Source organism: Monomorium pharaonis, chromosome 3, assembly GCF_013373865.1.
Source record: "Monomorium pharaonis isolate MP-MQ-018 chromosome 3, ASM1337386v2, whole genome shotgun sequence".
Taxonomy (NCBI): Eukaryota; Metazoa; Arthropoda; class Insecta; order Hymenoptera; family Formicidae; genus Monomorium; species Monomorium pharaonis.
In genome coordinates, this window is record NC_050469.1 from 20876326 (window position 1) to 21164683 (window position 288358).

The 288358-nt window shown below is 35.8% G+C and overlaps 10 protein-coding genes and 1 long non-coding RNA gene across 25 annotated transcripts; 6 read left to right on the forward strand and 5 right to left on the reverse strand.

The window, feature by feature from the left end:
- Positions 1-2649: 2649 nt before the first annotated feature.
- On the forward strand, positions 2650-4437 carry LOC105837343 (NADH dehydrogenase [ubiquinone] 1 beta subcomplex subunit 2, mitochondrial). Its single transcript, XM_012682029.3, has 3 exons — positions 2650-2844; positions 3008-3131; positions 4202-4437. The coding sequence occupies exons 1-3, from the start codon at positions 2732-2734 to the stop codon at positions 4298-4300; spliced, it is 336 nt and encodes a 111-aa protein (XP_012537483.1). The 5' UTR covers positions 2650-2731; the 3' UTR covers positions 4301-4437.
- Positions 4418-11338, reverse strand: LOC105837342 (retinal dehydrogenase 1). Of its 2 annotated transcripts, none has more exons than XM_012682028.3 (10): positions 11321-11338; positions 8475-8682; positions 7717-7821; positions 6492-6593; positions 6250-6415; positions 5752-6056; positions 5573-5675; positions 4981-5488; positions 4837-4911; positions 4418-4771 (listed from the first exon to the last, which is right to left on the reverse strand). In XM_012682028.3, the coding sequence occupies exons 2-10, from the start codon at positions 8505-8507 to the stop codon at positions 4702-4704; spliced, it is 1467 nt and encodes a 488-aa protein (XP_012537482.1). In that variant the 5' UTR covers positions 8508-8682; positions 11321-11338; the 3' UTR covers positions 4418-4701. The 2 variants fall into 2 exon arrangements, with proteins under 2 accessions (XP_012537482.1, XP_012537481.1); XM_012682027.3 differs by lacking the exon at positions 11321-11338 and adding an exon at positions 10746-10881.
- LOC105837341 (tektin-4) lies at positions 9851-12983 on the forward strand. The gene is made up of 7 exons (XM_012682024.2): positions 9851-10416; positions 10667-10962; positions 11103-11412; positions 11486-11700; positions 11981-12203; positions 12273-12427; positions 12510-12983. Exons 1-7 carry the CDS (start codon positions 10345-10347, stop codon positions 12721-12723), a joined length of 1485 nt encoding a protein of 494 aa, XP_012537478.1. The 5' UTR covers positions 9851-10344; the 3' UTR covers positions 12724-12983.
- An 8547-nt stretch (positions 12984-21530) lies between these two features.
- LOC105834536 (tctex1 domain-containing protein 2-like) lies at positions 21531-23079 on the forward strand. Of its 2 annotated transcripts, none has more exons than XM_012677089.3 (5): positions 21531-21657; positions 21728-21899; positions 22083-22216; positions 22440-22573; positions 22664-23079. In XM_012677089.3, exons 1-5 carry the CDS (start codon positions 21546-21548, stop codon positions 22709-22711), a joined length of 600 nt encoding a protein of 199 aa, XP_012532543.1. In that variant the 5' UTR covers positions 21531-21545; the 3' UTR covers positions 22712-23079. The 2 variants fall into 2 exon arrangements, with proteins under 2 accessions (XP_012532543.1, XP_012532544.1); XM_012677090.3 differs by having other exon boundaries at positions 21531-21653.
- Positions 22794-39313, reverse strand: LOC105834537. Its single transcript, XM_028194499.2, has 11 exons — positions 39136-39313; positions 32218-32372; positions 31695-31815; positions 31462-31579; positions 27910-27988; positions 26541-26592; positions 26123-26234; positions 25947-26034; positions 24983-25860; positions 24447-24647; positions 22794-24192 (listed from the first exon to the last, which is right to left on the reverse strand). The coding sequence occupies exons 2-11, from the start codon at positions 32339-32341 to the stop codon at positions 24058-24060; spliced, it is 1908 nt and encodes a 635-aa protein (XP_028050300.2). The 5' UTR covers positions 32342-32372; positions 39136-39313; the 3' UTR covers positions 22794-24057.
- Positions 39314-41461: 2148 nt separating this feature from the next.
- LOC105834538 (tyrosine-protein phosphatase 10D) lies at positions 41462-77221 on the forward strand. 5 transcript variants are annotated; one of them, XM_036284052.1, is made up of 20 exons: positions 41463-45992; positions 62171-62417; positions 62625-62900; positions 62977-63183; positions 63992-64345; positions 64448-64620; positions 64705-65068; positions 65189-65458; positions 65567-65875; positions 66188-66466; positions 67001-67410; positions 67548-67925; positions 69359-69551; positions 69842-69856; positions 70004-70172; positions 70611-70863; positions 70972-71229; positions 71347-71731; positions 72241-72330; positions 72977-77221. In XM_036284052.1, exons 1-19 carry the CDS (start codon positions 45909-45911, stop codon positions 72300-72302), a joined length of 4686 nt encoding a protein of 1561 aa, XP_036139945.1. In that variant the 5' UTR covers positions 41463-45908; the 3' UTR covers positions 72303-72330; positions 72977-77221. The 5 variants fall into 5 exon arrangements, with proteins under 5 accessions (XP_012532549.1, XP_036139945.1, XP_012532548.1 ...); XM_012677095.3 differs by lacking the exon at positions 72241-72330 and having other exon boundaries at positions 41462-45992; XM_012677094.3 differs by lacking the exon at positions 69842-69856.
- Positions 77222-77386: 165 nt separating this feature from the next.
- Positions 77387-80019, reverse strand: LOC105834530. The gene is made up of 2 exons (XM_028194513.2): positions 79174-80019; positions 77387-78247 (listed from the first exon to the last, which is right to left on the reverse strand). Exons 1-2 carry the CDS (start codon positions 79420-79422, stop codon positions 77993-77995), a joined length of 504 nt encoding a protein of 167 aa, XP_028050314.1. The 5' UTR covers positions 79423-80019; the 3' UTR covers positions 77387-77992.
- Positions 80020-89891: 9872 nt separating this feature from the next.
- LOC105834548 (cholecystokinin receptor) lies at positions 89892-155771 on the forward strand. 9 transcript variants are annotated; one of them, XM_036283918.1, is made up of 13 exons: positions 89893-90995; positions 91460-91593; positions 91765-91982; positions 102372-103149; positions 114772-114886; positions 123024-123221; positions 125631-125816; positions 126223-126398; positions 127291-127518; positions 128156-128400; positions 128954-129084; positions 152509-152663; positions 155327-155771. In XM_036283918.1, the coding sequence occupies exons 4-12, from the start codon at positions 102838-102840 to the stop codon at positions 152643-152645; spliced, it is 1728 nt and encodes a 575-aa protein (XP_036139811.1). In that variant the 5' UTR covers positions 89893-90995; positions 91460-91593; positions 91765-91982; positions 102372-102837; the 3' UTR covers positions 152646-152663; positions 155327-155771. The 9 variants fall into 9 exon arrangements, 6 of the variants coding, with proteins under 6 accessions (XP_036139811.1, XP_036139813.1, XP_028046549.1 ...); XM_036283920.1 differs by having other exon boundaries at positions 89893-90490; XM_028190748.2 differs by lacking the exon at positions 91460-91593.
- LOC118644722 lies at positions 142421-146980 on the reverse strand. The gene is made up of 2 exons (XR_004962464.1): positions 146703-146980; positions 142421-142724 (listed from the first exon to the last, which is right to left on the reverse strand). It is a non-coding gene; the product is annotated as an uncharacterized LOC118644722 (long non-coding RNA).
- On the reverse strand, positions 154001-162315 carry LOC105834550 (protein yellow). The gene is made up of 7 exons (XM_036283922.1): positions 162135-162315; positions 160694-160994; positions 159745-159874; positions 159487-159649; positions 159025-159384; positions 158445-158633; positions 154001-158357 (listed from the first exon to the last, which is right to left on the reverse strand). Exons 2-7 carry the CDS (start codon positions 160968-160970, stop codon positions 158184-158186), a joined length of 1293 nt encoding a protein of 430 aa, XP_036139815.1. The 5' UTR covers positions 160971-160994; positions 162135-162315; the 3' UTR covers positions 154001-158183.
- An 85644-nt stretch (positions 162316-247959) lies between these two features.
- On the forward strand, positions 247960-252549 carry LOC105834552 (achaete-scute complex protein T3). Its single transcript, XM_012677113.3, has 2 exons — positions 247960-250138; positions 251784-252549. The coding sequence occupies exon 1, from the start codon at positions 249223-249225 to the stop codon at positions 250093-250095; it is 873 nt and encodes a 290-aa protein (XP_012532567.1). The 5' UTR covers positions 247960-249222; the 3' UTR covers positions 250096-250138; positions 251784-252549.
- The last annotated feature ends 35809 nt before the right edge of the window (positions 252550-288358 follow it).

The window sequence follows — 288358 nt, forward strand, 5'->3', positions numbered from 1 at the left end:
CTGTAATAAATAATAATATGGTTGCAAATTAATTTATGCTACAATAGACATCTAAAAAGCATCTTAAAAAATATTTCTGATAAAACAAACAATTGATTTATTTTTTAGCATATTTATAGTAAAAATAAAATGTATTTTTTAGTAATAATTTTACATTCAAATTATAGGCATCTAGTACACACACACACTCTCTCTCTCTCTCTCTCTCTCTCTCTCTCTCTCTCTCTCTCTCTTTCTCTCTCTCTCACTATCTCTCTTTCTCTCATATTTTTTAATATATATATTTAATTCTGAATTTTATATTTCCTTCATTTAATCTTTTAATATTCTCATAAAAAAACTTTTATTCTAATTTGCTTGTTTTAAAATATAATCTTTTTAATAAGTTCAAATAAAATGTCAAATATATACAGATTTATTATTTTTATTTAAACTTATTATTGACTATAATTTTAACTTCAAAGTTAAATTAATTTTAATTTATAATTTATATAAACCTTTCTCTCTATTAGCAAGAATCATTCAATATTAAAATACATAAATTCTATTTTTATTTTTTCTAACAAACAAAACAGACACACAAAATAATAAAATGCAAAAATATCTGTTATTACATTTCAATATTTTACTTAATATTTTTAAATAAAAAATTAATAAACATTTTTTATTTTCAACAGTTATAATATTAAAATTTTAAGCTTTAAAAATATTATTATTAAAAATATATTTATAATTTAATTAAAAAATATAAGTATAGAACTATATAACTATGATTGTTAATAATGTCTCATAAAATAATTTTATTTTCAATGCTATTCAAATATTACAAAAAAGTATAATAAGTTAATTAGTTTTAATTTTAGTTATATTTGTCCTATTAAATTCTATTATATACATATATATATATATATACACAATATGTATATATACATATATGTTTGTGTGTGTGTGTGTTTTTAAATAAATTTTTATTTTAATTTGAGAGTTAAACTATATATTTTTTTAGTAAATTCACAAAATAGAACCTCTATGTGACATCGTAACATTGTACACACAGTCTTATTCAAATTGCAACAAACATCAATATATGTGATATATACAAATTTAAAATTTGTAAAATGTAGATTCAAAACTTTCAAAATCTGTCAATTACATGTCCCGCATATTAGGGTATTTTAAATTCGTATCCACTGTTTATACTATTTATAATTCTTACTTTGTGATTTATAAAGCAATAGTTGAAAAGGACACAACGTTGCAATGTTACGTAAAAAGTCATATTTTATAAATTTATTGAAGAGATTACACCTTAAATTCCAAATCATATATTTTTTTGTGAATATGTATAATTGACGATATATGTAATGTTTATATTAAAATAATCACTTTATGAAAGTTACACTTTGTTAATTTTCTGCGAGCAAAATTTACTTCCAAATAATAACAATAATATTTTTTTATTAAATACATGCCCTCTCCAGCTTTCAAATTAAGTTAAAAATGTTTATTTTTAGTGCTATATTCTTAGATTTTCTTGTGATTCAGATATAAATCTGGACAGTAAAAATATAAAAATATATGAAATTCATATAATTGTCACAATTATAATATTACTATATAATTTAATTATAACTAATTAATCACGTATTTTAATTTAAAAAAAGTAAAATAAAGATTTTTTTAAATCTTATTCATATATTTTTAAAAAAGCAATTATATTTACTTTATTAAATCTACAGAATGACTACAGCAGTAACCACGACTACATATAAATCATAGTATTATTATTTAATTATTCTACTCTGTATTAATTAATTAATTAACTTTATAAGGTAACGATTAAAAGTTGCTACTTATTATGCTTGTCAATTTAATCACTTACGATACGCATAAAAATTGCATATATAACGCACATGCGTTAGGATTAAATCTCGTACATTTATCTTACGTACGTACATAACCTACGGAAAAGTCAATGTACAAATACTACGGTCGCGCGGAATTCACTTGACGGAACTATCAAATGTTAGTACTGACGCAATATGTAATATTATATCTCCATACAATATGACAATCACCTGATATTTTTCCTGACATTCCCGTTGCTGCTTACTGTCCTTTTGTGTACTCGGATAAAGTCACAATTCAAATACGAGGGCGATTGCGATGAATATTCCACACACAACACTAATGAGATTTTAATTTCTAATGACAGTTTGATATTGTTACATTGTTATTGGGCAGCTTGTTTATCATATAATTTGCACAACGCGATAGAATTAACAAATATTACTAAGAGATCAGATATCATTACAGAATCCCGTCCGTTACAGAAAAATTGATAACCGATACCGAAATCACGAGATTGACATGATGACGTGATAGCGATCGTACGAGATCAAACGCATTCCAACGAACGTTCAACACACCGCGCGGTAACACTCGCGATAATCTTCTCATTATCTTCGCGTGCGTGATCCACCTTCGGATACTAATAACTGCGAAAAATGAGCGGAGCGGTTTGAAACGCGAAGAATCAACAATGATCTCGCTCGGTACGCGGTCTGACTGGTCGCGACATCTGTCAATATTGCGATTCTCGAACTATCGAATGTGTATCGACACCATCTAACACTTGGCCGCACCGCGCAAGTGCAATCAAGTGCAGTTCAGTGCAGTTCACGCAAAAACTTAGGAAGGATTCGTCGGTAGTGACGAGTTATTTGTAATAATGATAATTTCACGAGGATTAGGCTTATTAAAAATTGCTCATGGAGTGAGAATAAGTAGTCAAAGTAAAATCGTCGCAGCGACGAATCTGCGTCCCGTTAGACTATCTCACGGGTAAATAAGATTATTATGTAATTCTATGTTACAGGTTATGTTCGAATGTTTCACTATTATCGAATACGACAAGTGTATCTTGACAATTGTTTCACGAAAAGAATATAGACAATACTATGATCTAATATGCTTGCTCTAATTTACTATGTTATTTCCTTATCAGTCACGGAGTATATCGCGATATCCCACCAGAAGACAAGACGTGGGTATTTGTAGCTGAGCTTTTTGGAGGTTTTATGTGGTGGTGGGTGTTATGGCATTTCTGGCACGACTTTGGCCACGTTGTGGTAAGTATTGCTTAATTTCAAATAACTAACTTTTATCTATTTTCAATAAATTTTTTTCTGAACTTTTTGCACAATTCAGCTTTTCTTTCTATATCGGAGAAAAAAAGAGGGAAGGTAAATGGTACAAGAGAGATTTAGCTGAAAAGGACAGGTCAATTAAACAGTTCAACAAAAATTGACTTGTTTTAATACCAGAATAATTTTAGAATAATTTTTTTGGTGTCTAATATGAATCTGATTTGTTTCATCATGTCACAATTTTAAGAAATTTACAATTAAGTTATAAAAGTTGACTATTTTCAGATACTTTGTTATATTAGAGTTATGATATGTAACATTCGGAAGTTTTATTGTAATTTAAATTTAGTATGCTAGAACTTTTAGTTCTCAAAAGGAATTTGCTACAGTTAACAAAATATTCTTGTTTAAATGGAGTATATGTGTAAAAATTTATATATATATAATATTTATACATATATATGTATACATATGATGTAATTTGTTTGCTAAAATCTAAAAGATATCATTTTTATACACTAATTCCATCACTTTGAATTTGTCGAGTTTTAGCATTAGATTTATGTTAGTAGTTTTATAAGAAACCTTTATACATAATTTTTTTCAAAAGTATATATGCTTTAATTTTTAATATTTACCATATTGAATCCATTTTGAATTTATCAATTTTAACATCAAATTAATATTCAACGACTTAAAAAATTGTAAGAAACAGTTGAAAGCTATTTGGCAAGTCCTAAATGATTTAATTTACAGATTTGCTTTTCTATCATATTTGATCATGAATATCTTATTAATCTTAGACATAATTTATAAAAATTATGAGATAAAAGTTTTAACAATGTGTTTAATTTTGATTGCTAAAACTTCTTCATTATATTATGTATTGTCACAATTTGATAAAGTACTTGAAAAATTGCAACATGATGGAGCAATTTGAAAATTGAATTTAAATTCAACGTTCAAAAAATTACAGGAAATTATTTGTTTTATTTTGATTTTTTTTTAAACTATGTCATTAATAATTGTTTAATAATTATTTTTATGTTTAGGGAGAGTTTCCATATCCGGATCCATCTAAATGGACAGATGAAGAATTAGGAATACCACCAGATGATTATCCTGAGCCCACGATTCGCAGAAACATATAGATAATTTTACAATCGTGTTACATGTAGGTAAAACAATACATTTACTATTATACTGAAATATACTGCAAAATTTTAACATTTACATAGAATAAAAGTGTTATGTTTATAAAATTAAAATATAATTAGTTTGTTCTTTATCTCGAGTTTACTTTATACAGTAAATATATTTCCCTAATTTTTTGAGACATACACGTCTCACAAATATATATACAATTTTTTCTCTATATTGTAAGAGAAATGAAAAAGAAGATATCAACATATGATTTCCCAAATTTTAATATACGATAAATCACTATATAAATCAGTATATATTTTATTTTATTAATATTCTGATACAAAAATTTTATTTAAAACAAAAATATTATGAAAATTAAAAATTCAGACATCATGCAATATATATATTAGTTCTCTTTTGCAATATTGATGGAAATTGTTTTTATCTCGAGATATTCTTTTAAGCCTTCTTCTCCCCTGAAAAAAAAATACAAATTGATAACATACTATGTAAATTACCAGTTTTATCAGTTAATACTTACAATTCACGTCCTATGCCAGATTGTTTGAAACCACCAAATGGCGTTTGTGGTGTGATAGCATCATAATAATTTACCCTGGAAATTATCATTAAGTATACATGCCCATATGGCAATATATTATCATATATTATTCTTTGTACTTACCAAACACTACCTGCTTCGACAGCTTGGGCAAATTCCAAAGCTTTGTTAATATCTTTAGTAATTATACCAGAAGCAAGACCATAGTTAGTGCGATTGGCACGTTCAATTACTTGATCCATAGTATCGAATTTCAAGATTGTTTGAACAGGGCCAAAAATTTCTTCTTTGGCGATTCTCATATCATCAGTAACATTTGAAAAAACTGTGGGTTCTACAAAGTAGCCAATATCACCTTTACGATGTCCACCAGCTTCTACAACAGCACCCTGCTGTTTGCCCGAATTGATTAAGTTCAAAACTTTGTCTAACATCTGTTGATCGATCTGTGGACCTTGCTCCGTTTTAGAATCAAATGGATCTCCAACTTTTCTGTTAAGCGCTAACTGTTTAGCATGTTTTACAAATTCGTTATATATCTTTGAATGTACAAATGTTCGTGATCCTGCACAACAGTTTTGTCCATGATTTATAAATATTGCATTATACGCGATTTCTGCAGCCTCTTTCACTGTAAATACAGATACGTGATATAAATATAATTAATTATCCAACAAAGTATATATTAAAATTCCTCATTATTCTTACAACATACCGTCAACGTCATCAAAAACAACGAGCGGGCTTTTGCCACCTAATTCAAGACTGACACGCTTAAGATTACTTTTACCAGCAGCTACCATTATGGAATGTCCGACCTAGAGATAAAACATAATTTATATATTAATACATATATCTCTATCAATACAATCATATTGAACAAAATATAAATACCTCTGTGGATCCGGTAAAGGCGACTTTACGAATTTCTGGATGTTCCGCAATAGCTGCACCAGCAGTTGGGCCGTAACCTGGAATAACATTTACAACACCCGCTGGAAATCCTGCCTCTTTAGCTAAAGCAGCTGCGTAAAGCGCGCTCAATGGTGTTTGCTCTGCTGGCTTTAAGATTAAAGTACATCCAGTAGCCAAGGCAGGGGCCCATTTCCAAGCCAACATCAGGAAAGGATAATTCCAAGGGATGATTTGTCCAACAACACCGACTGGCTCCTTTCGCGTCAATGTAAGAGTGGTATCGCCTAGTCAAATAATAAATAGAATTACTTACTGTTACTCAATTTATGATTTACATTATATCTGTCACAGTAAAAAAAATAATTGATGGATAAAATATAATAGAGCATATTAATTTACAGCAATGCTATTCACATAGTAAGATAATTATATCGTAAGATAATTATCTAAATGGCAATAATTTTAGAAATAAATTACCTGTTGGAATGGTAGTCCCAAGTATCTTATCACACCATCCTGCATAATAACGGAGAGTAGCAATACTTGCTTGAATATCGCCAACAGCACTTGCATATGTTTTTCCATTATCAAGAGTTTCGAGAGTGGCGATATAATCTAAATCGCGCGTAATGAGATCTGCGAACTATTTTATTAACTTACATTTAGTATAAAATTCATATTTGCATTATTTATAAGAAGTTATTGTCACAAAATTTTACCTTGTGCATAAGTTGTCCACGGACGTATGGATTCATTGTGCGCCATTTCGAATTTCTGTTAAAGGCTCGTTTAGCAGCTTCCACTGCTTTATCTACATCAGCCTGAAAAAAATTTATTACAATCTCTTATACATGTTAGATGTTTGAAAAAAGGATTTATACTTTAAAAAATCTATAATATTTTTTTTATCAAATTAAAAAAAATTTATTTAAAAAATTGTAAAGAAATTAATTTATATATAAATTAAAGACATCAACTTTGTCAGAGTTGTTAAAGCACTTCTGAAACTTTAACACAAGTAAATGTATGTACATTTTTCTATTTATATGCGCATAATGTAAATGTCTCGTTTACTTTATGTATTGTAAGAATAACTCATTGCGATTGAATTTTGAGCAATTTGTATAGATGATTATCTATTCAATTATCGTTATAGTTTATTTTCAAAAAGTAAAAAGAAAACAAAAAGCTAAATAGTGCGCGCGAAGCGCGCGTCTATAGTGTCTAATTATTTAAAAAGTAAAAAATAAGCTAAACAGCGCGCGCGAAACAGTTTGTGGTTTCTAATATGAAAAAAGGATCTCTTTGAACATTAATGCAGTCCGTAAATAGATATCTACATACATGTAGACATGTAAATATCACATACTTTTTGTTCGATATATAAGTACTAAACAGATAAAATATAAATAATACGATAAGATAACCTTTTACTTATCTCTCACAGAAAAACAAATATATCCAAGTTATCTTATGTCATTTAAAAAATTGAAAATCATTTCCTCTGTACAATTCAATTTTCGAGCTGTGTGAATTAAATCACGTCATTTTTTTCACTTATGATCTGTTCTTTATAGCTACTGAACTGGTGCAATATGTTAAAGACAAATAATGTTTTCTAATTTCTAATTTATTGCACTGGTTCAGCAGTTATAAAGGACAGACTATCAATTTAGTATCCTTCTAAATTTTAAATTTTTTGTTTAAATTATCGAAACTGAAATAAATACTGCCAATGTGATTTAAGTGAAGCATTTATATTTACTTAATTATTTTTCAATACTACATTGAACCATTATTTTTTTAGTATTGATTCAATTTTAAATAAACAAAATTGTTTATATCAGTTATTTTCTAATTAAAGATTTACAACTGAAGAAATAGCATGGAGTCCATAAAATAGAAAACTGTTTGCATTTGATATACTCAATGTGAGAATTTTACCTTATCTCCTTCGGCGATTTCAGCAATAACTTTCCCAGTGGCAGGATTTATTGTAGGAAATTTACGGCCACTTACAGCATCCACGAATTCATTATCGATGAACAACTATAAAAAGGATATTTGACATGATTGATAGAGATCATCATCACCATATTGTATATTCCGGCGAAAAAATGGTTATATTATAAGGCTGACGAAATCGTCGACTTGCAATATATTCTGGTGATTGTAAAAATTTAAGTGATTAATTATACACATGACATTTAGTATTGCCTCATATAGGCGATATTAAATATATATATATTTCTGATTTAAAAAATTATTCGAGCCGGTAATAAAAATTTTCTATTAGGAATTTCCATCAAAACCATCTTTTATAAATGTTATTCAATTTTAATTAAAATTTACAGTATTTAAATTCATGTTTTACTTTAAATAAAAATACATTTAAATAAGTTGAAAAGTTCCATATATAGATAACATAGGAAAAATTACTCTGTTATTTAAGTCTTTATCACTTAAATATTTATGTTTTGAATTGGATACAGTTAGGGCCGATTGTTCCAACTTCTTGGTAAACTTGCCTACCAAGTAAGCATGTGTCTATCTTTATTTCTTTTCTTAAATAAATAAAGACAAACATATATTTACCTGATAGGTAAGTTTACCCAGAAGTTGGAACAATTAACTCTTAATGTTTAATAAAAAGACACAAAATTTTTGCACATTTTAGATAATAATACGAGATATCAACTTACTTGGGTATATTTAACTTGGGCTTGCTTTGCCATTTTCTTCTCAGCGTCTACACTCAGCAACGGTTGACGGGTAAATGCTTAAGCGATTTATAGAAGCACCGTCGCTACCGTCGTTAGCTGATTTCTGACGCGTGATAAGATTGCTTGTAAAGGTCAATTTAACTGTTATGCTTATTCGTATCTGTATCTTTCAGAACTTTATGATTTACTGCAAAAAATAGAGAAAGATATGATAATATTATATCGATATATTCTATCAATATTAATGTAATAAATATTCATAAATATTGCTAGTATATGGAAATATAATAAACAATATCAGTGATATAATGTTTGTACATTATTTTTTATCTTTTTATTTTTTAGAATTAGAGTCAATGTTTTATAATCTCGGAAGAAATACCTATATCTTTGTTATTTTACAATTCTGTTCTACAATACGACGTATATCTAATAATTAAATGTATCGATCTACTGAAAATATGCAACGTATAATGCAATGTATAATTATTAATATAATTATGTCAGAATATTGCGCATTCTGTTTCTCCGGAACTTTGCTAAATATAATCTATTACTAGTAATCCTTAGTTTGTTCTGGAAATACCGTATAGTTACTTAAAAATTTATTCTTTTTCAAATTATCTTTGTGTAACAATTTTGTTTATCAAATGAAATTATTAAATAATTTTTCTCTACATTGTGCTTTCAATTTTAATTATGCATTCAAATTTATAAGTAAATTTCTTATCAAGTAACAATGTAATTAAATTATTTGAATTTAGCACAATCTGAATATTAAAGAGATTTTTACATAAAGTTATTTTTATCCCAAATTTTGATAGGATAATACCAGGTTATCAATATTTTCGTCGTGTACGGGCATAAAAATATCTACATGTGTGTATATAGTATATACTGTGTACAGTATAATTATCTTGTAATAATGTTTAACCGGGATCATTTTGTGCTATTTTACATTAAAAGAGATGTAAAAGAGTATTTCATATAACTACACACAGAAAAATAACAATTCTGTTGCTAAGAAAAATGATTTACTTTCTTTTCTTTTAAATAGCGGTTATCTTTAACAATATTTAAAATAATAGTTCTAAAATGTGTTCTCTCTCTCTCTCTCTCTCTCTCTCTCTCTCTCTCTCTCTCTCTCTCTCTCTCGCTTATCACAAATTTTAGAAATTATTATATACTTAAAAAAATTTATATTATTTCAATGATATTTTATCAAAGAAATTTTATTGAAAAAAATAAAATATGCAAATCGAATTTTTGTTTCAATTTAATATTTTTTTAATTAAAGTATTACTTAAATATTACCCGATTCAGAATATTTATATTTTGATTAAATTTAATGATTATTATAAAATAAAACATTGTTTATTTTATAATACATTGACTTATAAGATATTTGCAAAATATATTTACTTATTTCAAGTAATTAATATAAGTAGTATGTATTATTTTTTGTGTATAGAGAAAAACGTAAATATCTTTACGCGGAGATATTTATTTTAATATTATAACAAAATACAAATGTCTTGAACTTAGTCACGTGCATGTATTAAAAATTAATCAATTCTCTTTGACAAAAAGAGGCTAGTTTGATTTGAAAACATTTCCCCTTCTTCAGAAGAAAGGGATGATGTGATTCGTCCAGCTGTGCGTATTAAATCGATAAATCCGGTTTACTAGACGTATTTGCGGACGACAACCTAAATTAACAGAAATTTACATTATGCGTGAACGTACATTGCAATTTTCTGTCTCTAATCCCATATTCAATGTACCTTTAAATTGTAAGTCGTAAAATACGCTACGTATATTGTGTTTTTTTTTTTTATTATCCTACGAAATGTCGGATATTCCGAACGAACATGATTGCTGTGCTGAAAGCCCACAACACGTTTCGCAACAACAAACTGAGGTAATCTTATCTCACCAATTTACAATAATTACAGAAATTACACATATCGACACCGCAATCGATAACAATTAATACATACGCTAGCACATTTTATTCATATATGTATAAATAAACTATTAGAGACTATATGTGGAAAATGAATGCCAAACGGCATGTATATCTGTAAAAGAGAATTGTGTATTTATTCACATTATTATACACATATATTGTTGTACACAAACAATCGACTGTTTTCTTATCGACAAACTAGAAGGCGCAACCATGCTTTGAGATGGAGAATGGATGTGGTGATTGTGTCGACAATGTCGAGAAACCTCCGTTTTATTTACCTCAACCCGAGGATGAATACCCATCGAAGCCCGAACACACAATGGGATCTCTTGGTCCATGGGCTACGGGGAAAGTAACCTGCTCTCGCGAGGGCGGAATAACAGGTTTGAGACCAGTCGCGGATCGATACTCCATCACTCGCTACGGACCGAGTGAATGGCGCGCGCATAATTTGAGTATCTTTCAGCAATCGAATGAGAGAATTTGCAATGCCCAGTACGTGAATCAATATAATTTGCGATTATTCGACATAGCGTTTAGAATTTGATTTGCATTAGTGGTAGGATCTCTAAATTCGACAATGTCGCATTGAAAGCAAAGGCATTTATTATTACAATAAAAACGAACTTTCTTAGAGTCACGGCCAGCGGTGCGAAGCAATGTGTGGACCAAGTGTACGCAGCAGCCGACAAGGTGCAATTGAAAACGACGGAACATTTAAAAACACGGGCTAATGTAGTGTATCGTTGGAAGGCGGAATTAGAACACGCGATCGCCACCATCGCGGAGGAGATGGAATTGTTAGAGGCTGAGTGTCGTCGTGTACAACGATCGTTATCAACATTGACCATACCTGCGTCAATCGCGAACGATTTTTTGCAGCTACGCTCCTCTCGGTTGGACTCTGATCTCATTCGCGATGATGTCGAAGAGCAACTGGCGAAGGTCGAATCTCGGATTACTTCATCGAAATGACATAATCGCTTCGCAACTTTTTAATTCACGTTACCTATTTCAGGAAGTAGCGCTTATTTCCGAGATACGAGATTTACTGAGCAGAACCCGCGAACAAATTCAGACGCAGATGATCGAGTTGAGGGCCGCGAAGGCGCGGGCGGAGAACGATTGGTCTGACAAAATCCACGCTTATGATCTAGATTCCGTATGTGTGAATTTGTCTAATGATTCTTCGCTTTTATCGTGGAATCCTGGAGCTACAAGGATACCAGCCGAGTGAGTTTGCACTGTTTATAGACGTGCGAGAAATTGATGAAGGAACATCGCAAATTAACATTTTTAGACATAAACGACGACAATAATTAAGGAAGTATCCTCGTTTAGAATTTGAAAATTTTTTTATTTTTTCTGTATAAAATATAATCATAATGAAAATTGAAGTACATATAAAATAAATGTCCCGTAACTATATATATACAGCCTACAATGTGACATATGCAAAACTTTTTTGTAAAACTTCTGACGCAATCAATCTACATAATTAATTTCTTTTTAGTCAATCAACTCCCACAAACTACGAACACTTTACACAAGAAGTATTAACCGCTTGCGAGATTGCTAAACAAAAATCATTAAAATTAAGGTCCAACTTGAACGACATATACACTAATTCTATTAAGGATCTACGCGATCAAGCGACTCGCGTTGATATTGCACTATCAGATAATATAAAACTCACACAAGAGTGTCTTCAACAACTAGAAAAGGAGTTACTTCGCGTAAGAATTATAAACGCAATAAAAGATATGCAAAGCTCATGCAGAACATCAAAACATTTTTATTTTTAGTGCCTACACGAACTAGCAAATACAGAAAAGCTAATTGAGGAACTTCGGGATTCATCGAAAGGATTAAACAATGCAATGAAATTAGCACAGACGAGATTAGATAATAGATTAAATCGGCGTAATATTGAAAGTTGTAGAGATGTACCTCAATATGCGTAAGTCGTGGAAAATGTAATAATTATTTAGGAAATTAATGAAAAATATTATTGACAAAAAATAAACTTTTCATTTCATTAGCCTTATTGAAGAAGTGAAGTCACTTGGCGAACAAACCTCTGCTATACTGGCAGAATTAAAACGTGCTGAAGAGTCTCAGGCAGAATTAATCAAAGCAAGAGGAATACTTGAACATGAAATAATAGTAAAACGTAAAACTTTGTACATAGACAAGGAACGAGGTCAGCTATTGCGTTCGTTTTTCCCTTCTGCTACAGACTTATCTGGATTTTAATAAATTAAATATATGCAAAGTGTGTACTAACTAAGGAAAATTATTTTTAAAAAGTATATTAATTGAATCAATCCTTTCCCTTCGTCTATTTTATTATTTATTATCATGTACCTTTTTCAAATAAAGAATATAATGACGTGTGGATTAATATGTACATATATATATTAATATTTATGGATTATTTTACATATTCGATAAGTAGCTCGATTTTAAAAACCGTTTTGTACTCAAAGAAGATAATAAAGCCTACAGTGCAAATATTGTTTTTGTTAATATTTTATTTATAATATAATAGCGATAACTTCTTTTTATCCTACAATCCATATTTATAGGTAATTATCTTCATTCTTATTAAAAATCTGTAATATAAAAGTAAATATAATTGTGTCCTTCAGTAATCAATAAAGTTAACTACGTCTCTTCATATTTTACATGTAATAATTTTTTACGCAAAAAATGTTAACTATTTTTTTATAGAAAATAATTTGAAGTATTGTGTGCCAGAGAAAATTAAGCCTTCTCTCTGTTGTGTGCATTAATTTGTTATTCGTGTCTATTTCATGCATTTCCATGATTTATATCGCTAATACGCATCAAAATTCCTTTGTTATTTGCGTCCTTTTCCTTCTTCCATCTATTTCCTTTTTCTATCTATTGGTATGTTCTTTATAACTGCACTGTTGAATTGGTGAATAAGTTATGCATATAATAATGAGGAAAAATACTTATCTTACTTTAAATTATTGCATCTATATATCAGTTCAATGGTGCAGCTATAAGAAATAGACTGTGTTAATTCCTTAATAGCAAAAAACATTGGCGCAATATTGAAAAGTAAAGACAATATTCCCAATATTGGTCCAGTATTGTAAAATCGACGCTTCATTTTATTTAACCAATTTATTTAAGCAGCAATATTGGTTCAATATTGGTTCAGCATTGGGCCAATATTGAATTAATTGATTTTTCATATTAGACATTAATTGTGTTCTAATTTAGAGCCAATATTTTATGACCAATATTGGCGTTATATTGGGAAAATATTAGCCAATACATTTCAATATAACCAATATTTAGCCAATATTAACCAATATATACTACCAATATACTACCAATGTATTTTGCTACTAGAGTACATGGATATAGGAATGTCAGAGGATGGAGCATAAGTGCGGGGGGGGAAGTAGAACAGAGGGGTTGTTTAAAATGGCAGCGACGAATATTAAATAACATTTAACGAATAGGATTTAATTTTTTCTTTTTTCTTTATATTAAAAATCTTCTGTTCTTACAGTTGCTTATGCAACAGTTTAGTTTCTGAATCTTTTGATCGACGTTTCATTATTTTAAATATCGTTCAAAATGGCCACCTATGTTTAACAATAGATCAATTTCTCCGCATCTCTCATTGTCGGATCTATAAAGACTAGAACCAGAGAAGAACCTGAGAGCGGTCATCGCGTCGTTTTAGGTGTTTTTATTCATCAGCGCCTCTATGTGCACAAAATGTGCACATTGAACTATGTAGTCAAATATCTATAAATCCCGTAGGTAATGTGCATGACTTTTTGGGTCTCTTCTATGCTATGTCCACGTTTATTTGGTTCTGTTTTATGCTATACCCGTAAATTTTACAATTATATGCATTCATATTTTAAATCTGTTTTATGCAAATGTGCAATACTGACTCTGTACAGATATAGCAAGGAACAGAACCAATATTTTATCTCGCATCGCGTTTATCACATATCATTTTGTTCCAAATATACATAATAAAAATTCACTCACCGATTGCTGTCGCTGCTCCTGCTGCTGCTGCTGCTGCTGCTACTGCTACATTCCTTTTCCGGAATACTGAGTCGCTCGAATCCATCATGGATGCCACTTTCTACTATTCACATCATCCTGCTATTCTCGAACCGCACATTAATAACGATCGCCCGATACTTTATTCGACACTCCCGATATTACAAATAATATATCACACACGAGTAAAACGTAAATCGCGTCCGAGAATTTCATTTGGCGCAACCGTTACATTTGGAAAAATACGTTAAAAGTACCCGACACGTCAAGACACACTAAACAGAAGTAAATCAATTCGCTCCCAGAGTTTTGTATCTCTGTATGATGATTGCGCGACGACTAGTAAAGTTTCATTACTGGCACGACATTCTACCGAACAGACTGCGTATCCTCCTCGAGCGAATACGCGTACACGAAAACTTTGCCCCGAACGAAAATCAACACGAAAGTGGCGTCACGTAACTGTACGTAACTTCGTGGAAACGCAGGCCGAGGAAAGCGGTTGAATGAAAATTACGCGCTGAGATACAACGAACGGAGACAAATTTGTTTCGAGAATTTTGTATTTTATATGCTCGCACGACGACTATAGTAGCACTTGACTTAATTGGCACTCGCGATATTCTACCGAATGTATCTTCACACTTTACTCGAATATTTCACTCGAAACCGAAGGCAAACGCACGATGCCGCGCTTTACACATGAATACCACCTTTGCTACATACGATCTCACATGGCTCGCGTATCGTTTGCTAGCACGACGGCACTGTCAACACACGTTGATTTTCGTTCCGGGCAAAGTTTTCATGTGCGCGTATTCGCTCGAGGAGGGTACGCAATCTGTTCGGCAGAATGTCGATCGTGCCGATCGTGCCAATAATGAAACTTTACTAGTTGTCGCGCAATCATACAGAGATACAAAACTCTGGGAGCGAATTGATTTACTTCTGTTTAGTGTCTTGACGTGCGCATTCAACAATTCTTGGAGCTTTTCTCGGGTTTTGTTTCGTGACCTCGTGCATCATACCACTGTTATTTAAGTTCTAATTGTAAGTAAATTTTTTTTCATGTGAACGAGAATAGTGATTGAATAGGATTCTTTGAAAATCGCGTTTGGCCTATTTGATTTTAAGTGCAAACGCTTGTCCGAAATTTTTTCCGTCATAGAAAAAAAGCGAGGCTTCCGCTTCGATGCTTCGGATAATCGCTTCTCGGAAATTGTTGAGGCTCCGGGATGCTTGTCCGAAGTTTTTTCTGTCGTCAAAAAAAAGTGAGGCGCCACTCAGGCGCCAGTCCCCTCGACGAATTCCGAGAAACGATTACTCGAAGCATCGAAGCGGAAACCGCAGTTCTCGGAAATCGTCCCCTCCACGATTTCCGAGCCTAACGGTTATCTTTTCTTTTTCGCCAAATCCCCGAGTCGCCCGACTCACGGTAGCCAATCAGCTACTAGCTCCGCCTACTATTTTCTCCTTCCCTCTTTCAAACGCTTCGACGACTCCGCGCGGACCGGGCTCAGTTGCCTGACGAGAGGGGTTCGGTGGGTTAGTTGTGTCGCGAAGATTCGGTAGTGAACATGTACGCTGCTCGTCTATCGGAAAAGAATATCGCGATCGCCTCGTGTGTGTGTGTGTGGTGTGGTGTGGTGTGGTGTGGTGTGGTGTGGTGTGGTGTGGTGTGGTGTGGTGTGGTGTGTGAAGTGCATCGTCGTTGCCTTCCTCACTGCTTCAGGATTATCTTCGCCGTTGCCTTCCTCGCTGCTTCAGGACGATCGCTGTGGACCGCTGCAAACGAGCATAGTAAGTACATTATATTTTAGTAATACTTTTGCCTGCCCGTCCACAGCGCACCATTATCTAGTTATCTAGTACATTATACTCCAACAGATAGTTGAAAAATTTTTTTACTCGCATACTCGCGATCTTAAAATTTTACAATCGCAATCATGCGAGTAACAAAATCTTTCGACTATTTGATGGGATATAATGTTCTAGATAATGGCGCATGGCCCCGGGGTACATGTTTTACTAACAGTTTCGTCAATCTATTATTTTTCAACATTTATTTTTCCGACCGTCGGCACCGCATTCGCGAGAAGCGTAAAGTGCAAAGTTATTAAAGTTTCCATCATTATTCTTACGACAGTTTTTGCTAGTTTTCACATAGCTCCGACTATTTCCATTTGTTTTAATAAATAATTTTATTAATTAATTATTTTTCAAAATTTTTTTTTTTCTACCGTCGGCACAGTAAAACTGTCGTAAGAATAATGATGGAATCTGTTTGCACCTCATACCTCTGCTGAATGCAGTGACAGGAGTCGGAAAGGAAAATTGTTAAAAAATAATTAACTGACGGAATTGTTATTAAAACGCATGAAACAGGTCGAAACTGTGCGAGAATTATTGAACTGTAAAAAAAGTGATCGAAACTGTTTGCACTTCACGCGTCTCGCGAATACTGTGCCGACGGTAAAAGTAAAAAAATGTTAAAGAATAATTAATTAACCAAATTATTATTAAAACGCATAGAAATGGTCGGGGCTGTGTGAGAACCAGCGAAAACTATAAAAATAAAAATTCATAAAAATAATGTTTAATAACAATTTTGTCAATGAATTATTTTTCAACATTTTTTTATTCCGACCGTCGGCACCGCATTCGCGAGAGGTGAAGTGCAAACAATTTCGATTATTTTTTAACAGTTCTCAATAGTTCTCGCATAGTTCCGACTTATTCCATGCGTTTTAATAACAATTACGTCAATTAATTATTTTTAACAATTTTCCATTCCGACTCCTGTCACTGCATTCAGCAGAGGTATAAGATGCAAACAGAGTCGATTATTATTCCTACGATAGTTTTCGCTAGTTTTCACATAGCCCTGACAATTTCCATGCATTCTAATAAATAATTTTGTTATTTAATTATTAAAAAAAATTTTTTTCTCCTGTCATCGGCACAGTATTCGCGAGATGCGCAAAATGCAAACAGTTTTGATCACTTTTTTTGACAGTTCTCAATAGTTCTCGCACAGTTTCGACCTATTTCATGCGTCTTAATAACAATTCCGTTAATTAATTATTTTTAAACAATTTTCCATTCCGACTTTTGTCACTGCATTCAGCAGAGGTATGAGGTGCAAACAGATTCCGACGGGAGTCGGAATGGAAAATTGTTAAAAAATAATTAATTGACGGAATTGTTATTAAAACGCATGAAATAGGTCGAAACTGTGCGAGAACTATTAAGAACTGTCAAAAAATAATCGAAATTGTTTGCACTTTATCTCTCGCGAATACTGTGCCGACGGCAGAAGAAAAAAATTTTTTTTAATAATTAATTAACAAAATTATTTATTAGAACGCATGGAAATGGTCGGGGCTATGTGAGAACTAGCGAAAACTGTCGTTAGAATAATAATCGACTCTGTTTGCATCTTATACCTCTGCTGAATGCAGTGACAGGAGTCGGAATGGAAAATTGTTAAAAAATAATCAATTGACAGAATTGTTATTAAAACGCATGGAAATGGTCCGGCTATGTGAGAACTAGCGAAAACTGTCGTTAGAATAATGATTGAATTTTTTTTTCCTACCGTCGGCACAGTATTCGCGAGACGCGTAAAGTGCAAACAGTTTCAATCACTTTTTTTTTTTTGACAGTTCTCAATAGTTCTCGCACAGTTTCGACCTATTTCATGCGTTTTGATAACAATTCCGTCAATTAATTATTTTTTAATAATTTTCTATTCCGACTCCTGTCACTGCATTCAGCAGAGGTATGAGATGCAAACAGAGTTGATTATTATTCCTACGACAGTTTTCGCTAGTTCTCACATAGCCCCGACCATTTCTATACGTTCAATAAATAATTTTGTTATTTAATTATTTTTTGAAATATTTTTCTCCTGCCGTTGGCACAGTATTCGCGAGACGTGCAAAGTGCTGTTTCGATCACATTTTTTAGTTTTTACTAGTTCTCGCACAGTTTTGATCTATTTTATGCGTTTTAATAACAATTCCGTTAATTAATTATTTTTAAACAATTTTCTATTCCGACTCCTGTCACTGCATTCAGCAGAGGTATGAGGTGCAAACAGATTCCGACGGGAGTCGGAATGGAAAATTGTTAAAAAATAATTAATTGACGGAATTGTTATTAAAACGCATGAAATAGATTGAAACTGTGCGAGAACTATTGAGAACTGTCAAAAAATAATCGAAATTGTTTGCACTTCATCTCTCGCGAATACTGTGCCGACAGCAGAAGAAAAAAATTTTTTTAAATAATTAATTAACAAAATTATTTATTAGAACGCATGGAAATAATCGGGGCTATGTGAGAACTAGCGAAAACTGTCGTTAGAATAATGATCGAATTTTTTTCTCCTACCGTCGGCATCGCATTCGCGAGAGGCGTGAAATCCAAACAGTTTCGGTTATTTTTTTGATAGTTCTCAATAGTTCTCACACAGTTTCGACCTATTTTATAGGTTTCAATAACAATTCCGTCAATTAATTATTTTTTATTAATTTTCTATTCCGACTCCTGTCACTGCATTCAGCAGAGGTATGAGATGCAAACAGAGTCGATTATTATTCTTACGACAGTTTTCGCTAGTTCTCACAAAGCCCCGACCATTTCCATGCGTTCTAATAAATAATTTTGTTATTTAATTATTAAAAAAAATTTTTTTCTCTTGCCGTCGGCACTGTATTCGCGAGACGCGCAAAGTGCAAACAATTTCGATCACTTTTTTGACAGTTCTCAATAGTTCTCACACATTTTCGACCTATTTCATAGGTTTCAATTACAATTCCGTCAATTATTTTTTAACAATTTTCCATTCCGACTCCTGTCATTGCATTCAGCAGAAATATGAGGTGCAAACAGATTTAATCATTATTTTTACGACAGTTTTCGCTAGTTTTTATATAGCCCCGACCATTTCCATGCGTTTTAATAATAATTTTGTTCATTAATTATTTTTTAACATTTTTTTACTCCTACCGTCCGTACAGTATTCGCGAGACGCGTAAAGTGCAAACAGTTTCGATCACTTTTTTGACAGTTCTCAATAGTTCTCGCACAGTTTCGACCTATTTTATACGTTTCAATAACAATTCCGTCAATTAATTATTTTTAAACAATTTTTTAAATCCAACAACTGTCACTGTATTTAGCAGAGGTATGAGGTGCAAACAGATTCGATCATTACTCTTACGACAGTTTTCGCTAGTTCTCACATAGCCCCAACCATTTCTATGCGTTCTAATAAATAATTTTGTTAATTATTTTTCAAAATTTTTTTCTCCTGCCGTCGGCACAGTATTCGCGAGACGCGTAAAGTGCAAACAGTTTCGATCATTTTTCTGACAGTTCTCAATAGTTCTCGCACCGTTTCGACCTATTTCATAGGTTTCAATAACAATTCCATCAATTAATTATTTTTAAACAATTTTTTACTCCGATTTTTTTTCGATTGTAGAATGGATGTGAGCTCATTGTTCCCGGCGGGACTTCAAGGATCGCAATTAAATGCATGCAAAATTCAAGCGGGATACAATAAATTGTCCAAAAATTTGCGAAGATTCACACCGCAGACTTTACAGTGCGTCATTTTTTGCGGTTGGTCCAGATGCAAGTATGAGAATCTGAAACGAGGCCGGCTGTCCACATGGCAATACAGAACATCTTTTCGCATTGGTGAGCACACAAGCATTTATTAAAATTTAATAAAATTTTAAAAATTAAAAAAATGATGTTAGTGATACTTTACAAGCATAAATTAAGTTTTATCAACAACAATAGGCTCACTGTTTCTTAAACACTTAATAAAAAGGTAACTTTAAACAACTTTTATATCGAACAAACGTTTAAGAATAACAAAACATATAATAGATCTTTAAGAAGTATTAATTATTAACTGCTAGAACTTAGGTAATAATATATAAACATCTACAATTATTTGCATAATATGTACTCACTCTCTTATACAAAGTCCTAAACGTTGAATATTACTCGGTACATTTCTAACTCATCTCATAATTTATGTCGACTTAAAGACGCGCACTATAATGTATTTGAATCGTCTAGTTATTGACATTTTGTCAAAGCATCGCTCAACTTCAACAGTACCAAAGATTTATTTAGAATTTAAATATATAGTTAGCATATTAATATACATTCCATTGCATTAACATGAATAATTAAAATAGGTAGTCAAAAATTTGTTATTACACGCTGCCAGCTTTCATATCAGTTTTCAATCTAAATTCAGTTTAATTATTAAAATATTTTAGGGTAACTGACGATGTCCTTGCAATGGCACGACTCAATATTACGCAAATAATAAAGAAAGATATAATTGCCCAGTTCCAAGGGTGGAGTATAAAAACCATAATAAACCTGCAAACACCTGGTGAACACGCAAGCTGCGGTGGAATAGAGCGGCTTCATGTATGACCCTAATGTTTTTATGAAAAACAACAGTAAGCATTAAAAATAAGTATTAAAGTATTAAAAATACTTACTAACATTAGTTTGCAATATTTATTAATTACTGTAAATTTATCTGATTATTCGGTTATCAAGAATAATTTAAAAAAATGTTAATTGCTTTTTAAATATATTTTTGCTATAATATCAAATTAGATATAAAAAGGTATAACTGTAGTTTAATAATTTTTAAAAATCTATATTTATCTTTAATAACTTTCTTATTAATGGATAAATTAAAGCAATATATTAATATATTTTATGTATTCATGTTTCAAAAATCGAAATTGTTTCCGCTATCGTGTAATACATTGCAAATAATGTAAAATATGAATCCATATAATTGTAAAATTTACGGGTATAGCATGAAACAGAACCAAATAAACGTGGAAATAGCATAGAAGAGACCCAAAAAGTCATGCACATTACCTACGGGATTCATAGATATTTGACTACATAGTTCAATGTGCACATTTTGTGAGGCGCTGATGGATGAAAACACCTAAGACGACGCGATGATCGCTATCAGGTTCTTCTCTGCTTTTAGGTATTACAAGACAACTCAATGTTTTGATTTTACTGAACATGTCCATCGATTGATAGTGTTGCCATTGGTTGCCATTGTAGGTAAACAACTTTGAATCCGATTAGTCAGTAGGATGATCTAACGAGAAATTATTTATATAATAAATGGCAGAGGCAAAACGAATGCAACATTCTGTGAAACATAACCCCGTACAAGAAGTGGATATAGCACAGGAAGAGGAAGAGAAGAAACATGTGAATTTGGAAATTCTCGAAGAGGTTGAGCCCGTTGAGGAGACAGCTCAACAACCAGTTTATCAAATTCGACCGCATCTTCATGAAAAGTATGTCAGTTTAACTTATAATCACAAATAGTGATATTTGTACTGAAAAATTATTGTTATAAGTAATTATTAAAGATAGATCTAGATTCTTATATTTGTGTAAAATTGTTATTACAATTAATATCTTTAAAGTATAATTCTAGATATAATTATTTAAAAAATTTAAATACACTTTTAACACAGGTTTAAGCCTCTAAGTGCAAAGGAGATAATACATGATGTGTTATTTGATCAACTTGCTACAAAATCATATGACGCACAGGCAGCTGCTCAATGGACCAAAGATATAGCAGATATTATTGAAAGAAAAATTAAAGGTAATATCTTTATCCTTTTTATGTACACAATTTAAATTTATATTATATTTATGTTTATTGTTACCAATGTAGGTTAACCTTGATTTTGGTTTAATTTATTCTTTATCTTATTTTAATTCTTAGAATTAGAAAAAAAAGAATTAGTTAATTCATTAGTGGAAGTAGATATTAAAGTCTCATAAATATATTTATTATATAGCTCTTTTTCATGCTATTTTTACAGAATTACAGTTTAAAAGGTATAAATATATTGTCAATGTGATTTTGGGACAGCAACACGGTGCTGGTGTAAAAATAGGTACAAGATGTATTTGGGATGCAGAAGCTGATACATATGCCTACGATAATTTCATCAATGTAAGGAGATAAATGTTTGGATATAATTTATTATACAATGTCCAAATATCTTACTTTTATATTCGGACTTAATTGCATATTGTTTTTCAGGATACTATATTTTGCGTGGCTATAGTATATGCAGTTTATTTTTATTAAATGTTTTAATTTTTACACAACATTTTTGTCCCGCAAAGGTATCTACATGGACAAAACTCATGAATAGAAAAGTATTGTTTAGAAACATCAGTAAATTTATTAAAGTACAATCTATTATTACCATACATATTGATACATATGCTTCGCAATGTTATATGTAATGATATAACACAATTTTTACATATAATTACACCAAGAATTACACATAATATTTAAATATATATTTATTCATGTACCTACAATGTTATGTGCATGATTGCGTTCGCAATATTTTTCATTTCACATAGTTCTTTTTTATGTACTAAAATTATTATAGCACCATAATTCACGGTAGTATTGTATGATTAAAATTGATTTATCCTACTTGTTACAATATTTGTCATATTTTATCTTCTTTGCAAGTCCATTTTTTTAAATAATTTATAGAATAATTTAAAGTTTAATGTATTTTCTATATAAAATATAATACGTCAATAAAATTTATTAATTGTAAAAAATTTTACTATTGTATCATTTGAAAATTAATGATATTTTACAGTTTGATTTAGATAGTTAATTACAAATGCTGTGATATATATTTTTTGTTTTTTTTTTGTGTGAAAAATTTACATTGCATAACATTGATACATTGTTGATTTACATAAACAATGTAAATAAAAATATAAAAATATCTGCGTATTAATAAAAATTCTAATTACTAAGATATTTTATTATATGTTATTAATTAATTTTATTATTTATTTTGTTTATATATATCATAAAATGTAACATGTAATAATAGACTTGAGAAATGTACAGAAGGCACCAGACATAACATTTCGTATTATGCATTTCATTATAGCAAATGTTATATTGCAGTACATTAAAAAATTCTTATTTGCCATTAGATAAAAAATAATACTTGTAATAATACAAATAAAATAAATAACTTTAAAGTATTTATAGTATATTTATAAATATGTTAACATAGTGTATTAACGACGTTCGCTTTCATGTAACAACATGATTTGTTTTGATTACTTGTTTATTACATAATCTGTCATGTATTAAATATTAACACATACGCAGAACTGTTTTTTAAGTATGTTTTTTTACATTTAAAGTGAAATATTATAGATATACGATTTAAAGAATGAGAGAAGAGAAAGCACGATAAGCAACTCAAATAAACGATCCTTACATTGGCAAGAAAAAATGGTGAAAGTTATAAAACTCTGCTCAAAGACTAAATATTTTTACATTAACCTCTCTAATTTCTTTTGATTATATTATAGTAACAAGTGTATATCGTTTGTGTGTGTTTGTGCATATCGTGTACTTGATTAATTTGTCAATGTAATAATAAGTTACATAATAACGCATGGCAACGCACAGCATAACGGGAGGCAAACTGGAACAACAGCACCTCCTTTGCTACTTTTGCTTTTACTTTTGCTAGAAGCTTCGTATTCATATTTTCCACTCGCCTTTTGCCACTCTCCCTAGAAAATGTTAAATACAAAAATTGAAATAATAAGATATCGCAAATTTTAAGCAAAACAAACGACCATTTTATCGTAATGCATTAAATATAAAAATGTAACACTGGGCAATAGTAAATTGGTCAGTAATTAATACTTATTTTAAATACTTATTAAAAGCACTATTGTTAATACTTTTAATGCTCAAAATAAGTAAAATAATCACTAATCAATTTAATACTGCCCATGTCATATAAATTCATATAATGACTTACACCAGATTGTGACACGGCTGCGCTAGATTCTTCTTTCTTAGTGAACTCTGCCGAACCAGGAGGATAATAAACCGGTGGTCCAGCAACATTCTTGCTTTTAACTTTAGGTGGTGTATGGGGAAGAAAATCAACTTCCTTCTTCTTCGTAGATTCTGTTTTGCTTTGGCGCTCTTGCCTCTCTATATCTTCTAATACTTCTCGCTGAAGAAACAAAATATATAGGCTTATTAACCCTCCGTCTGTACAGTGACTCCAAAAGGAAACAAGCGAAATTTTTACATATGTAACCACAAGACTGGTATAGGCGGAGCCTGGCTCTCCTTTAATAAATGATGGAAATAACTATTAAAATTTTAAATGTAGTCACTCAAGAGTAATTAGGAATTTTTGCAGATTTTTTGCACGTATTTAACATTTAAAAAAAAGGAACAGGACAAAAAGGGGTCAGTGTACAGATCTCGTTAGTGAAAATAAGTGTACAGACGGAGGGTTAACTGTAAAATGTAAATAATCTCAATCAAATAGTATTACTTTACCTCAGAGTCAGAGAACGAAGCCATGAGATCCTCCAGTTTCTTCGGTGGTCCTTCGCCATTGGCAATGGACCTAGTTGGAAATCGTTTCGGTAAAAGGACTTCGTGATCGTCGGCATTCTTATTCGGTGGTATTGTCGTCGTAGTATTCGAAAATTTGTAAACTGTCGTGCTAGGCTGCGGCGGGGTATCCTGCCGCGAATAATAACTCGTCTTTATCGGAGTATCTGGTTTGTCGGGATAACGTCCGCTGGACGGTGATCTGCCAGATCTGTATTCTTCGAATCGATTAACGGTTCTGGTGTGCGTCTCGCTTACGGTAGGTGGCTGATTTTGATATATGGTCGTTGAATAGTCTGTACGATCGCCTGGTCCATAACCATTAGGATAAGTACCATCATGGTAATACTTCTCGGTCACGGTGGTCTTAGTTTCCATATTCGTTGGCGGAGCAGAACGATAACCATAAGAAGGCTGTTCCTCATGATAAAATTTTGTTTCCTTATGTATAGTTTTGGTCTTCTCGGACTTCTCGGTGACATCGGTCGGTGAGTATCTCGGTGTACCCGGCACATTCTCCGTCATGGTCTGATAGCTGATTGTCTTGTCTGTCGTGGTGGTAGTTCCGCTGCTTCTTGGTAGTGTGTACGTGATCGTTTGATCACGGGGCAGTACGACACTCCCTGGCACGCTACTACCTGGTAGATATGTCTCCGGCGCTCCCGGTAGTTCGTAGGTATACGTCTTGATGGTGGTGGTTACCTTTGTGTTTGGACCGGGTGCCAGATTGATCGGTATCGATGGACTTGGCGATGGTACTCCATACTCGATGCTTTTGTATTCTTGCGTGCTTTGAGTCGATCGTGGTTCAGTTTGGTAACCTTGAGAAATGAAAGATTCTTTGTTTATTATAATTGTCAAAATGTGGAAAATAATTGTTCTTTAATGTTCTATATAAGATACATACTGCTTTCGTGAACGAACTTGACATCTCTTTGAGTTCCTGGCAGAGGCGAAGTTTGTTTCGAACGAGACGTTGAGCTGTCGCCATAGACCTAATAAATACAATTATATTAATGCTAATTGTTCATCTTGCTTATTATTATCTATAAACAATAAAATGTGTAATATGATTTTGCTTACCAATTCTCTATTGACCACTGATTTTTTAATAATCGGTTCTGGACTTTGATATGAATATGATGGACTCGCTAGAGTTTTAGTTTCCTCGTAAGTTCTTTCATGAATGTCGTCCCTATAGATATAAAGTATGAATTTATATACATGTATATAAAGTATTAATTTATTTATATATATATATATATTTATATTTATATTTCGAAAGTTTAGTATAAATTATAAAAATAGTTGTAGACAGATTATTTGCATCGGATCGTCCGTAATAAATTTCTTTCGTAAATAAATTACAATTGAGAAATATTATTTTATTTCTATTTTGACGGAAACGGGAGAAATATATGTTACGCGACTGAGTCGCTTGGCATTCATTCAGAAAACGAAAGTATTTTGGAACTTATGAGAAGCAGAAATATATACTCACATCAAGGGCGCGCCAGTGAGTGGCTGTTTGCTTTCTGATATGCCCCATGAATCTGAAACAATAAATCATGGAGAGATGTTATCATTGTGATTGTCAAAAATGCGATAATAGGAATTTAGAAGAACAACGCAATGGAAAGTTATAAATCAATTTAGATGTGCTCTAAATAATAAAGTGCCAATAAGTTGCGGTGATTTACGCGTTGTTGATTCGATCTTCCGAGTGTCATAACGTTAATATATAACTCCAGTAGTGGATTTTATTGGCTGGTAACAAACATCTCCGGTCGACGAATATTCTCAATGGTCTGACATTCTTGTCCTTTTTGTATACGTAGTAACTTCCATCCTCTACTAGCTCTTTAGACCTCCCCCGCGATCTTTCTCTCTTACCTTTCATTCTTTCTTTTGGGAGAGCAGCGGAGACGAAGAAATCGGGTCAGCCTTCTGCTATAAGCGGTCCTAATATGGCTGTGCTTGTGTGTTATGCGTGACCGCAAAGAACATGAGCTACAACGTGCCGTCTCTGCCAAATACAGAGATACAAGGAAGACCCCCTTGCTACCAGCATACTTCTTTAAAGCGGAGCTGAATAAAGTTTCGAAAAGGTCACCCGTGTGTATGAGTCTGATTTTCATAGTGTGTGACGGAGATAGTCGGAAATTGCCTCAAACGACTTGAAAAGATTTTTGTGTGGATTTTTAAAATTTAATGATATGTTATGAAGAAACATGTTTCAATATTTAAATTTTGCATGAAAAGTATGAAACGATGGTGGATGATGGATAATCACTTCGCATGTGTCCCTAGTTTAAACATTATTTTCATTAAATTTTTCTTTCAATTTTCACTTTCAATTTTTTACGAAAGAATTCTTTTCTACACATATATTTAGGAATATCTTTATTAAATTTCATAAAAGCCGGAGATGTAACTTTGAAACTTCAGCCTCTGTTCATTCTCTTTCGAAAGTAGTACAACTAAATATACGAGCGGCGTAATTTCGCTTGTAATATTCCTCGCGTTAGAATCGCTTCAAAGATGCGAATAACCCTCAAATTCGATCCACTCGTGCTTTTTTTCATTGTCAATTAACCGTAAACCTGCAAGGCCGTCGCGCGCCTTAAAAGGTGTGACACGAGCAACTGGCTCCCCTACCTTCCTTGATCGTTTCACGTTCGCGCGCTATTCACCGCGACCCCGCGATGTTACTTGTCTCGGTTAATTCAAGGAATCCGATAGGAATCTGCTTGGTTACAGCGACAGTACGCTAAACTCTACGGAATGCTCTGGAGTAAGCACGTATTGTACAATACGTATAACATTGTCATGTAACTACATCTATTCATAAAAATAGAAATTTTCCTCACCTGACTTCCCGTCCAAATCCTTGTTATAGTGATACGACACCTGCTTGTAAGCTACCGTTTTGGTTTGACCGGGTTGAACCTGCAAACGCAAGAAGAAAATGGACGTCACGAATGCAAAATCTCGCATCATCGGTATGCTTAGGCATTCAGGTCATCCGTTTTTATAGCAACGATCTGATCGTAACAAATTAGTGCGAGCAATGCGTGGGTAGTGCCAGTGCCGGACTCTCCTTATAAGACTTTGATTATTGTCCCACGTGTAAGACATGGGCGGATCAGTAACAACACCTGAATTCCCCAGAGCGGCTCATGGCCGATGGTTGTTTCAACTGCAAAATGCAGCTATGCAGTAAAATTCTCAGAATACTATATATAAGATAAATCATTTTAAATAAATTATAAGTTAATAAATAATTTTTATATAAATGCTATATAATTACAAATTCTATTCTTTTTTAAATAATAAATAAAACACACATTATATTCTACGATCAAACTTTAACACATAATTTTACAAACTGTTATACACAAAAAAATATAATTCTCATGCTAAAAAAAACAATTATGCATATTTTAATTTTCTTCTTTTAAATAATAGTTATCTTTGCAAATCTTCCTGATGAATAATTTTCAAATACATTCATCATTTTACTTAAAATAAGTAATATTTAGCTAAAAGAAACTTCTATGTACAGAAAATGTATACTTGAATTAATTAAAGATCATTTATTTTTAATAATTCATAAATTTACATCCTCAAATTTATCGTCAGCTCATCACTTAATCATCAAATTACATTTACTCAAAATACATATATTCTTAGTAATTTAAGCAAGAATATTAAGTTAAAGTAAAAATTAGATTACTTATTATTCTGACTTCTCTTCGATTGATTTTTATAATATTCTTCAAAAGGGTACAAATCCTTCTTAATATAAGGATGAATTTTTCTAAAATTTGTGTATGATGAGCATATTCTAAAACTATTAAAAAAAAAATATTTTGTGTGTGTTGAAGATAACGATTAGAAGAAGAAAAGTAAGTTGAGTGATTGCTTTTCTTGACAGTAGAATATTTTTGTATGGAATATGTAAATAAGACGCGTGAGAGTTTTATAGATTATTTCATTATGACCTAGACTCCTAGACGTTCCAGATGACGATAGATAACATCGCTTAAAGATCTTAAAGCCCATTAGTTTGAAGATATATCCGGCTGGTGTGCAAGGAGTGTAAGAGCAAACCAATTTATTTTCATTGAACGTTAGATTACAAGCCATACGACCAGCGAACGCTGCAATTACCTACCTCGGGCCCCCGTTACACGCAAGACTGATTCTGTGCCTCGCCATGATGCTCTAATGTTCAATATATCGCGTAAAATGGTAATATTATTACTACAATTACGTAGCTGTCCTGAACACCATTACCAGCAGAACGTTTTAATGCGTTTTCACTATTTTCTCTCTTACCTGACCAGATGGTCAAACTCAGAAACGTGAAGTATTTAAAGTTCTTTACAAGTATTTTAGAAAGTGAAGAATGACACGTATTTAAAATACAAATCCCATTCTTTATCGCTATTATAAGAAATACGTGTCATCATATTTATATTAGAAAATTAATAATACTGAAAGACGAAAATAGATTTTAACTTTTACAACGATTGTTAAAAAATCTAAAATTTGTATAAACATTTTGCTGTGTTTAAGCAATGATTCTCTTAATTTATAATATTAAAGCATTCTGCAAAACTTCGCGTAAAGGCCAAAGATTAGTGGATAAATGCGAAGGCGAGGGAGTGGCGTAATTATGGCTATCGAGCGATCATAATTTGGTTTCAAATTAGACAGTTGTGCGGGCGACTATTATAGTGTAATTACACGACCGACGAATTTACTTTTGCTTAAAGCTTGATCGGTTCTCGAAGGTATATAGCGAGAAACGTAAGATCAAATATAAAAGTGATCTCGCTTATTCCTGGTGTATTCTAGTGTAGCAAGATGTAGCATTGAATGTTCGCTAGATGCACCGGTATTTGCAACCCGGGGGCAAATGCATCAACGATTGCAATCTGCGTGGCATATAATTGGAGCCGCAGCGTCCAGCGGGACGCATAAAACTCGGTGAATGTTAACGTAGACGTGATTTCATACTTTGCGTCTAACAATCTATTGCGTCTCATTTATATGTATAATGTAGCGGGTGTTGTACATCCACTGTTGATAATAATGTTGGGCACGCGGTATGTTCTACTGATTCTAATCGATTTTCTATTAATCTGCGTTTTAACTGCAATAAGTAAAATACTTCTTTTTTTCTGTCTATCTTTTCCTCTCAGGTGATATTTCATTTATTTAAATTTCAAGTAACAGAGATACACATATATTGAACACATAAATATAATTTTATTTATTTATTTAAAAAATAATCATCTTTCCCCTCGGAGAACACACCTATTTTTTTTTAACACGGTGAACACTCTGGGTCAACGTGATTCTGTGCACTTTTTTATCTGTTGCCATTTAAAGACAATCAATCCGATTGCTCGCCAAAAATTATGAAATAAACTTCCAACATTTTAGAATAAATTCATATAGTTTAAAAATTGAGTTAAAAATATGAACATAGTTAAAAAAATTTACGAAAAAAAAAGAAATTTTTCTAAAAATATTTTGTTTGTTTTGTCGTTTTGTTTGTTGCTTTTCTTAGGCCTGCCAACTTTAAAACTGTTTTAAAGATATTTTCGAACAAAGTTGATGTATAGGTTAAATCGATCCAGTGTGTTCTCCGAGGGTTAAATTAATATAATTTTAAAATAATACAATTTTTGTGCACTTGAGCTTAAAAAAAATCTATATATTAGTTAAATAATATAATTTGCATCGAATTTGTTGCTTTTGTTCGATAATTTTAAGCGAGTTATATCGAAAATTTTACGTGCTACTAAGTAGCTTCACTTAATTAATGTCAGATAATCGTAATAGTCGTTTTCTGTTCAACAGCAGTGATCTCTACAAGGGCGCATGGCGCGGTATGCGAAACTAGTTTCTTGCATGCATTAATCACGCAACGCATTCTTTTCTCTTTTTCGTTTAAGAACCAGCACCGTCGACGTCGACGTGATTTCATCCGATGCGTGTCGAGATTATCGTTCTTTCCTGTTCCTAGATTTTATCCCCGGGCTAACATCCATTCTTTGTACCGTAAGTAATAATGAGGAACTATAACTCGCACTTTAAATTTAACTTTTATATTTTACGTTTTATGATTTAATTAACTGGGAATGTTTCTTTTTGTGAAGTAGAAACATGATATTAAATAATATTGAAAAGAATAAAAAATTTTACATTACTGTAACTTAAAAAAAAAGACTTTATATTCGCGCAACAAGTTTTCTCCCTCTCTCTCTCTCTCTAAAAGTAGATCTATCTAAATCCAAAATTGTTATTCAATTCACATATAAGCGGCTATATTTTCCAGCGATGTTGAACAACTTGAATTTAGTTTATGATATTCTAATAAAACGTGTTATTTCAATTTAAAAACTTACATCTTGCAGCTCCGCCTCCAGATGTTCCAGTCCCGGTATACCACTCGATGTGCCAATTGGACCGCTACTGACGAATTTTTCAGTGGTAGTCACCTTCGAACGAGACGGAGATACGGATCTAGAAAATAATTTTTAATCTGAAAATTTACTACAACATACTTTTATATATGAAAGGGCTCTACTTGGTTAAGAGATGCATTATTACGGATTGTTGTCTAACTTATTTTTCTCACCTGCCCTCGGAGATTACTCTGGTAGGGTTGGCAGGTGCTCTATATTCGACTTGAAGTGTTCTGTCTCGGCTAGGAGTGGCGCTTCTCGAGACACTCGTCTGCAGATCCTCGAGAAGTGCGTCTGAAAGAGGCAAACAAATCAATTTAACACTTCATCGACGAGGAAAATAAAAATAAGAAAATAAATCCGATTATTTGAATAATTACGGTCAACCTTAATTAGAGTGCCATGTCTAACTTTTAGTATATTGAGTTTTAGATTTAAATGTGTTACATCAATTTTATTTCAGAAATATTACTATCAGCAGTAAAAAAGAGAACTCAAGATAATTACATCATCAAAAGTTTGATAAATTGTTCGTGCTGCTGCACGTGCACGTAATTAATTTATTCCTAAAAATTTGCAAGCATAAAAACATCGCGAGTAAGAAGGTCGCGGATTCGTTCGATCGAAAAAGAGAGAAACGGAAACGAACAACAGATGGATAGGGTTACAGCTCTGGTGGCACATTTAAAGGTTTACCCAAGTTGTTTTCGAGGCTGCTGGCCGTGGCTGCTCCGTCTCTCTGGCCAGATATAGGACCGCCATGACTCACGAGCTTTCTGCTGGTGTGCGACGTCGTTCGCTCCCTCACGGCTGCTGACATTGTATTCTTCTTAAGCCCTGCCTCACGAAATCTGCAATGGATAACATGGAAGGTTTAATTTACGTTCCGATTAATGTTATCATTTAACTTATCATTAATCAATTTATCTCTAATTATTAATATTCATTGGATAACGATAAGATCTCTGGATCATATCAAGTAACTGGAACGACGGCATGGACGGACATTTCTTGCTGCAATGCGCTACTTATAGATGCGTGGAGTTATAAATAGAATTGATATTAGGATTTGGGATCTCTGTAGAGAGCTATGGACTTTCGCAGAAACTTTCGCACCACTCGAAGCCGGTTTATAAGACTCACGCAACAACCGTGACCAGGCCGGCCAGTTTTAGGTCCGAGTGGGTGTAGGTTCCTGATTTCCGTCGCGCATGTAATTTTACCTTAGCCGTAAAAGCAGTTTCACAATATACCATTGGTCATTTGACAAAATATTTTCAAGTAAATATGTTTAAATTATTTTACACTTTTCACACGTTATACAAAATATTATCACATTATGCTTTACAAACTGACATTAATGTCATTACTTTTATTTTGGTTTAATTTTTTAAATTTAAAAAAAAAAAGAGAATAAGTTAAATCAAAATTAAAGTTAAACTACATTGGAAATAAACATAAAATGATAATATCGAGTTCTGTGGAAACTGATCCGTCTAAAACATGTAAGACTGGAAGGGGATGAGATCTGGAAACTAAATCAGCGGAAACGCCAAATGGTCTCATGCTTATTCCGGTGGAGGCACCAATACGAATGAGGCTAGGGGGCCAAGGAGCGGCTTCCAAGAATCAGCAGCTAAAGAGGTACGCATTCATATGATCTCCAAAATCACGAAGCGCACGGTGTTGATGGGATTGTCTCTGGAATGAGAAGTCTAGCGCGACTATTACGCAATTAATTCTAGGATATCAAGCGTACTACAAGAAAAGAAGATATCGCTATCCAAATTTGGTAATAGCAGGCGTCTCTTATTGAAGACAAGTTCAGAGAAAAATTGGTCCAAGGTCAGTTAAATGCAGATCAAGGTCAATTACAGCATTGTGCGTGCCTCCACGCCTCCGACGAATATCGCCTTGATTATAACATACGAGTTCTTAATGACATCGCATTCGTGTTATCAAGATTATTAAAAGTTTACGTTAAAGAAAAACATATCAATGATAATGATAACGTATAAACTATTTCAAGTTTTAACAATTTTATTATATATATATATATGTTATACATACATTATACGTGAATAAAAATATATGCAGCATAAAACTATACAAGAAAGTTGCCAATACTGATAGCGAAAATAGATACCGCTTTAGAAGGACTATTTCTCAAAATCCCCCTTATTTTTCAAAAACTAAACATTTTAACTGCACTTTATTAACACTAATATAAACATAATCCGTTTAGATAATTACAAATATAAAAATCGTTTATAGTCCACACATTCATGGCCTTTTCTTAAAAACAAATCTAACTTTTATATATAATCACACTACATGTTGCGTCTTACGAAACAGCATATGGTATTTGTATAATCAACAAAAAAATGTTTCACATCAAAGTGAAAGGCTTCTAGGAATCATTATATACATTAACTTGCAAATATTTTTGTACAAATGACTTGTGGTAAAGGAAAAGTATCCTACTATGCTTTGGGACGCAATTCTTCAGAAATTTATTTTTTATTATGTTACGAGAACATTAATTATGACAAAATATAAAACATTGTAAAAACTGCTATGCCACCTAATAGGAGATACTTTCAAGTTTATATTTATGTCTTAAAAATTTTTTTACATATTGATTAATATGCAAAAAATTATATTTTTATTTTAGATTTAATTTAGATTTAATTATATTTTTATCATAATTTATCCTTTTAGTGATGTATTGTAATATATCATTATTAATTTTGTTTCTGTGTGACATAATGTTTATATGTATGTGAAACATCGATAACATGCATAATTTCAGTAGTCAGTATTAGATTTGTAAAAAAACTTAAGAGAGCAAAAAAAACGATAACAAGATCATTCACAAACTCGGTTTTATTGCACAATTTAATTTTCAAACGATGTTATAAGTTGACTTCAAAGCACACCGCGTCATTCCTGTTTAATATAGAGCACACGTAACTACTTGATCGGCTCGAATTAGCAGTATCAATTGCAGCAGCGTAATTAGTGAATAAATTGTCCGATAGAAAAAGAAATCGTATGATAAAATTAATTTATTATAACAATAATGGCTAAATCATATTTGCAAATTATATTTAAAAAGGATGGATAATGTTTTATAAAATAATAAAATCAATACATTTTTCAAACAATACAATCAATTAGAAATTTGAAATAGTTTTGTATAATTGTCAACCGCGACAGTTATGCCACTGATAATCGACGATGTTGTAACTGCTTTAAGCGGATAGTTAGCCAGTCACCGTTAGTGACATTGTATCGTGCCCTCCAAGGTTATCGTGTCAATCGAAACGACGATGACTGCGATTCATTTGATTCCAAGAAAGCTACTTAATCTCTGTTCGAGTTCTGTGCTTCAGACCCGATAGATACATAGCTTTCATATCTGTAGTTGCGTTTTGCCTATCTTTTTAATTGTGAATCTAATTTGCACGCATAAAAATATACTCTTGGCTACCGGGTCACGAAATAATAATTTCAGCTTACAGAATGCACCTGCGTGTTACTGATCGTGATTCTTGCGCAATCACTTTCGTCTCGTTTAAATATAAGAAGAAATTGCGAGCAATAGATGATGGAAGGAAAACAAGAAAAAAAATTATTTGCACCACAAAATTACTTTGTTGGTCCACAACGATATAGTCTCCTCATATAAAATTTAGTGTCCTTCTTTTTGTTGGCAAAAACATTATATTATTCTTCCTTATAAATCATGTTAATTTAAAGTCCAAAGATTAAATCGCTGTCGTTAATATAACTAATATTTTATTGTAACAAATATACAATAACAATTATCCTCTATTATATTTAACTATTTCTCAAAACTATAATTAAAAGGTACGATTTTTAAAGTGAATACTATACAAAACTCACACCGAGCAAAAACAGAAAATAAAAGATTATAAATGAATGTTTAAAAAAATACAAAAGTTGTAGAAAACTTTATCTTATTGGCCAATTCAATGAAATTTAATTGTGCTGGCGTCGATATAAGAAGCACTTTTAAGCGTGTTACAAGAGAGAACAAATCCGTGACTCACGTACTCTATTTCATGACGAGAGCTTTTCGCTGATGTTTATTCGTAAATAAAACAAATCATGTTGGAAGATTACGAGATCATATGTATTTTCGTCTCAAAGTAGTAAAATTCGATTGTAAAATAGCAAAATACTCCCTCGAACAAATTGGTTTACAATAGTTCGGATTTTAAATCCAAAATTTGACGTACGGTTATGTATATCAGTATTAACAATATTTTATTTTTAAAAATACAGATTTTAAATCTTGGTGAAGTTATATGAGGGCACGTGTGTAGCCGTAGAAATCATTTATATCATTGAGAGTAAGTAAGAATTATTCTGAAAGAAAAGGAACTAGTACGAAGAAGTGCATTATTATTCTAAACACTATAAGAGATCGTGTTGCAACTACGTGATTATGTTACGTCGTTACTGGTATATTGACGCATCTCAACATTTCTGCAATGCTACAGTACGAATACACTGTCCTACGTCTTACATAGCCGTATTATTACACTCAAATATTACTCAACGATGTGGCGCGTCTGCTGTCTGGTACTATTAATTGCGGAATCGTACTGATTATAGTGCCGGTTTTATTGAACGTGTGTGAAATGGTGAAACATATAAACGATACAGAATTACAACTGTGTCAACTGTATGGGAGAAAGTCCTGTGTTTGCATTCACAACACAATTGCGCAAACGACTGTAAACACGAATATGTCAGATCCCATGAGTTTCTCCCATTGAGTATTCATTGAATTTCGACAATATAAAACATTCTTTGCTGACATTCGTGTCAAAGACATTTATTAAATATTTATATAATCCATACTGATAAAAGTTACACAAAGATACAACATTCTTCTCTTGAACTTTTATGGTTAAAACAATTTACCCATTCATACAATTTTTAACTATTTAATAATTACAACTTTTTTATAAGTATTTATGTCAAATTTAAAAATAATTCTAAAACAAAAAATAAGTTTATGTAAAATTTTTATGATTTTTGTCTTATTGAGAAGTTTTCGTCTCAAATGCTATTGTTAAAAAATGCTATCACTTTAAATTCTTGTATATATTATTTTGAATTACTAATTAAAACATATAATATTACTACTGATTGCGTACGTAAATATTTAAGTTTATGATTTTCAAGAAGAAATTCTCACATATCTGATTTATTAACGTTACATGTGTATGCACATACAAAGGAGATCAGAAAAGAATTGTAAAATTCAATCTCGTACAAATTTGTGGCAAAAATGACATTTGACATTATCACGTGGGTGGCAACGATCCAGTCACTGGCGCCCAGAATCTCATCTCATCTCATCTTATCTCATCTCTCTTTCTCATCTCCTTCTTCGTTCACCGCCATTCCTCGTTCTTTGTTTAACCAGTTTAAATATAACCCATCCACCTTTATGCCGTTATTTACATCTCGACCAACAGATTTTCAGTCGACGCATTTTACGTGGATAGTAGATTTTTAATGGCATTTTGACGATTGCTTCTAAATGCTATTTTGCAAACGTGCAATAAACGAAACGTGAATTTTAACGTCTGCACAGTGCCAAGATAAAATTTGCACACGTGATTGCCATTAACTGTTTTCAACAGCTGTATATTCCTAACAAATTTAAACGTATAAAAACAATGCATTAATCATATGTTAATTGAATGCTTTTCATAAAAACATTATCTCAATTCTAACGTTAAGTAGTATTTGTCAGTATTAAAAAATTAAAACTTGTAAGATTTATTGTTTTCTTGTAAAAAAAAACACGGCGAAAAATATATTGCTCTATTTTTGGAGCATCAACTCAATGGTAAGAAGCTTTATGAGCCAATAAGTTTTTGGCTTCGCGCCTATTTTTACGTCTACTTTCGTCGTATCGCGCGTCCGCGCGTCCTCATTTTTTTCTCACCTCAAAATCTCTCTTATTTATTTTCTTACAAGTCAATTTTGTGTAAAAATATACCGCTTGCGAAACACTGCTGATAAATAGATTAGATAGATAGTAGAAGAGAGCAATTTAAGAATTACGATTTTGTTTCATATCTCAATAATTCACTCCTGTCTTTTTTCCTTAATTAAATATCACGTTAATGAAGATGAGATAACTGACAACTTAAAATATATTACACAAAGTGTCAAAGAGTTTCCGTTTATTCTTAAACGTTATTCTTATGTATAATGCATTGCTTACGAAGCTCTTAATGAACGTTGTAACGTTTACAGTGACACATGAATTATGTATATTGGTATTTATTCTGAGCGGTCTTTAAAACGCACCTAACATGGTTGAGAGATCCGTGAAGACGGAAAGTGGGATTTGACCTTCCGTCTATCTCCAATCATCTGTTCACCGTATTACGTATGCTTGACGGGACAAGTTCCAGTCGACATTGAAGATTTGTAATTACTATCAAATTATTCTATATGACACTGTCGCGTTTTTAATTTTACAGAAAGTTCTTATAAAATAAAATTTAATTTCATTATGTATTACGTTAAAATAATAAGCCTATTTTCCAAAATCATAATTTTATATTGATAAAATAATTGTGAAATATTTTATATATAATCTATAATAAATATATAAAAACTTAAAAATTGATGCAAAGCTTGTGTGTTAAAATTATTTTTATAATTTTTTAAAATTTAATGCATTGTGTGTGTGTGCGTGCGCGGAAATAAGTTGTAACATAAGTACATTGTATTTAACTTACAATTAACATAGACGTAAAAATATATTTTCAGTTTTCCGCTTCAGTACCATATGTTCTAATATAAGATTAGATTTATAAAATTTATTGTATCTAATTCATATTTTAAAACAGTGACATACATAAAAATTTTATAAGTTTTGTGTCATATACAATATAGTTTCAGAGAAAACTAACTTCGTACTGAGTTCTGTTTTATAACAAGTTGAAATAAAGATTATAAATGATTACTGAGATTGAAGTAAACTTTTTTTCAACATAGTAACATCAGGAATCATGGCGTGTTAACCAATGACATATGCGGCATAATGACGACCGCTGTTTGCAGTCATTCAAAAGCACTGAGGCATTTTCAGTGACGGAAGATTAATTGCTACACGGGACCGATAGCGCAGCGGCCAGTGTACTAATAGTAATTCCATACAAACAGACATAATTGCAAAGGCAATTTTATGCAAAGATAATTAATATTAATTGGTAATTCTGACACTGCTAATTTGCTGACAGACAATTAGTGAATCAGATTTAATTTATTTATTTGTGTCTAGATTGTAAGTAATCATTATTATTAGTTCAAATGCTTCTTATGTTCGTGCAATTATCAATTTTTAATTTGTTGCGATGTTTAATTTAAAATAATACATCTTATAATTATTTATTAATTTAAAATATTTAAAAATTCATTGTATGTTTATATAAGTTTTCATATAATTTAATACTTTTTGCAGAATCAATATACATTTTAAAAATACATACGCATAATAAATTAAATAAATTTACAGGAAAGTCTGAAAAAAAAGTTATAAAATGTAGCTGTTACCTCGCGAGAAAAGGGTAATCCGAAATTTGCACACCGGCTAGATCACTTTTTTCCTCCGTCTCGTTTTCTTCCCGGCGACTTTGCTCACGCGTCGGATCCAACGGATCAATTCTGACCGAGCGAGCGGTTCACAAGACACCGGATTGACCGTCCGTCCAGGACTGGTTATATCCACATGCTGTACTGCTCGCCAGAATCCGTTGTGGGTAGACAGGACCAGGGCGTGCGCATGCGCGATAGATCGCGAATTGTTAATGTCCCGACCCGCAGAAACCTTCGATCGTCATGCTTCAAGATCGAAAGATTATCGATATTACGAAACGTTTAGCTTTACATTCAATCAATTCACAATCAGATCAATAATAATTTTTATTGTAGTGCAAATTCCAACACAATTTGTCTGAGTTCAAAGCAAATGTACAATTAAATAACAATATAGATAAAGATTTTTTAATTTTTGCGAATTTATAGATATCAAAATATGTAGGTACGCTATTAAACTTTCATCAGAAACTCGCAAGTTGTCCAGTTAAGGTAATCGAAGATTTTGCATAATTATTTCCGTTATATAATCCGAGAAGATACATTAATAAGATAAATGATCATAATCATAATATCATTCTATGCAACTTATACAGTTACCATAATCAAAATAGAGATTTTAATAAGCATTTGCTATAAATATATCATTATTATTACTAATATTATAGTAATAATTAGTATAAAAATAATATTCTTGACAATTATTATTTTACTGTACAATTATAATGCGCAAATATCACATTTTTTTCCCAGTGTATACTAATATCAAAATTAAGTACAACTTAAACAATCAGTTATTTACTTTGACATTTTTATCTTTAAAAGTTAAATATATTTAATATTAATTAATTCTGTTAAAATATAAATTTATTTCTATAAAATAAACATTACACAAATTAATTTTCATATAAAGTTCTGTGTAAAATTACAACCTTAGATGCTTATCTTTTCATTTACTTATTATACATTTTCTTATTTTTATTTAAAAAAATATTAATAAAATATAAAGAAAGTTACAATCTTATAATATAAAATTATTCCAATATTTATTGATAATAATATTATACAATAATGTTTTTGATTTATATATATTTTATTATTATACTAATAGAGAATATCATTAGCTTTTTTATTTTGGTTTATTATAGTGCCTGTCTAAAAAAATGTAAAGTAAAAAAAATATATAAAAATATGCGGATTGATATGCAAATTGGTTTTTTTATAACTAGTGAGCTATAGGTAAGAAATAGCTGCTTATTCTTAAAAGGTTTGCTGATCAACTACTGACGATGACATCATGACAAGAAGAGATGAAAAGGTACCTCAACCTAATGCTGACGTCAGTTGCCGCCGCCATACTGTCGCAGGTATACATATTTATTCGAGGTTGTGGGTAGTCAAATGTATGTATATAGCTAGTTGTCATTGACAAAAATGACGAAATCGCTTCATTGATCGTCGTCTTTATTTTGGATCATAAGTACATACGTACGAGGAGTGTTTCTTACCGTCAGCTGTTAAAGAAGAAGATAAATATTTAAAAAAAATTTACGAAACATTAATATTATTTTGTTATTATTAAGAAAGAATCTTGATTATAAACAAATAAAACTATAAATTTTTTTTTTTATTTGTTGTGTTCTTCCACCAACAATTATCATAGTAGAAGATGTGTAGAGTGCTTGCTAAAATGATAATAGATGTCGCTAATATTATTTTGTGTTTTATTGAAAACATACAATAAAATAAAAGATAAATTTCTCCGTATCGCACATTTTAAATTTCTTCATATCTATGATGCAGATTTCGTATAGTGTAAACAGTTTCGATAAATAACCTTCCATTTTTTTAAAGTACAGCATTTATATTTATTATAACAATAATTGTAAATATGTATAATAATTTATATAGTTGAATAGTATATTGATACACAATAGAATTTTTTTCAATTTATAGAAATTCTCTTACAAATTACAAGTAGAAAAAAAAACTTTACTGCGTCTTTCCTTCAAATTTATTTACATTCATCTCACTTTTATATCACAAGATATACACATATATATACATATATGAAGTGAAAGTAACTCCGATGATGTAAATTAATTAAGACGTATTTTTTGTTTACTACAACTAAGTGACAATTTGCTTCAACTTATCTTACTATTCATAAAGTTACTATTAAGCAATATGCTAAATTGTAAAATATAATATTAAAAGTTTACTTTTTTATTTGTGATACTTTTTTTAATGTATGTATCGTATGTGTGTGTACGTGTATGCGTGTGTATGTGTGTTGTGTGTGCTGTATGTCTAGAGTAAAATAAAGATTCTAGAATAAATCAAGTACTTGTGTCATGTTATTGATTTTTTCCGTCTCCCGTTAGCTTCTTGAAGTAAAGGCGCATAATTAGAAGTTCTAACGCTTATTGTTATCTACAATAGGGTACTAATTACACTAACCACATTTCTGACTTCGAAGTTTACAAAGACACCTGCGTAGGTGCAGGGAGAGAAACAACTTCTATGAATAAAGATAGTACACGGATAGAGATTTGTCTATTGTTGTGTGTGCGGTGCGTGCACGTGTGCGCGCGCACGCGTGCGTGTATCAGGTGGCGGCTGTTGGGTCCAGGAACAACGCTGCGGAGGGCAAAGGCCGGGAAAACGGCGAAGTGTGGTGAGGGTTAAAGGAGGCTGTAAGCAAGAGATGACGGTCGAAAGGAAGAAACAGGAGATGTATATGTAGTCGTTATTTTACGCGTGTGCACGTAAAATAAGTATACGTGACGTACGAATGTGTTAGTCTTACCTTACTTCGGGTGCGCGTCAGGGAAGAACAGGAGAACGATATTACCCGGGGAAAAGGAAGATATGAGAGACGGTGTTAACATGATGAATTTGTAAAATCGCAGATGTCATTCGGGATTTTTCAGATTCGCGAAGGCGCCGCATCCATTTAAACGTCAGCGCGTGGAATTGACACGGTCTATGGGAGCTTTCTCATCTATCGTTGACGTTGACACGTACAATACGTTTTGCGATTGAGAAATGGAAGCTATCGATTGCCGTATATTTACCAAACACATATCATTTTTCAATAAATAAATTTCGCTAAAATCACGTCTAATTTTCTTTCTAAATACATAAGTATAATAGTTCTTACAATTTCATTTTTAAATTAAAGTATCAAGAAAGTATATAAATGCATTTTTAGGTTTTTTTAATTAAAAATAATTTTTTATATAATATATCTATTTTTATTATAATATTTTAGACACTACAGTTTAAATAGATTCTAAAAGACGAGTAAAAAAAAAGTTGTTAAAGAAACCGTCATGTGTGTAGGGAAAAATTAATTTTTAAAAAATTACTACAATAATTTGATAGTCATTGGTGAAATAATAATATTAAACAATGTATCTTCTGCTCTTTTCTTCTTCTTCGAAAAAAACATTTCTTTCCGCAACGTATCTTTTTTAAAGAAGTTTTTCAAAGACAATATATTTATTTTAAGACTCCTCTGCTATATGTACATTCACATATTTTATTATAAATATTTTATTATTAATAAAGCAACACCATAAGATTGAAAAAGAATTAGTGGCCAGCAAATTATTTCAGCTCTAAAAGATGAAATTAGATGCATCCATAGTAAACAATATAGATTATTCATATCGCAACTGCACCGTGGAAATTGGAAAAGACACATTCGCAAATTTCAATTATCATGTTGTCCGCAACTAGTATTCCTATCCTCTCGATATAATAGCTACGCTACTGGGCTTTCTCGCACACAACTGAATCATTCTTATCCGTACGTAACATACACCAGGTACATTTATACAATGTATGCAACAGGAGCAAGTGAGAGGGAGCGACAACCAGAAGGGAAAAGCAGACCGACAGTTGGTGGGAGTCGAGGCAGCGGATGCAGTAGTGATGGCGGCTGCGTTGGATAACCAGCCGGAGCAGGCCAGGTCGGAAGAGTGAGGGAGACGGAGCAAGCGGATAGGACAGAGAGCCAGAATCGGAATGGAAAGAGAGCCAGGTTGCTCGACGGGGTGGCAGAAGTGAGGGGCGAAGCCGAAGAGCGGCTTAGCCTGGCGCTGGTCGTAGCCACGAGTGAAGTGTTGAGAGAGCAACCGAGGTCCCGTTGGCCCTGGTGGTCGGCCCGCACCGGGTGAGGCGTCATGAAAGCGCGCCAGTCGACCGTGCGCACCTACAGCCGTACGAGAGCACGCTGAACGCTTCGTTTGCTGCTTATTTCCCGGCCCGTCCTCGCCGCCGCGCCTCCATCCCGTTTCGGAGCACGACACGTTGACACGCGGCGACCGGCGCATTGGCGGATCTCCTAGGACGTTTTACCCAGTCGTTCGTTGGGATCGCAGGATGACAGAGGCGGCAGACGGATGTCCAGCTGGATCGGCGACCCCGCCGATGAACAAGATCGTGTATTTAAGGAATGTCCTCTTTCTCGTTGAGGAATCGTGATTAGGGCGGGTGAAAGAGCACGGTCAGTGGCCCCGGTCTCTCTTTTATTGACACCTTTGGGACGGTGATCTCGGATAAAGAAGACTCTCTTGTGCTTTTAGTTAGAAAGTGTTGTTTTATGGTGTTTATTTTGATATTCAGGTTTCGTTCATTTTTATGACGCGCGTCTAACTCATTCCTCACTGGCTTAATGAGGGTCTAGGGAGCGGCAAAGACAATGGCTTCGGAGTAATGCTCAGGTGTGCTCCTTTGTTAACCAAGACGGAGCGTTTGTATTCCTAACTACTTGGAACTTCTTGATTTCCCATGATTTTCGTCTTGACGGATGATTCGAGGATTGACTTCGTATCGTTAACTGTGACGTTTCGCGCTGTAGTTCTTCTCACGCGCGATAGTCTTGCACGTGAACTGCGAGTAAGAGTGACAGAAGGAAGTCTCTTGGATAAGTGGACACATGAAACCGCAGAACGATTTAATCTACAGATAGTCTAGCCACAACTCATATTCCGCTCGAAGTTTCCGTGTCGTAAAGCCGACTTGTATTTTATCAACGACATCGGATGAAGCGGAGGCAAGATAGAAGACATCTGTTAGACATTTACATGGACGTGATGTATTAAAAAGATTTATGTTATTGAAATTTAAAAAATTTTGTAAGCCAACAATTTCATAGTCGAACGAATTAAATATCATCGCAATAAAACGGAAACAAGGTTTCATTTAAACGATAAATGGAAGGAAAAAAAATCGATCATTCTCCGGACAAAATTATTGTTTCCGATCACCGAACAATCTCTCAGCTATTTTCAATGTTTTGTGAAGCTTGCTTCGTTACCTCATTGTTGTCACGTTGACCGCGCCGAAGGGTGCCACCCCTAGTTCGTTATTCCGCTCCACACTTTGGAGCACTCAAAACGCGGAGTAACGAAGGGAGGGAACTAATCCAGAAATGATATCGTATTTTTTGTTCAATAGACAGATGCGATGAGAATAACATATTTAAGAGAGAGCATTATAAAATAGTAGTAAAAATAGAGCACACGATATGATCCTTTCTTTGGTAGAAAGCGAAGTAATTTTATAATCCTCTTCGGTTCATTGCTACGTTAATGTTATGTGATTTCTTTACGTCATATACTTCAAGAATAACGTCGAGGAAAACAAAGGTGCCTGATGAGCGAAAGAACCGGTATTCTATTTAAGAGCAACATGAAGAAAGGCAGAACAAAAAGACACGATACGCGCGAGAGATAAAGTAGAGGCACGCCTATTATACTTTCTTTGTTAGCATAGTCATTTATGTACCGGTCGTTGACATACATTTTCAACGTCAAACAGACGTCAAAATGTGTAAAAGGCGATCACAATAAAAATATAGATAAAAATTATTAGCTGTATCAATTAAACTTTTACTAAAGCAATTTTACATAAAAGAAACAAATGCAAAATTGATGTAAGGAGGCATTCCATCTTTAGATATATTTAAACAAGGAGCGAAACTGAATGTGCGAAAGACATTCAGAAGAGTCAAAATATTTCAATCCGACATGAAAATCGTGAGATTCGTCGAAGCGGAATTTAGTGGGGAAACGACAAGCGCTAAAACAGAGGGAAATGATTCATTAAATCGTTCTTATTCTGGGAAAATTTACATAACTCTGGCGTGCACCTGACGTAGCGGATGCGCTAGGCTCGAGTGGGGAGAAACACAGGAGCAGCTAAGAGCAGCGGCGCGCGAGATTCGCGCATTAACCGGAGTCATCGTTTCCTGGTGTTTTGGGTCCGCGATAACGTATAGCTTCCAGTCAACCAGGGGGCTCGGCGACACACGGTTCGCCGACTGATATGGCAGCGGCGGACGTTCCTGCCACCGCGATCCCTCGGCTCCTCCGCCATCGTCACTACCTCCGACACCGGCGTACCTGTCAAACAACCGAACAGGTGTTACCGCGAGGTGCCCGGAGTGGGACACGCGATTTCTTGTGATATCACACGCACGGCGCACGGCGACTCGGAGAGATAAGTCCCAGTGCAGTCGATCGATCGATGTGACACGCACATTCCTCGCGCATTCCTCGTTACTTAACTGGACGCCGAAGGTGTCTTCGTGGGTGTCATTCCGTGAGGTGTCAGTGAATGTCTGGGTGAGGGGTGGACCAAGAGAGAGAGAGAGAGAGAGAGAGAGATTGCTCCAAGAATAAAAGGATTTCGACACTGGTGGAATTTGTCACTCATCGAGGATGACGGATCGTAAAGTCTTCTCGTCGCAACCGGTATCCAAATTCAGCAGCATCCTTCTACTGCTGCTGATTCTTTTGGCCGAGGTGAGTGCCGATAGCCACATGGATCTGGGACATATCGATAGAGTATTGTTTTATGCTAGAGACGTGGGTATTAGCGCGAAGGACGCTTGACATGCGTACATGTTTGTGAATTTATAATTTCGAGAATCATACCCAGAAAAAAAAGATATTGTTATTTTGATAATACCTTTAGTTTCAAAATTAAAATCTTAAAATAAGATTATATATTGTGTTAAATCAAAAAAATTTACTTGAATAAAAATTTATTTTAAGATTTTATACAGTTTAATCAAGAAAATTATATTCTTGTTGTTTAAGAATAATTTTCTTGAATAGAAATGAAAAAATGTTGGATAGAAAATATTGTATGTTTAAATCGAAGATTATAATTTTTTAAAAATAAAATTATCAAAATAATATTATATTTTTAAAATAACAATTATAGTATTGAAATAAGGCCATAATATTTTTGAAATTCAAGATTTCCAAATTCTTCTAAGAAGATTATATATTGTTGCGTTCATATGAATATATAAGAGTTAATTGGACACTTGTTTTTTTTCTGTGTAGACTTGAAAAATTGTTTAAAAAACAATGCCGCGATTTTTTTTTTTTTTCTAATACTCTCAAACGATACAATTCATCTGTAACTCAAGCTTTTATTACTTAAATTTTTTATGTATAATCAGCAAATTGTAAATTATAAATTTATCAAAGAGGGGAACTGATATTTAACAATTACAATATTTAATATTACTTGGCTCTTTTATAATTCGTCAGAATGGTCTTCAATAATTACGGTTATACTATTACTTTCCATCATTTATCTATGCACTAATTCATTTTATATGTGTTTCACTTTGATTCTTCTTTGTCTCGGTATGAAAATGATGGAGATTTATCGTCCTTGCATTATTCCACTGAACTTCTATCGTTACTATCTCTGAGGCATATAGAGCGGCTAAATAATGATCTCGATCTAGAACATTCCACTCCGGAGAATGTCCTTTTACATTGAAACACGCGTACTTGAGGCAATCTAAAGACGGTGACGTATAGAAACATATTGCATAAACTCGCAAATTTAAATTTCTGAAGTCAATACCACAAGTTTGACATGCTGAATAAATAACTGCCATCTATATAAAAATTGGCATAAATTGAAAATTTACTTTAAAATTTTTTACTTCTTGATCAGTTCATATTATACGTAGCTAATATAAAATTTGAAAATATGTTTCATGTAATATTTTGATGAAATGAATAATAAGCATAAGTAAAATTAAAGATTCATCTGTTCACTAAGATTTCGGAAGAAAAGATTACAGATCTGAATGCATACTCGGAAATAGGAAAAGAATATTAATATTAGTGGCAAGATTACACGCTCCTGCGATAGATTGGAGTCAGAGTTTGAGTTCTGGTCAACCGATTGGTGAAGGGGAACGCGACCGACATCCAGTCTTCTTTGCTCGATCGAAACGTATCTTGACATTGCGAAACTTCGCCTGGCTTTCTCAACCACAAATACATTGCTTCAAATACCGGTGTCCGCTGACTCCTGTATCCGTCAGTATGGCGAATATCCAATCATATTAGTGCCAATAGAATATAACTGTGTATATTGCATATATATTTTTCAATAAGAAACAAGAATTCCCGGACATAATAATAACTCATTTTTACTCTAGCGTTAAATTAATTTCTTCAACTTAAACGCAACAAGTTTTAATATTTCATCCGTTTTTGCGTAAGCACTTGTTCAGTCAAACACATACAGTAGTAACAGATTAAATAGTCTTAAATGTCTGCCGTAGATAATCGAAATGATTAGTTGTCGAGATCATTTGCCGATGGTTAGATCCCGGATTACGAGATTTTCTTCTTTCTACGAGAGAAGATAAAAGGAACCTACCTTTCCGGGTAATTTAAATATTTAACGCAACGAAGTGCGGGAATTACGTAAATAAGTTTTTATTACCTTCTCCTCTCTCGCAGGAGCTAGTGATTTCGTTGTACAACAATCGGATGGAGCGATATGCGTTATGAGAATATCATTTTGCAAAATAATGCGAGGTTATGCGTTTGCATAATAATCACAACGCAATATTTGCTTGCATAAAAAAGATCGTAATTTTTATAATTTTTTATTAAAAATTTACATTTTAAGAAGTGTTGCATTAAATACTCACTATATTTTTATTTATAAAAATATATATTAATTTTTTTTATATCTATATGGATTGTATATTATATTTATAAAACTTTAGAGAGCAATGAGAACAGAGATTGTTCCGAGATTACGTACAAAGATTGGTTCAATGCCAAGAAGGGAAATTATAGCTGAGTTACGGTTTATTGACTAAAGGAAAGTTCGGTTGGCGAAAGTACGTCACGTTATACCTAATGAAGCTCGTAATGGACAAAATAAACTACCTAAATATTCTATGTCCGAAAGAAAGCAAACACCTATTTAACGTCCATTGTATGATATTCCGCACGCAAACTTGATTTTACGTCAATTTCATTGCCACAGAATATTTTTCACTATTTTAGAAAAATCAAAAGTGTTCATCACTTGTCATTAATCTTGATATATTAAATTTGTCTTATCGATATCATTATTGGGAAAACAATACAAACACTCTGATCGTAAAACTAGTTAAACATAAAATAAAGAATAAAGAATATAAAATTTTTGTTTACATTTTCGGTTATATATCGACAAGTAAATAAGTCATTAATGTAATCAAACAGTGTTGTTTTATTTAATCACACAATGAGTCACACGTGATAAGTGCCCATGAGAAAGAGAGAGATATGATGTAATTTGTAAAAGATATCGCGCGCAACATATAACTAGTATTGATATCATATAGATGTATGCATTTTGCAAAGGAAATACTTGTTTTAGACACTTGTTAATTGAAATCCAAATTTCGCAAATCTGTTAATCAATGTATAAATCATTAAATAAATGCTAAATTAATTGCCAGCGATTTTCTTTTTCAAAATGCATCAACTTCGCAAAAATATAAGAAAACAATCTTATATATGATTTAAAGAAATTATTGTATATATATTTTTTGTGATAAAATATTAATTAGTTAAAACTTACAAGGTAGACGAGTTACTTCATTAGCATAGTGTGATAAAACGTAAAATAAGAATACGTAGAACAAAATTAAATCTAATATACACATGTAGTTATCTGTTTAGTCGATTTTGACTCTTCTCGAATACCACTTCCGGTTCTGCACGTGCTCAGTTTTCTGTTCGTAAATCCGCTCTCTCTCTAGATAGTGCTCCATATTATTTTTGCAACGCGGTCAAGTAAACACCGGAAGCTTATTTGTTTTACATCATCGTTTTTTCATCATTTGCAAAATTTACATTTGCCCTTCTGCTGAGAGAGAATTAACATTCTTCTGAACTATTAGATACAATCGAGTTTTTATCATGCCTATGCATCATTTTTTACACATAGATCTTTTGCAGATAAAAATAAATTGATGGAATAAACTTTATAATTTCTTACGTTTTTTATTCAAGCATTTTTTAATTATCACATACAAATATAAATAAAATATGAATAATAAATAAATTAAGAATTAATAAAACTAATAATAGTATTCCCTTTCCAATAATAATTTAATTTATATGATACAATTTCTTTTTTTATTCGATTTTTTCTTTTTTGTATATTTCTATCAAGAAGAGTAAATGTGATAAAACCATGACATTATTGGCCCAGAATTTGAGACTCATGACCGTGCTATATTAAACTCTTACCACAGAGACCCTGTTCGCTGAATGCCTCGCAAATAGTTGGCGTCGTCATTTTTAAGTCGGGCACGTTACGCTACACATGCGATAAGTTACTTTGACACGCGAGCATATCGTTGATTAGTCCATGAACAAAAATTGTCTCCTTTTCAGTAGTTTTCTTTTCATGATTGAAATTCTCATCGGTATATGATAAAACCAGCTTTATCAAAGTTTTACTTTGAATAAATATGCAATTTCGAATAAATATGCATTTATCAGACTTTTTTTTTACTTAGATTGAAATATTGCCTCGTTTAAATATTATGAGAAACGTGTATGGTTTCTGCGAAACTCTTCTCCATATCTTGACTGTTAGATGTGCAATTATAGTTGCAATAAAACAATAAAGTGTTATTTGAAATACGTGTATTATATAATGTTTAACAGCTCATATAAGTTATTGAAATATTAAATAAATTAATAAGACAGTGTAATTATAATATAACATTTATTTCAATTATTAATGTAATCAAGTACAATCTTTAATTATTACTAAACAACTAAGAAGAAAAATCTACACATTGATTATCATGAATATCCGACATATTAAAAGAATGATAATTTAATTTATTAAAATTTCAGATTTCAAAATAGACTGAAGATAATAAGCTTAATATTTTCCTTATTTCTTTATTTTGTTACGCTTGCCTACCGGAAACGGCGTCTTGCAAAGGCAAGGACAAGTCACACGTGGTGCTCTGCTAAGTGTCAAACGACTTCGGGTCATCCGGACATGCGACTATATCCTGGACTAGCTTGAAAAGATATGTGACGAAAATAGACCAGACGGGAGAAATAAATCATCGTTCACTCGTCTGAACCATATTTCGAGGCCTTCGATCGTGACTAGCTGTTGTGAATGGCTTGTAAAAACTAAAATCGAGGCAATCCACGAGCAAAAATAGCATTACAGAAATACATCACTGTATAATATAATACTGTACATAAATTAATAATCGAATTACACGTGATAATATAAAAATATTATAGACAATATGGATTGATGAGATTAAAGTGTTATAGAAGGGAAGCAGAACTCACTTTCTCCAACTTTCTTCGTAATTGAGTTAAAAAGCTAAAAGCTTCCAATTCAATCTAATTAGATATAAAAGTGTATAATCAGAAAGTAAATATTTAACATTTATATGTTACATTATGTTTAAAATATGAGATTTAAGTAATTTATTTTGCAGAATTCGGCAAAGCAATTCTGCAGCATTGATGGTCTTTCCATCTTTGTTATAAATCTTGAGAAATAAAGAGAATATAAGTTTATTTATACATATTGTTTATTATATTGTATCCATTTTTTAAAAATATAAAATATTTAAAATTAATAATATTAAAAGAAGATTCTTCCGTTTAATTTCGCGTATTCCTAATTTCAATTCTCAATAATAATTTACGTAAAGGCATATTTTAATATTTTCTTGAATATTCTTTGATTGTATTGTAAAATTTTTTCTCTCTTTGTTTTAATTATCTATATATATAATAATCTATTAATGCATTCTTTATTGGTAACTGTCACATAAATTTTCACTGCATGTTTCAGAGAAGGATATTATTAAATACTCATATATTATGCTGTCGTAAGACGTTACATTCGTTAATTGATTTTAGAAATCATTTTCAAATCTAGAATGATTAATATAAATGTGGCACTTAATTCCACACGTCATATTTCGGATTTTCCGCGCAAGACGTTTTCTTTTATATAAATAACTATTTACGTCATAAAATAATTTGTAGTATTTCTATCATCGCCACATAGATAATCAATGTGTCAATTTTTAACAATTCTAATGCTTATCTGAACCTTTTCTCAGTCCATATAAATATCCTGGATTTTTCTCACGCGCTTAATCCGCTTGTTCATCCGTTTTCTCGCGTGTAATAAAAAATCCGTGGAATAAGAGACAAAAGTATACCGGTGATAGTGCAGTACACGCGCGGTTCTCTGACGTCGGTGGACATAAAAGAAGAGAAACAACTTGGTGGCTTTTTTGGTACATCCCGACTCATCCCTGGTCGCATCCGCGTGAACACACTTGCAGTTTCACTCCCGCTTTCTCTCCTCGTTCCTTCTCATTGTTGCACGCATCCGTTCGAATGCATTTGAATAAAGTGCACATCGCGCTTTTGAAAAAAAAAACTCATACGCTTTGACGTCATCCCGCTATCGGTGGCATCTTTCTCGCGTTCAAGGATCGCAGCAGGGTCTGCGCTGTGTTCTTTTTTTTTCAAGATCGCGTCTTAATTAAAACGAGTTGTATTATACACACATCCTGCTCCATCCTATGCTGATTCATCTTGTATACGTCAACGTCTGGTAACTGCGATTTGCACAAGAAATCCTCAAGTTTACTTTGTTGCAAAGATAAATGATACGCTAAGATAAAGAATTAGTTTTACGCGGATCTCTTATTGGTTATATTTGAATTGAATTTTCACAATGTACAGGAAAGTAACGATTGCATAACTGTATCGATAAGCACTCTGCAAAACGTGAGCAAAATTATACTTATTGGTTACATGGAAAAAGAAAGCTGGCATAACATATTTCACGTTGTTGCAATCAATTTTGCTAATTATCGTATGATAGTAAAAGAACTTAAAAACTACATTAATTCATTGAAGACACTTTTACTAAATTTACGAAATTATTTTGCCATAATAATACTTTAATTTTTATTTTATCTGCAAATCGATCATTTTGGACAATAAAAAATATATTTAAAAACAATTTTTATTACAATTTAATTACAAATAAGTTTACTTTAGTAGTAAATTAAGCTTTGTAAACATTTTTTCCTTAGAAACATTTTCTATTTTTTTCCAGTAAAATTCTTTTGCAATATCGAACAATTAGTAATGGTAACGATCTTTGGCCGCTTTCACGTCGGATATGCAGCGGCAGCAATGATTTTTCGCTGCGATAACGAAATTCCTTTTCTCCATGTAAATATGTTTACGTGATGATTGAAAAGAATGCTATTTCTTAAGGAATATTTTACATTGATATACATTAATGTTGTCGTATTGTAGAACGTAATCTGATTCAGTATTCTGATAGAAACATCGAAAAAACGTAAAAATATGCGTTAAAATATTGCAGAAATTTGTTTGCAGACGTAAGAAGTACGTACGTGTTCATTTAATTACGTATAATTATAACAGAATGAAAATAATTTTATGTCGGCACACAAGCATTGTTACGTTTTGCTGTTATTTCTAAATCCCAGTTTCGCTAATTATAATTACAGTTAAAATGTGCAGCAAAATATATAGCTAAAATTAAATCATTGTACTTACAAGTGCGAGTAATATCCGTGAAATGTTGACATCTCTGCAGAGTGTAAAATAATATTCACATTAAAGATGAATTCCTTGGTCATTAAAGTTCGAGTTGCATGTCGTAAATCAGTTTCTTTTAATTATTGAATTATTTATTCCCAAATGATTAACCGAGTTGTTTCAACTAAAAAGTCTATCCGCCTCGAAATACAAAAGAACCAACTTTTTATTAGTTCCAGTTGATTGCACGCGGTTCGATCTTTACAGATTCGTAAGCACATTTATTTAAAATAAACATCCAGATAAAAATAGAAATCACGATACTGTATTTAAGAAACGTTCATTTATCACGCAAATCATCAAATACCGGATACGTTAATTACTTTTCAAAACGCGTTTTCAAAACAATTCTCTGCAAGATCGGCGATAATTCTAAACAGCAGTCAAAATTGCAATTTTTATAATGTATTGATAATTGCAAATTATCACGAATGCTCACTCATTGATACTAGACGCTACTATTATTTTAGTTTGTTTTGTAATCTCCATCGGCAATAATTTTTTATATATTAACAATAAAATAATCTTAGATAATTTTAAATTATTTTATATAATAAACGGATCTTTTAATTAGAAATAAAATAGTTGCCGGTCGCGTCATGATGTAAATGTACAATTTTATAAAGACTTTTTCACTAAAAAAAGTTAAACGTCAAACTTTAACTTGCTCGCAGTCCTAAGAGTAGTATAATCACACGAATGATGACGCAAGCCTTAATTACGCAAAGTCAAAAGTTGCGCGGCACATAAATGCGTCATGGATAGCCAAGAAATAAGCACGCGTTTTATGTCCAAATGAGTTTGTAACGACTAAGTTGCAGTAAAAGAGAGAGGGAGAGAGAGAAAATATATTCCTTCGTCGATTAAACGCACTTAAAGTCCTATCTCAGCAGATTGATTGACACCACCGTGCGCGCGCGGCGCTCTTTTCGCAGTATAGAAATAATAGTTTCATATTATTTTGTTTTATATCTCAAAAGTTCCAAAATAATTCAGAGCATGTTTCAGACGTTTTTATACAAGGCCCTTTAAATATATTTTTAAACGTTTAAACCTTTTTATCTTATATTGTTATTACAATTGCAATTCTCGAAACACAAAATAAATATTATCTTTCGTAGCCAGTACTGATACACGTTGATAAGTGGATAAAAATAAAATTGTCTCTGTAAAATTATCGGTACACAACTTTCGAATTTAACGAATTCCTGAAAAAGAAGCGTGCAGCAACGCTATCTACTCCTTTCGCAAATCGCTTCGATCATGCAAGCGCAAATAAATCCGATAGGGTATTATCACTGTGTGAGATATTGCATTCAACTTTCGGTACGTAGGTAGAGAGGCATCCATGCCTGGCGAGCGACCTAACGATCACCTACGTCTGTATCTCGAGTTACGCAATCATCAATCACCTCGCGCGCAGGTAAATGCTTTTTCACAATGATTCGCTGTAGCCGCGCAAAGACTCGAATTACCGCCGGTGAGCCGCGGGCATTTGGTAAACAGGAAGCGAGATTGTTAAGTGTGTGTACGCGGATCTTATCTAGATTTATCCTTTATCCAGTGTACTGAATGTGTAGCATCAGGTGCGCGCGTCGGATTGTTACTTGCGAAAAATATCGGATCGGGATAGACGAAGATAGAATTTATGCAAATGTCATGTTATTGCCAGATGCATCTTCGATGCGATCATATATCTTTTTTTCTTTTCTAGCAATAATAACCAAGAGGATTGTAGCTATGAATAACTAAGCGATTCAAGATGAATTTTTGCCGGAGGCTGATTTACAAATGAAACAGCAATTCTCAACTCCTTACATAAGTGATACATCCGACGAATAGCAGACGTTTTTTGGCAGATGTAATAGTCGCCTCGTGACAAAATGTATTTTACTCCACGACTTGTAATGGTTGCGGTTGATGTTTCTCGCGGAAACTATTGGTATTCGCAGATAAACGTAGTAAATTCCTTTAGTGGAATGAAATTCTAACAATGCCAGCTATTGCGGGAGAAACACGTCTGCATTCGCGAGCTATTAATAATTAAAATGAGATTTCTTTACTTATTGTACATCTTTCCCGATAAAAATTAAAAAAGAAATACATGTTTACGCGTAATAATGATGCATTGGAATAGCATTTATATACATGTAAGAGTACAATGTGATTAGCATACCATTCGTCTGATGCGTCGTTGCTCATTTTCAATTGCAAACATACATCTAGCAGTTGTTAGCTAATAAACAACCGCAAGTGTTAGTTATTCTAAAGTGCAAAAACATAGTCGCAGTTTGCATACATGTAAACGTAAATCTTTTCAGCTTTTTTGTCAAATTTTGAGAAGAAAAAATATTTAATTGAAGTAAATGTATGCGATAATTGATAAAACACGAGGCGAGTACGTTGATCGACGGCGAATATGTTTTAGCTTTCTTTTTAAACGTGGAAAACATTTTCACAACCGATCTCATCTTTTAGTTGTTTCCACAAAAAAGTGTCAAAGCGATCCATGAAGCAGTTAACGCGGCGTTACATTGCGCTCGATGTGACACGCCGCATTTATCATTTTTTTGGGGGAAAAAAAAAGAGATCGCTACACATCATCATAAAATACGTTTGTTTTTAACAACGTACGTGACATATTGTTCATCGGACGATATTATTTCGCCGTTGTTTTGCAGAAGCACACACATCCCAGACTGAAATGAATATTTGAACGTAACAGCCTAATACTTTTACCGTGTCTTAAGACGCTGTATTTCCGTTGTCACATGTGCACAGGAAAATGTAATACTGAAAACGGATTACCGCGCGATAGTTGAAACACAAGCGACGTTATCGCTGCTCGGAATGTCGTTACGAACACGTGTGGTTTGATAAGGATTTTTCGCATCCGTACAATTGCATTGTTACCGACCGATCGTTTCGGGCATTGGACATTAACTTCAAGTTCACAATGAAAAATATTTAACAATTATAAGTATGTTAAATATAAGAAATAATTCTGATGATGAGACGAGACGTTAGGCTTGTCGACTTGTTGTCTCCCGTAATGGAAATACGACGACTGTGGTGAACGAGAGATTTTAACGCCGCACACTACGAGACGGGATTTCTGCTTAACAGTCCCGTCGCGTTTCCGATTTGCTAGCAAGCGGACCTCGAACAACACGTGGAGAATTATCGTAATGATTTCGTTCCCAATTACGCGGTAATTGCATTACGGTCATTACCGACGGTTTTTTTTTCTTCCTGCTACGTCCCAAACGGCCGCTTCACTGCCACGCTTCGTCAATGACGCGGACAGTGTAACAGGATGATCACGCGACGCGCGTTACATACTGTAAAAGTTACATAATCAAGAGAGAGGGAGAGAGATAAATAGAGAGAGAGAGAGAGAGAGAGAGAGAGAGAGAGAGAGCCGGATCGAAGCGTTAATGCAACGTCCGGCTGTAAATTTTCAGCTTTACTTGTTTGCGTGTTAGCGCAAGAAACGTTGCGCTTGTTCACGGACGGTACGCGGGAATATGGGTCGATTTGTGAGCGATCAAACATGTACAATATGTACAATACGCATTCGCGAGCAATTTGCTGGCAAAACGGGTACAATGGAATATATCCGCGGCACGTTCTAAAACGTCGTGTCACACCCGCTGGCGCACGAAATTTCCCGAACAGTCAAACAATTCGAATAATACAGATTTCTTGCTCCGGTTTCGGCTTGTACGGATTTTCCGAAGATTGCAGTAAAATACATACTCGAAGAAATTGTACCTGTGAGCATTCGCGCGGCTAAATTAATAAAATAAATCTCTGTACAATGTATTTTGTACGAGAAAAAAAGTTTTATTTACAATATACATTAGTTTTCTTTCAAAGTTCCTTTGACACTTGATTTATTTGAATCTCTTAACATTGAACATCGAGGGATAAAATTTGATCTTCTTTTCGTTCAAATTTGAATATTTATTCTTTAAAGTGTATTTTTTAACGTTTTAAATCTTTTATTTAAATCTTATACACATATGTAAATTTTAAGTAAACATACGTCTTTGGTACGTTTAGAATTAACGCATAAATTCATTTTGACAAATAACAGTTGATAACGGGTGGAGAGAATGTCACGCGAGACGTGCGTGACGTCGACGTGGCGATTATCTAAGAGTAACATGCATTTCATTATGACCACCGATTTATCTTGCTGTTATTATTTAGTTGTCCGGCCATTAAAGTAGAATTAAAGTACTCCCGTTTAATTAATCACGCACTATTAATTATCACGAAGCGCGGCTTTGCGCCATTTACATCGTAATTTTCCGAATACTGAACGTTATAAATAGCTTTCACGGTAACTCTTTTAGCTTGACGCATTACATATATTCGCGTCACGTTTTTGTGACATAAATATCATCGGCAAAACAGATAACGAAAAGCAATTAGCCCGGCTTCGTTCAACGGGACTTAAAAAAGTAGATACATAATTGTTTAAAAATAGATATAAGGACATTGAAAGTGGCGATTAAAAGGGAAGAAAGAGAAGGCCACCGTGCACGAATCGAACAAGGTCGGGCAACAGGTTTTGCAAGGGATAAAAATGACGCGAGCTACTTAGAATCCCCCGAGTGCGCATTCGAAACGTGTGTGCCTTTTCTTTATTCTCTTTGTGCGAATAAAACGATCGCCAGATTTACGATACGCTGGATGTTTTCCTGAGTGCGCTCGTAACAAGAACACAGACGGACAGGATGATGGCGCATGTTTTATTTATATTTATATGCTTTGTAAAATTAGCAAACGCAAAAGTGCATTTTATACGCGGAAATATACATCCTCTCTGAGAGCGTTCCCGGCATTACTCTCGCGGACCGTAGGGCGGCGCACATTTTTACAAAACTACTGTAAGGACGACAACCTCCGGATTTCATTTATTTCATTCCCAACGTTGTTTGCCTACATTCAAGCCTGGAATTTTTTTTTTCCCAAGACTCGCCGGTTTGTCCTCCGCTGGTCTCTGGTATTCCATGCACGATCACGTTCTCACTTATTTACGGATTCGGAGTCCGTTCATGAACCAGAATGCGTCCCGCACGTTTGTACCTTTGATACCGTCCTAGCACGGGCGCGGCGTGACTGAGACAAAGGGAATATCGGATTCCTGTCCCGTAATATTGACTAGCCGGCCGTTCACAGCTAATATGTAAAATAGGATTTCCAACGAGGATTTATCTTGTCTTACTCTCGAGACGAGACAAAGCAAAGTCGAGAACGTAGACCTGAGAATCTATTATTTCTATATTATTATTCGTGTCTCGAATACAGTATATTTATCTTTTTTTTAGTAGCTTCACAAATAAGTCTTGCTAATAGAAACTTTTCGAGAGGAGAGGAAGTGACGACAAAGATAATGTGTGATATCGAATAATACGAGTGTGTTAGAGGATGCAGTCAGTCAATTTCGATGTCGACATAATGCACCGGATGACGAGTGTAATCATGATTCATCATGCTTGCTATATTTATTTTATTGAAATCGATATTATCTTGTATTCTCTTAAGCAAACCCATTTAAAAATCACATGACAGTATTACATATATAGTATGTTTAATATAATATTTTAACATTTGGAAAAGAAGTCTGCTTTTCCAATTATTCAAACATTACGTATAATATAGAAAAATCAAAATTTTCTAAGCTTCTTTCTAGATAATTCTTAAATGAATTTCATATATGAACAAGTTTTGTACGCGTAATGTCCTGTAAAAAAAAGGAAGTGAAACTTGTTTGACATCCTAATATACCGAGACACACCAAAGTAGATAAAACAGGATGACGAACGGTATAGCCACAAAGTGTCACAAACCCGACGCTACAGCTGATAGGGTGTCGCAGACACGTTACTTCCACCTACTTCCGTGTACTACATTGAACGAAAACCGTTCGCAAGGTCGCAAATACGCTAAGCGCGTGACAACGGTCAACCGGAAGTGACGTGAGCGCTAGACCTCAAACATGCGATCGAGAACTTCGTATACCTCACGGAGAGTCGCTGGATGCTACTTTCTACTTTCAAAATCTCAGTTGGAAGCGAAGAACCATCATCATTACTTAGGTCAAACATTTCAGTAAAATGTGTTTTTTTTTTGTTTTTTTTTTAAGTAGAAAACTGCTTTAGAACTGGATGTAATAAAGCTGAGATGTAAAAAATGTGGTATTTTTAATGAGACATACATGATATAGATACTATAACCACGCTTCTATAAAACGTGGTAGAAAAAACTACTTTAAAACAGAATGAAATGTCAAAGTATTTTTGGAGTGACATTTGCGATATGGATACTGGAATACAGTCTTTCTCTATTCACAATAATTTAATTAAAAATGCAGCTGCATCGATTTATCTAACGTTGTTTGAGACTCTCGCGATAGATATTTATAATGACACAACCTATGTTCACGTTTTATGTTGTAATATTACGTATCAAATGACAGTAATTTAATCGTGTAACGTAATTACATTTGCAAGTTACTCTTTCTTCTCAAATAACATAGATACGCAGGTCAAATTGGTGCTTTCGTTTATTATTCATATAAATTTCAAAGGATCGAGATACAGACATTTTGAGCGCTTTTTAAACGTCAACGGTGATTCTCTCTGTAAAACGTATTTTTACAAAACATTCAAATATCACTTTTTGCCATGACAGGTCACTAAATCTCCGATTACTAAAATTTTTTCATTGTTTTATGTAAAATGTACCGCGTAATTTATCACGTTGTCGGCATGCCGCGTTTAATCATCGCGCGGCAAATACCTTCAACCGTGAAGAGAATTTATACCCTTCGAGGCATGGGGCAAACGAAATTCTCGCGTGTCTCAGCCACGTATTTCCCCGATTATCTCTGCCAAGCCGGCATGCTATTCGTGCCTTCTTTGTACAATTAGGAGTTTTTGTCATCATCGGTGCGACGTCAAGCACGAGGGATAGGCTGCCTGTAGGGGGTACGATTGAGAGAAATGAAGGGAAGGTGGGAAAAGAGACATTGCGATGGAGAGAGATAAAGAAGAGATCGATATGCACCTCACTGTCGCGAGCGCTTGTAGGAAAAGCAATTTCGTCACTTTAAATGTTGAAAGATTCATAGTGTTGGACAGTAGTACAAGTTAATCAACGTTGCTTTTGAGTTTTCATGTATAGGTTAGTTAATTTATCATAAGCTAGATGTCAAATTAAGATTTATCGAGAAAAGCCAAATAATTTATCTTTCCTACAATACTCCTTTCTCGCATTTCAAATAATTTCCGTATCATGCCGCGTATGAATAGGTATTGATAATTTGCGAATCGTTCCTCTGATTATTCTTTATCATATTGTTTTTAATATTCAATATGTATTTATTACACATTCAATATTTAATAAAAAAGTTAGAGCTTAGAAATTTCAACCAGCAATACTTTTTTTCTTACAAATAAAGTTTTCCTATTGGATATTGGATGACCTAGTATATTGAATATCAGCTGCAGTGAGCTCTCTATTACGTGTCAGCAGCAGCGTTATAGGTTTTGCGGTGCGCAATCTTTCCCACGTCTGAGAACGCATTGCTTCCCCGCCGTGTGTATGTCGTGCACTTATGCTGTCCGTCCGTAGTTCATAAGAATTCACATCTATGAGTAGCCGCGAGTACATCCATTTAAAATCAAGATATCGTTTGCGTTATTTCCCACAACCATCGCTTCGCAATCTTTCACGCCTAACTGAAATATTCCTGGCATCGAGGTAAACGAATCAATTTTCCAGTTTGATAAAAGTTTCGTGCACATATTGCTACGCCATAAATTTGACAAAACAACTTGCGTTTTGTTAATGAATGTCACTAGCTCGAAAGACTGAAAAATTTTTATGTGAAGAACAATTTAGTGACTAAACGCTTGTTGCTGTAAAAGAGAAACACGTGGTTGGAAAAAATGAATGCAAAAACGTTGTGTACAGGGGACTGGACGAACGTGCATTCGCAAGTTAATGGCCAATATTTCGCGATGGAGAAAGCGAAGCGCTGAACGGAGGTCGTGGGCCTCGTTAAAAGCCGTCCATAAACTTAGAGTCGTTTCACACTGTGGGAATCACGATATCGTGCAAGAATCAGACATATCGAATCGAATAACCGTTGCTACGTGAGAGCGCACAAGTTTGTTGCTATCGTAGGTATTATCTTTACGTCGACAGGTGTAAAAATAGATGAGGGATCGATGACACGATAAATGACCCTCTTTCAGCTTCTTGCTCATCTGTAGGGACGCCAAAACCTGGAAAATCAAGATACATCGTTGATTTATAACGGGTCCTTACTAACACGAGCTCGACCCACGGATCGCGGTTACGACATTGCGTGGCAAGACCGTAAGAGCACACAAGCGCCGAGATGAGTCCGAACAGTTAGACGTACGCATACGTGTTCTCGTAGAATGAGGTTGTTGCATAAGGACACTGCATAATCTAATTTTATTCAAACGTAATCGAGTCTCCCTCCTTCCTCCTCTTTATGCCTCGCTCAATATAATTCACTTACATGTATGCATATGTGTATTTGTCAAATTAGTAACCCGCATACACGGAATAAAAGAAATTTGCCATAGTAGTACCATTATTGCTACGTTCAATGTGAAAGAACAATTGAACATTTTCTACCTCTGGCAAATGTAATTTGATATTATTTCAGTGGCAAAACAAGAACTAATTTGTTGTCTGTTGTCTCCAGCAAATTAATAATAATTAACAAAACAATTTTCAATAAATAAAATTAATTCTTTTAATAAACATTTTTGGCTGTCTGTGTAGTAACTAAAACAAAATTTAATACGACAGCATGACAGACGTTACATTAAATTCTCCCCTCCGTGTATTAAACACATGTTTGCATTGCTAATGCAAATTTTATATTTCCGCGAAATTATTAATTATGCGAATGATGTTACGAGCGTGCGAATTAACGGCGGTTTCTCTATGTTTCGCCTCAGGTCACGTATTCAGCCGATCTCGCGATCGAGATACCAGGCAATCTGAGTCAGGGTGGTTCCTGGTACCGTTTGGATTACAGCCCACCCGTCGGCTCTCCACCGCCAAACACCACCATAGCCGCCACCGACATCGGTGATGTCATAAAGTTCAGAGATGGCCTGCCTGGGACGAGATACGAGTACTGGCTGTACTACAGCAACAGCACTCTTCACGATTGGCTGACATGGACCGCGTCAATTACGACACGTACGTACTTTGACCCTATAATGTTTAACACAGTAATATTCGTGACAATACATTTTTTTTAGTTAATTTATTTTAATGGTTTTGTTGATGTTTTAAATGAATGTCCGAATTGTAGTTACAAACGCAAAGTTACGGACAATCAAAACGTTTGCTTGACCTGTCGTGCACTCTCTCTGGAGAGTCAATTGATTTAATGTGATTCATTAGCACCCGATCCTCCATCAAACTTGACGGTATCGGTGCGAAATGGGAAGACCGCGATCGTATATTGGTCGCCTCCGGCTCAGGGGAATTATTCCGGTTTCCGGTTGCGGACGCAGAGCTTCAGCGATACCGGAAATCCCAAGACTACCGTCATCCCCGTCGACTCGGTGCCCTACACACTACGTGATCTCACGCCTGGTGCCACGTACTCGCTTCAACTCTTCACCGTGTTGGACGCCAAAGAGAGTGTCGCTTACACCAGCAGAAATTTTACGACAAGTATAAAAAAACACCTTGAAAATTACAAATGTTTCGTAAGGATCGATATACGTGTCTAGCGTTGGATCAATTGCAGAACCGAACATCCCGGGAAAGTTTATCGTCTGGTTCAGAAACGAGACGACGCTGCTGGTGCTATGGCAACCTCCTTATCCGGCTGGCATATACACACACTACAAAATTAGCATAGACCCACCGGACGCGATAGAATCCATTCTCTATGTGGAGAAGGAAGGCGAGCCACCTGGTCCTGCACAGGCAGCTTTCAAAGGACTTATTCCAGGTGAGTTGTTTGTTATCACGTAATCACACGCGCAGAATACGGAACTGCTGGACAGTTCCGTATTATGCGCGTGCGATTACATCAAATAAACAAGATTCTATTACGTAAACGTTTCAGACTACATTATATTCCGTGAGAAATCAATCTTGAGCAGAAACGTGTTCTTTCAGATTAAAAACAAATCAATTTCATAGATGTTATTTGCAAATCTACTTTGTTCCATTTTTCTAGATGTACGAAATGAGGTTACTCAAAGTAGACTCGCAGAGAAAGTATGCATTGTTGTAAATAGAGCAGCGCATGAGTTGCAAGACGAGTAATTTCCACAATTGTATCAATATTTATCTGTTTTAACATTAAAAACAAAATTAAGGTTTAATTAGTAGAACGTGAACAGGCCTGTTATGAAAGTTTCTTATAATAAGTAAAATTGGCTTCGAGAATAAATCAATAAAAGAAAAAAAATTTCCTACGCGGTAGTTTCTTATCTTATATTTATAAAAGTACTCATTTAGATTTAAACGTTTTGTTTTCTTCGTTTTATTTAATATGCTACAGAAATTTAATTCGTCTGATTATACAACCACGTAATGGAATTGTTATCATAATTGATATTTCTGTGGTGTTTCTTAGAAAGTAGTAAAGTAATGCAAGAAGAAAGAATCCAATGGCAAAAAGATTTAAAGAGAAATTACTTAATATTCTTTTACAAACATTCTTAAAAGTGTAACAACAAATTTATTATTCCTTTTAAAATAATTAATCTATGTTTTATTTTCTCCTAAATTATTTGCATTTCCGATTACAGGCAGAGCATATAATATTTCCGTGCAAACAGTCTCCGAGGATGAAACATCTGCGCCCACCACAGCTCAGTACCGTACGGTACCGCTGCGTCCACTTAACGTGACTTTTGACAAATCCTCTGTGACATCGACTTCTTTTCGTATGTTTTGGAACCCTCCCAACGGAACATCCGAATTCGACAAGTATCAAATATCGCTCGGTAGTAACCGGAGGCTTGCGCCAGTCACGCGCAATCGGGACGACGAGAACAGATGGGAGTTCAAAGACTTAGAGCCTGGCAAAACATATCAAGTGGTAGTGAAAACGGTTTCTGGCAAAGTGACCAGTTGGCCGGCTAGTGGAGATGTCACTCTGAGTACGTGTTCATTTCCTGTCCCTTAAGTAGTACTTATAAAAAGTAACGCGTTCGTAATTATTTATAATTATGTTGTTCTCTCAATTTTTATCATACTTGTAGAACCGCTACCTGTTCACGATCTTAGGGCAGTAATCGATGAGAAAACTGGTATGGTAGAAGTTTCCTGGAGTCCAGAGAATTCCAGTATGCAGGATAGTTACAAGCTACAATACCATGAAGTGGAAACAACGATTGGTGGTGACAGTAACACTTTGACGACTGATAAAACAAAGGTGAGCGTATTGTGAATCGTTAGACAAGAATTACAATCTTTCTTTCTATCTTCTAATTTACTGATGTAATTGTTAAACCGTTAGGTCACACTGGAAGCTCTGCTACCAGGAAGAAATTATTCCATAATAGTTCAAGCGATTAGCAATAAAGTCGAGTCGAACGAAACCGTCCTGTATCAAGCTACACGTCCTGCTAGTCCTGTAATTGAGGATCTGAAGCCTATTGAGAAAGGTCTAAACATTTCCTGGAAGAGCGACGTCAATTCTAAACAAGAGAAATTCGAAGTGACCCACAATAGGAATGACACTGGAGAAAGTGCGACCACTCTGACTACGGAATCGCATATTGTCTTGGAAGACCTTTATCCTGGTGCGGCATACGAGGTCAAAGTTTTTGCCATTAGCCATGGACTTCGAAGCGAGCCGCACGATTACTTACAAGCCGTCCGTGAGTAATAAGTTTAATCGGTTCTTTATATATTATTATCTTTCATTTGATATATCAATCGTGAAATATTATTTAAGTAATTTAATTATTTTATTAAACATTCGTTGAATTACTTGTCAGTACCTCATCCACCGAAGAATCTCAGTATTGAAAAAGTCACGAGCAATACCGTCGTCGTGCATTGGGAAGCGCCGACAGATTCGATATTCACTGAATACTCTATCAGATATCGCACGGAAGACGATCCCAGGTGGGTCAAACTCCCCAGCGTTCGTGACACGGAAGCAGAAGTAGCGGATATGACACCCGGCGAGAGGTATACTATACAAGTGAATACCGTCAGTTACGGCGTCGAAAGCCTGTATCCGTTACAAGTGAATCACACAGTCAGTAAGTAAACCGTGAATTATTACATACTTTTTGCTAATGGTACATTCGATTTAAGTACTTAACAACAACCTGGAAATTCAAACTTATAATATCTTTTTATCATTTTAGGGCCTAACCCAGTTCTAAATATCACCCCAATTATTGATTCTACCAATATAACTCTGGAATGGCCGCGACCTGAGGGTCGCATTGAGACCTACGTTATAAAATGGTGGCCAGTGGAGAATCCAGAGGACTTCAGAACGAAGAATGTCAGCGAGACGAACGATGTACCCGATATCAGTTTCGAAGAGAATGCTGTGCAAACCGAGAAGATCCTAGTGAGCGACCTAATGCCGGGAGTACAGTATTTCTTCGTCATCTACACGATTTCGTATGATCTAGTCAGCGACATCAGTAATTTAACTACAAGAACGAGTGAGTGCATTAGCTTTGCTTATCAAGGATGATGAGTGAAGTTATATTAATATATCCATTATTGTCCGCTATTTTAACAGTTTATTAACAAGTTTTGCTTGCATGATCAACGTGATATCCTAATTGTCAATTATTAATATTGCTCGTGTTGCCATGTTTCTTCTATATACTTCTATTTCATCATATTCGTCTATCAGAATTTTGAATCGGTTTACCGATTTTATTCCAAGCTTAACAATCAGTTAAAAGCAATTAAGGTTATGATAGGTCGACTAATAGCTGAGCAAACAAAAATGAAACTTTGAAATCTAGTGCCATTGATCCAGTCCGAGGTTGTCGTAGTGGTCGACCGAGACCAACCAGGATCATTGACGTTAAGATATACGCCAACACCGATTCAATCCTCGAGATTCAATCTTTACCGGTTCAGGATTAGCGATGAGAATAATACCACAAAGGAGCGTATGGTGGATGACGTTGATACCAAAGTTTCATTTGTTGGATTAACCCCTGGTAAACTGTACAACGTAACTGTTTGGACAGTAAGCGATAACGTGGAGAGCAGACCTCTCCTCCGGCAAGACAGACTCTGTGAGTATCAACGTGTATCAGTGTGAAGTTAGAACAGTTTTTGAAGATTAAACACTAATTTTAATTCAACACTACATTTGCTTAAATTTTTCAAAGTAAAAAGTATCTAACATAATGTATTTAAAATACAAAAACTATACGAATTTGCATCAGATAATCCACTTAAAAACGTGGTACTGTTATTTTTTCTTTTGAAGTACTGTAACTATTATTTTGTGATATAACATTGTAATTATTACTGTAATTGTAAAAAGATCGCAGTGAAGGAATTAAAAATATTAGTAAAAAAAGAAATTAGTAATAATATCATATTATAATGTATCTTCTTTCATATCGACAAAATTCTATAGCAACCTCAATATCTATTTAACACGTATATATTATATATGTATATGCAATATCGCATATATTTGATAGATATTGAATCTATGTAGATAAAAATCTTTTAATTCACACAATTAAATATTCACAATGGTCAGGCACAAGTTCATACTATTTTTTTTGTATTAGCCCGAAGATAAATATTAATTTTAGATCCTGAACCGATCACTGCGATCCATGCGATCGACGTAAATGATACAAGGATCACTTTGACCTGGGACATCCCGCAGGGAGAGTATGATACTTTTGAAGTACAATATATAAATACGGAAGGAAACTACATCCAAAATATTACCTCGGTCAACGTGATCACTATATTTGATCTGAAGCCGCATAGAAATTATACGTTCACATTGGTTGTACGTTCGGGCACAGAATCCTCTTACTTGAGAGTCTCGAATCCGCTCAGTGCCAGTTTCACCACTAGCGAATCGTATCCAGGAAAAGTAGAGAAATTTCATCCTATCGACATTCAACCAAGTGACATCAGTTTTGTATGGTCTCTGCCCAGCCAGGAGCAAAATGGCATCATTAGAAAATTTAGCATCACTTACGGTTTAGAAGTAAGACTCCCTTTTGAATGTATTCAAGAAATTTGTTTAGTGCAACTTAAAAATATGTAATACGTATGGCAATAGATAAAGCTGTTTTGTATTTCTTTACGAAGAGTATTACGCAACGTTTTAAATTGTTTTATTAGGGTTCGACCCATACCCAGATGCAGGACTTCAAGCCGACCGAGTTTCGTGGTGTTATCAAGTCCCTCATACCGGGCAAGACCTACATTTTCCGAATTCAAGCGGAAACAAAGATCGGCTTTGGTCCTGAGACGATCTGGAAGCAAAAAATGCCGATATTGGCACCGCCAAAACCATCTACGCAGGTGGTGCCCACGGAGGTCTGTAGAAGTAGCACTACTATCCAAATCAGATTCAGGAAGAACTACTTCAGTGAGCAGAATGGCGCGGTCACGTCGTACAGCATTATCGTTGCTGAAGATGACAGCAAGAATGCTTCTGGACTAGAGATGCCCAGTTGGAGGGATGTCCAGGCCTACAGCATCTGGCCACCCTATCAGGTAAACTTTACTTAATGCTTATTTATTGCACAAATTTTTATATATAAATTTCTATATGTATATATCTTATAATTATAAAAAAATACATCCAGATTTAACTAAGATAAAATAATGTATCCATACTAGATTCAAATATTTAGATATCATATCGCTTTCGAACTGTACTTAAGATAAATTATTCTACAGCTGATTGTAAAATCTATGTTATGTAAAATAAATATTTAAATAAGACTGACGCAGCATTAAATTCAAACAAAATAAATGTGCGGTCAAATATTTCTGTTGCAATAATTAGCATGTTAAGCGTTAGTCTCTATTCAATGCGTACAAAATACGCCAGAATGATAGGCGGTAAAACGAATCGTTTAAGATAATCAATGCAGCAAATTATACCGCACTGTGCTTATTGACTTGCAAGATCATGGACAGTTGTCGTAAAGTGTATACGTTATGACGTAGATCCGCAATCATGTATAAACGACCTGCGGACCACCGGAGTATTATGCGCGAAGGATACACGTAATCTAGTTGCGATCTGAAACTGCAAAGGTGCAGATGTGGTGACCGTGATATGAACATTTTAAAAAGTTAAATCGTGGACTCGTATTTAATTATTTACACGGAGAGAAAAGCAGTGTGAACTGAATCTAATAACATTTACAAAAAAATAATGCACTTTGAATTTACGAAATGTTAAACATAGTTTAACGTAGCAGGATTATTGAATTCCGTGTTTCTATTTTCTCATTTGTTTAAAAATAACTTGCGAAGTTATAAAAACGGAGTGCAAATTATATTATTGATTTAAAAATTACATGTTATTAAAGAACTGTTCGACGGATATTATGCTAATCGCCTGCAATCTTATAACTGATTCTTCGTACGATATTACTAATATTAACATTAATGTTTTCTTTAAAAGAACTGCGTAGCAAAACGAAAGAAAAGTTTATCGTGGCATGTATAACATGAAAACTGTGTTTGTATTTTAGTTATAAACAAGTTGACCATATACAATAATGGATACTTTAAACTACTTAATTTCGTATATCAAGAAAATGGTTATTCAGGTGTTTATGAAAACGATACATTTATTTTCTACATAAAATAAAGCATAATAAAAAGTAATAAAATAAGAGTTATATTTAAATATAACATTTTATTTTAATTTTTAGAAAAACTGAATCACGTAAAGCTATTTAGAGATATAAAATTAAAATAGACGATAAATAAATTGGAAAAATAAACTTAATTTAATTAACATTTAAAAAGAATTTGTATTAATTATTATATTATATTTTTTATTATATTGTTTACACGATATAGACACAACGCTATATCAGAATAAATGTATGCTTAATATCTACGTATTATTTCAAGTTACTGTCAATTATTTTACAATAATTTGCATATTTTTGTAATAAAATCTGTAGGTAATGGAACCATATTACCCCTTCAAAAATGGATCTGTCGAGGACTTTACAATCGGTTCCGAGAATTGCGACAACAAAATTGGATACTGTAACGGACCATTGAAATCAGGATCTACTTACCGGGTGAAAGTGCGCGCGTTTACAGCACCAGATAAATTTACGGACACCAGTTACAGCTTCCCCATTCAAACAGGTGAGAGCGATCGCGTGAAAAGTCTTAAGACGTGAGAAAAGCCGCGTACCATTAACGCATCCGATGTCTCGCACTTTTTCTTTCTCTTTCTCTCTATCCATCTATCTATCTATCTTTTTTATGATGTGATGAAAAAACTTAAGTATACTTAAATTCATAAAAATAACAATTATGTGTAATGATGATACATCCAATGCGGTAACTGGTTTATAAAATAGAGGCACACTGCGCATGTAGTGAGAGCCTCGCTAAATTCATGCCTCGTTATTTCGTGTACATGTCTGCCCAAGGATTGCTGCTGGCAGGTAAGATTTCGGAATAGAAGTTCAAAGCTTTATTTGCGTCGCGTAATAAGTGTGACATTACATTTCACGAACAACCGTGTCTATCGCGATTCTTGGCAATCGCCTGACTCATCGTAACGCTCAAAATTCGCTGTGCGTGTCGAACAGATAAGGACAACACGGCCATTATAGTCGGTGTCACCGTCGCCATAGCGTTGCTGCTGTTCCTATTGGGGATCGGGCTGTTTATGCGAAGGAGAAGAAGCCAGGGTCGCAAGACAACAGAAACCAGGGCAACCGATAATCTATCATTGCCGGACAGCGTCATTGAAACTAGGTAAGATATTACTTCACTTCGATTTTATCAAATTGAGATTGTAACAATAAGTTTACACAATATTTGTGACATTTATTTTACCCAAAAATACAAATAGTGTTAAAAAATTAAAAACTTTAATTATCGATTCAGCAATTAACTTGAAATTTTTTTTTTTCTTCAAATTTACACACAACTTTTTGCGCTTTCTTTATCTTTAATTTTAAATATTGTAATAATCAAATTTTATTAAGATAAAATTAATTAAAGTATAAGAACTTATTTAATCTACAGAGAGAAATTTTAATTATTATTTACTTATAATATAAAAAGATATATTTTCACAGTTTGTGAAGATAATTTGTATTGGGAAATAATTTTACAATTAAAATGTCTTTAAGAGTAAACTTTCTAATATTTGTAATAAAACAATAAGATAATAATTACTGTTGCATTTAGCCGACCCATCAAAGTTGAAGATTTTGCTGAGCACTATCGTACAATGTCGGCGGATTCCGATTTTCGATTCTCGGAAGAGTTTGAAGAACTGAAGCACGTCGGAAGAGATCAACCATGTACCGCAGCGGATTTGCCTTGTAACAGGCCAAAGAATCGCTTCACGAATATTCTTCCATACGACCATAGTAGGTTCAAACTTCAACCTGTTGATGATGAAGAGGGTTCCGACTATATCAACGCCAATTATGTTCCGGTATGTAAAAACTGGCTTGTTTCAAAACTATTTAAGTAGTTAAACGTTTAAAATAATTAAATTTCGATAACGAGAACAATTCTTTGATTTTCTTATGGGACGCAATAGGGCCACAATTCGCCACGGGAATTTATTGTAACTCAAGGACCGTTGCATTCGACTCGCGACGACTTCTGGCGAATGGTATGGGAGAGCAATAGCAGGGCAATCGTAATGCTAACGAGATGCATTGAGAAGGGCAGAGAAAAGTGCGATCATTACTGGCCGATGGACACCTTGCCGGTCTACTATGGAGATATTTGCGTCACGATACTCAACGAGACGCACTATCCGGATTGGAGTATTACGGAATTTATGTTGTGCAGAGTAAGTGATTGCTTATCCTATCAAACTCCTCTTGAAAGTGAATGTAATTTATCAGAGTACTTCTTAATGGTTGAATTGTCCGATCCCTTAATTGAGATAAATTATGACGTGCCATAGGGTGATGTGAAGAGAGTGATACAACACTTCCACTTCACTACCTGGCCGGATTTCGGCGTTCCCAGTCCACCGCAAACTTTGGCGAGGTTCGTGCGAGCGTTTAGGGAACGGGTCAGACCCGATCAGAGGCCCATAGTCGTTCATTGCAGTGCTGGCGTAGGTCGTAGTGGCACGTTCATTACCTTAGACAGAATACTGCAGCAAATCCTCGTATCGAAGTACGTTGATATCTTCGGGATTGTTTGGGCGATGAGGAAAGAGCGGGTCTGGATGGTCCAAACGGAACAGCAGTATATCTGCATCCATCAGTGTCTCTTGGCTGTTCTGGAGGGGCAGGATACCACTGGACCACCACGAGAGATTCATGACAATCAGGGATTCGAAGGTACGTCTTGAAATTCTATTACTTTCACAAAATATCCTGGATTAATTGAGACAATTGCGAGATAAATTAAGTGATCAATGACGAACTAAATACGACTTAGAGAATGCCTCACAATGGATAATCGAAATATCAATTATTGAAAAGTTCAAGGGAATCAATCAGTAGTGCATGCATTGGAAGGGGTTCTAAATGGAATATCTGTAATAACTTGTCACATGTTTCTGAATTTTTCCTTGCATGGAAATAGGTTAAATATTACTGCGAATATTAATATTAATAAAATACTATTAAAAAATAATGGAATATTATACTAAGTGGATAGAAATATGATATCAAGAGCAAATTAATTATTTATTATGCAATGGTGAGGGTTATAAGTATTATTTACGTTGTTTTACCCTGTGATTGAAAACAATGGTGTAAAACCCCTTTTGTAAAACATTATCACTTCCTCCGCCTAGTAACTCACACCCTCCCTTTCTGCAATCTTGTGCAACCTTTGTATTCAGGCAAGAATCGAAGTTCGGTCGAAAACACTATGAGTCCTGCCGGGGATGAAAAGGAGAGGTGACCTTCGAACAGCGATTCCTGCATCGAGGGTAATTTCGATCGTTGTATTTCTTCTTCCCTGCATGAATCTACGCGTTATGGATGCTTACTTTATCAAATGCTAAATGTTTGTATACTAATCGTATACGTTGCATGTGAAAACAAAATAACAACAAAGTATGTTTCACCAACTGATAATTAATGTTTTGTTAGCAGACAGAATGCCTAATTGTGTTTATATCTTAATTACTATTTAATTTTTCATACAAATTTCAGCGGAATAACGACAATGATCAAGATGACTGACTAATTGTCGAGAGAATCGATTTATAATATAGATTTTTGCTAATTTTATTTTTAATACGTTAAATATTAATATTTTGTCTTATTCAAATGTAGTAAAATTTATTATATGCAATTTATAATATTATTATTTCTAATTAGTAATTCAAGTAGAATATATAAATAATTTTTTAAAGTTTAGACTTTTAAATATTTACCTAAAATAAGACAGTATATTTATATACATATATATGTTAAATTTAAATTATTATTTTATAACAATTTTATAAAATAATATTGATTTGTTTGCAAAATTAATAATGTAGCTTGCATCAAGCATGATTGCAATGTACATGACAAACAGCAATTGCACGATTATAATTTGAATTCTTCCTAATTTAATTTCTTTTACAGATGATGAAGGAATAGCTGAGTCAGGAATGTGATGGTTCAACTGGCTAGAAGTAATAATTAATGGCAACAGGAGCGAATCTCATTTTCCAAAGGTGCTTGAATCTCCACAAATCTTCAAGTTTCCTTGGAAAAGAAAAGTGTAAAAGTAAAGAGATGACAGTCCAAATCGGATAAAGATGGAAACAAACAGCGTAAGAGAAATTTGGAAATCATTTAAATTGCGTGCGAAGAGATAATCAATGGAAGAAATCTTCTGGAAGAAGCGTTTTACGTAAAATTATAAGTGAGCACGCATTTTTATTTCTCTGTCAGCTACATATCGAAGTTCAGCGTGTTCAATCCGTGATACGCGTAGAATAGTTTCTCACGACTAAAATAATTATATCAAAAAAGGACTGTCTTAAAAGGCAATAATAAAGAGAGAAGGGGGGGGGGGGCGCAAATAGATGGTGTCAAACCGAATATGCTGCCAAGTGTGGGATTACGAATCAAATGCATGCGCGATGTTTTATACGCGTTGTGCAACTCGATCGGAGAGATTACGTCTTTATTAATATATGTATACAACTCATGTACACATATCTATATATAAATAACAAAAAGCTGATAAGGTGCGCTATGTTGATAAATGTAGGTCGTATATATTGTAACGAGATGCATATTCCACTGGTTGTGTCACGATGGGGCCTCGGACCACATCGCATCCGCAATGAGTCTATCGAACGTCTTTGTTAAGTCGCAATCTATAAAACAGACAGCAGTAGATCGATTAGATGATACAAACGTTGCGAACTGGCGTCTTGGTTCCTCTCCCGATACAAACATTCTTCTGAGATTACCACCAATAACACTTTGTTCATATTTCGCGTTCTACTCGCACGGGACGTGTAAAGAATTATCCTACGTTATCTTATTATTATTTCAAGAATTAATGAAGCGCGGTCGGATGAAACTTAAAAGCGATCCGTAGAAAAAAGTAAGACGCAAAGCATTCGACGACCACGCTAGTTGAGTTATCGTTCGGAATAGCGAACCATCCGTCCAAAATTCTTACGAGAGACACGTACTAAATGATGATTTGTATAAGTAATAATCTTAATGTTAAAACGAATTACCTAGAGAAAAAAATCGGAAGGACGAGCGGGTGTGAGTGTGCGGAGCTTTTAATCGATCCTTCTTTCTCAGACGAGCGATATCAGTGGGAACAAGAAACTCGCATTTTCGTAGAAGCCATATCATTTTTTCGAAGGAGTCAGAGTACGTGTGTATATTTGCGTATGCGTGTAGATGTGTGTGCGCGTGATATGTAAGTAATCAGTAATTCAATCGCGATAATCGATTAAACACGGAAAAAATTTTATAATAAAAATTTTATCACAATGGTAAATAGTAAGCGCGGATCAAGGGAGGAATTATGAGAACTTATGACCATGTTTTTCATCAAATTACCATAGTATTTACAATACTTATGGTATAATTCTCTGAAATTTCTTTTTATAGTCCTATACTGTCTCCTTATGGTCGTACAAAATAACTTTTACTATAAAATGTTCTCCGTGAAATTGTATACATATTATCATCTCTTATAATCGCGAATCAGTGATCGCCGTTAAAAAGCAATAGAACTTCATAAATATAAGTAACCGTCACATTTCGCGATAATCCCCAGTTCCAGATAGTTTCAAATAGATAGATCTTAATTTTGCAGTTTATAGTTGACCCTCAGCCGTTCGCAGGACATATAGAAAAATCGAATAATCATTTCCAGTATTTAATGTCGCTTTTGCGATGATATACAAAATACATGTACTTAATTTTGTATTGTTCTCGATAAGAGCGTGGCGAAACGTAATTGATTGCACGATGTAAGTAAACTTAGTTTTCGTAATCAGGGTTAGTTTTCCTCCGTCAGACTTTTCAAAAAAGTGTAATTTAAAAGAAAAATGAGAGGAAGAATTTCGTATTCATCGATGTATTTTTGGACGAGCATTTTTACACACAATTTTACCGGTCACGATGTGAAGCGCGGTTCTATAAATGATTGCAGGGGCTGTTAAAAATTACACTTTACCGTAAGCCCAGGCTTTATATTAATCCGCTGTTCGCTTATGGACACCAATGACACGTAACTAACAATAAATTAGAGTAGTTAATATGAGACAGTTATGTACTTCAAATAATTTCTTTTTAAAAATGCAATACTTTTAATATTTTTAAATTGCTTAAGGCGGATTAATAAAAATTCTGTATGATTCATGAAAATTACCTTATGATAATCTTATATAATTGTACATGTGCACGTTGATCGTAATTGTGCTGTTGATATACTAATGCAGAGTGCTATCGATGTCAGTTTATTCGCGAAAAATGCGGAGGATATATTGGAGAAAAACAACACAAAAAAGTGATTAAACTCTCTAGCAATTCCGCTAACTTCAATCCCTGTTGCTTGAGCTGTTGCTTACATCTGAAAAATTTAAGAAAAAAGTGCACGCATTGAAGTGCTATTGAAACAATTTGACGGTCAATGATCCTTAATACTCAAATAAGAGTTTTTCTAGAAAAACATTTTTTTTTAATATTTTTGTGCGATATGGATATTATTAATACCTGTATTGCAGCTTTTCATTTTTATATATTTACTCTAAGATCTGACCAACTGGACAGAAGGTTGTATTTTATTTAACCGTAACATAATATTGACGTTATTGAATATGTAAAGTATCGTGAATGATTTCACAACTTGTACATTACCTCGACGCTACAACATAGCGTATAATTGCAATTCCTAGTTAAATATATCATTATTTATAATTAGATTATATTAATAATTGAGCTCAAATATTTTTTATTTTGTTATCGTTATTAACTATCTCTTTTAAATTATAGATTATGATTTGAAGACTATTATATCATAACTCCAAACTAGAAATTATGATTATATAACTATTAACTAACGCGCAAAAAGATTCTTTGTAAAAATTATATTTAGACTAAAAAATTATGATATGCAATAACGTCACCAATATTAAAGATTATTTTCCGTTTTATTAACTGATCTAAATAAAATTTTTTAAAATAATGTACTCGCACATTAGTTGCATAATATAAGGATGCAATTATCTTTTTTTAATGCAGATAAATTGTTAACTATGAATAAAAAATAACATATCTCACAATTAAATGCGCAGACATCTGCATGTGAGTAACGTGCAAAAAATTTAATACTTTTGTGCAATCGCTGTTCTTTCATAGAGTTAAGTTAAAGTATCATAAGATTTGTTAGATTTTAATTTAGAGGCAAAGTTGAGGACGAGAATAACACGCATTGAATTTTAATCTATCAGATTTACAAATAGCTTAGAGCTTGAACTATTTTGCATTATTTTACTCTGTGATAAATCATGATCGTTGATCAGGAACGAAGAACAAAAAGTCCGTCAGGCACAGATGCGGTAGGTCTTCCCGAACGAATTAATAGTGAGGTCGTTTTTACCACCTGCGTTAGTAAGACGTGCCAATCGTTGCTGTTGAATCATTAACATCGAAATCCAAAACTTGCGGGACGAGATGTTAATGTACCGCGTGCCGAAGCGTACGTCTGCAGGGCGACATTGTATATATAATTTTATATATTAAGATCGCACTTTTTTTATGTCCACAAAATTGTCGTCCTCAGAAGTGACTCTCCGTGAAAGATGGCAAAAGTGTCGTACGAAGGGGAAAATTTCTTATTCTGGATCGATCACAAGATACTTTTTGACTGAGATATCTGACGGCAAAGTTACGTGATACTGCGTCGTCGTGACGAGTCGACACAAAGCGATCCGAAGCGAGCACTCAAAGCGAGTGAGCAAGAAACGACAGGAAATCCCTCCTTCCGAAGTTTCGCCACGATTTTTCACGGGGAATCGACAAGTTTACACAAGTGCATACTCCGCGTAGGTTTATAATCTCTTTTGTAAATACATTTTATACCGGCTGCGAAAACGATCCGTTACGCGCGAGGGCGGTTTCACGAATAAAGACTCTCTCATACCACCCGCGCAACCACGACACGGTGTTCGCATACTCATACAGTTATTTCTGTCACGTAACATCGTAATACATATTAATATGTATCTGAGAATTTGTACAACGTGTGCGAAGCACGAAGGGACACAGGTTGTCCCGCAATATCGCATTATACAAGCATACGGAAAAGAAGGGACACGCTTGCATAATAAACGTGGGCTCTTCCAGTAATCACTCTCTTTCTCTCTCATTTTATTTTACACCCCTCACCATTAATTGTCTGCAATGTAGATAATATTTCATAAGTAGATCAAAAATAAGATAATTATATTAAAAACTTTGTTAGAGTAAATTATGTATTATATTTATGTTTATTTTGAATATACAGTTGATTGCTTCTCTTTCTTTATCTCACTTTCTCTCTCTGTGTGTTTAATACATAATTTTAAGTGTCATATAATTAAAAAAATTTTTCTCAAAATATGAAATCAAGATTAATACAAATGTCTCCCAAGTTAAACGATGTTAAACGATGATGGGCTGATTCTCTAGACGCTAATAATGCCTACGTAACGTTAGTCGTCTTCGAATTTAATGGCATTTCTGATGGCAAGTCTAATGAAGAATTAAGTTTATTGTGCTTGTGTGTATCAGGCCTGGCCATAGTTCCGCTCATGGGACGACCTATAATTAACATGTATGTTCATTTCTCATTTCAAAATATACCCGATTATGTTTAAAGTACAAGCGATTAACGTTTCATTAAACTGTTTACGTAATTTTGCTTTTTATAATTTCAAATCACAAACAGTATTATAACAGTATTATAAATGTTACGGAATTATATTTTCGATAAAATAGATAAGATAAAGTTTACTTAAAAGGGAAGTATTTAAGATTCTATCACTAATTAAATCAGTGATAAAAGTCCGAGTTCTCAACGACAAGTTCTCGCGCCTGTCTACTAATATAAAGATTCGCTTAACAAATTTCTCTAAATCTCTACTTTCCTCTCAGTTGATTAAGCATTCTGGAGAGAATTCCACGCCCGGTGTCTTCCGCGGGTTTGCCGATAATTCCATTGTCCTCATTATGAGGATGCCTACGTAGTATACGACTCAGCGAACCTGCCCGTGGATGAACAAAAAGTTTTCTAGGCGAACCGTCTTTGTCAACAAGCTTAAGCATCCTTCCCAAAGAGTTTGTCTTTTCTTTCCTCGACGCTTTTTCATCATAATCATCGACGCGCGTCACATCCTAAATAGAAGAGCGAGAGGTATACAGGTATACAAGTCATTAAAACTTTTTGCACCTACTTATTCAAGTTAATTACAATATAAGAATAATATCACTGGAAAACTAATTCAAACCAGAATTACGTTTGTTCGCTCTATTTTGTACGAACAAATGGCGCTGAGTTCCAAATATACGAACTCATAGTTGAGCTCTTATTATCCGAACGAATAGTTCGGATAATAAGAGCTCGAGCTAGTCAACTTTAGTTTTCTGTAAATTTGCTCCTCTCGTCGAAATTAATACGTATTAGTAGAGAGAAGAACTAATAAATTATCTCCATTATCTGAACCTTCAGTTATCGGATCCATCTTCTCCACCGATATGTTCGGATAAATGAAGTTCTTCTATATTAAATATTTCAATTATTGAAATATCTAATTATTTTTAATGTAAGTATAATCCATGTGTAATTTGTATTAATTAATGGTATTTTGAGTATAATCTGCAGTGATTATTATATTGACATGCATTTTATTGGTCCCAATTAAACAATCAATTACACATTCGTTGCATGTTAACGAGATCACCGATAAATTTGGAGATAAATTAGAGTGTTTAAAAAATCGTTATATTATTTAGTAAATACGTTTTCATCAATAACGTAACAGCAATAAACTCGATGCATTATTTAATTCAAAATCCATTAAATTTCTTAAACAACAGATTATTTAGCGAAACAAGTTATTCAAGGCAAAAGAAATTATATTATTAAGCAAATTTATATTCTTCACTAGATTTACCTTTAAATAGTTAATAAAACACATGCAAAAATTTTTTTTAACAGCATACAATACATGTAGGCACACATATAGACATATTTAAGGTCAGATGTAGTGTTACAATTCGTTTTCACTACCATGATGCTCTGAGGATTTAAACTTTCTTCATATATCACAAGATATTACTGAAGCTCGAACGTCGCGAGTCCCCAGATGCACCTTACATTTGTGAAACATGACGCCCCGAGGATCCAAATCACTTACGGTGTCCAAGCCTAAAAATGATCTTCCTACGGCAGACGTGCGCGTCCTAAACATCTTCCCCATTCTATCCAACGTGGCGCTCTTCAGTCTCCTAACATCTTGCTTAACAGCTTCAGTCCTCGACGTCGTTCGACATAATTCCGGTGATTTCATTGATCCTGACGGGCTAGTTCGCCGAGTACAGATAGAACCTGTCGTTTCATTTCAGAAACTACATTTTACTTTAAATAATAACATTATCTTTTACATTAATTATAACATCCTTTATATTTACACATAAATTTCGTGTTTATAGCATATTGACATTTAGCACGATTTATTATTTTATTAAATATAATATCCTCGTAATCGATATAATGGCACATACAGCTCATCGCTTATCGTTTGGTTTACCTTTCTAAATAAACTACTCGTGCTGTATATATCGCAATTGGCAGATCGATCGATACTAGCCCGCCTATCACACGGCAATAAATACGGATGAGTTCTGCGATTGAAACGCGATTCGCGAACGTAAGTACATATATAACACCAATCTGATTTCTTGGAAGGAAAGATCAAACGAAAGTAATCTCATTCGTCACCGCAACCGAACTGTAAGTCAGGAAAATTACACTTGCATGATTGGACGAATACGTTTTTTATCGGGCCACAGATGGTGCGGCGAAATAAATCATGGAACTCCTTTAAAGTTTCATATCGAGTACGAATGCGGAAATTTCAAACACCATCTCATTTTCCAACATTTTCTGCGATCTTATCTCTTTATTCTTCAAAAAACTTTATCCTGCACAGTATGTGTTTTCTATTGCTGCAAAGAGTAAGAGAACAAAAAAAAAGTTGATCTCTTGTTGCATATGCAACGTACTAATGGTATTATTAAATTTTATCCTTTTTTTTTTAACAAATATGACAACGGACATATCAAAATGGAGAGTCGATTAAAATAAACAGACTAAATCCAATAAATTTAAACGAGTCGCGCACGATAATTTCTCAATAGATTTTAAATAAAATGAAATTAAAAACACACAGGAATTATTGATTGCTATGCGAGAAAAAAGTACGCACCTATTTCAAAATTCTTCGCAGTCGCCTATAACTATTTTTTATACACACACACACACACACACACACACACACACACACACACACACACAATGTACATATGTATGTATGTATGTATATGTAAAATATACATCTATGAAAAGAAAAAGAGAAAAGAAAGAAAACAGAAAATGTGGAAATCATTGTGAACATTTGCACGTAAAAGGGAAGTAATTAATAATTAACAAGATATGTAATAATTTTACAAATAATATAAATTTAGTCTTTCTTGTAAATCAAGGTATTAATTGATTAATTAATTAATTAAAAATACACTGCTGGTTCCCAAGATTATCTGAAAATTTATAGAGCGACAAATATGTGATATGGAAGTTGAAAATTGATTAACTCACTCGGTATCCAGGATTCACCAGATTCGGCCTCGTTAATTACTTCCTGCCTTGCTAATATTCTGTCATTTTCTTCGTGACATGCGCCATTAATAGCATCCTAATACAGACATGTCAATGCAATTTCGATTCATCTCCGGATTCTGATATATTTAATTAACGATTGTCGAGACGAATTAGCAAAGCGATGAGATTTAATTGGGATACGTACATTTGAATTCAGGCAGGGCAACACAACTAACCTGATGCTGTGATTGATCTCTCCTGAAAATTTCTGCATTCGGCATTCGCCCGTTCATCGGCATCGCGTATCCGAGAGTAATTTTTAGCACCGCGGGCGTAATCCTGGATTCCTGCATGAAATTCCGAGCGAACGTGATACGAACGCGTGGGCAGCATGCAATGTAACGTTAAGAACGATATTGACACACACACACACACACACACACACAAGTCACGAGCAATAATCGCAAAAAATGTATTGATCATCGCGAGACTTGTCGTTTCGACGCAAAAGATTTCGTATGTATAAGACCGTCCCATTTCCATCAGAAAGCGTTGCGCTTTCTTGACTAAGTCGAGAAGCGCGGGACCAAAATACCCTGACTTTTTGTGAGAGCGCGAGTGAAGTATTGAATTTCAATCAGGTAAAAGAACGCATCCCGTACGCGAACGTTATCACGTCTATTGGATGACAGATCCGGTTTACGTGTCACCATCAAAACCTTTCGTTCCGCGAAAACGGGATCCTCGGCAACAAGAGGGATGGTCCTATCCTTTATCGGAGCATCGGACGGATGTATTCACATCCCGCGATGAAGTGCTTCCGGTGGCGTAAATTAAGACGGACAACTTTACAACTTTCGCCGATATTACTCAGAGTCTATCGCCAAATATGCCTGTGTTGCTGGGAATTAGTAATGGCGGAGAACCAAAAATTACTCATTTGTTTCGTTACCGTTTTGATAAACACGTAGCCTATAACGTGACTTCAATTTGTACAATGGATAAGGACCAATCATGGATTAATAAAGAATTGCTTACCTTTTATAAATAATACCTTTCAACGTTACAATTTGTGATGAATATTTATTCGCCTCGGAGAATCATAAACTGCCCAAAAAGTCCTACGAATTTTTTTTTAAGAGAAAATTCTCTCATGATAAATTAACTTGGGTGATTAATTATATCATAAAGCGACTCTCTCTCTACCTTTTCGGTGAAACATTGAACAATTTTCATTCGTCGAGTTTGCAATTCTGAATGGACAAATTCTTGGACAATCTTTATGGACTTCCTTTATGGATTCTCCTTTTAATCGATACATCTTTATTCGATATAATGTATAAATAAACGTTTGAAATGTAAATTATTTCCCATTTTTTTTGCCATCGTACGCAAATTGACGTAAAGAAATGGAATATACAATATCACTTTTACACTTAGATTAGATTAATGTATATACATACATACAGCAGTTTCAATATAGACCAGTGCGCAAGAGTACAGTTTAATCGATTCTTTGTTTATAACAGAAAATTATTTATATTCCGTAAATAAATAAATAAATAAATAAATAAATAAATATATGTGTGTGTGTGTGTGTGTGTGTGTGTTAGCATGGTTAGCATTATGCAAATACAATTATAGCTATGATATACAAGTGCAAATAGAAATACGTAGAATAAATAAACTTACATAATATATTACGTTTATTATAGACTAATGTATATTTTGTATAGAAATTATTTGTGTACATGTTACAATTATATACACAAACACATTAATTAAATTTACTTTTAAACAATCGTAAATTAATATTAATTTAAAATTAAATCGATGTTAAAGCAATTTTATTATTTTAAATCTACTTATAAATATATAATCCCAAATAAGATATCTCACTTTAATTAACTTGTTTTTAAAAATTTGTTTACTCTCTTTGCACACTGGTTTGCATGAATATTTTCTTAGCTAAAGCTTCGCAGAGAAGGGTCCCAAAAGAGTAAAATTTGTGCAGGAACGTGACAGAACTGCTAGATTCGTAAAATTTCATTCAGTTTTGCGCATTCCTTTTATACGCGCTGTAAAATTTAATACTTGAATAATCCATAATTTGTGATTGTCATGGCTGCCTTCGATCATCGCGACCAATACAAGGAAGGTAAATGTAAGTGAGGAGAACAAAGTGCGTCATTAAAATCGATTGTTCTTTCGTCAGTATTCAAAGGGTAAAATAATCGAATGCGATTTTCTAGCTGTAACAGACCGACATTCTTTTTGACGAAGAGCTCGCGTTTTTCGGAGAAATAAAAGACAAATGGTAAAATGAAGAGTACAAAGGAATGACACGTTCGCGTTTATCGTGTATCACAATACCTTGACGCTGAAGAATATAAATTCTCAGTATACACATCACAACAAAATGCTATTTTAATTTTGTCATGAGAGACCGACTAATTTTTCGATGTTATTATTAAAATAAAATATAATAATATAATGGCAGGTAATAATAATAAATGACGCAAAAAGTAAAAATAATCGTATCAAGAAAAGCAATTATGATTACAACTTGAAGAGGTTAACGAGTAAATCTTTATAACGTCAGAGAAAATCAGAGAAATTTCGTTAACAACTCCAAGTCGTAATAGCTACGGGTTGGAGAAAATCACTACGAAACTCATTCGAGGTTTACACGTGTAGCTCATCGTTCGATACTGTAACACGAGAACTATCGAAATTCTCTTACAGTCTGAATATTCCGATAGCCGCGTAGGAATAGTTGGTGGGCGAGATCGGACTAATCCAACAACTTTCTCACGAATGAGAATTTCGCAGACTACGGAAACTGCAATGTTGTCATATATGTAATAAATCACGTCGTCAAAACACATCAGCTTCGACTCATATTCTTATCGCGTTAAAATTGAAAATATTAAATAAAAGCGCCTGGCTAAAACGAATGTTGCATCTCTCATTTATCATTATTTCTTACGTTTAGAAATAGAGTTAGAAAATTGATAAAAATACCAATCTGGCAGAATGAGATTTATTTTAAGTGTAAATATAAATCACACCTACTGTTTCATATATCTTTCTTCACGTAACCCGAGGAAGATTTCTCATTTTGATTATCAAAATTTAACATCATTAAATCACTCGTTTAACATATATTCGATCAATATATTTTGCAGTATGATAAATTCTTTTAAGAGTTTTGACAGATGCACAGGGAGAGACGCTGTTACTGACACAAGTCGTAATTTGCATATATGTATACATATACAATATACATACGTATAGATATACACGCATGAGGAGACATGTCCTTGATGCATATCGCTACGATATTAATCTGATTTGTCACCTCGACAATGAGAAGAGGGAGAATGGGAAATTGTATCACGGTGTACCGATGCTAATATTGACTTGATTTAATTGACCACAAGAGGGGCAACCTTTTAGCAGCAATCGCGTTTCTGACAAGTGCACGATTGAAAGAGGTTAAAAAGTTGTGTTGCTATTTCCGATCACGATCGATGGTCCTTTATTCGCAGTCACGTATCCACTCACGCGGCGCGATTACGTCGAAAGTGGCGATTACGATCCGACTACGCGATAGAAGCGGATGCGGATAAGAAGAGTGCCGGTGGATTCCGACTCCGACGGTGGACTTTCAATCCGACGACCGGTACGGAATCTCTTCGCGATCCGCACGACCGCTTTGGAATTTCGTTTCAAAGTAGTAGAAAACGTTTGAAATTAACGACGGAAAGTCGGACTCGCGTCAGCGCTCTTTCAAACGGATCCTGGGACTGGGGGGTTAATTAGCTCCCGCGTGATCGCGATGGATTTTTGAGTTATTGAGTACGATAGCACGCGCGTAGGCAGTTAATTTTCAGTCTAGATTACATTCTCGTCGGTCTTCTTGATCCGGCGCGTGCGGCCTATAAATATTAATTATATTTTCCAATATTGCATTGCGCGTTAAATTCGATTTATTGATGTAGACATACATTCGAGTCAACTTAAAGATTAAATTACCGCGAGCAAATTTTAACGATGAGCGATGGTGCCGCTCAGACGTGAGAAATGTGAATGCAATAAAATAAAAAATTTTAAAAAGGGTACAAAATAATCTATCTGAGACTAGCGATAAAAGAGAGACCTCTAGAAAAAGGGATTGTCACTATTCATTACTCGCTTAATGTACTTGATAATCAGGTTTCAATCTCTTTTAAGCTCTCTTTTGAGCTTCATGTTTCTATTAGCACATAAAAATCGGATGTAAAGTACCACATGGAACAAAAATATATATTTGACGTGACAGATTAATGCGTTTAAAGCAAATTAATGATGAACGCATATAAATTAATTACTTAGAAATACTGATATATTCTAAATATAACTATATATAAATGCGATATATTTCTATTATTACATATTATAGTATATTGATCATATTATATCAATGATAAAAAGTAGAATATAAATATCTGCCTTCTTCTGAATAAATAAACACACAGGTACGCGCGCGCGTTGTTATTTAAATACATATTTTTAATTGTTTAAACAACGTTAAGCCAGGTATTTATTTTAATATAAAGTTCTGCAAAATATTGACGATATAATGTTTTATTGCTCTGTGCTTATCTCTCCATTGAACAAATAAAAATTCAAGCAAGCAAAAAAATTGGGACCAGAACATTTACTCGCGCCTTAATGTAATTTCATACGAGCTTGTCTCAATTTTATGTTTGAAAATTTACTATTTTATTTGTTATTTCATGATACATAGAAACTCGTTCAGAGGCAATAAAGTGATCTAAGAAAATTGTACAGAGCTGCCACCTGAGCTCGTGCCACAGATGGAACGGAGAAAGTTTTTCAGATAACACGTATCTCATACGCGGAACTATTCCAGTATGATTTGAATGCTCCGGAATTTGCATGTATTTCGTGTACCGTCGACAATTCAGACGAAAATGAAGTGGTATGGCGTGAGAATATTTAATATAGACATTCTTTGATGGAAGGGATTTTGTGCGATTTTCGTGATCGCGCATTTATGCGGAATTTAACGCAGCCGCCTCGTCGTCTGATAATTTATTCCACGTGCATAATTTAAAGTTACACAGGACGAATCGACCGACTATTTTCCAGATACTGACTGAAGGTAACACAAAATGTAATTAATTGTGGAAAATTGAGAGCTGCGATGAAAGATAATCTGCATTACAAATCTTCGATAAGACAAAATTAAATTTAATTGCGATCAATCATATCGCATACGACACTAATGGTTTAAGTGATATAATGTCCTAACGTATATTTCGAAGTGAATATCTGAATGCGTAATTAGAACCGGAGCGGGATGTGTCACAAACTTGGATGTGGAACTTGCAGTTACGAAGTTCGGGGTACACATTACATCCTGTCCGCAATGGCAAGCCACAAAGCAAGACGCACGTGAACAAACCAAATCAGTAATCTAAGATAAAACTTGTAGCAAAGCGCTTATCATTACGATATTAGTTACAGATGTACATATTTAATGGCTCGGACAAAAGTAATCTGCATTTTAATCTGATTTTGCATACAACTTGAAGTTACGTTCCTACTGAAGCAACAACAAAAAACTTTTTGTTTCACATTTCTTGAAAAAGTTACTAGAAAAAGTTTTTTGATATTTCTTAATGTTTCTATTGTCAATAACAAAAAGTTGCCACGTGTTTTCAATCAAAGCAGTAAAATAAAAAAAGAATAGAAAACACGCATCAATCAGAAACGAAAATTCCTGTAGTATAAACATTCAGTTAGCAATAGCTGGAAGTGTAACAACCAAACGATGGTTTTTAATAAAAAAATGATTAATAATAAAAAAGTAAAGCGGAACTCCAATAATTTTTCACAGATTTTTGATAAATTAGAATACTTCTCAGAAAAATACTTAGAAATTGACTTTTTTTTCTCAGAATTTTAGAACTTTTTCAGATTTTCTGTATAATTTTATGATTTTTTAGAAACTTTCTCAAATTTTTTTATACAAATCTTAGAACGCTTCAGAATTCACACATAGATATGAAAAATTCTGAAGTAAGATGTAGATTTTCGCAGTATTTTCAAAAAGTGTTCCAATTCGTGTAAAAATTCAAAGAAAAATTTTCATTAAAAAATAACTTAATAATTTAATTATCAAATTAAATAAATATAGAATATAGAATGACTTAAAAAAACATTAAAAATATACGAGTATGGACTTCTTTTCCTAAAAAATACAAATGCCGTAACGCAAAAAAATTCGTTCTTTAAGACCGTTGGAGCAGATGACAGAAATTAAACAGAAATAAACAATTTCTCACAACAATTTTACAAACTTAATTGCATCAGTATTTTTCTTATTTCCTTTTAATTTTATTATCTACTGCCGCACAAGAAGCAAATCTTCTTCGCTATTATATTCCATCGCATTACGCTTACACTAAACTTTGTTTCTTAAGAGTAGACAGTTGCTGGACTAGTTGCTGCAAAAACTAATGAGAAAGCAGTAGGAGAAACAAAACCCAAATGTTTCTTTTACGAATATGTCGCTTCGTGAGCAAGATGTTTCTACAAGTTGATATATGTTGAATAACTCGGCAACGTTCAGCGACAACAAGCGATAAAAAATATTCCGTATCGTACAGTGAGCTAAGCTTTACACAGATACAACGGATTTCGATTTACACGTGCGAACTATAAAATTGCCTTCGTATAAATTGACAAAATAAAAAAGGAGACGCACACCAGTTATCCTTTTTTTTTAATCGCAACATTTGTTTTCTTATAATATCGTCTCTGATTTGTACAGATTTGTGTGTATTTATAATTTATAATTCGCAGCAACGTAATTTTTCACTGCAGACTCGACGCCGCATTATTGAATTGTAAATTTAAACCGCAGTATCCGATACACCTCATGGTTTCTTATCTCACTCGTTACTTTCATTTCTCTTTCGTATGGGATGATTAATCACCGTGTAAGAAAATGCACAATGCTTGGAGCACGATCTGTATACAGTTTATTTGAACGATGTAACCTCCGGTCCATAAACAGAAAACACATTGGACCTCTGAAATTTTTACGTGCTATTTACCCACCGGATTGGTGACAAACAAGAACGAGTGGCGTCCACGATTATTTATTCTTATTCGGTTCAGCTCGCTTCTCATGCCGTCGAAGTGCAACGAATATTGAAGCGTCGCGAAACACACGCGCTAAAGTTATTACGCGACCCATGGGAGGTCACGCGTGCGACCGGCGATCCCACGTGGAACAAATAGAACGGATGGAAGAAAATTGCAAGATTCCATGTCGCGCTCGCCCGTGTCGTCTAGCACATGTGTCGCGTAATTACTCATCGATCTACCTCGCGAAGGTGAAGTTCCACTGACAGTTTCACGGTCGCGTAGTTACGGGAAAAGTCATTACCACATCGTGTTAGATGCTGTTCTTCCCCCTCACTTTGTTTATCAGTCAGTGCCAACAGTAAAGTGCAACTTTATTCCTAAACAAATATGCAAAGTAATCTAAAAGATAGAGTAAAAAAAAAACTTAAGCACCCCCTCCCCAAAGAAATAATAATAATTTCGGTCTACGTGAAATTCAAAGTCTCAAAGAGTTGTACTCTTATGTATGGCCTCAAAAGAATTCCTCTTAAAATCAAAAGAAAGATAGTATAAACGCAATATTCTTACAAATAGAGAAACACACTGCTCGTTACTTCTTTTGTGCTGCTAGCGCGTAAGAGGCCACTCTGCTTCAAATCAACATATTCTTTTTGATATAAAACATATTCCTCTTGATACAAGAAGAAAACAGAACAATTTGCGATAAATGTTTTACTCTATTGAAAAAGAAATATGTTTGCTATAAAAACTCTGAGCTTAGAATACGAGATTATGGGAAAAATCACTTTGAATGCAAAACACTTTTTTTAGGGTGAGCATATAGCGATAAAGTGTTCAGTGACATTAACATAAGTCCACAAACCAATCCTCATAAAGATAAAATAAGATAAAGCGATAGACAGCTACTTTAAGTAAAGCTTTCATACATGCGATTCTGTTATACGAAAATGATAGATTTAAAAAACACGAAGTACAGAATATTTCTCATGGAAAAATCAAAATAAAAGTGACTTGAAACAACCGGTTTGTTTTCGCATCAAAATTGACTTATGGACTCTGGAGCTGGACATGTCAGCTGGGAGTTTCTTGTTTATTTTGGTAAATGTATACGTTTGTAAATGTTTTGATCTTTTTCGTGAAATTACTCCGCCGGCTTTAAAGCGTTAGAAAAATTACCTTTTTACGAGCTAAAGATAAATGCGTATTATCTACGGAAGTCGGATGCAAAATAATAGCTATATGTAGCTATTTTGCGCTATTCAAATATTTGCCGCTGTTACTTTTAAAATTAGTAGCAAGTTTGTTCGGTCTATAGAATGTATGTAGATATATTTGTACACGCCCATAGCATTGGGTTATAAACGTACCAGGTTGTAAAGTTGTACATTAAACAGGGCTGACCTAATGTTTGTCAAGGTGGGATGCGCATGGATAATGTTTGCCGAGGTGGGATGCGCGCGTGGAGATGACTGGAGGACGCGCAACGCTAAAGAAGAACGTTGCCGACAGGATTTTGAAGGGAGCAAGCAAGCAAGCAAGCAAGCAAGCAAGTAAGCAACCAGACAACTCGAGCAATGTCATATCGGATTGTGACGCCGTGGGCGGGCGTTTTTCGCGCACGTTATATTCTACAAGCAATGCGGAGCGTTCTGTTACACACATCAACAAAAATGTCTGCTGATGGTATCCGACGCCTTTCAGACGTAGCCCTCCTCCGGACATAGAGTAAAATGTTGTGTACACACATTGGAGGGAGGGAGGGAGAGAATACTGCGAGAGAATATACTGAAGGGATGTAATGTTACTTTCCGCGGCAATAAATTTCACGGCTGTATATAAAATGTTTGCCGCTATCTCATTTTCAACCCTTTAGTAGCTTTGTATATCTTTTATATATTTCTAGCGCTGGGGTACACGCGCGTAACCGAGCGAGTTTAAAACCGCAAGTTGTTTAAACCGGCAGTATTCACGTCGTCAGCGTACAGGAGAAATAGTACAAACTTCTATTCGTTCCTGGGAAATATATAATATATCGCCTCGAGCAATACGTTTCGCATATCCTACTATCTTCGCGCGTGCAATCGAGGATATATTTCGCTTGAGCGCTAATACGTCTATGAGCCGCTAATGTCAACGTGGTCGAGCGGAGCACGGAGGAATATTTATATTGCGTTATTGGGGTAAGGATTCACGCGTGCACACGGGGGTGAGCGCGAGAAACATGAAGACATACGGCTCGTTCACGATTGGCTATGGAGTCGGCGAGGTGTGCGGTGTATCCCGGACTAGTCCGGAGCCGGCCTGGTTTCAGTCAGCGGCGCAGATCCGTCGCGTACGCGTCGCTGATGCCGGCACCGCGCGTCGACCGTTACTACTTGCCGCCGGTAAAAACTAGAAACGCGAGAAACGCCGAAAAAACGCGAGCCTCGGATGCGTTAAATCTGAGCTTTGTGATAACGATTGATACGTAAAACGCATTGTCCCTCGATGTAGTGAATACGCTAAATATTAATTTTAACATCGACAAACAACAATCGATCGCCATCGTTGCGCTTTTCTGGAATACGGTTTTGTGGACGGATTTGGACGTGAATGTAAAAAAATTATTAGTGATAATAAACATCGCTCATTGTGAATTTTTTATTTATTACTGTGTTGAAAATAATCGTTTGTTATTAAAAATTAATCCTTGATCGTGTAACAATTATAAAATTTATTAAAACTGCATTGTAAAGAATACGTTAAATTCAAAATGCCCGGATCTTTATCGTAATTAAATGCGCAAATAGAAAATGGAAAAATAATTATTCTCTTACCAGTGAAAAAATATCAAACTTTAATGGTGTTCTTTCTCAAAGTATATAAACGGGATATCTAGCTATGTAAACTTGATAATTAAACGAGAATATTATTTTCTAGTGTTATTCAAGAACATAAAGTAAAGATTTTTAATAATCTTTTTAATAATTATATGAAGTTAACATTATTAATAAGTAACATTAAATTAACAGTAATAAAAAAGCAAGGTAACTTTCACAAACTACTTAACACTTGAATAATATTTATCTCGTCATTTAAAAAAATTTGAAAAAATAAAAGGTAATAATAATACGTTAAATAAATTTATCTCTTACTTATTATTAAATTAAGTTCAAATTGTATTAAATGACAATATGTAGGCTGAGATATCTCATTTCAAATAACGTTATATAAAATAAAATAAAAATGACACGAAAAAAGTGAATGAGAGATTTAGTAAATGGCAAAAATTGGCCTTTATGTAAAATGCATTCATAAATAAAATGTAAAAATTTTATTTTATTTATAAACTCGAAAACACGATGAAATGTAAAATATAAAGTAATATAATTTATTGATATTAAGATTGCAATTTTTTAATTATTTCTCTCTTCTTTTTTCTCTTTTTTCGAACTACATAAAATTCGATATTATTTCGGGAAAAACGAACAAAGAAAAGTTAATCGACGGGAAAGAAAGAAACACTACACTACTATTTCGTAATTAATCGAGTAAAACTAGAAACAACTTTTAATGATCAACAGACACACAGCGAACTCTTTTACCTTTCTTAAGGTTGATGTGATAACGATACTTGTCAATGTAATGTTAAGTAAAGTGGGAATTGACAGAGAAATTCTCCGTGTTTAAAGTAACCACAAGTTGACTATTCTAAAAGGTGATCTTCTTTCGACAAACTCTTAAACGCGTTGCCTCTTTTCTTGCACACAAGTAGCTTATCATTAAAATGTCGTTAAAAATTATACACTTTATTCAGGTTCATTTTGTTCATATGTATTCTAAATTGTTTCGAATGCAATTAAACTGATATTCTGTTCTGCGTTTCCAGCAAATTAGTTTGAATTCTTCCGATATAAAATATTAAATTTGGGATAAAATCGTGAACGTTGTTTATTTCTACAATAATCAGCAGTAAACTGTGCAGACTAAAGTATCTATGAGTGGGACTCTGTGTTATACATATTTGGATAGCAGAGTGAACACGATTTTACGCGATGCGAACATTTTAGTGGGTGTGTCGATATATTCGCAACTTTTGGAAAATCGGTGAGTGTAAAATTCGTAACAATTTAATCGTGCATATTTGTTTACATAAGAATTTGTAAGCATAAAATTAATGCTGTTAAACTGACACATTGAAATTTTACCGAAATAATTCTCATTATCCGATTATGAGATTATTAGTCGAATTTTACATTAAACCTTAAATAAATCTTTAAATTTTAAAATTGTGCTTAGAGAAATATCAAGACATAAACATTTTATCACATGCATGCATACTTTTCTCGTATTACTTTACTTACACTTCTACTGTTCGATATATAAAACCGCGGTAGTTTTAGTAATCGGATGTATATTTCATCCACCGTTAGATGATGCGCTGCATATATTAGGAATGCCTTGTGCAAATTTTCATAGTCATCAATTTCAAATATACGTGGAACGCTACAGAAATGTAATCTACATATAATAATCTTCGCGTATGGCGGTCTTAATGCTACGTACGTTAGTTATTATTATATGCGCATAGAAAGCGTGATTGGTCCTAAAGAGCCACTTTACGACTAATAGCGAATTTGATGAGCTGTATTACTAAGTGCACGAGCGTAACGCAAAAATCCCTCACGGAAACACTTAGCACAATATGATATCGTGGCGTACAATATAAACTACATTAAGAACGTCACATGTAACAAATTGGATGCCTTTGTATATGTACGCTTTTTTGTTAATTTGTGTGCGACAGCTTTTATTACATCAAAATGATCAAATTTAAAAAAAAAATAGAAATTGAACGAAAATATAGCAAATGATTGATGTATTAAATAATCATCGTATTATTTTTATTTCTCTTAAAAATTTCGTGTTATAACTTTGTGTTGTAAAACTGACCAGGGTATTTCAGAGAAATCAGATTAAAAAGGGGAGATTATCAAGAGATTGATTGATGCCTCGGGATCGGTGAAAATGTCATTCGCAAAAGTTTATCAGTCATATCTACAATATGTCTATAATTTTTAATATTTAATATAATTTATGACTGTTATTAAACTAAAACATGACTCAAAAATAATGCATTGCTAGTTACATAAAAAAATTAATCACTAACTTTTAATCCATAATTGACAACAATTTAGGTCAATGATAGAAATTAAGGTAAAAATATTTTTTAATATTATCATAATAGAATTATTAATAATTATACTAATAATAAAAGACATAAAATAAAAGATTTTAATTTTCATCTGTTATTTAATGATTAATTTTACCTGTCTTTGATCTCTTTGATACTATCATCAATTAAAAGTTATTTGTTAAATTAGTATAGAAATATACCTTTGTATAGAGGTAATAATATTTCCCGTGTTCTACTGAGACCACGTTCGAATTATTTCCCCATTCAGTTAGTTCAAACACAATTATTTCCCCAGTCTGTTACTAACCAACAGAGTGGGGACATAATTGTGTTTGAACGGAAGAAATTTGCCTTGCGGCTGATGTACATGATCGATACAAAAGTAATAGGTACAACTCTCCATTTGACCACTAACTTTGACTTATCACGTTTCAGCAGATACCTGAAATACTTACGTAAAAACTAAGTAAAGCTAAACTAAGTAAAGTAAAATCAACTAATAAAGAATTATGTTGTAGAAATATTAGAAAAGTACATCAAAATAACAACTTTGCTAAGATAAATAAATATTTGGATGATTCTATAAAATTTTTATGCCAGATACCGTTTTGTTGATTTGTTTTTGACTATTCAACAAATTCTTCCAATCTTAAGATGCATAGCAGTACATAATAAAATAATTTTGATGATGTATGAAATCTAATTATTACTTCAGAAAAGATTCCACAAATACAGAAAAATAGGTTTTGCCGAAATATTAAATGTTTGATAAAAAGATAATTGATTGATATTATTAATTTCATACACAATATAGATATATTTATTATGTATTTGTTACATAATTATTATTCATTATATATTTGTTACATATTTGTACAACATATATCAGTTATAAAATATATTTTGGCGTTATTAAATGTGTTTCCATCTGGAATCTTAATTTACATAACCACAGACTCACAAAATTATTAAAAACACTAGACAAATATTTTTACAATCCGTAGCTGCAGAGAAACTCTTTTGACTTCTTTATCAGTATATTCATCGTGTGCTATTATAACATTAATAATATGACAACTGTTATAAAATGCCAATCTCCGACTATTTTTTAAGCCCGACAAATTGCTGACTCTAAAGAATCATAGTACCATGAAATTCTTAGTCCAATTAGACGTCTCCACAGACATATGCAAGTTCAAGATAAATATCTAGCGTGAAAGCGTTGCTGACGTCGTTTATGCGGCAAAAATTTCGACATTTCAAAAGTGTTTTACTGAAGAATCAATTTATAGAATTATTACAAAATTAAAAGAATATTAATAATTGGATACAATTCTTTAGACGGCTTGTCGCAATATTAAGTACCAATTTATTTTGTTCAGACAATGCACAAAATTATTGATATAATCATAGAATAAGATATCAACGTTTTCTTACAACATGCCATCCTATCTTGTTAAAAGGACAATTACTAAGCTAGTAAAATTCTCTGATAATAACCTATCTTTCTCCAAGTTCTTTTGGTGCAGAAGTTTGATTAAAGACAGACCCAAGAAATCAAGCAAACTTACATTCTCTCTCTCTCTCTCTTTCCTTTTTGTCTCTAAAAAAATTAATGGAATATTATAAAATACATGTTGTAATATTTATTTTAAATGTCAAATAAATACTTTGTTTAACGAACCGTCAAACTATTCGTAGCTTTGGTTCGATTCCAGTACCGTACACATGACGGAAAGTTAATTGAGCAGCGCTAAACTGTAATAACCATCTAACGTAATAAAATAATCCGCGTGTATGGCGTTTATAGGTGACCAAGCTGGCTCGGATTCATAATGGATTTAATACTGGAGTACATATATGGAATAACAGAAATTCGCAAACACAATCGGTGTATTGCTGTATTCCAAATGTCACTGCATATTTCGAACATATACGCTTGAACGATGTGTAATATAATTGCAACAATTATAATCGAAACATAAAGTACAACGCATGATAAGACAGTAATTTTCAACAATCATAATATTATAATACGTATATAATTATATATTTACAAATTGAGTTTATATTCTTGCATATAAATACAGTTTATACACGGATATGAGCTTACGTTTTCATACTACTTAGAGATAATATTTACCTTAACATCAAGAAGATTTTGCGTAGAAATGTAACTTGAAAGCGAATAAAAGAAGTTCAAGTAAATATATATGTATTGTATACGTATATATAGAAAGAGCAACACTGTAATTATGCATATCCAAGCTTTTGCTCCTGGCCAACGTGCAGGAATCAATTCACCGGAGATCGATAACAAAAAGTGTAATAAAACATTTTATGCACTTTTCCTCTGTCGTTCGCGCATCGGCACTTGCTCCACAGTTTCACCATGATTTTATGATGATCGCATGGTGCATAACACATGTAACAACTATCTTGCAGCGCAAGATTGTCTGACCCGACCCGTTCGAGCAAAATCCACCCGAAGGCGGTGGAGTGAAACGCGCATACAAATGACAGGAAGGATCTTCGAACATTTATTGCAGCGCTGCATTAATAATCTGACGTACTACATTGTTTACGTCTTCCGTGTCTGGCCGCTCTCATCCGGTGGTCTGGAAACGAGATGAGATGCTACCCCCGCAGCGATACGTTTTCCCGCACGTACACGTTCGCGACGAAGTTTTCCCGTCAAGCTTCGGACGTCAAGCACTCACCGATGAGTTCATAAAAATTTCCCGGGCACCGGTATCACTCTGGGTATTTGAAATTTTCAAAGAGTGATATCCCGCTGGGATAATAAATGGAAAAGTTATACACGCTTTCATTTGCTAAGGAAGTGCTTAGCTTTTTATAGAGAACGACCTTACAGTCGCAGATTCTGCGATAAAATTAATGTCAACTTGTTCTCGAAGAAAAATTAACGGAAGACCGTAATGTCTCTCTTCCGTTTCTCCCGGTAGTTTTTTTTCCCGTCGGACTTTGTGCTGAACGAACACGCACTCTGTATACAGCGCGAAATTATAAATTCAATTGGAAACATTTCCGCGTTCAGGACACTCGCCGTTTAAGGCAACGGTATATCTCGAACAAAACGAGCGTATGTATGTGTATAAGGGGATAGTTTTGCAAATACACGAAGCAAGATACGTTATCTCAGCTCGCGTAATATTGTATGGTATTTCAACGGTTCAGAAATTCATTTTCGTTTCACTGTTCCTAGGGGTGTTGAAGTATATAAATGGAAACGTATGCTCCCAGCCGTTCGCGCAGCAATTGTAGAAACTGTCTCAGGCACCAGGCGCGTTAACGTTTTAACGCGTTAACTTGCGAAACGGTCTTCCCGAGTGCTCTTCCGGACTTGGGTTAACCCCGGAAGTCAAAGATTCAGAGGGGAAAATTTATCAATTCCCGAGAATATCCTTCATCTCGCCTGCTGTGTTCCAATTAGTGATTCCGCTCTGCGTGCTGTCGCTAAACGTTAAAAGCGATCATGAAAATCTGTCGCGCGTATTATTATGAAAATTTCAGTATTCGAACGCTCGTTTAATTTACAGCTGAGTAACTCATGAATAAATAAAAACGTGAGTATTAATTAACATGAAGCGATTTTGTCGTGGTCTGACTTTTTCGTATAATATTTTATTCTCCATTTATTTACCGATTATTTACCAATAAACCGAACTGAAAGCATTGATTTCATTAAATATTGCTGTAATCATAAAAAAAATATATGTCAATTGAGAGATGATCTGTATTAAACCGCGTATATTCTTTCATATTTATTAAAATTATTAAAATCTTGTGCCGTAAGTATAATTAGTATAATTGTTATAAAGTAAACAAGTAAATAAAACTTATAAATCATTAAAGAAATCGTATCGCCGTAATAGGTATTATAAATGGGTTGTTGAAAATATATACAAAACTCAGGACAAATTCTATTCACAATTTTATCGTCACGCAACGATGTGTTTGTTATACCGCATCTCGCGAGCCTATCGTGCAAATATTACCTCGTGTATGCATAATAATCGCGTCAAAATTTGCGAAAAATTAGGTCAAGCATCTCGAGCATGCTTTCGCTTCGTGCACTTCTATCTAGAATACCTTTCTTTCCTTTTTTTTTTTTACCACAATTTGAAAATTTTGCCGTAGTGTCGTATTGTTCGTGATTTTCGTATCGATTGCGTGGAATATGATTGATACTTGACAGAGGCGATAACCACGAATGATAAATCAGACATCCGTGGCACGTCGCACGGCTGCATATTGCAATTCGTAAGTGAAACCGCGGCCTAGAGCGAAAATCGAATCGGGCTCTTCGTGGTTGGAATCTTAATCAGCTATCACTGCAAGGATACGAATAGCTTACTTTTTAATTTATAGAGCATCGTTGTACCTCCATATAATCTTCTTCTATTATATTTCAGTATTATCTTGAAGAATATTCAAAGATAAAGCGATTGTATATTCATATCATCCGACGCGATTTTGCATGTGATTATCAAAAATATTACAATTACGAATCTGAAAAAATATTTTTGCCTATAATTACGTCAAATTTTTTAATTGAGAATTGTATGTAATGTTTATTTTGTGAGGAAGAGAAATTTACACAAATTTATAGTATAAACACAAGAGTAAAAAGTTTGGTCAATAACGCATACTTTTAATTAAAATTACATTTTTAATAAACCGCAACAAACGTATTTGTTGAACACCTTTTATTTAAATTGTGGCCAACGTATTTAGAAAACTGACTTTGTACAGAACAGTATTTATTGTTGGAAAAACATGCGCGTACAACTTGACATATAACTAGATGGTTAATTAATACACGAGCACTCACTAAACTGGCATAACATATGATATTTGATTTAAGGTTTTCGCACTGCAAGAAAATCTGAAATATGTGCGTAATTTATGATAAATTATATATATTATAGTATTGCAAGATTAATCTTTAATCTAGTAATTAATTATAATAATAATTGTAATAATAACATACTTGTAAGATAATCTACATGACGTATCATTTTTATAGTTACTTTAATATATACCTATACGTACAATATTTTATATAGCACATACATTCCATATTTTTATCTCAATGCTTCATTTAAGTTTTTTATCTGCATTTTTTTGTATCTGCATATATTAATTTTGCCAGAGCTTATTTCATTTTCAAAGAGATAAAAAAAATTCATTTAAATCATACTGATAGCATCATATAACTTTGCAGTACATCAAAGAAACATACGACATTCAATTTCGCAAACAAGAACGAAATGTTCAAAGTGTGTCAAGAACGATTAGAGTTGACTGTATCAGATTCTCTCCTATTGTCGACATTTAAAAGCCAAACAGATAAAGCGCATAGGGTATTTAGCTTGGGTTTAAGAGGTAAACAAGTGAAATGCCTAGCAAACTGATTCTAATGGATTTTCCTGTAATGAAAGGATCTGGTAATCACATTAAATTCCAATATTATTTAAGCCATCTCACATCTGCTTGTAAAACTGAGTCCTACAATACTTTTTCGACTATATTTCTTATAACAAGTTAGTCTATATAAATAAAAAAAATCATCCTTGATTCGTATTATATTTTTCACTTTTCGAATCTCTATAGTGATAATGTGTTTTAGTATAATGATATTATAATTATTGTAATTATTAAAATAAAAATCACAATATAATTTTTTTTTAATAAGGACAGTAATTTATTTATTTGTCTTATGTCATAAGCATTTTTTTGTTTTTTCAATTTAAACTATAATAACATGGATCTACAATATTTGGATCATAAAAATTTTTTAATAATTATAGCTGAATCCACCGTTCAAATTTAGGTATCACGTCACAATTTTGAGAAAAATGGCGTTAAATAAACAAAAGACTACGATTTTCAGAGTTGTCATGACATTGTAGCAAATTTTGTTTCTAAACAATTATAAATTGAATATTAAACCGATGTGTAATTGATATAATTATGAAAAAATGTTTTTGGATTAAAGCGGATCTTAGTGTTTAATAAAATTTCAGTATCATTTATTAACTCTGTATAAAACTGTAAAGAACTCATTGCGAAAGGCATAACTCAGCAAAGGTAATATTTTTTGCAATAAGTTCTTTTTACAGTTTTTTTAAGATGGTTATAGCGGCGTAATCAAATTAATGATCAATTTAATTTGAAATATTAATTCTAGCTTCAGTCTATAATTGTGTTTCAAGTCCGACAATCTGCGTACGCAATTATATAGAACTGAAAAAATATATTTAATAATTGATTGATTTTATTAAGCACCAAGATACTTTTACTTTGATAGGAAATAAGATTTTCTTCTCGCCATTTTTTTCTAAATTTCATTAATACCTTGCGACGATATTAACTTTTACCTTTAAAATGCACTTCAGTTCGTTTAAATTTTACTTTCGAGATGCAGCAATTTAGAGATAGCTTCTTTCACAGTTAGTAGTATATACTATCCGACAAAATTTGATCTTTCTTTGTATTACGAGTGCACATAGTCATTTCCTCAGACTTTTGTCTACTAAACACGAATCCATTGTCCAAGTTTAACTACCACATCACACTTTTGAGAAAGAGGTCAAAAACGAGAACTGTCGTCGATGTTTGTGATGACCTTTAAACAACATATTCATATTCAACAGATAGAAATATACTGAAAATGACTATTCATATTCGATACAAAGAAAGGTCAAATTTTATCGGACAGCGTGTGTTATATGAGAAAAGAATTATCTCTTCAAATTGTTGCATTTTAAAAACAAAAAATTATATTGAAATGTAAAACAAAGTGCATTTTAAAGCTAAAAATTGATACATTTGTGATATTAACCTTCCTTTTCTCTAGCGTATAAAGCGAACGCTCAATTTACATTTAATTTTTTTTTTAATTGCATAGAAGTGGCATAAAAGTTAATATTAAAACTTCCTGACTTTTTTACTTTTTAATAATCTTCGAGATTATATTTTTATAGTTATTTTCTCAATTTTGTTTAGTTTTTGTTGAAGCTTTTGAAAATGTTTGTTAACGAATGTCTATCTAAGCGCATTACTTATGGTAAGAGCAAATACATGACTCACACGGTTGCCAAACCTCACTGATTTATTATGACTACGTTTACACGTTGTCCATTAATTTGGTTTAGTAAGTAACGTAGTTCCGTAGTTATAAATACTGATCTAAAATATTGTATAAACATTAGTTAATCCGATTTAGTGATATAAAACCAGATTTAACTAACGTTCAGACATTTTACTTTAATAGTTATAACTACGATTGTTACTAAACCTGATTAATAAGTGACGTGTAAATATAGTCTGTAAATCAATGTACCGGTGTTTTATTATTTTCCCTTACAAGATTGTGCTGATTCAATACAGACTGAGACTTAATTTATTATTTTTATTTTTCTTTTTTATTTCTTTTTTTTCTTAATAATCATCTTCATGCGATCTGAAAGATCTGTGTAGCAGCATCGCACTAAACAGTGACACATACATATGACAGGCGCGGCGCGACGCTCATACAAGAACACCAGCGTTCGTTGGTCAAACAAGAGTTTAACAAAATTTAGAAAAACAATTTGCTGCTCGTGCTACAACGTCATAAAAATTTTAAAAATCGTTTTTTGCTTCTTTAATGTTAATTCTCTCAAAATTGTGATGTGACAGTCAAATTTGGGCAATAAATTTGGAGATTTATATTTAGTAAGCAAAGATACATTGAAAATAGCTACAAATGTTAAAAAAATTTTTATAATCCAAATTTTGTAGACTTGTATAATTAAACACAATAGTAAAGTCCAGAAAGAAAATTTTGGCTAAGATATCATATGCATTTTTCTATGTTGTTTCTATTTTAACTTTTCTAATAAAAATGGGTAATACGTAAGGAAATTTTCATATATAAAAAATGTTTCTCAACTACACGTCATGAATTCCTATGGTTAGTATAGTAAAGCATGCGTGTCACGATCGTAATGATTCCCTTCCCTCGACGAATGTGCTTCATCGACTGGCACTACTAGTAATATGGTGGAAAATTACGCGAGTGAGAAAACGAGTTACCCGCGATAAACACCATATTTCTTATGTTCTACGGAAAAAGAAGCTGGGATAGTGGACGCGAAAGAACAATGGCATAAAGGGCACAAAGACCAGATAACATAAAAGTTTTTTATTAAAAGACCGCAGTCTAAGTTGCTAAACGTAAAAAAAACTCTAAAAAGTAAAGTGTAAAAGAAAGTAAATAAATCAAAACTCATAATTGCATTAAGTATAGAAATGCATTAAGTGTAGCTGTTATGCTTTTAACATATTTCCCTTTTTACGCGCAAAGTTAGAAACAGTTGGATTCAGATGTTATAACTCTTCAACGTCATTAAAACATTTTAGTGCAAATAATAATTAATAATTAAAATTAATTAAATAAACTTTATATATCTATATTTGTATATTTGTGTTTTGTATATGCGTATGTTTACACGTACATTTTGCACTGAAAATACGAACGACACATGAATAATAGGAATCGTGATTAACACAAATGGAAACGTGTCGGATGCAATAATACCCGTGCTTTCTAATAACATGGGACGTACATGATCTATTTGGAAAAGTATGTCAGGAAGAGAAAGAGAGAGAAAGAGAGAAAGAGAGAGAGTTGATAATATGTTAGATACATATCAATAACAAATTAAAGAGCACGTATATTTGTGACTTATTACTTCAATAATTTTTAAACAAAAAATTAAGATGTAAATAAGATTAATGGATTTACACGTATCTAATAAAATAATGAATCATCATTATTTAAAAATCAAAATGTTTAAGAGTGTTAGTAGATTTTTTATATATGTATATACAAAATTAAAAAAATTCAATTTTTTAATTACTCAGAATAAATAATCATATATAAAGTACATTTTTCAAAGTAAATAGTTTTTATTTTTTCATCACATGACGTAAATATGTCTGTTTTCTTCTGTTTAAATTGCTATATTTAAAAATAAATAGAATGTGAAAGAGAGAGAGAGAGAGAGAGAGAGAGAGAGAGAGAGAGAGAGAGAGAGAAAGCTATAAAGGTTTCCAATTCTGTGTGCGTGCGCGCGCGCACGCATGTGTGTGTGTGTGTGTTTGTAGACTGTTAAATGTTTAAAATCACTTGTAGATTTGTTATTCAAACACATATAAATTTCCATTGCATTACATTATTCACAAAATTATTACGTAAAGTTTAATAATATGTTTTCTTTTCTTTGCAGATAATCACCAATAGATAATTGCAAGTTTCAGAAGACCAAATTAAATTACAACCACTGCAGATGCGAACAATAAAAATCACTAATATGTTTTCAATTTACTTTAAGCTGCAAGCTTTTAATATTGCTCAAAAGAATACTGCAATAATTGATTATCGCTCAAAAATCTGATGAGAAAATTTTTGATGAAACGCAACAGAATTGTGGAAAAAGCCACGAAGCGTGAGGCTGTACTGCAAACATGTAAAAAGTGCTGTGAACTCTATCGTACCACTGTTTTTGAATCACAATTCTAAATGTGAGAGAACTAGCAAGCGGTAAACAAAACATTCACGGGGGCAGTGATAATAGTTCGATTAAGTATCTCAGAGCGATGTAACGTTCGCTGTATCATAGTACTTCCGTCAGCGTGGGTGCATGTGTCAACGAGGAAGGAAAAGAGAGATCGAAGCGCACGAGTGACAAGAAAATGTCGATTCAGGGGCGCAACCTGTCCGATAACCCCGTTTCAACAGAATATTTCGATGCTCCGAAGGTCGATGATGACTCGCCGATCGTTACTGGCCTTCCTCAGTTTTCCACCGTCACTTCCGAAATTGCCAACGTAACCTCGCTAGTCATCCCGCAATCATCGGGCCAGGACAGTCTCCTGGAGAATCTTATTATACCGCTGTACGGTACAATCTTCTTCCTCTCTATCGTTGGGAATTCTTTAGTGCTCATCACCTTGGCGAGAAATAAACGGATGCGCACGGTGACAAATGTTTATCTGTTGAATCTGGTAAGTCTCTGTGCTCTACTTAACTCCTGTTAGATGAAGAATAGCCGTCCTCCACAAATAGTGGTCAGCGCATTAATCATCCGGCTTTTCATGGGATATATATCGTATAACGGTATATGAGACGGTACATACCGTACTGATATACCATTAAAAAAAGTTATAATAATAGAACGCATATGAACAAAAAAGGGAGAAGCTATAAATTTAAATTTTTTCTCTTTTACGATATGAAATATTTAATATTAACAGATTAATTTTAAACATTTTAAAATAATTTAATATAATCAAGTGTCTTCTGCAATTTATTTTCTGATAAGAAATATGCGATGTACGCATTGCTTTTTTCTAATTAAGAAAATCTTTATGCGTGGATACTATAGGATGCACCCTTGTAATGACGTATTTTAGGAAAAAATTTAAATATTGCCTTTTATTCATGAATATGTATAACGCCATTATTTAAAATTCAAATAACATGACATATTCCGTCGATGCAGACAACATTGCAGAAATTGTTCATAGAAGATTTTGCAAATTGGCTTTCATATTTTGCACATAATAGTATTGGATAGCAACGTGCGGTAACATGGCTCAAATAGCGATTATCCTGACGCCACTGCTGACAACATGCGATAGCGTTGAATTTATCTGTAATTAATCTTAATTGAATCTACTTGAGATGAACAAATCCTGATGAAATCTTTCATATTTGTTTACAAATAGTATTTTTATTAAAATTCAGTCGTCTAACTTTTAACGCAGGGTACGTCGTGTTAAAAATTTATGATAAACGGACAATACACAATAAAAAAGCTTGTGTTAAATTTAATTTAACAGATGTCGCCTGTTTCAAACAGTCCACAGAAATGTTTATGTTAATTTAACATATGTTAAATAACAACATAAATATTAAGTTATATTTTAACATAAAAATAAAAGTAAATTTTATAATTTGACATAATTTTTTTGTAGCAATTTAATTTAGAAAATTATATCAAACTAACACATATAACATGTTACTTTAATAATATTATAATATTAATGTAACATGTATTACAAGATTACATTGAGAAATAATAGTCGTTCTTACATTACATTACATCTTATATTACAGAATAAACTCAACATTTTTTTGTCAATTTCAACAGATATATTTTGTCACTAATAATAAGAAACATATTTATTCTTTAAAATTAAAAATACGTGCACATTGTAATACTTTTCTACCTTTTTCAATTCTAATAACTTAACACTTTACTTAAATTAACACAACAGTAATATGTTAAAGTAACAAGCAAATGTGTTCAAATTTAACATAAAAGTTTGGCCATACTTCCAAAAACGACATACCTCCGATTTTTTTGAAACTGTGTATTCTTACGTATTTTGGCGCGCTGATTACGAATATGATAGTAAAAATTGGCGCAAATTCGATTTTTATGACGGAAACCATAAAAAAATCATAAAATCACGATTTTTCCATTTATTTCCATAAATAATGGAAATTTCAAAAAATACTTCAAATAAAAGTTGTAAATCTCATCGAAATACATATTTCGTGTTCTATTGATTTTTGTCATAAAAACAATAGTTAAAAAAAACGGCGTTAAATGTTCAAAACTTCATATAACTCATCCAATACTAATCAACCGACACTTCTTCGCTGGGGCCACACACACACACACACCCACACGCACGCACGCACCCACGCACGCACAGGGGAATGCAAGAGAGGCTTCGCCCCCCTCCCGCATCTACCCCGCCGATAGGGGTATCCTAGAAAGTCGCAAAAACATGCAGGCGAAGGAGGGGCTTTGTCGCAACCCTGTCTGTTATTAACTAAAATTAACTAATAAAACTCGAATTGTGTTAGATGAGTTTTATGAAGTTTTGAACGTTTGATGTCGTTCCACGAGTTTTAGCAAAGACGGATTTTAAAGTAAATACAAAATGTTTTATTACTGTGTATATTATTAAATATTTTATTTGCTTAATAATATAATAAGTATTAAATGCAAAGATCTATACATATATTCCTTAAGTTTATAATTATTTTTTAAAATTAATATTTAAAATTAGAATATTTAAATTATTTAATGTAAATTTTCTTGCAATTTACATGGCACATATACAGTATATCGAAAAGATACAAAAACAAAGCGTTATACTTTAGAAAAGCACATATTTATATAAATTTATTTCCCTGATTATGTCACATCTCGACTATTTCTGACATAGTAATTTTTCATCCTTCAATAATTGCCGCGTAGCTAATGCATTATTTAAAAATAATGTGCAAGCTTTCCGTCTATAGATTTAGCCGAACAATTTTTCAAATCAGATACGAGGTAAAATATAACATTGCGTGTCTGCTCAATGAAATATTTCTTGCAACTTTTACGATGTCTCGTGCAGGTTTCTGTGCGAGCAAAAATACCCGCTGGCTTGCGCGTGAGTTAATAAATAAAAACAGAGGATGATAAGAGAGGCAACGAGACCAGGAGATTCAAGGGTCTGCAATGTCCTACGCGCATCTGTTTGCCGAACCATTTTTGCATATTTCGTGCGCCAGGGAAAAACTGCCAACAGCACTTTTTTTCGGCTGCACCAGCTGCTAGTGATTCGTCACGCATGCATTGTCATCATTCTTTCAGAACGAAGAAAAATGTCGGTCACGTTCGCGAACGTCGGAGACCTGAGACCTTTTCTCGCTGTGTATTCAATATATGGCAAACAAACAAGTGTTCAATGACAAAGTGAGCTTTTAAAAGAATTTTTACTTTTACAGAGTTTAGTTTAATCAATTTTGCTAATTATGTAAAATCGCTGTGTAAGAAAATCTTCGACGTAAGCCAATTAAAAATTTAACCACATAATCAATCTTCAATCATTCATTAATACATTTACTTTAATGTCCGTGTGAATTTTTCAAAATACATTTTCAGTTCAGTCAATAATTCAATAGACATTTCTAAAAGTGTACTTTCTAAATATTTTTACATTTCGAAAAAATGATAAAAATATTCTAATACTCATAAAAATATTCTACGAACAAACAATACCTGATATACTAATAAAAGAATATAAAGGAAGTACAAAACAATAGAATATATTGTATTTTATCGGTAAATAAAAATCCGTATGTAGTTAAAATTACTGTATAACCTTTAACCTTGATATATTTTATTTCCCTATCCGATTCAACGATAGACTCTCGATATGCTTGTTTACGAGGCTTGTTCGCCCATGCGCAGAATATAAAAATATAATCAAACATTCTAGACGATTTTTTTTTAGAAACACTATACGTTGAAATTGTTTCCGCAGAAATATATGAGTTTTTGAATATTTATATTAAACAGAAAATTCTAGTGGCGCTCACGAATTGCAAAAGCACAAAAAAGGGAGAGCACACCCAAATAATGCAAATATTATTTACAAATATTTAGAATGCAACGGCGAAAATATTGAAGCTGATAAATAGGGCTCAGTTATTTTTTTGTCATTTTTGCTCATTTCCATATCAAAGTATCCAATATGCACCTCGCGATGAAAAGATTTTTCAACACCCTTCTGGCTTTAACACGTAAGAATTTATGTTTACATAGTTAAAAAATTATCACTGCTGTATAAAAAATATTCATGAGTAAAGGTAATAACAATTTAAAATATTTATTAATAACAATAATAATATAAAACAAGTTGTAATATAATAATAAATACAAGTAGTAATATAATAATTGTACGACTAAGAATTATTATTCAAATAGATATTCAGGTAGATATTTTATTCAATGTTTTTGTTAAATTTTGTTACGATCGAACAAAGATCTGCTGATCATTGTTTTTGATATATGAAGATTGAAGAGCAAATTGATCCCTGCCGATGTGCCATCTTTCGAAAACATCAGCGATTCTACGAATATCAACTTAGATGTTCTGGAGTTGCTCTGGCGACGTACATGCCTGAGAGTCGCTCTCAGAGTTTTCAAATATTGTAAAGTGCAATAAAGTCTAGTGTTACGTTTCAAAACTGAATCGCTTGTTAGCGAGTAAGCCTTTCCACGTTTGTGAATGCCGTGTAAGCGAACCAGTAATGAATGCAACAATATCAAAATTTATTACATATCTATGGATCAAAATTATAAATATAATATCATATCTATTCACGTAACAAATATTTGAAATATTTTTGTATGCGTTTATATTTAAAAAAAAACAAAATTGTTCAAATTTGGACAATAATGAACACATACACAAATTTAAAATGCAATTATTTTAACGAATTTATAAGTATTAAACATTAATCACAGTTATTATTAGATTGAATTGTAAAATGACAGGAATGATTGAAAGATGAATATAATATAAACTTTACTTTATTATTTTAAAATACATTCAACATACCTTTAAATATAGTAAAAAGAAGTAACTTTTCGTCTTCTGCTTTAAACCTTTAGAAAACGATATTGATGCAACCCCATAAATGTAGGAGTTGTATGGGTTCTTTTACATAAATGTTATTAATACAAAGCCATTCACCGTGGAAGTAAAGAAAGTTGGCAATAACTGTCGTATCATTAATAAGTCTCGTCACCGTAACGCATTTTGAATGAGAACAGGATAACTCAAGTCTTTTCTAAAGCGAGACTTGGAAAATAAAAAGAATCTTTAGGAAACAAAGAAAGACATTTATATGAATCCTGTCCGTATCCGAGATTTTATACAATTATGCATACAAATTCTGAATTCTTGTAATGTAAAAAAAACAGATCTGTTGAACCTTTTGCAAAAAAATTCTAATCTTAAATTAATAAAAAATATATAATAAATTTATAGATAAAATTTGATAGTAAAAATTTTCGACACCTAATTTTTTTTGTTACTCCGAGATTATCTCATTATAACAATACATTAACAATATAGTAACAGTAATTCATACAATTTATAAGAACTCATGTGTAATTTATAAATAAAGTACAAATTGCTTGTTGTAATTTTTATTCTAACGTTATTTAAGTAGATTCTATTTACACTTAATAGTATTTTTATTGTAATTATTATGTTTTAATATTAAATGGATGATGAAAAGTATGCCGCTTTGTTGATATTTAATCAAATATTCATTACCATAAAACCTCGCAATTTTATTCTGTTTAGATTTCATAACGGTACTATGCAGTCTTATTAAAAAACATTTTTTTTAATATTGGAAAAAAACATTATAAATTAATGTAAAACATTAAATAAATTTTACCATATAGTGTAAAGTTATAAAATATTAATAAAACAAGTAAATCTTGATATAATTTTATACGCTAGCATACTGCGGAATAAAAATACGCTAGTAATTTAATTAATTTATGATACTAATCAGCATAGTATAATTTCTTTTAAATATATAGTATTAAACTTTCATACTCAGCACTATCGTCTTAAAACAAAATTTGCATCATAGCAAAATCCTTTCGCGATTCTGCTTATGTAATGTATATATTTCCCAAATATCCTATTTCTCGTTTTGTATTTCCGCAATCTTCCTTCAACAGGGTTTCATCGTAGTGATAAGCGTCTTAAAAGAAACTTCAGCTTGGCGCCGAAAAGCTTTTCCGGAAATGTAGTCAATAAATATCAACTATATGAGTTCGCTGTATTCGTGAACAACGAAAATTATATTATCGATACTGATCCACCGTGTAATATTCTTGCAAATAAATAAAATTGGGCAAATAAATTTGATTTAGTTCCCTTGAAATAGAAAAAACCATCTAATTTTATATATTTATTTCGTATGCGATTTATCATATGGATGACTCAGCGATATATTATTGTTTGTTATATATACAAAATACTTTGTATAGTTTGTAACATGTAAAAGATAGCGTACACGATAAAACGATTCTCTGGTTTCGGTTGTATATTTCTGGTATCATAAAACAAAAACCTAAAAGCTAATACGTAAACATTGCAGAATGTAAATTTAAACGCAAATATTTTGACAATCTTTGCACGCCACTTATTCGTTGCCCGTGTTTTCTTAATTGAAAGAGTTAACGTGTAAGAGTTTAGAATATCATAATTTGTGACTTAAACTAGACTAAAAAGCTTGCGTAATACGGACCGTCGGCCGTGAATGGCACTGTCGATCTAAATTCGTCGTCACGGTGGCCTTTTGTTTTCTATTACATGTTACACTACACACCAAGCACGGACTCCTCAAATCCTAAGAGATTAATATGCCAAATCATCATCATAAATGGCATATAGTGTGATTGAATCTAATATAGTACCGTATATATGCAAGAATTTTTTTATTCAATGAATAAAAAGTTTCGTGCAAATTGGTTCGTAATGGCAAATATTTTTTTCAGTACGCTATTCATATGGCAAAATGTCAAAGTTTAAATTGCTTAAATCCTACGTTAGTGTTCCTATCAATCAAAACTGATCGATGCCATGTTCTAACTCAATACTATTCATCTGGCTCGCTTTCAACTTCCTATTTGTTCAATATACCCGAGACCACTAAATCACTATATCGCAATTATTTTTATAACGCAATTTTTATAACCGTAACAATTTGAGAGACTACCCACGCATTTCTCTTATCATACTTGTAGAGGTATATCGATTTATTTAAAATTTTATTTTTTCACTCTCAATGGATTCACATCTAAACATTTATATTTATCTGAAACGATATTGTTTAGAATTTTTTACGTAAAATGTAAAAAATTAGATTGTGTAGAGACTCAAAAACGTAACAAATAAAAGTTAAGCATTGGTGTCTATTATTGAAAGTTAAAAGCTGATTTTTAGTCAGATTGTATAGCCTACAAATTTACATCATTAAAAAAAAGAAATCCGACACATGAGCCAATTTAATCTATCTCACTTCATCGATTTCACCGTTGCTGATGAAGTAAAGGCTCTGTCTCTGACAGAAGGTCGGCAATTGAAAGGGCCGAAAAAACTATTTCGCGTGTAGAGTCAGTTAACAATTAACTGCCAAAGGTGACAAGTGTATGACATTTCCACCATTGTGTTCATCGTAACGAAAACGGAAAGTAATTGGAATAAAATTGAAAAATAACTTCTGTAGGATTTATATAAACAAGAGAGATGTTATTTGCAACGGTTACTACAAAGTTACAAATTTTCTGTGTATCTATACAATATATACAAGATAATATGTGCATGTATATATGTATATATGCATACATACATATATATATTCTATCTGTGTGTGTTTGCGCGCGCGCACGCTGATAACATTATTCGGGGAGAATAAAACTTTATCTTAAAAGAAGCTTGTGATTGCATTTTTTTAGGAAAAAAATTCTCCTTAAGAAGAAAACGGAGTTTCGCGAACAAAAGATAAGCGCAATGAAATATTCTTCACAGACGTAATGCGAATCTTGTCGATAAACGGAAAACTAGGATAATCCCACATTTTGTGTTCATTCTAATGTGCTAACAAATTTTAGATACATGTTTCTGCTCCAGTAATTATTGACTGATATAATGACTTCCCTAATGTAACACAGAATAATCCTATTTATTCATGCAACAAGCATGTTTGATATATATTTATTCTTAGATAAATTGTTCGTATGTTTTTCTGACATTAAAAAGGATTCTTCGGTAGTACATTTTAATAATTAATGTATAAATTTAAAAAATATTTAAAAGATATTTTTCTTGTAATTAAATTAATTTCGTTGCCTTGCATAATTTTAAAAACTTATTATTTATTTAATCATCTTGAATAAATGTATAATCTATAAGATAAAAAATATGCTATTCTGCTTTAAATATATTTATACTCTATTATTATCAAATTAATTGCGTATTTTCTATCATTATTAAAAATAATTATAATATTTGCATCTTATTCTTATTTTCTTCCCATTAATACAATAAATTTATATAAATACAAGAAATTAAATAATTTTAACTTTTAAATTTTAGGTAAATTTTCTTTATCTTTTATTTTAAAAAAAGAATAAATATACTTTTACTTCAAGTTAATTGAATTATCTTGAATAAGTCATTAAATTTTTTAAGATGATCTTTATTATAGCAGAAATTAAATAGACATCTAACAAGGAACTTTGAATGAACTCTTTGCTCGTAAAAAAATCTATATAAATGGTATTTTGCGGATGGAAAACACAAGTATGCACTCTGATTTCAATGCTGGAACGCTGTGTGTAAACTCTATGCTCTCACATTTCTTTTGCTTTACGACTGCGCCTGGTCCGATCAGAAATCCCGAAGCAGAGAAAGAGAGAATAAAACTTTATTTCCTTTTCGGGCAAATAATCCCAATTAGAATCATTTATTTTGTGATGAACTCAGGGAAAAGTAAATAGAACGAATAAATCAACTCTTCTTGCGTTGAACAAAATCAATTAACGCTGTCAGGTAGATTGAGTTTCAGCTCATTCATTTTACTACTATAGGGTATTCAATGTATGATTTTTAACAAAAATTTCTGCTCATTTAAAATAAAACTATAATCAATTAAAATGTAGAGTTAGATTTCATATGTAAATATAGATTTTTTAAACGTTCTTAAATTACGGGTATGTTAAAAATTAATTCTAAAATGCAGATTGTCCAAATATATGTTAATAAAATTAAAATTTACATTCATATAATTATAATTGTGGATCAGCTAAACTAAATAAAAAGTTAACGATAAATTGTAATTTTAATATAAAATTGCCGCCAATTTCAGAAAATAACTTCAATATTATTGTTAAGGAATTTTTTACATTTAAATCGATGTTTAATCCTCGGTACAAACATTCATTATTTTATAAATATATTAATACATATACAATATAGAGTAAATGTATGAGATATGAAAAAACAAATCTACAAAAGAGAAATCAAGATGTTGAATGTCGTACATTTCGCGTGACAATCCTTCGAATAGAGAGACGGAAGACTTGGATAAACCCGAAATAAAACTCTCAATTGTATGCAAGGCAAACCGAAAAGTTGTAACGCGTTGAGAAAAGTCTGCCATTTACGCTACGATACTTCAAGAACAAAAGAGCTATTCGTCCAATAAGACTTTTTTACTCTGATTTGCAATTATTTGCATTTTAAGTATATTAATACTGGTCAGTTTACATAACTTCTTTTACAAAATAAATATTCTTTGTAATATAGTAAATTAGAAAAAGGAGAGCTTGATATCACATCATTTTCAAATCTGTATGACATAAAAGAAAAACAAATTTTCTCTAATATATATTACAGCTAAAGATATTCAGGATGTTTGTAAAATTTTTACGCAAGTTTATAAAATTTCTCTCACTATCTCTCGCTTTAAAAGAAAACATAATTACGCGTTTACGTAAAATTATAAAATAATTGCGCCGCTTAAGCTTGTTACAAAATCACAATTTCTGTGTCACGACAAGTCTCCCTTGCGCGTTTAAACGCGTGCTGACTGTAATATGAAACAACAACTCGTGTTACGTAAACATAGACCGGATTATGACATCTGTGCTTATCATGCCAGTTTTGAGCCTATTTCTCACAGTTGTTTCCTGCATAAAGGGAGATAGCGTGACATTGATACAAGCCGTAATATTTATCACGATGAAATAACACTCTACGAGATACTCTCGACGAGATACTACTGTGTTTATCGACTTCGATTAACTAAACCATTCAATCCAATATAAACTATTGATGTATGTATCACTTTATCGTTGTAAATTTTTTAGACGTTGTAGATTTTTATCAGATAATTAATATTTCATATTAAATATTAGAATTTGCTCAGAAATGTTTTTCATAGTTATTAATAAATAAAAGCATGCATTTAAAAAAGTTAAATCGTATTTTAAAAAATATCTAATATAAATATAAATATTTAGTTGATTCCGTTAAGTTTAATATATCTTCCTTAATATGAACTAATAAATTAAAATGTATTGAATTTCTTAAATACCATATTTCATTGCAATTGAACATTAGATTTACCGTAAAAATATTTTTTTTAATTTTTAATATAAGTAAAAGTAGGCATTACGACAGTTAAGTTGTACTTTTAAAAATATTTAGTTAATTGTCTTCATTAAGTTCGCTTTTTAAAATAAACCATTAAAATTAAAATATATGATATGTATTTTAAATGATATATTGGCATCTTATGCAAAGATCAGAATTTATGAACGCGACTAAGAAGTTTAAATACAATCTTCAAACCAGAAATTTGTAATTGTTCCGTCTAAACGTGTTACGTTTGACTACTTGGAAACAGTTATTAAACTTGTGACTTTTCAACTTTCCGCCTGGTAGAATAGCCGAACCGCAAAATGCGTGGAATAAAAGTTTGGCGAAGCCATTAGTATAAAGCACACTCGTAGTAATAGTGCTTCGTATATATATCAATATTACTTCTATGGCTTTTGTTTTTTTTAATCCATTGATGCAATAAGAGAATCAAAAACGCTTATTGTGTATATATTTGTATGTTTAAAATTTTTTAATTGTACTAAATCATTATACCGTTGTTAAGAGAAATAATAGTAATGTTTAGATAAGTACTTATTTCAAACATGCTATTATTTTCTATTGGTGTGTATGTGTCTTTTTATACAAACTATATTTTTATTAAAATATTAATTTTTATTTCTTGTGCATTAAATGCAATTTTATATTACTTAAATACAATATCAGAAACATAGCTTACCAAATGCGCGAAATAAAGTTCGGTTAATGTAATTTAGTAAAGTAACTGCAGTATAATAATATCGTTGATCACAGCTTTGCAGCTATTACAGTTTGCACATTGGCAACAGTTTTTTTTTTGTTTCATTTCCTTATTTTATCTCTTCTTTGCCGATCTACTTACAGATATCTTTGTATTCTTAATCATCTATTTTAACTTCCTTTTACAAACTCACATGTGCAGCGATAAAGCAAAGATCTTCATTGTTGAAATTACACGTGGATGTCGAATAAAAGAAAAACAAGAATTTCCCTTTCTCCGCGCGCTTCTCAGGATCAGACGGGACTTTAGTTTAATTAAAAGTAGTCCATCTTGTTACGAGATAGAAAATGTTTTCTTTCAGAGAATGAAAATTATTTATCGCGTCACGTATTACACCAATTTCGTATACAGTAAACGTTTCATACAAACAAAAAAGATGAATGCATATGTATAATATGTAACATTCATTTAAAAATATACAAACAAATCACGAATCTTTCGACCACGAGTAAAATTAAAATTTTCCGGCATCCAATTTACTGTGTCGTTGAAAGCCACTTTCTTGTTTACTGATGATCGATCGACCTGGACTCGGAACCACTTTTATTTGTAGTCTAGTCGGAAAAGTGCACGAATGAAGAAACGATAAAGTCATTTATTTCCACGATACTTTGGTCTAAGATGTTTAAACATCTTCTACAGTAGCTCCTGTGCTTCATCAAAATAAAACCCAGAGAAATAAATTTTCTGATAAATTACTTGTGTTTATATCATCTTGCAATTGTCTGTTTACTATTTACTGTACGGTTTGAATCATTGATATTTCTTATTTTATGTAAATAAAAAATGGTAATTAACAATGTTATTGGGAACCTGTGTTTTAGGCTGTATCGGATCTTCTGCTCGGTGTGTTCTGCATGCCCTTCACTCTCTTGGGTCAAATTCTCAAGAATTTCGTTTTCGGTCTCACAATGTGCAAGCTGATCCCGTATTTTCAAGGTAAGCATCAGCTCACCATTTTCGGGGTAACATAAAAATTGGATATTATTGGAAATGAATGTTCAGTTTTTGTCACATCATCCCGTGTAATAACAGTGAAAGAAATTTTCGTGAATCCTTGTACGTACATGGTGCTGTGAAAATCGCGAAAAGAATATGTATTCCTTATTCCTTAAGATATCTTATTCTTCAAATTAAGATATAATAAATTTATTAAGTAAATAAAGTATTTATTTTAAGATATATCAACGGTTATTTCATTCCAACAATCTGTTAAAATAAAACTCAAAATTTTCTGCTTCAAAAAATATACTAAATCACTATTTTATTAATTTAAATGATATTGAAAAACATTGCATTTTTAACCTACCAATTTATTTTTTAATAAAAAAATTATTTTATCCAACATTTATACGTCATGCAGCATTAAAAAATATAAGGGTCTTTTGCAATTAACATAAACAAGTTTTCTTAATTATACGGTTTTTGCAAAAGCAATTTTTTACTTTAAATTTTTTGTTATAAATAAAATATTAAGTTTTTGTTAAAAAATGTATTAACTAAACAGCTTTTGCTGAAGCAACTAAAATGTTTTGCTAGCAAAGAATTCATTAAAGCAGTTACTACAACACATTTTCTAATATTTAGCTCTATTATAAAAAAATTTTAAGAAAAAGTAAAGAGCTTTTAACAAATTATTATAAAAGAATTATATGTGTACAATAAATTCTTCTTTTATTACCGTCGCTATAGAATTTTCTTTTAATTGTATTTAATTTTACACAAATTTATACACACATATATGTATATATATAATTTTCATTAATAAATCAAACATATTTACATAAGTTCGATTTATAAAAAAAATAAATTTTTATTCATTTTTACGTAAATATCTTTGTCATTTTCATTCACAATTAATTAAAATCTTAATTTTTACGTATATGTCATAATTTTAACAACATGGCATAATTATCAACATAAATATTGGTGTAATTACGATCATTTTCTCATAAAGAAAAATGCATATTCAAATGTAACATCGGTGAATCTATTTTATTTTTTATTTAAAAAAGTACAATGCTCCTTTTGTACCATATCATGTTTAATCAAATTTACAAAAGCGGTTAAAGCGTGTATAAAAAATATTTTTTAAAAATTTTACACACACACATACATACACACACACACACACACGTACATAAATAAACATAAAAAAATAATGATGATAAAAAACCAAACTAAATTTACGCTCATATAAATTAGTACGCAGAATAGACTACTATTCGTAGTTCGAGATAGTCTCACTCTGTGGTAATGATTGTATCGATCGTATGAACGAGACACGCCGATATCATGGAAATTGAATACATCTGCCATATCAGATAACAAATAAATTTCTGTATGTATCCCAATTTTCGATCAGTTTTCTGTGATTGGCTCATTTTCTTTCGTGATTGCTTTAATTTGCGGAAGTGACTGCGCAAGAAAAATCGAAAGATTCGCTCTCGTAATTTGTTTGCGCCTTTACCTTCCGTCTGTTTCTATTAAAGAGAGAGAAACATTGATATAGTGATATCGAGTACAAGACGTAAGTTAAGATGCTTTGCGCTGCGCATAATTTCTGTTTTATATCCTCGAATGTTTCATCAAACGTATTCAATATTCAATTACAAAACGCAATTACGCAAATAATTAAGGGACCGAACGCACTGTAAAATAAAGTATGTTCGGTAAGTCGATTTAATTTTTCTTTGTCCGAGCTATCTTTTACTAAATATAAATAATTAACTTTAATTTTTAAAAAGCTCTGTATTTTGCGAAAAAACAGCTTTTTTTTAAGTACACCACGTAGCAGAAAAAAATTGCATTTCTTTGATATTGTACATCTATGCACATACCTCTATGCATAATGTAACTTTTAAAGAATTTTTATGTAAATAAGAATTGAGTTATATGTAGATTAAGAGATTATAAGCATTTATTACATTCATTTGTCTCTTTCGCTTCAAATATCCATCGTGATCTAAATTCGTCTCTCGACGTTCACGGATACATAAATCTTCATCGACATAGAATTTCCGCTTGAAAATATGGCAGTGTACATAGGTACATGGTACTTTGATAAGTCAGTTGTCAAAGTACGCATAGTTCGAAGCTGTCACGGTAATCGCTTCTACTATATGCAATTTTAAGATCGCATATCGAAAAAGGAAAAGAGAGTAATGCTAGGTAAAAGCCGACACCATTAGAGAAACATTCTTGAAAGCGTCCTGAGTCTTTGTTACTCTTGACGACATGTAATAACATTTCTGCGTAATGGCATGGCACAATGATATTGTTCAATTTCATGTAGTTTCAAAATTTGCACAGTCTTGATAAGACTATTAACTTGGCTACTGTCATTGAGTGACATTTATTTAAACAATAATTTAACGATATTTATTTTAGTTATAAAGCATTTATAATATAGACTTTATAAACATAATCTAATTGTTAACTTAATAGGAAAGAAAGAATAAAAGCACACTATCAAATTCAATCTATAAGCTGCACGCCAAGTTTACACATAATAGCTTCCATAGTTAAATTATTTACACAAATGCAAGTCATTTGCTATTTATTAAGTAAATTATTATGTAAGTGTAATAAAATGTTTTTATTAAATTATTCATTATTTATTTTAATATGACTCATTACACTAACATGTTTTATTCTTAAAGCACTTATTATAAAGCATTTAGTCTTATTCTATCCTTTTTTGATGTATGTGTAATTGAAATCTGTTTAATGTTTCATAACATAAGCATGCGTGCTAAAGCTACTGGATAGATCTCTGATGTGACGATCAATCTGTTACCAACGCGATACTCAAAGAGCTTGTTGCTGTCAGGCGTGATATATTTACTAAGCGAACAGCAAATTACCATTGTGCGATGCATACACGAGTCACTGCAGTGATCTAATGCTAATTTTCTAAACTGATGTATGCAGTTCACACGTGAGTAAATACGTCTCTATTAAAACAATTTATGAGTTCTCTATGATAACATACTTGAATAAAATAATTAATTACAATAAGAAAAAAATAGTAAACAATTTAAATAAAACAATAAAACAATTTAAAAATATAATTTTTCTTCTGCGTAGGAAAAATGATTTCATTCATGATACTTGTCCTTTACGTTATATGATTAATATATTCGCACCAATCTTAGCACTAGTCATTCCCTTTAATAAAAGATAAGCATTAAAATATTGATTTACTTTTCATATAATTTAATCTTCGAAATATTACATTTAAAATTGATTATAAATAACGAAAAGTAATGACTTATATATTCTAGTACATAATCTAAAAAAAAAACATGTAACATGTAAATAAAATTAATAATTTGAAACTATTTTTCTTGTTTCCGAGATATAATTTTATTCATAACATCGTTTACGTTGTATAGTTAATATTACTTATTTGTTATCGCAACGACTAGAAATTTCTGTAATATTTGTAATTATATTTTGCATTGTAATTTTTGAGAATTCTGATGAAAATTAAATCCTGAATGTACAGCAATGATACTTTCATTATTTTTCTGTAATATCAGTAAAGCAAATCAAAAGCTATTTTTAAAAAGTAATATTACAAAATTTTAATAATACAAAACATTCAAACTAAAAAATTTTATGTTTTTAATTATGCTATTATATTTACACAAATCTCAGTATTAGTCATTTTCTTTTATATATAAAAAAGCATTAAAATGTTGATTTTGTATATAGTTCACTCTCCAAAGAATTTATATCTGAAACTGATATGAGATAACCGCTGTACGTGTATCGATTAAATATTTAAATATTTCCAGATATTGATTACAATAACAAATTGTTTTCGATTATTAGTTTATAATACATAATACGCGTATATTTTATTTATTTATATAATAAAGAGAGAAATTTTACGTACTTCCAAAAGTTTGCTTAAAAATATCCGTTTGTTTTTAGAGAAATTTTCAAAATTCTTTAATTGTGTGTATATTAAGAAAGAGAGATTTATATTTTTTCTCTATCAATACTTTGTATATTACATCAGATATCGATTATTAAATCTCGTTAAATATTACTTCTGCGTATTAAAGCCTGGCTAGGATATTGTGGAATTATGCTGTTCCACGAGAGTGACTAATGCGCGCCGACGGACTCGAAGTCGAATTCCCATCGCGGGGAAATATCGCCCCAAAAGAGACAATTCCGCCGTACGCATATCTGCTCATATTATAGCAGTCGTGGAATTTAAACGCACCACCGATGATCGTTCCCGCAAAAATCGCGCCTCGAATGTTCCCCGATAAAGGAAAACGATCGTGCGTACTTCGGCGATCGCGCGAACTTTTATTGCGCTCGTATTGAGGATCTCGGGGATATTCCTTCATGTGCATACAACGATTAAGTCTTGTCTTACGCTCTTAATACACCGATATTCAAACAGAGTTTAGGATTTAAGCAAAAGCTAAAGGATAATCCGATCGAATGTATTGTTTAAATTTCACTATTGCTTGAATTTCGTCAATGTTTTTCATCTGCCGCTTGCTTTTAACATCTTTCTTTTGATCTTTATTGGATTTTGAAACCATACGATACAATCGCATTTACGCAGCTGTAAAGCTGCATGTCGCAAATCGTAACTTTTTATACCAGTAGTACTATAACTCGAGTAGGTACAACGCGAACGTATTGGTTACATAAAAGAGAAAATCGAAACCATAAAGATTATCGTGTATCACTATTTTATTAAGAAATTTTATTGCTGTGAATTTTATGTTTTTTTTTTTCAATAAATTGACCACCAAGCGTGAAAATCATGGATTTTCGAGGATCTATAAATACACAGACACACACGTCCCGCGTATGTACGATAATCTTCTTCAAAAACCTGCCTTGAAATTGAAATCACAGGAACGTTTCTCGTCGCGTCGCAGATATTCCTTTTCTCAAGACATTTTTATTGTTACAGTATAAGCGCGGGATATAAACGGTTTTTTTTCCCCATTGTCGCGGATTATACGTAGTCGGCCGCGTCGCGGTACGACCCAAATTCGTAACATCTCGCTTCTCACTCGTATAAAACAAAAAGACTTTAACGCGGCAACCTTTTATACGAATAAAGCAACATAACTTACAGAAGCACAGTACAACGAAATCGTTCGTGAAGGATTTCCATATTGTACGTGTACTATTTTCAAGTAATGAGCAAAATTAAATTCCGTGCCGCAGCCGTATTAATTCGTACATTAATAACGTCGATTAATATGCGTCGGTGCAACACGAAATCCAAAGATCTTTATGCAAATTTTTGTAAGAACATATGATCGGCTTGACCGAAACGATCAGGTATTATTGTTTCAGATATAAGTTAATGCAATATTTGTTACATTAGTTAACTGTAAAAGTAACAATAATTTTCATTACTGTGCTCCGCTGTCGCGATAAAAGGAACATGTCCTCAGAAATGTTATCCCCCCCCCGTGCCCCTCCGGCAACGAATAAAATTATAATTTAAAATAACTTTGTCGCGCTGTGTGTTTTCTTTCCGACTTTAAAACGGAGGTGCGGCTTTGAACGGAACCAAAGCGGCAAAGGTCACAAGCGTAGGATGAATAGATGCACTTTCCGTTCATTTTGCCGTATGAAGGCTTACGATGAAGTATACTTATATAGAAAGAGCGGAAATTTATGGGACATATTGATACTCTAGAACGATGTTGAAAAGGTCCACGTCTTTCTCGATTTAGCCAGCTAGTATGTTCTTCGTCTTATATGGCGTATGTGTTTTCCCGCAATTTATATCAATAAGGACAAAAGTGACGGGAGATTTTAGCTTCTTGCGATATATCAATGAAACTAACAAATTTATACGTGAATTTATGCGAGATACAAATAATACTCTAAAAATTTTAAAGCAAGATACATGTAACTATTAACATAACATTAGATACTTATAAATACTATAAAACTTTTATTTAATTTTAAAAAATAAATGAGACGTGGAATTCAAAGAACGGTTTCGTTAAAGATTAAAAATTCATGTTCGTAAATTTTTAGTACTTTAAAAGAATCCAAAAAGACTAGCTTTACTTCCATTTAAAGTAGATAATCCATAAAGAAGGGTTCTTTCTTAAAAGAATTTTTAGTATGCATTTTAAAATGCCAGAAATACCAGTTTTACTTCCATTTAAAGTAGATGATCCATAAAGAAGGACTCATCCGTAGAACAATGTAATAAGGTAACTGATTACAACGAGTATATTAATTTTGTTAACTTTTCGACTGTCCTCTGTGCGAATTATCTTTCGGACAAATACCTCACATCCTCTGGTTTTTTAAAATGCATAATTTATCTTTTGTCATAATTAAAGTAAATTAACACACAATATGTAGTTATGCCTTTGTTTGTCTACCTTTTTACAAGTCACCGTGAAAACTTTTTCTTAATTTAATAGTGTATAAAGTAGAAAATAAAAAATAATTTTTCATAAAATTCCAAAATAATTAAAAATGTTGTAATTGTAAAGAAGCAGTGAAAAAAATGAACACGTGAAAAGAATGTTTGCATTAGAAGCAACGATTAAATTAATAATTCCCAAATAAATTTTGCAATTGAAAAATGTATTCATATTTTAATGACGCTAGCTATACTGATTGAATAAAAAAATTATGTCAAGTATTTTGTGTAGTGAAATAATTTATACCTTTACTTAGAAATCGGTACTGTGTATTACGTGTTTTTAAAATTAATAATAATTACAACAATTATAAGTGCAGTTAGTTCTCGCACATTATTTTTGGACAATAAGTTTTTTAGAAAGTTTAGAAAATTGAAATTAATTTTCTTTAGCGAGAATATTGAACATACATGAAAAAGGAAAGAAAAGCTTGTCACGAACTGAACTTCAAGAAGCGAAATGAATAACAAAATAGCATAATTCTTTAGTTAATTTTAAACAAAATTTAAAAAAATTTTGATTTAACTTTGAAGCGTATTTACATAAATCTATAAAAAAAGTTAAAAAGTTATGATAAAAGATAACTTTCTTCGACATTGCTAAGAAGAAGCTAATCCCAAATTGGCTAAAGAATCTGTTAAAAAAGGTAATGCGCCGTAAATAGAGCACTCTGTATAAATGTAAGCGATTTAAAATTCAATTTAATACGTATTTTCAATTTTATTCTTTTGCGACGCACAATGGTATACCCACTTTCGCGGTGGTGTTGCGTCACAATCGAACTAAATTGCGATAAATGAATAACGCATTTTCCAATCAGATGAAGGATATTCGATAAAATCCCCGTAGTCTCATCCTGATAAGGATTTCCTGTTAATAACCTTGACACAAAACATTTCGTAAGTAGGTCGTGACCGCGAAAGAATTTCGTAATTGGATTCGAGGTCACCGGTAATGTTTCTCATAAAGCCTTCTCTCTCTCTCTCTCTCTCTCTCTCTCTCTCTCTCTCTTCCTCCATCTGTGTACTTTTAAGCTGTACGTTGCGGAAACTGTTTGGCGACACTTTTAAGTCGAAACTTCTCCACTTGCGACCTTTGTACGTCCAATGGGCGAGAAGAAAGCGAACTGGAGTAAAAGCGTTCCTCTGCAGGAGTGCATGTCACGTGCGTTCATTTTTTTTGCAACGTACACCGCTCGTCCAGATAGTTAGCTCAAACCCTCCGGTTCTATTATTGAATGTCGAACTTTCCGTCCTCCTTTCCATCATCGACAACTGATATTTTTTTGCTAACGATCGGACGTGTTCTCGCAGCCAGCTCAACGTTGTCCTACATCGAAAGAAAACGGAAAATATATTTCTTTTCCTTTCCAATATATTCCAAGACAATTAAATTTATCGATGTATTTTTAATTTCAAGCCGAACGGTATGAATCAAAGTGTATATTACAAATCGATCGATCGGTTGTCGATACTTTGTGTCGCGTAGTCGTATTAATTTTTTGCTACCCGAGATGAAATATCAAATTTTGTAAAAACATGATAACTAAAGATATAAAAGTTATATATCCACAAAAGCAGGCAATAAGTCTGCACGATGGAACCCAACCCGATTTAAATGTGATACGCTTTTTCCAGCCGTGTCAGTGTCAGTGGGTGTTTGGACACTGGTTGCCATTTCGCTCGAACGCTACTTTGCCATTTGCCGACCATTAAAATCGAGAAGATGGCAGACACAGTTTCACGCTTACAAAATGATTGCTGTTGTGTGGACTCTCAGTCTCACATGGAACGTGCCGATTCTCGTCGTATCTCAATTAAAAAGCTTAAGCGGAGGTAAGAGAACCGACGTTATAAATGTTGCCTCATTTTTAGGTAAATAAGATAAGCAAAACTGACAAATAAAAAATTTCATGTTTCGTAATTGACAACTCGGAAAGATTATGTTAACTCTTTAATGGCTAATAGTGGTACATGTATGTATATACCATCTTCTTTGAAAGATCATAACTTCCACAAAATTGAGCTTATCGACACCATCTTATTTTGAAAAGAAAGAATGGAGTTATATAAAAAAGAATTGAGTATGAGGGTTGCACCCTTTCAGCTATACAACATACGTTAAATTGTGCGAAAATTGTTAAAAAATAGAAAAATGAGAATAATTTTCACAAAAAAAATTTTTTTTCGTGTTTCAACGGTTTAATTTCATATATGTTATGAAATGACATCAGAAATAGGAGCAAAAAAATCTTCAAAAAACTATCCTATAACAATAATAATAATCCAAAAACTACCCTCGTAGTGGTCATACTAGAAATAAATTTTGGTATTAGAAACGCATACAAAGAATTCAGTTTACTTTTACTTTTAGTTTCAACAATTTCAAAAAACTGTAGAATTTGAAACCAAAAATTTGTAACAAGTGCTTTTTTATTATGAGTTCTCTCGCCTTTCAAGCGCGAAACGATCTTTTATAATATAGCGGTAGTTTGTACGGATGACAATGGTCAGTGAGTTTATAAAAACATACATGTACAGTACCGGCAAAAAGTATATCATCTTTAAGTTTTTTGAGCAACTTTTATTTAGGTAAATCAAATGGATTCTACATTTTACAATAAATATTTTGTTAAACCTCATAACACATTATTTATTAGGTATTTATTGTAAAATATTGCATTCATTTGATTTACTTAAATAAAAGTTAGGCTCAAAAAATTTAAAGGTGATATACTTTCAGCCAGTATTGCATGTTATAAAATACTTACTTTTTCAACTCAAAGTATAATAAGTATGATAGAACAAGAAATAAGACTGCTTTTTTGCATCAGAGGTGATTTCCCATCTGGAGATAATTTATGAAGTTTGATAAATTCTAAAAAAAATTTTTTATATAATAAATACCTATTAGATCCATCATGTGTCAAATACATGAAACTAATGCAAAAAAGTCGGCTGTTAAAGAGTTAAATTGCTTTCTCTATTTCTCTTATTAATTAATTTGCGAATAGAGTTTTCAACTGAAGTAATTCACAAAGATTTGAATGTTTCACAGTTTGTACGTTGTTCACAAAATGTATTTTATTAGGTCATTCCTTATTTTAAAGTAACATCTGTAATATTTGTTACAATTTTATTTGTTACAATCGCTTGCCAAATTGAAACTGGAATTTTTATCCGTGACATTTTCATTTCAGTAACAAGATCTTGGTTTGCCTCTGAGAATTTCATTCACCAGTATAAGTAGCTTATGCATATACATAATATTCAACTAGTAGCATATTGAATCCTTAGCAATATTGAACATCTATTCTAAAAGAAATTAGGCCATTTGCGTGATGAAATTTTGTTATGGTAGAAACTTCTCGATTAAAATGTAAAAAATATTTTTAATTCAGGATTTTTTAATAAAATAATAAAACAATGAGTTACTAATAATAACTTGTTTTATATTACATTTTAATTCATTACATTGATTTAATATTAGCGGCTATTCAAAATTGATTTATTACGCAAAAAAAAATTGATATTAAGTATTAATCTTTGAAAATAATAAATCCAATCGGTCCGCTTACTATTATTACTTTACATAAATCAATTAATGGAACGCATAATAGAATGCATATAGGATGGTTACAAAGGTAAACTATGGGATGCTTACTTTACATGATGAAATTCCTGCAATACTAATTACTTGCTTTGACGTTTCTCGAACTTGATATTGAGATATTGAAAGTCAACTGTGCAGCAACATCAATATAATCAATACCGCATGTGACTTACCGATATTGGGGCAATAAAAGTCAATTGCCCAGTAAATTCAATATATTATTAATTAAGTTTATATACATATAAAAGATATTTATATAGTACTTGTTATATTTAACAAGACGTATGTTATTGATGTTTTGGCGAGCATAAATCTCGCGCATAACTTTTCACGGTAAAAAACAAGGAATCGCGCAACTTTTTATTTGTTAACAAAGTTCACAACGATTACAAATAAATGACTGTCCAATTTTAATCAACGGCTACAGTAAAGCTTTCCGCGTGAAGAAATACGTGGGATTAGATCATTCCCTATTTTAACCAAAGCCCGGTCGTTTTCCACTGGGAAAATGTGGGAGGTGGCGAACGTGCCCGGCAATACGGTCTCCCTTTCCTTTCCTGGTTATATTAGAACTCTACGTGTTTTACTACTAAACGGTTGAAAAACTTTTTCGCATCACGTAACGATTTTAGGAAGGCGCAAGTGTCGCGAGGAATGGCCGAATGTTGGCGCCGAAAGGGCGTACAATCTCTTCTTGGACGGCACGTTGCTCCTGATACCGTTGCTGCTCATGAGCTTGGCGTATTCGCTGATAGCGATAAAACTTTGGCGCGGTCTGAAGCTCGAAATACGACAGACGTCGACGTGTACTAGGAGACGTAAGTGAAGTGTCGCCTCGATATGCGGGACGTAGATATGACAGTACCAATTTTCGCGTCGACTCCTGCTGCGTCGGCATCGCGCGAGCGCCTTAGAAAAATATTTCCCAAAGCTGCCGCCAACCCTCAATCTCATTTTATTTTCGTTCATTTTCTTTGCAAAATCTATTGGAAAATTTGCAAGAGACACATCAATAAAATTACGCGGCACTACAATAACTAATTGTTGATATGCATTTACTAATAATTATTGAATGAAAAACTTATAAATTATGCGGATTTTGTTTTTTTAACAATGTTTTGGATAAATAGACTCTTCTAAATATTAAAATTACGTCATACGAAGTATACGTTCCTTTTTAGACTGCGTCTTAAGATCAAAGGTTGTATACGCTTTGAATTACAGTCGCGAGAACAGAATCTAACGCAACAATTCGGGGCTCAAGTTACAACAACAATAATGATCGCGATGCAAGGACAACGATGGTATTTGATGCTTGCGGCCCGACTTCGAGATCGCGGCGGAGCTTCTCGTCTTCCTCGAGGCACTTTCAAGGCGCATCTCAAGGTGCACCATCTAGGGTGAGAAAATACTAAGCAAACATTACCTTGGGGTAGAAATTCAGATTATCACAATCCACGTTACGTAAGCCGAAAAGCCCAGAAATCGAATGCATTAATTACTTAAATTATTAAAAATAATTACATTATTTGATCTGTAATATTCTCTCTCTTATTTTTGCAATCGTAACATTGGACTTGAGAGAGATTCCGATCTAAGTGGTGAATTCTAATATGGAAAAGAATTGATAAAAATTATCTTTTTGTTTTTATTTGTTTCATAAGTTATTATTTATTGTACGGTTAACATAAATATTTTAATAAAATATAAAATACAACATAAATATCTCAATATTTTAATAAAAGTGTTTTCGTATATAAAAAGATCTGAAATTGAACAGAAATTTTTAGCGAATACAAAAATGAGAGAGAAATATATTACGAATTGCATAAAATTTTTAAATGCTTCACTTTTTCTCGATACGCATTTTTACTATGAATACTTCAGATTCAACGTTACTGTCGTGATTTAATTCTATTTTATTACTGCAAAACTTAATAGCCAAAATGCATAATTAAATATAACATTTAATAAATATATGGAAACAAATTTGTATTAATAATATTGTAATTATTCTCTAGATTAATACTGAATTCTATTATTTTCATTACCACTTTATTAATACACAACAAGACCGTAGTTTCGACTGTAATTTACGAGAGTGACCAATGCATCATTAACTACCCTCGGCTAATTGAGATTTCATGATCCAATGAAACGGCCCGCAAACTAGACGTCAAATAAATTTGCGCAATTAGGATGGCGAATTAAATTGCCTGTCGTCTCGAGAACGGTTCTGGTAGCACGTGCAATGGTTAACCGAGACATCGTGTTGTTTCTCTTCCAAAAAAGGTGCGATTACCACGGACGGTGGTCTCCAGGGTGCTTCCCGGCAAGTGTCACGGTACAGACTTGTCCCAGACATCCCGGATTCAGATACAGGCGAACGGAAGTGGCTGCTTAACGCGGGGCACGAAGGATATCGCTAACGAGGATCAGCAGGACTTGCCCTGTCGGCTCACCCGACAACAGGTGATACGCAGTAATTACATGGGGAAAAGCATCGAGGCGAAGAAGAAGGTATGTACGGGTGCTTGTGACTGATCGAATTGGATTGCGCCCGCAGCGCGCGGCGGCGAACAACAATTTCCGTATCGAAAATTTAATGCAGGATCACGTGTGCGCTTTGCATGCATATAAAGCGCGCATTCTAAGTTCCCTCGTAGCCGTGATCGGCGTTTCTCGTTTCTAGGAAATCGTGGGATCTGGAGCAAGCGTCGGAAAAACGCGTTGCCCGGCGGTGGTGCACGCCAGGCCGCAAGATGTTTATCGGCGCGCGCTTCGTGCGGCTGTATTAACCTTTTATTATCCACTTGGAGCGCCGCTCGCGCTCCCTCCCCCCCCCCCAAAGAATCCTATATTCCTACATTACAAATACGGGAGACCTTAATGCATTCCATATACTTGCACGTAAGACGATTTAATCCCGCGCATCGCGCACACGGGACGTCGTCGGTCAGGGCGTCGGTCAGAGTAATGCCTCGTGCTTCGGCATTACACGACAATCGTGATACCGGAATACAATGCGCTCGCCTCTTGAATACGATGAATTTGCTCGAAACACACTCACCCGTATTACGTGTCGTCGTCGTCGTCGTCGTCGTCGTCGTCGTCACCACCTGTCCATTAAACGCGGGCTACCGCTACCGTGTTGCAGGTGATCAGGATGCTCTTCGTGATAGTCCTCGAGTTCTTCGTTTGCTGGGCGCCGTTGCACGTGATCAATACGTGGTACCTTTTCGCGCCCGAGCTGGTGTACTCGGTGGTCGGTAGCACCGGTATTAGTCTGGTGCAGCTGCTGGCCTACGTCTCGAGCTGCTGCAATCCCATCACGTACTGTTTCATGAACAGAAAATTCCGCCAGGCATTCCTCGGGCTCTTCGACTGCCATCGCTGTTGGAGGTAAAATCTATGCAAAGCCATGCGTAAACGTAGTTCGTTGCAACGCCGCGGCGTAACGGCGAACTTAAAGAAGTTGCCGCGGCGTAAAGCAAAGTCTCACCTTGCAAATCTGTCCTCTTTACAAGTTGCACCAGTTGGCTGACGCGGACGGCGCGCGGGATTAATTTCGCGGAAGATACGCCGAGCCCGGGCTCCCGCAGCCGGATAGAAAGACTTGCAATTACGTGGCAGCCGTTCTCACGTTAAGCTCGAAAGTTGCTAACGCGCTCCGTTCGCTCTTAGACAAAAATCGTAAAGTGGTAAAGTTTGCTCTGCGAAATGCTTTTAAATGTAGAGCAGAGTTAAAATTATGAAATACAAAAGTACGCGCTATATACAATGTCTTAACGCTTTCTGTATAATAATGTTTTTAAAAGTATTACGACAAAAGGAGGGGATTTATCGATTCAATTGCAAGATTTACGAGAAAAGTTGCGCAAGTTAACGTCGCGGTACAAACGCTTTTATATCGAAAGTAAACGTTCGCGTAAAACGGGCGTGCGTTTTATTTTAGGGTAGGTTGCAGACACAGCGATATCGCAATGGCGACTACCGGAAATGCCGGGCAAGTTGGCAATAACAGCGAATTAAGTGGAAACGACTCGACAGTGTATCTGGGCAAAGCGTCCCTCGTCGCCAGATCAGGTATCTTCGCACTACTAAATTGATCATTTTATTACCATCATGCTCCCAGATCCGGTTGCGACACCAACCCAAATTTCCGAGATTCCATTATGATACCATGATATTACGCGACATCATGTATATGTCTAATGACCGGGATTCCATCAAATTATCATGGTATTACGCGATGTCATGACATTTAAGATTTTGTCATTTCACTCCGCGATATTTTCAGAATTTTCCGAATTAATTTGAATTAATACCGGTTAAATTCCATTCGTGTCGGAACAAAAGTATGAACGAAACGGAGATCTTCCTCTCATTTAGTAGGTTGATAATAGCTTACTAAAACACTATGTGATCGATAATGGTCCGCCACGAACATCCGCTGGTTTCTCGTGGCATACGTTAAAGTTCCCGCGATGTAATTTCCACGATACCGGTTTACATTAACACACACACATATATATATATATATACATATATATATATACGTACACACACTCACACGCATATATATATGTATATATATACATATATGTGTAGGTGTGTATGTGCGTGTGTATGGATATATGTACATATATGTATATATATGTACATGTGCAGTACCATAAACTTTTGAATGAACAATTAGTCCTGCTCTAATTCCTACTTGTCCAAAGCTTAATTATTGTATCCATTCCATGTGAAAATGTTCTTAGTCTGCATGTCGGATAGGAAAGTGACCGTAAAACACAAACGCCTGATACACCAAATGCATGATACACCATTTAATACTACTTCAACAGATTTTCCATTATAAATAAATAATAATAAAAACTAAACAATACTTAAATAGATGTAATATAAAACCAATATTAAACTAAGGTATAAAAATAATGTTTTGTATTTAGATTTTTATGACGTAAAATGTATTTCAAAGTGTATGTGTAAAATTTAATGTAATGGAGAGTTATGATTGAATTTCACAAAAATTATAAGCTTCTCTCATAGTATATAAAATTTAACTATATTTAGATAAAATATAAATTTTAATTAATCTACTATATTCTTCACATATTTTTCTTAATATATATATATTTTACCAAATATATTAAGAATGTAGCAGAATAAAATTCTTTTGTAATATATATTTTCATGAAAAAAACGAAGGAAAATTTTCTATAGAAAAGTGTAGCGAAAAAATTGGTTTTTGGAATTAATTTCATATTGCATGACTATATCTAATTGGATTATTGAGACTAGTCATCCGTTTAGAATCACAAATTAAATAACGCGACATAATATTCGAAAAATAAAAAAGTTATTATTACTTCGCCGGCTATAAAAGAATCTAGCAATAATTTCTAATAATCTTGAATTTAAACGTCGCAATGCAAGTTCGAATATTACCGTACATAAAACTGTCGTAACAATTGGTATAGCACTTAAGCGGATTGAAAGTGACGTAATGGACAGTCATGATTGAATTTCATGAAAACTATAAGCACTGCTTATCTCGAGTAATTTTTATTTGAACTCCGTAGGGATAATACCACACGGTTCTCTTCTCTTCTCTCTCTCTCTCTCTCTCTCTCTCCCCCTCTCCTTCTCTTTTTCTCTCAATGAATAAATGCATTGTCCCATTCTCGTCCTCGAAAATCCACCAAGTACGCGTTTCACCGTAATCTTTATTTTATCCGTACAAAATATTAATGCGTGTAAATGTGCATGTGTACATGTGTGTGAAGAAATAGTATGTATTTTCATGAGTGGTCTCCGTTAAAGCTGTAAATATCCAGGTAATTTAAATTACTGAATTAAAATACTAAATTACCTAACATAATTATTATACGATTACAAAAGATATGAATATCTGAGTCTTAATTTCTGAAGCTAAATCTATGAGAATTGTAAATTTATTTGGAATGTAAAATTTATATTATGTGTATGTATGTGTGCGTAAAAATTTTTTTTTCCAGATAAATTCACAAATCCGCTTAGGTTAACTTCAGGAATTAATTTCATACGCACAAAGACACACATACACACACACACACTATCGAATATTGACCAAGACACTAAAATGCATAAAATATTTATTATAGCTTTTAACATTTAATGGCTCTAATCTAAAGTTTTCGTAGACTCACACATAAATTCGTCAGGATTTAGGTTACCCAAATATCCGAACATGAATAAACGAATTATCTCGGACTTATTTGGATTATTTGGATATCAGCAAAATCCGGACTGTATTTATTGCCCTACCGTCTCTTCGATAAGGAAATATTATTTCAGAGGTAGTACGGTTGCTGGAGGAGGAGGATCGCGTCTAGTATAAGTCGTGCGGATTATGCGACGTGGCGGCGCGACCGACTGTATCTCTGCCCCAGCCGCGCGAGGAAGAGCAAGACTTTTTTTTGAAAATATCCTGGCGGCCGCCCGGCGACAGGATCACTTCTCGCGCAAGTGGTAAGGAACTCACATACGCTGGCCCGTCTCATTGCTCATCGAGATCTTCCTGCGTGGACAATCTCAACTTTCTTTATGATTGACTGAAGTGAAACATTCGATTCGTGAAACGCGATTCTCAATGTTCTACGACGTGTGTATCTTTGGCCTAATAGAAACTTCAGATCTCATTTTCTTATAGTTTCAGTTAGTTGATAAAAATAAAAATGTATCTATATTAAGATTAAAAAAAAAAAGGAACGCGTTGCATCTTTCCGAATTCGCGCTGAGAGTTATTTTTGTATTCTGTATCGAATTAATCGTTCGCGCGGATAACAATTTAGCGTTTTGTACATTAATCGAAGAACGGGTGAAGATCTTATAGATCATAATAATTCTATATAATAATTCTACATGTACAAGAAAAATTAATTTGTCAAACGTGTTATATCTTAACAAACTTGTAAAATTGTTAAAATTAATATTTGTCAGTAGATAATTAAATATAATTAATTAATATATCCTTAATAACAATAATCTACTGCAGAGTGATGAATTCGAACATATTAAAGATTGTATTTTTGCATCGTAATTTTTTTCTTATCTTGAGTATTATGATAATATGATAACGCTATAAATATTCGTAATATTATAAAAAATACCGTTTTCAGAAGATTAATAATTAACCTAATTTTACGAAATAATGTCTTATACGTTTGGATTAAAAAAAATGACAAAATGCTTTGAGCACTTTCGCAGGCGCGCTCTTAACTCGGAGCCATAAATTATATTTATCTAATAAACACAATTTTATGCGAAAAACAAACACAGTTATGCTATTTCTGCTTAACGCTTACTCATTTATGTTACTTACGTTATTTTTAAGAGACGGTTTTATATTTCATATCCGCGGTATCCAGTTATTAGGTATTTTACATTTATTGCAATTTCAGCATAGACCACTTTTAATTTAATTTTGCATGGTTTCCTGCGAAAACGATGAAATTTCGCGCTTCGAGAAATTCTCGGCACGTGGCATTCAAGAATCTTTGATAAAGTACATTATTCAACGTGAATTCATATAGAAATGTGCTGTATGATATGTATCTAGTTGGCGTATCTTTCATCGTGCATATCTTTGATACACCTGTTGCATACGATTCATGGATCTGTCAGAGAATAACCCTTAAATGATAGCATGAAGTATACGATCAGGGTGTTTGGTCGCACGACGCATCAAAGCTGTACTCGCTGTTCTCTCATTTTTATACGATGATACTTCAATGCATTATTGTTTGTGTAATGCAAGCATTTCTCGTGTAAACTCAGGTTGCGTAATAATTGCATCTATTTCATAAATCGTGTAACGTTTCGAAAGATTTACTTCATTTCTATTGAATTTATTATCATTTTAATAAATTTTTAAAAAATATATCTCATTAACGATACACCGTATAGTAATATTTCATTATTCAAACGTCAGGTTATGTAAATATGAAATAATGAGAATATCAAAGGCGGTAAGGAACAAATTTTTAAACAATGCGTTCAACGAATAACTGTGTTTGTTTCGATATATTTTTTAATCAATTTTTATACAATATTTCAATTGTACGTTATTTATAACATACGTTATTTACTTATATTTAAAAAGATTCACAAATACGTATTTCTCTTTACAAAAGCTTTACGCGATCGCTGCATTATATGAAAAATATAGAATACTGCGTTAATTGTATAATTATATAAGACGAACATCGCAGCATTGTAAAATAATTATTCGCGCAGAAATGCAGATTACATTGTAAGTAATTAAAAAAAAAACCCACGACGTTCTATATTCTTCTGAAATGTTCAAGAAACATTCGAAAGTTCTTCTTGCGAGATGTGTAACAAAATAAATAAGATTTGATCAACATTTACAACTAGATATTGTGCAGAAATGTTTAATAAACTTTTTCAACACAATTATATTCTGCAAACTAAATTATTTTTTGATCCAACATTCTTATTTTCTCTTTCCTGATCTTATTATTAGACATGTCATTTAGCTCTCCAACTTTTCTCTCAACGACGTTGGCAAAGTGTTCCATTTTATTGCTAGGGCATGTCGATTTCTAAATATGGCAAAAGTTTCAGTACTTCTGTGAATGAATTTCAAATCGAAGAATAAGCTTTAACTTTTACTTATGCTAACAATATAAGAAAGTGCATAACGGATACAGACATAATATTATAAACGTTCCATTAATTTCCATTAATTCTAATTTACTGTTACGATTACGGTTAAATATTTTTATTCTCTCATTACATTTGGTCTGACAAACGAATATTCATCGTCAAGCAAATCAAAGGAAAGTTAATTATGAAACAACACATGAAAGATATATCTATATCTTTCTTTTGTTATCATCGATTAACACAGAGGTAACTGCAAATTATATTTGCATGCTTTTATCTAATTTTTAGTCCAAGTTGATTTTGATGCCCAACATTGTCAAAGGATATTTATAATTACTTCAAAATTAGTAACAAACTGCAAAGAGGTCTTAATATTGTATGCGTTTGTCGCTGATATATCACGGAAAACACTAATTAAAAGAATGTGAAGTAAATTAATAAGAGATTGATCGCTCTTTGTTACATCACTCATGTTATCTACATATGTTCGATAAATTAAGCAATTGTGAAAAGAATTTTTTAATTCTTTTTTTCCTCATACGGGGAAAAATATATATATCGTAAAAAAAAACTACGGAAATAAATAAAAAAATTTAATTAAAAATTTTTCAATGGAATTTAATATCGGAAGATTCCCCCTCAATTTTTCTCTGTATATGCCGATCATCAACTCTCTTTCTCCCCTTTTCTCTTCTTCTCCCCTCCCCTTTTCTTTCTTGGATTAATAATTCTTACTGAAAAGCTTTGGATATAACTTGGTTATGTCTAAACGAGCTTGTAAAACTCAAGGCAGGATATTGTCCCATATGGACTATTTGATCTCGTGTCTTACTGGCCCGTAAGGGATTTACCCCCAATACAATTATTAATCAAAAACTAGCTTAAAAAAAAATAACAATTCGATGGACAAAAATATATCACGTACTTCAATATATGACATTGCGTGTATTTGTCACTCCAATTTAATTCCGTTTTTGCGGTGGAAAGTTCTGCAAAAATGAGACAGAAACAAAGTTATTGAATAAATTAATTAACGAGACATGTGCGAGATAGATCTCATGTTGCTTCCGCAGCTTTTTATGAGTTTCAAAAAGTTCGACAGGCGTCTGATGCACGATGCGTCAAGTAATGAGGCCTTCCGGGACATTATGCATAATGCATTACGGTTTTGCGATCGTGTTTCAAGAACAGTTATTGTTTCGACGTTGTTACTATTTAATGAAAATTCTCTTTACTTCATGACGGTTTTAGTTTGATTTCATTAGCTAAAATCTCTTCTCTTATGATATAAATTTGTAAGTAATTCAGTAATCTCCTAGCCGAAACTCCCGAGACCCGAGATTGTACAAAGAACATCTATGTTCTTATTCATTATTCACTTTACTTTATATCTGTTTTACTGTGTCCTTTCTCTCTTGCAAACCGTACTCTTTTAATTCATATAATTGAGATTCTTTTGCCGTGCCAACAACGAATCAAGGAAATAATATTTTGTATAATTTGGTATTATATTTATTTACATGCACGCGCTACATAAAAATGTACACAGAAAAAAAATGTAATACAGCCAATAACATATGTGATTGCGGGCTGCCAACTACATAAAATACTCAATACAATAATATTTGCTATTAATGCAAGTACAATGTTGATACTGCAATAGCATATATTATTGTATTGAGTATATTTTTAATTGGCAGCCCGCAATAACATATCTTATTGAATATATTACTTTTTTTTTCAGTGTATGTAATTTATGAAACAATTATTATAAATTGTTAATACGTGCTATGAGATACGCCCATTTAGTTGATACATTTTAATTAATTCCTATCATCATCCCTTTACTGTCATTACCTATTTCAAGTTATTTATGCGTGCATAATTATAATTATATCACGTTATTATGCAATATGTAAATTGGAAAGCTTACCAATATATTATTTAATTATCTAAAATTGACTAGGAATACTGTTGCTTCTTGCAAAACTTGTCATACGTTTTACATCAGTAAACAATAGAAAAGCCACTTTAATTTGCATTTTAAATTAATGGTTGAAGTTAACTCAACCATACAATGTTGTAAAACCAGATTGAATACCGCTACTATCAGACAGCTATTATTTAATCTGTCCTTGGAGAACATGCTTTCTGCAGCTGTATCCCCAATACGCGTTTCAATTTATATGACAGCAATATAGCAACTTGTTAACGCAGTTTACAATTAATTAGTCATCGAAAAAGAAAATCCTGTTTACTATTAATTAACGTAAATCATGAGCAGCAATCTTGTTCATTACATATATACATATGTTTATATTTTGCATACTGCTGTATAAAAATGTATGTATTATATACTGGATTAAAATTCAATTATTTCTCTAAAAATGACTGAAAGTTTATATTTTTCGCTCGAATCAAAGCTAGTCCCATAAAATACAATACCGTTAATTTAATGTAACGTAATTCAATATTATTCCGTAAGTAAAGAGCATTAATTAGAATAGTTCACGTCTTGGTTTAAAAATAATAGGACAAAATGTCTCATTATTTATGCAAAACGAACAGCTTAATTTTCTTTTTCGCTATCAATGAAAAATTTATCATACGAATAGCAGGAAAGAAGACGAAGTAAGTTAAAAGGATTTCCTATCTGCGCGTACATGCCCTTGGAATTCTAAAGCTGCACGATTATATTGAGATAAAAATCGCACGTTGAAAAGCGCTTTCTTCAGTCTACTTCATTTTTTCATCACCTTATAATTAACCTTACCTTTTTCACGCCTTGCTTCAGAATTCACATGTATTTTAAAAAAAGTTAAATTACCATCAGAAGCAAGGTAGTCTTTTCACAAAGTACCAATCATCTTTGAGCTGATGACATTCTTGAAAAGTTGTGATTTCTTTATTAACAACCTAATAAAGAAATAGCAAAACTTGGAATTCTTTATCATTAACAGTATGTACTTACTATCTTCATATCCTCTAAAATCATAATATTCTTAAATATTAATTTCCAGTAACATATTACAATTTTTATACATTTGTAAAAAAGAACAAATCAAGAGATACAATTTAAATTATATTTGTGTGATTTACGACAAAATAATAAATAAGTAAAAATAAATAAGTAAATAAAATAAATTAATAAAAGAGGAGTTTGCAAAGATTCAAAGCATATGCTTGTTGCATGTTAAAAAATTTAATTAATTGCGATATGCATCGCTGAATCAACAGGTTTTTATACGTTCTATTATTATAGTCAACAAGGAATTTCATATCCTTTGAGAACAGTTTTCTTTAACCATGCATAATTATAAACTGTAATTATAAATAATAAATGATGTAGATTCTGCTAGGTTATTCAGAAAGTGTCGTGTTGATATAAAAACTTTGAGTAGTTTCTCATTGAAAGTGTTAATAAATTTTGAGACGATAATTTCCCAAATTGCACAAAAAATTGTAAAACAAAATAACAAATATTAATTAATGATACACCCAAAAAAAAATTTTAATTTGACTAAATTTTCCAACTGAATTAAATTGTGTTTATTCGAGTATTTATATATTTAAATTAACTGTATAAATACTTGAATTAAAATTTGTACATTTAAGTTAAATGCATAAATTTTCGATCTGACAAAATTTTAATTTAGTTGGAAAATGTTGTCAAATTAACAACTTTTTTTCAGTGTACATATAAAAATATTGTCTTTCTCCAAATGATCGGGATATTTTTGATTTAGGGGAGTACATTATCTTAGCCGTTACTAAAATTTAAATTAACTATGCAGACAACCTGCAAATATCCGTTTCAACAACATCAAGATTCATCTGCTCTTGCTGTGTTCCAACGGTATCCAGGCGTGTCTAGCGTATATATATCAAATTGATTTACTGCGAGCGAAGTGCTTTTTCCGACCTTGCGACTTGTACGGTGCGAACCTTACTATCGATCGGCTTTAATTCAGCATCACAATGCCCAAAGTGATGCATATCTGTGATTTGCATATTAAATAATTTTTTCAAAAATTTTTTTCCGTATACATATAAATACACACATATATTTTTCAAAAAATAACTTTATTTAAAATCACTTTTTTGGAAAAACTGTAGTATCTGCACATAAATAAAATTCTATATATTAACCGCAATACTAAATGGTAACTGTGCATATTTATATACTTGTATGAATCAAGAAGTATGAACTACATAATCACTATTAATTTCTCATAAAGAGTGGCGTAACTTTATGTATTAATTTCCCCTGTTTGATGTTAAATATTCGCACACGTTAAATTGAGTAACGCAAGGTGCATTTATTAATTGCGGGATAATCCATTTACGTTGTGCAGGTATCGACATAGAAAGATTGATTACGTACTATCTACGTATAATATATTTTAATTATAAAATTAATTAACCAAACGTTTCATGATATATCGGCAATTTATGCAAATTTTGAGCCTACACTTGAGCATGTATATTCGTACTTGCAAGAAACAGTGTATAACAGTATTCGTACTTGCAAGAAAAAGTGTATAAAAATCTTTAGTATTCTACTAAAAATGTGTGGTATCCTTTAGAGATAAATTCATATTACAGCAAAACAGTTACACAAAAAATTGTGGATATTTCATTTAAATTGATCGTAGCTCTCGTCTTATTTCATGTGACACTAAAAAATATTGACATACCTCTTTTTATTATTATTTATGGACCTATCCCTTTTGTACATCTAATAGCAGATAAAGTTGCTTCGATTTATGACGTTGTGCGTTTCACTTCAAGTGTAAATATTTTCCACTCCGATTGAATTCTATTCTTCTTGTTCTTCTTTTTATATGTCGTTCAATTGTCTCGACCAATTACGTTTGATAAACTGTAAACGGTAAACAGGTGCCACTGACATAACAATAAAAAATCAATGTCATCCAGATTAATAACACTTAGTAGTGTTATTGCTATGTTTTTATATATTATTAAACTTTAAAAATATTTATTCTTAAGATAAAATTTATATCTACATAATTTCCAAAGCTAAACATATTATTGTATTTTTTAATAAATTTTATATAATAAATAAAGGTTTAGATATTTTTATTATATTTTGATTCTATTATTTAAAATATAAAAAAAACCTTCTTTTTAAATATATATTTTTTGTTTATATGAAATATATAGAAAAAATTTGTTTATATAATAAGTATTTCTATATAAACATATACATATATGTATATATACTTTTTTATGTTTAAAAGAACACTTAACAATAGAAAAAATACAATAATAAATAATAATAACTTTAAACACTTTACATTTAATTAACTATCGTTGTATCATTCAAACATCAATTCAAACCATTCAGAGAAATATTAACAGACATTTTGTAGTGACAGGTAAACGGATTATTGATGCCAATTTTAACAGCAATGAGATGAAAAGTATTGAATGTGACAGCACGATTGAATTTAAGTAATTTATTGTATAATTATTAGTACAAGTCGAGAGCAAACGGCATTAATGAGAAATGCCGTTCCTACATAAAATATTCTCTGAATTCGTGGCTAATTGCTCTTGCATCCAGAAGGGGTTTCGTCCAAAAGAGGATTTTGCTATGACGTATGGATTTGGATTTATTTCGCTCAGTTACAAGGATTTGCATTGCTTATACATGTTTATTCATAAAAAACATAAGATAAAAAGTAAAGCAATTGTAGCAAAAATGATATATATCTTTTATTTTAAATATTAAGATATTAATGTTTCTCACATATTCGAGACATTTAAGTTAAGAATAATCATAATGATGATGATAATGATAGATATATATAAAAAATTTTTAGATAAATGTAATTTTAAAAATGTAATCTTTGTTCTTTCATTGTCTTTTCTAACCTTCTTATCTTCTCTTACCAATATTTAATTTAATTTCGTATCATTAATTGATAAAAAAATAATTAAAATTTATACTTTATTTATAATCATTCAAATATTAATTAAATTAATGTTAACTTAAATATTTTAATTTAATTTTACATAAATATTAATTAAATTTAACAATTTTTTAAATTTGTAATATTATTTCTTTTATAATATATATGCAAATCGTTAATGTAATTAAAAAAAATTTGTTTAAACTGGTATAATTTTATTAGCCATTATGCAAACATCGATTATCGATTTAGCAATATTCTCGTTCCTCTTACATCTTATAGCCCAATCCAGGCTATGCCAGACCCCCGCTGCGACTTTGTATGAATTCTATTGAGCTGAAAATTTCTTGTTGTTTGCATATAAACAATGGGTACGATTCATAAATCAGTTTTCATGAGTATCATTCATAAATCAACTGGTTCATTTATAAATCTAGATAAAATGTACTAATATCTGTAGCAACTGGTAGCAATGTAATATAATATTAATTATATAAAAGATTTTATTTCTCCATTTTGTATTACAAATTAGTACTGTATTGTATTATAAAAAATAATAAGTGGTTACGGTATCCCAGAATATACATATTGACGTGAATCACAAAATGTTGTCAATGAGCATAATAAAAATTTATTCATATTTTCATTATTAAGATTTTTGTTTTCTCCATTAAAAGTCCTTCTCGCCCGTCAGCTGCGTAAAAAAATTTATTTCTTAAACAAAAAAAACTTATCTTCTGAAAAAAAATTATTTATCGCTTTATTTTATCACTTTATTGAAAATAATTAACGTGAAACTGGTACAAAACAGACATAAGATAAAATTGGAACTTCCTTGCTCGTGCACTTTGTTTTCGTACGTACCTATCACAAATTATTCCGCTCCGACAAACTTTCATTACACCCTAAAAACTTCCGACTAGATTTTGCAACCGTTCAAAAAATTAGATGTCCTACGATCTTAACGTTGCAAACTTGAAGCCATTACGGTCCTATACTAAAGTCCGTTTCTCACGGTGCTCGAGCAAGATAGGATCGCAGAGAATGTATCCTAGTTTGAAGCGGAATACGGAATTCCTGCCGAAATAGGGACGAGGGGACGTCGTTTCGATCTTACACGTTGGTCTCATCATGGGTTGAAATTTTGCGCACCGTCGTTATCGTCGCGACGCCGTTTATCAAGCGCTCCTTTCCTTTCCGCCTCCGCGATTCACGAGGTTGTTATTGCGAAAGTTGCTGTGCGAAACTTGTTGCATCCGCGCTCGAAATCGACTAGTAATGTTCGGTGGACGTGAACGATACGTCTGTGAATAAGTGCATCGCTTTGCACTTTATATTTTATAGATTGTAATTGAATTGTAAGCGATTGTTCCGCTAGAATAAACGTCTGCGGATATGAAAATAATAAAGAAAGTTTCTTGTAACTTTACACGCGCGTTTCAAAACACACGTCAATATGAAGAATTTATTAATATTATAATGCTCCGCTTATCACACACATCAAAATTATATAACTTTATTTATTAATAAAATAATTATTTTGAATTTGAAATGTCTGAAAAGAACCAATATTCCATTTCATAGCGCCATGAAAGCTCACGTCTCAAGCGGTTTACTTTTGTTGGAGTTGTCATGGCGACGCGTTCGAGAAATTACATCCATTGCTGCGAGTGTTTTGTCCTAACGTTGAAATAGAACACGAAGGTATTGAAGTACCTATCACTGGAACGATGCTAACCCTGTTAATTGCTGTCTCCCATAAACAGCATTGAAGCACTGTCCAAACTTCAATGACAATTCAGTAATACTTGATGGCATTCGCGAAATCCATTTACGTTAAATCAACAATAAACAATTTATATAAAATTATCGCGTCATTATTTGCGACAAATTATCGCAATCACTTGTTTGTGAAAAAGTAGTTACTAAAGAGCTTTTAACGTTATTAATTGTTATTAATTATTGCAAAACACAAACCCTTTAATAATTTAAAAGTATAACATTTAAAGCTAAATTAATACTGTAGAATTAAATTATTTACAAAATAAAAAGAATCTTTTTCTAAATATGTAATCATAAGTAATAATTTCAACAAATGACCGTTTTTCATTGTTCTATACATGTTCGTATTACATGTGTTTAAATTAATTCGGCATAAATAGCTATTCGAAATCACTCTAAGCTTTAGAGTTAGATGAAACCAGTAATTCCAATCCAGAGGGATGTTGATCATTTATCTAGCGGTGTTGCGAAATTGCATGGAAGGATTACGTGTTCAGCATTGCATTGCACTGTTTGGAACATGTGTATCATTCACAATGATAACTATTTTGTTAAATAATATTCAAAATTTTACATAAAAATAATTTTGTGAGTAAAAAAAGTAAATATTACTCAAGTAAATAACTCATACGTTTCATTGAAAAATTGGTTACTTCATTGTCATTAAGTTAACAAAGCAACTCTGCTTTTATGGTATACATTCTTTTATTTTTTCATTCACTTTTAATTGAAAGTATTTTTTCCGTTTAAATTACATATTTATTATGTTTCTAGAAATGTGTATATAAACTTGTGTATATAAGCTTAACAATATTAAATAAATATATAAAATTTAACATGTAAGGCAAACTCGAAACAAAGTCTTTTGTTACATTTTCTAGAGAATTCATATATGTTGAGAAAAGATTCAAACACGGTTCTTTTTTCACAAATAAAACCAAAGTTTTAAATTATACTCGTTTCTGTCTCTTCTACAATTTTGTTAGATAGTTATTCTTTCTTCACGTTGATATTTTTCTCTTAACTTCTTTTTTTTTGTTGCTTTTATTTTCATCATCGGCGCCCAAAACTTGCATTTGCGAAGAAATGGAAAGAAAGCGGTGAAAGAAATCCTCTTGACGAGAATCCAGCGAATCTAAGTTTTGTATCGTTTTGTACATAGATGCACGCATAGAGAGAGTATTTACTCTCGATTTCTTCCTTTTTACAAAAGAAAATCAGGATTTTCTCGTGATTAAATAGCGTAGCAGTCTTCATTGCGGTTAACTTTACGATGACTTGGTCTTCTATCTCCTCTTCCTGCTAAAAATTCAGGAACAATACTATTTTCTGCAAAAGTTACGAATACTTCAGCAAAAGAGAGAAATAGAGAGAGAGAGAGAAACAAAATGTCTTAAAATTTTTTATACCCAAGTGCACTCAGTAAATTTTTCATTGTCGACTATCCTTCACTAAGAAAATCTGACTCTAGTGTAAACTCTATTTAAAGGATATAAATGTTGCACAAAGAAGATCGTGCATATCATTTTACATAAAAATATGAAAGCACCACTTATCTTTCTAGATACGACTTGTGTATTATATTTTTTTAGGAGAAAATCTGCTACATGATACCTTGTAGACAGAAAATAAATATCACCCTTATAAGGAAGATCGTGATATGGAAACGTGATATATTAACCCATTCCTTACCAAGTATCAATATTGAAACCGACATTTATCGCGACGTTATTTTTCTAGACTGATGTAACATTTTCGACGATATGTTTTCGTAAGGAAAACTTAATGTCCTAACAAACTTGAGTAAAACTTGGTTAAAACTGATTACAATTTTTATCTATATTAGATTAAAAAGAAATAAGCAGTGTTCTTGACATTTTTTAAATATATTTTATGTCATAAAATGACTATGTATGGAAAAAAATAAAAGTTTATTAGCTATTAAATTTAATAAAGTGCAAATAAGTATAATGCTTAACACAGAACTAAGACTAATTTCAATAATACTATAGAATCTCAAATAAATGAAACTTTGCTTATTAACACCATAATCTGCAAATACGTAGATCTTATAATGTGCTTAAAACTATTTAGTTTACAAGCAGCTTATAAATGCAGTCTACATTGCTTGTTTAAGAAGTTGCTGAAGTACAATATTAATGGTAAAATCATAATGATTTCCCGAGAGTTGTTAAAATTAGAAAAGCTGTGTTTTGCGGAAACTTAAGTATTGTGACAACTAGACGTATATACTTCATTGTAACACGAAGCAATAAACAAGCAACAACTGAAAGTGGACTTTCTCGTCACTTTGCTGCACTATCATATTTCTCATGTCAGGGCGGAAGCAAAATATATTTATCGTGTGTACAACAAGTATAACGAGTATAATGTAATGGAAGAGAAAAAAAAACGCGAATTGTATGCGTAATTACATAATTTTCTTTTCTTTGCCTTCTTATTTTAACATGCATGACGTGAATTATTATCAAGCAAAGTTCCCAAAGGTCGGATTCCCCCGACCGTTTTCTACCTCGTGCTTACATTATTCACCGTATGCACTCACTGATGAATTGCATTTTCTTAGTACTGTAATTTAGCGTGGAAAATTACATTAAGTTTCCCAGCGCGCAGCGCCTTTCTTCGGTTAATTATCACCCTTTAACCTTCCTACGATTTCCATCTCGCCTCTCATTGCTAAGTGCTAGGCATTGTATATTAACCGTTGATCATCATATGTATGTAGATGTGATGCTGTTCTCTCTCTCTCTCTCTCTCTCTCTCTCTCTCTCTCTCTCTCTCTCTCTCTCTCTCTCTCTCTCTCTCTCTCTCTCTCTCTCTCTCTCTCTCTCTCTCGCTCTCTCACATTCTGCAATTATATATATAATTTACATAATGTACATAAACACTATGACATCTGTGCCGAACACAAAGTGATTAGCCTGTTCGTTCGCATTATTGCATTAAAAGTACATATACCAATCAGGAAAATGCGTTCTGATAATTAAGCTAATTAAGGCGATGATATAATTACTCGATATTTATAAAGGACATGGCGATAATAATAATGTAAATGCACACGGATTAATTCCTTATGCAAAGAAATAAAATTCTTTCTTTAAAGTTTCCTTTAAATAAATTAATTTTGGAGATTAAAAGCATGTAAACTCCCTCTTCCAAAAAATTGTATGTACTTACAATAACTCAGATCACAATTAGTTACAATATGAAAGATTATGCAACTTGATTTCCTCTGCAATTTAATGCGAAACACGTTCCATTCTGAACTCCTTTCTGCTCAAGCGCTCTTCACGCGAATTTTAAAGAAATGTATCTCTTAGATACAAATACTCCTCGCCAGCTATTTCTGAGTATCTTCCTGATCTTTAAATATTAAGTAACTGCTTTATACAATTTCTTCCTTCCTTTTGTTCAGCTCTCTTTTCTAAACTATATATTGATAATAAGCTTCACTTTTCTCAAATCAATATAACAGATCTATTCTTAACTTTACAAAATGCATGTCTATATAAGGTTTCTGATCGTACATCTTCTTCAAAATTCAAGTCTATATAATCTTCTGGCCATATATTTCTTCCCTGTTACCTTGAACCGTTGCTTTTTATTTTCAATCCGTGCCTATCTAAGGGAATCTTTCCTTTTGCCTGGAATCAATCAATAGTTGCTCCCCTCCCAAAAACATCTAATCCTTCCTCTCCATCATTTTGTCCCATTACTTTTCCTCCCATCCTTTCTAAGATTCTGGAGCGTATTCAATCAACTAAATCGTTTCTTACATGCAAATAATATAATTCCTGAATATCAGTCTGGTTTTTGTACACATTTTAACACTAAATATTTTTCTTTTCACCCGTCTGATTTTGTTGTGCAATCTTGTGACAATGGCACTTTTTCTCATAGCTTTACATTTTTCTAAGGCTTTTGATACAATAAATCATAAATTGCTGTTTGCATTGTTGTTTGAATAATGTTTTTTTGTTGCTTACTTCCTTATCAATTGTTTTTTAACAAATCTTCACGAGTGGTCGGTAAACCAAATAAATTGCGTATTAATCCTTCTAAATTATTCTAATTGCCGGTTTTCCTATTCTATTTTCTCGTCTCCATTTCTTTGATGTCTATATTCAAAATGTAATCTTACCTTCTAATTTTCCTGTGTAAATTCTTGGCCTGCATGTTGGCTCATCCTGGTCGTTCAAACACATACTTTAATCAAATGTAAGCTTGCATATTCTCAAACTGTGATATTCTTTATCACTCCATTGTCACTGTTTCATTATGTAGATACTGTTCCTTGCTCAGTCAACGTCTTCTTCGTAGAATTCGTACAATTCTTCATTAATTCAAAACTCTTGTCTTCGTTTCTCTTTTGATATTAAAAAACATAATCACATTATTTCTTTTTTCTTCAATGGATAATTCGATAGCAGCATTTCATAATTCACTTATGCTGGTTACGGTTTATAATATTCTTCAATCCAATATCCTAGATAAATAATTTTATAACACAGACTTTTATTCAAATTTATTTCCAGATACTAACGCTCATGTCAAACTCATCACGCATCAAAATTTCAGAATACATCAGAAAAAACTTTTTAATTTAAGCTTGTTTTCCCTGCAGTTGTACGCTCTCTATCTCAGTTTTCCACATTTCGATTGAAACGGACTCAATACAACGCTGCTCATTATACTTGACTTGCTTGCTTCATGTTTATTCCTTTAATATTTATTTTCCGATCCATTAATGTACTCCTAGATTTCAACCAAATCATTGTATTCTATTTGCTTATCTAATTAAGATTAAGATTTAGTATTTTTATTTAAGAGATCTAATTATTACAATTTATTTGTCTATTATTTATAGTAATTAGTAATAAAAATCTTCTCAATTTGTCTGGATTTTGCAGAAATTTTATATCCATTATTATTCATTATTATTCATTTTTATATTTATATTTCTGTTTTCTGTTTAACCTTTGCCGGAACAGAATTGTTACGATGTGACATTACTGATAGAAAATAATTTAGCATCATAACCCAATTTTTTAAAAATAAACTTTGATTTTGGAGGAAATCCTTCAATTAATTGTTCTCATTATGCAACGCAGCATTGTTCGTATTTAAAAATAATTTAGTTAATTGTGTCACATTTCTAATTAAGACTGTTGGCATGAGGGACATATCGTCTCGCCATCTCCGAGTGTGAGTTAATCTACAGGTTAAGTAACGCCTCGTAAACAACCTCGAGCTACAATTGCCGTGTAACAACGGATATTTTTCTACCTGGTTCTCTATCCAGCAACAAAATTACGAACTTTCCTGCAGATTGCAGCTGTCAGAAGGACGCGATAAATCTGTCACTCGCATTGAACGTTACACCATTACAACTTTTATGCAGCTGTTATGCTTGTCGTAATATCCTAATAGATTTTACCTACTATCGACAAGATATGCATTTAGTATTACTTCACAAACGACACTAAAATTTCATACAAAATTTAATAGAAAAATTGAATCTAATACAAATAATTTCAGTTGATATTTAACATTTATAAGATTCGTAACGGTATGTATATACTTTTAAATTTATTATATTAATTTTTATTATATATCCATATATATATATATATTAATTTATTATATTACCTAAATAAAAGATAAAGTTTACAAATGTTATTTTATCTCTTATATTATTTAACTTAATTGTGTTATTTTTTATTACTTTTTATTCTCTTCTTCTCTTCCTTTTTTTTTTAATTTCTATTAATTTCCTTCGACTTCTCATGAATGACAGAATAAACATTTATTTCCCTTTCATCGAGAAGTTAAGCAAGCTCATGGTTATCGTTTACATTGTCACCCTTACAATGGGGTATTTTAACATCATAATATATTAGTGCCAAGGATTGCCAAAGAGGTTCGTCGATCACGGCCACCGTAATGGCGTTGGGTGAAACGGGTCAGGAAATCAGTTCAGAATACCAAATGCTATAGACATCCAGATCTTATTTTAAGGACATTCTGATCCATCTTAATTGTATTTAAAATTAATTTAATATAATTAAGTCGTTATTTTTGTGATTTGAACAACTTACTTTTTTCACAGTCAAGCGCAGTAAATTAAGATGGATGAATACTTGGGAATTTTTCATGATTTCAAGACAATTTTTATGCACATATATAAAGACCGCAAAGGGCCATTAACGCGAACGACGTGATAAAATTTTACGTCACGTAGAATACGTGTCAGAAATAACGTATGTTAGATCCATTACTGGTAGCAAATGTCCTCTTGTAAAGGGTGTATGCAACAGATGCCATTATAATCTTATATAAGGTAGAATCGTGATTCAGACTAACAAGACATTTTAACAAGTTCTTTGTAAAAAAGCAATATTTTCTTTCTACTTTTATACAAAAAGTTGTCCTGAAAAATATTTATCCTGCCAAACAGCTAAAATACAAAAACAATATAGCAAAAATTTCATCTACAGTATAATAAATAAAACAATATTACAATAATATAATAAATAAAAATAACGTTATGTTATAAATATAATAAATATAATAAATAATAAATATAATAAATAAAAATAACGTTATTTATCATAATCGCATTTTTTAAATTGCTTCCTTTAATGACAACTAAAAAGTCAGATTAACGGGCAAAAATACAGAGAAAAATGTATTCAAGATATCCATAAATCGGCTACAATTCCATCGGAATTAAAGAAAATTGATTCTATGCCTAGTTATAATAACCAATCCATCTCTAATTACAATATGCAAATTGTGGACTAATAAAAAGTGGAATATATTACAGTAACGTTAATACAAATTATGGCTCAATTATACTAATGGTAGATTGATGCAAACAAAACTAGTTATTTATTTTTTAGTTATTTGTTATTTGTTATTATTCTTTTATATCCTAAATTTATATCTTTATTGGTAATTAAAAGTATAGTTAATTCTCGATATAATATACACACTTAATGAAAGTAAAATAATAAAAATCTTTTGAATGCGGTTAATCAGAATTTGTATTTTTCCCGATAATGTAATTACAGCATGCAATATTTACGAAAAAGAATAAATTTCAGATAAATCCGAGAGCTCTACTTGGAAAAATAAAAATAACGATGGCGCGTGTAAAAAACAATTTATGGTATATCAATATAGTTATTATGATTACTCTTTCTCCCGATATTTTATTTTCCAATGTCTTACCTTCTTTTTACTCCGTATACGTGGTCTTATTTAAAAAATAAAAATAAACCATAAAAAAATTGTTTTAACATAATATTGTTATATCGAATTACACTTCTCTTCTAAAATGTTTTAATAGCAGCGAGAGAGAAAAGATGCTTTAAAATTTTAGATGATCAAGTTAGAGAGAGAAGTGAAGGAAATCTGTATTAAATGTTAACGGAGATCAAGAAAACAAAATTCGAAATTTAATTCCTTAGTGCACCATTGTAAGTTTAATACGTAGAAATTAAATTTGATCGTCGGAACAAATCGATGTTTTTACTAGTCACATAGGACACTTGGTAACGCAAACAAAATGTTTCTCGAGATCCAGAAACTAGAATATGGCCGGGTTATCTCTTGCGATATAAGAAATCTAGGACACGTTGCATTCACGAAATTTCACAATGTTTCGTTCAAGCCCAATTGAATTCCGCAAAAGTTACACTAAACACTGATAACGGGAGAAGCTGCTAGAATGTTAATAAGTTTTCACTATGCTGTGATGCTAAAGTTAAAAAATTCCAAACGTCGCTCCATCCCAACGGAATTCCGGCAACAGTTAGTCGATCTTATCAGCTTTGCCACTAAAATAGGTATATACGTGGTAAAAGAGCCGTGAGCATAGCTGGCCGCGAAATAATCTGATTTAATCTGTACGCTTTGCGTTTGTGCGAAATACGTGTCTCAACCGTGAAAGTTTATAGAGCATATATTATAGCGGTTGTATCAAAAACTATAAAAAAAAAAGGTACTCTTGCTATGTGCGATATCCGATCTGTGTAGGTATGCATCGCTTGTGCGGCATGAGATATCTGCGCTGTAAAATATGACATAAAGCACGAAAGTAACGTTCGATACAATACAGTACAAGCGTATTTTTTCCTCCGTAGAGCTCGGAATGCTAAGGGAAATATTTTCCCGCGTTAATACAGAATATACGTCGGTGTATTATGTAATTTCTCCAGAACGTGTTGCAAATATTAATTCGCATCTGCAAATACTCTTGCATATTAATTGTGATTTTAAAATAGCTTGTTTGTTTAAGGAAATAAGTATATTCGTTTAAAGTTACAGCAGCAATTATATCCGCTCCGATTATTATAAAACGTTTACGATATGTACATACGTAAACAATCCTTCTTTTTTACATATCCTTTTTAAATAATACTAATTACAATGTAATTTAATAAAATATGAAGAGAATTTTTAGAAAGATTGTAAGATTATAATACAGAGTCCGAATATAATCGCGTGAGTGTAAATGCACTGCTTTACGCGATTCTCAGAAGAATAAGCGAGTGATTTACCTTAACAGGGTCACTGCGCGTTTACATGTATATACATCACCGCTAGCGCATGATGAGGGGCAGACGGATAATAAACTTATCGCGTGGCAATTTTAATCAGTATGTAACAATCCAATTCAGTACACCAATAAAAAAACTCTCTCTCGCTCATGAAAAGCACATTATAATCTCACAAACTATTTGAACTAAATATGCATAATGGTACATGCGATAAACCTATCTAAAATCTAGGAGTTCTACTTAAAACCTAAAGACATATATTCTTAACCTAGAAGTTATCTTTCATGCAAATAAAATTTTCAGTGAAATGCAAAGAATGGATGAGTAGGCGAGATAAACAGTACAATTTGCTAATCGTAATTTTAATCTTAATCTTTCTAAACTCCAAATGAATTTCAAGTTCGCCGGTAAATTGATAAATAAATTATTCTTTTTATTAATCTTTCTATGCAGTAAAACGGCATATACATATTTTAGTTATGTTGAGAGAATAAATTAGTATGTAAGGTTTTATTTATGATATTTTTTTATATTTTCCGATGTTTCAAAGTTACTTTAAATTTTTAACTTTTTTTCCTTTCTATAAGACTTCTTTTCATTTATATGTCTCTTTCGCGCTTATTACCGACATTAAGATGTGAATTTAATTAGTAAGATTTATTAAAAGCAAAAGCATTTTAAATTTTTAAATTTTTCGTCGAATTTGAAGCATCTGAAGTATAGAGAGTGATATATGTAATAAAGAAAAAAATATTAAAAAATCTTTTCCTTGCAGTATTGATAATTTACAATTTCTATGATTAACATTTCCATCCTCCAATAGTCTAGAATTCACGACATCGCAAAAAATTATTCTGGAGAGTAAAAACAAATTTATCGCAGAATAGCGGGCTATTTGTTCTCTTTCCGTAGGGTTAATGCTTGTGTAATACCTTCCAGATTCCGTCGAGATTCGACTCCTTCGACGATAATCCTTGATGTAATTAATTTATTGTTAGAGTGAAGTACGTTTGAGCACTCTGCAATTGTGTCCTGAATTCATTAATTATAATTATTTACGACACATATCGTGATACTCCAGCATTCATCAATGATGAATAATCTCATACAATTTCAGTGTAATAATGACGCAATCACCGAATCGCAGAAATAAATTCAAGAAGCAAAAAGATTTTTTTCTAAAAACAAATAACTAGACACTATTGCATAAAAGATATCTCAGAAGAAAAAATCTGAGACATAGCGCTGAAAAATTTATTGTTATATTGTCTAAGCCGATACTCCATTAGTAGCAGAGTCGTTTTGAAACTTGAAGCTACTTTTAAAGCTACGCCTCGAGGTGAAACATGAATTTCGCGTACGGAATTCGTAGAAGAAGAAATTACGAATTTCCGCGAAACCAGGAGTTGACTTTGTTTTTATACTACAGTCTCTCTTGTCCTGCTGAGGACAAGGTAAAGCTGAGCTGGATTCATTTTCACTGTAGCCCCTTTGTCAACCTTCCATTGACTACGCGGCATTGTATCCCATTGTCATCTATTTGCACTTACAACCCGGACATGAAAATCAATCCTTTAGTATAATCTTACGCAAAGTAAATGGAGGCAATCGGAAGGAATGAGAGACGAATTGTAAGCATTTTGAACTTCAACCGTGCCTCGTTTGTCACGCTCATGCTGAAGCGTCGTGGAAATACATCAGCTTTCAGTTTCGCTGAAATCACGCCGGTAAATACGTGTTTCGGATTACTCTGATAATAATGCCTAAATGAACGCCGTAAACCGCATCATATATTCTTGTTATCTTTCCGTGAAATTCGTTATCAAAATGAATTGGTCAGGCAATTGGACACCATAGGCGAAAAAAATCGAAAATATCTGCTAAAAATACAAACCTTTTGTCTACGTATATATAATCTTTAAAAAAAGCAAAAAAAACTTTTATTTATAAAAACACCCGAAAAAATATAGACAACTCCACTAACAAAACTACCCTAACATAATGCACCACTTTCACTTTCAATAATATAATAATATTTAAATAAATAATCTTAATAGTATCTAAATAACATCTTGCTTAAATACAGTTAATTTCCGCTGGTTTATATCTGTTAATAATGCACAAGTAGAAAAAAGAACAAGCAGAGATTAAAAATATATATAATTGTTAATAGCTTTATTTTATTAAATCTTTCAATAAATTTGATTTGCAATGTGGCTAAATAGAAATTAAAAAATTTATTTACAAAAAAAGCACTTGTAACTTCACCTAAAAATACGATTACATTACTATAATACCACAAGCGATGGAAGAGCCCTTCTAAACCCATCGCACTTTCGCGAGAGCTTGGGGTACATAAATTCTAATTCATATTTCGGATAGTCGATTTTAGAAACGACTAGAAGTCGTTTCAATTTTTCATAAAAATACTCGCAGCACTTGGATACGTGCGATTTATCGCCTTTTCCCTTCTTTCTGCTACCGTTTATGGGATGTACTTAGAAGTTCTTTTATTGCTCGTGTTCCAGATCGCCGCTCACAGACAGATACAAATAGTGGAGGGAAGAAGGGGAGAAGACGTGATGGAAGGAATGAAAGAAACGAAGAAAACTATAAAGGAAGAGCCAAAAAGAGGGAGCTTTTTCGGCAGGCGCAAAAGTTATAATTTGTTTCCTCTTTGCAGGTAAACTCTGCTTTGAATTTACTATTATATTATAGAAGTATTCAAAGCGTAAGTTAAGAAGAATTTTTCGGTAATAATAAAAATTTAAAAACCAAATTTCAAAGTAATAATTAAATTCCTTTCGCATAAAAATGATTCACATTTATTTCGACATTAAAGCTATTATCGTCAAAAATTAATACATCATTCACATCTCTCTCTCTCTTTCTCTCATGTATTAAATATATTTATGAGATCATAAAAAGTTGATAAAGAGTTAAAAAGCAAAAAAAAATCAAACAATACAAGATAATATAAATAAATAATATATTTATTTCTCTCTGTGCTCTTTTTCATATCCATTAAATCTAAATAGATTATAAACGTTTAAAAAAATTAAATCAAAAGCCAAACAAATGTGGAACATCCTCTATTATCGTAATCATAAAGAACAGAAATTTGATATTATACTATCGGTGTTGCATTGTATATACCATGCACCGCATTGTTATACAAACATTGTACAAGTCGACTTTTCGCGGGGCTCACCACGGCTTATTCAAGCACACAGTTCTATTATGCGAAAAGCAATTGCTGAAAGTAGTTTAAATCAAGCCTGGAATGATACATAATGCATTGTCTAATGGTACGGAACTTCCTTTAATACGCATTGTTCCGGTAAATATGTAATATTGCGCTCCAATTAAGTTAATTTATACTGACATGTTGTAAACGCGCGGAATTTCCGAGCAATAATTCCAAGCCGAATGTAGGATGCAATTCTAAATCTCAATGCGTCAACTAAATACAATATGACAAGGAAAAAGCTTCATTTGGCGCATTACGCATCAATTCAAAAATAACTATTCACTTACAGTAAATAATAATTCGAAAAAAAAATTTAAAAACAGTAGTTGAAACTTACTAATCTGATTTTCTGTCTCCAGCTGTTTAAGATGTAATTCTTAATTCTCCGTATAAAAATTAACAACAAAAGAAAAAACAGAAGAAAAAACATTTTAAATAATTTAAATATTTCAGTAATCACGTGTTTTTATATTTTAATTATGATAAATCAGATAAACAAACACAAATTGTTTCTATTAAAATTTGGTTCCAACAATGCGAGAGCTTTCTTTTGGGTATTTCATCGTTTGTTATATTTCAAACACTATTATTTTAACCATTAAACATTTATTGGACCTATTGCTTCCTTAATTTTGTGAAACATTTCCATAAAACAATTTTATTTTATTGGACAAAAGAATTATTTAACTTTTATTTATTACTGCCATGAGTTTACCTAGAAATATATCGCGCAGTGAAATAAAACCGAATGCATCAGTTACACATTTCCCTTTTAGTGTTTTTTTTTTTTTTTTTTTGTACACTACACGCAAAGCCATTTCTTCTGTGCGCAGAGTGATGTAATGAATTTCAACGTGGCTACGTATGGCTACAATGTAGTTGCAGCTACAACCTGCGTTTATGTGTCTCAAAGGGATTCCTGCCGAATTCTAAAATCGCAATACACTCACACACGTGTTTAAACATGTGTTTGATTACAATTTCTCTTCAGTAGTTATTCAAGATTGTTATTATTTAGATATGTATATCGGTTTTTAGTTTTTATTTATCATTTTTTTAAACTTTTGTCCAAAAGAGGGAATTACTCTGAGAGTCTGCATTAAGTTAAAATTATGAAAGCTGCATATGTATGAAGCAGCATAATGACAATAAGTTTGGGTGCGTACATGGGAGCTAAACTTACTCATAGTTCGAGCTGACTATGGAGAATTTTGCAGAAATAGGTAATTAGTTTAGTAAGACAAATGTACACTCAATGAAATATTATGGCTTAGATTTAACGAGCTATATTTCTTAGTCTTAGTTTCTTTGATTAATATAAAACTAACTTTTAATTAATCAAAAATGTCAAAACAAGAATTATTATTTCTAACATTTTACACATATAAAATTTAGAGGACATAACATTCTTAAAATTATAAATTTTATTTAAGCACGCTAATTCTACGATACTATAGAAGTTAAAAACTGAAGGCTTTTTAAATATTATTTTCTTCCGATTCAAACAACAAAAATTTCCTGTTTACATTTTTATTTATTTATAATTTAAAATTATTAATTCTTTAGACTTTAATTTTTATTTATCCTTTTTTTAATTATCCTTTAAAGTATAATTTAAAAAAGAGATAATATGAATTTGAAAAGTTGCCGTAGACAAGCAAATAGTATAAAAGCATAAAACAATTTTTCAGTATCTGACTTGTAGAAGTGATTAAAGATTAATAAACAATTTTGTTTATACTTATATTCTTATTTTTCAAAGAGAATTGTAAAATAAAAATTTTAGCTGCTTCTCCGTAAGCAATAATTAAAAAAGTTAAAACTATATGTATACGTGAATCAATATGTTATCCAAATATAATTATTCTCTTTTATAGAGACAATAATATACAACTGCAAATAGTCATCAAATTTCATTATTTTAATTTATAATTATATACATGCGAGTGCTTTTCGTTACATTTATGAAGAAAATTATGTATCCTATTTGCTCATAATTATATATAATAATACACTTCATACAAGCATATTATGTAAAATTATTCAATTGCAATCGTTTCAATTGTATTTATCATATTTCTTTATGGTTTCTGTAGAGGCAGCACATGAAAGAAGACAGTATTAGCTGAATGTATGCAGTTCCCGGTCGAGGCTGCCGCCTGTTTATCTTGAAAGTCCTCTATACAGATGGAAGCACCTATTCCTTTAGGAATATTTCTACGTTTACAATTTTTACATTAAACATTAAATTCTTAATGCTTATGCATAGCTTTTATATTTAATTATAAATATTTGATTTTATTCTGAATTCGTAATGAAATCCACTTTACAATCTTCTACTAAAATTTAGATATGTATACAGTTAATAGCATTATTAAAATAACTTATCATTTATACAAATATTTTAAAATTATTTTAAATAATTAAAATTTCTTTTATTTTATCACAAAATACGATTATGTAAAATTTACGATGAATGCATTCGCATATAATTATCCGATTGAAACAGAATATCCTTAATTAAATTTAAAATTATAAAGACTTTTCTTGATTTATTAAAAATAAAATCGCACTCCTATACATTACCTTCAGGAAATTTAAGCGTCACAGCCGTGACGTTTGATTTTTTGATCGTCAGCGTTAGCATGATTTTTACATTTTGTATTCTCGCGGAAGTAAACGAGATTTCAGCTATAAGAAATAGAAGAGCCTCTCTACTTCATTCAAACTGAAATAAATCAAAAAGATTAGGGAAGATACGAAAGTGGCCGAGAGAGTAACTTATAACGAGACTCACGTCGTCGCCGGAACCCCATAATTACTGGCGCCGATGAAAAAAAGCGGACGGCCGCCGTGCAGCCACCTTTTAAAAAGGTGTTAAAGTGTGCTTTGTGCCCGTGTGCTCGCACGGGGTAGGTGTTAATTTAAAACAAACCTAAGGATAGCGCCGATCTGAAATCCGGCCGTCGTGTACTTTTATTCGCCCTGATATTCGACCGGGCGATTTTCGCTTCAGTGGCGTATCGAGAAGATTTTCGCTCCTTATACCTCGATACTAACAATTTTCATCTCATATAGTAAATAATAAAGTTAATTCAATTAGCTCAGTTATGTAATGTGACTTACTTCTGCCAAAAATGCAACTCAATCTTTATTTTTGTTAACAGATGTTAACATATGTAGTTATATATAAAAATTAATATATTTTCTTGTAGCTTAAAAGATTTTATACGTGAAGAAATTATAACAATAATTAATATGAGATTATGTTACAAATAACAAAAACATATTATAATACACACAACATATAGATGTATAATAACACATGTTAGAAACGAATTCTTTGCGAAATTTTCAGTTCGGTAATTTCAGAACGCGCCACTGCGACGGCAGATTTTCGTATATAACATGTAATCAGCACAGCAGTTTCGAACCAATTTCTTTTTATGTTTACCTCCGGGCAGTGTGGCCCTTCGCACCTTCCCATTTTTTTTCTCATCACTCAAAGGTGATTTTACGACTCGCGTCCACACGAAGCGATGGGCAACGCCTTCCAGAAAATCTAAGGCAAGCTGCTCTATATACATAAATTATATGCGGAGTATGCAGTATTCAACCATATTGTTCTCATTGCCATCAAATTGTGTTATATATTATGCACGAGTTTACGTCATTAATATCCGCGCGATACGACTCTGCTTATTATCACATTTCGAGTAGACGTAACAATGCACACGAGCAATTTTTCATGTGACGCTATATAATCGATAATAAAAGCGATAAGACGGCCGACTTTCCAGGCAAGCCCCCGAGCGCGTATCTAATTCATTACAGATTCGATCGATCTTCCCCTTCGATCCGCAATGCGGTCAAAAGCGTTAGCGGTCCAGGCGCTAACGAGACAGCTCCGGAGCCATTAAGGTCCCGTCTTATCACGATCGGCGTGCAGCACGCGAAAAGGCCCGTTTTCCAAATTGAAAACGCGCCGATATCGCAACGGACAATCGGCGAACCGTATCTGCTACGCTTGCCCTCTAATCGCCAGTTAGTCCCGAGCCCGAGCGCCGCGATCTGCCGATTTATCGATCCTCGGAATTAGCATTCGAGGCGTGCATCTCCGCCGCGGATCTCTCGGGGCCGCAGCCACGTAAATTTTAGGGCTACGCGCCCGCAACTCTCGGGGATAGATCTCACCCCGTGATCTATGCGTAAATCATCGACTCGCTGCCCCGACGAGTAGATCACGCACAATACATCGACGCGGTGCGACCGGAATGTAATAAATCATAAAATATATTAATATCGCGATCTAATGGCGGCTTTTACGGTAAAAGTTCAATCGAGCGCGATTACGTCGGAGCGTAAGCCCGCCGAACGAGAAAAGACGGCACAGCCCGCGTGCATCGCGTCGCCCGGAGAGTAGGAAAGTCCTAATCCTGAATACGGCCCCATGAGAGCAGACGAGGCGCGTGGCCATATTTTACGGGCGGAGGCGTGAAACGGATAATTTTCGAAGGAAGCAATATCGGATCGTATATCAGGCCGCAGGAACGGCCGCCGTTTGGCTTCAAATTATCGGAAACGAGGGCCAAAACTAATGGGGGGCCCCTCGTTGAACCATTTGGCTCCTGCGGGGCAACGCGCCGCCGCTGGTGCCGCCGATTCAACGCCAATCCACTCGCTATTTTTCGCACCGCCGCGCCGGCGCACGAGCCGAAGCTAGTCGCTTCTCATATTATCGGACACACCGTCCGCTGTCCAAGAAGCGGACGCTGTGCCTTGAGAGGAGTACAGAGACATGGAGGGGAATGCGTTTCAACGTTTCTATGGTTATCACCTTTCACAGTTTACTGAAAATTACATTCTCAGCACGTAAAGATTGATCGTCTGCTGCGACCCGAGATACTACGGAAATGTAGTATACGCGTAGCGAATGAATCGTCAGTATTGATACTACCAGATTTGATTCTTGATAAAGCTCCACGGCGTGTTATGGCAGACCGTCCCGGCGATCGCTGCCTGAACCGGCACGGTGAGTATTCTAAAGTTCACATCCGTGTAATTCAGGGACGACAGCAAGAAGATTGGCATCCGATCCGACATGATCCAGAGTAAACCGCGCTTTACCTACGGCAAAGAGTACACGAGGGATAAATGAAGATGACGGGGCTTTATAGTAGGTAATTATCCCCCATTATACCGAACGCCGTGCACCTTAATATCTGCTGGGAATATCAGAGCCTCGTCGTGCCTGGCGACGATCGCCTGATTGATCGGCGCGTAAGGTAACGCGGAATTCCAACAACCGATTGCGTTCTGATCAATTAAGTTGAAAAACTGAAGTCCGTTCTCGTCCATTACGGATGCCGTGCAATGGGAAAGCGGCCCTCTCGACGACAACACCTACATCACATTAAAAATAAATAATGAGATCGAATAACCGTATTTAATTTGTAGCGACAGATTAAATGCAGGAAGACATAAATAAATTACACGATATTGATCTAAATTACTATAAAAGACATAATAAATTGGAAAAAAGAAATAAAAAAAATTTTTTTTTTCAATTGTAAATAATCCATATTGAACTCTCAACGTCTTGTAACTAAGAATCGCAAAACATCGAGAACAATTCTTTCATTTTTTTAAAGGAAACGTAATATCAATGTACAAATAAGATAAGATGTAAAGATTTTCTTGTAAGAAGGTCCGAGTATCCTCTATCCAAAAAAATAAAAGGAAAGATTTCCTCAAAATGCTGTCAAATGCCATTAAATAAAAACATTAAAAACACCTGAAACTCGTGGTAACTGTTTTGAGACAACTGTTGGTCTCTTAGAATCCTCGTGGACACCGCGAATTCTCGATGGCTGCTGAGAGGGTGGAAGAAAAGCGTCCGATAGCCGTCTGCTAATATTGGGGACAGACTCATTCCGAATATACCCTCAGTTCCCCATTGGAAATTCAAGCCTCCTATATTGTAATCGCCCGCCAGAGGATCCGGCATAAAGTAACTGTGCGTTATTCGCCAGGACGTATTTTGCTGCCATGAGTACACGATCAGACCGTAGCCGAGTTCGTCGGACATATAAGCGAAGACGTCGTCGCAACCGCCCTTTCCCAGATCAACCGCGATATTTGCGATAAAAGTGTTCTACATAATAAAACACAGAAATTGTAGAATTCGTAGAGAGTCCAAATTAATTAAGAATTTCAAAAATATACTGTGCCAATCAAGTGCGAAAAAATTGTATACTTGATTAATGTCGTCCGATTTGAGCTTGTACTGCCTCAGCAGCTTATCCGTGGTCAAGTCAAACACGTTCAAGGTGTAAGGACAGACTTGTATAGTCGTTTCATCGATCCCTATTGTTCCGGTATCCAACGCCCACAATCTATCACATGTATCCACATGGATCCTAAATAAAAATATTTTACAAATTTATAAATATCATTCGAATTAAATAAAAAGGAATATTTCTTAGATTTGTCTTGTAAATTTTCTATTTGACACCTGTAAACAGTGGTCAATCCGCTACCACAAAAACCGGCCTTATTCTGAGTCCAATTCGGATAAGGTATAAGTTTTGGCGAACTACCTTGATTAGCGTCCAACGGTATATAATTCAATGTAGACGGTATTCCTATAGAACGAAATGTTATTCAGAATTTGTACCGTTACATCTTATCGATAAGTTTTATAATTATTTATAAAGTCAATAATAATTAATATTCAAAGTATGAAAAAAAAAAGTGCGGGAGACGGAACGTGTACATTACAGGATGTCAAAACGTCGATGTGCAACTAAAAGTGTAAAAAAAAAAGAATGTAAGAGAAACATGAAGAATGCGCGAAAGGAAGGCATTGCGGAAAGTTCGCGAGGAGAGCCGAAGGAAGTGAAGAGGAGACGGACGGAAGGGTAGAACATTAAAGATCTTACACAGCGTGCCGCCGTCATTGTCCGGCCTTTGTGCGACACAAGAAACGGTGGCGCGCGCCAACGTATATAATAAACATAGAACGTGCAAAAAGATGGAGTGAATAAAGGGCAGTGGAGGCTTGAATAAACCAGCTCGTCGCCGTGGTTTCCCTACCCTCGGGGGAGAGGGGATGAGGGGGGGGGGCAGAGAGCAAAGGGGGAGAAAGTGTCAGAGGGATCGTGAAGGCGGAGGCGGAGGTCGACAAAGACAGAAACGCTCCCATTGAGCGCACACTCGCGGTTTTCGGCGCTTTTTGTCGCGGGCCGGAAGTCGCTCAGACGGGAATCGAGGCGTGCACCTCCTATGGCGATCTTTCGCGTATTATGTCGGCGTCTGCTTCCGGTTCATGACTTTGAAGCGTCGCGCCTCGTTTTTGGCAAAAGGGATGGGAGGGGGGGTCTAATTGTCTGTCGCGTCACGTGAAACGTTATCGAGACAATAACAAAGCTCTATAATTAATGACTAATATTTCAAACATTCACCATCGCGCCATCGTGGTATCGTGACGAACAGCTTATTCCTCCAGATTTCGATACCAACTGGTAATGAATTCTCCGGCACGTATTCACCACTTGCTATGGCTAACTGTCGACTGCGTTCGTCAGGATAAGCGAAGTCCATTTTTTTCCAAATAAACTTCTCCAAAAGCGAAGCACGTCCAAACTGCATGCCCCATATTTGAATCCCATCAACATTTCCGGTCCGTAGTAATAGAAAAACCGATACGAGGATACAATTCCAAATGCGACAATTTTTCATTTTTGCTGTTCAATCTCTCCTTTTCTATATACAAAAATATATTTATCTATTATCTTAAAAACATTATTATATAATAATTCCAGTGGGAAATTATATATATATATATATATATTATATATAATACTAATAATTTTTATATATGTGTATATTATCAATAAAATTGTAAAAAAATCATTCTTCTTTAAAACATTCTTCATAAAAAAAAATTTTTTTTAATTATCCCTTTTTTCCGTGCACAGACGTACCTAAGTATCTTAATATATGTACAACACTCATCGTGTTTTTATACATTATCGCTTTTAATATAGTATGCAAACATACACTTTTGATCTTATGCAATAATCTTTACAAACAAAATGTGACGCAATAAGTTATTTTCATCAATTAAATTTTCATTAAGAAAAATTTGGATTCTAAAAAATTATTAATTAAATTAAAAAAAAATTCTTCAGTGAAGGTGATAGAAAATTACGACATACTTACTAGCATATTTACTACCCTTATCACCTCTAACCGGTTTAAATGTGTATATAGAAATATAGAAATATATATATATATATATACCCTTATCACCTCTAACCGGTTTAAATGTGTATATAGAAATATATATATATATATAGAAATCATATATAGAAATACATATATATATATATATATATATATAAAAATGTGTGTTGTAACATATTTTCATCTCTTTAGGACATTCTATCGTAATATATAGAAATTAACTTTCTACACAAAGTGAATTTTCTTTTAAAATTTACCTTCAAAATTTACTATAAGTATAGTAAAATTTATTATACTTTTTGTAAAATTTTCCAAAAATATAGTAAATTTTACTAAAAAGTATAATAAAATTTTTCAGACATTATCCCACAATTAGCAGATTTTGAAGGTAAATTTTAAGAAAAATTTCTCTCCATGTAATGTAATGTGTTATAAAAGCAAATTTAATTGACAAAATAATGATGCCAAATCAAAAGTATCTTTTCTAACGACAATTAAATTTATATAAAAAATATATTTAATCCATGTACATATACACATGGAAAATGCTGTTCTCTTTTACAAATGTATAACCTATACATTAAAATTTTGTTTAATCTCAATTTTTATTAAGATACATAATCTTATTATAACCATTTCATGCTCTCTGATATTTACCACGTGTATCCAACAGTTGTATGCGACATTAACCCAGAGCTTTTCTCACACTCTTGACAGCAGGAATAGCGTAGATCAATGCCGTCAATAAAAAATACGACGAAAGAAAAACAAAAAACAGAATTACCGTTCTTCTAAGTCTCAGTCTCCTAAGAAGGTCGCTGTCGGTCTTTCAATCCTAAACTGCGTGTTTCTGTAAAACGCTCGCCGTATATATGGCACCCAATCCTATGCGATTGCCCCATACCACGTGGAATATGCCTCATGCACGGAGAAAAATGCATCTTGGCATCGGTGCGTGCATTCATGTTCATGTACTTTCCAAGTCAATCAGTACGGATATCGCATGCACTTACACTTATATGTTTAGACATGTTGATTTAGTTGAAAAAATATTTCATGCGTACCTCTTAATAAATTTATCAGTGTTCTAATAAATTTTATAAAAAGTGTCATGTAAAATGTCTCATTTCTATCAAAACATATCTGCATCATAAACTTGACGGCATTTGACGTTGATTATTAGACTATATCCAGAAATGCTATGCTCAATAATAAAATTATTGCTGTTCTATATTATCTACAAAAAAGCATTAAATCGATGGTCGAATTTATCGAAATGTTGTCATTTTTCCGCGACGGTAATTGGTTCTTTTGCTGCACTAACTTCGTGAGAGATTGTTGTAATTACTATTGGAGTTTATTTTTAAAAAATAAAAAATAAAAAGCTAAATAGCGCGCAAGAAACACGCGTCTGTCTACTTTAATTAATTTAATGAGTTAGAACAGTTGATTCTGATCGTCACTTGTTTTTATATCTACTAGTTGCCATTAGAAAAGTCAATACAATTTCCTGTTAGAAAAAGTGATACGGTTGTTCCTTAAAAAGATCTACTCAAGATGCTTTCACAACACGACGCTGAATCTAGCCACCTCTTCCGTAGCCACCAGTCGCGCTCAAACCAGGGACGACATGGCGTTGGGAGCATCGCGGGGCTAAATCACGACAACGAATAAAGTAAAATAGAATCGTGGAGAATTAAAAATATACACGCACGCATTTTAAAGTATCTACAACAATAATGTGCAATTATTAAGGCGGCACAAAACCGCCTAATTTGTTTAAAAAATTGTCAAAGTTACTTTTCGCGCGATTTTATCGTTTAAAAACCGTAGCCTCTTTTTCCGGCGGGGTCGGGATGGCTTCAAAAAATTCACAGACGATCTCAAGAGTCTGTACAACAATAATAATATGTAATGATTAAGGCGGCACAAGACCGCTAAATTTATTTAAAAAATTGTCAAAGTGATTTTTCGCGCGGCTTTATCATTTAAGGAAGTGTCCACAACAATAATATGTAATGATTAAAAAGATCAACTCCGCTTTAAAATGTAAAGTTCGTGATATGTATCTGTCGTTCGTGAATAGAAAGAATGTGTAGCACCGCCGTTCTCTTCTTACGCCCTAAAATGCGTGCGTGTATATTTTTAATTCTCTACGATCCTATTTTACTTTATTCGTTTTCGTGGTTTAGCCCCCGCGATGCCCCCGACGCCATGTCGTCCCTGGTTTGAGCGCAACGGGTGGCCGCCGAAGGTGTTTAGATTCAGCGTCGTTTTCACAATCATAATTATCACATCACGGAATGTTAAACAGACATAATTAAACAGGTGCAACACAAATGGCAATAATTAGGTGGTCGTGATTTCTCTCGTTTTTCTTCGCGGTTACGATTACTTCACAGCTAACTGCAAGCTACAAGCACGCACTGTAAGCACGCAGCGCTTAACGTGCGTTGCGCGTAACCAATTTCGCTATAATTAAATATAGCCCGCGGACAAATGGCAGCGAGGTGCAAACAAGTTGTCTACAATTCATAATTACTATCGATGCGTTTACGATCGACGACCGTTATTTTGGCATTAGCCGCGCAAACGGTGCGATTAAATTGAATCTGATTGCGATTTAATTAAATTCATAAATCTCTGGCTCGGCCGTCGGGGAATGTCGCGAGCGCGCGACGAGCGTGGAAACGCGGGCAAGCGAGCGAGCGAGCGAGCGTTGCGAGCGCATTCGGGGGGCAGGAAAGTCATTCGTTAGCCGTAACGAGGTGACGACAAAAAGCCGCCGTCTGTCTCACGGATGATCGGCTCCCGAGAATAAATTCCCGAGGGCACTCCGTTATCTTCCCGCGCGAACTGACGGCTGAAATTGCGTTCAGCCCTCTCCTCCCAGCCCGCCCCTCCCTCCCCCCCTTCACCTCTCCTCTTACCTATCCCTTTCGCCCACCTCGCCGCGTTTCATTAATCAGCACGCCCTTCCTGAAGGGCGCAATCAGAATTCGCGAAAATGAATAATTGCCGGCGGGTGAAAAATATTATTCCGGCTTAATTATCGATGACGCGCGACATTAACGGTAAACCGAATTACAACGGCCGAATTAATGCGCCGCGTTGTGTACGGCAGAGCGTACGCGAGTTGCTGCGAGTAATTTAGCGTGAACCTCAACCGTCGCCGTCTGCTGTCGAGTTTTTACGGCCAGCTCGAGTTCGATTTACGTATATCGTAGCCAGGAAGTATCCGTCCGCTTCTCTTTAAACGCGATACCGCGGTTATTACGGAGGTTGCCTGCGATTTGAGAAAAATCGTCGAAAGTGAGATACGCCGACGTGCAATCTAATATATCCAATCATAAATTATGATAAACGCCTTGATTTTCCTATTTGCGTAGTAAAAAAAAAAGAACCAGGCGTCATATATCCGGTCTATCGTCGATCATAAGTGTAAATAAATAATTTGCAATGCAAATAAACATTATATCACATCAATATCTCGCTCGAAATTACCAATACGCTTGCATTCATTTACATTCATTAAAAATATCAAAATTGCGTGACGGAATGACATGGCACACACACATACACACATATATATAACGTAATAGTCACGCCTCGCCAATTTTAATCCCCTCTTGTCTTGCAACATTCACCTTTTATCATCGTCAAAATAAATCTCTGAAGCAGAGGGATTATTCGAAATCGAATCGACATGTATACGTACATAATTTGCCCAGATTTAATATCTTTTTATGAACCAGATCCATAAGTTTTGCATAATTTAATTGATTAGAGCTCATGCAACGGTACGTAAATGAAAGTTTACGATATAGGTCGGTGCATGGCACATTCTTATCAATCATCATTAATTTCACCGGCCGTTCGTGTATAACGTACCTGTAACTTTCGTCACAGGCCGCAAAGTTAATATGGACCGACTTCGTCAAGTCACTTCCTTACGATCGTAGGTTCGTGGCTGCCCCATCAAGATTGCCTAGATTGCTTCCCGGATCGCCCGCGGACTTTCTAGTTGACATGATAATTTAAAAGCGGCCACACGCGCTCAAATCCCCGCTCGTCTCGTCGCTCATCGTTCTTTCATCAGGCGCATTTTGCTGTGTTATTCAAATTTTAGATCTTTCGGAACGTCCGTCCGGGCACTCGAACATCATTTCGCAATTACCGGGATGCAGAGGATGAAAGATCGACGAATTTAATACGCGCGCTACGCCGGGACGGGTTTTCGAAAAAATATTTTCATTGTCGGAAGCTTTTTCGAAAAAGGGCACGTTACGATACGCTAAAACTGGAAAGTAGAGCGGCCGGTAATTAGGCGATAATATCGCGGGTAAATATTATGAATATTCCTCGGTGTTACATGTACGGCACTGCCATAATGTACCTGCTAATTCAACCGCGCGGCTAATTGCACGGTTTGCGTTTCATGGTAATTATTGGGGAATGCAAGAATACATGGCACGGCAAAACGGTATTGTACGTGTAATTACAACACATCAATCTAGTGCAGTTTTCTTGTCAAGTGGATCTGTGATGATCGGTTAACAGGATTTTGTGTTTATTTCATCTACCGCGTTGCGCAATTAACATTTTTCCCCTCCTCTTCGAGTAACATTAACAACAAATAATGACAAAATTGATAACAAGAAAAAATGATGATATTAATACCTAAATTGATATATAGACATTAATATAAATATTAATATAAAAATATTGGAAAAATATTTATTTAACCGTGTTAATTAAACAAATAATTTCATTTATGTAAAATAAGTGAAAGTTTAATGTAACCTTCGTAAACATTACATTTAACAAATTTTATAACCCACTGCGGCACACGAAATACGAATGAGCCACGCCGAGACACTTTATATGCAGTACTCGTTAATTTCATTTGCGCCACGCGCTCGAGAATAAATCTCTGCCCCCGAGCTCAGAATTTTACATACGAGTCATCGACGTATTTGGCGAGCGGTGCCTCTGAAGGTCTCAAACAAATTGCGATCATTAGTCTCCGGGATCTGATTATAATGAAATAATTGGTGTACACGGTCTTCCTATGAGTTTTGTATGGGTCGCAGCTGCAAATTGAAGGGGAATAACGGTGAGAGTCGCAAATAAAACCATAATAACACGAACGATGCAAGGAAAGTTCGTCATTTGCGGTTCCAATTGTGCAACGAGAAATTAGCGGTTCGGCTCCGGACGACCGACCTCGTTTTCATCAAGTGGACAATTGTGGATATGCAAGTACGACAAAGTGGTTATTTCGACTCGTAATAAATATCTTCATTAAAAAAAGTGTTGGTGAAACGCGCGAATAATATACATAAATATACGTGTTATTTTTTAAAACATATATTTAATCTAAGATATATACAATGCAATATTCAAGGTAATTTTATATTTCCGCGCTGCTAAAATTTGAAAATATTATTTGACTTTATATGAGACGTATTTCTCAGGAAGATGAATTAGTGGCAACGCCTGAACTTTCAGCAACCACCTTGACATCAGACAAAACGGGTTGCTCAACAAGTTCGTATCGAGCTGGTTTAATGGTTGAGTAGATTGGTTTCTCCTTTTACAGAGATCACATGTTATAACGGGAGCAAACTGGATGAAGATTGGAAAGTGAAATTCTAATAGGAACGGACTGGTTTTGGTGCAGTATACATTTTTATGCGTATCATACTTATGTATGACATACCACCAAGCAATCTCTCTCTCTCTCTCTCTCTCTCTCTCTCTCTCTAAAAAATGTGTAAAAATACGTATATAGTCATTCAATCAAAAAGTTTATCAAAGTCTTTTTTATCTATAACAATCTTTTGTTAGATATCATTGATTAAATTAATTTTTAAAACTTTCTTTAAAAATTATTTTATGGAGGAACGAGGTACAAAGAAAAGTGATGTGGTATTGTGCCTCGAAATAAACAGACCTAAAATAAGATTTATAAAATAAAAAGATAAAGAAGAACCACAACTCGTGGCACGTGTTTTTGTATGGTTCGCACTTTCTGGCACGCGCATCGGCTTTGCATCAGTGGTTGAAGGAGGAGAGAGAAACGCCTACGAGATTGATCGCGAAGGGCCCACAGGGTTGCAAGGCCAGTGGAACTCACCGTTGTCGTTCAAAAGGCATATATATATATATATATATATATATATATATATATATATATATATGTGTGTGTATAGCAAGTACCTCTCGATTATATTTTATCATTGATCGCTTAGAAATAAGACAATAGGAAGTAGAAAGGTTGAGATAGGCCAAACCTTGGTGTCTATTGCACGTGACATGTATTCATTCAAATGATTAATAGCGGTACCAGTAGTAGTAGTAGAAGTAGTAGTAGTATGTAGTAGTAGTAGTAGTAGTAGTAGTAGTAGTAGTAGTAGTAGTAGTAGTAGTAGTAGTAGTAGTAGTAGTAGTAGTAGTAGTAGTAGTAGTAGTAGTAGTAGTAGTAGTAGTAGAATTAGCAGTAGTAGTAGTAGTCGTAGAAGCACTAGTAATAGTATCAGCACGTGATAAATAATACTAGTTCTAAATTACGACAATCAACAAACAATTAACAATAAATATAATTACATTTTTCACTTTATACATAACATAACATTTCATTGTACTTATTAATACGTTTTGTCTATGTGTTATAAATCCAAAAACATAATCCGTTTATAATTCGTAATCTAAAATGTAAACAATTTTAACATGATTTAGATAAAATTATCACTTTATAAAATATAATAGGTATATAGTATATAATTTAATGGAGATCTACTGTAGCAGATTGCAATTTCTTCATACAAAGTCACACAGTTATTCTTAACCTTTTCATGTTATTAAATTAGTTGTTGTTTGCAGCATTTAACATTGTTTCCTGACTTCCACAAATATAACGTTGCTACGGGTGAGAAAAGAGGCAAAGAGCTTGGCAGAAGAGCGAGGCAGGTGCACCAAGTTTCATTTCGTGTCTCGGCGAACAGCTTCGGTTTCATCCAAAAGCCATGCCGAGCTTCAAGTTGCCGTTAAATCTTGAATCATTTCTCGCACCTTGCATGAAAATCTTCATAAAACAACAGAAACAATTTTGTATGTGTACAAAGGATAAGATAAGAACCGGGTATCAATCGCAGTAGCAGAATTCGTTGTATGCCAGGTAATCCTTAAATGTCTCTATTTATAAATACAAAAAATATGTCAAATGATAATATTTATCTTATTATCCCAATATCTATATTAATCAACAATAATTACAAACAATATGTTATAGAATCGTAATAGTTGTTCCCTTACGAATCAATTATATCAATGACAAACAATGACAATGACAAAGTTGGATTGGTCCTTTTTGAACAAATCAAGAGAAAGAATTCGGCATGAGAAATCCGTGCTGGTTGCAAACTGTACAGGTGCACGACCTAACGAGCACAGCCTGTTCTTCCAGGTAGGATAAGAAAGAAGAAAAGAAGAACGGGATGTAGAAAAGAAGAAGAGGACGAAGGCGGGGAAACAAAGATCAAAGGCACGAGCAGCCAGAAAAGTGAGGGCAAAGATAAGACGGAGACGGAGAAGAGGAAACAATTACGCACGCGTGAAAGAACCCGAAGGGAGATTATTATCAAACATCGAATATCGCTGATATGAGCAAAAAGTAGTGGATGATGCCCGGCGAAAATGAGCGTATATTAAGTTGGTTCGGTTCGGTAAGAAGAAGCTGCGAGAAGCTGCGAGTGCCAAAAACATTCACGAATATCGGAAGTGTTCGCGGGCTCTCCGATTAAATGGCCGTAAGTCTCTCGAAAGGACGTCGGTAATGTCCCAGCAAATGGAACGATTATGGTTCTTTTATAGGGAAGATCTTAATATCAACGTAAAAAGTTTGAACGCAACAATCATCTTTTTCATTTTGGAATTTTACATCGGGAACTCTCTGATAGCTAGACATTTAACTAGAAAACGCTCGTTAACCGTTTTAAACACTAATACTTTTGATCTCTCTTAAAAGGTTAGTGGTGATGATTGTTGCAGTCGTTAAGCCGTTAGTATGTCCAAGTACTCAAAGAGGATCAACGAATAGTGGCCGCTCTGAGACGGTACAAGAGGTAGATAAAACAGGCGATCTGGCTGCAGATTCGGCTCCGATGAAATACGGTTTGTCCAATTAAGTCACGATAAGATCGCCGCGGTCCTGGGTGGCGAGTTTTGAAACGACTTCATTAGACTACCCATAAAATTCATCGGTAAGCCGTGAAACGGTACCGAGGCACCGGTGCCCAGTGCGAGGCAGGTTAAGGGGACAGGTGCCGCCGTGTGTCATACATCACTTCGGAAGGTATATCAGGTATACGTCCCGGGGGAACGTGTCTCAATTTCCACACAAAAAGAAATGATTAGAGCTTATTAGCGGCGACATCTTGACCCCGAAGAATCTCGACGGGGGCAAAGCGAGATTCTTGCGCGTGTGCCGCGGCACGCGGCTACCTCTTGATATTGTCTTCTTTTGAAGTAAAGGAACACGATATAAGAGAAGAAATTCATGGTAATGTCGAACACCTTCCGCATTAACACAAATTCAAAATTGCTACATTTAACAATGTAGTTTATGCTGAAAAACGATAGGGTAACTGTCCCAATGTCGCCTTGAATGCATAGTGGCATTGATAATTTCTTTTATAGTTTTTTAAATATGTAATAAACGTTTTTCATCCCTATTCAAGTAAAAATTTTAATATACACAAAATAAAAGCAACAAGTTCATAAGTTGAATTAATTATTTAAATATAATTGTAAAAATGTTTTAGAAGATATCAGTCAATGTTCTGATTATTAATATATTTAATTTTGCCTCTTTATTTACTACTTGTATTCAATAGGCATTATTTATGTTTATATGACAAGCTTAGTGTTTAAAATGTTTTGACATTAAAACATTTTTAACATCTAAAGTTCTCGTACTTTTTTAAAGAATATAATTGACAAAAGCGACAGTTAATTGAAATAATTGTTTTACTATAATATTGAAAAGATTTCTCCGCACTGAAGAGGTTAAAACACTGAGAGGTTACGATCAAGTTCAATTTTATAAGATAAAAAAATATTCTATATAAAGTTAGAATATTTAGATCTATATAAAGACACACGCAAAAAACAGATTTTTCAAATGAAAAGTTATATATTTGAGCGAAACTGGTAAAAAAAAAGAAAAGTCCATTTTCTAAATCACCCAGCAGTTCTCACGCGATTATGCAATTACGTGTGAACTTTGTCTTTTCTTTCCCTACGTTGGGAAATGAGAACACGTCTGCGAGAATGTGGATGGATAGAGACGTTTCAGCAAAGGAGTAATGATACAGGCGACTGGACACGCGCGCTCGCTCGCGCGCGAAGCTTCCGCAATGCTGTTTATATCCAACCGGTCTCTCGGCAGCACCGACGAGTTCTCGGCTTCTGTTGCTTTATTTCGCTGAAATGAGATCAAACGGCCGGCCATCGGCAGCAAAATTCGTTGCCCCCTCGACGAAATTCGACGCGCGCGCGGAGAGCAAACTGCCTCTACCCAATAAATTCCCAAAAAGACCGTTGTTTTATGCATCCGGAAGAGACGGCCGCGACAGATCCTAAAAAGAAGTGTATCAATGAATAATAAAAGTAGCCAGTACCCCAGAAGTAATAACGAGGGGAGAAGGGGGGGGGGGACGGATCTCCGCGCGTCGAAAAGCCACATATGAAAAAGGAAGTCTTTTAAACCAGCGATTTTTAACAACCATCCTGGTAATTAATACACCAGTATGTAATTATGCCGAGAAAGATGACCTGTTACACCGTAACTCCAAATTTTTTTAACGTTCTTCTCCTTCTCTCGAATTTCATTTTAATTTTCACGAATTTATTTTTATTAATCGGCTCTCGGTTTATAACATAATCAAACAAATTTCCGTTCGAAGATATGGGTGATTAAATTTTTATCAATCACTTCCATTTAAATGACCTTTACAGCTGAAATTCGGAATAAAAGTCGTAAAACGTAACATAACAGTTCTTATGTTTCCTTCTTTGTGCCGTTGCCTACGTTATGTTTTATGGCTCGTTACGTGCCAATGTAACACAAGGTTCTCAAGTAAGACGCTACGACAATGTACATATAGTCGCAAATGTTCAATCTATTGAATTACGTTAAAAGAAATATTATCGATTATATCCATATGCTAAAAAATTTAGAGCACATTATTACACGCATTTGTGCCAAACTTTTTTATCTATATTATATTACGATGCTCATCAAACGATGTTTCCGAACAAAAAATAAGTTGCAGAAGAAATGCGACGATACCCACGATAGTTAGTGTGTTAGAAAGAATGAAAGGGTCGACCGACTATTAGGCGACCGGGCAGCAAGTGGTACGATGAACCCCACATTTACCTTCATTATTCCCACGTGACTCGTTGAAAATCTCACGTGAAACTCTAATGAATACTAATTTCGAACCGGATTCGTCCGGCCAAATTTCGGGCCCTTTACCAGGCAAGGCGATAAAACTCGAGTTGGAGGGCGTTGCGTGTATTCTCCGGATCTCTCTCCGCGAAGAGAGCCTTGAGGAAGAAATGCCATCTTACTTACGCCCTTCGCATTCCACGAAGGGTCTCTTGTGCACTCGCCCAATTTTCGTTGTGTCAAAATTCGTTTATGCAATGCCAGCTTTTGTTTGAATTTTGAAACATCATAAATATATGAAATAAAAAGTATTTAATTTAAAAAAAAGTTAAATATTATATGTATATATTACTGTAATTTTAGACATAATTCAAAAATTCGTCGCGTAATGATATGTAAATATTATTCGATGTTTTCTCGACGCTTAAGTTCTTGATTTAGCCCTTGATCTAGCCCGGTAGCGTTAGATTAGTTGGCATCTCGCGGCATGTGTGTTACCAACTATTTGCAAATCATACCTTCGAAATCATACTCCTTGGGAAACGCAACGCTATACTTTGGAGTGGGGCATCAGCACGCTGCCTGAAATGGGTGTGGACAATTACAGAAATTGCAAAGGTGTAACGAAGAAAGAAAATTGACTTACTATGGTAAATATATTACATCTTAAATATATCCGCACAGTTACATGAACATCATAATAATGAGAAACGTGTTATAAAACATATGCAAATGATGTTAAATTGCGAAATATCGCAAGATAATAAAAGCTCGGAACAAAAGCACCAAAATTCATGAGTCCTAAATTACAAATACTTTTTGTTACGGTTTTATAGACATATATATTTTTTATATAAATTACATTAAATAAAATTTATAGAGTCACTATATTTCATTTCAGAAAATTGTCTCGTTTTAAACTGTATAAAACCTGTATTAAGTAAACTCACCGTCCAATTGTTTAAGAATTGAAAATTTATAAACAACTAATAATTAGATAACATTTAGACGGTAGAATAATCTCAAAACTTTCTCGTTAAAAATATTTCTTGACAACTTCGCGCGAGGATTACGCGGTCTAATTAATTTCCGCAAAGGGATTTCGCCAAATAATAAAAGGAATCGCACCGCGGCGGGTCTCGAGAAAAGGGAAAGAAATAAGTTCGGCCGTAAAACCTGCCGGCCTCCGCGGTACTCTCGGCAATGCAGCGCTAATTATGCAAAATAAATAAAGGCACGTGCACCGCACATTCTTACGCCTTCTCTCACGTCTCCTTGCCCGGACTCGATCGTCGCTCGCACGCGATTTCAACGACCCGGCAATTATTGATCCCCGCGTAGAGAGCATGAGAATACCCAGGTCTCTCGAGATCTTGCTCATCTCTTTGCTTTCTCCTCCTCCTCCTCCTCCTTCAGCAACCTCAATTTCGTTCATTTCTTTGCGGCCGACGCGCGCGCACTGACTTCACGCTCGATTTTCGTATTTATTCCCCCTTTACCTCCTTTTTCACCCTCTGTTTCACAAATTCAACCAATCGCGAAGCGGTTTGGCAACTTAAATTTCCAACACTTTGTTGCACAGCAAGGCGCAACAAACACGCCGGATTCTAAGAATTAAAAGCGACGTATTCTATAATTGAAAAGTTATAAATATAAATTGCACTTGTCTGATTATCACACTGAATTTTGCAATTAACATAAAAATAATAAATCAACGTGATAAATACAGTCGTTATTCGCTCGCGCGGATGAGCTAACATGCAATTCAATTACATCACACAACGTTGTGCATATCGCAATAATTCTGAATTTTTGTATTAATGTTATTTGATATACAATCTTAATATAGAGAGAGAAAGTTACATTCTTTCACACCTATACCTTTTTATTTTATAAAAAGCATTTGATAATTTATTTATAACGATCATGATATGTTGGTTTTGCGCCGACAATCACGCAATTCCTTTTTATTCGCATCCTTTTCTCTCGTTACATAATTCTCACAACAGCGCAGACATTTTTTCCCCGATTGATTCTGGTTCCGCTTTCCAATACACACTTTCCGTTTCTGCCTTACGGAATCTTCGTAGTTTTCTTGCATAAGCTGGAAGGAATTCAATAGATCTACGAAAGCTACGCTCGGAACAGATTACGTGTCCCTGAAGAATCAAGAAATAAAATGGTAGGCAGTCCGCGCGCGTATAATTATGCGAATGATACGTGTAGCGAACACGTTTCCGAAAACGAATCACCCGGCGGGTGATGATAGAAGAACGATGTTTACGTAGAAACGTCGAATCTTTTCGGCGCCGCGATACGTCCCTTTGAAAAGAGCTCCAAAACCCCGTGGAGCCAAATTAATTCTCTAATTATAGTGCCACCAAACCTGTGATTCCGTTGAGAGGAACATGGTGAGATGCTATGTCATTTCGGCAAAAAACCCACGCTAACGCTTGACCAACACGTATGGGCTAAGTTATTACTTAAGTCCATCCTCGGTGTTTCGTAACACTGAAGTAAAAGTTACCCTGTATTTCCGGATAGAAGAGTATCATCTAAATGGAACTTTGGCGGAGAAATCTGCTCCAAAAAATCTATATCCACAAGTGCTGTATACGATCCGTCAAAAATTTATATTACCATTACGCTGTAAAAGGTAATTTAATATACTTTCTTCAAGTATATTTAGAATTTTATTAAATGTGCAAACTAAAAAAGTTAAGACAAAAAAGTCTTCTTTGTTATACACCAAGATAAAATTATCTTCTACGTGTTAAAAAAAAAAACTGATTCTTGAAGCGCGTTCAAACGTTTTAAAGTAACATTTGACATATGCCAAACAAATATAATGGCTTTCTCGAATCGACAAGCTGTACTTCGTGCACACAGTGTTGCGTTTCAAAATGATTAGATTGCTCCCGAGCAGCAACAGGCCCGGACGCTTTGTTTTATTAAGAGCACCACGCTCGTCGTGGTATCGATAACCCCAGCACGCGAGTCAAATTTACACGCCGAGTTAATCCACGGCACCTAGAAGCGTAATTTGCATAAGCCCTTATCCGATCGACTGCATGCCGTTACCTCGGTCGGCCGGATACGCTTATCCACTGGGTCGTGCGCCGAATAACACGACCCGAGACAATTATTTCTTCGCCTCGTTCCCGCTTTCGTTCTCGCTGCGCTCATGTTCGATGATCCTATCTGCTTCTTCACCCCGCCGCCCGTTCCCGTACGCGTACGTTCGCACCACACAATTCGCGTGTCGCATTCCGTGCGACGCGACGCGTAGGACTGTCCGTCCGATATCCTTCCGACCGAATTACCTCTGGCGAGCTCCATGCGATGAAGCTAATGAGAGCCGATCATAATACCGTGTGTAAAGAGTCGATCTTAATAAAAGAAAAAACGAAGACCGTGGGTGAGCGTCGCGGACCAGATCCTGATGGTAATCTCGGATGGATTATTTGCATAAGATGGAAAAAGTGTCGTGAATATCGCCACGATTGTATATACCATGTAACGAAAGCGTATATGAATTTGATAATGGTCAATAGTCAGCTGTCGGATCGCATATATATCACGTGTAGGATAAAGCGCGAATCTGTATTAAAGAGAATATATATTCGCGAGAGGTCCGCTTACGCGGGTAATTATATCTTAATCGCGGCATCCGTTATTACAGGTATTACGGGCATTTAATTTATGTGCGATCTATTACGTGCAATTTGCGGCACGTTAGAAACCAGTTATTCTATCATTAACTCGATAAGGTCTCCCTTAATCGTTAAATCGATTATCCAGTATTAGGCGACCCTTGCAACAACATCAAAATATTTTTTTATATAACTTTTTAGAATCTAAAATATCTTAAAATGAAGACCTCTTTCAACGGCATAAAATTTCTTGTTTTTTTTTTTTTTTTTTAGCTCTATCACAATTTCAATAAATATCCATTTATTCATGCAGGATCACAGCAAAAGCTTTAAGTTATTTCTCTAATCGTAATTGAGTTGTCTTGTTTATGAAATTCATGAGATATCGTTGAATCTAAATTTTAATAAATTTTATGAATAAATTAGAAAGAAACAAGGGAGTTCCAGCTTTGGACTCTAGTTGGGGTTCAGATATTTTTCGCAATAAATTTTCTACAAGTTTTAAGAAAATTATCGTTAAAATCGTGATTAGATTTAGCAATAAAGTTAATTAGTTAAATTATTATTAATTAATTAAAGATATTATTTTTAGCTTCAGTTTATTGTGATTGTGATTTTTAAATCCGCCAACCACATCAGCACGCAATTTATAGAACTGACAAATATATTTAATAATTAATATAAAAATATTATAACGATTTGATATTAGATTAAGCAACATAAATTTGTTAAATTAAATAACTGAATAACTAATGTGTTTGTGTATGTTTGATACCTACATTTGTATACTTCTTCTACTGAATTATTTGAAATATTTTCATAATATATAACATATAATTATATCGCTCCTTACATTCTCCGAGTGGCCACATTCTCGTAAGAACGAAATAAAATACTGTGTTACCGCTACTATTTTCGTACGTACACCATTGTCCAGCATCGTCCAGTCGATCGTTCGAATTACCACGCGGATCTGTGCCACCCACGTGCACTCATATGATCGTCCGAGGTCGACGAACGCGGGGTCCACCTTCCCCGAGGAGAAGGTGAAAGAGCGCGGCGAGGGGGCGAAGTGCGGGGTAGAGTGCGCCCGGTGCACCGTCGCTGCCGCCGCCGTTGCTGCCGCCGCGCTGCCGCTGGTGCAGGGCAGACGGTACAAAGAGCATTATGTACAAAGACGTAAAACGAAATGGGAGCGAGATGCCCGACGGTGTCCGGATGAATGGGGAAGGTGGGGGTGGACTGGCAGGAGGCCGTGGAGAAGAGGAACAATGGGCACGAGGGACGGTGGAGGAAGAACCAAAAAGGAGGTAGAAGCCGTGGCAGAGAAACGCACGAGGAGCTACGAGGAAGGGCCGACGCCTCCGGTCGACGAGAGAAATGAACCCTGCGAGAATTGTACCTGCGCCCTACAATGTGCAAAGTAGCCGCGCGGGTTTTAGCCGGCGCGCGATGCGATACGATGCGATGCGATGCGATGTGTTACGGCCACGCCGGTGCATTCCTATCGACGAATAAACCCGCGTCGGGTAAGGCTCCCCGTGCAAGTAAAACACATGTTCAGCGTATCGTGCGCCAGGAATTCAGGTTGGACATTAAACTCTCTTTTTAAACAAAATTGAAAAAAAATATTTAAATTTTATAAAAATGTTGCGTCCAATTAACATATATTGAATATAACGTATTAATTTATAGAGGCGACAAAAATAATAATTTCTGATAACAGTTTAACATTATAATTTCAAATTAAACCCCTCATCAGTGACTTTCAGTTGGGAAAACAAGATTGTGCTTCTTCTTTTTCAGTTTCTGGCTGTTCGCGCTTTAATCACCTTCAGCACCGTACATTTAAATCGCCCGTACAAGCGACTCCCGAAGATGTACGAGAGACGAGTAAACTTGATTTAGTGCCTCGGAGAGTTCTAGTCGAACCAGAAAAAGCTCGAGGCTCGGGGATCTTCGGTAAATGCAGCGCGATATATACTCCCTGTACGGCTCGCCCATTTCGAATAGCAGATCTACCGTATTCGTCTCTTTCTTCTATCTCCTATCGCTTCTTCATTTCCTGCCGCAGTCGCGGAAATACCATGTATTCGTTACAACAAATCATGATCGCTAACTGCGATTTTACTGCACGAGAATCGATCATACTCTTATGTTACATCTTATTCGCTATCCACGATTCACTTAAAATAGCATTCACTTCGCAATTTTCATCGTATTTCTCCCGTTTCGATTTTTTCTAAGAAAAAAAAATGTTTACGAGGGAAAACAATATATTTTAAAGAACCAGCTTGTATTATAATAAAGTTTTAGATATATTTTGCGCTTTGCAAAAAAATATCGTCTTCCATAAGATATTTAAAATAAAATTTATAAATAGTGCTCCCCCTCCCCCCCAGATGTACTTGCCCTCTCCCTCGAAATAACGGGCCCGTACCGCCGAAGCTGGTGGCGCAGGTCGCGGCTTGCAGCATCGAAGGTAATCATCAGCGAGGCTAAGAAATCAAGAAACGAACCGAGGAATCGTTGCTTTCGGCCGCGACGGCGAAGTGAGCAGTTCCCTCGTTCCCAGGCTCGGTCCGCGCCGCGTCCGATTGTATCTCCGCGAGGATTTATTGTTTGGTAAATCATTTAGTCTGCTGCCAACCTGCTGCAGGGAGAACCGAACTGACGGCGCACACTCCGCAATTCCTCTTTCCTCTTCCTCTTCCTTCTTCCACCTCCGGCCATCGCTTGTTCCTCGTTTATCTGCCGTCCCTTTTGCTTGCAAACACTCTTCATTCGAGTTCGATTCGGCAGACCTTGCGTTCTGCCCTTCGCAACTTCGGAGCCGAAACTTCTCGGAAGGTGGCCGCAATCACTGTACCAGTAACTTTGTCGTATTATTGCAATTTGTTTGTGAACTTAGACAACGTAAACTGAACAACGGCGCGCGTTACTATTATTGAAAACGTTCAATCACATCAATGTACAAATGGCAGGCTATCTGTAAAACGTTCACACACACACACACACACACACACACACAAAGTGGGCTTGATTTATTGTGGAACTCACCATAAGCAATATTTCATCATCTACAGAATAACCCCTAAGGAGTTACGATACAATTGCAGAATATCAGTCGATGTCTAATACTAATAGAGTTCCCTGAGATGGAATTCTAGCTCTGAAATGTTGCGTGAACCGCGGCTGATTATATCTCTAAAACAAATGGAAATGTAAATGTAAAGCTTCCATATATCGTAAAGCCAAAGTGGAATCTGTCTCGCTACTGGGCAAATATATCCCAATCTTCGGATCTGTAAAGCTGGCACGGCATTCCATTAATATCAAAAAAATAATTACAGTTTTAGTAGCACTTTCCATAGTCCCGAGTTCTTTATAAAAATAAAGAGTTCTGCAATCCTTATATTTAAAAAATAAAAATAAAAATATATGCTAACTTTGCATTTTTTATTTTTTTTTTTTTCCATATAAAGATTGCAGAACTCTTTATCATTTTTATAAAGAACTCGAAAACTATGGAAAGTGCTACTAGAAATCGAATTATTTTTTTTTTCATTTAACAGAATATCGTGCCAGCTTCACAGATAATCCTCTCGGTATTTGCGCCGAGTTATTAGACGCGCGTTGACATCGTTCTTGTTCAATGATCACTCTTAATGGCAAGTTTGTTTTCGAGCAGATCAGCATATACAGGCGCAAAGTAATATATAGGATCGCTAATTTACGTGTCGCTTTATCTCGGTAAAACGCACAAATACCGAATCGTCCTTTTATTCTAATAACCAGTTAAAACTTAATCGATACTCCCCGATGCAAGCGAGTCAAAGTCAGAAACCGGTCTCGCGTCCGACCGCAACACTCTAACAAAGTAACGTCCTTATCACCTATGCGTATCGGAAACCGAGAATGCATTTCTGCCGGGTGTACCTGATCTTTTTCGGTTGCGTGGAGCTCTGTCGAGAGCAAAGAAGAGTGGGGAAAAGAAGCGCACGACAGGCACGCGTCTCCTTCGGTAAGAACGTGCTTCTTCTTCTTCCTCCTCCTCCTCCTCCTCCTCGTCTTTACTCCACGGCGTCCGAAGGTCCATGGAGCGATTTCGTGGTGCGGGAGAGAGCAGAAAAGATGAGACGAACGAAGAAGAAGAAGAAGAAGAAGAACCTGATATAAGACGGGGAGCGCAGGAGAGGACGGGAAAGAGAGAAAGAGGGACCAGGGGGAAGAGGACTGACGTGCAACAGAGGCAGGCAATGCAGAACCTAACCGTGCAGGGTACAGGTGCATCGGACGATGGCTCTCGGGAATTCGTGCTCGTTCCACCCTCGAGGAATTTTGTCCCTGACTCCTTTTTTTTTTTCTCTCTCGCCGCTCCGTTCCCGTTCGCTCGCTCGTCCGCCCGCCTCTAGTTGCGTAAAATAATGAAAGGTATTACACTGTGTAAATACAGCCTTAACGACAGCAGTCCGTAGTAATTACCGTGGGTGCGTAATTACGAGTAATTAATTCATCGTTAAGAGAATGAATTATTTATCGGTTGCACAATTCGTTGATTCTAGACCCACGCAACAGTGTTATCAAAATTATTACATCTCTAACGTTAAAATTTACATTATTTTTTGCATTCAGAGAGTGTCATATAAAAAATATATGTTTTCTTGAAAAATAATAATAAATCTAATAATAAATAATTATATATTTTAGACTTACAATTAAATAGCACGTAACACGGGATTAAAATGTATGCGTTCAAAAGTATATTAGATTTCAATCGCGTCTCTGTTGATTTTTAACGGTAAAAATTAAATAAACAAATATTTACAAAAACAGAGTATTTAGACGAAGTATCGCATTTACACATTTACGCGTGAAAAGAAATTTAAGATTGCGTATTAGCTCTATCGCTTGATATCCAATTCCAACCCGTGCTCTGCGAAAGCAACAATCGACACAAATCCCCCTTGTATGGACGATGTCAAATTAACTCGAGATCACACAACGTGGCATTTGGAGCTGCGAAATGGCGAAAAAAGGAGTCGCAGCAAGCAGCAGCAGCATCAACGACACGAAGTGGCGAGCAAAGGCCCCGGGCGCATCTTAATTCGAGCTTAGACTTCGTTAGCACCCGACAAACATTGTAATGCCGTTCGTTCCATAAAGCCGGATTAAATCGAGATTAAAGCCGTCCGGGCGCGAGCAGTAATCTAGGTTTAATAGCTAATAATCCGGGGGATTTTCCCGAAAGCGGTTCGTCGAGCTGTATACAACCTGCCTCGAATTTTTGCCCACGTCACGGTGGACGTGCTTTGCGGGGCATTGTTCGGAAGTATCGCCACGCGAGGGAATCGGAAAATATTAATTTCTCGGTCGGGCGACGCGTCGTGCTGTTTGGCACCGAATACTGTTTGGCAGTGATTGAGCTGTACCTTTGCGGCGGTCTCGATATCCGACGACGCGTGCCTTGACTGTTGAACGACTTCTCTGTGAAGTTGGGACTTTCAGCCGAACGAGCCGCCAGGTGCTACTGGAAATATCGAGGCTGGACAAGATAATACGTACGCTGAATTTGAGGAATGGCGTGTACAATGATTTACAACCGGTAAAATATTATCTTGCCTCGAATGAGAATTGTGAGATATTTTTTTTAAACTTTATTTATATTTATTGTATGGTAAATTGTTAATTAAGTATTATTTATAATTATTAAATTTTTTAATTATATAAACTGCATAATAATGTAATTTTGATGAGAGAAAAAAACGAGAAAATAAGAAAATAAATAAGAAATATAAACATGCCAGTTTTTCTTTGTATTTTTAATGTTCTCATTTTTGTTCCTAATTTAATTAGAATTATGTTTAAAATATTCTAATTATATTTTAAAATAAAGAAGGGAAAACAGCCATTAAGACCGGTTGCAATATTGAAGAAAGAGGGACTGACCATTTTTCAAATCAGAGATTTTTAGTCCTCGAAGAATATTAGTTCTACACCCTTCTTCCGGCACCTGAATGCATCAGAGTGCTCTCGATTTTCGGGGGTATTCGAAACTCCTAATCGCGCTTCTTTTCTTTCTTTCGTTCTATTTTCTTCATCGTTCACCCAAAAGTCCCAATAAGCTCCCTTAACGATTTCTCGCCACACCCCTCACGAGAAATTAGACATCCTTTCCCATTTCGCGAGATTTCCCGGTTCATCACCACCAATCTCCGGTTTTCGAGATAGAAAAAAGAGCCAGACCCATCAAACTCTTACCTATCTATTCAGAGTTAAAATAAAGTTTCGAAACTCCGTAGAGGCTGCTAAGCTATACTTATTGTATCCTGAAAATTACGGGCTATTATCTAAACAAATATTTATTTCTATATTGTTGTCCTTCTTTCTCTACCGTCAAAAATTTTCTCATCGTAAATATTTAATTGCGTTATAAATTACTTGTAATTTCACCAAAAATATTAACCAACAATATACATATATATACACATAATTGATAATATTTTATATTACTTACTTTTTTATGTTTTAATAGTCTGTTAACATTATTATAATAATCTTCAAATATATGCTACATACATATAAAAGTAATTATGATACACAAATAGGTACACGTGCCAACGTCCCTTCTCGTTGCCCCTAGGCCTTAGCAACCAGGCTAACAGAGTTGCATAGATGTTAGATGCTGAATGCGGCTGGTTATTGGAATGGATTCATGATATTGGACTTTATCAGCTATGTGAATTGTAAATCAGGTATTAACGTGGCGGAGATCTCTCATGGTATTTCGCGTGCCTTAATGAGGCAATTAACGTCTTCATGTTTCGCTTTATCTCGCGCTCCTGCGTCAAAGCTAAATTATACCGGTATCATTGGCAGCTACCTTCCCTCAGCTAAATTACTTATAAATAACGACGTTTCTCACCCTCTAAATACATAATAAAGATTTTAACGCAATCGCATAAATTATGAATGTTCGATTCGACAAAACATTTAGATCTTAGATTATTAGATCATTAGTCGTTACAATTACAAATGAGCGTATCGTTACAAACGATAGAATTATAAATTGTTGCTAAGAAAATGTATTCACAATTACACGTATCTCTTTGATATTGCGTCGAAAGGACTCGTCTCTCAAAGACAAACAAATAGGGAGAAATCGCTCCAATCGGAAACGAAGATTCCCGTATTTCAAGTTACTAATTAAGACGCTGATGGATTCATGATTGTCTCGGATACCAAATTTTTTTTCTTCCATCCTCTCCCTCTCTCTCTTTCTCTCTTTCTCTCTTATGCCATTCTGCTTGAGTGTCCGCGATTAAATCAGTGCATCCAATCGAGCGAATTAAGTTCTCGGCGTGGGTGGACCCGATCTGAGAGGAAGATCGAAGAAGTCTTCTGATTATCATCCGACTCCCGCGCGTGGCATGAGCGCCGGCCACGAAACCGTTACACAATTCTTTCCCACGTAACAAATACATTAAATATTGTATTTACAATTACTTAAAAATAAATTTTAATTTTTCTTTCATTTTACGTACACATGTTTAACATGCGACATCTGAATCTCTCATTTTTAAACTTCTAACCTTCACTTAGCTCGAGAACAACTGAGCTTCTGACCCCTAACTTTTACTTTCTAATTTCTAAATATTCATTTTCTGAAATTGTTGATGCGTATTAAAAAAAAAGTTTTTGCGCGCAGTTCACGATACTCTGACTGATCTAAAGGAAATCGACGCCTATGAGCTCACACACGCATCCGTCTACTCCTCCTTCAAGGAGGTTGTCTTTCTTCCTTCAAGAAGGAGTCTTCTCGGCAGCGGCCGCATGGCGTAGCTTTGTCTTGTAAATGAAGCCTCACTGATTCGTATCCGGACATTGATAAATTCACCCGCGGAGTTGAGCGGCTCTTCGCGGAGACTCACTTCGCTTATCCTACCCATTCAAGACTTAAGGACGAATGGTCCTGGCTCTCCCCCGCGACGGTGTATCCACTGACAATTCCTCCCCGCCGGAGACAGAGGAAGAAAGAGGAAGATGCGTTCGTGGGAAAACGATGGTCAGGCCGTCTACGTTACTGATCTTCATTCACGAGCACTGTCCGCGATTAGCAAAAAGATATTGATGTAAAAGAGAAAATGCTATATTCAATTATTAATTGCATTCATATATACTAATATTAGATTTGATATAAATAATTTTTAAATTGTAAATACTTTTGACGAAGAAGTTGTATAAAAGATAGGTTTATAGAAAATAGATAGGTTATATCGCAAAAATTTTATCGTAAAAATAAAAAAAGGTAAAAGAGAGGGAAAGTAACTTGAAGTATAATTATTTTAATTCTATTAACAATTTATAAGATAGATTACGATGTATGTAGTAAAAGTTATGATTAAGAAGCAATTATAAGAATGATATATAAATTTAAAAAATAAAGCTTATACGCTGTTTTATAAAATGCTTGCTATAATTATATTAATAGTAATTATAATAATTAATACAACATAAAACTTGTTTTTGTTTCCAAGTATTCCAAGAGAAAATATTTAAAAATTTAAATTTTAAGTCCACTTAATTTTCTCTTTAAAAGAATCGGGTTGCGTATAAGTTTTATTGCCAACTAAATTAATAACAAAGTTTCGTAAAATTTGGTTTTTGTAAAGATTGTAACTATTTTTTACAAAAAGCTAGCAAAATGGTGACTGTCTTCCAAAAAACAAACAATCACAAGCATCACTAGAAATCGTGTTTGAACCTAAAGTTTGTGGAATTGCGCAGCGTGAAACTGCTTCGCTCCATTGTGAGACACGCAAAACATCTTGAAACATACTCCATGGAATTTGCGGCGCGGAACTTCGTCTTCTTTGCACCAGCTGCGTTATCGACGTAGATCTACCTTGTTAAAGTCGAGGGCAACGAGTTCGAAAGTGTCGCAGAGTGTTAGATCAGCGAGAGACTACTTTTGCAAGGTACCTCATCGATCTTGTCTATAGATACGCGTCTGTTGTCGGACATTAATCCAAGAAACGTATACAAGGAATGGCTCTTACTCCGAAAAGAAGACCGTCTAACTTATTTCGACTTTCCCTGCGGCTCGAGTTTAACAAGGCTTGGAAGATAACATAAAAGAAAACGGGCGTGAGAAAGACAGAGAGGGAAAGAAGGAGGAAAAGGGAGAGAACTTCATTAAAGCCAAGATCAAATTAGGATAAGTCACAAAACGAATTAAAATAACTGTGGTGTAAAGTAACTTAAGTAACACTATACCGAGTAATTAATTTTTCTTAAATCGCTATTTTTTTTCATGATACATATCATGTTACGCGATAAAACAAAGACGATGAAGTGAGAGAGTTGAATGAGGTTTTACCTTCGATCAAAATCAATATATAAAACAAAACATTCATTAAAGTGCGATACATTTAAGAATTGGTATTTACCATTAATATCTCATATCTTCATTATCGATTCTGGCGCAATTACGTAATGTAGATGGCAAGCAAGTTTGTTTTTAAATTACATGACGTGATTGTACTGAATTAAATCTGAAAAAAAAATCAGATTGGTCCGTGGTCAAATATCCAAAGTACTGCCTGCACGACGAAAAAGGTGAACCCAACATCAATGAAAGATGGATACGATAAAATATATTACAACCTGTTGCATGTTGTACTTGTTGGAATTTACATAATGCGTTTCCAGGAATCGATTTAAATTTAACGGATTATCTCACTCTCTTAATTTTTGTGTATTTAACATTTACATGGTCTTTCTTAAAAACTTCCTGAAATTTCTACCATTAAATTTTCCGTGGACACTCATTAATTTCAAGCACTTTAAACATTGATCGATTATCGGACGAATACTTGACGCGTCTCGCTTTTACCGCTAATATGTGCAAATCGCTGACATTTTTGATAATTTACTCGCTCTCGTTTCATTTATTATATTTGAATCATTCCGCTGTCTTTTTGAGCGTTCATATTTTCGTATTAATTAAATTCAAGTAAAACTGATCGAAGCAGAACGGCAGAAATAATACCATCGTGTGATAAAATAACGTAGGATTACGGCACGTTTTATGCAACAGCCGGTTGTTTCGCAACATCGTGCGTACGTGGCTTAAATTTAAAAAACGAGCGGCAACATTTTACGAGAAGCACCACGTACCGTCCACAATCGCTTAACCCTTTCGCCACGAAGGACATGCATGCCAATAAGCGGACAATTAAATATTAACAACCAGAGTACAAATCTAAAATTAGTTTTAAATCGTTATAAAAATAAATATTCATATTTCACAAGAATATACCAATATAATAAAATATTTAACAGATTTTACAAAAATCTTTGAAAAAAAAAATATTAAGGATAATTCAATCCTATTTACCGTTGTACAATATATTTTTTAAACGTTAAAGGGAGGAAAATTGAGAAAGATCTAGAGCAAAGCAAATATCATAAATCAAAATCGACATAACTAAAATAACTGTTACATCCCGTGCAATAATAGAATCCGCCAAGATAAACAGTAAAAATAAATATAGAATAAAATTGCACCGCGATTATCATTGGGACGGCTATACTTGATGTTCAGCGAAATATGTAATCGATCCTGCAATTTCTGCGTATTTCCGAGAAGTTCCTCCAGACACTCTTATTTTGTTAGACTCTCTGACTGCGAAGAATCCCGCGCGCAAATTCTCCCTCTGTGTGTAATATACTATATACAATATATGATTATATACGTCGGTAGGGGCGGCGCGAACGGAAGTATCGGCGGACATTACAATCTATCAAAGTGAAGGGGAGGAAAAAGCGGCAGAATCGAGAAATAAAAGGGGGAGAAGGAGAGGAGAATCGGCGAAAATATTTCATAAGGGCGTGCGCGGCTGGTGCCCCGGCGGTATTCTCTTAACGGGTCGTCCAATCAGCTTGCACCGGGCACGCGTCCCATAACCGACTTCTTCCTCGGCGAATGTATCCCCACGGCGAGAAGAAACGCCGAAACTATACCAGAAAGACACTCGAGCACGATGGAGCAGGTGTATATGAAAAACTACAGGTGCCCCCTCACGCACACGCACTTCCACGCGTGAGCCCGCCGACGGAGACGATGGACGGCGAACATCGGGGATGGCAGAGATGGCGAGAGGGTGGGTAACGCCGATCGGCTAGCACGGGATACCCTCTCTCGGGACTCTCGAACAAAAAGCTGCATGAATAAAAAATCACTTATATAAATACGAACGTGGCAGCCTCCGGCGCGGGCTGCTCGAACTGCGCCGGAGCCCGGAGCTCGGGCCCGGGCCGGCCAACTTTGGTCATTGACGCAACCGGAGCGAGTCGGACCCTCGTAATTTTCAGCGGACGGTGAAGAAAAAGAGAGAGAGAGACAGAGAAAGGGGGAACAGAAAGAGGAAAAGAGGTACGAGCGTTATCGATCGGCTCTCTCGTTCCTGTGAATCCTTTTTTCAGAGTGGCGTTGATCCGAGGGCGTCGCGGATCCTTGGGAATTTTATGCAAGACGAGCCGCGTCGTGTCTCGATTTCGAATTTCGTCGTCGATAACATCTTTCCTCCAGGACATAATTTTTTTCAATATTTGCGAGTATTCACTGATAGTAAACAATGTTCATTCTATTTATATTGCGAGCAATCACGCTCAGATAGTTATATTTAAAAATTTTAATAGATTTCTCTTATACAAAAATATATATTTATTATACTTTTTGTCTTGCGCTGTTATTTTAAAATAAATCTTTTTGCATTTATTCGCAAAACTAAATAACTAAATAATTTTGCAATGCAGTATGAAAAACTTTCCACTTTTTTTTACCTTGGCAACATTATTTCTCAAATTTTCTCACGAAAGAAGGTAAATGAAAAAAATTCGTCTTAATGAGATCCACCCCCTACAAAAGAAAATCTCATCAACAAGGGCAGTTAGGAAGCCTTTCCGCGCTCTACATAATAGTTTCTTCGATCTATCATCATCAACCATCTCACCTTTTTTTTATATAAGCTAAAAACGTGTACCATGTAAATATCGATGAGAGTTCTTGTTTTTTTTTTTTCTAATTCTTTACGCACAATACATTGATGCACGAAGATCCTCAAAAAGGATCGAACAATTCATATTATCTCAAAGAAAATCAAACGTTCAATAATTCTGTAAATAGTGATATGTGTGTGGAGAATGTATGTTAAAACATTTTCTTAAAATTACTACAAAGAGAAAATTTTTTTACCTGTCTACTATTTAACTAAAATTATTGTCGCATGCCAAACGACAATACTGCCGTTTAATAAATTTTAGTATCTTTAAGCATCTTCACGGCTATTTAGCGCACATTACCGATGCGATAATTTTCTAATTGCTCGTTATCCGCCTTCGTTCTCCACTGCTTTTCTTGAGATCTAGAGGGACGATTAAACGATAGGATCTTAGCGCGGTCGATTTTAGAGGGTTGCTCGCTGCTACGAAAGATAAAGAAATGCTTTTAAGGTATATAGTCACGAAATTAATTATTGTCCGGATAGTGCTCCATTATATAAAATTGTTGTCCGCGTATTGAAAATTCCACGCACGTGCATTGTGGCACTGATAGTTTCACAATTAGTTGTTCAAATATAAACAAAAACTCTAAACAATCACAATTATAATTTCATGGTTGTATATGTTATATACAATTCCTATTGGATAATTATCTTTCATTTTAAGAATCCTTTGAACTTATGTATGATCCCAGTAATTACTAGAAAAAAATTACAAATAAAAAAACTCTAGGTAAATAAAAAAAATATATAAGTGTTTAATACTTTCAGCTAAAACTTGTATGTATTCTTGTCAATAAAAGCTATATTTTATACGAAGATTTAAATATTTCGTTTCTGTTATATAATGTAATTATTAAAACATTAAAATATATATTCGTATAAGAGATTTTATATTTTCACAGAATCATAGCTTCTTGCTCTATGATTTCCTTGATGACGTGTTAATCCGACACAGCTCATAAGATTTACAACTTTCTTCGGTAATTCGCTAACCCATTTCATGTACGTCTCCTTATAACTCTCGATGACGCGAAAAAGTGGACCAACGAGAAAAGGAATCTTTCTCCTCTACTCGAAACCGTGTTTTCTCTCTCGACTCGCGTGGATACTCTTACTTTCGGCCGAATACACGTCGAATCGATCGATCAACACGGCTGTTTATGTCAACAAGGGTATTACGTTCCGTATTTATGATCGCCATAAATGCGGGCATCGTGAAAATGACACACTGTGGACATTAATTATTTTATATACGTCAACGATGTACACGCTGCGTCAGATATCATATCGATGTCGTCCTGAAATTAAATTGGCCAATTTACTGGCACTCCGAAAATTTCGCTTCATTTTGCGTGCAAATAATTCGTCTAATTAACGCATCATGAGGGTAATTATGCACTGGACTAGAAATCAAACTCCTGCAACGCGAGCATGTCAGCTTATCGGATACTCTATCGAGATCACATTACAATAGAAACAAATGTTCATGAAATTAATAAAACAATTAAAGTACGAGTCGTATAAAATTTCAATTTTCCTGTTCGTTAATTTTTTTAAATCAACTAACGCGATGAATGCTCGACGGGACAACGTAGCGTGAGAGCTGCGAGGGGAATCGTGTGACGTGCGATTTGCGGAGGCGTGAATTTTCATGTAGATGCGCGAAAGAACGGAGGATAAAAATCGAAAGATATCGGATACCTGAGCCCTGCAGAAAGAAAGTTTCAATACCCATGCGAAGGCCACAATCGACGGATCGTTGTTTGCCGTTCGAGCATCTCTACCAAGCGATGCTCGAGCTGCATAGGTGAAAGTATTTACTTTATTCAATGAAGGAAAAAAAGGGTTGAAGGGTGGGTGGATCGAGTTGCTCCCCGAGAAAGGGCTCCTCTAAAAGAGAAACTCTTTTTTTGACCCTTCCCTCCTACGACTTCCGTTGAGCCGCGAATGGATACGTTTATTGAGTAGTCTGCCACACCAACTGCCAACTTCAATTGTTGATGTGCTAAGTTGTTTGCGAGTACTCTTTCAACAGCTCGGATCTCGTGTTATATGTACGTGTGTAAATTATTTTTATATTAATAATTCTCTACGTGTATCTCTTAAAATTGACGGAGAGCGTCAAATTATATTTTATAATCTGGAGCCTGGAGAATTAATTTTTCCTAGGCAAAAATTAATCGAAATGAGAAGCACACATTGGTGCCACACTTGTTGCATTTTCGTCGTTAATATAACGCATCAACAAAAATTTGGTTTTTAGTGATGTTTTAGTTATGTAATAGCATAAGCATCAAAGTTGCCTCCAAACTTTTAGTTCAAGCAAGAAAGTATTGTCGGGACCCAAACTATTGAAAAAAATCCATCCTTCATAATCCAAGTTAGATACGTGTAATTTTTTTATAAACGGTTCTTAAACGCAGCTGATACTTAGCTATTGCGCAAATGCAATTCGGTGGTAGTCGGCATAGAGGAAAAGTTTCTCACTCATCAGATAGCGTGGCTGGCGTGTCCTCTTAGTTCCCGCACAAAAGCATACAAATTGCCATCTCGCACGGGACAATGCGACAAGGCTGGCACCCTTGGTTCCTCCGGGTGCCCCGCTGTCTCCCGCACGAACGCATAATCCGCGATTCAAGAACATCCATGTGGAATGCGTAGCGATTCAGCGATACCCGCACATACCTGAAAACGACAACGAAAACTGACGTTACGTAAAAAGAAACTTGAGTTTCAATGAAATAGGAATATATGTTGCGATGTATCTTGTTGGAAAAATTAGAATAATTTCCCTTTTGCAAAAAATATTAAGATACAAATAATTTTGGTAATAAAATTTAAAAAATTTATGATATATTACGTTTAAAAATCCAAACAAATTGTTTTTTTTGTTAAATAAAGCTTTGTTCGGGTTCTGTCAATTGAATAATCATTATACAATTAAAATACAATTAAATAAAGAAAGTCTCACAATTTCTATGGATTTACTCATCGAGACGTATATACATAATGTTACGTATATGCTAATATTTTGTGATAATGCAAAAATCCAAACATCGACAATTGATTCTTTCTGCGTGACTACGTGCAATTTAATCTACATTTTTACATTACATCTTCCTCTGGTGGAAACGAACGCTTTATATATCATAAAACATATGACTCCGCTCGCGTGGTACCATGAAGGAACAGCTGGACAGTTCCTCTTTCGCCCCGAAATCCAATTAATGACCATAAAGATCTAGCGGATGACCAGCGGCCGACGGTAATACGTGAAAATCGGCTCTCTATCGGCACAGATGTCACCGTGTCGCCGGTCAAGCGAGCAAATCGCAAAACCCGATCGGCTCGTGAATCGATTTCACGGTCCTACGATTCTCCACTTTTTCCTAGCTCCTCTCGCTACCGTCCATGCAATATCGTGGAAGTCCCGTCCTTGGGAGGTACCGTGAATACCGCAGAAGGATTTTGCGGTTACCGAATTCAACGCAACCATTATGAACGCCCTTTAGACAGCGATGTGTACTTTGTGATCGAGATCGGCAAAGACCTCACCGAAAATCGTTGCATTTGGATTATCTGTAAGTGGACTTTCCGCAAATCTGCTCAATCATAATTGGACCGTGCGCTTAATAAAATATTTTCTCAAGCACACGCTTATAAAGCTTAAGTACATTGATCAGAGATAAAACATTATTTGTAAAAATCCATTTCTAATTCGAGAATTAATATTGAATAGTTTAATTATTCAATGACGCAGCTATGTATAGTTTCTAAAATAAAATAAAATCACTGTAAAAAAAATGTGTGTAAAACATGCTTTAAAGCATGTTAAAATGTCTTTTAACACAAAATTGGTATGTTTAAATTAAAAAACGTATTAAAAAATTTGTTTTCTGTAATGAAAGTGTGTTTTAATGACACATTATTTCATAGATGTCAATAACATGCCAATTTTGTGTGTTAAAAGTAGAAACATGTAACACATGTTTAAGACATGTTTTATACACATTTCTTTTTACAGTAATGTGATTAATATATAATATCTGAATTTAAATATTGTAGTAATAAAAGTCTTGGGTACTGACCAATCCGACAAATATTTATTAATATAATTGAAAAACACTATTTGTCCGGATTGGTCAGTACTCAAGAATTTTATTACTATTCTTTAATTGCTGGCAACTGAATGATATTCTATTAAATATTGTATTTTTCATAAAATTACAACATGTCTGATAACCAAACTATTAGAAAAAAATATGTATGTTCTGATTGTATTACAATTTAAAAAAGAAGAATCATTGCTTACGTTGCTTTTTTAATAATAAAATTGATTTCATTACAACACTATTAAAATTAATTCAATAACCAAATAAAACGACCGTAGAAAATTATGAGTACTAATAGTAATTAAAGCACACAAAAAATCGCTTTTATCACAATCGCGAAAAGCATCCTTAATTTTATTTCGCTATTAATCGTACTTACAAGGCGATTACTTCAAAATGTTATAATTAATAGTAATTATACGAGAGAAATTTTATTAAATTGTACTACAATTTTGTTAAGAGTGAAAGTAATAGTAAAGTTCTTCAAAGTCATGTTGTCCCACGCCTATCATTAATTTTGAGGGTAAATTCCAAGAGAAAATTTTCTTCGCATGTCGACTAAGCTTTCCCGCCTTTCAACATTGAGACATAGAAAATATCCCCAGTAGACCATCCCATATTATATCGAAGTCACGAATCAACAAATCGTTCGTCCGGCAGCAAGACACCGGTATCTTCGCGGATATTGGTCAATAAGCATAAAATCATTAATGTTATTATTATAGTTACGAAAACATACCACGAGGGAATTTGCAAACGGAACTTTCACGCCACAGCGGGTACGCGGGCTCTTTTGAGCGATGGCGGACCGCTTATTTGTCCGCGTCTCGTTTACAAAGTTCTCCCTTCAAATTTCTCGAATGAAAGTCGAGAGCTGCGCATTGTTGACGCAACCCTTTGCCCGTCCGGCACCGGCACTCAGGATGGGCGGAGTATTTTCGATCGTGACCATACGAAAGGGCCATTCGCCGACGATGACTCGCGATTTTGCCGCAGTCCTTTTTTTCGACGCCGCCACGTAGCCGCGCGCGATCCAAATTAGCCTGCATTTTCAACTCCAAAAAGTTGCGAGCGACGAAACTCAATATAATATAATAATTATATAGTATATTCTTCAGCTTATCTCCGAAAGTGTTGGCAAGAAATAAATTTAAGATCGCATAAAAATTGTGAAAATAAACTATTAGTAGAAATGTAGGAGAAAAATAATCAACATAAATTAATTTTAAAGTTTAGTATATTAAAAAAATAACCTTCAACTCCATTAAAGTAATCTATATCAAAATAAATAAAATAATTTTTTTTACTATGAAACGTCTCTTTCTACGAATCTTAATTTTATTTTACTGATTTGCAGCTTAAAAACTATTAACAGATTCGTTAATAAAAGTCAATACCCTCCAAACTTTAAATGTCAAACAAGAAATTGGACGTTCTTTTATGTTCAGTTCTATAATAGGACCTTTATAGCACTAGTGGATATTGTTTCCAAAAAAATCGGCTCTGACCTCTCAAAGAATCAACTAATAGAATTAGAATTAAAATTCTTAATTATCACAAAATAATTGTAACAAATAAGTCTGTAATTCTGTTTCAATTATTTTTTATTCCTTCAAAAGATTAAAGGGATGCATCCTTTCTGTGCAACGCTATCCTGCCGGGGAGCTTGCCATAACGAAGAAGAAGAAAGAGAGAGAGAGAGAGAGAGAGACTCTGCGTGATCAAAAGTTCAACGAGGGCTATCTAATTGGAGTGTATCGTTACACATTACATCCGTTAAACGGATCGCGCACGCACGCCAGCGTTTTATTTCCCGCTCCGACTGTGATTATTACCGATTGCCAGGAGGGCCAGATGTTCCGCTAACACCACCGTCGCCGTCGTCGTGATCGACGCCGCCGCCGCCGAATCGCTGGCATTGCCACCCGATGACGGCCCCGTAGGATCCTCAATCAGTTTTTATTATGTTTCCGCTGTGGGTCGCGTGGCACTTTCATGATTCGTTCTTTTTCGCCGTTCACCCGTTCCTAATCTCGCCGCCACCGACGCAACCCCGCCTTTCTCCTCGCCCGCCACTCCGACCCCCCACTTCGGGGGTCCAATCTTTATCCGTCGACGTATCTTCATATTTCTTGCCGTCCTCTTTTCTCTCGCGCGGGAGAGCCTTCGATCCTTATCCCGGTATCTTTTGGGGGGCCCTACGGAGGATGAACGACTGGACGTGGAAACGAAATGGACAATCGTACAGCTGTTCGCTCTCGGGGGCGCATCTGCCTCGCATCCAACGCGTGCAGTTTAAAAAAAAGGAAGCCACGAAAGGGAGGGGGGGCCCGATTTCATGTTTTCGAGTCGCTCCGATTAAACGCTTGGGAGGCATGTTTGTTATTCGCTATCGAAGCAGAAAAGAGATTAGTTGGACCACGAATGCTGAAATCGACTTTTTATTGGAATCAATTCCAAATTAGCCAGATACAATAGTGCGGATATATTAGCGGATATAATGGCTTTCTTTTAATTTTATTAGGTTAATTGACACGGAAATGTACAAATAAATATTAATTAATTACCTTCATGTATTATATATACAGCAAAACCTAAAATTCGCTATTTAACGTAGAATTAATTTTAATATAAATTGGATTCCTCCTAAATTCCTCCTAAATTATAATTTTATAAAAGTAAACAAATTTCCAAAAAGATTGTACATGATAGATCGCAAATGTCGCACAATATGCTTTTAGAATATAAAATGTAGAATTTTTGGCATGGCCAAAATTGTCCAAAAAAATTACTCAGCACTATAAAAACAAACTTGATTTAATTTTTTCTTGCTTACAGCTTCCTAATTTATTTTACTATTTAGACATAAAATTTTAGTTTTGTTAATAGTGCGTTTACACATATAAATGCATGGAAAAAAATTCTTCCCGGACATGGCGCCATGTTTTAAGATACAAACAAACGAAGACAGAGAGACACGATCGCGAAGTACCGTTGGGACAATAGTTTTAATTGATGCGACAATATTTGTGTCGACCAAGGCTACTAAAAGTCGCTCGATTTATTTAGGATGAAGTGGGTCGTGTGTACATACATATCTACTTTGTCCCCCGGTAGTACGTACACGTGAAACGAACATCCGTTTTTCGGGTAGCTCAAAAGTCTTTGCTTTTAGGGAGCGAGAATGTCTGCCGCGGGAAATTTCGGTCTGTAATGCAAACGTAAAACACACGTCGTTTAAGATTGAATCAAAATTCAGCCGAAAAAAAGAAATAGATAAAAACTTACAAAAAAAAGATTCAATTGTTTCTTTACAACCGACTCTTACCAACTAAAAATTATTTAATTTTTATTACAAAATACTAAAACAATAAACAATTATTTTATTTTTAATTTAACGTCGTCGTGGAATTTTATTTCTAGTGTTCTTTCAAAATAGCCATGATTGAAAAATATCTCTTAGAGTTGGTTTTCTTTTCGGCGTAACTACAACTAATTAATAACTTGGAAAGTTACAAGCAACCTCAGTAAATCGCATCTTCACATCGGAGAGATTTTCTTCCCCTCTCGACGAAGAATGTTCAGCCAAAACAGATACTTGAGCCCATCAAGTCAAACCTTTGTGGTAGCCGACCATCCGATCGTCCATTAATACAATTAACTCCTAATTAGCGTCGGCCGTTGGAAGAAAGCCACGAGGCTACCTGTCTTTGAACAGAAGGATCGTAATCGGCCTTAATTCGTGCTAAACCTCGTTCATCGTTGCGATCCATCAAGAAACTCCCGTGTGAAACGATCTTTTATAGCAACTATACATCGAAGTTGTATAAGAAGCACTGATCAATTAAAACCGGTTAAATTAAAACAGATAATTCGTCACGCGATGTTTTTAAAAACGATCCTCTGGACAGGAACGATTTTTGATACGGCATCACAAGTCTGTCTAAATTATCTCCGAAGCTTAGTGTGAAAGAACATATTTTATTAAACGGTATATCATTTATTCATTTAATTTCTGTTTATGTTTCTTTTGACAGATTAATTTGAAATAAATTTTTATTTTCTAGAACAAAAAGACTGTCATTAAGCAAAATTATTTACAACATTCCTTTTAAGCAAGATATAAATTCTGTGGATCACAAAAGAGACCACTGTATACTAGCTAACATGGTCTAAATCTGACTATTGTCAATTAATTAATATTTTTCTATAAATAAATTGATCACATATGTGTAAATAAAACCAGCATTTCGAATAAATCATAGAGAGAACATATGTATCTTATTTCCATATAAACAGCTCGTGAACGGATTATGTAATTATCGTCTCAGATATTTCCGTAGTTCGAAGAATTTTAAGAAAAAAAATTTAACAAATCAGTTGCGCAAGCAAAGCGTTTATTTTCGTATCGGCTTTGGAAAAAAAAAATATCACGTTACTCCGAAACGGGTCAATGTCAGTGAATGTAAAATACAAAGCGCGTAATGTCTTCTCTATTTGAAAAATCTGCCGAATGGCAGGGATTCCCGTTTCAATAGGATTAGTTGAAAAACGGAGCGTGCGTTTCGGTGTCTCGGAATTCGTGTTTATGTTTCACACTAAAGTGGGAGCGTCTAAAAATTTGTTCTTTCATTGTCTTCCGTAAAATGCCACATTTGTCACTTTTCTGAATAATGCCTCGCAAAAATAGAGAATGTAACCGCACGAGATATCCGACCCTCCTCTCTTTCCCATCAGCGGAAACGTGTCGACAGACTCAATCTTCTCCCGACGACTCTCGTCGAGACGCCTTCAGCACTCGGAAGTGTACTCGAGGCTTTGAAAGTGGCTGCTTAAAAAAAGATTAAAGGAGAGGCACGATCTCGGAGCTCTCACGGACTCCCTCTCGACGGAGGGCCCATTAAAGCCGACAGGAGTGTCCTTTCTGTCGGAAGTCCCGGAAAATGGACACTCCGTGTGCACAGGACGCGCGGAAGAGGGGGGGAGGGGGAGGAGTGGCGCGGGTGCCACGACGAAATTCGAGCCGCGGGCCCGCGGGGACGAAAAACAGATTTCGAGCCTTCGAGCCCGAGAGAGCGGACGCGGCGCCATGCTCTCGCGCTTCTTTGCTCATCCGCGCGCGAGTACAATGCACGCACGGGTGCACAATGCGCGTCACGCATGATGAATCGTTATGGATATTAAAGATTGAGATATACCTTCTCCTGCGCGTGCTTGCATCTCGATCGGACGGCCGATTTCTCTCGACCAGATACATCTCTTTAGTATAAAGCAATCTCTCTCTCTCTCTCTCTCTCTCTCTCTCTCTCTCTCTCTCTCTCTCTCTCTCTCTCTCTCTCTCTCCCTCTCTGCGATAATTGCAATGCAAAAATTATCAAATAAAATATGCAAAATCCCTAAGAAACAATAGTTTCAAGCAAATACAAGATGATTGAAATAATTTTGTAGAAGCAGAAATAAGAAATCAATGCCCTATAGAACATTCTTAACCGAATTCCATCTCGCTATTAAGAGAGATATCGACGGAAAAAAGGCGGTCTATGGGTGCCCGTCTATGGGTGCCGTCTAGGGATCGTAGAAGTGTCGGTTGGCGCGAACGTGCGCCGCTCTTGCGCTTTAAATCTCTCGGAAACAGTCAAAGGGCACCGCGGCTCATTTACAAATTTTCAATTCGACCACCTCGAGCGTCGAAGCAATCCGCTTTATTCCCGGCGTGCCGGCCCGGAAAAATTATCGCGTTATTTTTCTCTCCGGAGGTGAATAAAAATAAAAGAGAGGCCAGGCTTCGAGATGCTATAACTTCGATGCTATAGTTCAAAGAGCTCCGTGCGCGGGGTAATAAGGGGCCCGACGAAGAGAGGCCACGCGACTCCCTCGTGAGGCTCGGTCTGAATACCGCTCGTAAATCCAAGGGCGGTCTCGTGGATCAGTACCTTGCTGTACGCTACTTGCCTTCGGGGTTGAATTTAGAGAACACGGCTATCTCGAGATCCGTGCGTTTCCCTTTGGGTCCAGACAAAACAAAATATGGGCCGGCCTGGTAGCCCCTGATCTTCGTCGATCTTCATATCCCACGTCCTTAATTAAGACATCGGAAATGCGTTTAAGTACCATTGGTATTATCTTGATTCTTGGACATAAATATAACCCAATTGTTTTCAAGGGAACAGGGACAGAATGTGAGGTACAGATACAAACCTGAGATTTTCTCTGATGGCCTTGAAATTCGTTTGCATCATCGCGATCGGAAAGTATTTAATATATATGCTTCATACGTGGAATGTTGCTTTAAAGCTAAAACATTGGAGTAATTATATGTTTCTAATAATCTGATATAACGAGATCCAAGAGATGCCGATCGTAAATCCAAAAGCAGTTTCGTGAACTACTACCCCGCACGTTACTTGCCCTGCGGCTCGAATTTAGAGATCATGGATATACCTCGAGAAGCCATCATTATTGGTTCCCGTCGAAAAAGTAGCAGAGGGTCCAAGCCTGCGAGATCGTTGTGCGTAGAATTTTTATTTTAATTAATACGTGCGCGTATGTTCTTTTCATTTACTAAATGCCGATCATTATTTATAAATACATTGCAATTATTCTAACGTAAGAAGCACACGCGTGCTTTGCGTGTCTCTCGTACACATATCGTACAGAATTATTTTGTGTTGGCCGCATCGATGCAATCTCGATCTGATGTAATAAAACCGCAATGCCGATCATAAATTCGAGGGGGCGGCATTGTAGACTGCTACTCCACTCCCAAATTGCCTTTGGGTTCAAATTTGAAGATCACCGATATCCCATGGAAGCCATCATTACCGGTTATGATCAAAACAATATGGTCCATACCTACTACCGTAACACCGCGATTTCACTGCGCTCCTTCGCGCGCGGTTACTTCGCGCAGAATCTCACTATAAACCGACTCACGTTTCTCGATCGAGAAACCAACCATTTGTAGTTTTACAAATACGCTCACAGAATTCTCTACACATACTACATCCTGCGCCGCGAATGTCCTTTTTATTAAAGCTCGTGAAGAGAGGATGTGCTTCGAATGTGCGGGACTCGCTTCAAAATTTGATCGTTTCTCCCCTTTTTTTTTAGCCGAATGATAGACGATACTAGTTAGGGTTTACGCCCCGAAAAGTGTCCCATAAAGCATCACTAAAACACGACTGGCTGCCGCGAAGGATAACGGTTTTACCTGCGCACCATCGTCCCGATTCATCGTCCCGATCTAGCCCGCTCGTCGATCACGGATATTTGGGGCAGGACTCTTTTTCTACGCGATATCATTCAACGACTTTTCTACCTGCCTACGTACCGCTCTCTTATTCTATGATGAACACGTGAAAAGCACCGATCTGGATACAACGGGTGATTCAAAACCATAACTCACACAATATTATATTTTTTTTTTAATAAAATTCTCTCTGGCAGATAAAAAAAATAATAAATTACGTATGCAGTGTAATAAATATATCATAAACTTTTAAAGTAATATATAACGTTTTAAATATTTTGTATTTAATAAGTTATAAAAAAAGTAAATAATTTATTATAAATTAATTTTTAGGAATTTATTTTTTATAACTTTATTCTCATAGGAGCACAAGTATATTTATCTTTATATCTATGAGTGCGAGCAAAATGATCACCTTGTATAAAAGATTCCCGACGGGATCAGCAGGCATAACCCACATTTTAAGAGTAGGGCTTTCTTCTTGACAACTCACCGAAGTACCGAGCTCAGGGCAGAGAAAGAAAGAGAGACAGTCGAGAAAATGCGCGCGCGACACACGACAAACTCCCTTTTCACTCTGGAATCATACCGGAGTTAGAATCAAGGCTTAATGCCATTCCAGGCGTGGCTCTCGCGTATGTGAACAATATACGACGACAATGATCGTTCTCCCTTCCGACCTGGATCCCAATCCCACACCGAATCTCCATCACGAAGTGCCTACCTGCAAATTCAATATTTCGTGACCCTTATTTTTAAAGGTAGACCCAAAAAAAAGTGGAAGCATGACGTTGTCTTTCATTGAATGCACGATTCTAATAAATGTTGAATACGATACGCTGAATATAGTGATTTGCACGATTCAAGACCAATTGGCTAAACCTATATACACTCACCCATTATTGTAATCAGCCTTATTTTTAATGTATTATTTATCATTTATTTGATCAATGCTAAAATAAAAATATCTTGTGCGAGCATCTTAAATTTCATCTATTAAAAAATTTACTCGCGATGAGATACAAAGGAAAAAAATGCACGCTTGAATAGAATACGCAACGCCAATGATGCCGAAGGACCTGAAACGAAGAATGCAGATTCAAGACGCGCCCTATCTTACAGCAGCAAGAAACGAGAGCAACGAAAAGATTTAATAACAATGCACAATTTGGAAATCATGAATGGCAAAGCAACCCCTTTTCGATCTGGATTTTCTTCAGGTAACCGTCCCACCGTTTGAGAATTCCGCGACCCTTAGATACCCGCAGAAAAAGAAGTTGAAGAAGCAAAAGAGGGGCGCATCGGATCGTGGAATGCATAATTATTCGGCAATCAGTTTTTTCGTCGCTCCTTACTTCTCGGTAAAGAAACGAGCATTTACATACATCAAGCGACACGGGCGTAGCATAGGTAAATGTAAAAGTGCACGTGCATCCCTAAACAGCAATTTTCTATTCTATTATTAGCATATAAAATCGAAACGTGAAATAAGTATAATTGCATAAAATATATTATATTATTTCGCTTAACGATGTATATAAAAAATGCTGTTACTTTAGATATACAATTTTATTCGCAATAATAAATGAGTCACCCGTATTCTCAGTTATTACATTGACAAAATACAGTTATGTATCTCTGCGTCGCAAGAATTAATTTCGAGCCACGCGAATCTAAAGAGAATCAGAGCGGCGAAGTCCCGAAAACTTGTCGCGTATTTAGTCCGTCATTAATTCCTCGATTCTCTCTCTCCCCTCTCTCTCTCTCTCTCTCTCTCTCTCTCTCTCTCTCTCTCTCTCTCTCTCTCTCTCTCTCTCTCTCCCTCTCTCTCGTTACCGGGCGCTGAATAATTCTCTGTCGTGAGAATTTCGCGCGAGAACGTTTTTCCACCCGTGCATTACGCAGTCAGAAGGGGTGACGCTACCGATTTCAAGATGAGGTCGCTCAAAGAGGTGCAAAAAGCGACATAAAAATATTTAGAGAGAGTTAGAGAGAAGACGATGTAAACAAGAATAAAAATGACAGATATAACTCAACCCTTTGTCCGTTTATGCATGAATCAATCTCGGGTGAGTCGCTTTGTCTGCGGCATACGAAAGAAACAGTCCTTTTGTTAGGGGCGGGCTACTCCAGTACTGCTCACTTGCAGAAGACATTGCTCGTAGAGTCGGCGTGCTCGTGAAAAATCCCGGAAATTGAAAATCCAAAGAATCGTCCCGACTATAGGTTCTTTAGAAGCCTCTTTCCGGTAATCAAGGGTTCAGCGAACGTCAAGACGTACAGGGGGAAAGCTTCATTTTCCTGTCAAGAGATCTTCAGTATAATTACCGCCAATTCCGTGAGAGACACTCGAGCGGCGGGTGAATTACGTGAAAATCTGAGAAAGGTCGGCGTTCTTTGAGTTCGCTTCTTGTCGATCCGACCTGTTTCCGGTGCACTCGACATCTATTTAATGAGACGTTCAAGGAGTCTCGCCATGCGTCTAGCGTTTTCCTTTTTCGTTAATTGGTATTATGAAGCCTAACTCAATTTCGAAGGTGTCTCTACTCGATTGAGGAAAAATCACTTTTTTCGTGTTAAATAATTTTATATGCACATAATCATTTAATTCTGAGAAACTTAAGGTAATACGTATCACACGTTACATCACGTTGTATAATCGATATACGTCGTTTGTTTTTTTTTTTGTGGTCGCTACGTGGTTTCCATTATACCACAGAAGATTAGTATCACATTACTGACATGAATACCGCACCGACGCTGAGACGGCTATCTCCGCGGATTAGGTAAATTAAGGGAGCGATCCGAAAGAGAGCCTCTCCTGCTCATTGAATCGTCCCAAAGCCGAAGTGGACGGTTCCTTGCTCAGATGAAACAACCTGGCGTAAACCGCAAGGATAAACAACGCCCGACAACACAATGCGAGAAATCGATACCTCGCCATTGCGCAACGTCGGCCTCTTTTGAAAATTAGAAATCCATTTTGAAAATTCGCTCGGCGAATGCGATAGAATTTCGTCGTATTCATGCGTTACTTTTTCAGAGTATCATTCATTTTAACGCGAAACATTTTTATTTAACTCTTGTCAATATTATCACAATATCGATAACTTCATTCTAACAAAATATTGAATTTTGTTGTATACTTTGTTGTAGAACGAGATAAATGATCACGTCGATAAACGATAAATCCAGACAGCCGATCAAGTTTGTCGATCGTTATAAGTTTTTTATCAGCTCTCCGATTTTCCGAAATTTAACACGGTCCCCGCAGCGCGATATGCATCTGCATGTTTCTGGTAACACGATATTTCACACGGCAAAAAGCGAGGAGGGGGAGAGGGCCAATTTTTTATCGACTATTCGACAAACGGCCGGTTCGCGGTGAAAGCAGGACAAAGTTAAGGATATGCGAAGATCTTTACTGCCGCCAGAAAGTAAAAGCAAAAACTTGTTACGATTCCGTTTGCCAATATTGCATTTATTATTCGCGCTTTTATTATATCGATCGGAAAATTATTTCTGGGAATATAAAATAAGATCTCATTTCTCTGCTTTCTTTTTTACGACAAATACAAGTACGTTTTCTACGTCGAAGAAACGGTGGGATTTCGAAACTTTAACCGCTTATCCTTTTGAAAAGCGAAATACAATTGTCCCTTCTTTTTTTTTTTATAGTTTGATATCAGTACGAGAAACTAGAGGAAACAAGTTTCGTCGACGATCAACATGATCACAATATCGATAACTTCATTCTAACAAATTCAACTTAGGAAGTCGAATCTCTCGATCTTTCCGTGTAACGACATGGCGAATTTACGAGGAAAAATATTCGAGCGGGCGCGGTTTAACGCGAGGCCCTCATCGTCTCACTTAACAAACCGACTAACGCAAAGAAGGGGGGAGGGAGCCCAGTTCTTGAATATTTTACGCGTAAGGCAGGCAGCTGCCGCGAGAAGATCGGATCGCTTTCAAATTATCCGGGCGACTTGCTTCGAGTGCCCCCCCCCCCCCGCACCTCGCATCGTGTTTCGCATGCACACACGCGCGGTCCTTCACGCGAGCGAGCGAGCGGCGCGGTGTCTCGAAGGAGACGCGGCAACTTCGGCTACTTTTCATTATTTTTAACCGACCGCGAAAGGTATATATGTATGTATGCAGTAAATATTTTAGCGGTATCGTAACTCGGGGTCTTTTCTTGCCCCGCTTCTTCTTTTATCTCAAAACTTCGATCGTAAAACTTGCAACGAAATTCCGTCTATACGGCTCTCGAAAAACTCACGCCTCTCACGGTTATGTAACGCTTCTCGATCATTTTGATTACCTCAGAAGATGCGTGCATATTTCGCGCCAGGTGTCGACGTAGCTGTCCTATGAACCTGAAATTATTGGAAGTTGACTCGGATCGACCAATTTATACTCCATAATTAATATAATTAAGGGAATCTTTAAATTGACTTTATATCTCATTTTCAATGATAAAACTCTATGACGATAATTGACGTAAAAGGACCTCGGTGCTAACTAATATTATGGTCGTATTAATACATTTTTTTTTTACTCTAATAACAATCTCGTGCGTGCATATTTTACCGGTTTCATTAATATTATAAAGTAAATTTATTTTTTTTAATTGATCACTGTATCAGAAAGTAATTTTCGAAAGGCACCTTTATCGACGGTATTATAGTAAGCACGATGCATCAAAGTTTTTGCGGAACTTAATCTACATCGAGAGCCGCAGGGGAGTGGAGATAATTACTCAGATGAAAAACGCGGGATCGAGAAAGTTGTCGTGCAACGGGCCACGTGCCTGGCATGAGATAATGAAAGGTGCTATTTTTTTATTCGTTTTATCTCCGACGAGAACTCTTTGGCCCGCCGGGAGGATAAAAATTTCGCCCGACACCGAAACTGGGAGAGCACAAAATGCGCAATTAATTGCGCGCGACAGTTCATTATTAGTAACCGCCGCGCACAAGTTATTTTGTAAATTAAAGTTGAGCTTTCAAAGGAACCAAACGGTGGATTACCGATTAAGAAAAAAACCGAGTCCATGTACCTAATTATGAAGACGCGAATTTCATCTTGAGTTACACGCAAGAAACATTAATGTCCCTTATATCAAAAGTGACAACACAAAAGAAGAAACAGATTGTAAAAGAAGCTCGGTGAGAAAATTGTTCCCTTTTATTTACATTATAAAACTTCAGGGCATTACGTTATAAAATTAGCATATATTACGATGATATCACGAGTGCCATGTTTAATAGTTTCTGTAATTTATAAAAAAGTCTGGGGAAACTTTTACGATCATCAAATAAAGATTCTCCCTTTCTCTCATTTTTCAGTATAACAAAATTATGCTAATAATTAAATAAAAATATAAACGAAATTAAGACGGTCAGTCGGAAACAAATGTTACGCTGTATCTAGAGCGTCTCGAATAAATAATTACATAAGAGTAATTGTCGATCCAACGCTGACGGTAATCATCGATTGATTTCACTACAGTGTATTCCCTTTTTCTCCACCTTAATATTCCTTTTTGTCTCGGTCGATCACGGAAGGTATGCTTAAACTGCCTCTTCGTAATTGTACTCGTGTTTCCACGGTCGAGCACTCAGGATCGAGGTCGACTTTCGTTCCTGAAATTCGATCGAGAAACGTCCGCAAAACGGTAACCGGCAAAAAGAACTTTACTCGATGTCGCCAGCTTCTTGGTCCGACTAACATGTCTGCAATTTGTTGCTCTTAATTATTGTTAAACTGCTCGAAACGATTATAGTGATGTTTATGAGATGGTAATGGCATTCCTTATTCACCTTTCATAATTTTTATTTTGTTTACAACACCAAATTAAAGCTACATGTGTATTACATGTACATACAAATATATTATATAAATATTTTGTTACTTTCAAAATAACATCTTGTATCAATAAAAATTTTGATCAATAAAATTAAAGAAATTAATTACATATTGTAACATTATTTATACCTTTTTCAAAAATAATATCATTTATGAATTATTATCGATCAATCGAAAGAAAATGAATAAAATATTTTTATTCATATCAAAAAAATATAACCGACGGATACAAATATATGGCTGTTGAGATTCAATGATCAAAATCAAATCGTTATTCAAAAATGTTTCACACGCTCGATCCTCGATAAAATAGTTTGTTAGCGATAGCTATTGATGCACGCACAATTCTCATGTTTTGGAAATCCAAACGCCGGAAAAAAGAGTTGCCAGCTGTACATCCACATTTCCGAATGGACTCGTTCGACGAATAGATATTTTTGACTTTTTTCATCGTGGAACGATCGACGATGACTAGGAAGTTTCTACGCTTTCGATCATTTTTCTCGTTTCAGCTTTCTAACACATCATTCAAGTAACGGCATCAAAGCATTTTAGGTTAAAATTATCGACTACAAAAATCGTCCGTAATTGCACAAATGTAGCAATCAACATAAAATTATTCGCACGAGTCGTTAATAACTAATGGTTTTTACTGTACGTGTCTTCTTTAAATACTGTTTGTAAAAAAATAGCGTTTAAAACAATTTCTTTTCAAAACGAACGACTCAATTATCAAAAGAGTATTATTAATTGTTCAGAAATTGACAAAGAATGAGAACTAGAAAAGAACCAGACAACTAGAAGAGAAATGATACGATCCGTCGCTGATCATTCAATCGGCTAGAATTGAATTCAATCGCCGGCCATTCCAAAGTGAGGCGCTACGGCGAACGCAATTAATAACGGGTCGTTATTTAACGGCAGAAAAACCTCGGAACGCGCCGTTCCAGCAGCCTATTAAATCATCCGAGAACGGGTCCGTCCGCGGACGACCATAAAGATCCCTTCGATCATCCCGGGCCCTGGCACGACCGGGGGTGAAACGGGCCTAATTATTCACCCGACGAATCGGTTCCTGCCGAAAAGTGGATTACCACATCCTCCCCGGTGAGGAGCGAATAAGACGCGACCATTCGTTAGTATCCATTACACACTCCCCGCCAAGTTTGTATACATATTGCGGCTATCGCGAGTTAACGATGCGCATTAATTATTTTCACTCGCTGACCAAGAGACACCCCGTTGGGAGAGCCCCCTACACGATCGCGGATCCCTCGTGCCCATTCGCCCTTTAAGGGCCGCTCAGGGATTACGATTGCCTGAAGAATATATACAGATATCCCGATGGTTATAATTAGTAACTTATATATACGTATATAAGATACTAATGACAAATTTTCTCACGTTTTTACACACAAATCGTTTATATACATCACAATCGACTATGATAACAAAAAGTAATTACCGCTAACCTTTCTGTTTATATACATATCGGTCGAGGGATCTAAAAGGGAAGAAAATCACGAAGGGAAGATTTCCCGACGTCAATAAAATTGGATCGCTAATGGGCAGATTTTCGAAAAGATTACGAATCGATTCTCGCACACTTAACCGCTAACGGAAGCGCCCATATCATCCTTCCTGTCTCGGTCCCTGAAAAACTGCTGAATCGTTATGTCATGGCCGCGTCAAAGTTTCATCTTCGTAGCTGATCTCACGAGAGATTTCGATCGCGCGATGCGTGGGCAAGGGACTCACAAAACTTTAGGAAACTTTTTGCCTCCCCCGTTCCCTTCCGAAACCACATATCGTCTCGCTACATCACAAAAGCAACTCTAATCTCTTTATCGTATATTGTGTTCGCTTTCAAAATTTTTTATACCTAAAAATCTCTTTCACAACATATTCGTCGCAACGAACATAAATTGCACATGTGCTGAAATTAAAATAATAGCATTATATATAGCATGACAGATAACACTCGACATAAAAAATTATATATGTAAAATATCTTATAAACTTTTTTATGTGTATATACATAAAAAATTTAACTGGATGTCTATTTCAAAATTCCTGTTCTAAAAATTTTTTGCCGATACATTTATCGTATCGACAATCGTCCCGTACAATGGATAGCGAAAGGCATTGGACTTTTTAAAATTTCGCCGGACGGCAGCGTGGAAAATGTTTCGAAACGCATTTCACTCTGACATGTCGCACGGATACAGGCCCAGATTTTCCCACGCGTGTGAAGACGGTCCTTTTGGCCGCCTTCACGCGCGGTGAACCGCCGCGCCCGCAGGTTCCAAAACATTTGCCGTCGAGAAAAAGTATACGACTTTTGGACCACCGTGGGTGCAAAAGTCCATTTAGCACGAATTTCACACTAACATCAAATACTTATCGCTCAGGTGCACGAGGCATTAACAAACAAATATTTAACCGGCTACATCGCCGACCATTATAAACATCAAGCTCACTTCGTTCGGCCCGAAGTAGCGTGGTATGGAAAAAAAAAAAAGAAGAAGAAATGTCGCTTCCCGAAATGGCGTTAATACGTCGCGGCGACAAGATGTTTATTCGCGTCTGGATGAAGAAACATTGACACAGGAGATAAGAGGAAAAAGTCTGGCGCGTGGCAAGGTGTCTCCAGCTAGACGAGCGGGGGGGGGGGGGCGCGAGCAGGAAGATAAGGAAAGAGAAGGGACCGCGTCGCGGCACAGCGCGTTTATTATTCCCGTTGCATCCACTAGGAAGGATAGGCGCACGGGGTGCCGATGGAGACGCAGCCTGCGCGGCCGGGCTGCGTGGACGATTTACTAATTTCTGGAAGGACGAAAATGGCACACGAGGCCTCTATCGGCGGTCTAGTCACGCGAGCACGATGGAATCCCGATAGCTTCTATTTTCCCGCGCACGTGCTGCCGCACCGAACGTCTCGGTGCACCGGATTGGTGGCACTCGCACGTCCGAGAATAACAACGATCGTCTGTCAGTCGGCCAGAAATCTGTAATTCAGTAGACCGGAATTCGGCTTTTTCGTAAACCCAGAGCTTACCTGGGCCCTTCGCCTTAATCCGAATTCATTTCCATAAATAAATAAATTAACCTGAAACGCGTCTCATTTTAATCCTATCAACCCTCGCCTCTAATGTAATTCACCATTTACATCGTTTGGGAGACATTTTACGGAAATAAAAAAAAAAAGATATTTTGCTCATCACAATCGCGCAGTGATGTTCCTCCGAACGTATGAAGAACCTCACGCGGAATTGCCGGTGAATTATGTTTGAGTCCATCATAAGATCGTAAAACGTTCGATAAAAGCGCGCCAAGAATTACACGGTTATTTTCATAAAGTCAAATCAAAGCGCCGATCGATATAACTTCAGAAATTTATAATTCCCGGTTATCGGCGTCGTGTTAGAACAAAGCCCCGCGCCACGTTATTATCGGAATTCAATTTTGCCGCGCGAGTTACGGCGCGTGATTTACAAAACGCCGGTATCTCAAATAGGTCTGTATCAGTAAGGACGCGCGCTTAAAATGCTCAAGATGCGACAGTCTGCGCGCGGAGGACTTGGTAATTTCTGGAAGGACTCGAGGAATCGGCACGAGACCTCCATTGAAGATTCAGTCACGAATGTCCGATGGCATCTCTCGGTAGTGGCGTCTGACGCGATAGCGCGAGAGCGCGCACCGAAGGCTGAAAAATGCAAATCTATATACGGGGAGGTGAAAAAAAAAAAAAAGGACGACGCGCGAGTACAAGAGTACGAATATATAATGTAATATACACACGAATGTATATTTATGCCGGTGTACTTTGTAAACTGCGTAAACGAGCCACAGCCGACGTTCCTATTGTCCTGCGACCACCGCACGGCGCTTTCGTGCATGATACACAGCGCTGGGCAAAATCACTGTTATTAGCGCGAACTCGCGAGCATTTCAGGGACCGCATTCCTGCGGCATGCGATATGACATATTCCCGATTTAACAGCCCGCGCGACCCGACGAGTTTCTACTTCTTCGGGTGAAATCTCTATGCAATACCACGCACGATTTGGCACGGGACTCCGCGATCGGATTTGCATGGGCTACGGGTAGCCCCCAGCGACGGGCGCGCACATGATTATGGGTCAATATTTTGGCAACACACAAATTACACGTAATTTCGAGGAATTAGCAACACTAATGCTACAACCCCACGGATAATTGAGCTTAGCAACACATGTGATACTAATTCACATTATATTTGTTTAAATATTCATTAAGTAATAATACTTTTGTGACAATTATTGTGACTTTCGGGCCGGTTAAAGCAATTACGTTCAATTATCTTTCGTTCTTATAAATAAAATATGAAGCTTCGTTTCGTTTGTCGATTATACTTGACAATCAGATCGGCGCATTCGAAGGCAACGTTGGTTACGCTAAGAATATTCTGCGACGAACACTTCGATCGAAAGAGGAGGACGTTTTTCCCCACGTAACAATAATACAATAATTTATTTGATTCTTCCCAACGCAATAGCCTTGTAGATTAAAGAAAAACACAACCTGCTGATGTGTGTTCAGCAAAAGAAGTGAGAAAAGAAGCGCTAGGAAAATCAAGGTAGCCGGGATGATTGACTCATTATTTACATTATTATTATTATCACTGGCAATCATTTAAAATACAAGCCGTACGTGACGCGATATGAATACGCGTTTGCATTTAAATACGGACCGGGGAAAAGGTCGAAGGGGAACGAGGTTCTTGACTCTCTTTCTCTCTCTCGCCGGGGCTCATTTTTTCTAGAGTAAAATGCATAGCCACGAGTTATGATTTGCATCAAGCACGGTCACGGTCAAGAGAGTTTCACTATACCACGGGCTGGCAGGCCGCGCCTGTAAAAGCATCTTATTAACGTAAAACCTCGAATGAAGAAATTACTCGTGGCCCCGAGAGTAAAAAAAAAAAAAGCGGCGAGAGACCGCGTACATAATAGAGTATAAATGGCGGCACCTTGGTAGCGTGGCTTCGGGGTGAGACCTGTGAAACGCGTTGAGCAATAGGAGCGAGGGTAACGCCGAGAGTTCGAGAGAACTTCTGACGTCGCGAAGCGACGAGAGCGATACGGTTTGCCGACGCAATTAGTACAAGGGAGCGATTTTAATAAACCGTGCAAGCCGTAACGCACTGAGCTGAGGGGGATTCGATAACAGCGAAATTTCATATCGACACGTCGCCGGTTAGTTGCGCGCTTCTGCTTACGCGACGTTCGACGACCTCTTCCTTCAACCACCGATGAGGCTCGCGATTGGCTGGAGGAAAGCAAGAAGCGATGTATCTCGCGCGTGACGACGGTCCGTATCGCCCGCATTTCGCGCGATAAACGTAATCTAACGTAAGAAATTCCGTTTAATAAGATAAGTGTCGTGCGTATCCGTCTGCTTCTGCCTGGACTTTATTGAAGATAAACTTTTTTTTTTACACAACGATACAGCGAGTTAGAATCTCCTTCGACTATGCTTTCGTGCGATTATTTCCGCAAATTCTGGTCCCTCCTATCATTAATAGAGATATTATATTTTATTTCCATTTTTCCTTTTTTTTTTGTAATGCAAATTTTCATTGCTTTAACACTGAAACGTTATTTAAGTGCGCGTACTCTCTAAATCGCGTAGAGTGAAAAATCACTCGAAAATTGTTCAAACTCAATTTGCACTCTGTTAGAATGACGTTTCACGAGATTTAGAGAGTAATTCAAGCGCCCGAGAGTGTATGTTGCATTCAATCGAAGAAATATCTCGCTTCTGGTGGCGCCTTGCTAACAGCATGCAACGCACGTCCCGAGTACGCATGTTTTACGTCCGAATAATCTAAGAAGATAATAATTTTTTCATCAAATCGGCGGAATATATTTTGACGTTATGTCGAGCTCGTTATTTGCACGTTTTACATAAATTTAGTATTCTTATTTATGATTCATAGATCTAATAAGCAAACTTTTAATGTATGCGAAATAATATTTGATCAGATTAATAATAAATAGAATAAATAGGTTAAATAAGAAATACAATTTTATACGTATAGAAGCAGACAAACACTTTACAACCTCGATAAAAATACTTGCGTACACTTTATTTAATTCTGGAGTTGTTACTTTTTAACGATTTATTTGATTTCTAAACTAGTGAGACGAGATCGTTATATACTTTCGGTTGATTAAAACCAAAGCATTAAAAAAAAAAGACGAAAAGGATATCGCGCACAAATCCCGACTTGGCGTCGAGCTGAAAATCTCTTTCCGTATATTTGACGCGCGAGGTGTGTACTCTTCTCCACGAGATAACCGACGAGATAGCCGGCGTTTCCTGCGAGTAACCGAGAAGAGGCGGAACAGTCAAACGTTGGAGGAACGGAGATACATAACAGGGCCCGATAAAGGAAACAGGGAGGAAGAAAAAAAGAGAGAAACGCACGCGTGAACAGATAAAAACGCGGGAAAGGGGGCGGTTGAAGGGTAGTGGTGGCCAACAACGAGACGATTCAGCCGAGGCTCTTTTACCACGTCCTTCCACGTCTCCCTCGGCTCTTCTTTTTTTTCCTTCTTTCGGCGAACAAATATCGCGCCGTATCTACACCCGCACCAATATGGCGACAAGTTATGCGCACGAGAGCACGTGCCGATACACCGGTGTTACGTTGCACTTCGCTCGGTTACGCCGGTACTCTCTATTTGGAGAAATGCAATGCTGTAAATAAAATTTTCGTTCAATTTTCTCTCCTATTTATTTTTAACCATTTTCCGTGAAAAATAGCTATAATAAAATATTGCCATTCAAGCTGAAATAACAATAACAGCAATTGTTCGTCCTAAAGGTATTTCCCTAAAATAATAAGAATGTTATTTAAAAATGTGAAAAGAATGTTACAACAATATGTACATGTGTAAATGAGAAAGAAAGAAGAAAAAGGAAAAAAGACACAGAGAGTACGAGAACGAATAATACTGAAAGTAAGTGGACAAATATCGCCTCAATCCCGTTACGCATCTGCCCAGCACCTTTTGTTGCGCGTAACACGCGCGCTCAAACGATTTGAAAAGTGAAAGAAGGCTCTGCGTGGCGTTAACTCTCGCGTCGAAACGATCGGTTTCTCGGTTGAACTGATATTTACGGTTCCCGGTGGTGTCGACGCTAAAATGCATTACGCCGCATGTGGCGCGGTGCGTGAGTGCAAACCATAACCCATCCGCGTGCGATGCGGTACGTGAGAGAAGTAATTGAAGGGTGTCAGGGTACGCGTACACGGGTCAGCCAGTGTTAACGATTTCAACGCCTAATATTACAGGCCATTCCTCTCTTTCTCTCTTTCCCTCTGCTTCCTCGAGACACGGAAATTGCGGATTCGGATTTGGCCTTGACACATTAACGCGCCCCGTCGCAACCCCATACTTCGGAAATCAATTTCTCCTCGTTCCTGACTTTCCTTCTCGGTTTGCATACTTCGATAAAGATCTTCTCAAAAAGATGCACGTTAAGGGGATGCTGGTCTGCCTCTCAAACTTGATCGAGGTCGATAATGTAGAGTCATTCGTGCACGTCATTAATGGGATTTCATATATATTTCTTTTATAGATTTGGAAATTCTTTTCCAGAATTAAAGTACGCATCTGTGAATTGAATTTTATATCGAGAACGAAAACAAATTGTAATTACCCACCCTTTGTTATTGTTTATACTTTAATTCTGGAGAAAGATTTACAATTCTATGAAATCAGTTTAGAGCAAAGCGTATCCGAAAATAATTAGCGTTCAATTAATAAAACAGACGACTCCAGCATCCCCTTAAAGATCTTTTTAGCAAAAACAGCTTTATCTGTGAATTGTGAAATAATATCTCAAATTAAATTGATAATCAATTTAATAATGATTCTGTGGTTATTTCTAGCTTTAACATGCAGTTTATAAAACTAAATATTTAATAATAGATAAAAAAAATACTATTAAGCATTAAGTTTTGAAATACGGCACTTTTCAGTTCTTGTTTTATTCGCGTATCGATCCAATATTCGACTTATAACTTTTACTGGTAAATATACCGAAAAGAATTGTAAAGTTTACACTTTCAATGTTTCTTTCTCCATCATACACATAAGAAAATAGATAGAAGGACAAAATAACGTGATAAAAGGTGGATAAGATGTCGTGCCGGTCGAACGATCCTCGGCGTCGTTTCACTCCGATGATTTTCATCGACACATTTTTTTTTTCTCATTCGGCATCTTTTACACGGCAATACATCTCGATACGTCTGAACGATTCCAAGAGCGATCTCGGGATCCGAGATGTACGTGGGGTAAATTCCGGACCTCCAATGGACGATGATTTTACGGTCGAAGGACGGTACGATACCCGTCGCGCTTGTGACTCGGCCTTTCCCGGAGATAACAAAGGATAAGGAAAAAAAAGAAACGTCGAATCCCGATCGGCGGAAGCCACTCGTTGTTAAACATTGATTTTCTGTGATCCTGCCGCCGCACCTCGAATAAATCTTCAACCGAAAGATCGCTTGTCTCTTCGCCCGACATTTCTTTCTTTTTTTTTTCGAGGACTTAACACGAGAGGCTGTAATAATATACAGTCATGTTCTCCCCCGCGGAAGTATGGAAGTCGCACAATCTTTCAATCGGCCGTTGAACAAACCGTTTGTCCCGCGCGCGACCGTAAATGAAATACAACGTCGCCGTAAATACGCGCATAAATATAAAACGCCTCATGTCCCGCGCGCATACGACAAACGTTTGGCACGCGAGAGCGCATGGGTAACGCACGAAATTTCCATATTATCGTATCCCGCGGGACACAGCCGATGCGTTCCGATCGAGGGCGTAATGCCGGGCGGAATTGCTATTATCCGGAATACGCCGGAGTCCCTTTTTTATTCCCCGGCGAGGTCGTGTTCATAACTCGTGCAAGCGCTTAAGTAGCGCTCGAGCGGCACGGTCACCTGCCTTTCATGCTGGAGTGACTTGTAAATCACTCCACCGAAACTGGGGTACGTGCCGCCACGGGAGACAAAGGGGGACCAGTCGAGCCGACGGGGGGGAAAAAGGGCCCCGGTCTTAATCGAGGCAAAACAACCGCGTTCGCGCCGGAACGAGATGGTACTCTTTCGCGCGTTTCCACCGATCTCGCGCGCTCGGTCCAGCTCTCCAACTTCTTTTTCTTGTTGCATACGTTAAGAGATCGGCTCTTCGGTTTTAATGCCTGCGCGAAGCGAAAGCGCTGCGCTGCCCTTATGTAGCATTACTCTTGTATACACGTACGCTACGTGCAAGATTAAATTTGAGAGTCTGATAATTTAATATAAAAGCACGTATGATAATAAAACAATAATGTTAAACTTATTGTTATCAATAAATGGTATTAGAATCATAAACGAGTCGTTTCGTATAAAATTATCTATAATTGATAAGGTTATTTTTCAAGAAAATATTACTTTCTCAGATATTCAAGTTTTCAAGACATCGAGACAGTTCGTGAAAAATTATCACGGGGAAGGGGAGGGGAGGCAATAAAGAACGAACGGAAAGATTGGATCTAACGGGAAGGAAGCGCACAAAAGTCAATTTCCTTTTTTTTTTTTAGAAAGAGACGTGCGCAATACGAGTACATATCGAAAGTTAAATGAGATTTTTAGGTCACACTCGCGCGCGGCTCGCGCGACGTCGCAATTTGAGGCGCCGAACCGGCCGCGGCTGGACGGCGTTGTTTTTCAGGGCGCAACCGGGGCAAAATAAGACGGTTAACGCAATATAAGGCGCAATGCCGGCCGAGTCACGTCCGCAATGGGGCACGTGCAGCACGCGTGCTTCGGCTTCGCGCACCGACAAAAGAATCCCGAGGGAATAACGTACACCGGCTCTCTACGCGATCGGAGCACACCGATGGTGTATATTGCAAAAATATACGTTTGTTTGGGAACTCACAATAATTCGAATATACAGGATGTTTCGGTCGCAGTATTTCGTGAGAATATTTCTTCTTGAAATTAAAATCATTTTCTCCTTAAGGGTGTATGTGTCACATTTTAAAATATTTACAACAAACCTTACATATTGTTCATTTTTATGTAAGTGTTTAAATATCTCTATAGAATTTGAACATAATTCCTTTATTAGTTTTGAAGTTATTTAATTTTTTATTTATTCTTATGTAAAATTACGTTTTGTAATACTTATTTGGAGATTTGATAAGAAAGAATCGCATTACAAATTACGTCGAATTTTGCACAAATACTAATAAAACTTTAATAAGTATTCGTGCAAAAATTTATTTAAAAGTTATTTAATTAGTACTGTAAAATAAAATTATTTTTGCTGCATGAGCTATTATAAATCAAACTTTTTATTGTTTTTGTCTTTACAGCACTTAAGAGTTAAAATTTAGATCAAAATTCGCGATTAAAAAATTTTTGTCATTGTTTCGGAAAAAAAATGTAAAAAGCAGTTTTCAAATTTCAATGTTTAGCTACTATTGTAAAGTTAAAATCTCCTTAAAAGAAACGGTGTCAAAATAATATCAGGTGAATAGTTTTTGAATTAGCAAAAAGAAAAACTTTTTTTATATTTTTTAATGTAAATAAGTAATATAATATTATTTTTTAATTAATATTAGATTTCATGTTATCAGTTCTGATCTGAAACGTAATTATTAAGATAATTGCTTTTAAGTACAAGGAGTCTGTAAAAGTGCACCATTTAAAATAAAATTGATTGTGAAAACTAATTACTTTTGTTTCCTTTCTAAAAAAGAGCATGGCATCGATACTCGCATCTCTCGAAGTATTGTTGTCGCTTTTCTGCAATGCCGATTGGTTCTCTCGTTGCGCTTACTTCGTATTGCGAAAATAATCATTGCGATTGAATTTTGACAGCTGTCAAATTTGTATAAATGGTTATCTATACCGGAAAAGACGGGAAGAGACCGAGAGAGACAAAGAGAGACCGGGAGAGACGGGGAGAGACGGGGAGAGACCGGGAGAGACGGGGAGAGACCGGGAGAGACGGGCAGAGACGGAGAGAGACCAGGTGACACGGGAAGAGACTGGGAGAGACGGGGATAGACCGGGAAAGACGAGGAGAGACAGGGAGAGACCGGGAAAGACGGGGAGAGACGGGGAGAAACCAGGAGAGACGGGGAGAGACCGTGAGAGACGGGCAGATACGGAGAGAGACCGGGAGAGACCGGGAGAGACCGGGAGAGACGGAGAGAGACCGGGAGAGACGGGGAGAGACCGCGAGAGACGAGGAGAGACGGGGAGAAACGGGGAAAAACCGGGAGAGACGGAAAAAGAGAGAGAGAGAGAAAGAGAGGGAGGGAGAGGGGAGAAGTGCGTGCATCCGTGCGTGTGTACACAGTGGAGTATTTTACTCAAACGAAAGATTTTCGAAAGTTAGTTTTCTCTATTGATTATTTTTTATTTGGTTATTTTTTAAATTTATTAATTTCTATATGTGCACGCGTACGTGTGCATGCATATGTCACAATATTATTTTATAACTAGCAATAATAGTTAATTAATTAATGTATATAAAGTAAAACAAAAAATGTTGATCTTATTTTATATAGAAAGATACATGTAATATCAAAGTATTTAATAATTTATTAACAATTGTAACTTTTTTTTGCACATTGTGAAGTATCTTACTCGAACAAAAGATTTTCGAAAGTTAGTTTTCTGTATTGATTTTTGCAAAAGATGTTGATCTCATTTTATATGGAAAGGTACACATATAATGTCAAAATATTTGATAATTTATTAACAATTGTAATTTTGTTTTTCAAACTATGTCGTCAATCTCTAATGCTAATTAAAGAAAAAAAAACAAGAAGAAGAAGAAGAGTCAGAGCTGACAACATTTCGTTACACTTCAGTGTCAATATCATATTACTTTAAAGAAGATTTATGTATGTTGTATTTCTTTTTTCCTTTTTTTATGTGTATAATATTTTTAAAGAAGAAAGAAAATTAGATAATAAATTAATGTATGTAAGTATGCTTTCTCTCTCTCTCTCTCTCTCTCTCTCTCTCTCTCTCTCTCTCTCTCTCTCTCTCTTTCTTTTTCCTTTTTTTTGTATACTAGACCACAACATTGCGCGCGCTTCGCGCGCGCCACTTAGCATTTTTATATTGAACATTGCACTTTTTTGTCTTCTGTAATATTACTCTCACACACTTTATCATATTTAATGCCCTTCTCTATCTCACGCTCTTTCTCCCACTCTCTAAATTATTAATTATAATATTAATGATATTAATTATATTATTTTCATATTGTTCAATATTACTCTTACACTTTACTTTCTTATTTAATCCTCTTCTTTATCTCTCACGCTCTCCCACTCTCCTCCTTCCACCCCTCTCTCACTCACTAAACACAAATTAGTGATTATATTATATTTTCATGTTTCTTAATATCACTCTTACATACTTTATCTCCATACTTAATCCCCTTTAAATAAATTAAAAATTATAATATATTATATATAATGTTACCTGTTAATTTTCAATCAATTTTCAAAACTTTCACTTTCTGGCGAACTCTTTAGAAAATTATTGTACGCGTCCGGAACTATAGGAAAACTGTGTTAAAATAAATAGAATTCTCGATATTCGATTAGCATTTCCCGTCAACCCTCAAAATTCAAGTTTTCCGGAAAATATAATTGTTTAAAAAATGTTTTAATTAATTATATCACCTGAATTCTATAGCAAATTATTGTACGCGTCCGGAACTATGTGAGAATTACGTTAAAATAAATAGATCAGTCGATATTTGATTAGCATTTCAGGTCTAGCTTTAAAAATTCAAGTTTTCCGGGCAAAATAATTGTTTAAAAAATGTTTTAATTAATTATATCACCTGAACTTTATAGAAACATATTGTAAGTGTCCCGAACTATATGAGAATTACGTTAAAATAAATAGATCTGTCGATATTCGATTAGCACTTGTCGTGTAGCCTCAAAAATTCAAGTTTTTCGGGCAAAATAATTGTTTAAAAAATGTTCTAATTAATTATATGACCGGAACTTTACAGAAACATATTGTACGCGTCCCGAACTATATGAGAATTACGTTCAAATAAATAGATCTGTCGATATTCAAATAACACTTGACGTGTAGCCTTAGAAATTCAAGTTTTTCGGGCAAAATAATTGTTTAAAAAATGTTTTAATTAATTATATCACCTGAACTTTATAGAAACATATTGTACGCGTCCCGAACTATATGAGAATTACGTTAAAATACATAGATCTGTCGATATTCGATTAGCACTTATCGTGTAGCCTCAAAAATTCAAGTTTTTTGGGCAAAATAATTGTTTAAAAAATGTTTTAATTAATTATATCACCTGAACTTTATAGAAACATATTGTAAGCGTCCCGAACTATATGAGAATTACGTTAAAATAAATAGATCTGTCGATATTCGATTAGCACTTGTCGTGTAGCCTCAAAAATTCAAGTTTTTCGGGCAAAATAATTGTTTAAAAAATGTTCTAATTAATTATATCACCGGAACTTTACAGAAACATATTGTACGCGTCCCGAACTATATGAGAATTACGTTCAAATAAATAGATCTGTCGATATTCAAATAGCACTTGACGTGTAGCCTTAGAAATTCAAGTTTTTCGGGCAAAATAATTGTTTAAAAAATGTTTTAATTAATTATATCACCTGAACTTTATAGAAACATATTGTAAGCGTCCCGAACTATATGAGAATTACGTTAAAATAAATAGATCTGTCGATATTCGATTAGCACTTGTCGTGTAGCCTCAAAAATTCAAGTTTTTCGGGCAAAATAATTGTTTAAAAAATGTTCTAATTAATTATATGACCGGAACTTTACAGAAACATATTGTACGCGTCCCGAACTATATGAGAATTACGTTCAAATAAATAGATCTGTCGATATTCAAATAACACTTGACGTGTAGCCTTAGAAATTCAAGTTTTTCGGGCAAAATAATTGTTTAAAAAATGTTTTAATTAATTATATCACCTGAACTTTATAGAAACATATTGTACGCGTCCCGAACTATATGAGAATTACGTTAAAATACATAGATCTGTCGATATTCGATTAGCACTTATCGTGTAGCCTCAAAAATTCAAGTTTTTTGGGCAAAATAATTGTTTAAAAAATGTTTTAATTAATTATATCACCTGAACTTTATAGAAACATATTGTAGCGTCCCGAACTATATGAGAATTACGTTAAAATAATTAGATCTGTCAATATTCGATTAGCACTTGTCGTGTAGCCTTAGAAATTCAAGTTTTTCAAGCATAATAATTGTTTAAAAAATGTTCTAATTAATTATATCACCGGAACTTTATAAAAACATATTGTACGCGTCCCGAACTATATGAGAATTACGTTAAAATAAATAGATCTGTCGATATTCAAATAGCACTTGACGTGTAGCCTTAGAAATTCAAGTTTTTCGGGCAAAATAATTGTTTAAAAAATGTTCTAATTAATTATATCACCTGAACTTTATAGAAATATATTGTACGCGTCCCGAACTATATGAGAATTACGTTAAAATAATTAGATCTGTCGATATTCGATTAGCACTTGTCGTGTAGTCATAAAAATTCAAGTTTTTCAAGCAAAATAATTGTTTAAAAAATGTTCTAATTAATTAATCATCGGAACTTTACAGAAACATATTGTACGCGTCCCGAACTATATGAGAATTACGTTAAAATAATTAAATCTGTCGATATTCGATTAGCACTTGTCGTGTAGCCTTAGAAATTCAAGTTTTTCAAGCATAATAATTGTTTAAAAAATGTTCTAACTAATTATATCACCTGAACTTTGTAGAAACATATTGCACGCTTCCCGAACTATATGAGAATTAAGTTCAAATAAATAGATCTGTCGATATTCGATTAGCACTTGTCGTGTAGTCTTAGAAATTCAAGTTTTTCGGGCAAAATAATTGTTTAAAAAATGTTCTAATTAATTATATGACCGGAACTTTACAGAAACATATTGTACGCGTCCCGAACTATATGAGAATTACGTTCAAATAAATAGATCTGTCGATATTCAAATAGCACTTGACGTGTAGCCTTAGAAATTCAAGTTTTTCGGGCAAAATAATTGTTTAAAAAATGTTTTAATTAATTATATCACCTGAACTTTATAGAAACATATTGTACGCGTCCCGAACTATATGAGAATTACGTTAAAATAATTAGATCTGTCGATATTCGATTAGCACTTGTCGTGTAGCCTTAGAAATTCAAGTTTTTCAAGCATAATAATTGTTTAAAAAATGTTCTAATTAATTATATCACCGGAACTTTATAGAAACATATTGTACGCGTCCCGAGCTATATGAGAATTACGTTAAAATAATTAGATCTGTCGATATTCGATTAGCACTTGTCGTGTAGCCTTAGAAATTCAAGTTTTTCAAGCATAATAATTGTTTAAAAAATGTTCTAATTAATTATATCACCGGAACTTTATAGAAACATATTGTACGCGTCCCGAACTATATGAGAATTACGTTAAAATAAATAGATCTGTCGATATTCAAATAGCACTTGACGTGTAGCCTTAGAAATTCAAGTTTTTCGGGCAAAATAATTGTTTAAAAAATGTTCTAATTAATTATATCACCTGAACTTTATAGAAACATATTGTACGCGTCCCGAACTATATGAGAATTACGTTAAAATAATTAGATCTGTCGATATTCGATTAGCACTTGTCGTGTAGCCTTAGAAATTCAAGTTTTTCAAGCAAAATAATTGTTTAAAAAATGTTTTAATTAATTATATCACCTGAACTTTATAGAAACATATTGTAAGCGTCCCGAACTATATGAGAATTACGTTCAAATAAATAGATCTGTCGATATTCGATTAGCACTTGTCGTGTAGCCTTAGAAATTCAAGTTTTTCAAGCAAAATAATTGTTTAAAAAATGTTTTAATTAATTATATCACCTGAACTTTATAGAAACATATTGTACGCGTTCCAAACTATATGAGAATTACGTTAAAATAAATAGATCTGTCGATATTCGATTAGCACTTGTCGTGTAGCCTCAAAAATTCAAGTTTTTCGGGCAAAATAATTGTTTAAAAAATGTTCTAATTAATTATATCACCGGAACTTTATAAAAACATATTGTACGCGTCCCGAACTATATGAGAATTACGTTAAAATAAATAGATCTGTCGATATTCAAATAGCACTTGTCGTGTAGCCTCAAAAATTCAAGTTTTTTGGGCAAAATAATTGTTTAAAAAATGTTTTAATTAATTATATCACCTGAACTTTATAGAAACATATTGTAAGCGTCCCGAACTATATGAGAATTACGTTCAAATAAATAGATCTGTCGATATTCGATTAGCACTTGTCGTGTAGCCTCAAAAATTCAAGTTTTTCGGGCAAAATAATTGTTTAAAAAATGTTCTAATTAATTATATCACCGGAACTTTACAGAAACATATTGTACGCGTCCCGAACTATATGAGAATTACGTTCAAATAAATAGATCTGTCGATATTCAAATAGCACTTGACGTGTAGCCTTAGAAATTCAAGTTTTTCGGGCAAAATAATTGTTTAAAAAATGTTTTAATTAATTATATCACCTGAACTTTATAGAAACATATTGTAAGCGTCCCGAACTATATGAGAATTACGTTAAAATAAATAGATCTGTCGATATTCGATTAGCACTTGTCGTGTAGCCTCAAAAATTCAAGTTTTTCGGGCAAAATAATTGTTTAAAAAATGTTCTAATTAATTATATCACCTGAACTTTATAGAAATATATTGTACGCGTCCCGAACTATATGAGAATTACGTTAAAATAATTAGATCTGTCGATATTCGATTAGCACTTGTCGTGTAGTCATAAAAATTCAAGTTTTTCAAGCAAAATAATTGTTTAAAAAATGTTCTAATTAATTAATCATCGGAACTTTACAGAAACATATTGTACGCGTCCCGAACTATATGAGAATTACGTTAAAATAATTAAATCTGTCGATATTCGATTAGCACTTGTCGTGTAGCCTTAGAAATTCAAGTTTTTCAAGCATAATAATTGTTTAAAAAATGTTCTAACTAATTATATCACCTGAACTTTGTAGAAACATATTGCACGCTTCCCGAACTATATGAGAATTAAGTTCAAATAAATAGATCTGTCGATATTCGATTAGCACTTGTCGTGTAGTCTTAGAAATTCAAGTTTTTCGGGCAAAATAATTGTTTAAAAAATGTTTTAATTAATTATATCACCTGAACTTTATAGAAACATATTGTAAGCGTCCCGAACTATATGAGAATTACGTTCAAATAAATAGATCTGTCAATATTCGAATAGCACTTGACGTGTAGCCTTAGAAATTCAAGTTTTTCGGGCAAAATAATTGTTTAAAAAATGTTTTAATTAATTATATTACCGGAACTCTTTAGAAATTTATTGTACGCGTCCGGAACTATATAAGAATTCCGTTAAAATAAATAGAACTGTCGATATTTGAACAGCATCTCACCTTTAGCCCTCAAAAGTCAAGTTTTTCGGACAAAATAATTGTTTAAAAAATGTTTTAATTAATTATATCACTGGAACTCTTTAGAAAATTATTGGACGCGTCCGAAACTATATGAAAACTGCGTTAAAATAAATAAATCTGTCGATATTCAATTAGCACTTCACGTCCAGCTTTCAAAATTCAAGTTTTCCGGGGAAAATAATTTTAAAAAAAATGTTTTTATTAATTACAACACCATAACTTTTTTAAAAACTATTGACACACGTTTAATCGGCATCGCGGAAAAGCGACAACAATACTTCGAGAGATGCGAGTATTGATGCCATGCCCTTTTTTAGAAAGGATTCTTACTTCTCCCCCCCCCTTTCTCTCTTTCTCTCTCTCTCTCTTTCTCTTCCTCTCGTATATTTTTTATTTGGCTCTTTTTTCTTTTTCCCTGATTTCTTGTAATTATTTCAATCAGCTATCAAAAGTGACAGTTTGACAGCTGAAAATGACACGAAGTAGTTTGACAGCTGGAAATGACACGAAGTGAAGACAGTCACAACGCACTTAACAACTTTATAGCGAGACAGCCAATCAGCATCTCGGAAAAGCGGCAACAATAAATTCGATTCGATTTAACATCTCCTTTTTTAGATAAGGATAATTATTTATTTATATAATTATTATTGCAATTGTTATTTTTAAAAAGTAAAAACCTAAATAGCGCGCGCCTGTGTTGTTCTAGTAGATACAAAATACAGCGAATTTTCTTTTTTCCTCGGATAAATTCATGTATATGACACATAGATTTATATATGTGAAGTTAATCTTATTTTCTCCTTACATTACAACTTATGTTAAGAAACTTTACGTTTTCTGGCAATGATGGATAAGTATGGATCATCCCGTACCGTCTGTCTTCCTGTTGTTGCTTATCTCTAGAGTCTTAAAGCCTTAGTATCAAGTTTTGGCCTTTTTTCATTGGCTCGGATACTCGCCGTATGCCACGATGGATCACCAGATGGTCCACGATCGTCTGGTTCGCCAGCTCTACCATCTGATGCCGAACTTTCGCATTCTTTCTCTTAGGGGTCCAAATCCGTTGCAAAATAAAACTGCAATAACGTACATACTTATCCTATTATCCCAAGTCTATCGAGAGCAGACTACGCAAGATGTCTGCTTGATTCAATTTTCTTAGAAAAGCAACAAAATTGACGTGTAAAGAGTTTCTGGCATAAAGAGATTCTAACGATCTATTAGAAAAGAGATTTTTTTCTACGCATGTGAAGAAGTCGAAGAATCTTATCCACGATCAGTATTTTACGATCAGGCGAATTGAATCGAACGGAATATTTCACGAATGAAATTATAACGATCATCGTCATCACTCGGAAAAAGAAGATGCAGACGCGGGCGCCATAATTTCACGGTTCTCGAGATCCGGCTGATGCTGCACCAAACGTGTTGAAAATACGATAGGTGCGCGCGGCGCACGATGCAGCGCAAACGACGGCGTGTGCTAATTCCATCGTATCCCGCGTAAAAATGAGCGCGATACGAAGTGCACCAGCGTCTTCAAACTCTCCCAACTTGGGGTATTATTAAGGGCTCGCGCGAGAGGCAGATACCTATTAAAAGGCAGCCAATTTCTATTGCCGAGATAGATAATAATAGCACCGTGGTCCCTCTATGGGTTACGCCATAAAATCTCCCGTAAACCGCAATGGTTTTACTTTCGTGTGCTCGGCCTTCTCGTCTTCTCGGCTTCCTCGTCTTCCTCGCGTCCTTCGCGTTGCTCCTCGTCTATTGCTCACGCCGCCAAGCTCGTAAACGGTATAAATGTTGCCCGTGAGGTGCTCACCTTCTCCTCCCTTTTCAGTCTTCCTTCTTTCCTTCATCGCCTTCTTTTTTTTCCCCCCTTCATTCTCCGCTTCCTCTTCATCTCTTTCTTCCCCTTCGCATACGACGCATAAGACGCATTCGTTTCCCCCCCGGGCGCTTTCGCGCGACTTCTTCGCCAGCAAAGTGCACTCGCACTCTCGGTTTCGACGACCTCCTATTATTTCTCGGTCTCGCGAAGATGCCGCGTATACGTTTCGCAATTCTTCACCGAGCGAACAGACGTGATGACATGTGGTTGGCGACCGTGAAATTGTGTCTTTTGTTTCAGCGAGGTTGAGGGGAATTCCATTATCATTTCGACGTCTTATTTCTTTTGATTAATTAGCAACTACATATAGCTACTACTATCTTGCCAAATTTCATAATATATAAATTCCAAATTCCTTCTGCTAATAAAAAGTTTGTTTCACCTTTTGTGATTATCGATTTTGCCCGTATAACGTATATTTTGTATATTTTCTAAATTTCTGTCATAACTCGCAAAAATATTAGAAAGAGGATCTTTCTGAAAATTGTGTAGATAAAATCACGAAGATACGTGCAGCTCGCATGTTAGAAATGTTTATTGTCGCCTTCGTTGACTACCAATTTTACGAAGCAATTTGCAGTGCTTTATGCTTATGCGCGACTCGATAACATGTGGTTGGCGATCCGGACACCATTTATAGACTCGCTTCGACTCACTGCGATCTCATGTCTCACGCGTCTACACTACATTTTCTTGAATACGTAGAACTTTACAATTCTCCTGACTTTACAATTTCACTTAAGATTATCATAGCGGAAAAAATCGTAAAGAACTTAATAAAAATTTGTTATCTTTAATGAAAAATAATACTCTTTCAAACATAAGTATTTAAAATGCTTGCCAAAATTTTTTATTTATTTGTTTGTCATGTTTTAATACGGGAATTGTGAGATAATCTATGCTCACAAATAATTTAATCACGCAAAAATGACTTGTAAAATAATAAATTTTATGATCCCATTAGAAAACAATAACTTCTGATAATTGATTAAAATAAATCGACCACAATCAACGCAAAAACAGACAAGAACATCCATGTCTGTCTCCCATTTTCTTAATAAACAATAAAGCATTTTTCTTATTGTTACATAAAATACAGATTTGAAAACATCTGCGATTCCCTTCTCATTGAGGTTTACAGTAAGGTTTTTCCGGAGAAGCGGCAATAGTTATTGTATTTGCTTTCGGAAAATTTCGAAAGATACGTTTGATGGGTGCGACGTAACGAGTCGCCAAATAATCTCAACGTAATGGTTTCGTCCGTGGGAGAGCGGTAAGTGTCACGTAGCAAAACCGTTGGGCCCTTTCAGGAGGAAGCGCCATATGGCATAGGCGGCGAAATCGCGCCGTCCAGGTAGTTTGCTGTTATTGCCCGGTTTCTCTCCTCGGCGGTTTCGAGCGAGCCGGCGACGCAAGCGGCCCCCACGCAAAGCCCGTACCCTGGGAGACCCTTTTTCACATCGGGAGGGCGAGCGAGGTTTGTTGTGGTCAGTGACCGAGGGTGGAATTTTCGTGCGTGCCAGGCCGCGTTAACGCAATACGAATTGCGTGGGAATAGGGAGGATTGCTCGTTGCATTATCATTACATCATCCAACGTGCGGTTCGTTGGAAAAAAAAAGAAGGAGTAATCGCGCGCGTATAGACACGTTCGCACGACATAGTATATAACGATCGCGGACTTAATGACAAATTACACTTCTCGTTTCCGCACCACGTGAGAACTTACGTTATCGTCGAGCAGGGGCTGCGCTCTTTACCGTTCGCGCGGTAATTTCCGTGTATTATCGCGACGTACGAATCGCGTTGTTAAAAAATTTTACCGGCCGTCAAATAAGATAATCACATCGTTAAATAATATTACGGCATTACGCGCGACGAAAAATATTTTTACGCAATGCTGTTACTCTCGACCCGCTGCGCAATTGTTCGCCGCGTCAACGGACAAGTTTGCACCCCACGAAAACTTCCTCGCTAAAGGATAGAGTTAAAACTCTAGAGACAGATAGGCATGCCCCACGTCGCAAATTCGCATCGGAGAGAGCGGCAAGGCAAAAAAAAGAATTAATTCTGTTTTGACACGCACGCAGTCGGCGGTATCGCATCCCCAGGCGGCAAAGCCAAAATCCGGCATCTGCCCCTCAGCTCTCCCACGCTTCGCCGGAGGATCTCGGTCCTCGTAATTCACAGTGGCCACTTCTCGAAAGGGTTCCCTGCGGGCACTGAAAAGGCCAACAACAGAACGGAGAACAGAGGCGAGTGCCGTATGCATGTGGAAGGTCGCGTGCCCGCATCACCTGCACCACGCTAAAATCTGGAAAAACTACGGAAGGCCGTAACGCTGCAGTTCTGACAGCTGCGCCCCGCCGTCGTCTGGACGTCTTATTCAAACAGGAGCCGGGTGTTTCCGCGAGAGGTAGAGACGGACAATCGAACGAAAGGGATGATTTCGCATTTCGAAGGGGATATTTCCCGTGCGTGATCGCGGAAGGGTTAAAGTCCCCGAATCATTCACGATTGATCTGTCGGGACGACGATGTCTAGTGAGACTTACGGCGTGAAAAAGACATTTGATATTACCACCAAAGATTCCGCTGCACAATATCAATGATCTTATTATATTAATATCAGCATGACATAAAGCATTTTAAAATTTTCAGACTGTAAATATTCGAAATGTAAAAAGGGACGACAAGAATTATTTTTGAATCTCTCTGTCTTTCAAGTCAATTCTTCACGAAGATGGCCTGCCTTCGAGACATGCTCTGTGGTGACCATTATGGCTTTTATCATTGCTTTTTAAGAAGTCGTGATCAAAATCTGATATACTTTGAATTTAAATTTGGATTTTTAGCACAGAAAGCAGAGGTGCAACTTTTACGCTACGATCGAGCATTTTAAATATATGAGTCTAAAAATAAGAAAAAAATTGACCTAAAGTTAAATAAAATAGCCTTCGTATAATTCGCAAATAATTTTTCCGCACAATCTGCATAATATCGATCTCACATAATTCTGTCAGGTGGTTTATGACGAAATTAACTATTTATTTTTCGTTTGTTTAATTGAATGTTCTCTTGGTGCAAGTTTCGAATCACTCGTAGGCAACATGTGCCGCAAAAGATTAAATGAAAAATCGACATATGATCATGCGCACGGGGATTAAGGAGGGATTGAAGTAAAGAATGCCACAAGGAACCGATCAACCGTCAATGATATGTACGTCTAGCGAAAGGCTGAAATTCGAAAGGAGGGTATGTTTCATTCATGTAAAATTCACCGCACCCACGGGATAAGAGGGATGCATTCGCGGTGTCGTCTGGCTGTTTTTCGCTTTTTCGCGGTAGACCCGTGAGCAAGGGTTGAATACACACCTTCGCCGGATCTATTATTGACGATTATGCGTCGGTCGAAAGAGACGATGGCGCGCGTATGCGCGTATGGGTGCCCGTCCATCTGCCGCGATCGTTACCTCGGATTTTTCTCCTTCGGAAATGGCGATTGTGGTCGCACGGCGTACCAGCATGCATGCAGACGAGTATCAGGGCTTCGGGAGGATGCCCTATGGTTTGTTTGCCGATGACTTCTGGCCTCGGCTGTCAGTTGCCGGGCTCTCAGCAGTTTCGCTCGACAGCGCCTCGTTTCCTTCGATTTCGCTGCGATTGTCCGCGAAATGATCTCTCGATGGCTCTCGATAGCAGCCAGCTATCGTTATTTATTAACCGGCTATTGTCGACACGTTAATTGGACAAGAAGCTGATAATTGGAAGAAAAGACGTGGGCGGCCTCATACACATATTTATAATAATGAATATCTGCAGCTATTATTTGCGTCCCTCTTTTATAAAACGTATAGTAATAGATCGTATTTTACGCAGTATTAACATTTTATAGTATTTCACAATATATACAAAATATATGTATATATATAATAGTTTAAAACGTATTTTTATCAGCAATAAAATTTCGACAAGTGATATGATACGAACACATGCAGAGACTGAATACAGATACTTCAAATATTTTATTACCAAAATATGTTATTAAATATATTACCAAATGCAATACTAAAAATTAAAATGCGTAAATATTTACATTTAAAGAACGTAACGAGTTAAATAAATTGTATCTCTTTGAGCTTTTGGCCACGCGATTCTGAGGGAGCAACACTTTTGTAGAAGAAAAGCATATGCCGGATTACGTGCGCAAGTATGCACACGTGTGCAAGTATGCACACAGCCTGGCAAGGTGGTCAAAAGGATAAGAACGCGTGCGGGGGTGGCCAGGTGCCTACTCCCGCATAAGTGATTGCTGGGGAAGCAAGGGTGGTTAAAGGGGAAAAATGTATATATCGGCGTGCGGACTGTTACGTCGATATAACCGTGGTCAGTGATAAAAGCAAGTCAAACAAACTGAAAGAGATATCTTCCTAGAATTCAAAATATTGACACTGGTGTACATACGTTCCCTTTTTTTCGGCCAGTGATATTTAGAAACAATATCACCATCGTTTTCGAATTGTTACAAATGTGCGAAGAAAAACCCTTTATTTCTTTTATTAATAATAAATGATAGAAAATGTTGACATATGTAAAAGATAATATTTTTAAATATCATTTGTCTTTATTTATCAAAATGTACTTTTATTTACCAAAAAATTTTATATAGAAAGTTATAATATAAACTTTCCGCAGACGCGATAGTATCTACTATTACATATATAATTAAAATTACATATATTCCGGCTTTAATATTTATTTAAAAAATACTATCAAATATATAATTACTGACTAGTTGTTTACCCGTTTATCACGAATATAAGGATAAATTTCCTCGTATCGTGGCGACAATCGGTCACCTGCCGGGGAAGGAGAGGCAGGTGGTGTCAATCGTAATCAGAACGAGTGTCACAATCCGCGCCACCCTTTTTGAGCACCCTCATCGAACGTCCGACATTCGTTTGTATTTCAGTGCGTCGCAATGCAAGTGGACTCACGGTAAATAAAACGTGCGCAATTTTACAAATTTTATTTAAATAAAAGCTCTGACATTCGATTTGATGTTTGTGTGTGTGTGTGTGTGTGTGTGTTGAGTTATGACTTGTTATAATAAAAAAAAGTATTCTCGACATAAAGAACGTTTCAAAAATCCAAATAGACGACGAATTCCTCCCTATAACTACTTTTTAACAAAAAATCTCATCTACAACTATCTAGATAACTACAAAATTTCAACAAACCAAATATATAAATATATAAATTAAATTAGAACTTATTTAAAACATTTAAACCTTAATTAAAACAAAAAGTAAAAATCGCATCAAAGAAAATATGTAATATGGTATGTTCGCGCCAAATACTCTTCTCAAATTTTAATCGTCTTTTATTATATAAAAATGAGGAATTAATTTAAAAAATAAACTAAAACCTGTCAGTTAAACCGCGAAACGGAAAATAACCGAAAGAAATTTTGTCAAGTTCGTATTTGATACTGTTATAATCAACGGATTGAGTATTTCTCCACGTACCACATGTCTCGTCTCGGCGAGAAGAAGGGGAATCCTCGAGACGGTAGACTACAGCTAGACGCCACTAGACCGGTCGCGAAGAAAAACTCTACTAGTCTCTGGCTCATACAGCCGGACATCGCGTTCAGTGGGTTAGTACTGCCAATGTGCAGCCTCATAACTGACTCTATGTATTCCTCGTTCCTTCCTCTCCTATTCCTTCAGTTCGATCATGCGGGTATCATCGACTGATGCTCATTCGCCTATCTATATTACTTTCATACTTTTTCTCTTTTTCTTTTCAACGACTTGTCTATACACGAAAATAAAGTGTCCGTCACAGGCATCACTCTACATTCCCATCAATGTAAATTAACTTTGATCTCCGTTTAACATACTTTTTATCTTTTTCTAATTCTTAGAAATGTTAGTTAAACCGAGATCAAAGTTAATCTACATTGATGGAAATGGACACAGAAAAAAACACTGATTCTTCAATTCTATATACAAAGAATATATAAAATCACGGCTGGGCGTGGTTTCTAAGAAGGGAAAACATATACGCTGGTACCACCCTTTAGCCATAAACCAGATTAAAATCGATCGAATAATCCTCACTCGCTAGGTGAGAATAGGTCATCCTCATCGTCTTGACCGCGCGACCGTTATTATTGTCTGAAAGGACACGAGGCGAGATGACGATGACGGCGATCGGGATGGGTGAAGAGAAGGGGCTCTTGAGAGGCAAGGGAGACTAGTTAATGACTCGACTACTTTATGCGACAGGTACACGTGTGTCGCGCTCTTCTCTTTCTCTAGATGATGATTTTTCGTGGTGGGCAGAGATGTGGGCATAGGGGCCCGATCGGGCAGACGGCCGGGACCAGGCGCTATGAGCGATCGCGGTCCGACACCGTGCGCCCGCGGCAGGTGCTTGCCTTCTTATACAGCCTTTCCCGCTGGTGCTGGCGCTCCTCTCTCGTGCCTTCAATGCCGCCTTGGGTAAGAGGCAGACCCGAAAGAAGCACCACGGCATCTGCCTCCCTCTCGTTGTCTCTCTCTCCCTATCACTCACTCTATCTCTCTTTGTCCCTCTATCTCCGTCTCCTTCCGAACAGTCGCGCGAGTCGGCGATCGGCGGACGAGTCAAGGGATCAGGGGGGGACGATCGGAGCCACGCGCCAACGATCCCCTCTACTCACGTCGGCACTCTGTTCACGCTGCTGTTCCTTTCGCTCTTCTTCACGTATATATCCACGTTCTACTTAAGCCGATCGCACACTTAGCCGCGCCTGGGAATTTTACGGTGCGAGAAGCCGCGGTAAGTAGCATGGCACACACTCGATTGAAGTGTACACTTCATTTATCCAATTTCTGTCTTCTTTATATCAGAACTTTGTTCCTTAGAACGCTAACAACGTAATATAGTGACTAATGCGCGTATAAGCGTGTTATCAATTACCAATCGTTTCGGTAAACCCAGTGTACCGAATAAGAAGGCGAATTTATGAAAGCGCTTTGCGCTGTAAAATAAACGATCAATGCCCAAACTTTCTCAAAATCTTTTCTCGTTTCCGGCTTAACGAAAGAATGTAGTAAAGACGATGTTTTTACGGGGAGGATTGCGAGTAGAAGATTACCCGCGAGGCGATTTCATTCCTTTAATTCTTCAATGGTTATTCCCTGATATACGGCGACTTTACCGCCGCGGGAACAATCCTTGCCGATGTCTTCGAGTCGATTCAGGTTCCTGCTACGGGTCACCGTCGGAAATATATTGCGCGCGATGTTGACACAAGAACAACCTCGCACGCTACTTTGCATAAGCGAGAAAATCGTTGCGACGCCCGCGACCCAGCAATTCTGCATAATAAAATTACTTTTGCACCGCTCTCGCAGATAAAAATACATGTTAATTCGAGCCCCGGGACCATATTAGCTCCCGCCGACATTTTTACAGCGAGCAAAAGCGTTACGTTCCTTAATATACGAAGGGCTTGAACGGCGCACGAGTTTCGGCGCAGACGGATCTACCTTCTTGTAGTTTTGTTATGAGAAAGAAACAAGGAAAGAGGCTTAAACCTGCAAAATAAAGAGCGAGACAATAAAATCTCCTTATATGACGACTAATATTTCTGAAGAGACTTAATTCCCTGAACCTTCCCCTTGGCTCTACCTGCGAATTTATATAAAACTACTAAAATATGATTTCTCTAATATCTTCGTCCTCCTTTCCCTATATCCCGGCATCTGCAATCTGAATATTAAGATGGGAAATCTACAGAATGGAATCTTTAAAATTCACGGAACGGCGCGGCGCGCCAACGATTAAATAAATAATCCTTTTCCAACGTGATGACACTTGATTTCCGTTAGGGTCAGACGATCGTCCATTCAAGCGGTTCCTCGTCGAGTTTTGACCGAGGACTCGGCATAGTGCTCGGTCACGTCAGAAATGCGGGGGAGGTTCGTAAAGAAGCATGATCGCACAATGCCAACCCCGCTATTATTTTCAATTCCTCGCCATTGAGCCGGAGCCATTGAGCCGGCGAGACCGGATCGTTATTGCCACGGCTAGCACCCGGCTTTATTACCGGACACTTGTGTGCGCGTACGCGAAACTCCCGTCATCATTATTCGTATTGATAAACGATCGTCGCCGCGTCACGAGGGATAATGTCGTAAAAAGTGTTCTGCTCGCCGATCACAATCGACCGGGCCGATTGCGAGTGCAAGAGGGTTGTTCAGGTTGCCAAAGAAGTTTCGCGAAACCGCAATAGTTGCTGCTGATCTGTTCACTTTTCGATCGCGGTTTAAAAAAGAATGCATTTATATTAAAAATACATCCGAAATAGAAACGTATTTTAACACTGTAACAAAATGAAGTATGGAATGGAGAATGAATGTCGTGTCTCTTAATTTTATTCTCGGACTGTTCGGTGTTTCCTTCGTGAAAGCTATTGCCACCGGTAATATAGTGTAGCCGTTTCTTAATAGTAAACATCATTTAAATAGACAGATGCCGCATTTTAATATATGACCGTTTACCTCCGTGACAGTGGCTTTTCACAATCACAATTTAATTAACATCAAAACAGTTCACCGTTACTCGTTCATTAACAAAAGATATTTTATCAATTCATTAAAATTTATTATTTTAATACGCAAAAATAGTCATTAGAAGCTATATACGTGCGTGCGGTCGTTATGAAAAATAATCTCCTTTATCGAATGAGGCATGAGTCACATCGGCATCGATGACTCACGTTAGTTTTATCGATACGCCCGACCGGTGGAGACTAGGGTTAAAAGTTCCCTGACAGCATTCTAATTAGCAATGGCAGACTACGCGATATTTAGTGGCCGGTTCATTCGTATTTTCTATGAAATTCAAGATCCCGACGCCGCCGAGACGCTCTCGGCATGGATTCGTTTCTGATTCGCCGGTGCTTGCGTCAGCCCGCCGAGAACCTTCGATTCCCCGATACGAAGTATAAGATCTTTTATTTACAACCGTGATCCACGCGCGCGCGCGCGAGACGCACGCGCTATTCGCGGAAAGCAAAAGACCGCCGAACTCCGGCTGCGGCGAAGCTGAGTTTCAACTAATTTAACCGAGGGACACGGAAGATTACGAGCGCTTTGATAGGATGTTAACGTTGCACACCGCTAATTTGCCAGTTAAACTTCTCGTCCTCTCAGCGTGAGCGGCGGATAAAAACCGACAGAAGCTACCCGCCCGCTCTTATCTCGAGAAGCACGGCGTGTACCTCCTGTGTCGAAATTAATGCAACAGTCTATAACTTTAGTACTATATTACATTTTGATGCGATGTTCCGCTGCCATTATACTCTTTGTAGATATCTAGTTAATACTATTCTGTCCTAATATCCATATTCTGCGATGGACCTCTACGATCGTGAACGTTTTTTTTTCGTCGCGGAAATGTAAATGTTTCCTTTTTGAGTATCTTTTTTTATATCAACGGTTCCATTCAACCAAAAAGTTATGGATCAGGCCGAATACATTTTAAATATCGCTAGAGGAAAAAATTAGTCTCAAAGCTACAATTATTGTCTCATATATAAGCGAGAATATAAAATCTTCCTTAAAGAATTTGTTAATCATAAACATAACTTGCATTGATGAAAATCTATTTATCTTTATTTAAAAATCATTTTCATTAACAGAGAACAAAAATATCAGATAAAAACAATAAAACATTGTAATTTTTTGTTGAAAGAATGAAATTAGAAAATTTAATACTATTATTTTTAAATCAATCATATTATGCTCTCTAAATGTGACTATTATTAAAATAAAATAATATTTTATTGAAATTTAAGACGACCAAACTCTTTAAAAAAATATATATATATTATATATTACATTTTTGCTTACATATGTGACGATACTAGTAGATTTGATTCTGATTTTTTTTCTGTATACAACTATAAGTTTCTGTCTCGTAAATTCGGAAATGTTAGCTCGGCGAGACTAATTGTGACAGCCAGCATAAAAATGCATGTTGTATATGAATCGGCGTGACGTTACAAACGAAAGCGCATAGCCATATATGTGCCACATAGGACCAAATATAATTACATGAAGAGATTTAAAATCTCCTTACATAAGGTGCCGCATGATCAAGATTACACACGTACAAACATATCGTCTCGGCCGTTTCGTTTTAATTAAGACGTCCTCATGAAAAGTTTCTCTGTCGAATTCCACGATGCCATATGTTTCCACCGAAACGGTACCTTTATAACATCTCTCACTTTTCCTCGGCTTCGGAAAGCTACTTTTTTCAATAATTATTGACTTGGTCTATCGTTTCAGAAACATTCTCTCTTTATTTATATGACATGAGTTTTAGAGACATCAGATGTATTGACAAGGATTCAACCATGATAAAATGTGAAACAGCTCGAGAACATAAAATTCAATTCAATTATAATTGGATATTACCTTGAAATGTTTAAATATTACACTATATTGCCCAATTTTTGGTAATACACTAATTAATTTGTATTTATAATTTTCATCAATTATTTTCGTACAAGGACGCAGACTTTGACGACTTTTAACGTGACAGCGTTATTATGAAATACAGTAATCTTCAAGATATCGGCAACACTTCATAAAATTGTAGCATATTGTAAGCTCACCTGGCACGCATTGCCAAATACTTTCGGGCTATTACAAAATTCATCAGGCAACGAATCAAGATGGTCTGTCTTAATTAAGCTACCGTTATGGGAAAAAAAAAAGAAAAAAAAACAGTTGTCGAGCGTTCGATTGCGGCTGGTGCAGCGGAACCCGAATTGCACAGGAATGTATGTACGTAATCATACGTGAGACTTATATATCGTCGTTCAAAGCACTCCTGACATTATCCTTAGTTACATACCGCGGTATTAACAATTTAATATCACCAAACGGCGCGTACATGAAGGACACGCGTCGCGTAATTATCGCGGCTCATTAATAATCTCCTTTTTTTACATTTATCAATACACGTAACTCAACGATTATACGGCCGCTCATTAAGACGTCGTCATTAAGTCATCCGATTTTTGCCATTTCCAAATTAATGCTGTGTATTAATTCCGAGCCGATGAAGAATGGGCGAGGTAAGAAGCGAGAGAGAGAGGCGAGCGTTTCGTCGCGCGTACTCCGCGCGAAAGTACGCACCACGCCGCAGTTTCGCGTTAATGAGTGTTGGCGCGCGCCACGGCATCGGCGGCGTGCGGGCGAGCACGCGCGCGTAAGACCTGACTGGAAAGGAGAGACCAAGAGAGACGAACATAGAGAAAGGGAGCGCGTGCGCGCGAGAGAGAAAGGGAAAGAGAGAAAGAGAGAGAGAGAGAGAGAGGGTGAGAAGGAGAACGTCGGTCCTCGCGCGCGCACATGCGGACGACGAAAACGGCAGCTGCAGCTGGGCGCTGCCACGCGCCCTCCGCCGCCTCGGTTCTCTTCGTACACCATTTTACAGGTCCGCTTCCACGACGCTCGTTCCTGTTCCCTGGTCCCTCTCCCCCCCTTTTCCCCTCCCCTCCCCCATTTTCTTCTCCGTGTACCTTTTTCCCTTCTCTCTGGCTCTGTCGCACGTGGTTCCGAATGTTATCATCCTTTTTTCGTCTTCTGTCCATCTTGCTTTCTTTCTTCTTCGCACCGACAAGTCGGACACTGCCGCCATCCTTCTTCATGTACGGTGACACGCATGCACGCACGCACGCACACCGAAGCGGGGTCGTGCGCCAAAGAGGACCACCGGACTCGTCACCTGCAGCTTGGCAGACTCCCAACGTTCCTACAGCCACCGTCGACACCTTGCCTAACTTCTTGAACTCAGTGACGAGAAGAGGAGGATCGGGAGGAGGCAGGGAGACAAATTTGAAAATTGAAATTATTCTCCAAACAGTTGGATTACATTTTCAGTGAAGTTATCGCCGTTCGCATCAATCGTTAAAGTTAATATCGAAGATGAAGAACGCAATCCAATTAGTTTGAAGCGCTAAAGAACAAAAATTAATTTGACGCAGGTGCGCAACATAACTTGAATATGGAAATCGTTAATTTTCATCTAAATTCATTTATTCTAAAATAATTGTCTTCTATCTTGCGCTTTCCCTTAGATATTGACTCCATTTTCGGAAAAGTAGTCAATGCTAATTATTTAATTAAAAAGAGGAATAAATTTGGAATGGAAAAAAGAAACCGCATATGTTCCTCGGACGCATAGGCTTAAATGACGCTATGGACAAATAAGTATCAAGACTTATTGATTTGCAATTTCTAGTTTCACTCCTCTTTCCTCCCGTTTCCCTTTGTAAAGAGAGCAACCATTTACGCACGTCGGTTCTTTCTTTAGCGAGGACCCTGCTCAAAGTCTTGCTCTGACGTAACGCGCGACATTAAATGAGCTCCTGGACCGTAGGCAGGTGCATCGCGCAAAGGTGAATCCTGATGCACGAAGTTTCTTTTGCGTGTATGCATGTGTGAGCTTGATGAAGCACACGCGCGCGGAGTCGTGCGTCGCGAAGTGCGTGTCATAAAAAAATATTATGATATATATATATATATATATATATATATATATATATATAACGTGTGACAATTTTTTCCTCTTCTGTTTGCATTACATGAAGTTGCATTAAACCAGGTGTCGCTGGCATAAAAATTACGAACCAGATTAAGTAAATAATATTTAACAAAAAAAAATTATACCACAAATACTTTTTCATATACTTAAGCTAATGCAAAAAAATTAAACGCATATATATATATATATATATATATATATATATATACATATATGTGCATATCTAAATGTGTATATATATTCATTAATTAACATTTGGAATCAAATAATAACTAAGTCTTTCTATTACTTAATTTCTTGAAATAATTACTTTTTTGAAAAAAAGATCTATTATTTATCAACATAAATAAATGTTTACCCCATTATAATATAAGAATTATACTTTAATGTAATACTTTGTAAGCATAATTAAAGGCCTGTCTCTTGTAACGGCAATAAAATAAATTTTACTAGCGCAATATTGATAAAAAAAGTATAAAAAAATATCTTATAATCCTACAAATACTCTTATAATCCCTATTATACTCTTTTGAGTCAAATTTGTCTAATTTTAAAAACATCAAAATACTTAAGAAGTAGCTTTTGAAAGTGTTAATAACTGAACTCGATTACTTCGAGACTCATTTATTACTCGATATATGATGTTCGTTATATTTATTAACAATATTACCAAACTACACTCGCGATCACTCTCTTACCGTTAAATGTAAATTAACGTTTCAGCATGTTAACTATGTACGCGCATGTTTCCGCAGATGTTCCTGTATCAGTCAGCATTTCTTCTAGAATAGAATATCGAGGAAGTAGATTGGATCACGTAGTCAAATATCGATATCTTGCAGACCGAATAGTATGAGTATCGGGGAATATTCGAGAGGGCAGCTGCCCTCGTAATTGGTAGCCTCGGAGGCCCGCATCTTTAAAGTGTCATCTCATATCTTCCATGTAATCGACATAAAAGTTTCATAAATGTGTTTCATAAAAGCGAAAGAAAAGTTGCGTTTTGCCATGTCGTCGTTTAAATTGTAGAAGAATTTTAAAGCATCACCGTTAGCTTTCCGCACGAGCCTCTCTTTCAAAGGGAAACGTTTAGTATTTACAGCAATATCTATATCACTTTTATAACCCAATCGCCCAAACGATATTCGATATTAACGGATTAATATCTTCGTAATTTCGGAAATTGTCCGCGACAAGAAGTGCAATAACGCCGCAATCTATTATTCACACGAAAGTATAAAACAGGTTTCGGGATGATGTAAATCCGTGGCGTGCGTGCACTTTGTATTCGTAAAAACAAAACTGCTCAACACAACGAGATACAAACAATATAAAAAATTAATAGTTTATTAATATTATTTATTAATAGTTGGCGTCCTTGCATGTCCGAGAGAAATTCTCGCAACGTTGTCGATGTCGCAAATCCGCATATGTCCGGGCATGGATCGAGTTGCTACCAAAGCAACTACAATTAAAAGATTTTATTTATTACATACAATTCGGTCATAAAAGTCTAGATTAGTTTCCTTCTTTTTTTCACCGTGCGTAGCTAGACACTCCGTGTCTCTCGCGAAATATGTCGCGAGTAAACTTCGTGCAACTCTGCCGTTTCGTTTCCAGGTCGGCTTTTTGCTTTTTCATCTTCTCCTTCCTCAGAATGTTTCTTTTTTGTAATAGCTCACTATTTTCTACAATCTACAAAAGCGTAGAAAAATCCATTTAAAAAAAAACACAATTTTCCTCAACAATTTTACAATAGAAAGTTGATCGGTTTTCCCTTCAATGCCACTTTCGTAATCGACTCATTATCTTGCCGGAGATAATTGGACGATGTATAATTAACGGAGCATTGGCGCTAAGAGAAGCGAAAGAAGAAAGCGCGCAAGCCGTTATCTCCAAAATCTCTCTGCTAGTCTCTCTTTCTCTTGTCCTTCTTCTCCCAGGCCCTCCTCCCCCTTCCCCCTCACCAGGCTCGTACTTATCCCCTTTTCCCTCGCGTCCTGCCCCGCACTTTGGTATCTTTTTTGGCACGCCCCCTTTCGGGGATCCTTTTTGAGGTTTGTCCTTCGTTATTACTCGCCGAGATTATCGAGGTTTTTAGCACCTCAGAACAGTGGGCACCCTCTTCAGGACCCACTTTTTTGCGTGCGACTCGTGAATCGATCGTGCCGTCTGCGCGAATGGCATCGTAGCGTTTTCGGGGTGACGCAGCAATAAAGTTAATTACATTGGAACACAAACTTTATAAGTAGTTTCTGAATTTTTGCCACAATCTAAAACATCGTTTTTAGGTAATTATGCTGAAGAAGAAAAATGCTACGTATGCACGTTATTTATTTAAGATATTAAAATTATGATAAAAATAAAAGTATTTTTTTTTACGCGCAATTTTATAAGAAATATTGCTTTCGAAAACTGCATATTTTATGTTTCATGAAATTTTTATGTTTTATATATAATAGATCGTAAAAAAAAAACATAAAGATGCTTTTATACTTTTATGCGAAAGAATCTAGAGAATTTTTGTCATTTGAATATTGTGATAAATTATGATTATAACAATTATACTAATGGTGAATATTATGTGACAAATCTTAAAGTACTAAAATTTCAAAAAAATATACATATAAACATTACACACTTATAATTACACAATTATAATCCGAAGAAAATCCGCAATTATTGTGACATAAATTAAACTACTTCGGCTCCTATAAAATTCACTCACGGTGTTTACATATTTTAATTAATTAATAAGAATTACTAAATTATTATAATTATTAATTAATATAATTACTAAAATTCAACTTGGTAACGCGAAACATGATGATTATTGTGATTACGATGGAAGTCTTCAGGAAAGCAAGACTCGTATTTTTCCACGCGGGTTTATAATCAGGTGCAGCAGCTGATCGGGAGGAGCCGGTGCACGCATCCGAGTATTTTATTATTAACCATGATCGCTGCTTATTCACACGGGAGGCGGCGGCGGCGGCAACAAGAGAGAAGAGATATTTAAGTGTTTTATTTCCCCTTCGATCGTGTCCCTCTGTCTCTCTCTTTCTCTCTTCCTCGATGGTGCTCCGAGTGCTCGTGGCAACCGGCGCGACGGGGTCCCGGGGCCCCGGAGCCCCGGACTCTCGCGGGTCACGACGTGCAGGCTCGCGTGCGCGCGTCCTTGACCGCGAGACCTTGACATCCGGGCGATTGTATTCGACCTCTCAGGGTAGACCACGTCATTTCGTGAAAGTGGAAACGCGCCGCGCCACGTCGTACGGCGCGCCGCGTGACACCGTCGTCACGCACACGTCCATGCGAATATACGCATGTGGCGTCTCGTTGCATCCCCCGACTGCGAGAACCGCCACGGCCGGCCATCATCAGCTGCCTGATATTTTGCATGTCAACGAGGCGCGCGTGGAATCGCGTGCCGAGGGCCCACAATAGAAGCCAGACGGAAAATTGTAGGTGGTGCCCGCGTGTTTACTTTGCTCGTTCCAGGAGCTCCTACACTGCAATTTGCTTACGCAGTATTTTTCGCCTGTGCAATTCTCTAATCGACCGTTTAACGCACGGTTATACTTAGATAGATATTTTAAGTCCTGAAATTTTGGATTAAGAATATAATACGATTTTATCAATTTGTGTCGGCAGAAGTCCCAATGTTTTTAATCTTTTGTGATCATTGAATTTTAATTTTGACTTTTATTTCAATTTATGTTACTTGTATGTATGATTATACAAAAAAACACATGTACTGACCGCCAGATCTCTTTGTGATAAACCCTATCTGTTTTAAGTGAACCGGCGGCGTGTAGATGAATTTAATTTTGAATAAAAGGTTTAAAGGCAAGTAAGTAGATAAAAGTAAATTGATTCGTTTTCCGACGCCGCCAGCCACATGGATAATGTGAATGAGGCTTCAATCGGCGAATGCATCTCCGTAATATTTCATCGTTTGCCGCGCGGTATCCGGCGCGGTTCAAGGAGAAAAGGTCTCTGCCGTCGCGTCTTATTTCTCGCGCGGCGTCTTGTTCGCCGGCTAATGTATTCAAGGCCCCTCGAGATTTAATCGATTAATGCGTAAGGACACGATTCGATCCTTACAACGTTGTGGGCCACCATCGCGCAAGGAAAAGGATTTTACGACGAAGGTAAGCCTATGGCCCCCTCTGCTCGATCCGCCGATGCTTGTAATTAAGGAATGCTATCTCGGAATATCTGACATTCTTCGGCGCCCGCTCGCACACGGTGACAATTTAGATAACGTCAAAAAAAAAACCCCCGTATTGACCCTCTCCGCCAACGCGTGGCGGGCAGTGTATACGGTAGCAGGTAGGTGTACCGAGGAACAGGATTTTTTTCCCTCGCGGTGAGAGAACACACCCGCGGGCGTTCTGAAAAATCTGAGAAGTCATAAAGCGACCCAAACAACCGTGATTGTTGTTTGCGATGGAAGCCGCGCGAAGAAATCGACGGAAGTGGAAACTGTCTTCATTGAGAAGCTTGAGAGTTTTGAAGCGATAAGACGAATTTGCGTTTCAAATTTGACGTTCGACCTTAGTTTCCTCTCTCTCTCTCTCTCTCTCTCTCTCTTTCATCCTAATCTTGTATGTATAACAGCGTGCAAACTGAGTTTAATATTAGCCGGCGATAAAACGTGACGCGATAGAAAGCTGAATGGAGTCATTGTCGAACGGTGACCACGTGACGCTACAACGTAGTACTATGACGCAACATCAAAGGAGCAATTTCAAAGTAAAAAAATCCTCTACACGGTTATCCCGATATTTAAAAGATCCTTTTCAAGATTTCATTAGTAAGAAAGAACACCACGGGGAATAGGTCCGAATTAAACGATGTATTCATCATTTAATATTCTAGAAATAAACATTGCCGGCCAATCAAACCTCCCTTGTAAAAGGGCCGTCGGACTCCGCGTAGCGGCATTTGGTAGCCGATCCTCATATTCTCTCCGACAGATATCGCCGCATCGAATCATCGGTGACGATCGAACGGTAGCTCTCGATCGTGCTCGGCCTTTCAACGGCTGGCCGAACTCGTGGAGGATCGTGATTCCCGCCTTTTGTCGGGCACGAAAAATTCCTACGAGACCGTCCGTCGTCGGTGCACAGATAGCCCGGCCAGATAGTTCTGCAAGCGCGCGCCGTCTCCTCCTCCGGGAAGGGATGGCGTTCCCTTTGTGCGTTCACGTGAAAAATGACTCGTCGAATGATCCGCCGCAGAAGGACGCGGGTCCACCTCGGGATTATGTTGAGGTACACAGGACCGCTCGCACGATAAATCTCCACTGAGAAGAATCGTCGCGCCGATCGGCGATCCACGATCTCCGATCTTGCGACAACGTCGTTTTTACGCGCAAAATCAACGATGAGGAGATGGGGAAGAAAAACCGCGATCATCACCGGGATTGAGGTGTGCCAGCGGATTCGACGTATAAGCTAGATTGCTCAAATACTCCGATTGCCTCACCTCATAGTATATTGATTATAATGCTGCAGAATTCAGTGAATTCATAAAGCATATATAATTTGCAAAATGTGTTATATTTATCAGTAACTATTTTAATCTGAATTATTGTGTATAAAGATATAATTAAATGTTGTTATTTATTGACACAATAGTAAATCTATTAAATACTTTTTTTTTAACAAGAATAAAAAGTTTTCCATATATCGCTATAAATTAATATTAATTTGATGCAATTTAATGTGACACTTTCTTATTATTATTGATATCCAAAGCGAAGACAAAACTGATTAGAAATATCCTTTATTTATCCAAGTAGGGCATTGAATTATGCATTGAAAATAAATCTTCATCACGCAAATAAAAAGAGCAAAGAATATGTTAACAAGAATAATATCTATAAGTAATTGCAACCAATAGATAACATTGATGAGATAAAAAATTAAAAAATCCAACATAAAAAGTTTAAGAGAGAGAGAGAGAGAGAGAGAGAGAGAGAGAGAGAGAAGTAACCACCCCCAAAAATCCTAATTGTCCACAACTTATTACAACTATTTATATATAGTAAGTTTATCATATTATCAGGTTTTCATACCTGATTCTGATATCAACTGACTAATTATTCTACTCTCCATCGAGAAAAGTAGTGAGTTTCAAAAATATCTTACAATTAAACAGCAATATCTCCCCGAAGATTAAAATCGCGAACCATCAGAAGCACAACTTGTGTTACGCTTCATTCGTGTACATCGCGCGGGATTTGCCGGTTTACGAAAAACACATTTCCAGTGATAAAACAGGCAAGATTGCTCGCGTGAGGCATGGAAAACCGCAACCGGGCGGTTCGTGTGGAACGTGTCGTGGATCATTAATCAGCATGGCGATGCGCTCACGGCGGTCGATGGAGCCATGAAGCCTTTGTCGTTTTATATTTAAACGAGGGAATTATGCACCGATCGTCACGGCAATTGCATTCGTTTGCACAGACATCCGCGCCGGTGTAATTGCAACGTTTCACGCGTACGTATTTGCGTACCCGCCGGGTGTTAGTACGTAAATAATGTTTTTGCCTTAAACGTGACAAATGCGAAATATACTGGATTCTAGAATCCTACCTTTCGGTCGCCAAGAGTGATGAGACAACTCTCAGTTGACCTCGGAGACCTCCCGCAGAGTTAAGTGCGAAATTTCGGAATCAAGGCTAGCAAAGAAAGCTGATGATGAAGAATAAAACGAAGAATAAATTAAAACCGAATTTTCTGCGTCATACATATATGGATGTGAGTGCAAATGCAATGACTGTGCATTGATATACAGACCTTTCCATCTTAAAAAATAATTTCGTAAAGTTAACGTACACCAATATACATTGTTCATTTGCTATAACAATAATAATATAAGTTCAAAATTTAAATTTTTTTAATTGTCTGCAAAAAGTATTCCAATAAGAATTCAACAACACAGAGTAAAGAGTTAATAATGCTTTTACAATTAAACCAAATTGTTTCATTTAAATCACACATTTAAAATAATATTATAAAATTTGAATTATTCAGAACATTTAAACTGAGAAAATTTGTTTCGTGGGTTATGTCGTTATTGTAGCAAATAAGCAATGTCATTAAAAATATGTCACTAAAATATTATTTTTCTACAAAATTATTAAAATGCAATTATTTATTGGCCATATCTTAATAAAAGCATAACGTATGCACGCACACTCATGCGGGTGGCATTTCATCTTACGAATTAATTCATCGCGGCGAAACTCGCCGCGCGTTCTTTTTTCTTCTCCTGCGAGATGAGATTCAGGAAGGATGAGTTGGAAAGATAAATTCCGATAAGTACCTCCTTGTCAAAAATTTTTACGCGTCTCTTAAACAAAGTGCGTGTCGCCCATTAATGCATGCGCGCGTGTTTAAAGGTAAAGGGCAGTTTAATTACGGCATGAAAGTGCATATGCATTTCTCGACGGTAACTGATGCCATCTTAATAACGCGTACCATTTATTCGAACATTTAATAACTTGATATGATCATGTAACTTCTTTATAAACTGATCGATTTCGTTTTTCATATTTATTAATATTCATATTCATAAGTTGGTTATAATTAGATATTTATTAAGAAACTTGCCAAATAAACTAATAAATAAACGTTACGGTATCTTTTTCACGCAATGCTCATTTATAATTAATTGTTAACATTAAAATAATTCAATAAACATGATAATTTTTCATTCCTCAATAACTATTGCTCTATCTTTCTAACAATAGCCAAGATTTTTTTACTTAAAAGGTTTTAAAAAATCTTTGGAATATTAATACGAATGAATTAATCAGCAATGTCGGTATCCGGGCAACCTGCTGCAACATATGTTAGGTACGTTGGCTCACGCACGAATACGCACTGCCTACATACGTTTGCGCACCATATGCGCATTATATTCTATTCGGCAACCCCACACGACCCTTCACGAAATAGACGTATGCATGAGTAAATTCTCTCCCTCGAATTGCCCTCCTCGACTGCCTGTCCATTCCAGAACACTAAAGTATTTGTACATTACTTATGCGAGCCGGTGTCGACCTGCTGACACGTGAAAACACGTATTTTCGTGATAAACCTGTCATCTAATTTTTTTCACAAATTTGGTGATGACAGTGTTGAGGTTAATAAGAAATAATGAGAGAAGCCGCATTTTCGTGGATATAATTACTAATCCTTATTAAAAGTCATTAAAATCATAAACTTATTCAAAAATTAATTAGCTGTTACAATTATTAAATAAACTGCACTTACATTCAATATTATTTTTATATGAACAATAGTTGAGATTTATAAGAAAATAAAAGCACAAGCGGTCGTAAATTTATAATGAAATTCATAACTCTCAATACTTTTATTATTATGAGTGATTTCGATGACGATGCGTTTTACTTTATGGTAGACACAATGTTTCGAGAATGAACATTACTAACCTTGTCGTCATTATAAAGCGTCTGTAGTTAATTAGTACTCCAGAAAAATTCTCTTTGTGTAAAACGTATCTGAATAAAACGCTTTACAAAAAAGTGATTATTTTCCTTATTAATATCCCAAAATAAGTTTTGGCAAGTTAGATATATATATGTATGTATATAATACGTATATATATATATACGTATTTAGATATAACCTGATACGCAAAAAGTATTTTACATCACAGAGTATTAAAAATAGGAACAAACGGCAATTATTATTATCATTTATACTTAGATACTTGTTAAACTGTTTATGGTAACGTATAATCCACACAAATCAGCACCGGTATATATATTATTACAATAACGTATTATAGAGCTAAACTGCTCTAAACGCCTCCGTCGTGAAAATAATGGAGAACAAAAGAGCTGAGAGAAATTGTAACAACTGCATAGTGCATTCTCGATCCATACTTCATTCGGCCAACGAGAAAACCCCCTAATCCCTATGATCGCGCGAGACAATAATCCGAGCGATCTAACATCTAAGACCGTGCCCGAGGCGCGAGACAACTGCAACGCGCGTTTCAGAACGCAGTTGCATCGGAGTCGATGCAACCCTGCAAGGGTTGACTCGGGGAACACGAACGTGGCATCGTTCATCTCACCACTCGACACAGTAATTAATTCCACGGTAATTACCGGCAAAGTGTTTGGCGAAAGAGAATCGAGAAAGCCCCAGGGAATATAATTACAGAATAAATTCAAATTCGGAGGTTTAAGGTAATAAGGCTATCACGAATTTATTTTCATATATTCACACACACACACACACACAAAGTCTCTACTTCGCGTCCATCCTTTGGGCATATGATCGCATTCTAGTTCCTCTTTGACGTCGCCGCATGTCTAGTAATGCTTTCGAATTCCTTTTTCTTTTTTAGGTTAACAAATAGCATTCGTAATTTTTTTATTGATTAAATATATAATTAAATATGTAAAAATAATTAATTGTATCAATTGTAAGTAACGAATATTCATATAATATTTAACATAATACGAATACATACATATCATCAATGCAAAGAGACAAGATAAGTAACGCGTTACTTGTAATGCCGTTACCATGCAAGTTACTCTTTTTGATAACGTATAATATACCAATATTGGTGACCTTCCTCAAAGTATTACTAAATTTGGTTATATTTATAAAGTATTTAGGAAAATAAAATTATTTTTAGTTATATTAACCAAATGTTTAATTAGTATTATTCCACTCAACATTTGATAGCTATTACCAAACTCTTTTTTCAGTGCGCGTTTCTAGCATATCAAGATGCGCTATCTCTTTCGCGTTCCTACACATCCTTATCGAAGGTTTCAAAGCGCGCATCTATTATCTATCCAAACCGTCGAGCGTCCCCCTGACGTTTATTTATTCGTAGGAATGTCCGAGTGAGACCCTACCGCCCTATAACGCTCCCTCATGCGTCGCCTTTTCGACAAGGAGAAAGACAGAGCCGCGAAAAGGACGGAAAGAACCGCCAGAATCGAAAGGGAGAAAAAAAAGAAACGAGGAGAGCATATACCTGTTCCACGCGCGAGCACGCACACGTACAAAACGCATACGCGTACGAAAACGCGATTCCTCACGTGTATACGAGCGCACACACATCCCCCACACAACGCCCTTAAGCACGAGGCCCGAGCAAGAACGCGTGCGCCCTCATACACGCATGCACGCATGCATGCAGACGCACGCTCCGTTCGGTGAGGATAAAACCGGACGAATGGAAGGAGGGAGAGCCGGTGGATGGGAGTAGGCGCGCGCCACGAATGTGAGGAAGGGAGGACGGCTCGCGTCTCTTCCCCTTCCCCTTTGTCGTCATACATGTCTTCTTTACTAGTGACGGCAGTGAGCGCGATATCATTGGTTCCATTTCATTCAAATGTTATACCAAAAATGAGAAAAATTGTCTAAGATATATATTTACATCCCTCGATGTGTATTTACACCTCTATATAAATCATCTATTATTCCTTCCACCTAGTTTGATTCTCTTCAAGTTTTGTGAAGAAACTCGATTTTTCTTTCCTAGTAAGTCGTTGTGATACATTTTACCTTTATATAATACATATATTTTCAATTCAATACTAAATTAACAATATACCCCTTATTAAAATTTTTTTAATGTACCTAATGTTTTGCAAAGTTTTGCAGTACACTTATAATAAACCATATATATAAGATGAAGACACGTGCCGCAGTTGTGCCCATCGCTATACTCTTCTGCCGCTGCTTCTCCCCACTATTGGAGTCTCGGGTACTCGTATGTTCCGTGTGCCACCGGGCTCCCTTACCCTCCTCCGATACCTCTTCGTCTTCTGCACAGCTTCTCTACAGCCGCAGACCTCTCCATCTCCTCCCACTCCTTGTTTCTCATCATTCTTCTTCTTCTTCTTCTTCTTCTTCTGCGACTTCTGTCCTTGTCGTGTATTCTATACCTCGCTCTCTCGCTATCTCGCTCAGTCGACTTGTCCTGGCCCCCGGACCAGCTTTTCTTTCTCCCGGTAACTGTTCAAATTTCGATCCCCGAGACACCGCGAGACCGGTGGGGATGTGGACCCTTCATACGTGCGCGCCAGTGTCTCTCACTCGAAAATTGCGAGGCACAATTAGATATGTGGACATTGGGCCTTATTGTGTTTAAATCATTTGTTGAGAAATTTTTTTATAAACAAATATTACATAGATTGCGAAACATTCCTATTTATAAACAAACTTGCACAATTTTTTTTAATAAAATGTTAATTGCAGTATTAGAATTTCTATTTATATTTTTTTACTCTTTTTTGTTGTATTGGAAATCGTATTACAGTTGTAAATGTCTTATCAATAATTTTTATCACAAAGTAAAGTATTTTTTTAATTATTTTTCCTGCAAAATAGCATTTCTAAATCAGATTTAAATGCATATAATATATAAACATTCTGTTCCTTCGTATACGAAAAAGGAAAATAAGAGATAGAATAATATAGTTAATGTATACACACAAGAATTAATTGTTCAGTTATGTACAAATAACATATAAAAAATATATAAGCCACATCTTTCGATTTATCTTCTTCTAACATTAAGTTAGCTTATATATCAGTCCGTCAACTACTTTGACGGCACACGCCGACGATAAGTCCTATCATATTGATAAGAATGCGGCGTGCTCCAAAAGGTAAATCGATAAACAGATCGGTATAGTAGCGGCGCACTATAGTATAAGGACGATCGAAGATGAGAATCTCGGGCAACGTAGGGCCTTTGGGACCGCAGTAGTGGGGAATCACGGGGGTATGAGGCGCTGCGGGCCGGTAAAACGGGGAAGGGGAGAAGACGGGGGTTTAGGACCCGAGATCGAGAGCGAGTGGGGATAGGCGCGTGCCCGCCCTGGCTATATAAGACCCGAACCCTCATTGGCTAAGCATTTCGGGAGCCAGAATCGTACCGAGAGCATCGAGGGTGCGCGCAATTCAATTTTTCTTCCCACACTTTTCTTTTCGATTAATCGAGTAATCGCACGTCTGTTCTTTTTACCTTTACGTACGCGCGTATTACGAGGTGTTAACGATTCGCATCGGCCTCGCCTCGATAAAGTTTCTTTTCGATAAGTCGAGCAGTGTACGTCGCACGAAGGTCGCCTGGCACGCGCTGCTACAATTCCTGCTCCCGGGTAGTGGGGAGATTCGGATCCGTGATATGACCTTAGTGGGGCCTAAGGAGGAGAGCGTCTTGCCCATCATGCTGAGTGTGCAGCAGCAGCATCACCATCACGGTCTTCACGCCACTTCGAGCGCACAGACCCATCGCGGCAACGTGATTGTCTCAACCAACAGTATGCCAACGAACAACAGTACTCTACAACACGGCTGCAAGCGAACGAAAATCTATGGACAAACAACTGGGCCTTATGGCACAGTACCACATCAGCCTGCCTCGGTAGCTAGACGAAACGCGCGTGAACGCAACAGGGTGAAGCAGGTAAACAACGGATTCGCCACTTTGAGGCAACACATACCGCAGACAGTGGCGCAGGCACTGGGAAGTAGTACTGCTGGAACCCATGGAGGATCCAGAGCTGGTAGCAAGAAACTATCCAAAGTGGAGACTCTAAGAATGGCAGTGGAATACATCAGAAGTCTTCAACGTCTTCTCGAAGAACACGACGGTAGTTCCGATTCCAGCGGATCCTCGCCCACTTCTTTAACGTCCTCCAATGCACCCGAAAACGGAGTGAGCTCTGACTCTAATCATTCAGCAGAACTAAGACTACGAGGTAGCATCACCGGGGAGATTCATCATCACAGTAGTCCACATGGATCTGACCTTCGGCATCAACACCTTAGGCAGAATCCGAGTCCAACGACTTTTGTCCCAACGACATGTTCGGAGGCTTCGAGTTCACCAACTCCAAGCTTCGTCTCCGAAACCTCATCAGCCGGAAGTCAAGGTTATGGCACGCCTAGCACTCTTTACACGACGCATTCCGACAGTTACGACAATTATGAGCCGATGAGTCCGGAAGATGAAGAGTTGCTGGATGTCATTTCTTGGTGGCAGCAGAGTCAGTGAGGATGTCGACATTGATTCCGCTAAGCCCTGCGTCCTTCTGAAGGTTAGTGTCGTGATGTTTTTCTCTTGTAGTTGTAACTTACGTTGCAAGATCTTATGATCTTAAAGAGCTGTACCGCGTATTATAATTGTGAATGTCAATCGTATGTTGTTTTACTAAAGAAATTTTTGTGATTTAATTGATTGTGAAACTCACTTGTGTTGTTACATCAAACATAATTTTACTGCAATTTTTATTAATTAGCATATTTTTATTATCCTTATTTTTCAATTTTCTAAATAAGTCTTTTGAATAAAATTTTTCAACATTATTGTCAAAATCTTGAGGATAATTGAAATCCAAGAATTAGTAATTTATTATTAAATGTCATTGATACATTCGATCGCAATTTCTTTAAAAAAATCACTTTTTTGTGTTTGCTCGTCACATTCGTCAATTGACAAACGTATATTCCGTTCACGAGGAATATCTCGCTACGTTACCGGGAAGCTTAAAGAAATTTCCGAGTAAATTTGTGACCTTGCCCTCTCACAATGGCGCGCACGAACCCTCGCTGAAACCATTCAAATCGCAGACTCCATTCAGAGGGGTACCACGTATACATTCGAGGAGCGACGCTTTTGTACCGCGATTTCTTTCACGGTACGTTAATGCACATATGTGTGTGCGTGAGTGTCGGTCCCTCTTCTACCGTTTTTTTCCCGACTCCACCCCATCTCTCATCCTTCAGCGGCGTTTCCAAGTCGCTCGATCCGATCATCGGGGAACATCTTTTTTCGATTGAATATGTACATTGTATTAAGTAACATCATACAAAGTAAACTCGAAAATGTCGACATTTAATAAAAATGACATATCATAGGCTTTATTTCAATTTTGCCACGTTGGAGATTATAATGTTACTCATTATTAAATGTAGTAAGAATAAAGTAAAAATATATATGAGAAATGTGATAACCTTATAGTAGTATAACATTTGTTAAAAAATAGTTTTTATAAAAATTTTCTTCGAGAAAGCTCTTCTCTCTTTGTGTTCCTTTTTTTAGTTCAAAGACCTCAACGAATCGCGAATACAGAAGAAATTTGACTGCCTTCCAAATCTCTAATCTTGACGGACGTAACTTTCGGATCTCTCGTCACATTTCTGTATGTGTGTATATCTTCCCTCACTTTTCCCCTGTCGCCATCTTTCTTTATCCATTCGATCCACCTCCCGTCCCACCTCTCTTTTTCATCAGGACGAATTCGTCTGCCGCGTTTAACCTGAATGCATCTTTCAAGATATTCCCGTCCCTCGTTTGTCGGTTTTTGAACCGGTACGTCCTCTCTCTCTTCTTCACTTTTTCTCTCGCTTTTGCCTACGAAGAGCGTGCAGGGCTCCTTTGCAGTAAAACCGCCCTTACCTGAAATCATCCCCTACTTCTTCCATCTCGTATACCTGCAGGACTTCTTTTTTATCATCCTCTACCAACGAAAAACCCGCGATCTATTCGGAGGAATCGATATCACATTGAAAGCCCAAGCATTGAATATCACCTTTTGATCGCATCATTCGTATAAAATTTTATATATAACATCCAAAGAATATAACATATATTTTTTTAATTATTTTGCTCAAAAAATTATTCATCTATGAATAACGTTAGATACGCTTATCTAATAAAATCCCTCCTGTTTTCTGTTACAGCAATGACCAAATGCAAAGGCACGCGCGGAATCAAAGACAAAGATGATACAAACAAGAAAAATAAAGGTAAACGAAGAAAGCGGCTGTTGCATTAACTATAATCTAGTCATATTATGTTGCACTTTGTCGTCTAAACTATGTGTAATATGTTATCCTCTTCTGTACAAATGCGAAAAATCTTTGAAAATATATGTCTCTAGAATTATTTATCGTATTGATATCGAACAAAATATGGAAACGTACAACTAATTGTATGTTTAGTAATAATTCAAAAGTATGACAAATGCATTGCAATTTCTAATTATGTTATATTTTGTAATTTATTATGGCAAAAATATTTTCTTAAATTTCATTATCCAAAAGTAAAGATAGAAAACCTATATGGTTATTATTTATTTAGAATACCCTTCTTAATATCTCCAAATTACTTTTTTAACTATTTATCGCATATATAACAAAAATTATTTCAAACGTAACACAAAAGGGATGCAAAGAATGGAGAAAGTTTGAAATAATATAAAGAATAAATTCAGTTCTCTTGCTTCTTAATATTTTTACATGAAAAGTCAACTTGTATAAAATTTAATTCATGATTTTATTTAATAATTGAAAGCAACTCCACATAATTATATGAAGATAGATCTTTTACAAATTAATGAGATGTTTCTCTTGAAATCACGTAATTTTTAATCAAAACATTTGAACAAATACTAATAATTCAAGATTGTTCTTAAAAAATGAAATGTCCGTTTCGATTATTATTGTGTGTATATTGAAATAATAATAATTTTATATATATTATATATTATACATTTACACACATATATATTATATTGTATTATATATTGTATTACATTATATTATTATTTTATAATAATAATAATATTATATGTATATATATATTAAAATAATTAATTCGCGGTAATTCTATGCAATCCTTAGTGATTCTGTAGAATAACTGACTATGCAAATATAAACATCAGTGCTGTCAATATTCAGGTATCCAAATATTTCGGACGTTATTCGTGTACCCGATTATTTAATATTATTTCTTATATAAGTGCATTACACACCTATTATTATATTTATATTATAATTGTAATTATGCTGTTACACTATTATGTAATAATTATGTATAATCCTGTTAGCATGAGCAGAATAATCTCTGAATACTTATCCATTACTCGATCAAAGAAATAACATATGTGTTCGAATACATTACGATACATTATTTTTTGACAGAACTTTCGGTATCTGGATGATCAGTTCCTATTTTTTTTCTCTTTATAGGTTCACTTAATGTGTTCTAATTACACACAAATTGATAATGATAAAAGCGACATTATGTTATGATATTACGTTTAAGCTCATATATGTTCATGTAGATGTATGCGTACTAAAATTTGAATAGCATTAATTATAAAAAATCATGTTCAGGGAGTAATACTATACATTATTTATATCTGTTAGAATATAATATTATTCTCTGATTGAGCGTGCCTTTTTATGAAACGTCTTTCTTAAAAAAATATAAATACATATATGAGTTATGATCGAGATGTAATCTCGTTGTTTAGTATTCGTTTAGTATTTCCTAATCATTAGGAAAAAACCTGATATTCCAGAGTAATACGCGGGTATCCAAGTAACATTCAAAATGCCCGGGTACCTGACTATTGACACCAATTATTATTTGTGAACTGCATTTGTACACTGCATCGTAAGTTATGTATGGAAGTTATGTACGAAAATTATGTATGAAAGAAAAATATGGATGGACACATAATCGAGCGGATTTGTAAACTCGCCCGGAGCGAATCGATCGATGACGTTTCGCGATCAACAGTGCCTTCTTGTAAATAAAAAAATCATTGTAATAAAATTTAACGACGATTTGTTAAATATAACGAATGACGTTACAAATAATTAAAAATTGTTATTTATTAAATTGATACCAACCCTGATACCAACTTTATATATTATTTTGATTCCATTTAGTGGAATAATAAATTTAAAAAATATTTTTAATTTATTTGTACATATCTTTATTCAATCTCTTTATCAAAGAATTAACATTTATAACTATTAATTTAACACATTTTTAAATAATCTTAATTTTAATTTTAATACTAAAAAACAGTAAGAAAGTAGAAAGGAGAAAGAATAAGTGGAAAAAACAACAATCACGAACTCGTATATAGTTCGAAATACTTAAGTATTATAAATTTGTAATTGTGCATTGTGAATTTTACATGCATTCATAATTTTTCTAAATATTTTAGTAAATTCTCGTGAATACTCGTTACTGCGATACATTCAAAATAATTGTTCCAATTCGTGACAAAATTGTGCGTGTATTATGATCTTAAGTGTCCCGTATTCCACTGTAAATTAGGTACAATTACTTTGTATCCAATTCTGCAGGTGCAGAATTTTTTTTATTTCCGTCATTTTCATTAAAATTTAAATTTCGTTAAAAGTTAATAATTTACGAATGAATTACAATTCTGCACCTGCAGAAGTGGATACAGATTAATTACGAGAAACGTAAAAGTTAAATTAACACCTGCCATACATTTCTTTAAATTATATCACTTTTCTTTTATCAAACACATCACTGTGTGCGTATTGATTCTCTAATAACTAACAAAAAGTTTTAAAATAATGAGAGTAATATTAAATTATTTTAACAATTATATTAAAAAACTGTAAAGTTATTTACTCTACTAAAAATTATTATACATTCCTTTTTTTACTTGCCATCTACAAAAGAGATTAAATCTTTTAGTTATATAATAAAAATTAATTATGCAAGTGAGAAAAAATATTTTAAAGCATTATCGTATCAATTCTTGTAAACAGCGGGCAATTGACTTGCAATAAATCTTCTAAAACCATGAAAAGACATATTTATCGTACCTTCACATAGTATAAAGGAGTAATAATTTGAAACCTTTCGAAATGCTGGTACTAATCATGCAAAATGCACCAAATGCAATTTTATCAATCATTACAATTAAAAAACAAAAAAAAACATGTCGCCATGTATTAATCAATTTCTATTAGTTTAACAATACATTAATTTTTAATATAGAAACAGATAAATTTAAAAAATTATTTCTCTTTGTCAAAGAAACTAATAATATCACAACGCAGAAAAATCAAAGAACTGGTCCAACAATTATTCATGTCAGTGTCCTTATGGTTCCCGAGTAAATAATACGCGGAAATAACAGTAATTTCCACGTCATACGCCTCTTTGGCTGCTTCATTTTTGAAACCGCAAAACGACTAAATTAGCATTAAAAATTTCAATGTGCCACAAATGACTTGTGAAATGCAACGTGTCAATCTAGCATGGTATTGTGAACCATACAAAAACGGTACATCGAAAAATAAAATTAATCTTACCAGTGCAATAAATTAAAAGGATTGCGAACTGCTTCAATGACAAATTAACAAATTCAAATCCGCTTCGCCAAAGAGAATCCTCATAGTCCTTTCCAGACTCTTTCAAATTAAATTTAAAATTCAAAGATGGAACTCATTATGCATGCATCGTTTCAGAGATCGACAAATAATCTATCAAATTTGACTTTGATGTAATTTTTCTAAACATAAAAGTTTTGAAACACTTAAAATCTCTCATCACAAAATTGGTGAAGTTTGCCATTTATATTAATCTCCATTTAATAAACATTTTTTAGATTTATATTTTCTAATCAAATTTTAATTTCGGTATCCTACGCAATTTTTTGTAGACGTTGCATAGGAATCCAATACTTATTGTAAATATCCATCTGCTACAAATTTTAAATATTGCGATTTGTTCTGTCCTCACAATGTGTTCTGTTGCTTGCTCCCTAAGAAGGGAGCTTGATACAAGTATAATTCATAACAATCCATAATCCACTTCCGCACGGATCACGTAAAAAAGAAGGAAAAAAGAGATTGACCGTTAAGAGGTCAACTAGAAGAAGAGGCGACCGCGTGTGTGCGGCACATACGCACGCCGCGCTCTCCCACAAAGTCCGTTTCAGGGACACTTAAGTTAACACGAAACCCAGAGCAAGATTTCAGCCCGGCGCGGCGCAAGTCGAAAGGAACGAGTCTATAATATATTCCGTTGCCGTCGGAGCCGCCCTTCTCCTTGAAGTCCGGTCCTCCTCTCGATCGCGCGTCAGCGTTACTCGTACGCACGCACGCAAGCACGCAGACACGCACTCACGTACACAACGCAGCGCACGCGTGCACTCACGCGGCTACTATATGGCCCCAACAGGATAATTAGAGGCAAGTTTCCTTTCCAACTCTTCCACAGGTCAGTCGGGATCCGGCGCGCTCCGACGCGCTGTACCACGTTTCTGTTCCGTTAGAAAGAGAGAGTGTGAGAAAGGACGCCGGGGGCTGTGCCACGGAGAGCATTATACCACCCCGGCGTGGTATCGTTTTCTTCGATTTTGCTTCCGGACGCATACTCCACGCGGCTCTGAAGTCTAATAAAAAATTCACGAAGGGAGTAATGGCCGAAAAGACGACAAAGGAACACCACCCCGTGCAAACTGTTGACCCTCTCGCAAATTTCTACAAAAAAAAGTGCCAAAATCTCTCTATGACATTACGCGAAAGAGTGAACGCATATGTACATAAATAATTCTTGAGGAATCGAAACGCTCTCGAGGAGAAAATTTCTAATGTCCTATCACATTATTGCGACCATATTCCTTAAAAATTCCTAATGCTTAAAAATTCGACTTGCATAATTTTTAAAGGGTGATGTAACACATTGCGTAACATGTATATGCAAACGATACTATTTGTTAACATCTATGTTTGTTGCTATAAATTCGTGATCGAATTTAGCAGCTATTAACAAAATCATATCAAATTATGCGAATACACATATGGGGATGCATTAGCATGGCATGATCACATAATAATATGCTGTGTCAGTAATAGAGACAGTTTATCCCGCGCATTCGTTCGACTGCTGCCAAGTCATTCAGAGAGAAAGAGTATTCACAGTAGTTCTCTTAGCATAATTACGGCCGCATGACAGCCAGAAAGGCTTAAGTCACGAAAGTCATCGGCACCGTCGCGTTTCGTCGCCGGGAATCATCGGCATTTCGGGACCGGCTTTTCGGGAGCCACGAGAGAAGCGAGACGTGACACACGAATGTGAATGACACACGGGCGGTCGTTCCATTTCACTTCGATTCCATTTAGTCATTCAAGCGCGGCTTCCCGAACCCGGGCTGAGAATCCGTGAGGGGAAAGATGTCGTGTCGAGTGAAGGACGGGAAGGGGGGAAAAAAATGAAACGGGAGAGAACTCGTGCCCGGTCGCGTCTCACGGATTCGCCACCATTCGAGTCGTGGGTGGTCGTGGGGAACCAGGCCGAATAGCGTCCCGGGAAACGCGTTTTGGATATATGTTGCGTCTCTTCAGGGAAGAATTCACGTGCGACCGCAGAAGATGAGGGAGTGAGATACCGTCCGGGATAAAATCAACGATCGCGCGCCAATCGCTCTCGGCGAACCCGCCCAGCAGTCGTCCTGGCTGCCATTAAGACGTCTACGATCTTACATTGATGCGCTCGCTACGTGCATCACCACGACGAATCTAAGATCCGAGTACAAAATCATATTTCCTCACAGTAATAATTTCCAATATGTTCAATTAATCGACAGGAAGGAAAAAAACCGTTTGGTTTTATATTACACTTTCTGCACCCGTTAGTTTCATATCTAGTCCTGTGATTTTCAAGAACATTAGCATGATAGAAGGAGTTATTATCTCAACTCGACTCTTCAGACGTCTCCATCTGTCTTGTCTACAGCGTGACACATGAAATACGCGGGATGTTAACGAGAAACAGGTGACTACTTGAAAACATATGAGAGCTCCTTCATATGAAAAATAAGTAAACGACGAGTAATCCGCTCCTACCGAGACATCCGGACCGATGTCGTTCGCGCGGGCTCATCGATTATTTCCCGAAACACGATCGGCCGCAGCTCTCCACGAAATCTCACTTTTGTTTCGACGATATGCAGGAAAGAGTTGTGAAAGATTCGAGATTTCGATCTCGGCGTCGCAGTGAGTTTACAGCTTCCAGGAGATCGCAACGGGAGATCCCTGGCCACCACTGAGAACAAGAAAATCAATCTTGTAATCCTGCATTCGGTGTCATAACTGATCTCTAGAAAAATCTGCTCGCGACGAAAAAGGTGTGATCTCAACTTTCTAGACTCTCTCGGTTCCCTTGGCTCTTCCTTTGATAATCTTTAAAGTACAGTAAAAAGATTGCTTTGTTGCAGCATACCTACATCTAATGTATTATATTCGCTTGTTCTACATTTATATTATTAATCCCATTTGCATTTACATTGCGATTTCACTCTGCATGTTCGGTTATAACAATGGACAAATATCAATGTTTGTCCATTGTTATAATTGTTACTCTGTTTATATAAGAGCAATATTGATTCATTATATAATCAAAAGACGTATCGAATGAATTTAGATTGTGCTGTTCGAATATCGTTCACAACTGATTTTGTATTTTCCTCGTATTAAAAATACATAATTCACGTACAAATTTTAAAAATTCTATATTAATATTGTATATGCTTTATTCCAAAATAAAGAAATACATATATTCCTTTACAAGCAATGCTAATTACAAGTGAAATTAATTCCTTCTTTTCGTATTTAAGAAGAAAGATACGAATGCGATAGATTAATGCGGTTCTCCTAACATGACAAAAATCAATTTTTTTCCCGTTTCACGCGGTGAACGAACTGCGCTCGGGACGGAACTGCAGCATGAATCGGCCAGGCGACTTTGTGAACGACGAGCCTCGGAGAACTTCACGCGGTACCTTCATCGACATCAGCAGAAAACTACCAGGACGGCCACAATATTACGGCATAACTCCTCAACGCGGTGTAAACTCCAGCGGAGCCATTGTCTGTCGCCCGAGGCGTCCGTTCAACCAAGAGCCAGCTTCATTGTCACGATCCCGTAACCCATGAATGGCCGGCTATCTCGTTTAACTTCAATTACCGCGCCTTCCCTTTCATTTCGCTGGTGGTAGTACCGGGGTAGACGGCCACGCATGAATCTCTCTCTCTCTCTCTCTCTCTCTCTCTCTCTCTCTCTCTCTCTCTCTCTCTCTCTCTCTCTCTCTCTCTCTCTCTCTTCCCTTTTCCCTTTTTCTCTTCGCGCCAGTCGCTATGTAACCTACGCCTTTGTCGCGGAAAAACCATATCCTGGCCTCGTTAGGCTTGTACATTAACCGAGAAGAGCATAATGCAATGTATACTTAGCCAAGTAAATCCATCCGTCTGCGATTCTCACAGACGGATTGCATGCGACAGTCTCGAGACGTTCTGGGAGGAGTTTGTTTAGCGGAAAACAGAGATACAATGTTGTCCTCGGTCACAAGATGGTTGCATGAGACCGCCCGTGGTTTTGCAACCGGTATGCGAACCGATCTGTGTTCCTCTTATATTTATCTTACTCGAATTTTTTTATCCGAAATTAAAATTACAACGTGCGAGATACGTATCAGCGATGAACATTGTGCATACCATTGTAATAAATAAATATCTTATAATAACGCAAGTTAATGGTAACGTGCAGCAACAATCGTGGGAAAGTGCTCATGGAAAACAATAGGTTCCTACTCCGAAGCATTGAACATCCGGCACGAGATGAGTAGGAACCGCAGGGGTTCGATCTAAGGATCGGCAATTATCGGGGCACTAATTACTTTCTAATCACTCATCGATGCAACAACGAAAACGACGGATGAGTACGATATGACTGTGCCAAAAAACGATTGTTTACGCTTTGTACCCTGCCCGCCTTATCATTGCTCATTGATCAGCGCTCTTCGATATGAAACAAACGCATCAACAGGCCGCAAGAAGTCCCAAATCTTCGGACCACCTGGTAAACTTCAAGAGAAAAAATTAAAAACGTCAGATAAATTTTCCTAGCAAAGAAAAACATAAGTATGCCCTTCTAAATTTAATAAATTTTGAATATGTAATAAAAATTAAAAATAAATGAAATAAACGATGCAGACTTTAAGTGTTTAAATTAATTGCAAATTTATGAATACAAACAATTCTTTAAACATAAGTTCAGCTTTTTTTAAATAGACTTTAACTACAAATGTCTATTATTGACTAAATTTAATTTTTAATCGAAAGAAAAAGTTGATTAAGTTTTAATTTTTAAAATGTTAACTTTATTTAAATTTATTCAAAATATTTCCTCTCTCGTCTTTTTCTTTATTTTTCAATAATTTTTATTGGATTTAACATTTTCGATGTAGAACACCAATTTTCTAGAACAGAATTCAACCAGCCCCTGTGAGAAAGCTTCGGAGCCGGAAATGACTACAAATATTTGCCGAACTAACTTTCGTTCACGATTGTATCTCGATCCAGGCTGACTGGAGGCCGATTGTGTTCGAATGACGTAACACGTTGCCGGTTGGCGCTAGTACAAACGCTCTCAGGACAAGGCTGCATTCAGTGACACTATAAACTTCGCACTATTAATTTAATCATGACAGCGTGATCGTTTCAAGGTGATCTCAATAAATTCACAGTCGAAAGAAATTTTCGTCATAATGTTCTTCAATCATCCACGTGCTCATCGCGACGGCCAAAGACCCATGATCATCATTCCTAATCACGGCTGTGAATTAGCCGCGACGCGATATCGTGGCATTAGGGACCGCTCGCCGGGGCCCAGAGAGAAGACAACGGGAGGCAAAAAGGAGGCAAACATAGGGGAGGCGTTGCAGTTGTTGGTCGCATTACGGGAGGCAATATGCCGAAGAAGAGTTAATAAGCAGCCGCCTAGGAGCCGGGACGGCCTAATGCCAGCCTAAATATACACGTTGCGACCGACGTTGGTAGGCATCACCGGGTGCAGGAACCCCGCAAAAAGTCCACGTGGATTAAAAAAAGCACGGAAGCCGGCTCCTCACGCGAATTAAGAAGATCTTTATATCCCGGCAACAACACGCGGCGATTCGCGGCGGGCTTCTTCCTCTCCCACTCTCTCTCTTCCCTCATTTTTATCTTTCTTTCTCTCTCTCTTCTTCTCTCTATTTCTCTTTCTCTCTCTCTCTCTCTCTCTTTCCTTTCCCAGACTAGCGCGATCATCCTTCGTTTATCGCGCACAGACACGTGTCGAAACCACGAGCGGATCACCCCGCATGTCGGCATCGTGCGGAAAGCGTAACGACTTGATTAAAGGATTCGGCGATGCTGCGGGCACGCCGCTGACTATTTTCGTTAGGATACTAAAATTATTCATTAGCCGCGTGCAAGGTGCTCTCATTTGCAACCGGTGCTTGTTGCCTGATCAGCCGACACGGTTGCCCGCACGCTTGCCACTCATTATTGCTTATCCTTTTATCAACCTTATCTTCCGAGGCCGTTCTCTACGCCTCGGATATATGTTAGTACACAATTAACATGCGTTGAATATATTTTGCAGATATATATATATATATGTGTGTGGCAAACTCAACAAAGCTAAATAAAAGTTTTGCAACTGGATTCTTTGTACGACTTGTTTCTACACGAATTTACGGATCGATGGATCGGAAATTGAAATTGCCACGAAGATATCAGTTCATTAACAAAACAAGCGTCGCTATCGCTTCTGAAGCGATATAAGGAAACTGTGATGGTATCTCAAAAAAGGAAAACTCAACGCGGCGTGCAGTTGAACGAGAAGACAAACAGACAAGCTCGAGGACGTATCCGTTCTTTCGAATCGGATCCTTCCTTTCACGGTTACGATTCGTGCGTCGGTAATCCGACCGGGGGAGAAGAGCGGTGGCTCGTCTCCTCCGGGAAGATGAGATCGAAGGATGGATCCCCCGGTGGCTACAAACGCGAGTCTCGAGTTTTTCTAGGATCCTAGGAAAATATTATCGCAGTATCCCCGAGCCGCGATTTTTCTGAGGGCCGCCAGGAGGGGCCGTTTTTATGACGAGAAATCCTCGTCGATCTTCGGTGCTGCCGCACCGTTTCCATATCACCGTCGTCGGTGCAACCGCAGTAGGGTCGACGAATTCGCCTCGTTTGGCCACCATTCTTTCCCATTCAGTATTCGCGTTTTCTTCCGAGGACAATTCACGGTGTCCCGGGGTCTCACGCCTCGACATTGACCGCCGCCATACAGTCTGCCATTCTCTTTCTTCGACAGCGACTCTTTGTCACCTCCCTACGAGAGAGACGTGGCACATGGAGGAAGGGAGCTAGCGGCATCCCGAAGAAATTGTAATGCGGAACGGGCGCGAAGAGGCGAGATGAGAGATGGCCCGACCCGCGGAATTACCGACCGCTTGTGGTCCGGATTCAATAGAATGCGAGATCGGTATGCTATTTTCCTGGCCACTTTGCCGAAATCACGCCCTCCGCTCGACCGGCATAATGTCGCTGTGATTTTACTGAGAGGCCTTGAATAGTTCCCGAACAAACGGCAGACTCTCGTAAGAAATTATTGGAGAATCGGAGATGAACGTTGGAAAGAGGACATCGTTCTTCGCACGCGCTCATATCGATGAATACCTACTAAATCGGAAGGGACGCAAAACGAAACAAAAATCCGAAGACGGGTTTTGGAATTTCAATTAACTAAGTCTTAAATATAGTAGATAAACACAGTTCCTTCATACTTTATAACTTTATGCAAATGTTATCGATAAATTTTGTAGATGCAAATTTTAAAAAGATCTTCTCATAAATCACATAATTTTATGTGCTACATAAAAAAAATTACTGATGTATAATGAACAAAAATTAATACCCAAACTAAAAAATCGAACTGTGTGAATAAGGATTGAACGTGATTGTCAGAATAATATAAAACTGATTTGAAAGTGATTCTAACATTGCAATACTTTACATAATATGTAAGTTTTCAGCATCCAAAGCGACACAAATAGCGAGAGCACAGGTCATTTCACGGAAAGAGTTTTGTCCGCAATGTCAATGATCTTTCGAACCCGAGATATATGTGGTGGATGGATTTACGAAATGTAATTCAAAATTCTGCGCCACAGAACTGGACAGTCATGCACGGCCCTCGTAGAAAGCACGTGCTCGATTTTGTGCGGCGGCCGCAAAACTGAACCAATTTCAAGTGAATTTCGACGGTGAAACCGGCGCGGAGCTGCGGTCGATCTGTGTGGTATCAGAACTCTCCAACAGCAGCGGACCCACGACGAACCAAGCGGAGCGAATCTAACGAGGACCCGAAAGAGAGGCTCCGACAATTACCAGTACCTCAGACGAGCGGCAACGAGCGGGTCCGCGTGCTACTCCTCCCTTTGCACTCCGGCCGAGTATAAACTGGACAGGTTTCGACGGTGTAATTAGTAATGTAAGAAAGAGAAAGCTGAAGAGGAAGATAGATAGAACAAGATGGAGAGAGAGAAAAAGAGAGAGAAGTGAAAGAAAAAAGGGGAACCAAAATAGGGGAAAAAGGGGAAGAGAAAAGATAGAAATAGAAGAGAAAGATAGAAATTTATAATTATAATAAATTTAAAAAAGTGTTACAACACATGTTAAGTATAATAATATTTTTTCCAAAACGTCTTTGTTTTGTATTGAAAAATTTTTATGGAAAAGAAATTAGAAAAATATTACTTTCCAATAGATTTCGACGAATACTCGATAAACAGAAATCACAGATAAAGGAAATTGCTTATTGAAAGCTGGCATTATTCTTATACCTGATCTCCGTCCAACGACCCCGATACTCAATTTGGATCAGCGCGAATTAAAGCTGAAGCGCGGCTCGTGCTCGCGGACCCGGTCGGTCCGCGAGCACGCGCGTATCCGATGGCATGCACACACGCACACACACACGCGTACTCACGACGCCTTTCGACGCGCACACATACACACACGGGAGCCTACTGGCCCCGTGGCATACGAACCTACAAACCGAGCCGAGTGCTCCCAATCACTTCAGAGCCCGAGCGGAACAAACGCCGCGGCCAACGCACCTTTTTTTCGTCCTTCGGACTTTTACGTTCGCGCGCGTTACGAGTGCGCGTGTGCCGCACGTGCATGGATAAACAACACGATCCTCGGCGGGTTAGGTCCTCGGCGGTAACGAGATCTCGGCGAACATTCGGCGCACCTTAACTTGCAACGGGCATTAAAAGTCGAAATTACACCCAGGAGCACCGAACCGACCTTGGAAACGAGCACGACGAGGGCTCCCGAAGGGATTTAAAGCGCTGCATAACGATCCCGCGAAAAAGCATCCGTTGTATATACGTGTATATACATTTTTTCATGAGGACATTCTCAAGATCCTCACGAGCAGACCCTCGTGGGTGCGATAATGAAAATGTCACCGGTAATTGCCGCGCGTCAAATCGCCTCGATCGTGTAACGAAGTAACGAGTAACGAAGAAGCCGGATCGTTATCTCCCGCCTGTCTTTCCCATCGCTTGATGCGTCTCGCTATAAATTGGTAATACTCTCGTTATACTCGCTTTGCCGCCGTCGCGCGTAAATTGCATCGGTACCACGAGCAGGAAGAAGCGGTCTCCCAAGTAAAGCCGATTTCATCCCTCGTCAAACTTTACACGAGCGCGAAAACGCTGCCCAGGTATTGCGAGTTCAAAACGGTTGGGTTTCAGGAATAATTTTCATACAAGTTTGACAAGTTTGTCCTCAATCTCTTCGCCAGAACATCGTAACTCTGTAAAGGGAAGCTGTCGAACGGGTAGAAAAACACCCACGACCTAAAAGCCAAAGAGACGCGCATTCCTTCTCGATGCAAAAAAAAAAAGAGGTCGCCGACGTATACTTTATATCGTCGTATACTTAAATAAAAGATCGAAAAAAGTATTTATAATTATTTGCATAAAGAATATTATTTCTGATCCGACGTCGATTAAACGAAAGGTTTTTAAACTAAAAGAGACCGCAAGATAAAAGAGCTCTCTTATTAATTCCAATTTAGATGAGAAACAAATGTCCCTTAAGAAAGAATCGTAACTTTTATTCATAAAATTAAACGAAAGGACCGGAAATTTTAGTGATTATGTGTGCCGCGCATTTTTAGGGCACTACATGCGACGCACGAATGGAAGGACGTAGAGCGAGATATCGAAGGGTATAATTAGGGTGAAACTGAACCATATATTGAATTAACCGAGCAGAAGTGTCGTGGTATCGTCATTAATGGTTAGTGGAGTACCACTCTCCACTGTTCGTCGAAATGAGAGAGAGAGAGAGAGAGAGAGAGAGAGAGAAAACGAGCTTCAATACCTGGTCGGCTGATAAACAACCCAATGGAATAAACATCGTGATGAGTCTCTCGTGCACACGCGCGCGCCTCTTTGCCGGCCACGCGACCGCCACGTTCGCTCTATCTGGAGGCTTCATCTTCTATCCTTCTCTCTTTCTCTCTCTCCTCCTCCCATCCTCCCGCCATTCCCGCCATCTTCCCGCGCTTTCCTTCCACGGAATGCCGATGGCTATCTCACATCACTTCCACCCCCTTTCAAAAGAGAATCTCTTCTTCGTCTTCTCCCTGATCTCTTCGGGGCTTGCGATTCCCCTTTCTCATCACTTCGAGTTGCTTCTTTTAGAGTCTGTTTATAATAGCCGAGATAATCGTATGAGATGGGCACATCCCGTCCGATCATCCGCTAGCTCTTGTTTCAGCAGCGGCGGCAAGACGTGGCGATCGCGAATCGACACTTGAATCTTATGTAATTGACGGAATAACACATTTTTTGCCGCCGAATGATCGCACGTAGATACTGCGCTTGCGGTCGGTAATTGTTACTTAATACATTGTGGTTGTGAGGAGAAACGAGTTTCGGCGCGGGTAAATTTAGGACTACGCCACCTATTTTTTACCACTCCCAATAATCAGGTGCGAAGGAGAGACTTTAGCCTTTGGGCTTTAACGTAACAAGCGCGAAAAGTGTTCGATGCTCCGTACGTACAGTCAGCAGCAGACCGGTCGAAAATGGCTTTTTACTTTATAATTTCTAAGAATATTGGTATAAATTGGAGGTACTAATAATATCAAAATGTTAAATATATAAGTATATACATTAAGTAAAACGAGAATTAACATTTAAAGAGTTATTAATCATTTTAATTTTTTTATTAAAGCTACTGAAAAGTGTCACAAAAAATTATTAGTCATACATAAGTAAATTAGATAATCGAAAGCAAACGCGCGGCGACCGTGTTCGGCGTGCCATTCCAAACTTTCCGTTAAAAAAAATTAGGAGTCGAGTGGTCGAGCGCGATTGGTTCCCATCGCTAGGAGCAGCAACGGCAGCGGGACCGGCAGCAACTTCTTGGGTTCCCACCGAACCCGGGTTCTTCATCTTTGTCCAACCCGCCGTGTGGCCGATCCCTTTCTCGGGCAGAGCGGCGTATCGTGAAATGCGCTCCCGGGGCGGTGGCGGTGTTTTATTTTCTCGACGTGCGTGCGCGCCGCGCGCGCCTTGCACCGACTGCAACAGTGTTGCCCGCCGAAGAAGGAGGGTTCGCGTATACGCGTCGGGATGGACGGGAAAGTGAGAACTCGGTAAATGCGCTGCGCCGCACGAGTTATATAATAAATACGCGACACATTGTATAATGTACGCGATATGCGAGATGGAAATTAGATCGCGCGGGATATGTCCTAGAAAGCACGTGCAATCACCGATTGTAAAGCTACAAACTCATTTTGTAAATACGTATACGATATGTAAATTTGTGCTCGATCTTAATTTGTTAGATTTGATGAATTTGTCAAGTTGAAAAAATGTTACGCAACTTCAAAATAACTCTATAATAATTTAAAACTCTAGTCACCGACTTACATTCTTTCCATCTAGAAAAAGGTATAAACTATCCACCAATTCTTGCTTTAGGAAATTGAAATTAGTAATCTTTTATTTTAAAGCGTGGCAACTCGTTAAAAAGCACTAATCTAGCATTGTAGTGTTAACACAATTTTTAACAAACGTAAAAGAGATTACGTTGCACTTTTTGTTTCCGTCGGCGAAAATCTGCTGATTAAACAAAATTACGTATCATTTAAAACATTCAGTAAACCGGTACCTTATTGAAATCGTGGCAAGCGCGAATAACTTTGCATAAATTTTCTCAAAGCTTAGAAATGACATTGCGCGGGTCAATGCTAATGTTACGTGCGTTTCACATTCGATCGTTCCATTGTGAATGCGGAATAACGATAACGTTTCGAAGCCACGTGCGCCAAGTGCACGAACGTTGCATCCTCGCATCGACGCTTACTCTGGAATCTTGCGTCACCACAACTGCATTTTCCGTTGGCACGCAATTGCGCGTTACACTCGTACGTACAATTCTCCCGATCGTCAAGGAACACGGCATCGGAAATCGGCCGAGAGACCGTCAGTTATCTCTTTGTCTCTGCCGATATTTACGCTCATGTCGCTCGTCCCCCCCGTTTTTTTTTCTTTTCCCGTTCGTCCTGCAACACTGTTTCATTCACGAAACTGGTTGTGGACACGTCGGCCCATTAAGAGCGCGACCGCAACCGCACGCACGCGTATCAAAATTGTGGCATTCTTAGAAGCGCAGTAATTGGCAAAGTCGCGCTAAATTATACCGCCACGTTTATCTCCCGATAATTTACCAAAGCCGCGTCTCTCTTTTCCTCTCTCTCTCTCTCTCTCTCTCTTTTTCTCGCGCGCGCGCGGCCGCGTGCTTCCTCCCGTACCACAGTTATCCGTCGCATTACGTGAATTACGATAACTTTGACTGGTACCCAACCTCAGTCGCGAAATTTTCAACACAAATGTTTTACTTGTCGTCCGTTGTCGCGCGAGGGAAGAGATACACGGGTGGGCATAAATTGCTACCTGAACGGTCAAATAAATTGCTACCTCTTCCTTGCCTAGCGAGAGAGAGAGAGAGAGAGAGAGAAATCGCTCTCCCTCTGCGACTCTTCACGCGGAATCCAATTTGTGATAAAGGCGGCGTTCGGGCGAAAAACACAACAACGTGGAATTTAAGATCTGCAAAAACAGGACTGCCCAACGCAAGGCGTTACGACGCGCACGGCGTCCGACATGAAATTACATCTTGTCTCTACCTCTTGCACGCGATAAATACTTTAATATCGCGCGGCCGCATTAACCCATCGAATGTTGCCTGCCGACGACGCGTAATTACGTTTCGCAGCGTATTTTCTGCTTGTTGAGAGAGTTGGAATCTGTAACAAATGGAGAATACGTATGTATGTACGTACGCGCCTTTCCCCCTTATCTCGTGTTACCCCTCGTGTTGCATCTCCTCCCCGCCCCTTTTGACGCACCCGTTTCTGCGGCCGTTTCGACCGAGAAAGAACAGGTCACGTACGTATAATATGTATATATATATATATATATATATATATATATATGTATGTATGTATGTATGTATGTATGTATGTACATATATTCCCACTGAAACCCCGCTGCCGCTGCTCGCAACTTGCATTTGGAAATTGTGGCATTCGCGGAATTATGATAATTGGAGACTTCCCCGAGAGCGCCATATTATCTTCGTTTATCCGTCGACAATTTGTACGCCGTACGTAATTCCGACGCGATACAATGTATACGAACGACTGCATATGCACCCATCCCAGGGGCGGCGCCGCCCCCTTTCTCGCGTGATCGCCGACGAATATAACCGAGAATTTTCTTGAGCCGTTATTTCGTCAGAAAATCGTAAATGATCGTTGACGGTGACCATCGGTTTTTAGCGCACGTAATCGCTCAACGAGGCGCATCTCCGCAAACCCTATTAGTCCTATCGACCCTCCGACAATTTTGTTTCTTCATATTTCGCACGCTGCGGACCACGCGCCTTGTGCAGCCGTAATAAACGATTGCGACTACGCGTGCGACGCGATAATAATCTCGAGCGTGCAACCGTCACTCGTGTCCGATACGTATTAGCCGCGGATCGAAATCGAGGCGGCGAGTGCATCCTCATACGGACGCAGAAAGTCGAGCGAAAGGACGGAATGAGTCTTGCCGGCGGGCGATTTCCCCGTCGCGTACGAAAAGAGCTTTCACGCGAGTGAATGATCGATCAGGGCGCGCGATCGAAGCTGTTGAAGTTAAATTGATTGCCGATCCTGTTCCAACGATGTCCCAAACTCCCGTTCCCTTCAAAGAGATCAAAGACGCCCTTTACCGAATCGCGTGGCTCTCGACGAGAGAGAGAGACTTTGTGGCTCCCGGGAGACAATAGACCGAGGCTTACAATGGCGAATCCATTGAATTTCGCGAAGACGTTGATTCTGTCCCGTGAGCCCCGTCCCGAGGACAATATAATCTACGCTTCAACGATCAATCTAGCTTCCATTAACGACTACAATCAGTAGATTAGCGAGAACTGTTATGTCGAAAGGACGCAATACCGAATAGCGAATCCGTAGGGTACGTTTTTTGGAAGAATACTTTCAATTTACGACCGCGCCGCTAAATTGAAAAAGTTTCTTCTCACATCGCATTGGCGGTCAGTGACGCGAGACGCGGTGTCAAATTGATTTTCTTTAGAACCTACAAAAAATTTCAGTAGCCCTTCCACGAATAACAATATATGATGCACTGATAGAAAAATGTGTCGTATTTGTGACTGTATATATATACATGGTAAAATAATTATAGTCAGGAATATCATTTTTACAGTAATTATCACTATAATATTAGTATTATAGTAACCATATACTGTATTTTCAAGCTGTATAATTTATTCTACCATTTTTTCATAGTTGGCATCGTTACAAGTGTATGTTTATTACTAATATTATTGTAATAGTTGCCACAAAAATAATATTCCTGATTATAATTATTTTACTACGCAATTACATGTCGTAAATATCATATATTTGTCTATCAGTGCACCGAACAGCAAGCGGACCAACGTGTGAATTTAAAAACTGAATCAAAATACATACTTATTTACGTATGTTTTTAAATTGTTACTTCGTGCTGCATTCTTCTTATTTCTAATTAATATTATTTAAGAATTTTGGGCTCGCATTTTTAGGACGCTCCCGGATCGGTTCGACACACTGCGCCGGCGAGTACGTAATTTCTGCACGCGAAATTCCGCTCGCTCGCGCCAGAGAGTGTCCACTCTCTTTTTCCATCGAGCTGGTCGCGGGCTCCATCCCTCCTTTCCGCGGTGTATCATTACGGACTCGCGTGCGCTGCCCCCGGTCATTCTCGTCTCATCTCGAGCAGGATTCCCCATCTTTCTCCCTCTTTCGCTCGCTTCCGAGACCACGAACCGCATGGGCATGCGCGTGAGTGCGTGCGTGCGTGCGTGCGTGCGTGCGTGCGTGCGTGCGTGCGTGCGCCCGTCCGGTCCTTTTTTTTCGGCACCCGTGGCGAACGCGGCCGACGTTCGCCGACGACGCGGCGGCGCGCGGCGTATCGAGGCAGGTATCGGATGCACCACGTCTGATCGAACGATCGCCCATACCGTCGATCGATCTTCCCGTCGCGGCGACCGCCGCGGCGCTCCTCATTCGATAGCGCCGTGGAAATTGATGCGATACACTTACGTCGAATTAATCGCATTCTATCCTGGGTAATGAGCCGCGCGGAGATCGAGCCGTGACGAATAGCGTTTGCAGTTCTAAATGTTATTTTGACACGATAGTCTAATATTTGAGACCTCTTCACATGTCACGTCCCTGTAAAGTAGGGATTTCTCGAAAAAATTAAAAGGCGGAAAGAAAGAAATCTCCCCTCACAAAGAATCGTTTTTCGCGCAGATAATTTGAATTTTCGCATCCCTTTAATAATAACTTATAATATTACAATAGCAAAAACAACTATAATATTGTGAGTGTTTTTTTTTTTTTGTTTACAGTCATGCATATTTGATTTTGTCCTTATATGTTAAATAAAGAAATATGCAGAATACATGCATAATCTTTAATTATAACTTTATTAAACTCTATGAATAAAAGAATAATACTGAAACCTGATGCTGGGTAATTTCGAAAACAGTTCGCAAGATATATCGATAGTACAAATTTCGCTGGTCTTGAAAATCGAGACGGTCAGGGGGAACGGCGTTAGATTTCGACGAAATTTTCGTCAGGCTACCCTTGTAGATTTAATCTGCGATCGCGAAAGACGAACGCGCTCGATCCATCGAAAGTCGCGAGGATGAGGGACCGACTCTAGAGGAACTCGTTTGGATAGGAAATAATAGGGGCCCGTTCCTTCCCTTTATGTACCCTATTTGTAAAATGCACCGTTGCGCACTCGGTCTCTATGTTAGATCGATATACATTTCTCTCTTTCTCTCTTTCTCTCTTTCTCTCTCCGATCCCGTAGATCTACCAACCCTCGATAAATACATCCGGAACTTATTGGCGAACGCGCTTCAATCTACTCTGCCATTTCGAAAATCGATCCTCTTGCTATTCCCGACGCTGCTACAATCGACGAAGTCAATTGAATCGCTCTACGGTGACTCTTATGTATTAAAAGTAGTGTTAATTAAGTCACAACTTGCAAAATTTTAAATTTAACGTATTGCATTAAAATCTAAAAAAATGCAGCTTATTGAAATGGAATAATTGTATGCAGTGACCCGAATAATATCGATTCTTTATTAACGACATCTAATTAGTGTTCTCACTTCCTTGTTTCAAATTGCAAATGCGTATGCGTATAGAAAAATGTGTTTATTATTGCTATATATTATTTTGTTATATGTTACATATTTTTAAAAATAAGAGAATATTTTTTATAAAGTTATATTCGAGTTCGAATGTGTTTTCTTTTCGCTTCGTGAAAGCAAAAAGCGTTCAAAGTTTTCTTGAAATGACTAAATTAGTTATCAAAAAAACCTTAATTTTCGAACTGAATATCGAGTTAAATTGTAAGATCCTCAAAATTTATCGTAAAGAATAATTATCGAGCAACCGCCATTTTTGGGGACTGACGATCGAATTAATTTCGATTAACTTCGATCCTACATTAGCCACGCGAAAGAGCGATGCCCCTCTGGTCCTCGTTAACAACTCCGGAGTGATGCTAGACTCGGATAGGAAGCGCAGGAACACGTCCGAGATCGTTTTCAGCGATAAATCGAGCGCGCCCGGGCAGCGTGCGCACCGAGAAAAGATGATCGCTGCTTCCAACGATATACAGCACACACAACCGGGCTATACCATCTTGATAATAACCGCCATCCCGCTGTTAGACAATTTGACAACGAATTCGTCTTCCAACCCCCGCCGCAACCTGGCTTCTCCTTTTCGAGTCGTTAGCTACCTTAACGAGTTTCACGAATTGTCTATACGTTAAATTGAAGTTCGATTTAACGCCTTCGTATCGGAATTGTGTCCTACTTTTCTAATAAGATAACTTAGAAGAACATCGATGTAACGCAATAAAATTTTATTAACACATAATTAATAAGTGCGACAAATGCAATACGATAAATGTTAAAACATTAAAATACATTCAAAATAAATAAATAATTAGGATTCTCAAATTATTAAAAAATAAAGTAATCACGAGCTAACAAGAGTCCATACGCGGATGTAAATACAAAAGTGTATTTGTATAAATGTTGTATAATTTAATAATCGTGAAATAAAGAAACGCGAAGTATGCTCTTCAGCTTCTTTCTAAACCTTTCTCGAGCATTCGAATGCGACGCAAAACGTCATGAACAAGAACAGTAACAAAACTGAATTGTTTCAGTTTACTTTGTTCACAGTACCTCATTATGTTCAAAATGTTTTTTTATTAAAGAGGGACATCCCATTTCAAGTCATTAAAAGTTATCAAAGATTATTAATTTAACAAACGATATTTATATAAGAATTAAGTAGTTTCTTTACGAGTATTTCTTTACTGCGTTCAATATCATTATTATTATTGCATTTCGATGTTCGATCTATGAGAGAAAAGCTTAAGGTTATCGAAAAAATTTCAATGGTCCGTAATAACTAGTGGAGAATTCAGAGGAGTTTTAACTCCTTGTCGTTACGTAATTACATGAAAGAATGAAAGAGAGCCATGTCGTAAACAACCGGTATCCCATCTTTAACGACGTGATTAAGATTTTCTCGAAATTATGAAGCCGTAAAATGCAGTTACTTTATGGTGCTCCCTCTCATTCCAATGTCCACCGTGTGCCGGAAGGCCTCAAAAAATTCCAAAGACCCTTCTAGAAACGAAAAAAGAAAGATTCGAGGTTCAAACAAAATTATAAATAAACGCAACACCAGGTCCACACATAGTCATGCTAACTAATGTATTAGAATTTCATGCGACGGTAAAATCACGCCATCGCCAGTGCAATTATACGCTCGTGTGTATAATGCATAATGTAATAGTGATGATTGATCACAATCAATTGAATTACATTCATTAAAATTGCTACGTAAATTGCTACGTAAATTGCCACGCTGTGCAAATTTTGCAACGTTTGAAAGAAGCTTATATTTAAGCAATGCAGGTGAATCAACATATGCACCGCTTTTAATTGGGCGCGCGACAGAATTTATTATCGAAGATATCTCGAAACGGGAGCAGCGAGCTAAATTAATACTCGATATTGACGAATTTTCTCCGCGAATTTTGTACGGCTCGCAAGTTGTGCCGCATTAAATGCGTCACGCGAAATTATTGACTCCCGACATGTTTACGAAGTTGAGTCGATTAGAGAGAGGACCCCGAGATTGCAGAAACGGGTTCATCGGGGCCCCCAAGACCGATCGCGTCACGCTGCCGGTGCATAAAATGATAAAAATGACGCGGCAAGAGCAAGATCGAACGCACGCTAACGCATGCCAGTCAGCAGGCAATTTGCGTATACGTGAAGAAAATAACGTCGGCGTGGCCGTTTAATCACGATACTTTCTGCCCCGTATACGATTGTCCTTTTTGTGGCTCGCGCCGGCACGTCCGGCACGCACACCCGAGACTAATTATCACGTTTTCAATTAACAGACGCGCTGCGGCTGTTGAAATTGTCCGAGATTTTCTCACAGGGAGCGCTAACGCTTTCTCATTAATTCCCACCCAATCCAGATCGTCCCTTCGATATCGCTTTTCGACACTTGGTGAAAAAAATATTTCAAAAGAACTTATATGCAGCATCGGTTAATAAATAAATGCAATCACGAGGTATAGAACATAAAAATCACGATGAATCGCTCGTATTATAATGAAGCAAGCCTGTTGAATAACGAGAAAGTGATTCTTGCATTTTACCGTTTTAACAATTAGGTGTTTACGATCGAGCGCGGTCGTTTCAAGTACGCCACGTGTTTCGTTTAACATTAATTACATTGTATCGGCGTGTAGCACAAAGTTATCTCTCTACCGCCTGCGTAAGAGAAATATCTTCTCCACAGGCGTATCGCGGTGCAGCCTAGTATCAGGCGTAAGTATCATCTCTTGTGAGAGATACCATCTCGTCTGTAATCTCTGTCATAATGATAATTATATGTACATAATTAAATGCTTCAATTCTATCTATTATTTTATTTATATTATTTATATTAAAAGGAAAAATATAATAAAATTCTCATTATTTAGTGACGTGACTGCTACATTACTTTTTAAAGATGCTAAAAATACTTATATTGAGAGTATATCGAAATATCGTTTCTAGAAATAATATAAATAACAATGTAGCTATGTTAAGATAACTTATAAAAACAATATTATTTTTGATATCTAATTACACACAGAAAAATATTCTCATGCTAAGAAAAGCAATTACTCAATTTTTAATTCTTCTATTAACGGTTATCATTTCAAAAAATATCTCCTTTATAATCGTCTTAAAATTATAGCAACTCATTATTGACTTGAAACAAATAATATTTACTTAATATATGCTCCTGTACTTCCGTGTACATAGAAGAATATATATTAAGTAAATATTACTTATTTCAACCATGTTCCATAAGTTTATATTTGCAAATCTAAGTTCATAAAACTTAATCAAAATATATCTTGAATCCTAGTAGTACGTCGATCAAGAATATCAAATTCAAACAAGAATTCGATTTACTTGTTACTGTGACTTTCCTTCGATACAATTTCATAATATCCTTCGAAAGAGTATTACATTAAGACAATTATAACAAAAACATTCTTTGTCAACCGTTATTTATCAGAAGAAAAAAAAACAAATTAAGTGATCGCTTTTTGTGGCAGGATTTTTTCAGTCCAAAAATTTCAAGCAATTTTTTTTTTTTTAATGCACGTACGAAAATACTCGCCTGTCCGCTCGGTCAACCGACCTATTCGTCTTACAGACTCGCGGCGTCATTATCATATTACTCGGCCGTTATCGCGTTACGACGCGACGCGCGGAGCCGGCACTCGCCGATTTCACCGCGCGCGAGAGAGCGCGGGAGCGCAATTATTTCCGATGCCACGTGCCCCGTTCCATCGCGACGTGTCTCTTATTATCTCGGGGAAGGGCCCGACGAGGACGGGCGAACGTGGGCCGGCGTACGAAGACGGCGATACGAAGATCGCACCTGTCGCGCCCGTCGCGAGAAAGCAAGGTGCAAGAGCGAAGGTAACGCTCGCTCGCGCCACGCCGCGCGATATCGGCCTAATGAGCCCCGCTGCGCGCGCGCGCGCGAGCGTATCGACGATCACGCGTGCGACGCGCACGTGCGTGCTACCTACGAATATACGCCTTATTAATGCCGTAAGGAAACGTTGGAAAATTGATTATCGCGAGAATTGCGGTCACGGTTACGCAACGAGCGCGACGTTTTTAAATGATGTTCCCGTAACTTCTGTATCTCGGACTACGCCGTATCGGAGATTAAAGATTTGCGAGATGAAAATTGCAATTCCATCAATCAAAACGAAACGAATTAAAGTTATTCGACTGGTCGAATTCACCATGCTCGATTCGCAATTTCGAATCCCCACCGCGTCGCTCGGTACACGCTCAACATCGGTATTCGCGGTCGCTGCTATAAATCTCACGTCAAGAGAACCATGTAAAAGCGGATGAGGTATTCGTAATAAGATATCTTATGATCAAGACTGCGTCACATTCTGATTGGGATATATACGAAATTATATTCGTTCGACTGTTCGGCCAAAAATATCAATGCGTTTCGTAACCAAGATTGGACGTGTTTTCACGTAAAATATAAATAAATCGAGATTGTGCGTGTACAAAGTAAACTACGTAAATTATGTGTCGTTTTTATGCAAACAATAAATTACTGTTTTCTGTACTTTGTTATCCAATGTGTACATTGCTTGCTTGTATCGTCCACACGAAAAAAAATCGCATGCATGTAATCGCGTAACATAAGTAATCCATGTACTGAGAAAAAAGAATGCTAGATTGAAAGAAATATTTTTTTGAATTTAGTATTTTTTTCTCTCAGTGTGTAAACTTTGAACGATTCGTTCCTAAGCCCACTTCGCGAGATAAAGGGAACGTAAAGAATAATCATGGCGCCGTCAGCCGGCAGCGACTGACTGGACGTATTTATCCATATAATTATTGATCGCTGCAAAATAGTCGCTAGATCGAGAGAAGTCCTTCTTACTCCGCGAGAGGGTGCCCAGGAACGAATCGTCGCCGAGTCGGGTACGACATAACCCCGCTAACGCTCCGCAATTGTTAAGAAAAAATTACACTTACCTGGTAGTTGCTCCGGTTTCGCCCGATGCCTCCAGGTCTCCTTCTCCTCCTTCTCCTCGTCCTCCTCCTCCTTCTCCTTTCGAATCGTTGCACTATAACAATCTCTCGCGGAAGATTAATTACCATCGCGCGACGTTTTGCGAGGCACTCTCTTCGTGTCCCTCGAGCCGGCGACTCGTGTCTTATCGCGCGCACTCACAATCAAGTCCGGAAACGGACAATGGACAAGCAAGGGTGCTGTCCTTCAATAGCCTCGGGAAGCGGAATCGCGAAAGCACTCGGGTCGGCGAGAGAATCGTATTCGAAACGAGGGGGGCGAGAGGGGGGTCGATGTAAAGAGGTTAAGTCGGCCGTAAACTCGCGCGACGGTGGCCCCCTTATCACTCACCAGTCGTTTCCATTTTACGTTGAATATGAATAACACGCACGTGTGAGGTACTCGTATCTCTGCTTCGAGCGGTCATTGTTAATCGTGAGAGCTTGTCGACGGTGCGGAAAGATGATTTTCCCTTTAGAGATCGCGTCTCACGAAGCGCGACGACACGGATCCGAACGGACTCTCGTCACGCCGCGCCGCTACGTCCCCGTCCGCCCGCCTGTCCGACCGCCTGAATCTCGTCGCGAGATTGACAAGCGCGGCAACTTCAGGTAAATAAAAAAGGCGCGCTCGAACGTCGTAAACACAGGCGTCAGGACCGCGTGTTGCCGTTGAGAAATCTTTCACTCAATCTTTTAAGCTTAAATACTTTGTATTTTTCGTCTCCCATGCTCCGCTTTAATTTTTAGTACATTTTGGATTGATCTCCATCGGGGATTATTCGATCTAGCTATTCGTGCGTCACATCACGCTCTCGAAAACGCCGAGCAAATTACTTGTAAATTGGTAGACAAATTCAAGACGTAACACGAGATACGTCGGAATCTGACGGTAAGTAATGCGGAAGTAATTATATTGCTCGTAAGCATCGAGAAGCAAATTTGAAATTCCCATTATCTTTCCTATTTTCTTTACATTAAGTCGCTCCACACAGTTCATACTTGTTTCTTTCTCTTTTCTAACCATTTATCTTACCAAAATACCACTTAAATCCGCGCTTTAATCTGACAAATCACGTCAAGTGTTTACGAGAAATACACTTATAAGTTATTTTTTGTTATTATTAAGGTTTTTTTTATTTTAAACTATGCTTCATAATATCGCATTTTGAAGGGTAACAACACGGACGGCACTCTCGTCATTACCTGCCCGCTTGAATCTCGTCGCGAGATTGACAGCGCGGCAACTTGAGGTAAACAAAAAAGGCGCGCTGCACGCGCTAAACACGAACGCCAAGCCGCCTTTCATCCGTTCTATTATAAGAAATATTTTGTGATCAAGACGATTCGACATTTTTATCGGAATATGGGAGTATAATATTCGTATGTTCGCAATACAATAAAATATTTAGATAACTGTCTTATAAGAACGTTTATGCATGAAATATAAATAAATTACATCAGTAAACAATAACCTATAGATTCAGATTTTATCAGAAATAATGAAAATTATATATGTATTTCGGTTTTTTAGGTTTTAATATTATATATGTTTATTTTATCAGTATATTAAAGACAAATATGTTAACAATTTTATAACTTAATTACTTTTTCTGTATTGTGTTATTTTATTTATAATAATTTACATTGCTTGCATTCTCTACAATGGAAAACATTCGTGTGAATATAACGCAAATAATACGTAAATAACTGTTCAATAAAATTTGACCAACATGAATGTGAATAATCATTTTCCACATTTAAATTTATCTATTGCAGCACATTTTTAAGAAGAGTGGTGTCAAAAAGGCTAAAAATAACAATCTTGATGATTTATAATGTTGTAGCTCTAGTACAAAATTTCTTTTTTAAATTTTACTTATAACACAAAAAAGTATCAACTTTTAAAATGACTTTAGTTTGTTTCGATATTTTTCGTTTTTGAAATACAGCAATTTGAAAAAAATTCTCTTCCTTGTAACACGCACTGTCGAGCTTATTATTATAGATCTTTTTTCTCAAATTTGTAATTTTTAGCACTTTGTGATCTGTACTCTCTTCTTTCCTCTTGAATCTTCATCATCGAAACAAAATGCCGCAAATAATTAAATCCATACTTTATTCTAGTAAATAACACAAAATGTCTTTAATTGAAATAATCATTTATTTCAAAATGCTCGCAAAATTTTTCTCGTTGTAGAAATTTATTAATTTAATAATTTGCAAGCGTTTGGTTCATAAGAAATAATCGCTACTGATAATAGCACGACCGCCTACTCATCATCCAGTCTCATCATCCAAATAATTAGCGCGACGACATTGCGTACACGTAACATCGTATGCGAGTATAAACACAAGCGCGGAGTACTGCGTTACTCTTATGTTCATTAAATTTCAAGTATCGTCCGAAAATTGTTCCTGCTTCGGGAGAAAGATGAAAATTCCGAACGGGATATCTCACTTGATACGCCCTTGAGATGAGATTCAAGTAACGACTATAAATACGGCCTTTAGTGGCGTGCAAACAGCAGGTGCACGACCTCTTCTTCTTCTTCTTCATGATCGTAGCCACCGCGCCGCACCATGCCCGAAACTCATCTTCGTCCCTCTCCGCCTTCGCGCCTTCTCCGTCCCTCTCGGACACGTTCTCCGCCGCGAGAGCCTCCACGGAGCTGCTCCGTCGTCGTCGTCGTCGGTCTCTCGTAGGGCCCCGCAGTCCACTTCCGAATCTCCGCGATAATTAAAGGCTGTCCGGAGCGGAGCTGCCAGCGGTGACATACACGCCGGAGATTTAATGCTCGGCCATTATTGTCGTTAAGCCTTGCGACGTACCGTCACCGCGCGCCCTTTGCCTTAAATAAAATATATGAAAATCGACCGACTCGCAAACTCTCTCCCCCTCTCTCCCTCTCTCTGTCTCTCTGTCAATTACGCGGGCATCTGGATCGCGTTAAGGTGAATTTACACGGAATCGTCCCTGAGAGCCGCCCTGCGTTCCCCCTTCGTTTGACGAAGTTTTTTCGTACAAATGTACGGGTATGTGTCGCCAGAAATGGATGGACTCGGCTCATGGTAACTTCCGTAATTACCCACTTTTTAGAAACATTTGGATCTCTTTTCTGAAAAACAACAGAGTTTACTTGTAGCAGCAATAAATCACCCCAAATAACATTCGTCGGAGTTATTACAATATTAACATCGCCGGTACTTGATACCGCGCATATGCCTCTACATCAACTTTGTTTCCCCGTAATTATGTAAATTCTCTATTAAATTCGCGTAAATCACATGGCAAATGGAATTATGCGATGCACCGTTCTCGTGATGCATCGTCCTTCCTCTCGCTCGGAGTTACCATTACTTTCTTCCTCTCCGAGAGTATCCCCGTCTACTCTCCCTCTCCCCCCGCTCTCTGAGGCCCTCAATCTTCCCCCTTCCTCGTTGCTCTCGCTCCCTCCCCCCCCTCCTTTTCTCCTTCTCGCACGTGCGTATGTGCGCGCGCCTTCGGACTTTTTTCCTGTTTTTACGCACCGCTCGTTTTTTCCCTTCCGAAATATAATTGGCGGTGCGATGCACCTGTCTCCCTTTCCCTCTCCACCCTCTGACCCTCTCCCCCTCGCTCGCCCGCTTCTCCTGGCGTTCGGCCCCGCTCTCTCGTCCCGCGAGCCCGACTTCGGCGAATCCTGGACGCGTGCCGGCAACTCGCTAACTCGCGGTTGCCACAGACAGGAAGCGCTAATCATCCGATATCTCCGAGACTTACTTCTTAACCCTTATTGCAGACCCGAGTCGAATTGCAACATAGTAGTCCGAAAGTCAATTATTATCAAACCATTACATTACATTTTTCTTTCGAAAGGGAGTTGAGTTGATACAAAGAATTATTTATTTATTTATTTCCTTCATAATTGCGATCGAAACCATGTTAAGACAAACGCAATTAATTTTTTTACGAATTATTGTCAAAAATATAGTAAGTGTGCATATAACAAAATATTTAATTAGATTATTGTTGCGCTAAATATTTTAATCTTACATCCCGTACACTTTTTCATAAATTTTTTACAACAGAAAATATATAAAATATTAACAATGAATTGAATATTAAATATGTGAACAATACAAAAAATAAGAGATGTATTTTTTTATCGTGAAGCAGATTTTGATACTAACAACAATTTTATATTAATTATTAAATATATTTTTCAGTTTTAAACAAACTGCGTGCCGATATAATCAGATTTGAAACACAATGATAATCTGAAGGAATAATAAATTAATTTGATCGCCAAATAAAAGATTAAAGATTGAAATATTAAATATTATAACATATAAATTATTAAAATAATATTACATCACGTCACAGAAACAAATTATTTTCTATTGTTATATTTAAATGTTTCTGAATATTAGTTAAAAACAAAATGTTAAATCTAACAATATAAACTAAAGAAAAGAATTGTTCACATGTTCACAAATCTGATTTTCTGTCTACTTTGTAAAGTTTTACATTTGTAGGTGAGTCAACAAATCGATCGTCGATGGATGGAAGTTGGCACAGCTACGCAAGCAACGTCTTTGCGGATTAAAACGGACAAAAGAACCTGATCGGCGACCAAAGCCTTTGCCTGTACGTTGACCTTAGGGTCTCTCTTTTGCTGTCTGCTACCGTGAGTTGTACCATCTTTGTATAAACGCGATTTGTCATAGATGTAAAAATGATAGGAAAAGTACAACTTATAAAAATTAATTCAATGCTACTTACTAAACAATTTTTTTATCCGTTATTAAATTATGGTGCCAAATAAAGATCTTTTATATAATTTTTATTAATTAGTGTAAATTTAATAATAAAACACTTAAAAAAATTGTTAATGTTAATATTAACAGCAAATATTACAATTTCAAATAAAAATTCTTATATGTGCAATAAACTGATTGGAAATGAAAAATTTTTGAAAAATATTTAAAAATATTTATGTGTAAATTTCGATTATGGATTAACATAATTAAATATATGTTAAAAAATGTACGTTAACATACGTTTTTAATATGTGTTATTGTATGTTTATTATACTAAATATAATTTAATCTACTAAACGTATCACAAGTTCAAGGAATTATTAAAGAGATATTTAGAGATCTTATTAGAGAGAATATTAAAGATTAAAGATTAAACCTTACAGAGAGATTATTAAACCTTTTTTTTCTATACTAGCAATGATTAAACAAGTAACTTTATATTGTATACTATTATTATATTTTAATACATATGCACGTGCTTGTAAAACATTTAATTTTGCCAATTTGATCCATAATTAAGACTCGACCCGTAATCGATACCATTACCTCATATGTATAAACATCATTTTTATTAATTTAAAAAATACTATTTATTTTTTTTTTTGGATGAAGCAAGAATAATTACTTTGCTAAATTACGCAATTTCTAGTACAGTAGCAATTTATATTTAATCGATAATGTTAATTGAACGAAGCCATCTTTTTCCTTCGTCTAATCCGAAAAAGAAAACTGGCAAGAGGAATGAAGGGAGAAGAAGAGGCTGTACCGCTACGAGAAAACTTCTTCAAAGAAACGGATTTGAGACGGTCCCCGTGCCATCGGAGGACGACCCCATTTCTTCATCCAGTCTTCATCTTCCTTTCATTCTTCTTTTTATCTATCCTTCGTCCGTTTATCCCCCGAACCCATCCTCTTGGTAGTCCACAACTTCTTTCATAGCATAGTAGAAATCATCGCGCTCCTTTTCTGCGCTTTGCCCCACCTTCCCTGTCTCCTCCGGCGTGGATATTCATCCGTAGCTTTTCATAGAAAAGCACCAAAGTGTTCCATTTCGTGTCAGATATGGAGATTTATTTCCACGATTGGAACGTGTCTTTCTCTCTTTTACTTTTCCTCTTTCTGCTAATCTTTTTCGTCTCTTTCTCCCTCTCTCTTTCTCTCTCTCCTACGTCGAGGGACCATTATTCTAAAGAATCGATCATAGCATAGCGATACCTATTTCTTATGAGTTGCTTTTATTGATGGGCAGTGAAATTTTTTCCCTGGCTTCTCACTTCTTTCTTTTTCGCATTCTATGCATCTTTTCAACCAAATGTTGCGCAACAATAAGCTTGCGCTTGTCGGTGTTTATGCAGAAAATGATAAGCACATTTTTATGTACAAATTGATTTCCTTTATTCGCTCGAGAGAAGATTGGCGGTGTGCTTCAAATGAAGAATAAAAGTCTTTATTTACGTCTTGAGCATTGTAACAAACAGTATTTGATTTTGAAATCAATATGCAAAATCGTTTTAAGTAATTGTTACCCAACTGAATCAGAAATCAAGAACGTTTTTCGATTAGCGATACTGAAAGAATCGATATTAAAGTCATATATTTGGTATTTCGGGTATTATAAAACAATCGATTTCAAAACCAGTATATACATTTTATTTTATTTAATAAAATAAGAACATTATATTGAAGAAATTTTGTGTAAAAATGTGCATTTATATATATTATAAAATATTTTACTTTTTTAAAATAGAATATTATAACTATTGTATGGATCTTAACTTCAAAAGTCTAAAATCTGTTAGATGATCAATCTAATTTACAACTAGCTAAACACACGACAATAAAATGCGACAATGGATGCAAATAAGTAACAATGACAATGCCAGTGCAGTCGTTATTGTACACCTAGCGCGCATTACGTATACCCTCTTCTTCTACCATCTCTGAATGGACCGGTGCATACAGTACTAAAAAAAAAAGAAACCAAATTCACGATTTACGTGACTATGTGCGTGTGCGATGCGTCGTAACAATTGTGTCGAAGTGGTCACTGCGTTCTTTGACAATAACAGACGCCAGACGCCGTTCCCCGTATCGATGCGTGGAACGATAAATTATGTATGCATATATACGCGACTAATGCAGACGCACGCACGCACATACGCACGTACGCGCGTATGTAGGGGTGAGCCAGGACGGCGCGGTGTGTCAGCAATGGCTAATCTCTATTTGCATCCCCGAATTTCGACTCGATCCAGAAACCTGACTGCTCCCCCTGATTTTCGACATTCAGGTGGCATATGTCGACCCTACCCAGAACGCGGGACCGATATGTGTAGACCGTGATCCGGAATAACTGCACTGATATCGCGTAGCGCGAGACCAGAGGTTCTCAATGGAAAGCGCAAGTCTCTCTCTCAGAAGTCTTGTTCTGGCATTAAAAAAAAGAAATAAGGAACTCAGATTGAATGCGCGACGACTCGTCGGTGTTTCAAATCCTATATGTGTCGGCAAACCGACTCGGTTTACAAAACGCAACGAACGTTAAGGGCTTGAAGATGGAAGGACCTTACTCTGAAGAAAAAAAGAGTAAAATGTGAATTGGGATAAGCTGCTGTTCTCTGAATTATATTTATTTGTCTCGTACATGAGATTTGCATCTTTTTTTCCAGCGTCAAGTGTTCGGTACCGCCGCAACGACGACGGGAGAAGAGTGCAGGGTCTCTTCCCGGCGATGTCGATAAATCACAGACACTCGTTAGCACGCCGCGAATACATTAAGCGACACGACAGTTTCACTCGCGCGCTTTCCCGACGTGAAATACAATATGAGATCCGTTGTCCTCGCGTGCGAACACGCATGTGCAGGCGCTTGCTCTGATAGACGGAGGGTTGCGGGGCACCCCTCGCGCACGAGCGCGGTCACGGCAGGAGCGAAGGGACGGAGGAAGAAAGGTGTACGGCAATCGAGAAGGGAAGAAGAGAGAGCGAGAGAGAGAAAGAGAGAGAAAAAGAGACGAGAGACCGCTGGGGTCGAAGGCACAAAAGAATAGCGTCGCATGCCACGGAGCTGAATCCACCCCTAAAATTCACTCTCTTGCGCCGCTCTCTCACGTGTGCAAGGTTGCCCGAACCTTACAAAACGCTCTTCTCGACAGAAGACGTGACGTGGCGACGAGTGAATCGATTTCCGAGTCAGGTCACAACGACAGTCAAAATTTGACGTGTCTGATATAATCGGTCGTACAGATGTTAATTGTTAATATAGATTTTGCTCAAACATAGTAATTTTTTTTCAGAATATGAGATAGATAAAGGTAGAATGTTCCGTTGCTGAAATTAGCATATCCCAATATTGTCATCAGCCGAGAGACTCCACAAGTGGTTGGCGAGTCGGCGGGAGAACCACTGCGCACATTATTGATGAGTGCCACGCAGGGTGGTTGGATGAGTCTCGGGATATTTTTGGGGTGGGCAACAGGCAAGAGCACTCGCGCGCTCGTAGAGGGTGCCCCGAGCTTTTTCGGCTCGGTTCGCCGCTCAGACGCGATGCAGCACGAAAGAGGGGAGGCCAGAAATCGAATGTACCGGGGAGGTACCGAGAGAGGGTAGGTGGGGCACGGAGGGGGGACAGAAACCATCTGCCCGCATATGTTATGCCCCGCGTATGTTGGGGCCGCAAGCCGTAAGAGAGAACCGCTCGTCCGAGACCAGGAACCGACTGTCTGTCCGACCGGGAGGAAGTCGGAAACGAACCCCGTCGCCTCCCCCGAAATGTCCGAGGAAACGAGTGTTTTCGTAATTAGGAAATGTAGTAGGGAGGAAAATCGAGCCCCCGAGGGGTTGGCTCGTGTCGGCGCGGACATGAACCGGCACGTTTTGATTTTCGGCCCAGCCTCGGTAGCGTGAGCACGGCTGCGTTTTAATTTTTACTTATAGAGGAAGACTTCTAGCATGTGAGCTCTAAGCTATCAAATATTTATTTATCCGTGTATACAACGGAAGAGAAACCTAATCGCGTCTTCTTTAATCTATCTATATCTATTTATATATATTATTTCTATGTTTTTTTATTAATTACATTGTATCATAATATTATTTCCCAGAGTCATGCCGAACAATGTATAACATTGTGACATGAGAAAGTCATCAGGCGCACCGCTCACTAGTTTAATTAATTAATTAATCATTTCGACTTACATTGTTGCAATCGTGTGTCGACGGTACGATCGATATTTCATGTTGCTCAATTTCGCGATGCCTCCAGGTGCAAAATCGGTTACTCTCACCTGCGTTGCATCGCGTCGCGAGATCTGCAAGTCACTACGTAAATGCATTTCATTAACGATGTCGGTTGGTTGTGGAAAAAAAAAAATTTTCGGCATCACTGTCAATCAAAAACTGCTTCCATTCTGCTCGATATTAATTTCTCAAAACTTTGTCTGTCCGCCGCGCCGGTGCGTGGCATTAATATTCCTTTTTTTTTTTGTTTGCCTCTTTGCAATTAACCGTCTTAAAGTATCCTATAATGCTCGATTATGTCGAAACATCAGGCTCCGCGAGAGGGAACGGAGAGATGTTGCAAATTGATTGGGAGAGCCTGACGACCACCGCCTCTGAAATGATACTCGCTGGTTCTCGGGTATCCTATACATCGTTTTACCGAACGTAATCTCGCTGACAACAAAATTGCGAATCTGCGGGAGGCGGGGTTAAAGAACGCACATGTGCCCCGATCGGCTTGAATGGCCAGAAAAAGAGAGGAAGGGCGATCGCGTCTCTCCGGAAGATTGTCTCGTTCCCTTTAAAGCACGGAAAGAGGAAAACACGACACGTCGGCGATCGTTGCATTGTGACGCGGACCGAACGAACGAGATCCCGTTTGCGCGCGCGCGCGCGCGCGCGAGCGCGAAGCGGACGGCGCGGGCACCCCAAAGCGCAGCTGGTCCCACGTCACTCGTTCCGGGCACACGAACGAAGTGCGCTCTCGCCGGTCGTCCCGCTCGCACCGTCGCAAACGTGTATCTGCCGTCCCTTTCCCGTCATCCGGTTCCCTCCAACCGGTAGGATGAACGAGGACGGTAGGTCGCAGCCACGCTTCGGCCACGCGACTTCGAGCCGCACAGAAGCTTCCTTCTTGCACTCTCTGTGCCTCTGTATAGGTCGGAGGTTGTAAGTTATAACACTCACGCGCATACACACACACGCACGCGCGTCTCGATAACAATCGAAACGAGTCCGTCGTCGAGATGCCGACGTTGCATGCATTGGTAATTGTCTTCATTTTCTTTCATTTTCTTTAAGCGGAATATTCGTTAATAATACGAAATTATAATGTACAGTAAGCGGACAATAAGGTCTTAGTTATAGCGCAGATGACTATCGGAAAAACAGTCGTGCCATTATTTTAAATACATACCTGTAAAAGTACAAATAATATATTTTTTCTAATGATTTCATATGTATATATATAAAGAGTTTAGACAAGTTGAAATAATTTTACTTTTATTTCGTGTAAATTGACACATTAAAGCATGCCGTTTCAAAGCTGCGGAGTAATTATCGCACAGTGATTTAAAATAAGGTAGAAATTTTTATACGTCAGTTTCCCTCACATCGAGGGTCGCTGATCGGAACATTAATGCGTACATCGAGTCTCTCCGAACAGTGAAAACATTTTGCAATTGGCGCGACATCAGTGCGAGACATCACACAATGTGCTTTCGAACGGGATGCATATGGTTGCTTCCGGGAGGAAACCGCCGACCGCCATTTGATTACTATCATCGCCGCGTATCCTTAGAGAACACGACAGTTGGCTTCTTGTCGCGAGCGGTCGCGTCATACGCCTTCTTCGGCGAAGCGATGCGTAAGAGCGCCGCGGTGGCATTTTTGCCGAGGGTCAACAAAAAGGAGGAGCGTGAGATCCATCGGCGCGGCGCTACGGATTAGTCTGCGCGCGAGTTGAACGGACTACGTGCGGCAAAAAAAGGGGAAGAAAAGAGAGAAAGGGAAAAAAACGGAACGATTCCTTCTCGGCTCCTTTCTGCGCCCTTCCTCAGGAGCCCCCAAATCCCGGAGCAGGAAACGGTTTGGACTTTTTGCGCCTCCGAATCTTTTATCATCGAAATGGTCTGGGTTATCTCGAACTTTTAATGGCGCAAAAAGATAACCATCTCCCGAGTATTCGCGTGTAAGGGCGAAGAGAGGATTACTTTTGTTATCCTGAAGAGAGCAAAGGTACCGCGGTACCGAGATTTTTGCACGAACGGCTGTTTCTCGCACTCTGAAGATTTGGTAATCGCGTGAAGATGGTAGAATCAATGCGGCAATTAAGTGCTTAACATTTCCAGAAACATTTGCGTGACGTAATGCAATTAACATTGGCACGCATATCTCGATCGTTTTGACTTGAACACGGTTTTATGTCTGAATATAATTAGTTAGTAATTAGTTAGTTAGTTAATAAAAATATATATTTTAATATGTTAAGAACCATGATCTTTAAGTCTAGATAGTTGTATCACTAGAGTAATGATTTTTATTATATTTTCCTTGCAAAGTAAAATTGAATTAAAAGTTCTGCTATTGTGCTTAATTATAATAATATTTCCAGTTTTTCTCTCTTTTATAATGATTATACGTTGAATGATTAAATAATTGCTTTTTTACATTCGATGCATTTATCATTGACATTTTAATGTTACTTTCCCGAACGAAAGAGACAGAGGAAATAAGAAAATCGTGTGTCGCCGCTACAAAAAAATTAATACCGAAAAATTTTGTGTTTTATTGAACGAAAATGCATGGAGTATCGTTTACAATTGACAAATTCAAGCAAAGTTAGGGAGAAGCGCAGGGGAGGAGGAGGGTAAATCAAGCAGGCTGATCGTATAATTTTGCACATTGTAAAGCTCAGCCCGTGGCAGGGTGGGCCCGATAGAGAAAAGGGGAGTAGAATTACCTTTCGTAGTTGAATAGAACGCACCTACGTAGGCACGTAGGACGAGTTGTATAGC

Excerpts from the sequence above, each read along its gene's own strand:
- LOC105837343 (XM_012682029.3), top strand. The coding sequence starts at position 2,732 with ATGATAATTTCACGAGGATTAGGCTTATTAAAAATTGCTCATGGAGTG. Across the intron at positions 2,845-3,007 it reads CCCGTTAGACTATCTCACGG|TCACGGAGTATATCGCGATA; the intron begins GTAAATAAGATT and ends TTTCCTTATCAG. Across the intron at positions 3,132-4,201 it reads ACGACTTTGGCCACGTTGTG|GGAGAGTTTCCATATCCGGA; the intron begins GTAAGTATTGCT and ends TTTTATGTTTAG.
- LOC105837342 (XM_012682028.3), bottom strand. The coding sequence starts at position 8,507 with ATGGCAAAGCAAGCCCAAGTTAAATATACCCAA. Across the intron at positions 6,416-6,491 it reads GTGGACAACTTATGCACAAG|TTCGCAGATCTCATTACGCG; the intron begins GTAAAATTTTGT and ends TTAATAAAATAG. Across the intron at positions 6,057-6,249 it reads TGGGACTACCATTCCAACAG|GCGATACCACTCTTACATTG; the intron begins GTAATTTATTTC and ends TTATTTGACTAG.
- LOC105837341 (XM_012682024.2), top strand. The coding sequence starts at position 10,345 with ATGTCGGATATTCCGAACGAACATGATTGCTGTGCTGAAAGCCCACAA. Across the intron at positions 10,963-11,102 it reads GAGAGAATTTGCAATGCCCA|AGTCACGGCCAGCGGTGCGA; the intron begins GTACGTGAATCA and ends GAACTTTCTTAG. Across the intron at positions 11,413-11,485 it reads TCGAAGAGCAACTGGCGAAG|GAAGTAGCGCTTATTTCCGA; the intron begins GTCGAATCTCGG and ends TACCTATTTCAG.
- LOC105834536 (XM_012677089.3), top strand. The coding sequence starts at position 21,546 with ATGATCGCTATCAGGTTCTTCTCTGCTTTTAGGTATTACAAGACAACT. Across the intron at positions 21,900-22,082 it reads CGACCGCATCTTCATGAAAA|GTTTAAGCCTCTAAGTGCAA; the intron begins GTATGTCAGTTT and ends CTTTTAACACAG. Across the intron at positions 22,217-22,439 it reads TATTGAAAGAAAAATTAAAG|AATTACAGTTTAAAAGGTAT; the intron begins GTAATATCTTTA and ends CTATTTTTACAG.
- LOC105834537 (XM_028194499.2), bottom strand. The coding sequence starts at position 32,341 with ATGTCAGCAGCCGTGAGGGAGCGAACGACGTCGCACACCAGCAGAAAG. Across the intron at positions 31,816-32,217 it reads CAGCCTCGAAAACAACTTGG|ACGCACTTCTCGAGGATCTG; the intron begins GTAAACCTTTAA and ends TGCCTCTTTCAG. Across the intron at positions 24,648-24,982 it reads CTTCGTTCTCTGACTCTGAG|CGAGAAGTATTAGAAGATAT; the intron begins GTAAAGTAATAC and ends TTGTTTCTTCAG.
- LOC105834538 (XM_036284052.1), top strand. The coding sequence starts at position 45,909 with ATGACGGATCGTAAAGTCTTCTCGTCGCAACCGGTATCCAAATTCAGC. Across the intron at positions 64,346-64,447 it reads TAGTGGAGATGTCACTCTGA|AACCGCTACCTGTTCACGAT; the intron begins GTACGTGTTCAT and ends TCATACTTGTAG. Across the intron at positions 65,069-65,188 it reads CGATTACTTACAAGCCGTCC|TACCTCATCCACCGAAGAAT; the intron begins GTGAGTAATAAG and ends ATTACTTGTCAG.
- LOC105834530 (XM_028194513.2), bottom strand. The coding sequence starts at position 79,422 with ATGAAATCACCGGAATTATGTCGAACGACGTCGAGGACTGAAGCTGTT. Across the intron at positions 78,248-79,173 it reads CAGTAATATCTTGTGATATA|GATGTGACGCGCGTCGATGA; the intron begins TGAAGAAAGTTT and ends TCTTCTATTTAG.
- LOC105834548 (XM_036283918.1), top strand. The coding sequence starts at position 102,838 with ATGTCGATTCAGGGGCGCAACCTGTCCGATAACCCCGTTTCAACAGAA. Across the intron at positions 126,399-127,290 it reads CTCAAGGTGCACCATCTAGG|GTGCGATTACCACGGACGGT; the intron begins GTGAGAAAATAC and ends CTTCCAAAAAAG. Across the intron at positions 129,085-152,508 it reads GTCCCTCGTCGCCAGATCAG|ATCGCCGCTCACAGACAGAT; the intron begins GTATCTTCGCAC and ends CTCGTGTTCCAG.
- LOC105834550 (XM_036283922.1), bottom strand. The coding sequence starts at position 160,970 with ATGAAAAATTGTCGCATTTGGAATTGTATCCTCGTATCGGTTTTTCTA. Across the intron at positions 159,650-159,744 it reads GGATTGACCACTGTTTACAG|GATCCATGTGGATACATGTG; the intron begins GTGTCAAATAGA and ends ATTTTTATTTAG. Across the intron at positions 158,634-159,024 it reads ACAGTTACCACGAGTTTCAG|GTGTTGTCGTCGAGAGGGCC; the intron begins GTGTTTTTAATG and ends AATGTGATGTAG.
- LOC105834552 (XM_012677113.3), top strand. The coding sequence starts at position 249,223 with ATGACCTTAGTGGGGCCTAAGGAGGAGAGCGTCTTGCCCATCATGCTG.